Source organism: Podarcis bocagei (assembly GCF_964188305.1).
Source record: "Podarcis bocagei genome assembly, chromosome: 2".
Classification (NCBI taxonomy): domain Eukaryota; kingdom Metazoa; phylum Chordata; class Lepidosauria; order Squamata; family Lacertidae; genus Podarcis; species Podarcis bocagei.
Genome location: NC_138126.1, coordinates 47,490,449 through 47,754,863, shown reverse-complemented (window position 1 = coordinate 47,754,863; position 264,415 = coordinate 47,490,449). Strand labels below are relative to the sequence as shown.

Sequence of the window (264,415 nt, the reverse complement as noted above, 5' to 3'; positions counted from 1 at the left end):
ATATTCAGCCACCTGTTATGATCCTGCTGGCCTTCCAGCTGAATCTGTAGGTCTCTCACTGCCTCAGATAATGTATTTAACCAGGACTGAGTTTTTAAAATGAGACCTGAGGCCTCCTTAACCATCCCTGATGTGAGAGAAAGAGTTTGCATGCAAATGCTTTCATAAACGGTTTCAAGGCATTAACCCAGTCCTCTTCATCAATCATTGAATTTGTTGAACCAATTCCTCTGCACCTGACAACTCAGTTTGGTCTTCTTTGCCATTTTTTCCTTCCTTTGCTCAGTGTGATTGCACCATTATTGCCTCGTCAGTTTTATGTGCAGTGTCAAATGAGACCTCTTTCCTGCATGGATGGGAAGCCAACTTACTTTATTTCTTCTTACCATGTTTGAACCTTTTGTTGCATCCTCTCACTTCAATTCCACTTTAGGAGCAAATACAAGTTGTGATTTTAGCTCTCCTCTGATCCAGGAAGTCTTGGGAACTGGAGCAAAATAGGATTGTGTGTCCATCTTGGCTGCCGCCAAGCCACACACACACCCCAACTTACCCTAAAATCCAAGCCAGCGACTTCCGTTCGTAAATCTTGCCCATCTGTTTGACTTTGGAAATATAGGTTTCAAACGCTTATAGCAGCTTCATTTTAGATTATCTTAACAGAACTGAGTTGCCAGAAGGCAGCCAATTGCTAGTTGCCATTCTCAGAATGCTAACTGGTGTCCAGTGACAGCAACTGGTAGCATTTTTCAGATAAGGAGATGCATGCCATTTTAAAGAAGTTGACTTGAACTACAGTCATACCTTGGGTTGAAGTTGCTTGAGGTTGAGCGTTTTCGAGTTGCGGCCCGCTGTGACCTAGAAGTAATGGAACGCGTTACTTCCGGGTTTCGCCGCTCGCGCATGCACAGTCAAAATGACGTCATGCGCGGAAGCGGCAAATTGTGACACGCGCAGACGCGGGTTGTGTGCACTTCAGGATGCGAACGGGGCTCCGGAACCAATCCCATTCATATCCAGAGGTACCACTGTATTGCTATCTGTCTTCAGAACACAGTACAGAGGTAACATTTTATATTTGATTGCAGGAATGTAGCACACACAATACACCCTGTTCAGCTTTAACCAGCCAAGGTTTGCATAATTTCCAACGCATACTAGCTTGAATTTTGTGGCCTTATACTGCTCACCAGCCTAATGCAAGTAACATTGCTTGAATTCACCAGCTAGCAACTGTGCATAAATCTGAGTTAGGGATACAGAGGGGTTGCTACTGGGGACATGCTGACATAGAAATGCAGGCTTGCTTGCTTGCTTCTCTCAGTTTGCAATGGAATCTTGCCTGGAGCCCTATTGGGGGCTTGCATTTTGATCATCCCCTAGTGGGTTGCTGAGTCACTGGGTCGCCAAGTACTTGCTCTTGCTGGTTCAAGAATTCAGCGCCCGGAGGAGACGAAACTTTAAACTGGCTGGCACACTGCTTCTGCTAAATGAGCCACCCAATTCAGCTCTTCCGTTCATTCAGGGACAGCTTTTATCTGAATGAATCTCAGATTTGGAAAAGAGCACGTTCAAACCCTTGCATAACTACTCTATCTTGCATACTTTTCTTCCCCTGCTTCTTGAAAAACATGAGGCCACCTGCTTTCTCCTGCACACCTTTTCTTTTCATGCCTCTTGTTTGGAACAGGGGACAAAAGAGGGGAAGAAATGCTCTATGGGACAGGAGGGGACTTTTTCACAAAAATTATAAATGGCTGCTTGAGTGACCTATTTGATCCCTCCTGCAGACAATGCGGGATTGTTCCTGCAATGAAATCTGCGAAGCTTTGAACCTAGGTAGTTTTCTACCATCAGGTGTTTTCTCCAAACAATGTCTTTCTAACAGTATATTAACACAAGCTAAACTGGTTCTTTGATCCAAACCTAGCAAGCCTCCCACTGTATTCTGAAAATTGTGCAGGTACATCAAGTGGTACCTTTTGACCGATCCATTCATTGTATCCCTTCAGCAGCTTAGTTTGCTGCTCCTTACACACTTGTGTGTTTATACCACTGTGGGAAAGAACAGCCAATCTGTTGTCCTCCAGATGGTGCTGAACTTCCTGAGCCCGGATAATTGGCCAGTTGTCCACTTTAGATGGGGCCGTGCTCTCCTTGGAACAGCAGGTTCATAGTTTAGACGTGCTCCTGGATCCATCTTTGTTGCTGGAGGTCCAAGTGACCTCTGCCTAGGACAGTGTTTCCCAACCGGTGTTCCGCGGCACACGAGTGTGCCGTGAGACATCGGCTGGTGTGCCGCGAGATGCCTGGAGGGAGGCGGGCGAGTCGGGCGGCGAGAGGCGGGGCGGCGGCGGCGAGGAGAGGCCGCGCCTCCTGCTGCTGCCTGGCGCTCCTCCTCGCAGCCGGCAGCGCTGCCTGGGCGCCTCCGCGCGACTCTGCCTCGCTGGGTTTGGTCTCCCAGCAGAGACGGGTCACACGCGCACCTCCCTCCCTCCCTCAGCCTGCGCGGAGGGAGAGCCAGAGAGAGGCATCGCTCCTGCGCGGCGGGAGAGGGAGCAGCCGGAGCGATGCCCCAAACGAAGGCATGGGACCGGAGGGGAAATCCTCTCCGAGGAGGATTGAGCGCAGCTGAGAGAAGCCTTTCGAGGAGCTGCCGTGTCCCCTGGAAACCCCCTTCCCAGCTCTGCCTGCCTGCCTGCCCAAAGCTTGGAGGTTCCCCGGCAAGGGGGAGGGGAAAAACTTTCACTTTTGTGCGTCCCTCCCGGCGTGACGCTGCGCGCTGACGTCACGGGGCGGGGCTTTAATGGTGGTGTGCCGCGAGATTTTTTTTCAGTAAACAGGTGTGCCGTTGCCCAAAAACGTTTGGGAAACACTGGCCTAGGAGTCCCTTCTACTAGCTTCAGCTGGTAAGACAGCTACTGTCGTTTCTGGACCTTGATAACCTTACCACTGTCATCCATGCGATGGTAACCTCCAGGCTGGATTACTGCAAAGCGCTCTATGTGGAGCTGCCCTTGAAGTTGGTTCAGAAGCTGCAGCTGGTGCAAAATGTGGTGGCAAGGTATCACTAATGTGTTATCCTGCTATTGAAAGAATGGCATTGGCTGACCTATCCCAGGATAGGTTCAGTGTGCTGGTTTGGGGTATAAACTCCTATAAAGCTTAAGGCTGGGATGCCTGAAAGATCATATCCCTTATATACCCAATTGATCACTACACTTTGCAGGTGAGGGTCTCTCACAGATACCATTTCATCAGGCGGTCCATTCTGCGCAAATTAGGAATTGGGCATTTAGTGTTGTGGCGTTTACCCTTTCGAACTCCCCTTGAATATTAGACAGATGCTGAAGACCTTCCTCTCCCAGCAAGCCTTGTAAATTGAGATCTGCATCTGCACTGGGATTATTATAAGCAGTTTTTAGAGTTTATCCCTTGTTTGCCACCCTGGTCTCCTTTGGGAGGAAGGGTAGGCTATAAATTTAACAGCGAGTAAATAAAATAAATAAAAACCTCCTCTTTAGAGCAGTCAAGAACACACAATCTGGAAAACAGGAGATCAGGGCAAGCATTCCTCCAACTGCTTGCTGGGGGAACTCCCAATCCCGGGTTTAGCTCATTGTTTCGACTTGTTTTCAGGGTGAATGGTTTTACAGGGGTTGTAATTGAAGTGCTTTCAGCTCCCAGGTCTACAATGGAAGTTGTAAGGTAGGATGTGCAGGGAGTCTTTCCCCTTTAGAACAAGCTGCTCCTTTGATATGTGAGAAGTACCTGCTTGGAATTCTCATCTCTTGCCAAGTGACACTCCATAGCAGCCAATTGTCTGTAATTGCCTCACCTGAATTAAATTACCACCCCCTCCCCACTTGGGAATGGCTGTTGATGCTCATCATAGCTACAAAGCATTGCTTGTCCTCAAGGAACCCTTCCACCACAAAGAGCTGCCTGAGATTAAACGAGAAGGGCTGTCGCTCAGCACCCTTCCGGCTGCATTGGATCTTCTCCACCTACCTGTATTCTTAATTTGATTGGTACAGGGGAGAGCTGTCCCTGCCTCGGATAGCAGGGGATAGAACGCAACACAAACCTGAAACACATTAGCATGCACACAGTGGCTCCATGTATATTGGCAGTGCCTGGTGAAATAATTGCGCCCCTCCCAAGTTTGTGGGCATCGTGCGGGAGGCAACAGGCGGACTTTGCTGCCTGTGTAGTTACTTATATTTGTGACTGTGGGGGGCTGGACAAGTCAGGGTTTCCCAACCTTGGGTCTCCAGCTGGTTTTGGACTACAATCCCCATCATCCCTGACCGCTGGTCCTGCTAGCTAGGGATCATGGGAGCTGTAGTCCAAAAACAGCTGAAGACCCAAGGTTGGGAAACCCTGGTCTAGATGACCCTCGGACTCCCATCCAACTCTCTATGAACCAAGTGAAGGTCCTGTTCTTAAGCAGCACCTCAGCTATGGAATGTCCTTCCCACTGAAATGTGACTGGTGCTGATGCCAATAACATCTATCTGGCAAGTATCAGAACCAAATCCCACACTGTCTTTGCTTGCTGTTCCCTTTGGCCACACCCACATTTAAAGCCACACCACCTTAACTTTCCCTAAAGAATCTCAGGAACAGTAAAGGGTGCTGGGAACAGTGCCTTGGTGAGTGGTAAAGATCTGTTTTGTTTGTAAGTATCAGTAAATATGGGAAAGAATATAGGAAACAGTGCCTATGAACCCCATTTCAGCAAGGATTCAGGAATCCACTGCTTTAAATGTGTGGCATGGATGGGACTGTTACAAGTGGAAGATGATTTTGTAGCATCTGGTGTACACTAATATTCAGGATGAATCAAAAGCTTGAGGCCTTTTGCTATGTATCTCTAGATCAATACCAATCTCTCTAGTGCTCTCTTTCTCTTCCAACCTTTCCCCCTTTTGTTGGTACTAAAGCACTTACTACCACTAGCATTCTCCCCCTGCTCTGATCCGCAACATTAACAAATGGCAGAAGAGGGAGCATCTGGGCTTCTTAATATCAAAAAAATTCTCTGTCCTGGCAGGCAGGGTCATTGCTTCCTTTGTATATGTAGAGTCCAGATGTGCAGGGTTTGGCAGCGACATTTATTGGATGCAAACATTTCCCAGCATGACCTCGTGCGCAGTTGTGTCAGTGACCTCACAGTTAACGGCTGTGAGATCTGATCTAACCACCGTACATTTGTAGCTTACGCTCCCAGACCTTTTCCTTGCTATGACCAGCACTTGGGCATTCATGGGAAAAGATCCTAAAACAGATCTGTTGGGGGGGGGCGAGAAACAGAACGAGAAAGGTGTTAATGAATTCTTGGCAATGACAGGTGCCAGACCTTTTCAGCAGGCCTGGAAAACCCCAAGCAGTGCCCACCCCCTGGCTGTGCAACCAGATGTGCTGCCCTTGAAACAGCTGAGCTGGGTGGCACAGTTGCCTATTTGGGAGGAGATATGAGGTCATCTCAGATGGGGCTTTATATGGGAGGGGTTCCCATAGTGACAGACAGAGGTTCACCTTAGTAAGGGGTAGGGTGGGTAAAGTTCTCATTTTTCCATCTTCTCTGGAGCAGGCATTCATCCAAAACACTACAAAAATCAACAGAACCAGCCTTCAAGGGAAAAACACCCAGGGCAAGCTGCATCATGCCAGCTGCACAAAGAAATGCTCCCTGGTCCCAGCACAAGCGTATCGGTGCTGGGCTCCAGGGGCTGTGCACAGATTGTCTCTCTCTCTCTCTCTCTCTCTCTCTCTCTCTCTCTCTCTCTCTCTCTCTCTCTCTCTCCCCCCCCCCCCCCGTTTGCAAGCCTGAACCCTTGTAGAATAAACTGGGCTGGATTTGCAGGGAAGGCTCGGGTGCTGTTGGGCAGAGAGCTCTTCCATTAGAGGGGTGAAGTCAACAGGCTGCTCGCTGATGTGAAAAATGGTGATAGCAGCAGCGCTGCAAGTCTCACTGATGGGCACTGGGAAATGGCAGACTCCCATGACCTGCAAAGAAAACAATCAGTGTGAAAATGGAGCCAGTGAAGGAGCTGTAATTTTGGCTGGGTGCTGTCGCCATGCTGCAACGGAGCATGTGTCAGTGATGTGTGAAAGGGCAGGATGTAGGAAATCTCTAGCAGAGAGAGAGTTCTTCTGCACATTATAAGACTGTTTACAAAGGTTGCATGCCACTCCTAATCTCTGCCAAGCAGTAGCAAGATTCCAGGGGGTTCCAGGATTGTATTTCCATTGGCAAAATTGAGGGGCAGTGGAGCCTAGTTTCTTTAAGAAATATGGTTTCTTGTACACATATTTACACCTGGAGGTTTCAGTGGAGGGGGTATAGACCATTATGTTCCAAGAGTGTTTCTCCTTGCCACTCTCATAGCTTCAGCAAGCTTGGGTCTAGAGCAGCAGTCAGTCCTAGCTCCTCATCTCTTGGTGCAGCCTCCTCCAGCCAGCCCTATGATGGCCTTCCATACTTCTTCCTCCTTGTTCAAGAAACAGAGGTGAGAGGAGTCTGGGGTCTCTCCCACAGCAGCACACAAGCTTACCCTCTAAAGGAAGCTGATGATGCTATTCCGCATGTACCTCCGAAAACAGCCTTCTCAAATGTATGCATGTATCATTAATTTTATATTTCACCTTCCCTGCTAGGAGATAACACTCCCCCTCCCCATTGTATCCAATGACCCTGTGATGCAGGGTAGGTTGAAAAAAAGTGACTGATCCCAAGCCATGCAGTGAGTTTCATGATTGGTAAACCTCTCTAAACTAAATAGCACCAAAAGCTGCAACCTTTCCTTATAGGGGAGTTTGAGAACTCTCAAGGGGATGCCATCCAATTCCAGCAATTTGTCCATTTCTATTTTGCCTATTAGGCTGAGTGCCTCTGTTCCTCCAACTCCCATCCTACAATAGTCTGTTCAGGCAGTGGAAAGAAAGATGCAAAGAATCCATTCTGCTGGTGTTAGGGCAGGGATGACTGTTAAATGGAATGCTCTCCTTCACCAGATGTGATCTTTACTGTGTTTATAGAGCACAAACCCAGATGGAGCATCTATAAAAGAGGATCTTGAGTGCAGGGAGAGGAAGAGGAAGAGAGGACCAGGTTTAGGGCCTAGTGATTTTTGGAGCCTTCCTGAAATCTGCTTTCCCACAGCAGGGCTGAGGACACAGAGGGCATGGGTGCTGGCTCCCGAAAAGCTATAAATATGCCTCTTAGCAGCTAGCCTCCAGTGAAAACATGGGGCTGTGCCAGGGCTTGGTTGTGGCATCTGAAAAGCAGGCTGGTGTCATGGCACCAGGCATGAATAGCCAGGGGCTGTTTTGCTCAAATAAGGCAATCAACTCACCCAGGGAAAAGCTCCAGATTCCCAGGCTCCTAACCAGTAAGTCATGATGGCTGTGTTCTTCCTCCAGTGACAGAGGCAGCATATATTATTAATATGTCATATAATGCCAAGATGGCGTCTTGCAGATTCAACCCAGGCACTGTGAGAACAGGGTCTGAACCTGAAGGACCTTTGGCCTGATTCAGCTCCTCTTATGCAGTTAAGTACATTGAAAAGGTCCATCTTCATCTCTCTCCCCGCTTCCACTTTGAATGCATCCCATTGTCTTCCTCCCAGAGTGTTCTTTCCTTCTTTCTCCCACCTCGTCAAGTCCTCATTGCTTTACCCATTCTGTCTACTCTCTTTCCTCATCGCTCTCGCAGCATATTGTGCATCTTCACCCATTCTGGAAGCGAAGCATGGAGCTGCAGATAAATCGATGCTCACTTGACCAGTTCAAACGCCTGCCAGTAGGCGGCACATCAATGTGATTGAAGGTGCATTTCCCTGGTTAAAACGTCTCTGACTTTCGAGAGGACCCACATGCATCCCTACAGTGGGTGTTCTTTTGGAGGGTGGGCGGAAGAACATGGTTTCCAAAGTCTGGGAACACACAAAAATAAAAATATAACGCTAACATTGTTGCACAAACCAACAGCTGTTGCTTCAAACCTGGAAGGGCTGTGGCTGAGTGGCTGAGTGCATGGTTTGCACACCAAAGGAGAGACCTCCATCTGAAACCTTGGAGAGCTGCTGCCAGTTGGTGTCAACAGTCCCGAGCTAGATAGACCTATGGGCTGACTTGGTATAAGGCAGGTTCCTCTGTTTCCCAGGGTAAAAGGTGATCTTAGAACTTTTAATGTTATGCTATAGGGAAACCTTGGTAGACTGAGAAACTCCTAACCTGCCCCAGCCTGTACATCATGGCATGCAGCCTGCCTGCATCTCCTTGCCACCAACTTCTATCCCATAATCCTATGGCAACAGAGATAGGAAGTATCACTCCTGATCCAATCCATCCATAAAATAACCCCGTGTTACTGCACAAAACAGGAGTGTAGGCACACAGACCTGGTAAATTCTCTTGTCTTTACAGTGGATTCCAAACCAGTCATGGGATTTCGACTCTGCCCAGGAAAAATGTGTGACTGGCTGCCCCGACCCACTTGCTTCTCAGATTGCCTGTTGTGAACCTGGCAAGGGTCTGCTGGAGACTCCAGAGCAGAGAAAAGGAACTTATGACCTTCCAGATGTTGCAGGACTACAGCTGCCCTCATCCCTGACCATTCACCATGAAGCCCGGGGCTGATGGGAGTTGGAGTCCAGCAACACCTGGAGGACCACAGCAGGCTCTCCACCCCTGCTCCAGGGATGGATGGATGCTCTGCTAGAGAAGCAGGGGGAAGGCAGAGCATGAAGCAGCCCATCCACGAGTGTGTATGTGAGAGAGTGTCTCCACTCTGGGCAGTCCTATTCTGTTTGATTTTAGCTGCGGCTGGGTTTTTAGCATAACCATATGGCTAAGTGTTCCTGGAGGCAGTGGGAGGATGATTTGGCTTGCGCAGCATAAATATGAGCTGACCTGCTGTTCGTAACTTTTCAAAGGCAGATAAGTCTGAAGCTGTCGGAAGCCAGATGCAGGGTCCCTCCCCCATCCCCTCTGTTCAAAGAGATCCCTGCAGAACTTTTGCCAAGGTCTCCTTAACCCACCAACCCCCTCAGCTAGATTCGTGTGCTGCAAAGGGAGAAACCCCCCTTCTTGGCTCACGCAGCCTAGCTGCTTTCTCCATTAAATGCACTTATGATACTCATTTTTTTTGTATATACAGCTGGCCAAGTGCAACATCCAGTTTGGCCTGCTTTAGCTACCGGTCTGTCTGAGAACAGGGTCTTCTTTGGCGCCAGGGAGAGAGAGAGAGAACTCTGGCTTGTGGGCATCTTTGAGGTTGAAAAGGAGAATGGAGCAATAGCTTGATGGGGGATGTCACACTGATGGTCAGAAAGCTAACGTGCACAAGTTCAACTGGTTGGTAAGCCTGCCTCTTGTTTGTTTCCTTCCCCTGCAGCACTTGGCACAATCCTCTTTGTTGCGGCCATCTGGATTTGCTTTACAAGATGTATGACTTGCCTTTACAAGATGTATGACTTGCTCCGGCACAATGCATGAGGCTCGCTTGTCCTCTCTGCTTGCTGATGGTGATAATGCAGGCTAATCCATCCGGGGTGTTGATTGAAGAAGGTTTTTGTCAATGGGATGCCTGGGAATAGATTGACCATTGGATCCCATCTAGCAATAATGGGTGGAATTCAACACCACACTAAGCTGAAGTTCCTCAGCAGACTACAAGTGATGCTAGTGAAATGGGTTGTGGAAGATAAGGAGCTGGAAGTCAGCATGGCTCTCGTGACTGGTTGCTGTAGCTCCGATACTTCCTGCTGCACAACAAGCTTCCTCTAACGCAACTGTTCCACTGGATTTTCATATTATTCTCAGCCTTCTGATAAGGCAACAGTCCTTGTGTTTGGTGGTCAGAGAGGGTTGAATCTGGGCCACGGTAATAGCAAAACATGATGGAGTTCCATCACCCACATTCAGTCACTACAATGGGAGTTGGGGAAATAATGCCAGCTCCCAGGGCCTGCACGGGACATTTTGCTGCCAGAGGTGAAGCTGGAACAACTGGCTGCTGAACCTTACTTCAACACTGGTGATGAGACAGTGGCCACATGCACACCATATATTTAAAGTGCATGGCCTTCCCAAAGAACCCGGGGAATGGTAGTTTGTTAAGGGAGCTGGGAATTGTAACTCTGGGAGGCGTACACTACTATTTGCAGGGTTCTTTGGGGGAGGCAGTGTGCTTTAAATATAAGGTGTGGATGTGAGCAGTTCCTCTTTGGCAACCACTCGTAGCCGAGTAAGATTGTCTTCTGTGAATACGGTCTTAATAGTGAATCTGTAGGTGACTGTGGAGGCCAGTTCTGGATCTGCACATCCTTCCACAGTGGGGACATAGGTTTCTGGGTGGGAGTTGATCACGATGAGGATTTGCCAAATGTGCCTTCCTCTTAGCTTGTTTCTCCCTTTTGTCCTGAGTTTGTGCTTCTTTGAAGTCCATGACACCTTTGGTAAAGGCTGTTTTCCAACTGGAGCACTCACAAGCCAGTGTTTCCCCGTTGTCGGTGTTTATACTACATTTTTAAAGATGTGCCTTAAAAGTGTCTTTAAACCTCTTTTGTTGTCCACCGGCATTACACTTCCCATTCTTAAGTTGGGAATAGAGTTGTATCCATCACTGCACTTGAGGGCAGCAGGTTGACTGAATGGTACACACAATTTAGTTCTCTGGACATCTGGACACTGCTACCTGCCCTCCAGCTTTGGTCCTGAGGCAGCTGTCTCCCTCTTGTCTAATGGAAGAGCCAGCTCTCATCAGTCTTGCATATCTTTAATTCTTTCACTGTGGTTTGTGAACCAGCTGTTTTCCTTTCCTTTGCACATGCTTATGTCTTGACCTTTGCAAAAGGTGCTGAATCGGAAAGCCGTTGATTACACTGAAGATGCAGCACTCCTTGAGCACATGCCTTGCAAAAGTTTCAACATGCACTTAAGCTCTTTGTTCCAGACAAAGTTTCCTAGAGCAAGGAAGCTGAGTGATGGATCGCAAAGAATGAGCTACTACAAAGATGTGGACTTGGCTCTCAGGACTTTGCTATGTCAGCTCTGTGGGCCAGCTGCTGGATAAGACCAGGGTGCTGTGACTCAGAACCGAGGAGGCTGTTGAGTCATGCATTGCGGATGCTCAACCACAGCCCACCCAAACCTGAGTGAACCCTTCAGGGATTCAGTCTGGGAAAAGATCAAAGAAGCCGGATGCAGTCAATTTCAGAGAGATTCAGAGATAATATCTTTTTCTGTACCTCTGACCAGCTTTATTGCTAGCCCCACTCTCTGCTGCTTTTCCTGTGGAAAGGTGACAGTACGGAGAGGGTAGATGGACACTGGCTGATGCCCCACATGGGAATCCTTCTGAAATGAGAGAGTCAGGCCGGGGTGGGGTGGGGATTCAGAGCAAGGGAGCAAATTTTGTGCAGTATATACTCTCCCAGCCTCATCAGCCACTCCCAAGCCATTTATTTTAGATTAGAAGGCTGCGTCGCCAACATGCATCTTCCTCTTCAAAACATTTCAGGACAATGCCGCAGACCCCATTCCATCCTGTACCGGCCACTCAGGGCTGCTTCCCAAAGCACATTTTGTCCTTGGAATCTGTTTCTGAGAACACAAAACACACATATCATGTCAATTGCAAAAGGCACCCTCATGTCAGGTCTTCCTTCCAAATACGTTACATTTTCAAATAATTTTAAAAAGGAATATGCCATAGATATTTGATCCCATATTTTATTAACCCATTGACTGCCTCTCAAGCAGTTTACTTTAGGGGGCCTTCCATCACATCCTGGGCTGCCGAAATCCAAGAGGCAGCCATAACGTAGGACAGGAGATTTGGGATGTCATGCACTGCCTATGCTGCAAGGTACCATCAGGGCAGGAGTCGGGGGTCCCACTCAGCACAGGGAATAGGGCTGGTTCACCACATGTTGAATGAAGTGGAGTGACACACACTATCCTCTAAGATAATTCAGTCCAGAGCCTAGTTGCCTATCTGCACCACTTGCGCCTGGCCTTGGAGGCAGAGTCCTGGCCCCTTTGGCTGCCTATGACACAGCTCTGTGGAGCATGCCCGCCTTGAGAGACAGGGTTTGTCTGCAGTCCTTCTAATTCAAAGTGTGCCAACATGCCCTCAAGGGGCTGGCAATTAAGCTGCCTTTCTGAAGAGGCATGAAGCTTCCTTGTTACGGTCTGATAAATGCTGCATTAGTCATATTTCGATCTGGGCCAAGTGGGATCCGCTGCGGTTGAGGAGCCCAGCTGCTCCTGCCCTCCAGCCACTGAGCTGCAGAGTTGCCTGCCTGCCTGCCTGCCTGCCTGCCTCCTACTGCAGATCTGACCCCACCTGGTGAGGCTGAGCCGCCCCTGTCTGGTACATCACGTAGCGCTCCCAGGGCACAATGTTAGTCAGAGGTGGTGTGCATTGTGGTTTCTCCACTTTTCCAGACTGCCGTGAGCACGGGTAGTCAAAGCAGCTCGTTCTCCCCCCTCTTCTGTCAAAGACTCTTTGGCAGAGGATCAGTCCCCAGAGTCCATTTCCGAGCAGAGGCAGCTTTAGGGGGAGTGCAGCCAGTGTCAGAATCAAACGCAGGGAGCCCTGCAACTGCAATTTAGAATGGGGTGTGAGAGATGGGGGCACCAAATTTTGGCATCGCTCAGGGCGCTGCTGGAATTTGAGAAGCCAAGGTCCGCCATGGTTCAGAGGGTCCATTCAGAGGGCTGAGAAGGTGGTTGAGAGGACCCTTGAACATCCTGAAGCCATTGTGGGGTTACTTCAGTGTTCACCTGGCTCCAAATACAATCCACATTTCCTATGCGGATTTGCTGTACATGCAGGTTCACACGTATGCCGAGTAGGTAATGAGGCATCATGGGCTAAATCAGAAGCAGCCAATGTAGTGCCTTCCAGTTGTCATTGAACTCCAGCTCCCATCAGCCCCAGCCAGCATGATCAGGGATGAAAGGAGTTGGAGTCCATCAGCCTCTGGAGCATAGCAAGTTGGCTATCCCCGGGCTAAATTCTGAACAAATACACACTCAGCCCACCTTCTTAGGACATTAGTTTGGTTGTGTGAATTGGCCCTTGATCCTTCAAACTCAAGAGTCCAGACACCCCTTTGGCCCCCGGGATTTGCCAGTCAGGTTAACTGCATTGTTGGCATAGATTTAGTGATGGAACATCTTCTCCTGATGTACCTCTGTAATGACACACAAATGTATAATTCATTGTGTGAGCCTAGGCTGTCTCAGGGACAGAATGACATCACAAACCCTGAGTAGTCAAAGCATTTTCACTCTTAAGATGGTGAGTCCAGTGGCTGAGGGCTGGTGCCTAAAAAGGGAGCTGCTGGCCTGCTAGGTAGGTCTTCTGTGTGCTGCCACAGGAGGCATCTGGAGACCCAGCATAATCACTGTTGCACCTGCCTATGACCAGCGCAGAACCATAGGTCCACATACATACAACCTTGTTTGCCTGCCTCTTGCTCCCTTGTGCTACTCTTGGCATTTTCAGCCTGGTCAGAAACAGACAAAGGCACTGCTTGTTATGCTGCGAGTGCCCAGGCAACCTGGCCTTGGCGATGTCTAACTGGAGCCTTTTCTTTCTAACTGCACCTCTCCTTTCTCCTTCGGCTTTGCTGCTGCAAACGCCTCCCACCCTCACCCCAAAGAGCAGCTGGAAACAGAACGGTGAGCACGCCTTGGCCTGTTCCTTCTTCGAGGTAGCAGTGGAGGAGGGGAGCAGGGCAAAGGAGGAGAGGCAGGGAGGTGTGTGTGTGTGTGTGTGTGTGTGTGTGTGTTTGTAGCAGGAGAAAGCTCTCTGGCTCTCTTTGTTAATATACATTGGATTCCTTGGGGATGAGGCTGGCTCTGCTCAGCCATGTGGGTGGTCGCTCACTTTGCATCTTCCTCTCAGCAGGAAGACGGGGAAAGCCTGGTCCAGATGTAGGAGAGCTCTAAATGGCAACCTGCTCTGGCCAGTCCCCAGCAATTGCCTCCCTCCCTCACTCCCACTTTCAGTCCCTTGTGGAATCTCAACCTCCCGCTTCTTTTCAGGAGGCTCCAGCAGGCAGGATGGGAGCTGAGCCCCTGTTGAGCAAGGGTGACATCATGCAGCCTCCGCCAGGAGGGAGATCAGAAGAGGAATTTAAAAGGACTGGCATGCTTCGGCACAGAGAGATTTCACGTAGGGCGTGCCCATGCATCGTACCCAAGAAACCCCCCAAGTTGGGGTGGGTGATTGTCAGTGTCGGGTTCTATCAGTTTCTCATGTTCCCACTCTTACTTCTCCACATTTCCACTTTTTTTTTAAAGAAACTCCTCAGCATTTTTGTGCAATTCTCTTGCAATTTGCACCTTTTTATCTGCAGTTTTACCTAATATATGTATTATTATTATTTTGCAAAGCAGTCTCCCCTAATATAATGCATTTTATATTCTATTTTCACCGATCTATGCATTTTTTGTACACATGACATGGCTGGAGGACTACACTGCAAAATTCTGAGAAGTACAGTTTCAAAGAATAACATTGTTCCAGTTTGTGTATTTCTTCCAGAAAGTACTTAGGTTGGTTCACTTTTACGTGTGAACTGAATCAAAATTCTCCCTCAGGAGGGGTGTCTGCTTTTGGGGGAATTGTAAGTTGTGCAGTTGCTGTGCAGTGATGGCCTATATGAAGGAAGTAGTGGCATAGTGACAGAAGGCTTGCACCTCATCAGTTTTTTGTTTCGTTTTAGCATTGATATGTGCTCAAGACATTTTGCTGCCTGAGGCAGAGATGGTACCCCCTCATTTCTGGCTGACCTGGCCTCTGATTTCAACCACACCTTTCATTTTATTCTGTTGGCAACATCTGTCACAGAGCATCTGTCATATGGTGTTAGAGTGGAACTATCAAAGAAACTGATGCACATCATTGCTCCTATGCAAAAATATGAGTATGGACCAATAAATGCAGCAAAATGGTGTACACACCAGTCTCACAAATGCTGCTCCAATTCTTATTCTGGTTTCAGGTTACTGTTGTGTGCTTGATCATAAAGCCAAAGGAAGATTTTTAACAAAGGCATGGGTGAGTCCATGCTAGGCTTTTCTTCTGGTAGAGTTCCAGGTTCCTATTCCATATAATTCAGTGGAGGAGCAGCTACTTTGCCTGCAGGAGGGTGCAGGTTCACTCCCTGGCACCCCCAAGATAGGGCTGAGAATCTCCCCTCTCTGAAACCCTGAAGGGCCACAGTCATTCAATGTAGACAAGACTGAGCTAGGTGAACTAATGCTCAATTTAAGGAGGCTTCCGGTTTTCCTATATATGCATCTCCTCTCAACATCCCAGATGATGCAGCTCCAAAAACACTGTAACTATTCCATAATTTTGCCCAGTGGAATTGATTGGCAGTAGGTTTGAGACAGACCTAATGCCTGATTACCTTCTGGGATTTCCTGGTGTCATGAGAGCCACTGGATTAAATGGCATTAAAATGAGGTCAAACAAAGGCATGAAGTACACCTGTCCTGTATGAGAGCTAAGTGCCACCTCCATGAATTCCAGATACTGGAGAACAGGGCAAAGCTGCTGCCTTTGAAAACATAAGAAAAGCCTTAATGGATGAGGCCAAAGTTCTCACCGTGACCAATCGGATACCTATGGGAAGCCTGCAAGCAGGACTTGGGCACGAGAGAACTCTCCCCTTCTGTGAATGCATCTCAGGTGCATCTGGCTGGCCAAAGCTGGAAAAAGCATGCTGGGCAGCTAAGCAGACCCAATTCAGCAGGGCACCTCTTATATTCTTATTGCACATGATGCCAGAATCCAATGCTGCCCAGTGCAGTGTGTGAAGGAGACTGCCATCGCAGCTGACATCTCTTTGGAACGAGGCTCTGCCTCAACAATCACAGTGTCTATTTGTGATGTATCCTTGCAAACCCATGCCAAGTGCTGGCTTGTCTCCTTCATATACTGGCTGGCAGAGGTTCTGAAGGATTTGTACAATGGCAGAGAACAGCCCAAACATTCATAGCCTGGGGCCCAACCTGAAGCTTTTGCGAGGCTCTGGGGTATAAATTCGCTAGTGATTTTGGCAAACAGTGCTATAGCATCTATTTTTTCTTTTCCTATCAAAGAGGTCTGTCTTACCATTTTTATTTTCTACCTATGTCAACCAGGTGAAATGCCAAAAGAATTTATGCATACACTGTGCTTTTTCAGTTAGTCGTGATATCTATCTTGTGTCAGAAGCTGAGCAGCGGGAATCATTCCATTTGTAATTTAAGCGTTAATCATAATAAAAAAATTCCTTCCAGTAGCACCTTAAAGACCAACTAAGTTAGTTCTTGGTATGAGCTTTCGTGTGCATGCACACTTCTTCAGATACAGATCTGAAGAAGTGTGCATGCACACGAAAGCTCATACCAAGAACTAACTTAGTTGGTCTTTAAGGTGCTACTGGAAGGAATTTTTTTATTTTGACTATGGCAGACCAACACGGCTACCTATCTACTACTTAAGCGTTAATCATGTTAGTGTTAAAGTCAGCTAACAAAGAGAGGGAAGGACTGCGTAACAATGAAGCTTATTAGCATGATATTCACTGAGGCAGCACATATCCTGATTGGCTATCTAGTTCAGATGGAGTTTTTATCTCTGAATGTTTGGTTAAATGTCTTTCTGCTATGTACAAGGCCTGAACTAAGAAAGACAAAATCTCTCTTTTTATTTCTCCTCAAATTATAGACTAGGTTTTATCCACACACACCCCTTCAGATTCCTTGCTAAAGTGACATTGGACTTTATTTAAGGGGCTTTCCTAACAAATGTAACATCCAGGATCAGAGGCAGAACACCTCTGAATACCAGCAAATGGAGAGGGTCATTTCCCTCGTCTCCTTCTTGTTAGCTTCTCAGGAGCATCTAGTCACCCAATGTGAAAAGCAAGTTGTTGGATTACATCAGGGGGCCGAGGGTATGTTGTGCAGTGGTGATACGTGGATGTCATGACCCAGGACCCAGGTGAATGTCATGGCCCAGGACACACACCTAGGTTCATACCCTCTGTCACAGAATATGTGACCTCAGCCTGCTAAGTGCTGAGTCTGCATAAACATGTTATCACAGCCACAACCACAAGGTATCTGTGCCATTGCCCTGTATTGGTAATGTGTTGGAAATATAATCTCTCTCCTGCCTGTTTATTTTGCAAGGAATTCAGTGCTGCCTTGAAGCTCTAACTGTGTGCTACTTCTCCCTGCACCCCTTACCTGTGAATAAGAAGGTGCATTTCTGTATTTTGCGGGCATAGCACCCATTGTGGGCCTCTCTTATCAGCTTCCAAAGCAGAGAAGAGCAAGCTAACCTTGAGCAAAAGAAATACTGGGAGATCTTCAAAGAAGAGAAACAGTAAATTCTCCTGACCCAGACAAGTCTTCATGCAGCAGATAGTAGAAAAGCAACATTTTGTATGAACTTTGCTTAAAGATACCTGTTGTCATGGTAATTATGGGCAGGCTGTTCTGACCAATGAAATTTGTTTTAGGGGTCCACAAGCTATCCAGGCATTCTGTTATCCAATCATATTACTGAAAAGGATCATGCACAAGGTGATCATGCATATAAATGTTATGAAAGTGTCTTGAATTTTGTATTTGGGGTCCAAAATTTGGAGAATTCCTCTTGACCATTTATTCTTGCTGCAGCCTGCAATAAATATGATCTCTTTCTATGACGCTGCTGTCTTTATTTGGCTAAAGAGGACCGGCGTGTTTCCAGACTCCCTTTATAGGGTAACAGCGGCACACTCACAAACCGTAACACTTTGCTGCCATTTGCCACCACAAGCACCTGCTGTTTCAGGCAGCTGCCTCAATTTGTCTAATGGTAGGGCTGGCCCTATCCAGAGTGGATTGCTGCAGTCTACATCAGGCTAGGCTTTTATGGTCCAAACAGACTGTGATATGTTTACCTCTTTGGAGCATAAGAGACCTCAAAGCTAGTATCAGAAACCACAGCAAAACATCTCCTGAACCATTCTAGATTGATCTGAACCCTTTGGAGAGCCAAGCAGGCAGTAAAATACCTGCCTCCTTGATGTGCTGGGTGGTTTCCCATTCATGGTAAGCCTGCACAGCTCTAGCTCAAAGCTGTCCTAGATGAAGCTATGCTTGCCTTCCTTTCCATGTATTTCCAGAAAGGGCCTGAAACTCGCTGGAAAGCAGCAGAAGCTGTAACTTCAGCCAAGATCTCTACAGCACGTCAGGCCTCTGCCCAACTGGAATTGTGATGTTCAGCACCCGTTCTGCGCTATTTGACAGAAGCAATGGTGAAACCAATCTGTGGTTATCAATCCTTGTTTTTGCTTTCCATGTGAAGAGCCAGCTCTGGTTCCTGGCTCCACTAGGCCTCGGGGGGCAAAACCACCATCTCAGAAAACAGACCTGTGGCTTATTGCCATTTCTTTGTTGTTCCCCTCAAAGAGGGGCACCCCACATTCTTGGCCGAACCAGGCTCAAAGGCATGTCTGAAAAGTTAGGTGGTTTTTAATGCTTTATGATTTCTGTCCCTCAGCTAAAATCTTTCTTAACTCTACAAAGCAGTCTCAGATACAGTTACATCTGTTGTGGAGGAGTGGAGAAGGAGGATCCAGGCAATGGCAATCGGAAGATTTTTTTTTAGGTGTCAAGGGGTTGAGTGGGCCTGGAATTGTTGTAGGCCTGTTTTTTCACTGTGTCTGGGATAGTGGTTTGGCCTCAGGCACAAGAGCCTATGGGGAGGGAAAACACTGTGTCATGGAAACATCTAACCTACTGCAGAGTTTAGAAGCACAAACTTCATCTCAGCTGCTCTGAGGCCTTCGTAGGAACATAGGAAGCGGCCTCATCCTGGTCCATCTAGCCCAATATTGTCTACACTGACTGGCATCAGCTCTCCAGGCTTTCTAACAAAGAAGAAGCTGGGGGGGGTTGAATCTGGGACCTTCTACATGACAAGCAGGTGCACTGTCACTGAGTTATGATGCTTCCCTCTTCGAAACTACCAGGCCACCTCACAATTTCTGAAATGGACTCCTTTCATTCCCTACAGCAGAGCTTTCCAAACAACAATACAAAGACCTTGTAATTTGCCTCTGCACTATCATTGCAAAGCCGGTATTCACAAGTATGACACTTTGCACTGGCTGAAGAATTGACACATAATAATAGAGTTTTAAGGGGTTTAGCATTTTAAGCTGACAGCCTTTGTACCAAGCTGCATTTTACTCTATCTCTTGTAAATGCAGGCTTGTAGAGTATTTGGCTTCCTACAAGAATCATTTTCGAAAGACACCTTGATTATAGAATAATAGATTTGGAAGTGACCCAATGGTCATCTAGTCCAACCCCCAGCCATGCAGGAATCTCAGCAGAGATTTTCTTTCTATGATAGTAGCAATATGTCATTGCTCTCTTACTCAGCTTTATGAAGAAGGATCACTACCCACAAGAGGATGCAGGGGGTGGAAATGTAATGTCTGTGTTGTGCATGACCTTCTTTTGTTTTGTCTGGCAATATTCAATTTTATTGTTTGCTACTCTGGAAAATACGAATAAACAATTTTTTTAAAAGGCAGCCACAGATGGAAATGAGTCAGAACTGGAAAAGACAGTCACAACTGGAAATTGTGTACAATGACCTAATGTTAAGAACTAGTAAAAATTATCTGTCTTCACTGATCATTAAGAGAGTTCACCTAAGCTAAAACCATAGAAATATAACATGAATAAGTGCAGAATAGCCCTAATGTTTCAAACCTCATTCCCAAGAGATGATGTTAAGGATAGTATTACTCTTGCAAAGTACAATGGTACCATGGTTCTCAAACTTAATCCTTTCCGGGAGTCCGTTCGACTCCTGAAACCATTTGAAAACCAAGGCACAGCTTCTGATTGGCTGCAGGAGCTTCTTGCATTCAAGCGGAAGCCACGTCAGAAGTTCGGCTTCCGAAAAACATTTGCAAACTGGAACACTTACTTCTGGGTTTGAAGCATTTGGGAGCTGATTTGTTCGGGAGCCAAGCTGTTCGAGTACCAAGGTACCACTGTACTGACATTCTGGAGGCAACCCTGGTGAGTGTTGTGCAGTTACCCTCCCTGGCTGCCTACCTTGCTTTTATTTTCGCTCTTTCCCCTACATGTGCTGCAAGGAGTGGGTGCAGGCTACCATTTCAGCGCTTGCCATACTTATCACTTGCACAGGGGCGTGGGGCAAAAATTCCCCTTGACGCTTGGCAGGATCAAGCTTGCCCAGGGTGAAAGAACTCTTCTTCTTCCTAGGATAATCTGCTCAGAGTCTGTATGGACTCAAGACAGCAGCCTGGAGTATCAGTGACTGCTACTTCCTTCAAGCACCCACATTATTTATTGCTTTAGCTGTCACCCTTTGGCTGCTTGTCTCCTACAGGGCCCAGTTCGAGACCAACAGGAGCTAACGGGAACAATCCCAGCATTGTGGGGGAACTGAGATCCCGTCAGTTGCTGGCCTGGCACTCCAGTAACATTCCTGGAGCATGTCCCAGCAGGCCTGGGGCAGGGCAGAGATTCCACAGCTCTTTTCTGCCTATCTCCATCCAGGGCACTGAGGCACTCCTTACTTCCTCAGCTTGCTGACCTCTGCACAAGGTCATTCTCTTCCCCTATGAAAGGAGTTAGCTGGCTGGCAGACCCCCTCTCACCAAGAATGATGAAAACATAAAGAGTTTCCAAGGCAGGGCAGGTTCATTGACCCTCAGCTGTCTGCATTCATAAGCAGCCAGTGCCTTCCACTTGTGTGTAACTATGGAAACCACAGGGGGAAACCCTTAAAATGCATTAGCACGTCACTTCTCTCCTATGCAGGATTTGCCAGTGTGCTTATGGGGGACGCGAGTGGCACTGTGGTCTAAACCACTGAGCCTCTTGGGCTTGCCGATCGGAAGCTTGGTGGTTTGAATCCGCGCGACGGGGTGAGCTCCCATTGCTCTGTCTCAGCTTCTGCCAACCTAGCAGTTCGAGAGCACACCAGTGCAAGTAGATAAATAGGTACTGCTGTGGCAGGAAGGTATTTCTGTACACCAGCCAGAACCAAAGAATCAGAAACAGAGGGGTAGAACCAATAAAAGTGCACAGTTAAACTATGGAAATTGCTCCCACAATTGGTGGCAGTGATCACTACCAACTTGAGTGGCTTTTAAAAAGGACTGGAGAAACTCATGGAGGAAAGGGCTCTCTGTGACTACTAGCTAGGATGGCTATGCTCTGCTTTTACAGTAAGAGGCAGCATGTTTCTGAATACCAGTTGCTGGCAACAGCAGGAGGGGAAAGTGCTGTTTCGCTCAGGTCCTGCCTACAGGTTTCCCAAAGGCATCAGGTGGCCCATCGCGAGAACAGGATGTTGGACTAGATGGGCCACTGGACTGATGCAGCAGGCTTTCCCTATGTTCTTATTGGATAACAAAAATGATGCAATGGAGCATTGTTGGTACCTCACTGAACAACCTTCTGAACAGCACCAGCCTGAAACATATGATCTGTGTCTGCATACAGCAGAGATGTGCCTGTGCGCAGAAGATAGGCCTGCTTAGCCCACCAATGTGTGCAATTGCACAGTGAGTCTGTGCACACTAGGCTATGCCTCTCATTTCCCTCCCACCCACCCCCCAAACACCCAGCCACTAAAAGGAAAATCTGCTTGCTCAAAAAAGTTTTTTGTTTTTGTTTGCAAATTTAACAAGAGAAAAGAGAAAAAGACGATACAAAATTACAGAAGAGGGAGGGAAATGATGATGATAAGTGATATACAAGTAGTAATACTAAGAATGATAGACCACCACCAGTTCACATTGAGGACAATCTGCTTTATTATTACTGTTTGTTTCAAAGGAATACTGAAAACCACAGAGAGGTTTTGATGACTGTTTTATTTACTGGTAGAGAAAGGGGTGATGGGGAAACTGAAGCACTGCCAAGCGGGGAGCTCCAAATTGCTTGTTATGTATTGGTACCTGTCTTGGTAATGATGGCTTTTAGCTAGCTTTGAACCCTGGGCCCAGAGGCAGGCATAAGGCTGCCACAATCTTTTTCAGGCCAGGCTGATTTTGCCTCTTTTGCCTGCTTTAATACTTTCAGTTATACAGCTGCTAAAGTCGCAGAAGCCTTGTAGGGGAAAAAAGAATGACAGACCTAGAGGGGGAAGCAGAGATGAATAGCCAAGACTGGCTTTCTTCCTGCAACATTGCAGAAAACTATGCCATAAGATGTCAGTGCCCCTATCCATGGGTGTCAGATAAACAGTTCAACGCATCAGAGCTGCAGTGTCTGAAATACAGAACATCTGTCTTGTTGGGCACAGCTGTCATATTTCAAGATAAGCAACAACTTTTAAGAAGAGATGTTTATCAAGATAAAGAGATCTGGCTCCTACACACAGTACCTGCCTCTTCCCCTATCTCATCACAATATCCCAAGCGTGGAGAACCTCACCCCCCCCGAGGTCAACTGTGGCCCTCCAGGCCTCTCTGTGGCCCTCAATACTTTCTCTAGGCCACGCCCCTGCTTTGCATTGCTTCACACCCTCCTTGAATGTTTATCCATGGATGGAATGTGTCCTTGAACTCTGATGATGCCTCTTGCTTGCCTGGAAGGGGAACAGAGAGGGGTGTGAGAGGATGTTTAGAAACTACGTTGCTGTGTACAAAGGAAAAAAATTACATTCGTTGCTCTGCCTACTTTTGCCTCTGCATTCAGTTTGAGCTGGATTTTGCTGGGCAGTGATATTCTTCATTAGATCACATTTCAAGTGCACGTGTTTATTTCTTCTGTTTTGATCACACTGCAACCTGCTACGAGCCCTGAGGATTGGGCGGCAATTAATAAACCAATTCAACAATTGATGTCAGCCTCTTGTTCCTGCCTCATGTCCTGTGGCTTGCCTGAATCTTGCACACATACATATAGTGCAAGGATCTTCATCATGGGATGAGGGGCTCCACCTGCCATTATGTCTGCTGGGAAAAGACAGGGGGCAGAAGGACAGTGGGTGCGGCTGCCGTTGATGCTCAGAAGGGATGTAATTAGGGGATCCAGATTTGCAAACGGGACGCCAGTGTCTGTCTCTGGAGCTCCCTTTAATTTCCCAGCCCCGCTCTGCCTTTAACCTAATTAGCACTGCTGAGGCTTTGCGTGTGGCACCACCATGGAGCCTTGCTCGGGAGGACGCCTTCTCCCCTTGCATTTGGCAAGCACAATCTCCCACCCTCTCCCACACTGGGCCATATCGCCTGTCTTCATGAAAGATTTGCTCATTGCTGTGGAGTTCTTTGCGTTTAAAGGATTAGCACAGAGCCACCCAGTCTCAGCCTACTGAGAGCAAAAAGGCCTTAACGTTGCCTTGAGAAGAGCCACTGGAAAACATATTCCATTCTCTTGGCTTGGTACAAAGGCTGTGTACACACTGGCAGCTTAAAATGCAGCTAGGTCAGTCCTTTTCTCAATTCAGATAGAAGCTGAACTGGGGGGAAACACATCAGTGCGTGCAGGTCCTGTTTTACAAACATTAGCTATGCAAAAATTCACTAAGCTGAACGTGATGAATTAGTACCCAAGCCTTGCTAGGCACACTGCAGATTCAGATATCCTAACAGAGAGCATTTTTTACTTCTTTGTTTCATGGGTGTAGCCAGGATTTTTGTTGGGGGAGGCAGAACCTCAGTCTGCAATGTATTTTTATTGATTTTTATTGATTTGGGGTGGGAAGCTGCCCCTCAATGCCCCTCTTGGCTACATGCATGCCTTGATTACCTCTTGCCGGTTGGCTGAGGAATGGAGGGCGGTTGGGAGCGATTGGACAAATCAGAGAGCATTTTTCTACTGGTCTCTCCAGTGTTTTGTGAGTGGAGGGGGGCAAAATTCCATGTTTGGGATCATATTAGAGTTTTCCCCATAAGAATCAATGGAAATCATTGACTTGTTATGTGAACACATGCCTAACATACCATTTGTAGGGAATGCATTGTGTTTAGCATGTGGGACCTTCATGTATTTCACAAGAAATGACAAAATAGAGACAGGATAGATGGATTGTGGTTAACATCATGAGTACCCCACTTCCCAAACTAGCAGTAGGAATGCCAGATCAGCTGCTCATAATGATTTAATAATTAATAATAATTTATAATATAATTGTGCAAGTGTGATCTTTAAAAACGGATAAACAATTTTGGCTGCAAAATAAGGAAACCAGCAATTAAAGTACCCTTGCCCTAGGCAGAGGGGAGAAACTAAGTAAGCTCCAATTAAGGAATTTCATGGAAGAAAAGGGTTAGGGAACTAATTAAAGGGGCAGAAGCCAAAAAGCAGAAGTCATGTTAAAAAGAAAGCAACCATGTAGAAAGCAACTAACTAAAGGGCCAGGGGAGATGCCTCACTACAGCGGTACCTCAGGTTACATACGCTTCAGATTCCAGACTCCACTAACCCAGAAATAGTACCTCGGGTTAAGAACTTTGCTTCAGGATGAGAACAGAAATTGTGCTCCGGTAGTGCGGCGGCAGCGGGAGGCCCCATTAGCTAAAGTGGTGCTTCAGGTTAGAACAGTTTCAGGTTAAGAACGGACCTCCGGAACGAATTAAGTACTTAACCCGAGGTACCACTGTAATGTTTTGCCAGTCCACACTAGGCACAGCAGACAGGAAGTGCGGCTACATTTTAAGAATCACCACAAATCAAATCTGAAGGGGGAAGAGAGGGCAACACAGAAGACTTTGGGTGGGATTCTGTTATGTTTTACTTGGAGTAGACCCATTAAGATGAATGAGCATGACTATGTAAGGGCCATCAATTTCAATGGGTCTACTCTTGAGTAAAATTTAGTTGAATATCATCCACTGGAATGCAATAGGATGGCAAGGATGTTGCTCAGTGGCATAGCCAACTGCTAGGGCGCCCAGGGTGGTGCACATACCCTGTGCCTGGGGGCAGGGCGAGCCACCCTTGGGGGGTGGGGCAATCTGGGAAAGGGCATGCTGTGTGGAGCCTCTGTGGAGTCCACCTGCCGCTTCCCCCTCGGCTGTAGGGTGGCTGAGGGAGAGGCGGCAGGCAGTCACAAGCCCCACGCTGTCATTTTTGAGCAGCGTGAAGCCTGCAGGTGTCTGATCCACCACGTCACTCCCAGGAGAGACGCTTCGCTTGGGTGCGCTGCAGGCCTCGCAGTAAGTGCCACCCCCACGGTGTGGCACCCAATGTACCCCGCTGCCCCAGCTACGCCTCTGATGTTGCCTAGATTCTCTGGAAAAATAAACATGAGTGAATGAAATATGCCCATTCTGGGAGAAAGAGCTAGCACTGAAGCAATCTGAGAGAACTGGTAAGCCACAGAAATGCTCAGCCAAGTCTTACTAATTCCAACTTTTTTAAAACAACAACAACCCTGAAAAAGCTGTGAAATGGTTATGTGAACTGGTTTTGCTTCACATTTCCCTAAACTACTCTCTGTGGCCACTCACATGTGATGATGTGATTTTACCGAAGCAAAATATTTGTCACTTGACCATTCGGCAGGACAGTGTGATACATCTTCTGCCCATGAATGCAATAATAATGTCCGATCACCCCTTCCAAAGGGTGGGCGGGGTTTGCGACACCATGCGGGCTTCCTGGGACTGGGAGCCACCTACCTTGCTACAGGGGGCCATCGCCCCAGCCCCATCTCAGCAGGCCTATGGGCTGCCTGCTGGGGGTGGGGTGAGGGCCAGCAAAAGGGCCGATGCTCTTTGGCACAGGCTCCCCTGAAATTAAATAAAGTTGTGGCCAAATTTAAACCCATACATTGTTGTCATGTCTCATTTCTGGGGAGGGCCCTGGGGAAAGGGATTTAGCACGTGGGCTCATAATAACAATAATGATAGTAGTAGTAGTAGTAGTAGTAGTAGTAGTAGTAGTAGTAGTAATAATAATAATAATAATAATAATAATAATAATAATAATAATAATAATAATAATTTATTTCTACCTTGCCCATCTGGCTGGGTTTCTCCAGCTACTCTGGGCGGCTTTCAGCAGAACATTAAAAACAGAATAAAGCTTCAAACATTAAAAACTTCCCTAAGACCCAGTAGCACTGTAGGCTCTGGTTATGGAGTGCTAACTAGTAAGATGCACAGCACGTGAATCGCTCTGGGCAACTATCTGCAGTGGAGCTTCCAAGTTCTGATGCTCCACCCCCACCCCGTTTGGTTGTGTGGGGAATACAGCCTACTGCTTGAATCCCTAAAGCTGAAGATTAAGCAATGAAGGCTTTTCTTGGCAGAGCTTCTCCCTACCACTATCACAGAGGAAAGGTCACCAAACACCTTTCCTTCCTCTGGAAAACACCTGTTCTACAACTGTGAGCCTTAGGCAGTGGGAAGGGGCAAGTAAGTGGCCAGTCGAGATGGAGAATAGTTATTCTCCCCTATTATCTGGTGACTGTCCAGCATCCAAAACTCAAATGATCCGGTATCCTTCTCATCTGGCACTTCCACAGGGAAATTAATTTCCTTCTTGGCTCAACCACCAGATTAGTTTTGCAGAAAATGAATCCTGCTTCCAATTTCTTTCCACTCTCCCATCTCCATCTCCTCTTATTTGCTTGACCCTGCCCTTCTTTTCTCTTAAACCGCTTTCTCTCGTCTCTCTCCTTGCCTCTTCTTCTCCAGCCACAGGATTATCATGAGTGCAATTTTGATATTAGATGTTTAATTCCTCGTTTCCATCATTGGCTCTGCTCCAGTTTCAGCACTGCTTAGCTAGGACAAGGACAAAGGAGACTGAAATGCATGGCTAACTGTCAAAGGCAGGCTCAGTCAGGAGAGTCACAGCTTGCAGCTCATCCAGTATTCTTAGAAGAAGAGGAATGCAAGAATAAAGGACCGTTCATAACTCTAAACCAATACATTTCAATGCCATTTTAATGCAGCCATGGCAATTAGGCCGCCCTATCCACAAGGTTAGAAATATAGGAACATAGGAAGCTGCCAAGTCAGACCAATGAACCATCTACCTCAGCATTGTCTACACAGTGGCTCTCCAGTGTTTGAGACTTCCTCAACCCTTCCTGGAGATGCCGGGAATTTAACATGGGACCGTCTGTGTGAAAACAGATGCTCTGCCACTGAGCTATGGCCCTTCCCCAAAGAGGATTCCTGCCAAGACTCTCTTGGTGTTTCCTCTGTTGGAATGAAAATATAATAGAGACCACCCATGTGGGGTAAGTAATAAAAGAATACGCTGGACACATGTCCTTTGCCTAGCATGGCACTGATTTAAGGGTAGAATTGGCAACGGGATGGCCTTGAAATGTGTCCCTAGGCATTTGTGTCCCCATTGGGTTTCCACTGGGACAGGTGGTCACCACCTGTGATCCTCAGCATCCCCTTTCTTGAGTTATGCTGCTGTCTGTGTCTCCACATCACTGCTGTGTCCATAGAGACAACAAAGTGATGTCTGTGTGGTGCCTGCAGCCTCAGATTCCTGAAGTTCCTGTCTTAAAGAAGTTCCTGAGAGAAAATGCATTTCCTCTTGGTGGGGGGATGACTGGAGGGCTTCTTTAGAATGACACCCACTCACCACCCCCAACCCCGATCTTTTCTTCCTGGCTTATGTATTAATTAGAATGGGAGGCGAAGGGCTTGTATCTTATTCACACCTGGTGAGCTCTCTCAATAGAAGGCAGTCATTCTGCCTGGGGCTGGGATGGAGGATTCCTTTCTAAGCACAGGTATGTGAGAGATGAAGCATTTGATGGATTGAAAACAGCCAGGATTGAAGGAATTGTTTGCTGTTCCTTAAAAAAAGGAAATTTGCAACAGTGAGGTCACTTTCATTTTTCTTATCTTGAAAGCCCAGCCTTTCCCTCCACCTCCCCCCCACTTAAAGCCAAAATCGCATGTCACTTTAGGAAACCTCACTGTGCACTCAAGTGTTCATGACCAGCATTCAAGTTTTGTCTCTTTAAATGCCACCACCACCAATACTCATTGAAATACATGAGCACCATTGCCTACTCTGGATGGCACTGGCCCATACTGCTCTGTGACTGGACTCAGGGGCAACCCTATCATGATGTGGCTGGTCAACGTCTGACAGTGTGGACCTCCTCTCTCTCTTCTTTTACCTGCCCGCCCACCCACCTATACCACTGCAATTTTCCTCACCACCATCCCTTTCTCTAATCTTGAAACTGACAAGGTGGAAGGGAAGTCCTTTCAGTTTCGCAAATGCCAATGACGCATCCTTCTGTCTCTCTATTTGGTCCAGTGAAAAACTAAGCTAATAACTTTACCAATTTCACAATGCCCCTTAAAAAAAAGTATTATTATGTTAGCATGTTGAAACTGGCAGGGTTTTCTCACAATATTGCACATTTCCCCCAGAAATGTGGAGTGGGAATGTGACATTTCTGAGCTTCTGGTGCCCCAGTTGGAACTGATCAGCTGAGGGCACTATCTGTTCAAAAATGGCAGTGCTTTCATGGACTGGGGGCTACTCCTAAGTTTTGGTACATGAAAGTGTTTGTTCACATAAGAAAAATACAGAAGTCTTTAAAAAAAAACAACAACCCAAAATTAAGCTTCCGTCCATTGTTTCCCACATAATCAAAGTGTGACAACCAGAAAAGCCAGAGCAATGAGTTCACAAGTTTTTAATTGTGTGGCTTTTAGTTGATTTATAACCTATCAATTAAATTTGCATAAATTGTCATGTGCATTAAAAAAACACACCAATTATTCTGAAGTAAGAAGCATAATTTGTTTTTAGATGCTGTGCAAATGTCATCATCTTAGAAGAGACAAAATGCGAGAGAAAAGACCAGTTCCTTTAAGATGGTGCCGTCTGAATTTTTATGAGTACTTGCATTAAATGAGGTATGTTTTAAAAGATCTGTTGCTTTATTAATTGAAGGTGCCTTTTTAGTCACTAAAAGTTTTTTTTAAGTAATTTACTAATTAAACACTGCAGTCCTTTAAAAGATAACCATACTTAAGACTTAAGAGGGGAGATAAGGAAGAGGGCACATCTATGTGTTACACACGTTTCACAAAGTTCCAAGAAATCTGACCAGATACTATGAAATTTGGCCCTTGCTTCCTGCCTCTCAGAAGTTATATGGTCTATTCCTTTACTAAATCAAGATTCTCAGTCCAAGCCTCCATATGCAAGGCATAAGCAGCTCTCCAATGTTGCAACAGCAGTCTTCTGCCCACAATTATGGCCCTCAAAAACCACAAGTGTTTGAAGAAATCATGGTAGGAGATGACTGATAGTAAGGCATACAAATGTATCCAGGACAAATTTAATTCTGTGTTCTACTAATTTCCAGAACAAGGTGATGCTCAGGTAGCAGCACAACAGGTTTTAGTTTGGGTGTTTCTCCTGACCACAGTACAACTATGTTTTTTTTACAATAAAAACCACTTTTAAAAGGCTAGACCAGATTGTTGTGTGGAATGTGCATAGTGAACCATTCACAACTAGCCATGTTTTCATTATTTTATTCAGTTGTATTATTTCCTAGTAGCAAAGTCCTGGGTTCAAGTCTACAAGACAAGTGAAGGCTGTAATCATAGACACACATATCAGAGTACATTGCCTGCCCTGGACAGCCTTGGATCTGAGCCCCAACTGAGTGAAGCTCTGTTCTGACTCTTTTTTCTGAAACAGAACATGGATATGGAATACGTTCCACCCAGGATCTAATCCCTCACCAAGATTCAAGACTTTTCCTACTGCATTTCCCCAACAGCTATACTTGAAGACACAGCCACATTTAGGGGACCTCCAGACTGGTGTCTTATTGTGGGTGCATTCTGCAAGATGTTCTGGACACACAAATGGTGTATTTGTGGCGGGTTTATTCTGCTTTATTAGTTGTTCTGCAATGCTTCCCCAGTGCTACCACATTATTGTTGTCCGGAGGATCTATAGCTAAACAAAAGTGGGATAAAAATAAATCAGAACATTTGTCACATAAAAAGTAACAGGAATTAAGCAGCATTATAGGACATAACACCGATGGGAAATGAAGCAGCGTGACATCCCCAAAACTTTTGCAGCTGCAAGCAGTATCGAAAGTGGGATCTCATATAATTGCCCTGATAGCATCGTGAGCACAAATACAGTGGTACCTCGGGTTACATACGCTTCAGGTTACATACGCTTCAGGTTACAGACTCCGCTAACCCAGAAATAGTACCTCTCTTATAAATCTGTTCCATTCCATCCATCTTTGCATTAATCTCTAATTTATTTATTTTGTTAAAGCCACATGAAAATTCACATGGAAATATTTATTTACACACTTTTATGTATACAGGGGTACCTCGGGTTACATACACTTCAGGTTACATACGCTTCAGGTTACAGACTCCGCTAACCCAGAAATAGTACCTCGGGTTAAGAACTTTTCTTCAGGATGAGAACAGAAATCGCGTGGCCGCGGCGGCGCAGCAGGAGGTCCCATTAGCTAAAGTGGTGCTTCAGGTTAAGAACAGTTTCAGGTTAAGAACAGACCTCTGGAATGAATTAAGTACATAACCAGAGGTAGCACTGTAATCATGCATGCCTAATAAAAAGGACATCTGGGCGGGGGGGGGGGTGTCTTCAGTCCAGCGTTGTGTTGTTGGGATAAGTCCCTGTTGCTTGCTTCTCAATTTATTGTAGTGGTAGCCATCTGAAAAAAGTAGAGTTGGTCTGACGAGAGAGGCAGATATGAAGAAAACTTATTTGTGTCAAGATCCCAGCTGATGCCTTCAGATAAATTTGCTCTCAAAGAACCGTACACTCCAGCCACTCCGTACACTCTAGGCCTGAGGCCAGATCCCAAACTCTTGGCAGTCCCATCCATTATTTTTTTTAATGAACTTCCCTCATTTAATTGGGACAGGCTGCCCTTCCTTTGTTAATTACACTTCTGAGCAGGAGGCTGTTTCAGTTTGGATGACCGGTCAGAGGAAGGCGAGGAGGTTGTTTCCATTACAGAGCTCAGAAGTGTGTGTGTACTGTGTATGCAGGCTGGCAAACTATGTGAAGGAAGCTGAAAGTTATTGTAAGTGTGTGAGCCTGTGGAACATTATCCTCCTCCAGAGGAAAAAAAAGATGATGATAGTCCTATGCAAGCAAAAACTAATGAGGTACCAGGATATGTTCTTAAGGGTGGATGGGATGTTGCACTATTGTCCCCCTTTTATGGTACAGCCCTCTTTCCCCAGTGAAATATCTTGATCCACCTTACCCTTTAATAAATAAAAATAATAAAGTATGAGCATGCCACTTAGACACACTATGACAAAATTGCCTGCCTTAACACGATGCATTCTAACAACAGAGGTTGGGTTTCCTAGATGCAGAATTTTAGATAATTAATAGCATAGGGTTCTCGACACCCCAATGGCACTGATGTTTTAATGGTTGGTTTTTACCATAGCTTATTCACTGCAATGCATTCCAATTTGCCAGTCTTGCAAGAACTTCTCTCTGCCCTGTTATTATTGTGCAACCAAGTTTTTCTTCATTCTTGCATTAGAGGAAAATGGAGAGGAAGGCGAACTTCTTGTTTCCTTCTCTTTGTGAACATTCTCTTCTCTCAGGCCTCGCTGGAAATGGAGCAGTCTGCAAATCCCCATGTCTTCCTGTTTGTTTTCTTTCTGGTGGTTAGCTCCTGGACAACCTCTTAATTTAACTCTGGAGCCATTTCCCCCAGCATTCGTTGACTAAGGACATTTTCTTTGTCTCTGGTGTCTCAACCTTTGCCATACTTTAAGCTGGGCATGCTAAAGTTCCCCAGATACCCTTGCAAAATGCATGGGAACCAGGATGTGGCAGAACAACTGAGCTCAGTTCTCTTTTGTCCATATCATCTTGCTTCTTTAGAACAGGGATGGAGAACCTGTGCCCCCCCCCCAATATTGTTGGACTCCAACTCCTGTCTTCCCTTAGCATTGGTCATGCTGCGAATTTAACATCACCTGGAGAGCCACAGGTTCCACACCCCTGGTGCGCTTTCTATTCTCATACTTATCCAGACAAGAACAAATGATGGAAGAAAGAACTCTCATCCGTTCAGCTATATCTATGTTCACAACCAATTTCATTTATACTTTGGGTATCCATGATGGAACAGCTCTGTCTGGTGAAATGCCACTCTTGGAAAAGCGATAAGCACTGTTCCTGCACATCCATAGGATAACATTATTTATGCTGCATGGTGATGCATTTGGAAAAATTCTACCATCTCTTGCTTTCATATTCAAAGTCACTAAAGTGGATTGGAGTACACATTTCATTCATAATAAATTCTGAACAAGTTGGAAATGTAAATACTTTTGCAAGTCTGGTAGTGGATTCCAGATAATGTTAAGGAGCTTACCATTAATCCACTTTAAATGACCACAATGCAGCACAATTACTTCTTAACACATCTTAACCTTTTGTGTGCATGGCCAAGAAAGTTAAAAGGATGGTTTCTCACTGTTATTAATAAAGCACCATCAATACACATGGCACATTGCAAGTGGGCAGGTTTCTGACTTCAGGGTTGGTTTTATTAAGAAGCCAAAGTGACATGGATATTTCCTCCTCCCTTCCTAAGCCCAAGCCACCATTTTGCCTTTGTGAAACATTTCCAGAAAGCTTCTTTCTTTCTTTCTTTCTTTCTTTCTTTCTTTCTTTCTTTCTTTCTTTCTGTCTCTTTCTTTCTTTCTCTCTCTCTCTCTCTCTCTCCCACACACACCTGGATCACTAAGCAGCCCCAATTTCTCTTTTATCATTACAGATCTTTCAAAATTCTGCTGACTGGTGAAAACACCAGTGAAATGGTGGAATAATACCCTTTTCCAGGTAAAAACAAATATGCATATTCACATATTGGGAGGGGGAACACCTGGATTATGTAGCAAATGCATCAAAGCCATGCAGCTATCATACAAAAAAAGAGAGGATTGTTTAGAAAGACTCTGAATGATAGTTCTCTGTGGCAGGAAGTAGCAGTATTAAGGTTGCCTTCTTTACAATGAAGGCTAAGGTTAAGCCTAATGAAGGTTAAGGTCTGGCTACTGAGTGCAAGCCCTTACACCCTCTGCTGGTTGTACTGTGTTAGGCTTGCCTATAGGTAGAGGAAAGGAGGGAGGAGTGCTGTCCTCCACCACCATGAGCTGAAATGTTCCTCCTCCTCATGGTTTCCAGGACAAACATCTGTCCTGCTGGGATCATAGGAAGCTGTCAGAGCATTATCCCATCTATCTCAGTATTGTCTATACCAGGCATCCCCAACCTGTGGCCCTCCAGATGTTTTGGCCTACAACTCCCATGATCCCTAGCTAACAGGACCAGCGGTCAGGGGTGATGGGAATTGTAGTGTAAAACATCTGGAGGGCCAAAGGTTGGGGATGCCTGGCCTATACTGATTGGTATCAGCTCTCCAGTGTTTCATACAGTGTTCTCTCCCAGTCCCAGCCCTACCTGGAGATGCCAGGGATTGAATCTGAGACCTTTGGCATGTGAAGCAAATGCTCTGCTCTAAGTGTTGACACCTTAGAGCAGAGACCTGCATGGGTTGTCACCCTGGATATATCCCTTGACTTCTGTCCCACCAAACTGAATGGAGCCTACCAGCCACGCATGATGGCAGGCCATGTGCTTGATAAGCTGGTGCTGCCGCATGTGGCTGGGGGCTTGTGTTCGACTTGCAGGATCAGAAGTTGTGCAGGCCTGCCGGAGTTCTGCATGGCTGGTTTGCATAACTGATGCCAATGTGAGCTGTGGCGATGAGTCACACAACATGACAATTTATATGACCATTTTCAGTGCAAGCAATAGCTCTTTCAAAAACAGACACACACACACCCTCCCAAATCTGGCTATGATACAAGGTCAAAAGGACCTAATGGAACTGCCTGTTCCCTAGGAAGCTGCAGCTCGAGATACTAGCTGGTCACAATCCTGGTGTACTATTGACTCTAGAAGACTGAACCATTATCTAAGTTTGGACGGTTCTTTGCATTATCTGAAGTAGGCTTGAATGTCTGCCTTGAGGGCACAAATGAGGTTTTTTTCTGTCTGAAGTGCAAAAAATGGAAATGCTGACAAGGTCTTAGGCGAGCTAAGACAATACACCAATGTGAAGAAGATGCAAGATATGTTAATCCATGTGGCTAGCAACACTAAGTGAAGTGTGCATGCACACAAAAGCTCATACCAAGAACTAACTTAGTTGGTCTTTAAGGTGCTACTGGAAGGAATTTTTTTATTTTGACTATGGCAGACCAACACGGCTACCTATCTACTAAGTGAATTTTGTGAGTCTTCCTGGAGCCCAGGAAGACTTGGGATCATGTCGATGCCTAAAACAATTGAAAACTGTTTCAGCAGGTTTTACTCATTTACTAATACGAAACAAAATTTAGTTGTGAGCAAAGGAAGCAATCAGCAATCAGTAAAATATTTTTGATGTGTTAGGGAACCGGGAGTTTACATTTCTTCTCTGGGCTCAATCTTAGATTCAGCTCTATTTCACAAAAACAGTTTTTTTCTGATGTCAATTCACATCTTTTTTGGAACACACACAGAGAAGAAAACTTTGTTTTAACATTCCATTGCTTCTTATAATATTTTTACACTGAGATAGGCATAGTTAATTTTAATCTTGCATATGGTAATCTTTACATGTAATTGGCACTTTATTATTTCTTAGATTTTTTTTTCCTTCTGCCAAGATTTATTTATGTATAGTGTGCTGTTTATTTCTCTTTGATATTAGTATGATTATGTCTTTTATAAACCAAAATACATTCAGAGGTCTTCTGCTGATCCATTCAACATAAATATTTCTAAACCCATTGTAGCCTCTCAGGTTCTGCTTGGTCACCACTCTCTCACCCACTGGGGGAAATTATGAATCTCACTTTCACTCATGGTGAACCGGTTTGTGATAAGCAAAGAGATGCCAGAGGAAAGGATAAGGGGTAAATTAGCAAAAAAAGATTATAATGACGTGCATTAACTTGCAATTGCCAGCCAAGGAGCAATGGACACATTCTTTGCTGGAACTAAGATACTGTATTTTTCCATGTATAAGACTAAGTTTCCCCCTAAAAAACAATGTCAAAGATTAGGGGGCATCTTATACACCAATAGTGCCAAGGGTGGGTTGGCGATTCGTGAGTCCCCCAAAATATACATGTGTGAGTGGGTGTGGGTGGGTGTTTTTGTATCAGGTTAGCCATATTGATTCGTATGCTGTTGGTGGATTCTTGTCGTTGTCTTGTTGGGCTGTGTATGTGATAAAGATGCTTAGAAAATTCTGAGACATTTTCCTGGCATGCCAGAAAGTGCTTAGATTAAAAATCCAAGTGAAAATTAGAGAGTGCATTTTGTGATTTTTCCTTCTGTGCAGATGTTTTCCTTTAGCCTGACCCACCCCAGTCTGTACCTTAAACTGTTGTTGAAGGGATGATGAATGGAGATGAGATAAACAGTTTGGGGTGCCCTGCCTCTATAGAATCAACAAACCTTAAATATTTGTGTTGTGTCCCAGTAAGACTTAAAAGAGCTCTTGCTGTTCTAAGCTTGACCTGTGAAAATCAGAAGTGGGAGTGGGAGTGATGTTGGCCCAAAGTAGGGTTGCTTGATGCTTAAAGGTGGCAGGGGTGGGGGTGGGGCTAGAACTGCACATCTAGGTATGTGCATTTACATTATAGGTAAAATGAGGGTCTTCATACAAGAAAGTGATCATGTGCATGGAACCGAGAGATAGTTATTTCAGATGAATGAATAACATGAAAGTGATTTTGCATACATGGCAGGAAATAAGGTCATTCTATTCATTGAATTTGTTTAGGTAAAAACCACTAGAATGTGATAAAGATCTTTCTGTTGTTTTAGAAAAAGGAGAGAATCCCTTAAAAAGACTCTGAGGGGGTTGGGCGATTCTCTCCACTGTCCAACTCAAAAGAATTCATTACATTTTCTACACAGTTTATTAAGGGAACCCATCAAAGCAATGCAAACATCAAGTTACAGATAACACTTGTTGCTCATTTATGATTTGAAAGAGATCACGCCTCTTCAGTCGTTTTACAACACTGGATCCCAGAATCTAGAAGCCTGTGAATTAAGCACAACACTCTCAAATCCACAGTTGAGCAATACTTTCCTTTGGTTCCACAGCACTAGCATTCAAATTCTCCAGAACTCTTCACCGGGCTGATGAGAGTTCTAGTCCTAAATGCCCTGAGAGCACCAGGTTGATGTTAAAAGCAGCAGATGGAAACCAGCAAATGAAGGAGAAAAACTAGGTTGGATGCTGAAGCCACTATCTGCATCAGAACCCATTCAATGATCTCTATCCCGTGTCAAAGGTTCAGGGGTGAAAGCAGAAAGGAAATCCCCTTGTTGCCGGTCATCCAATTTGATTTGCATGTTGGCTACTAATAAGGTACTAATGCACTGTTGTGATGATTTGCTCCTTTGGCACATAGGGAAAAATAACTTTCATGACAAGAATCATGATTTCCAGAAGCACATACCTTGCTTGTTACAGAAAACCTGGTCCAAAGGTCTCGTGTTGTGGCTGGGAACAAGGGGTTTATCCTACACCTGAGTTTCCCCACTGCAAAGTTAAACCTGACTTGTACACAGAAAGGCAGAGTGGTCTGATATGCAAAGAGCTAGGTGTGCATCTCAAGGTCCCGAGTGTTAAGTCTTGCCTTTGCTGGGACCTGCATGCACGGCCTTCCAAAGCAGCTCACTACCGTTATTCCCCTCCTTTGTGAAACTGAAATAATTATAGCCTATTCCCCTGGATTGTTGATATCTGTACTTGTTGTTGTTGTTGTTTAGTCGTTTAGTCATTTCCGACTCTTTGTGTCCCCATGGACCAGACCACGCCAGGCACTCCTGTCCTCCACTGCCTCCCGCAGTTTGATCAAACTCATGCTGGTAGCTTCAAGAACACTATCCAACCATCTCGTCCTCTGTCGTCTCCTTCTCCTTGTGCCCTCAATCTTTCCCAACATCAGGGTCTTTTCCAGGGAGTCTTCTCTTCTCATGAGGTGGCCAAAGTATTGGAGCCTCAGCTTCAGGATCTGTCCTTCCAGTGAGCACTCAGGGCTGATTTCCTTCAGAATGGATAGGTTTGATCTTCTTGCAGCCCATGGGACTCTCAAGAGTCTCCTCCAGCACCATAACTCAAAAGCATCAATTCTTCGGCGATCAGCCTTCTTTATGGTCCAGCTCTCACTTCCATACCTCACTACTGGGAAAACCATAGCTTTAACTATACGGACCTTTGTTGGCAAGGCGATGTCTCTGCTTTTTAAGATGCTGTGTAGATTTGTCATTGCTTTTCTCCCAAGAAGCAGGCGTCTTTTAATTTCGTAATAGAACTTTGGGAAGCATTGTGTGTGTAGCAGTACATCTTACAAGTTGCTGTCCCTTCCCGATTCGATCTGCTCTTGGAGCAAGAGGCGATGAAAATAAATCAATAAATCAAATCCTTACCAAAGAAGAGAAGGCAACCCCACATCAAGGGGGAAGCTCTTGGGTGTGGCCTCGCCAGCTCCACTCCCAGCCGCCTGACACGCGAGAAGAGAAGCCGCCTCTTCCACCTGAGAGGGTCGGAGGAGGGGCTGACGGGAGGTGCGGCCCGCCGGCTCTTCGCCCGCTCCCCATTTTCCGACAGCCAGCCGGGGAGTGCTTGGACTTAAGGGACTCCGGGAGAGCAAAAAGGCCGGAGCGGCGGCGGCAGCAGCCAGAAGGAGGGGCGGACCCTCCGCACACACAGCCCCTTCGCGCCCCCCGCCCCCCTTGGCAACAGCGCCGCTGGGACTCCGTCCAGATTTCCTCCCCGCTGCCTGTGGAGAGCCGCTTGGTTTCCTTGTCTCTCCGATGTGCATCGCGGAAAGCGCTAAGGCGGGCTCCCGCTGAGGAGAAGGAGGAACTGCAGCGTTGCAACGGGAGTTGGCAGATTATGCTCACAAGCGGCGGCGGCGGCACCACCACCACCACCACCAGCAGGTAACTCCCGCCTTTCGAGGGGGAGCGGATTCCCCAGCAAGCGGTGCAAGAAGAGCAGCCGCTGCTGCCGCTTTTTCTTTCTTCCTTTCTGTGGCTCTGCAAGCAGCTTTGGCTCCGGAGCGAAGTGATGCCGCGGCGTCCGGGCGCTCTCCCTGCCTCGTGCCGGCGGGGTGTCCTGCTGCCCCTCTATGCCGGGGTTTGGTTCGGGGGTGCGCGCGCGCGTTGCCTGGGCTTCGTCCGCGCGCTCCTCCTCCCACGTGTTGCGCCCGCCGGGCCTCCTCCTCCTCAGTCTTCCCGCGCTGAGGATCCGGCGGCCCTCCAGATGGTGGCTGGACTGCAAACTCCCATCACTTGCCTGACCATTGGCGGTGCCGATGGGAGCTGAGGTGACGTCTGTCAACATCTGGAGGGCCGCAGGTTCCCTGCTCAGCGCCTTTACTCGGCCCTAAGTCCCGCGGAGTTCGGTAAGAGTGTTTACAATTGCAGCCTAATTGCACTTACTGGAAAGTGCGTCCTCTTGAACGGAAAGGTTCAGTTTTGCTAGTGAGTGACGTCCAGTGTCTATAATGGGAGGTGCTGGGTCTGAAGAAACTGGCATCTTTGCAACTTCTCTGCAATCCTACATGCATGGAGCTGGTTTGATGGTAGTTACTTAGTAGGAAGGAAAAGGCACTCTGCATGTGGTCAGAGGCAATTCACCCTCTGCATTCTGGCTGAAATGCTTCCCAGGATAAGTGGTGGCAGCTCAGAAGAAGCCCTCTCTTCGTCCAATTTCTTTCACAGTCTGCTTCTACTTCTCGTCTGGTTTTGTCCTCACCTGTACACCAGCTGTTAATAGTTTTCTAAAAATAATAATAATTGCTCTTCTTCTTGTGGATGTTCTCATGCAGTCAAAGGAATGTCAGCCCTCAGGCCACTCCAGGCAGGGAGTCCCTTCTGAATTCTATAATATGTTGCATTGTCAACCAGCTGTTCAGCCCCCTGGGCCTGTCCTTTTGACAGCTCACCCCCATGGAGCAGGGAGGGCAGAGTAAATGGAAAAGGATGGAATCTTTGCACTGGAATCCCAAATAATTTCGCATCAGGGTGGCATCTTCGGATTGGGGATATCATCACAGCAACCCTACAAAGTAGATTAGATTGGTAATCTGGGGAGATTTGCTGAGCTGAACATGGATTCGCACCAGGTTCCCCGATCCAACATTCTAGCTACTGTACTTTGTGCGATGATTGTCCTAGATGACCCTTGGGGGTCCCTTCCAATTCTATAATTCTACGATGGTAAGTCCCCCCCCCCCAGCCCATAATTTGTATAACACCTTTTAAGGCTTGAGGCACACTGTCACCATTTATTCTCCTTTTACAGATTGGAAACTGAGGCCAAGGCCTTACCCAGATGGCCAATCAAAACACATGCTACCCACATTTCAGCCTTTGTGGGATGCTACAAGCCTTACATGAAAGGCAATGAAGTGATAGCCAATCCATGAATAAGATGTAGAGGTGTGGGAGCCATATTTTAACATCTGTGCAGATGTACCATCTGGCTATGGAAACAGAGGGAACAGCCTTCAAAGAACTAAGGAAATCCTCATTTTTAAAGCAAAAAGTACATGAAATGAAAGAGGAACATAGGAGGCTGACTTCTGCTAGGCCAGATTATTTGTAGTCTGGTACTGTCTACTGGCACAGGGTCTCATGCAGATGGGGCGTTCCGAGGGGGGTGGTCTGCCTCGGGTACCATTCCAAAGGGCGGGGGGTTGACAAAATGCCGACCCTCAATTGGTGGCACCCTCCAGGACGCATGCCACTCCCCCTGGGACACGTGCCACTCCGGGTACTGGAGCAGGTTGCTTCGCCTCTGCATGCAGAGGTCATTCCTCATCATGTAATACTAGCTGGAGATGCCAGGGGTTGAGTCTGGGACCTTCTGCATGCCAACCACATGCTCCACCCGTGAGCTATGGCTCTACCCTCCATCCCATACACCAATGCTGCAGGGTAGGGGGAAGTTTTGTTCACTATAATTAGAATGAATGCAATAACTTTTTTAGGTGGTGGTGTGGAAATTACATTTTTCCCTGTGGTGTGACCAAAAAAAAACCCCAGAATCCAAGCTGCAGAAATGCAATAACTCTGTAACACATAAGGAACAATAATGCTAAAACAATCATGCATTTACTGTGGAAAGGACCCTGAAAGTTAGCAACTTTCCAAGACTTATCTTGTGGTTTGTGGCTGAGCTGGAACTTCAATCCGACATCATATGGTAATGCTGTCCACTGAATGCACTTGCTCTTGCCAAGTCAAAAGTGGTTTCCTGAGGCTATGAATATTAGGCCAAGGTGACCCACCTGTTCATGCATATTGCTTTCAGGACTCCAGCGGAAGACTGGAGTAACTAGCAGTTAGTTAGGCAAAGAAAGTGGAAGGACTCCAGAGTGACGCTCTGATGATTTGAAATAACTTTCTGGCATGGTTTTGCTTAATGTGGAAACGGGAATCCCCATATTCTATCTAGAGGGTGGGTCCCATTCCTGAGTCTCTGCTCACTTTGGTTACTTATCTTGCATCTTTCAAGGTCCAGAAAGCCTCGCACAAAACCCAGAGCTACTCCAGTGAAGTATGCCTTGGCACCTGTTTTAACAGTAAAGTGTCAGATGAAATATGTGCCCAGGGGGAGCTTGGAGGCAAAAGGAAAGGAAAATCCAAGGCACTAGAAAACCCGAGAACTTAGGAGTAGAAGCACAAAACAGGGAGCAAAAAGCAGCTGGAGGAGAGAGGTGCTGTGAAGGGCTGGGCAGCTGTGCCTAGGGTGGCAGGTTTTACTGTCTGTACTGTACACACCTTTTGCCCCAAGGCAGAGATCTTTTCTCAGCTCCTGCAAAGCTATTCAAAGACACTCATTTGTGAGCTTTGTTTGCCTTTCCCAAGGGCTGCAGGGGATTAGTCTGAAGATGTGTGGTGAACACGGACTCCTCTGGATGAGCAGGACATGAAAGGGGTGGGAGACATAGAAAAGCACAGTTTTTACACTTATGTCTGTGTCTGTTCTGTCACACCTACACAGATGTATGTGCTCAGTCTGTTCTGTGTGCACACGAAGCATCTTCGATAGTAATATACGCCATTTGCATGCAGTGAATCTCCTGACACTGCAGGCACTGTGATCTCCGGCACAGTTAGAATTGCATGTGGATAGTGATGTGTGTGCAACTTGCTGTGAGGCTGGCCCCAAAATTACTCAGGAGAACAACATAGTCCTGGCACTCTACTTGAGTCATGCATATGTCATTGTGTACAATGGTGCTTCCTCTTTGATGAGTATGCCTGGTATTAAAATGGAAAGAATCCCCAAATGTGTAAATGTGTGATACTTGGGAGCTTAATCCCTTGGCACGAGAGCGAGCAGTTCCATGAATAGATCACCGGGCGTTATTTCCTTTCCTTTTTTCCAAAAAGTGGCTTGGGATGCATGTAGCTTGGAGTAGGACTATGGGGCAGAGAGAGTTTTAACTCTTTGCCCCTGCACCAACCATGCAATGCAAATGTATTGCCTTCCTAAAGCTGCTGTTAGCATCAGAGGGGGAAAACATACAGACACACAAACTGTACCTGTATCTCTCTCCCTCTCCTCCTCCCGCCAGAGCTCCAATCCAAATTTGGGCATGGCTGTTTTTTAGAAGAGGAAAATTGCATTGGGACTTCTGTGACTGACAGTGTAATCCTATGCAGAAGTAAGTTCTATTGAGTTCAGGGAGATTTACTTTCTGGAATATGTGTGCAGGATTGCATCCTGAATCTCCCATGTTGGCACTAGTTTAGCCTTCTGGTGCTTCTGTAGGACGAGAGCAGTAAAGCCAGGGCTTAATTTTTTTTTAGACCATCTAAATTCTGAGCAACCAAATTCTGTGCTAAGAAAGCTGAATTCTGTGACTAGTATGAATTATGAACATTTTCATAATCTATCCAATTCTCCTTAATTTGTTCTGTTGTTTTTTCCCCTCTTGCGAAAAAAAAAAAGGTTTTGATGGAAGCCCTGACCTCTGAGCACTGCAACTTTTGTCCAGTCACCTTCTGATATTTCAGTAAGTGTTTCCCACGTTCCATTGAGCATCTTTACAGTCAAAAGGGCTGGGAACTTGCAGTTTTAAAAAGGAAAGCTAAGATTGTCGGCACATTCAGCCAAAGTTACATTTTTCTGCACTCTTGTAAAACCGCATAGTAGGCACAGCACTGAGTAAAGCTCTCAGCAGCAGGCGTGGTTCTGGCTTGGCACGTAGGAGACTTAGGGTAGTTCAAAGGGGGGAAAGTATTCGACTCTGCTGCTTACCTTTCTTTTTTGACAGGGAAGCCCTATCAAAGTATGCTCCAAACCAGCTGAACAGCTATGATGCATTGACCCTGTTGCAAAAAAGAGAGGATTGATATCTTTTGTGCAACATTCTTTGAATGATCCAATCCAGTATAGTAGGTGTGTGTTAGCATCTTGGGCCTGAAGGCTGATGATGACTGTGGCCTCATCTGCACAGTACAGTTAAAGCAGCATTATGCCACTTTAAACAGCCTCCCCCCCCCCCGAATCCTGGGAAGAGTGGTTCATTAACAGTGCTGAGAGTTCTTAGGAGATTCCCTGTTCCCTTCATAGAACTACAATTGCTGGAGTGGTTTTGCAGTTAGTCCCTTTTCCCATGGAACCCCTGGGAATTGTAACTCTGCGGCAGGAATGGGGAGTCTCCTAATGACTCTCAGCACCCTTAATGAACTACACTTCCCAGGATTCTTTGGGGGGAGCCATGACTGTTGAAAGTGGTATGATGCTACTGTACTTCAATTTATAGTGCAGACAGGGTTTACGGGGCATAATCCACAACACTGAAGAATGTCAATAGGCATCTTAATTCATTGGTCTTATGCCTGTTATAGCTCAGCTGCAGAGCTTGGGTTGCCATAGGCATCCCACTTACAATTAATAATATTAACTATGCAAAAACAAAGTACAAGGAGGTCTCTTGTCTGACTCTTCCAGGAGTACTTGATTGCTGCAAAGTAGCACATGGCTGGCCAGGAAATTGATGGTCTTGGAACTGAGACAGGCTTCCGGGAGGTAGGGTGGTAGGCTCCAGTGTGGTGTAGTGGTAAAGAGCGGTAGTCTCATAATCTGGGGAACCGGGTTCGCGTCTCCGCTCCTCCACATGCAGCTGCTGGGTGACCATGGGCTAGTCACACTTTTCTGAAGTCTCTCAGCCCCACTCACCTCACAGAGTGTTTGTTGTTGGGGAGGAAGGGAAAGGAGAATGTTAGCCGCTTTGAGACTCCTTCGGGTAGTGATAAAGCGGGATATCAAATTCAAAATCTTCTAGGGATTTCCAAGCTGCAATTGTACTGCAGGAGCTGAATGCAGCGCTATGATAATTCTCTGTGCAACTGACACCACCAGAGTGCCAGCCCTTTCCTATTTATACAGTGGTACCTCGGGTTAAGAACTTAATTCATTCTGGAGGTCCGTTCTTAACCTGAAACTGCTCTTAACCTGAGTTACCACTTTAGCTAATGGGGCCTCTTGCTGCTGTTGCGCCGCCGCCGCCCGATTTCTGTTCTCATCCTGAAGCAAAGTTCTTAACCTGAGGTACTATTTCTGGGTTAGTTGAGTCTGTAACCTGAAGCGTCTGTAACCCGAGGCACCACTTTATGTCTTACCAGGATTTTCATTCTGTTCTTTGGTCATCTCTTGTTGAGGTACTACATACTTCCAGTATGTATGTCAGCCTTTCTCAACCTGAGGGTCCCCAGATGTTGAACTACAACTCCCATCACCCCCAGCTAGCAAGGCCAGAGCTCAGGGATGATGGGAGTTGTAGTCCAACAGCATCTGGGGAACTACAGGTTGAGAACTGCTGCTCTAGATGTTGCTGTACTATAGCTCCCATCATCCCTGAGCACTGGTCATGTTTTTATCATGCTTGCAGTCGCCAGTACCAGTGTGGATGACTAGAACTAGGACTGTCAAGTGAGGTGTTGCCGTGATTTTGAAGCAACTTGCAACTGCTCATGTTACGTTCTTGCCTCCTGAGCCATCATCTTTTCTCTTGTTCTCTTTTACAGACTCCCACAATGAGAGGGGAGATGCTGTTCCTCACTGCGCTCCATGCCACGCTCTTTGCTTCAGCGCAAGTTATGGCTCAGAAAAGGGAGAGAGGTAGGTGGATTGTGACATGTGTAACACTATGGAATGGTTCCATGGCTCAGAGTATGTGCTCAGCATCTGAAAGAGCAGGGCCTGGGCCGGGGGGTGGGAATCCTCCAGTGGAGACCTTTAGGGCCACTGTCAGTCAGAAGACCAGGGCTGGTCTACCTCAATGTAAGGCAGCTTTGTGTCTTCATCTGTGCATGCTAAGAACATTAAAAAAAAAACCCCACACGGGTGCTATGCAACTATATGGTTGCACAAGGATTAGCAGTAGCACAATGGTTCCCCCCCTCTCCTCCAACCCTGTGCACCCTGCCCCATACCCAAATCTGTTGCAGAAGGTTGGAGGAACCCTCAGAATACATTTGGGAAAGGGAAAAGTAGGAGAATGTTCTGTTTTGCAAAGAGATTTTTTTGTTCTGATGGAACGTTCTCCTTAGCACTACTTTGAATACAACACATGCCAGAGTCCTATCCCAAGGATCTTAGTCTCCATTCCAGCAAGAGAGAGTGAAGGGAGAGGAGAGGGTAGCAAAAAGGGGGGGGGGGAAAGGGTGAAGGAATGGAATAGGAGAGGTGATGCTTCCAGCACCACTCGGAGGCTCATGCTAAGGGTGAACTCGGTTTGGCTGCATTGCCCTGCTGGAATGAAGATAGAGGTGGCATATGCATAGCTCTGACTCTCTCTGTTTACCAGAGACAGTCCCTGTTTTCTGATTTCTTTTTCCCTGGTGAAGCATTATCTCTGCATTGCAACCTTTGGAAGATGACAAAGATGGCTACCTGCAATGCACTAGGTCCCTTAGACACCAGAGAAGCTGCGAACAGAATAGAACTGCTTGCCATGCTAAGTTGTGCCTTCCCCATTCCTTTATCATGGGAATGCAAGGGACATGGTGTTGTGGAAGCAACTCTTTTGCGTGCGTAACCGTACTGCCTGCTGTGCCTTCATTTATTCATGCCTTGAGGAGAGCTGTGTATTGCCTGCTGTCCCTCTGCCTATGTATCATTTGCATATGTATCATACTGATTTGAGCATTAAAACTTTTGGAAAGAATCAGCACCTGAGTTCGTGGACTTTAGCTAGGATAAGCCAGGATACCTGGTGTAAGCAGCAGTGAGGCTGCTGGCAGGAAGTTGGGTGCACAGGTGCTCCTTCTCACCCATCTCTCCCGACCCCTTCCTGTCCTACTTACAGTCTCCAGGCATTTAACATCCTGGCTTTGAAATAAGCTGGGATTTGTTAGGCAACTTTAAACCATGGTTTAATGCTGGCTTCTGGCCCTCACTTCTTTAGAAGCATTCAACCATAGTTGCCAGCTCATGTGTAACAGAAAGATACGTTCATGTCATGAACCTGTCATGCAGGGTGCACTACCTAGAGCTACCCACCTGTCAAATGCGTGACTTTGCAAGTCTCCCTTCACTCCCATTTTAAACATCAAAATCTCTGGTTCAGAGGTTTCCCACCCATGCTACAAGCATGACAAGCGGTTTGATGGTTCCACCTACCCTAACCACAACTTAACACTGATAATTGCTCTGGCTTTGCTTCGAGATAGTTTGCCAAAGGTTTTGTTTCATGTTAGAGTGTTTATTTTGCCGAGAAAGGTCCATTGCACTTAGTGACCTTTCCTCTTCCACCCTTTCTCATCCTTCTCTCTTGCCTGAGAGCTTCCAGATCAAAGATAAGCATGCAAATGTTCTTGGCTACCTATCTAAAGTTTCTGTGTTCTCATTCATGTTCAATTCAGTGTCCCATTGGTACCAATACACTCACTTCCTCTTGATATCCAAGGAGAAGGAGTTCATAGTTTTAAAAACTGATTTTCCCCTTGAGGAGCATATTGTGGCTCCGTTGAGTGGAAACTGAGCATCTTATAGCTCCACTGAGGTGTCAAGGACTGGCTTCTCTGCAAGTGTTTGCAGGTAGGCTTGCACTTTCCCATAGCACCTGGCAGCAGGAGGAAAAAAAACAATTAAAAAAACCATCTTCAAAAATGTTGGGCTCCACTCCCTGACTGTGTGTCTGGGATGAAGCAAAGGAATTTACCATGGTCCCTTTGTTACAGAAAAAGACACTCCTAAATTTCACCTCCTGAATCAAAAATTGTGATTCTAGATAGCATTTCTTTCCCCACTTCAGCTGTGCCAGTTATTAAGCCAGGACTTGCTGTCTCCTTTTTCCCCTCCAATCCTTCCATAGGATGGAGACTTGGGAATTGAGAGGGCCAGTTATGGACTTGATGCACAAAGAGGGAAAGAGTCAGTCACCCTCTTGGAATAGGAATGGTTCTGTCTGCCCCTGTGGGAGCTGGAGCCCCAAGCTATCTCTTTCTGATGACTTAACTCTAAAGGAATGTGGTGTGTATGAGGCACTGAAGTAACTCCCAGTGTAAAGGACACCTGATTGGTGTGCAGATACGTTTCTGTCTGCTTTGTGAGTGGCTGTGAATGGCAGCAGTGAATGCAACGCTAACCTGAGAATACACAGCCCTTTCTGTAAAAGGCTTCTGGTACGGGCTTTTGGCCTGTATAGAAGCAGGGTGCAAGGCTGGCCATACCCAGCCTCTGACCCCTAAATGGAATGCCTATCATGTTTCTGTATTTCATGTGATAACGAACCATCTGAGCCATGGGTTGCTGTTTTACAGTGGTCTGCTCCAACGTCTACACGGCCGACATTGTGTTCCTGGTGGACGGATCCTCTAGCATTGGAAGAGCCAACTTCCAAATGGTCCGGAACTTCATGGAGGGGCTGGTAGCCCCTTTTGTCAATGTGGTGGGTGAGAGAGGGGTGCGCTTTGGAGCTGTGCAGTACAGTGACGAACCCAGGTGAGTCCCAGCCTCTCTGTCCTCCAGCAGTATTTGCAGGAGCTGCAAATTCATGGTAGATGGGTCTATCCAATGGCGGCTGCTGCTTTCATATGGGACCTCTCTGATCAGAGGCAGTGTATTGCTGAATACCAGGAGCTGAGGAGGAAAAGCAGCAAGGGAGGATCCTTGCCTTCATGCCCTGCCCATAGGCTTTCCAGAGGTGCCTGATGGATGACTGTTAAAAAGAGCGTGTGAGCTGGACTAGACTGGCCCTCAGCCTGATCCAGCAGGGCCTTTCTCATAGTGCAGGTGGCTAACTTGTGACCCTTCAGGTCTTTGTAGTTGGACTCCTATCAGCCCTAATCTATATGGCCCAATAGTCTGGGATGATGGAAGTTGGAGTCCATCAACATCTGAATCTGGCACCCCTGTCTTATAGGCTACTATAGAATAGCCTTCCTCCAACCTGTTGGATGTTGTTGAACTCCAGCTCCCCTCAGACCTAGCCAGCCAATGGCCAATTGTTGAGGATGATGGGAGTTTCAGACCAACAACATCTTGAGTCCACCATGTTGGGGGAAGTGTTCTAGAGCTTTCCATTGTCATAATGTAGATCTGTAGAGAGCTTCTTTTCAGTTAGGCATTTGGCTGATTAACATTATATGGCCTTTTAAATGTGTCTGTGGGAGGAGGGGTATTAGTTTGTTTCGCCTTTGTTTTATTATGCATTTTGTGTTTTCATTTTGCATGTTTATGTTGTGAACTGCCTTGTGGTTTTTGGATGAAGGGCGTTATACAAATTCAGTAACTAATGATGATAATAGTAATAGCTTAAGCTGGCTATAAAAATGGCTAGGGTGTCTTTTTTTTTTACTTTCAACTTGAGACTTTAGCTCTTTTTTCAAATATAAAAGAAACCTGGATTCACAGCATGGTCTCATTTTCCTTTTCTGAAGAGCCAACCACTCCACTTACACCTGGAGAAACTCCTTAAGAGCACCACTGGGAATTTCTGAAAAACTTTTTGGTGATGCACAAGGCTGCCCATAAAGAAATGGTGGCTCATTCGGTGGATTCCACTCAAGAGATGGGCTGGCAGGGCCTGTGACTTCTGCTCCTGCCTCCTGCCTCCTCCCCTGACCTTTCCTTTTGTTTTGATCCCAGGACCGAGTTCACGTTCTCCACATACCGCAATGGGACAGCGGTGATGAAGGCTGTCCGAGAGATGGCCTACAAGTCTGGGAACACGCGGACAGGGGCAGGCTTTCGCCATGTGGCAGATAACTTCTTTGGAGCCAGTCAGATCCGGCCTAATGTTCCAAAGGTACCGTGAGAGAGTGTCTTCTGCTAGATCAGAGAGAAGGGTGGCTGGATGGGTGGGAAGTCAGTACCCAAAGCAGCAGGGTAATATGCTGATGGGACTTCTTAGCCTCCTGGTGGCCTCCCTTTTGGGTTCTGGCAGTGTTGGAGCATGCATGTCATGAAGCTGAATAATTAGCTATCACTGTCTTTGGGAAGGTTCATAGAGACAGAAGGGGGGCTACCCCCAGGCTGTGATGATGCACATTCCTTTAAAATAGGTCGCATGCAGCAACCCCTCACCATTCCCCCTGCATCTGAGCTACCCGGCTTAGGTGAAGGATCCAAAAAGTTTGCACCAATGTAAATTCAGAAAGAGGCACTTTGCTACAACTCCTTGTTGAGGGTACCTCCATGGCTTATAACTTTCCCTTCTCTGCATCAGATCTGCATCCTCATCACAGATGGAAAGTCTCAGGATGAAGTTGAGGGGGCAGCTGCAAAGCTGAAGGATCAAGGCATTAAAGTCTTTGCTGTGGGTGAGTGTCTACTGCATTCAGGTCCCGTGAGAGATTGGGACCCAGGAAGGACAACATTTGTGAGAACTTCTCCCTTCCTCCATCCCCCATACAGTCGTATCTTCCCGTAATCTCTGGCTCCTACCATCTGCTCCCTCACCCTGCTGCTGGTTCTCTGTATGAAAAAGCAGAGCTCGGTGGGTGATGCTGGTTAACATCTATACCAGTTCCTACTTGCCACATGAGGAGGCCTAGGCAGGGAACAAGGACTTTGCAAGCAGGTGATGAGCCTCCTAGTTTTGTTATCCCTGGCAATCTTCCCTCTCACAGATGGCACATGTACCTGGGGTGAACATGTGGAAGTGGTTGGTTATAGTGAGAGCAGGATGCTGGATTAGATGGGCCATTGGTCTGATCCATCAGGGCTCATTTTATGCTTTTAACATTTTCAAAAAAACCCTAATAAGAAGATATAGACACCCCCCCCCCCAAATGTTATATCTCAACAGTGGTGAATCACATATGATTTTGAATGTTGAACACGTGCAATTGTCCCTTCTTCAACAAGCCATGAAAATATCTTGTGTTGCAGTGTTGGCTGCAGCATCGCATGAGGGTACAATGCTAGCCTGTTTGGGTCTGTTACAATTAGGAGAGAAATTGGCACAGTCCTTGTGTGGGTTGCAGGCACTGTCTGTACCTGTCACTTACAGCAGCCCTCTACTTAAAGTGCTCACATGGTGGCAAGGGGAGGGCTGTAGCTTGGTGGTAGAACATCTGCTTTGGATGCAGAAGGTCCAAGTTTCAACTCCTGGAATGTAAGGAATTGAGGAATGAAAATCTCCTCTGTCTGAGACTAGAGAGCAGCTGCCTGCTCATTGTAGGCAATAGTCATCTGCCCTTCACCGTAAACAATACTAAGCTAGAGTGACCGATGGTCAGATTTCCTATGTTCTTGCCTTAGCCTGTTATCAAGGGCCATTATGTATCCAGGACTATGCATAGAGAGGACCCCACACTCCAGTGCATGAAAAAGACAGAGGGTTAGGAAACCCCAAAGAAGGGGGAAATGTAGGTCTGAAGGCGGTTGAAGATGATTGCTACCAAAGTCCTCTGTTTCCTACTCAGGCATCAAGAACGCGGACAGCAGCGAGCTGACCAAAGTGGCTTCCACCCCCACGGAGGATTATTTCTTCTTTGTCACTGACTTTAAAATCCTCTCAACTCTCTTGCCGCTGGTGTCGCGGAGGGTGTGCACCAGCACCGGGGGCATCCTACAGCCAGCAGGTAAAAGGTTCGGGGTGGGGTGCAGGTGCCGCTCAGCTTTGAAGTGCTGCTTCGGTCCTGATTCTCTCTCTCTCTCTCTGGCAAGGGTTGCAAGGGGTTAATTCCCAGCCTGCCCTGTTTCCATGGAAATGCATCAGCAAATCCTGGAGGAAGCTCCTGATCTAATCAATGTGATACTCCACCAGGAACCCTGACCTAAGCTCAGTGTTGGTTTAACCTCACCCTGCGGGTGGGTAGCATTCAATCTTCTTACCCTCCAGTGCTTGCTGGTGTCAACATAAGTTGCTCATCATTCTACAAATCCTTCCAGCTTTTTTGTTTGTGTGGGTTGGGGGGGGGGAAGGAACTGCTTTTCTGAAATTCTTGGCCTTTGCTCACCTTACCTTCTGGGCCTGTGGTGAGCTGCATGTGCCAGCAAGGATCTTGATTTATTCTCTCTGTTTCCTCCCCTCCACTTTAAGGTACAGAGACATATGGTGGCCCCTCGAATTTGGTCTTCCTGGAGCAGGGAACAGATATGCTGAGGATCCGCTGGACAGCAGCTGGTGGTCCTGTAATAGGCTACAAAGTCCAGTATGTGCCTCTCACAGGCTTGGGGCAGCAAATAACAGCTGAGAGGCAGGAGGTGAGGCTTCCCATTTCAGCGCAGTCCTAGGTGTCTTTACCTAGCTGTAAGTCACAAAAGGCAGGCGACTCCTAACTCCCCACTGATGGGGACCCTGCGGAGTGGTGGAAACCAGCACCACATCCACAGCCTGGCCACTCATGGCGGGGAAGGGGCGGGGAAAGCCTGAAGTGGATGCAGGGAATGGGACCAACTCCAACCCTTTGAGAGCAGCTTGGGAGCCAGCAGATCCCAGACCAGCTCAGCCCTTCTCTTGGAACACCCTGTTTTAGCGCTTTGTGGATACTGCCAGCAAGTTTTTCCGCCTGGCTGCATGTTTGGCAGGCAGAAGCGGGGAAATCTGTGCTGACAGAGTGACACTTGTGTCTGTCAGTCCACCGGCAGCAACTAGAAAGAGGCCAGCTCAGCTGGCAGAAGCGAGCCGAACAACATCTCTGCTCACTCCAAGCCCTCCTCCCCAAGCCCAGTGTAAGGAAGGCTTGGATTGTAGCTTAAAACATAAATGATGCATTTTATGTTGTTACCCCTGCCCTCCAGAGGTTTAAACTTAGGGTTGATAAGGAAGTAAATGTTGCAGATATTTTAGTCCAACCATCCCTACATATTGCCATCTTCCCTGGGGGGCGGAAATGAAATGGCTTCACAATTTGTGGAAATTTTACTTTTTTAAGCACCCAGGAATAAACTTGACCAGAGCTGTGTGTGCATTTACATTTTACTTTTGCACTGTTTACCCAGTTTATATGCCCTCCCTTACAAGCTGCAGTTAACTCCACAGAGAGAGAAAATAGAGAGGTCCATGGATCTTGCCTGTGTTTCCCCCCACTACTTTGGGGAGTTTGTGTGATTGGATAGAGATAAGGAAACCAGCGAAGAGAAATGGGTTAACCTGGGCTTGGTGCCTTCCAGATGTTTGGGGCCAACTCCTGTTAGGGGCTAGCCGGTGGGAGTTTGGGTCTGAAAGACCTGGAGGGCACCAGGTTGGCAAAGGCTGGGTTAGACACTCCTCCCTCAGTACCGTTGCTCCAGTTGAAACTCAAGGTTCTCCCTCTACCTGTCTTCTGTTGTGGCCCTTTGGCTGCTTCACCCAGGCTTTACTGTCCAGGTGCTCATTTAGTGTAAGAAGTCCCCCACACAGTTCACTATGTTATAGGAGGCCACTGGTAGTCATGGCTTCCTCCTTCATGTGCACGCAGTTAAAATGGATACAAGTGTTTTTGTCACACATGACTAGGGACTGATGCATTCGTCATACTGTCTGAAGCTATTTTTTCCATTCATTCCTGCTGTTGGACAGGTTAGTTTGGGACCTGGTGAGACGAGTACCGTGCTACGTGGTTTGAGGGGAGGCACAGATTACCTGGTGACTGTTATTGCTCAGTATGCCAACAGCATTGGAGAATCCGTGTCTGGCAAAGGACGTACTCGTGAGTAACGACTTCTGCCTCTGATAATCCCATATTTCCACAACTTCTTGGAGACGTTCTGTGTATGCCTCTTTGTGGTGACTCTTCACAAGAGCGTGATTTGTTTGGGTTTCCTTGTATGCATGTGGGCTTTGTGCATTTTCCTGTGTGAGGATTGCTTTCTGTGTGGGAACATGGTAGTTGGTATGTGAGTTAGTGTGTGAGGTGGCCGCATTTGGGACAATTGCAGCAGTAGGAGGTTCAATGAATGGTGCTTAGTCTGTGCAGTTGTAGCCTATTTTTGAGGAGGCTCAGGGAGGAAAAATGTAAGGAGTTGTATCCAACTAAATTTCACTGAGAGGAAACCCATTAAGTGTCCATTTATTTTAATGAGCCTACTCTGAGTTGGACTATATGTGTATGCAACCCACAGTTATTGAGGCTGACATTACTTTTGATCTTGGCATCACCATTAATACAGAAACCTTGGGTCTTTGGTGTCAGGCTCCAGATCCACCTGCTGCTTCCCTCCTTTTTAGAGCTCACATGCACCTTGCATGTATGCTGAGTTCATCATTGGAGACCTTTCTATGGGTGCCCGCACCTTCTGAAGTTAGGTACTTGACAACTGATGGCTGTGTCTTTTTGGCTGTGGCACCCCTTGCTTGGAATATTCTCCCCAGATAGGCTTACCTAACTTCTACTTACATGTCCCTTTGGCAAAGACCTTTTTATTTCCCTGGGCCTCCTTAAATACTAGTTGAATCTGGTTTTGCACTGCTTTTGTGATGCTCATGAGTTGTTCTTTTAACTGCTGCTATTAAAATCAAGTTGCCACTGTTGTGTTATATTTACACTGCAGGTACCAACTGTGTCATTACCAGTGGTGTCTTAAATGGTTTTTATGCACAGTAGTTTTATTGCTGTTAGGACTCGCTTTGGGAAGGAAGGACTGATTATAAAGTACAGATTCCTGTACTGCAGGGGGTTGGGCTAGATGACCCTTGTGGTCCCTTCCAACTCTACAGTTTTGTGATTCTATCATTTGTTTTTATTGACTTAACTGTGTTCAGAGCCTATTACTGAATATTGTTTTATATATACATGTGTATATATGTGTATATACATGTATGTGTGTGTATATGTATATATGTGTGTGTGTGTATACACACACACACAGTGGTACCTTGTTTTATGAACTTAATCCGTCCTGGAATTGCATTCTTAAACCAAGGCGTACTTTCCCATAGCAGTGGGGGACTCAATTTACAAGTGGAACACACTCAACAGGAAGCCAACCATGTTCTGCTTCCAAGGCAAAGTTCACAAACCAAAACACCTACTTCCGGGTTTGCAGCGTTCTTAATCCAAGTTATTCATAAACTAAGCTGTTCTTAAACCAAGGTCCCACTGTATATTATATATTAGTGCTGCCATCTTGGATTTTGTAACTGATGGTAGCAATAGGGAGGCTATTGATAGAATATGTCATATTCTCATTTGTGCATCCCACACAGCTCTTAACTCTAGGTAGTGGTGGATATAGCAGTACAGATTGAGACAATCTGAAATGCAGGGAGCAGGACTCACCTAAATTAGCTTATGACAACAGTTGCATGTTGGCCTTTGGTGTTACTCAGTTGCTCACTCTTACTCTTGGCTTAGCAAACTCCTTTTGTTTTTCTCCTCTTGGCACCCGCTGGTAACTGGGGCAGCTGCCTTCTTTTCATCTCGCACCCACTGTGTGTCTCATTCCCACATGAAGGGCACACAGACATATCTTCCTTCTCTTACAGAGGCTGTGTCTGGAGTGACAAATTTCCAAGTGTTGGATGCAGGACCCACCTTCCTTAGGCTGTCATGGGCCCCTGGTCTGGGTACCCTACAGGGCTATAGGCTCACGTATCTGGGCAGAGGTGAGTGAAGATCATGGCAGGGTTGGCACTTACGGATCGGAAATACCAATCAGTCCTGTTGTTAGGTGGAAGCGCTGCAGAACAACTGTGAGACTGACTGAACTCTTTCAAGAGCTTTAAAGGCTGCTGCTTTCACCTGCACTGTAAACCATCATTGGACACAGCATTTCCCACCCACCCCTTAAGCAGCTGCCAGCTAAGCAGAGTAAATGCTGAGGGTGATGATGTTGTGCCTGAATTGTTGCCAAGAAGTACCAGGAGGCAACACGGGCTCTGGGCAGCGGTCATAGGTTATAAGCTAATTTGGTCCTAAGAGGATACTGAGAAGCAACTCTGGGAAATCTTTAGAATGCCTCCTGGTTTTATATCTGGGATAAGAATGTAAGAAGAGCCTGCTGGATCAGGCCCATGGCCCACCTAGTGCAGTATCCTGTTCTCACAATGGCCAACCAGATGGCTGCAGAAAGCTTGCAAGCAGGACCCAAGTCCAATAGCGCTCTGCCCACCTGTGATTCCCAGAAACAAGAATTCAAAGACATCTTGCCTCTGACAGTGGAGCTAGAACATAGCCATTGTGGCTGTTGGGTGGGTGCTGTTGTCATGTTTTCCTTGCCTTTCAAGGCTCCAGCTGCAGCAGGAGGGCAAGCAGTGCTCTTTGGTGGAAGCCAGGCTGTTGATCAGAAGAGAGAAGCTCAGCCACGCTGGAGTTTTCAGAAGCACAGCTCAGCCCCGCTCTTGTGGCAGGAGCTCTTGTTGACGAGGCTTACGCCCTGTGTAATAGCACAGTTTGAAAACAAAGCCTTGAGACAGTGTGGGGTGGAGGAACAGCTTGTGCCAGTGCGTGGAGTCCCTCTGTGCAGCTGTGAACGTGCTGCCTGAGCATCTCCTCGTGTGCCTGAGTGTCGCAATACATGCGCGTTGTTGCCACAGTTTAGGTTGTGCTGCGAGAGAGAGTCCAGGCTTGGGGGAGTGGAGGCTGTTTGGAAGATTCCCTCTACCATTTCCTGTGTTTTGTGCTTGTTGGAAGCTGCACCTGGAGCTGCCCCTCCCCAGCCTGCAGCCATCCCAGTGCTCAGAGCCCTGGCAGATCTCCCAGAGCCTCACCCACTGGGTGGCCACACCTGTTGCCATGGCAATGCAGAGAATGCTGGCCCTGTGGGCACCAACATGCTGCTGAGCTCAGCAGAAGCAACCACCGCTTGGATGCTGTTTGGCTCTGCATGCAGGAGCCAAATGGCTGCAGTGTCAGCCACAGTGGAACCAAACCATGTCTACCCATGCCCCCCCCCCACAAGTCCTTTGTCTATCATTGTTGGAGAGGTCACCCCTGGCACCCATTTTCAGCCCCCGTGCTCAGGTCCCTGCCCAGTGGTTTAGACTCCTGCAGTTGGCTGCAGTGACCCAGAAACTCAGAAATGTGTGTATCTGCTGCTAATTTGAGAGATGCCTACATAAACAAGTGGGGACATACAAGAATTCATGGTGGGGCAGGGATGGACCCTAACTAGATGGACCACCTATACCTGCTGCCATCAGCCATGCACACAGACATTTTCTCTCTCGTGTGCATATCATCTATTGCTCAGGAAGTGCTGCCTAGGTGAGACTTGGAGGGGGCAGTTTGCCCCTCCACCATGAACCTGTAAGACTAGGGCGTATTTACCATAGGCAAAGACCCTCTCTGAACCTGCACAGCCCTCCAGTGTGTCTCCTTGGTTGTCCACATGTGGATTGATTGGATTCTCAAATAGACTATAGATTCCTCCAGGAAATGGAAGGAAGATCACAAGAACATAGGAGGAGCCTTCCTGGATCAGACCAGGAACCCATCTAGTCCAGCCCTCAGGACCCGAGTGCTGCAGCATTCTCCCTACTTGTGATTCACATGGGTATGCGGAGGTGAAACATAACCATGTATAGCCTTAACCTCCATAATATCACATAGAAGCTGACATGGCCACCAAATTAAAAGCTGGGGTTGCATCATGAAACTGTGATGCATATTCTATTATGTATTGAAGATGGAGGAATATTCTGAAAGAAGAAGTGCTTGCACCCTGCGGTGGCTTCAATATGTATGTGCCCCTCAGGTCAGCGTGGGTGCTTTGACTTAGAGCTGTGAATCTCCTCACCTTTCAGTCATTAGACTTAGTCATGTTCTTGACTACATGCGGGCCATTAGCTTAAAATTTCAAAAATAAAAGAACCAGTGAGGACTTGCTTGCCAGAAGTGTTTTGAAATAAGAAGCAGCTCACATAACCAATGATGTCATTTATGTGTGGGATCTCTGGTAATGCTGTGTGCCTTCATACTTCTGTTATTTGTGTCCCTGAAGTACTCCTTGTTCGTTTCCAATCAAAGGTGAAACTCAGCCCGAGGAGATCAGTCTTGGGCCCAGTGCTACTTCAGCCTTGCTCAGCAACCTTCGCCCCAACACTGACTATATGATCACACTCTACCCGATCTACCCCCGTCAGACAGTGGCACCTGCCGTGATCAATGGCCGAACGTGTAAGTCCCATCTCAGTTAAGACCATCAGACTTGGAGAACCAGGAAGAGAGAGATGGCAAACGAAGATTGTATTCATGCTTTGATTTTTACATTTCCCCCCTGCAGGTAGAAATAATTTCCTCAGCCAGTGATTCTGACAATCGCTGTGTTTTTAATACGTTAATATTCTTATTGTATTTATGAAACACTTTAATTTTTATTGCATCTGTTGCCCATTTCACGACTTTGGATGCATGACCCACAGCCATGATTCATCCTTGTTTCCTAAGATGATAAATCTGCATGTTGGGATCTGTAAACCTGTACTTATTTGTGCTATATGAATTGTTTGCGTTATTTATTTAAACAGTTTAGTGGCCAGTGCATGGACAGGGAACCCCGAGTTGCCCCAGACAATCGCCAAAGTTGCTTGTCCCTAAACCTAGCCCCAACGAGTTCCTAAGGAATTGCAGTCTCTCCCATGTTTTACATGCGTTTGTAGATTTTGAGAGATGTAGGCTGGCAGTGCTGTAGCACTTTTCAATCGACTGCCTATTTATCTTTAGTTGAGGGTTTTAAACCGATGTTTTAGTTCAGAGGAGGCATCCCATTTTAGATATTATTTGGTGCATGCTTAAAACATCAGTATTCATGCACCATGTTTAAAATACAGTTGTAAATACTGGGAACCATTCCCTTCATTCAGTTTGTGCTGCAGTTAATTAAGAATTAATTCTGTGAGGTTGTGGTGCACCAGCATCTAGACTGTAGGATACTGGTAAATGGCACATCTAATGGACATGGTAACAGGATGCGGGTGGCACTGTGGTCTAAACCACTGAGCCTCTTGGGCTTGCCGATCAGGCGGTTGGCGGTTCAACTCCCCGTGATGGGGTGAGCTCCTGTTGCTCAGTCCCAGCTCCTGCCAACCTAGCAGTTCGAAAGCATGCAAAAAAGTGCAAGTAGATAAACAGGTACTGCTCCAGCAGGAAGGTAAACGGCGTTTACATGCACTGCTCTTGTTTCGGTGTTCCGTTGCGCCAGAAGCGGCTTAGTCATGCTGGCCACACGACCCAGAAAAACTATCTACGGACAAACGCCGGCTCCCTCGGCCTGTAAAGCGAGATGAGCGCCACAACCCCAGAGTCATCTGCGATTGGACTTAACTGTCAGGGGTCCTTTACCTTTAATGGACATGGCATGTCTTCACATTTTTCAGTGTTGGTTTTTTTTTTACCCCTTCTCTATCCTCAGTGGGTTTGTCAGGAGTGCAACAACTGTCTGCCCTGAACATCTCCTCCCAGGGCATGCTGGTGACCTGGCGGGGCGTGAGTGGAGCAACGGGATACCGTGTTACCTGGGGCCTCCTCTCAGGTATGTCTGTTCAGCTGATCCATTTTCTTCCTGTGCTTCAATATCAGGATGCTAGAGCACAGCATGATCAGTCAGATCTGTCACTGTGACTCCACAGATGAATTGACTGTCCCAGAATGCTACGAAAATACACTTTTTTACATGCCCAGTGGGACCTAATCAACTGTAATGATGCCTTATGAAAATACAGGGGTGTTTTCACTTTGCAAATAGCACTATTTGTGAGATGATGGTGTTTCAGCTGCCAGAAAAGAGGGATGCAATTATTTAATTCAATAGGTATATTTGAAGGTTTTTGCGGATGAATATGGAAAGTGCGGGAGGTGGTGTTTTGGGTAGCAAATGTGTTGATCTTAGCTGTTCAGAACAAGACTTCAAAGCAGCTTGGCCTAGGGCCTAATCAGATGGCTGGCTAAAAAAGAAGCAAGTGACTGGTCCAGACAACTCCTTACACACATACACAAAAAGAAGCACCACTGTCTGTGTAAAAAGTATGTCTATCATTTATCAAAAACCAATATGATACTAAACATAAACATTAAGCCCACAACTTAAGCTCATTCAACTTGTGCACGTTCAGCTTTATGTGCATGGCAAAATAATAATAATAATAATTTAAAGTGGGTAGACATCCAGGGGAAAGAAAGACTTTAACATTCTCACCAACCATTGCACCTAGTGTGTTTTGACTATATGCAATTTTGGCTTAAGGCACATTCCCCGGAACATGACCACCGTTTAAGTTGCGAGCTTAAACTGTATATGAAGACCCACTCAATGTAGGATACATGACTATAAAATTTATTCTAGATATGTGATAGAGTGAACTTTCATAATAAGACTATGTGGGACTTTGCTTGCGCAGTGTGGCAGCACCTATACTTTGGAATTCCCAGTCTATTGACATCAGGCATGCACCTTCACTGCACTGTTTTTGGTGCCTATTAAAAACATTTTTGTTTAGTCAAGCCTATTCAGACATATAAAATGCTGACGTGGTGTGTGTGTTTTTGTAACATAGTTTTATTCATGTTCATCTTTAAACTGTTTAACATGGTTGCATTGATATATATCTTTGTTTACGAAAGAGCATATAGGATGCAACAATTACATAAAATTTAAATTAAAGCAAACAGTCGGATAAACGTTAACAAAGTTGTGTTTCACATGTGTTTTAGTCTGTTGTTGTTTTTTAGCTTATTAGCAGCTGATCTTGCCTTTATTTTTATTTTTTTATAAAAAATTTTATTAGTTTTACAAAATTTTTTAAGCACAATACAAACATATAAAAAGACATACAAACACGTATAGTTTCATAAGCTTTTTTTCATAAACCGTGTTTCTCAGACTCCCCCATACCTCCCCTTTCTGCATCCCAATGTCCAAAAGTTTTTAGCAACTCTAAATATTTCTGTCAGTCCTCTGTCCTCTTAATCTTTCCTTCGGTCTAATCTTATATCGCTGTAACCCTTTCTTACTCAAAACCTCGACATTCTAGCATTCAACAAGTTTATAATAGTCCTTAAGGTAGATTTTAAATTTCTTCCATTCTTCTTCCGCCGTCTCCTTTCCCTGGTCGCGGATTCTGCCAGTCATCTCGGCTAATGTCATATAGTCCATCACTTTCATCTGCCATTCTTCCAGGGTGGGTAGATCTTGTGTCTTCCAATACTTTGCGATGAGAATTCTTGCTGCTGTTGTAGCATACATAAAGAAAGTTCTGTCTTTCTTTGACACCAGTTGGCCGACAATGCCCAAGAGGAAGGCCTCTGGTTTTTTAGGAAAAGTACATTTAAGTACCTTTTTCATTTCATTGTATATCATTTCCCAGAACGCCTTAATCTTCGGGCACGTCCACCAAAGGTGATAGAAAGTACCTTCAGTTTCTTTACATTTCCAACACCTATTATCAGGCAAGTGGTAAATTTTTGCTAGCTTGACTGGGGTCATGTACCACCTGTAAATCATTTTCATAATGTTTTCCTTTAAGGCATTACATGCCGTAAATTTAATACCGGTGTTCCACAACCATTCCCAGTCAGCAAACATAATATTATGACCAATGTCCTGTGCCCACTTAATCATAGCTGATTTAACTGTTTCATCTTGTGTATTCCATTTCAGCAGCAAATTATACATTCTTGACAAATTCTTAGTATTGGGTTCTAACAGTTCAGTCTCTAATTTCAATTTTTCCACCTGGAAGCCAATTTTCCTATCCTGTTTAAAAACCTCCATTATTTGGAAATATTGAAGCCAATCTTGTACTTTAGGTTTCAATTTCTCATGACTTTGTAATTTCAATTTATCTCCATCCTGTTCCAAAATTTCCCAATACTTTGGCCATCCGACCTCCATATTGAGTTTCTTCAGTGCCTTAGCCTCCAAGGGTGACAACCATCTAGGGGTTTTGTTTTCCAACAAATCTTTGTATCTTGTCCAAACATTAAACAATGCTTTTCTAACAATATGATTTTTAAAGGCCCTGTGCACCTTAATTTTATCGTACCATAAATATGCATGCCAACCAAATGCATTATTAAAACCTTCCAGGTCCAAAATGTCTGTGTTCTCGAGGAGCATCCACTCTTTCAGCCAGCAAAACGCTGCTGCTTCATAGTACAACTTTAAATCCGGCAGGGCAAATCCCCCTCTTTCTTTAGCATCTGTCAGTATTTTAAATTTAATTCTGGGCTTTTTGCCCTGCCAGACAAATTTTGAAATGTCTTTCTGCCACCTCTTGAAACAGTCCATCTTGTCAAGAATCTGCAAAGTTTGGAACAAAAATAACATTCTAGGCAATACATTCATCTTGATAACTGCAATTCGGCCTAACATTGACAATTTCAAATTTGACCATATTTCTAGATCTTTTTTAATTTCTGACCAACATTTTTCATAGTTGTCCTTATACAGATTCAAATTTTTAGATGTCAAATAAACCCCTAGGTATTTCACCTTCTTAACTACTGTCAAACCTGTCTCTTCTTGAAATTTCTCCTTCTCCATGACTGTTAAGTTTTTTTCTAAGACTTTAGTTTTCTGTTTGTTCAGTTTGAATCCGGCTACCTGGCCAAATTGTTGAATTATCTCCAACACCCTTTTCGTACTAGTGTTTGGCTCTTGTAAGGTCAATACTAGGTCATCTGCAAATGCCCTTAACTTATAATGTTTAGCTCCGACCTGTACACCTTTAACAAGCAGCTGATCTTGCCTTTATTGGAAGCCGGTCTCCTCAACTCTTTTAACGGGTAAACTTTCATAGGTGTTAAGAAAATCCCATGAGGAACCAGAAATTACTCTGGATCGTGGAATCATAGAATTGTAGAACTGGAAAAGGCCACAAGGGTCATTTAGTTCAACCCCCTGCAATGTGGGGATCTTTCACCCACAACCCTGAAATGAAGAGTCTCATTCTCCACAGATGTAGAACTTGAAAATGATAACTAGCCGTATTAACTGTTCCAGCAAGCTGTCAAAATCTCTGTTTTTAAAAAAGAATGTCAGTTATCAAAAGTATTACATCACATTCCTTCTAATAAATTATATAATTAATACCTTAATTACATCATGGCTATATTATATAATGAATTACATAATTCATAGCTTCATCATTATATAATTATCTTCCATTTAAAGCAGCATTCAAATGCTGTTTTTATCTGAAACTTTATCATGAAATATGGTACCACATCTGCATATGTGGTCACACTTAGTAAAGTGGATAACCCAGAACCAACTCGCAGGATCTGTTGCGTCACTGTTGGGTTCCAGTTCTCTTGTTAACTCATTCCACCTATTGACTGTAGCCATTCCATGCATTGCTGGGAGCTCTTGTGATATAGTTGATGCACTTGGACCAGAGAGGACGGAGTCCAGAGCTCTGCTCCACTGCTCACCTAGGCTACCACACTTAAAAAAAATAATAAAAAATATTAAGTTTTCCATTTTAACAATCCAATAAAAAACACATTAAAGCATTCCAAATTAATATAATAAAAAAGCCAAATTTTATGCCAAATTATACATCTTCCCATGCTCTGAAGTTCGGGGAGTGATGATCTAATATTGTACTGCATTTCTTAATTAGTCCAGTAGTCCCAATAAAACATTTCCGATGTTGATCCTCTGAGTTCGTTTAGCAAGTGGGTTAGTCCTTTGTAGTTCTGTGTAAAATATTTTAAGTTTCTTCTTTTTTATCTGCCACCACACTTAACCCTTTGTGAAATGGACAGGATCCAGACATGATATGTATTGTAAAATAATCCATTTGTTCCAGGGGAACTTTTTTGCTTGTTATTGTCGATACTCAGTATTGATGTGTGTCCATGAAGACAGCTGTATTTGTTTAGGTGGGACATTGGTCACTTTCAGGGAGACTGCTGATGGCATGCTCTCTGCTAGGGACCATCCTCTCATTTCTGTTTTCTTAGAGTTTTCTACGTCCCTGTGAAGATTAACTTAGTAGATAGTCTTCTCCCTCCTCCCAATTAAGCCAAGTGCAGGCCATTTGAGTGCAGGCCACTCTAAGGTTCATCTCCGCACGCAGTGAACATCTTCACATGCATTAAATACTCTGCTGTCAACTTTTGTTTGTTTGTTCTGTGCTTTCTCAGGTCAGGATGTGCAGAGAGCTGATGTGGATCCCAGCAAAAACTCCTTCTTGTTGACTGGACTGCAGCCTGATAGTGATTACCTGGTGACTGTTGCTCCAGTCTTTGGGCAGGTGGAAGGGCCAAAAGCCTCCATCAGGAGGAGAACTGGTGTGTGTTGTGTGCCCGAGGGAGCATTTGTGTTTGTTTGTTTTATTGTTGTTATTAGCAGTAAATCGTGCTAGTATTGGCCAGGCAAAGAGAGGCCTGTGGTTTAATAATTATTGGTCTGTTCAGCATTCCATTTATAATACGATGACTCAAGTTTAAACTAGCTTTACACAGAGGTACCAGAATTGTTCAGGTCACAGTTCTGTGGTACAAGTTTGATTACCAGCTCACCCCCTCCCCTCACACCAATACAGTCATACCTTGGTTGTTGAACGCCTTGGTACTCATCCATTTTGGCTCCCAAACGCCGCAAACCCGGAATTCAGTGTTCCGGTTTGCGAACGTTTTTCGGAAGCCGAACGTCCGATGTGGCTTCCGCGGTTTACGATCGAGTGCAGGAAGCTCCTGCAGCCAATCGGAAGCTGTGCCTTGGTTGTCAAGCATTTTTGGAAGTCAAACGGACTTCTGGAACAGATTCTGTTTGACAACCAAGGTACGACTGTATTCAAAAGGGGGAGGGGAATGCAAAATACAGTGCAGTGTTGCGTCTCTGCTGAAGATAGAGTGAGACACTGCAGTGAAGATTGGTTTGTGTGTGTGTGGCAAGATCCCATTGTTTATCTCAAAGGCAAAGCCCAGCTGGGCCCCTCCTTTTTAAAGAGTGGCAGAGCTTGTCATAGTGGGTGTTTTGATTCAGATTGGCTCCCTACCCACCTCCACAAATGAACTTCTCCCATAGTCACAGGCATATGTGGGAAGTGAAGTACTGAGTACTGAGTGGTTCTCAAGCTTTTTCTACGAGCCAATCCTCCTGAGTCCAGTTTCTCTTTGCTGTGTTTAGAAGCCATTATACTCCAGACCCTGAGAATTGTCACTATTGATCCAACGTCTATCCAGTTGGCCTGGAACATCATCCCTAACGCCCGAGGTTATCGGCTGGAATGGAGAAAAGCAACAGGTAATCCAGCCTGATTTCAACAATGAGTGGAAGGGAGGTTGTGGGGAAGGCTAAGAAAGTGTGGGTAGATTGGGGAGGCTGGAGTGTGAAAGCTGATTCTTTTCCAGCCACTTCCAGATTTTCCTGAGACATGATCTCTGAGGGCCCTCCATAGGCATGAGGCTCCTCTCTATAGAACAAGGCTTAAGAGAAACAGTATAGGGTTGTTGCTGCAAAGCCTGGACAAAACGAGAAGATCTGATGAAGTTGGTGGGCTGGATGTGCAAACGATTGCTGCGACTAAGAATTGACAAATTTATTTCTGCTCCATGCCATTTCCACAAGTGTTCGCTTATAAATCTGTTCCATTCCATCTTTGCATTAATCTCTAATTTATTTATTTTGTTAAAGCCACATATTTATTTACACACTTTTATGTATACAGTGGTACCTCGGGTTACATACGCTTCAGGTTACATGTGCTTCAGGTTACAGACTCCGCTAACCCAGAAATATTACCTCGGGTTAAGAACTTTGCTTCAGGATGAGAACAGAAATTGTGCTCCGGCAGCAGGAGGCCCCATTAGCTAGAGTGGTGCTTCAGGTTAAGAACAGTTTCAGGTTAAGTACGGACCTCCGGAATGAATTAAGTACTTAACCCGAGGTACCACTGTATATTTTTTATCAAAATACACATTTCTAAACTCCGCCCCCCCCCAATATGTGTGTTTTAAAAATGCATTTGACTACATTAAGGAAGGAAAACCTGTGTCAGGGAAATGCAAGTGCTTGTAGAGAACAAAGTTTCAATCCAGGCATTAGTCCAGGAGGTGCAGATCAGGTCAGCCAGACCAGAGCTCATAAATTCCCTATTATCCTTAAATGTGATTTTGTGCTGCTCTCCAGGTTTGGAGCCCCCCAGGACTGTGACACTGCCCACCAATGAAAACAGCTACACTCTGACAGGGTTGCAGCCAGGCACTGAATACCACATCACTCTCTACACCTTGTATGACGGCAAGGAAGTGGCCACCCCAGTTACCATCTTGCAGACTGGTGAGTAAGTGATTAATGACTTGCAGCATGTTTAGCCCTTGCCACCTTGCTTTCACATCTGGAGAGAAGGAAGGGCTCTTGCAGTAGAGCTGCCAAGTTTATCTCTCTCAGCAGTAGGCTGATATTAGGATAAAGCTGCCTCTTCTGAACCTTGCTCTACATATTGATGAGATGTTTGTCTTTGGGTCAGTTTTGTTTAAAGTGCCGGGAAATGTTTATACCTTTATACAGAAGAAGCCTTTTTTATGATCAAAATAAGGAAAATGTCCTTGCAGAAGCTGGGTGGTTAAATGGTGGAATTCTGAATATCCAAGTTAATTTAAATTAAGTAGAACTAAGCCAAAATGCGCCTCCCACTTTAGATAATAATATGAGGCGGGGCGGGGCTTCAAAAGCAGGGGAAATGAATTCATTTGCTCTGTGTGTGGTGTTGTCATGTAAACAAAACAGAATGACCCTGTGCTGCCAAAATGTTATTTTGGTGACTGCATGACCCCTGACTGGCTAGACCACAAAGCATTGAAAATATGTTCCCACCTCTTTTTTAAAAAGAGGGTGAGATCCCCCTTTAAAAATATACCGATGCAGAGGGGTATTGAATGGGAAAAAAACAATGCAAAGTACGATAAAATCCTGGGGAATCTTTGGGAAACCAAACCCTCATTTTTGTCACCAAAAACGATTGCTCACAGGAGGTTACTTTGCAATTAAGATTAGAAATCAAACACTGCAGAAAACCAATCTTAAACCAATAGTTCTCCCCTGTAATGTAATTTTTTCAAAAATTTATGTAGACATTTCTGCCCCAGATGTGTTGCAATGCTTTTGCTTTCAACATACCTTTAGCGAATGGGATGTGAATGAATATAAACATTAAAGATGCCTTCCTCAACCTGATGCCCTCCATATGTTTTGGACTACATATCCCATCAGCCCCATCCAGCATGGCCAGTGGTCAGGGATGAATGGGAGTTGTAGTCTAACAACACCCAGAGGAGGGCACCACATTAAGGAATGATGGAGTAAAGCTTCTGAACGTGTTTTATGGATGTTTCTTTCATTCGCCATATGGTTAAACCACAGAGCCTAGGACTTGCCGATCAGAAGGTTGGCAGTTCGAATCCCTGCGACGGGGTGAGCTCCCGTTGCTCGGTCCCTGTTCCTGCCTACCTAGCAGTTCAAAAGCACGTCAAAGTTCAAGTAGATAAATAGGTACTACTCTGGCGGGAAGGTAAACGACGTTTCCGTGCGCTGCTCTGGTTCGCCAGAAGCGGCTTAGTCATGCTGGCCACATGACCTGGAAGCTGTACGCTGGCTCCCTCAGCCAATAAAGCGAGATGAGCACCGCAACCCGAATCGGCCACGACTGGACTTAATGGTCAGGGGTCCCTTTACCTTCATTCGCCATGGGTGTCAGGTGTAAGAGAGAGCAGGGAGCCTAAGGTCCTTGGAAGAGCCCAAGCCTTCCTCTACTAGGCTTCCAAATGCTGAATGGCTGTAGCTTGGAAAGCCAGGGATGATGCAAGTGGCAGGAGTCCTCTTTGTGCTGGGCCGCCAACCTGTTTCTTTGACTGCAATACATGTTTATTTCAAGCAGGGGTAGGAGACCCACAGGTGGGCAGGGAAGATCTCTGCAGGTTTGGGATGTTCACATGTGCTGCCTTTGTTTCCCCTTCTCTTGGGAACTGATCCCCATGGTTTCCTCCAGCCAATCAAGTACTAGAATTGTGGACTTGAACCTTCCACACCAGCAGTCACGGCTCATAAGCCAAGTTGGTTGCATAACGTTCTGAAAAATCCCTATTTTTCTGCGGCAGAGCTCTAGGCCCCTGGTTGGCCTTCTACATACATCTCTTCCATGTTGATCAGATCTGTACGTTATAGCCACTTCCGCCCTAAGGAGAAGGTGGGGTTGCGGGCTTCACGGCCTCTCCACATGCCCAGGGGGTGGGAGACCAGCCCCCGCACGATTGGGGGATTCCCGGCTGCGTCACCCCCTGGCCAGCCAGATGGGTTGCGCAGGGGTTGTGGCCTGCCCCTTAAAAGCAGGACGCAGCAGGGGATCTCCCTCTTTGTCCGCCCCCCAGCTGCTCCTGTTTTTCCCACCCACCCACCCTCTAAGGTTTGCTTTCTCTGACCTTGCTATGGACCTTGGTTGGTCACTGTTGAGGGGCCTGGTAGGAATTTTTTCACTTGGCAAATTGGCACCAGCCACTTGGTTTTCGCCTACCTCTTACCAAATCGTCACAACTTTCTGGTTAGGCATTGGAATAGTTCTGTAGATGGAAAATGGGGAGGTAACGCCATCACCTGCCCCACATTTTGAAGGGTAGTCCGGTAAAGGATTTGGGGGGGCGTGGCCCTGTCCGAAGCCTAGGGCCTAAGGCATGCCCCCTATCGGTGACCCTGGGGGAGCTCCTAGTTGATGTGCATCAGCAGGACTCCCCCTACTGGTGATTAACCCTTCCTGGACTTCAAGCAAACGGGCTGGAGTCAGATATAGTCGGTTAGGTCCAATGCCTAAGCCAATACCGCTCATCACCTGTAACCAATAAAGTTGTGGCCTTTTCTAGCCCATTAACCTTATAACTGTGTCATGTGTCATTATTTCTTCCGGGGGGGGGGGGGGTCGGGAACTCGCCATGCAATAAGCTGTATGCTGCTTTTTTGTTTTTGCTGATGTTCAAAGTTCAATATGGGGGTTCTCTACCCCAACCCTTCTGCTGCAAATAAATTATGGCTTTCCCTGTAATGAGGACCTGGTGCAGCCACTCTGTCTGCTGTGGCTGGTCCTGCTGCTTGTCATGCTGGCACCTTGGCTCCCTTCACTGGCTTCCTTGCATTTGAGCTGTGATTTGTCTTGCAGGGGTGGCACAACCTGTGGGCAGCATCTCTGACTTGAGGGTCACTGAGACTTTGGGGAACAGAGTCAGACTGGCCTGGACGGGTGTCCCTGGGGCCACAGCTTATAAAGTTGTGCTACGCAATACCCAGGGTGAGTATCTAGGGGAAGCTGAATTGTGGGGTGGGATTGCTTCACGGTGGTCCTGGTGCTATTGAAGATCCAGTTTGCATCCTCAGCTAATTGGAGCAGGGATGCAGGGGAAAGCAGAAGAATTTGGTCCATTAGGGAAAATGGGGCAGTATCACATCAGCCTCAGCCAGAGCTCAGCCAGCACCCACCTGCCTGCCTTCTGTCATCTTCCTCCTTCTTAGTGTGAGTGTTGCCACTGTCAGAGTCAGAAGAGCGGAGAAGGGCAGTGAAACCCAAATTAGATAGCTCTGCCTGTCATGGCCCTGGCCCCACTTATTGTCAGCCTCTCTGCTTTCCACCCTACCAGTCCCTACCAGTCATTGCTGAGGAGGAGCAAATGGCAGCCATAGGAGAGGAGGCAGAGTTGTGCAGTGCAGTGCAACAGCATTTGTTGACAGATGCCCAGAAATTGTTCCTCAGCCAACTCCCGATACTGTCTTAAATGTCTCTCAGTTTTACTTCACAAGCAAGAGGGCTAGGAACTTTTCTGCCTTAGAAAACCAATGTGAGTTCCTCATTTGCAAGTGAAAATCGTGAATGTGTAGCACATGGTTGCTTTGGTCTCTGCTGCAGATGGCACGGAGAAGACACGGCGTATCCCAGGCTCCCAGACCACCGAGGACCTGACTGATCTGAAAGAGGACGTTGTTTATGTGGTGCGCATATCAGCAGTTATTGGCAACCGTGAGGGTAGCGCTGTTCCTCTCAACATCCGAATCCGTAAGTGTCAACCGACTCATCCCAGATAGTCCTAGGCCCTTTTCAGAAATTAGCCTCCATGCGCATGGAAGTGGGAGCGGGGCCACATATCCTAGCACCATTGCCACCAGCTCCACCCTGAGACCTTGGTGCAATGGGAGGGAGAGCCTGTGCCAATTAGGTAGAACTCAGGTGGATCTTGAGAGTCTTTCACTGCTTCCACAGCCAGAGGCAGTAATGCTTCTAAATATCAGTTGCTGGAAACCGCAGGAGGAGAGAGTGCCTTTGTTCTTGGGTCCTTCTTGAGAGTTTCCTGGTTGGCCACTGTAAGAAAAGGATGCTGGAGTAGATGAGTCATTGGCCTGATCCAGCAGGTCTTCTTGTGAGAAGATTTAACAGGTCACTCCCCATCTGCAGTATGGTGATAATAATTCCTCCCTGAGACAGGAAGCACTTCAAAAACTCGCAAGGCAAGAGGGGAGAACATTTTCCAGCCAGAGGACCACATACCTTTATGGGTAGCTTTCTGAGGGCCACATATCAGTGGTGGATGGGGCCAGAGGGAAATGTGGGTGGAGCAATAGATGTGACTCTTTGGTGCCATGGGCTGCATCACAGCCATGCAAATGTCAGGGGTTTCTTCATACATGCACTCACTCCCATATCCCATTCAGACAAACCAAGGGCATCATCACATGTCAAGGACACATTCCAACCAGGCAATAGCACTTCAGGAAGGTGTGGAGTAGGGCTGGTGAGGGACATGGCCTGAGGAGGGGAGGGATGACCTGAGGAGGGGCATAGTCTGGGGGCAATAGAGACACCCTCTGGGCTTGAAGTTCTCCACCCCTGCTCCAAAGTGGCATGTAAGTGTTTGTGTGTGACCAGTTTTTCCTAGCCAACCCTCTCAATTCTGTCTTTGGACTTGCAGAACGCCCATCTGTGGGCAGCATCACCAACCTACAAGTGGCTGCCCTTGGACCCAGCCAATTGCGGGTGACGTGGAATCCAGTTGCCGGGGTTACCGGATATAAGGTGACGTGGCGGCAGAGAGATGGTGAGTTGTTCTGTGTGTGACAAAAATAATATATTCTGGCTTCAGAATTAGGCATAATTGGAACTTGGGGGTCTGCTGTATTTAAGCACTAAAGTGTAGTGTCAAAACTAGAGAGATGAAATATATCGGGGGTGGGATAGGGCAGGAAGGAGAACTAGTTTAGGACTGCTGCCCAGTTACAAAAGTGACAGCCCACTGGAACTCTGTAGACTCAATTAGCCTGATTAACTCGGGGAAAGTCTCCACATAGGTTAATTCTAAAATGCAATGCCATTTCGGACAGGGTAGTTTAATGAAGCTGTTTTGAACCATTTTTAATAATCGTGTTTTTATGTTGTAACCTGCCCTGGGACCTTAGGGTGAAAAGTGGAAAATAAATAAATAAATAAACAATCAACCAACAGGAGTCTAGTTTAATCAGCAGTCTAGAAATCTCCGAGTTTGTCTTTTATAACCAAGCAGGGAAACAGTTTTGTATTTCAAAGGTGAAATACAATAGCCAGGAATTCTTAGCTTGGGTTTAGCTTATACAGTATATAAAAAAACCCCACTCCAGTTGGAATTTGTATTCCTTTGGGCATCAAAATCTCTCTCAATTGGTCTCTCCTTTTTTAAAACACACACACTCAGTGTTGCTGTTATGAAATATTTGTCTCAGAAGGATGTAGACTGGTTTTGTGGTATGCCTGGAAGCTGTTCTGTTGAAGGATACCTTGTTTGTACTAAGATATGCTGTTTCTGTTGGAAATTTCTGTCCGGACTCTTACTTGGCAATTGTGGCAGAAAAAGATTCCCAGAGCTGCTGTCTGGTAGCTCTCAGCTGAGGGATTTCTTGCCGTAATAGTCCACCCTGTTTTCAGCCCTGCTTTATAGAATACGCTTCCTCCAGCTTGATGTTGTCTTCTCCCCCAGGTCAAGAGTTCTCTCAAGTCCTTCCAGCTAATAGAAACTCCTACACTATTGAGGGCCTGAGGCCTGGGTCTTTCTATCTCATTGGGGTCTCGGCCTTGATTGGCAACAGAGAAGGGAGTCCGGTTACCGCCACAGCTACAACAGGTGAGGTCAACTCTGGCTGTAGAACAGGGATGCCCACAGCAAGTACATCTCAGTGGCACTGCTCTCAATCATCCTTTCCCGTTCTTTTGTTTTGCAGCCCCTGATCAAGTGGGAATGGTCACCAGCTTACAGGTCCTGGAGTCTCGGAGCACGGATGTGCGAGTCACATGGGTTGGTGTGCCTGGAGTTACAGCCTACAGAATTGTGTGGGGCCGCAGTGATGGTACAGTAGCTGCTCAGTTTATCAGTTGTCTGCCTGCATTGATGCTATTTCTCATGCTGATGTTTCTCCCAGAAAGTGAGATAGCAGAACCTTGGCAAGTCCCAGAATCCAAAGCCCCATTTGTTTTTCCCAAGTATGAAACTGGTTAAGACAGGGTTTAGAAACCTCTAGCCTTCCAGATGTTGCCAGACTGCAACTCCCATCTTTCTGACCATTGGCCATACTGACTGGGAGCTGATGGGAGTTGGAGTCTAACAACCTTTGGAGGGCTACAGGTTGCCCATCCCGGTTGTAGGGCAAGGATAACCTTTTGTCTGTGAATAGTATCAAGAGTTGCACTTGCATTAAAGTGTTAAGATCAGAAGGTGGAAAATATGAAAATAACGAGAAGAGACAGGAATGAAGATTTGGAGATATGCTTCAGAGGTCCAGACTATGGGGAGCCTCGAAAAATTAATAATTACAATTTGGACTACAATTTGGTCTTTTTTTATTTTAGTTTATTGTTTTTAATTGGATTATGATGCAGATATGTTGATTGGCTGTTTTTATTGAAAAAGCAATAAAAATATTTAATAAAAAAAAAAGATTTGCACTTTCGAACTGGGATAGCCTGAGATGATTTTGCTCTGCTCTGCTTCAAAGGTGGACCTGAAAACAGCAAGCTAGTCTCGGGAAGCACCAATTCCTTTGACATCCAGAACCTGGAAGGCGGAGTCAGCTACACTGTGAAGGTCACTGCACTGATTGGCAACCGCGAAGGAGACCCCGTGTCTCTCATTGTCACCACACGTAAGACTTCAATGGATTTGTGCGCCACATCTCTGTCTAGTCCTCATTTCAAGGAGCTCTGGGCACTACTCTGGCCACTCTGTGAGTTAGGCTGGGGGTCTGGAGACGGTGATTTGCCCAAGGTTACTGGTGAGCTTCATGGGCAAGTGAGTGAGGGGTGTGAGCATCAACTGACTCCTTTTAGGTGGGGTTTGGCACCCTGGATTAGGCAGTGGCTGCATTTGTAGCTGTCATCCCAGAAGCTCCCTGGAAGCAGAGGCTGTGAAACAGGGTGTGGAAAGGGGTTTTCCGGATCTTTGGAATGCCCATCTGTGGTGGGTGCCAGCTGCCGTTCCTAAACGAAAGGTGAAAGGCCTTGTATTCATCCCACATTAAATACCCAAATGGACTCCTGGAGCACCCTGCAGGATGAGTCCAGGTGCATTCTTCGGTTCCCCTCAGCAAGGTTCACTCCCTTCATCCAGGACAAATAGTTCCTATTACAGTGCCTTCTCCTAACCATGGCAGCAATCGACCTCCCTGGATCCTCTTCCTTTGCTAATCCTCCCAACCTTTCCTCTCAGCGACAGTCTCAGTTCAGCCAGTTGGGAATCTGCGTGTGACCGACACCTCTGAAAAGCACATCCGGGTCGAATGGAGCCCAGCACCAGGAAGCACAGGCTATCGGCTTGTCTGGCAGCCGGCAGATGGTGAGTATTGCCTACACCAGAGATGAGGAACCTCAGGTCTGAGGGTCTCTCTCTCTGGCCTCCTTGCCCTTGAGACTCTCCTCAGCCACCCCTGCTTTGCACCCTCTTAAATGTTTCCTTCCTCCCCAGCTAGAACTCTCTCTGGGTAGAAGGGGGGGTGTGAATTTGCATTTGTTGCTCCACCTACTTTCGTTTCTGGACCCACCCACCTTTGGCATGTGGCCCTTGTAAGGTTGCCTATTAGGGAATGTGGCCCTTGGCCCAGAAAAGGTTCCCCAGCCTTGTTGTGCTACCTACACCTCTCTTACTTCCGCCCAGCACTCAGGAAATTAACTCCCTCTCTCACCCGGGGCAGGCGGACCAGAGAGGAGCCAGCTGCTTCCGGCCAATGTCAACACCTATGACATCAGAGACCTGCAGCCAGGAGGGCGTTATGAAATCCGCATCACCAGCCTTGTGGGCAACCAGGAAAGCAGAGCTGTGGCTGTTGTTGCCAACACTGGTAAATCCACCTTCCACCCTCCACTAAGTTGGCCAGCCTCTGCAGGCACAGAGATCAGCTAGAAGACACATTCTGTCTGTTTATGAATTTGGGAGATAGTCAAAACGTACCTCACTCTCGCAGGTGCCCTCAGGTTGCCTCTTGTACCCTGTGGGGCTCTGCCTCAGGCCTGGCTCTGCTTGGAGTAAGGTAGCCATCTCATGGCGGCATCTTCAAATTGCATTTCATCGGAGCTAAAAGACTTCGTTCGCTGTGCTCTCCCTTTTTTCCTAGGTTTCACATATGTGACCTGATAAACAGTGGTGGTTTTGAGTTGTTATTTATTTACTTATTTGATTCCATTTATGGACCCTTTCCTGTGAACTATGTCAAAGTGATTTCACAGTAAATTTCTTGGGTGTGTATACCCTGCCAGAGGATTAGATTGGAGGGCTAATAACTTCAGACCGTATTAAGGTGTTTGTATGTTGTCCCCAGAGATAATGTGTTGTATAGGTTCTTCTGTTTCTGCCCTGTTAAATGTTTTAAACCCATCTTGCTGTTTTTTCCTCAACTTCTAAAGGAGGAGTTTTTTGTTTTGTTTTTACATCTGCAGTGGTGTTTATATATTATATTTTTGTATTGCCTTTCCATGGAAAATGAATCACTGTAACAAACCAGTGGTGGCTAGTTGTGTATATGGCACTGTTCTCACATCTGCTGTGCTGTGAAAACATCTTTGTGATGAAAACACTCTCGCTTGTACATGGTAGTTATAACTACTGCAAAGGACTTCTGCAAAGCTCGGGGATGTAAGTGAGTCAATGGCACTGGGGAGAATGTTTCACTACTGTAATTGATCATGATTATGGAGACTCAGTTGCTTCTCTTGGTGGAGGCAAAGATTGTCTGAAGGCCCCAAACAACTGCCTCACCTTTTTACCTCTGCTTGTCCAGCAGCAATGGGTCGTGTGACCAACTTCCGGGTGGCAGAGATTCAAAGGGATGCTGCGATTTTGACCTGGACTCCTGTTCCTGGGGCCACTGGCTATCTCCTCACTTGGAAATCTCCACGAGGTAATGGCAGAGGTTGAGGACCAAACTGCTGGGCCACTGAGGGGTGGGTGGGTACGAAAGAGGAAATACTGGCAGTGTGTCCTAGTGCCATCACCTCCTCCAGCTCTTGCACAGCTGAAGACTGGGTGAGGAAAGGGAGCTTGCAGCTAGCTAGCAAGAACAGATCTTGCTAGCAAGAACAGATCTTGGCCTTCCTCCAGCGACCTCAGGGCAGCGTGCATAATCCCCCCCGTTTTATCCCCCCAACAACCTTGTGAGGTAGACTGAGGCTGAAAAACAGTGATTGGATCAAGGCCACCCAGGGAACTTCGTGGCTGAGTTGAGATTTGAACTGGAATCCATAATCCAATACTTTTTAAGTACTGCCCCACACTGGAAGATTATTCCTTCCTTGGCAGATGTAGCTGGTTCCCCCACCCTCCCCACCCCTCACTTTTCTCCTTTGTCCAGAGGTCATGCACAGGCCAAATCTCCCCTTGGCATACCTTCTGCCACTGGTTCCAAGACCTACTGCAGGCTTGAGATCTGTTACATGGGGGGGGGGGCACGGCATCCATACTGGGTCATCCCCTTGTGGAATTGCCCTTGTTAACCTCCTTCATGCTCTTGCTTTCTTCCAGACGAAGTGGAAGCACAGAGAACGTTGCCTGGGTCTGCCACATCGCACCAAGTGTCTGGCCTCCGCCTGGGCAGGAGCTACACCTTCACCATCCGCCCGCTGTTTGGGAGCGTCACAGGTCCTGAGACTTCTGTGACTGACCGCACAGGTGAGGTATCCTTGCACCTGGGAGGGAAATGCAGGACCTCTCCTATGTTGGAGGGCTTTCAAAGAGGATTGGACAAATTCAGGGAGGTTGCTGTCATCAACAGCTATTAGCCATGATGGCTCTGCCTCTGCTTCAATGGTCAGAAGCAGTTTCTGGAAACCAAAGGGGGGAGAGCGCTCTTCTGTTTGAATTCTGCTTGTGGGTTTCCCACAGGCATCTCCTGGTATGTCCCACGGAGGACCTTACGGTCTTCAAACAAAAACATTTTGGAGGTCCCAGGCCACAGGGAGGTTAGGCTGGCCTCAACCAGAGCCAGGGCTTTTTCAGCTGTCGCCCCAATCTGGTGGAACGCGCTGTCACAAGAGACTAGGGCCCTGCAGGACCTGACATCTTTCCGCAGGGCCTGCAAGACGGAGCTGTTCCACAAGGCCTTTGGCCAAGGCACAGTCTGACCCCCTCCTTTGGCAATCCTCACAGAACTCTTGCCCAATGGTTGCCATTAATTTGATTTTGAATTGATTTTAAAACGAATTGATTTTAGAATGTTGTGTTACTTTTATTGTTGTTAGCCGCTCTGAGCCTGGCTTCGGCTGGGGAGGGCAGGATATAAATAAAATTTAATTTATTTATTTATCATCATCATCATCATCATCATCATCATCATCATCACCTGGTTGGCCACTGTGAGAACAGGGATGCTGGACTCGATGGGCCAGTGGCCTGATCCAGCAGAGATCTTCTCATGTTCTCATGTTGTGCTCAAGGTCCTCACTCCCTGTTATGTGTTATGTTCCCAAGGAAAACAGGTGGAGCTAGGTTGAATCATTTTTACTTGGGTTGTGCACAAGGGCAGCTTCTCGCATGGGTGGGTGGAGAAAAGTCTCTTTGTTTTTATGACCCTACTCATTTTGAAACGTTCCCCTCTACAGTCTGCCGAGACGCCCGCAGAGACGTAGTTTTTCTCGTGCATGCCACTCGAGACAACGCCTACAACGCAGAGGCCGTGCAGAGCATTCTCTCCAACACTGTATCTGCACTGGGCCCCTTGGGTCCTGGTGCCACCCAGGTAATGACTGGCATAAAGGGGCTGCAGCTCTTCCTTTTGGCTCAGTTTTCATGTGCTGTGGGTGTTGGGCCACTTGGTAAAACGCCCATCCCAAGCCTCTGCCACATGGCAAGCCATTCTGGTGCCTAGGCTCCCACTGCGGTCCTGGTGATTTTCACCTCTCTCAGTGCGAAACCTCATTTGCTATGGTTTGTGTCTGTAAGGCGAAAGTGGATTGAGCAGCACGGGAAGCCAGTGGCCAACCACACAGTATTTCAGGTGGCTGCCTTGCTGGCCTTCGTGCACCCTAAAGTTGGTCATCAAGTAGATTTCCCTTAGACATTTCCTGTCTTGGCTGCGGAGTGTCTTGGCTGCAGTGCCCTCTTCCATACAACTCTCTTGCTCTACCTCAAGGGTGGGGAACCCCATTCAGCCAGAGCACTGCAACCCCTTATTGGTGGTAGTGGGCGGGACCAGAAACAAAAAAGGGTGGAGCCAGAAATGTAAATTTTTAGCTTTGTGCAGTATGCCTGTTTCTACACAAACTCTCTCACACACATATACAGTACATGCCTTTGGCCATATCCAAGTCCAAGCACACATTCAATCCTGGCAAAATACTCAAGGAGGATGTGAAGTAGGCTGAGGAGGAGGTGTGGCCTGGGGAGAGTCCCAAGGGCCAGGTGGAGAGGCCTGGAGGGCCACATCCAACCCTGGGCTTGAGATTCCCTACCTCTGCTCTGACTTTGTTTTTTCCTTTTCTCCCCCAGGTGGGCATTGTGCTCTATAGCTACCGAGGCCTCCCTTTACTCCGGCTCAACCGCTCTAGTGACTTGCCAACAGTCCTGCAGTTTATCCGCTCGCTGCGCTATGATGAACCCAGTGGCAATGCCATTGGTAAGTGCAGGGCTGGGGGACTGAGCTGTGTGGTGCAAGTTTCATTGGTTCAGAGACCAGGGAAGGCATCGCTGTAAAGACAAAACACACACACACACAGAGGGCTTTATTCCTGTTGAAATTCAGAGCTGCGTGTCAGGAGCTGCTCTGTCCTCTGGGCCTGAACATCATCACCTGCTCTTCTCTGGGATTTGATCTGGAGCAATGTGGGGCTGCTTCCAGTGTGGGACTGGTCTTTTATCAAGGAAAAGATAGCGAGAACTGCCACTGGTGTTGACTGTAACTTTAAGAACTGTAACTTGTCCGGAGTTTTGGGCTGGGCTGCCATCAGTATGCTGATGACACCTAACTCTATCTGTTGATGGATGGCCATCCTGACTCGGCCCCAGACACACTGATCAGATGCTTGGAAGCTGTGGCTGGATGGTTACGTGGGAGCCGGTTGAAGTTAAATCCTTCGAAGACAGAGGTCCTCTGGCTGGGACGGGACGATATGGGATTGAGGGGGCAACTCCCATCTCTTGCGGGGGTGCAATTAGTGCCAGCACCGTCCGTTAAGAGTTTGGGTGTAATCTTCGATACCTCCCTCTCCATGGAGGCGCAGATTGCAGCTATAACAAAGGCGGCATTTTTTCATCTCTGCCAAGCTAAGCAGTTGGCTCCTTACCTCTCTCGCCCTGACCTAGCCACTGTGATCCACGCGACGGTCACCTCCAGACTGGATTATTGTAACTCGCTCTACGTGGGGCTGCCCCTGAGACTGACCCAGAAACTCCAGCGGGTGCAGAATGCTGCAGCGAGACTCCTTACGGGGTCTTCACTGCGGGATCACATTCATCCGGTGCTATACCAGCTGCACTGGCTCCCGGTGGAGTACAGGATCAGGTTTAAGGTGCTGGCTTTAACCTTCAAAGCCCTATACGGCCTAGGACCCTCGTATCTACGGGACCGCCTCTCCTGGTATGCCCCACAGAGGAACTTACGGTCTTCAAATAAAAACATCTTGAAGGTCCCAGGCCTCAGAGAGGTTAGGCTGGCCTCAACTAGAGCCAGGGCTTTTTCGGCTGCGGCTCCAACCTGGTGGAATGCTCTGTCACAAGAGACTAGGGCCCTGCTGGACTTGACATCTTTCCGCAGGGCCTGCAAGACAGAGCTGTTCCACCAGGCCTTTGGTCAGGGCGCAGCCTGACTCCCTCCTTTGGCAATCTTTACAATACTTTAGTTTATGGTTGCCATCAATTTTGATTTTAATTAATTCTTTGATGTTTTTATAATGTTGCATTATTTTAGTGTTGTTAGCCGCCCTGAGCCCGGCTTCGGCTGGGGAGGGCGGGATATAAATAAAATTTATTATTATTATTATTATTATTAACTTAAAGCACATGTGTTTGAGCTTGTTTCTTCCTCCTCCCTCACATACCTTTTTTCCTTGTCCTAAGGACAAGGGCAATCTTAAAACTGTTTTTTGCAAGCTACTTTGTGAGTCTTTTCAGCTAAAGGGCAGGGTATAAATGTTCTAAATAATAATGATGATAATAAATCTGTCCATGGGGTTGGCCAGTTACTGCTGTAAAGCCTGAACAAAGTAGTGGGCCAGATCCCAAATAAGAGGTGGCCACTTCCACTCCTGTAAATCTTTCTTGACAATGAACTCTCCCGCACATGCTTGCTTTCTGTGGGTAAGTGTATCTTGGGTCCTTTGCTTTCTTCACTGCAGGAGCTGCCATCAATTTTGCCAAGAGCGACATGCTGAGCCTCGCTGCCGGGCGCAGACCTGGTGTGCCTGGGACCCTGGTGATCCTGGCGGATGGTCCATCCAGCGATGATGCCATTGGGCCAGCCAGGGATCTCAAGGCTGCAGGTAAGGCACACAGGTGGAGGGGGGCGGGAATATAAGAGCACAGGAGCACAGGAAACTTTCCTTGCATCTTTTGCCTGTCCTGAATCTTCCAGCATTCAGCTTCATTAGGTGACCTGGGTTCTATGAGAGAGGGAGAATAAACTTATCTCTGTTCACTTCCCCCACATCTTGCCTAATTTTATATACCTCTGTTGTATGTGTTCCCACCACTGTCACCAATTTTCTGAACAAGATGGCTCCAGATATTGTAACCTTTCCTCATAAGGAAGTTGCTCCAGACCCTTGATTGTTTCGCTTGCCCTTTTCTTTGCAGTTAGAAAAAAAAAACTTTTCCAGAAAAAAGCCTATCCCTGCAGGCCTGACTGAAGGTTCTCTTGGAAAGAATTAGTCAAGCTGCCAGTCTCTTCTTCTGAACTGTTAATGTGCCTTGCCCAGGGAATGGCCAACCCACAGACCCCCCTCGATGGGCTTACTTTCTCTTTCTGTACCTTGCAGGAATCCAAGTGCTGGCTGTTGGCATGAACGGGGCTGACCGCGAGCAGCTGCGCCGCCTGGTGACCAATGAGGACCGGCGCAATGTTTTCTTTGTGAGGAGGGATTTGAGCACTCTGCCAGAGGCGGAAGAGGGGCTTGTCAATGCCCTCTGCAGGGCAGCCGACACTGAAGGGGTAAGACGTTCCTCACAAAATGCAGGGGAGGGATTACCTGCAGTTTGCTAAGCTACTGAATGGAGGGAGGTGAATGGAAGAGTGCTTGCTCTGCCTGTTCAGGTAGCACCATTGCAACACAAGACATCTTGAAGCGTAGAAGGACAGCCGTGCCTCCTGTTTGTACGTGGTCTGGATTCCTCATACACGAGGGCCTTGTCTTAAGTCATGGGTAGACAAACTAAGGCCCGTATCTGGCCCAATCGCCTTCTAAATCTGGATGGTCCAGGAATCAACGTGTTTTTACATGAGTAGAGTGTGTCCTTTTATTTAAAATGCATCTCTGGGTTATTTGTGGGGCCTGCCTGGTGTTTTTACATGAGTAGAATGTGTGCTTTTATTTAAAATGCATCTCTGGGTTATTTGTGGGGCATAGGAATTCGTTCATTTCCCTCCCCCCAAAAAAATATAGTCCGGCCCCCCACAAGGTCTGAGGGACAGTGGACCAGCAGCTGACCCCTGTCTTAAGTGGAAATGCCTTGTGGCGTGCATATAACCACATATTAATGTTTAATTGTTTTTTTATTACCCCCAATTTTTTAGCTGTTCTTACTTTATCTGTAAGCCACCTTTAATCCCTGTCAGGGGGAAAATGGGAGTATAAATAACATCTTCATCGCCACCATCATTATCAATTATAAAAATAACCACTTGGTAAAGACCATCCCCTGGAGCACTCTGCCAAGTGGTGGAGGAAATTCACCTCTGATTTTACATGGTAAAATGTTTGCATCTTGGCAGGACATCACAGGCCACTGGTTGTACCAATTGGTTACAAGTGCACTGTGGTAAATTTCATCCAACGTCCAGCACAAAATGTTTTCATTCACTGGCAGCAGCATTATAACTATTCTAACACTGGTCTTTTTATCCTTTGTGTTTCCCCACTTCCTCCCTCCCTCAGCCTAGACCAGAGCCCTGTACGGTGCAGTGTCCTAAGGTAAGTCACAGGAAGCTCCTGTTCAGCAGGACTAAACCAGGACAAGGAGCCGATGCTCTTTCCTGTAGCAGGCCAGATAAGAGCAGGAAATGGATACCAGGGGTGTGGCTTTTTTGAGGCAAGGGCTGTACCTCCACAGTAGAACACAGGCTCTGCATGCAGAAGGTCTCCGGGTCTTCAGGTAGAGCTGGGAAAGGGACCCTGATCTCAAACCCTGGAGAGCTGCAACCAATTAGTGTAGTCAGCATGGAGCTAGGTTGACCCACTGGCCTGACTCCCTATGTTCCTAACTTGGCATTGGCAGATAGAGGCCTGGTCAGAAATTGAATTGGTGGTGAAGCTGTAGACAAGTATTTCCAACCTGTATTTCAGATACCAGAAAAGGGCTTCTGAGCCTGGGAGGAGATTCACACCCACACACCCACATTGATAGAATATCTGAGGGGGGACTGCGGGACTAGTTCTGCACATGCGAGAAATGAGTGCTGTGTCTACAACAACCCATGTGCTTGGGCAGGGTGGGGAAGGGCTCTAGGGCATGCTCTGCTGTGTGAGAAGAGCTTCTCTGGGCCAGGCCAGGCTAGGCCTAATCAGAGCTTTTCCTTGCATGGAATGAACTCTAGGTGTGCATATCAGTATTTCTCCCACCAGTCACATATGTGGGTGGAATGGCGGGGGACACAGGGCAGAGCGTCCTTCCATGGCTTGAGGGGGTGGGAGTATCAGCTGAAGTAAATGAGAGATGTGGTGAGAACCACCAGAAGACTTTCACATCTTGGAAGGGACTCTACCAGGTGTGCCGACTCTAGGGGGCTGAAGGCACCTCAGCCCCCTTAATATTTGTTTCAAGGGGACCAGGCCTCCTCAATTTTTAGGTGGTCCTGCACACCACAGGCCCAGGGGTCAGCTCCTCCAGAGCTCTCAGTCTCCTGTGACGTGTGCACAGTGTCACATGTGTGTGGTGTGGCCTGCGACCCCCTGGCCCCAAAAAATATTGGGGGTCATTCCTGTGCCTCTGGGTTCTACAATTTATAGGCCAAGGCTGAGAGGAACCTGTGGCCTTCCAGATATTATTGTACTCCAGCTCCATCAGCCATATCCATCAGTGGCCCATGGTCAGCTTTTGACACTTGAGGGGCATGTTTTTAGGGCCCACCTTATTTATATGTTTGCAAGTTGTTTTAAAGTGTTTTTCTATTGTGTTCCAATGCTGTAACCTGGCCTTGGACCTTAGTGTGAAGGGCAGGTAAGAAATACAGAAAGAAAGAGTAGTCCAGCAGTATTTGCAGTGCCATGCATTAGCCAGCTCTGCGCTAGGCTGGCACAGAATGTGGAAGTGTTTTCAGTTCCCCTTAGAGACAGGATGGAGGGAGTCGGCAATGGTGGAGTCAGACTAATGATGCCATGCGGTTTCCTAGGTGACGTAAGGCGGGTGGAGAATAGGAGGGACTTTGGCAGGCATGGAAATGGCTCTGCACTGTTTCCCTGTAGCTGTAGCCCAATCCCAAAGCTATTATTATTTATTGAATTTATATACCACCCTATACCTGAAGGTTTCTGCACCATTTGACCACTTCACAAGAGTTTTTTCCTTATAAGTTGCCCAGAGAGAAGCAGGGAAATGTTTTGAGTTATTTCTTCTTGCGTGCAAACTGTGGCTTCTCTTTTATTTTCCTGCAGGGTGAGAAGGGCGAGCCTGGTGAGATTGTGAGTATCTGAGATTTCCCAAGGAAGGTGATCTCACACTGAAGTCCTTTTAGGGCCTAAAGAGTGTTGGTCCCTGGGGGTGGAAACAACAGTTAATCTCTCTGATCGTTTTTGCAGGGACGGAAAGGACGCATGGGACTTCCTGGGCCTTCTGGAGATCCGGTAATGTCTGCTCTTTTGTGTGGGTCCCTGGGCTGTATGGCATGGAGTAGAGCTCATCTTGTTTGTTAGGGTGCTGTTGGTTTGACTAGAGCCCTTTCCTTTTCAGACTATTGGGGGCGAGGCAGGTGGGGGGGGGACCCCCTGGCAGCATCCCAGCCTGTATTTCAGGCAGGTTATAGCTTCCACCACCAAAAGCATCTGAAAAAAAAACCACAACAGCAACCAGGCAGTTCATAAATAAAACAAATCCTATTATTTGTCTTTGGTTTTTTTCAGGGGCGCAATGGGATCCCAGGTGCTCCAGGCCCAGTAGGACCTCGGGGTCCTCCAGGTGATGTCACTGAGCGGCGGGGTGAGAAAGGAGACAGGGTGGGTACTCACAGCATCTCATGTGGTCTTGAATATTTTACTCAAGAGGGAGCAGAACACTAAGAATGATGGAGCTTTTATGGGCAGGAAGCCTTCCTTGTTCCTCCTCATCAATCTGTTCAAGATCAGAGAATCCCTCTGGGTTCATCTTAAATTGGAGAATTTAGCTTTATGGTGCCTCTACTGGTGAACTCCCTTTCCTGCAAGATGAATAGGCTATGGGAGCTTGTTGCAATAACTTGCCTGCTTGTGTTACCTAGAGCTATCTGCTCTGCAGTCCTTTTGCTTTTGTTATTTGGATCTCACTGAGGGCCTGGCGAGTAACAGGCCCTTCCTTTCAAGTAAAGAACAAATTAGATGATCTGTGATCCCTTTCATTTCTTTTTTTTTTTGCAAGCATAATTTTTATTGGTTTACAAAAATCAAAACACAAACCATACTGTATCAATACACATGATAGTTCACTAAAAGTAAAGTATGAGACTTCCTTCAGACATTCCACGAATCGTCCAAAATAACAATAAACAATAAATCCGCATTTCCTTGTTTGTAATGCCATAAGTCATTCTCATTCGACTATTTTCTATTGGCATTACCCTTTACCTCTTACAGAGCACCCTTAAAACCCACTAGTGTTGTCTGTTCATCGATTAAACTTTCCAGATATTTCGTAAAACTTTCCCAATTTTTAACAAACCTCTGATCTTTTGTATATCTAATTTTACCTGTCATCCTATCCATCTCCACATAGTCTAATAGTTTGGATCTCCATTCCTCCATTGTCGGTAAACTCTCTTGTTTCCAATTTTTAGCTATCAGGACCCTTGCAGCCGTTGTTGCATATTGGAACAGTTTGTAATCTTTCTTCTTTATCTCCGTTCCTACCAAACCTAGCAGGAACGCCTCAGGTCTTTTGACAAAGGTATATCTTAACATTTTCTTCATTTCATTATATACACTCTCCCAGAACCCTGTAACCTTTCGGCATTCCCACCACATATGGTAGAAGGTCCCCTCCCTTTCCTTGCACTTCCAACATTTGTTGCAAGATCCGTACATTCTAGCTAATTTAACCGGGGTCAAGTACCAGCGATAAAACATTTTCATTAGGTTCTCTTTGAGTGACACACAGGCCGTAAATTTAAGATGTTGTTTCCAGAGTTTTTCCCACTCTTCAAGGTAAATATTACGACCGAAATCTTTAGCCCAGTGTGTCATTACCGCCTTGACCTCCTCATCAGCTAAGTTCCAGTCCAGTAAGTACTTATACATTTTTGATAATATTTTTATATTATTCCCCAAGATCTCAGTTTGGAATCTGGAGTTTTTGTCGGCGTAGCCTTTATCTTTGACATCTTTCCTAAACATGTCATTTATCTGGTGGTAATGCAGCCAATCAAATACTTGGGATTTAATCTGTTCATACGGCCTCATTTTCCACTTTCCTTCCTCCTTCATTAGCAGTTGTTCGTAGGTTGCCCAGTTGGCTCCCATATTGATCTTTTTGATAGCCATAACCTCTAGTGGAGATAACCATTGGGGTGTTCTGGGTTCCAGCATATCCTTATACCTTTCCCATACCTCTATCAGAGGGCCCCTGAATATATGATTCCCAAATCCTTTGTGGCCCCTCTTCCGCCCATGCCACAGATAGGCGTGCCACCCGTATCGGTTGTCGTGACCCTCTAGGTCTAGCACTTCGGTATCTTCTAATTTAATCCAAGTCTTAACCCAGCATAAGCAAGATGCCTCATAGTATATTTTCAAATCAGGTAGGGCGAAGCCTCCCCTATCTTTCGTATCCGTCAATAATTTGAACTTTACTCTCGGCTTCTTCCCCTGCCAGATAAATCTGGAAATCTCTCTGTGCCAGGCTTTAAAAGTCTTTGTACCTTTGATAATCGGAATATTTTGGAAAAGAAATAAGATTCTTGGAAGTACCGACATTTTAATTGTGGCTATTCTGCCCCAGAATGACAGTCTGAGCCGGCCCCACGTTTCTATATCCTTCTTAACTCCCTTCCATACCGATTCATAGTTGTTTTTAAATAGATCTATGTTTTTTGGCGTTACCCATATCCCTAAGTATTTCACCTTCTTTATTACATCTATTCCTATTTCTCTTTGTAATTCCTCAATTTCATCTACCTGCATGTTTTTTACTATTATTTTTGTTTTCTTTTTGTTTAATTTAAAGCCTGCTACTTCCCCGAACTGGTCGAATTCTCTAAGTACCTCTTTTATTGAATCCAGTGGATCTTCCATTGTTACTGCCAGATCGTCTGCAAAGGCTTTAGTTTTATATTCGTGCTTGCCGACCCTAATACCTTTGATTTCTTTGTTGTCTCTGATGGAATTTAATAGAACCTCTAGTATCATTATAAATAACAGTGGGGACAATGGGCATCCCTGTCTTGTTCCTTTAGTTACTGTTATTTCTTCCGTCTCCACATTATTTATTATCAATCTTGCTCTTTGTTCCGTATATATTGCTTTTATCCCATTATAAAATTCGGTACCTACTTCCATATAATCCAGTTGCTTCAGCAGGAATTCCCAGTTTACGTTATCGAACGCTTTCTCAGCGTCCACAAATAGCAGTAAACCTTGTTTGTCGCACCTTTCTGTTAGATATTCTATAATGTTTATGATATTTCTTAAGTTGTCTTTCATTTGCCTTCCCGGCAAAAAGCCGGCTTGGTCTCTATGGATACTTTTTACCAAAATGACTTTAAGTCTTCTTGCCAGGACTCCCGCAAAAATCTTATAATCTATATTTAGTAAGGAAATCGGCCTGTAATTTTTAATTTGCTCTAAGTCTGAATCTTGCTTTGGGATTAATGTGATCAGTGCCTCCTTCCACGTCTCCGGTATTTCTCTTTCCTTTAAGATGTTGTTCATTACTTCTTGTAGTGGATTCAGCAGAACCGATTCCATCTCTTTGTAGTATCTACTGGTAAACCCATCTGGGCCTGGCGCTTTCCCATTTTTTAAGTCTGTTATTATTGCTTTTATTTCCTCCGCCTCAATCGGGGCGCTTAGTTTCACTTTATCTACTGCGGGGATCTTATTAATGTTCTTAGATGTTAAGTATCTCTCTATTTTCCTCGTCTTGTTCTTTTCTGTATTTCTGAAAAGTCCTCCATAAAAATCCAAAAAGGCTCTCCTTATTTCTTTAGGTTTGTTTAGCTCTTCTCCTTCCACCACTATCTTGTTTATCGTATTCTGTTCCTTTCTTTTTTTCAATTGCCAAGCTAATAACTTCCCCGTTTTGTTGGCATATTCGAAATTCCTCTGTCTCAATCTTTTGATTTTCCATTCTATCTCTCTGTTTATCAGCATTGTATATTGGGATTGTAGGACTTTTATGTTCTCTTTTATTTTCTTATTTTTTGGGTTTTTAATTAGTTTCTGCTCGTTCTCTGCTAATTGTTGTATAATTTCTTTTTTCCCTTTTTCCCTTTTTTTATTCTTGATTGCACTCTGTTGAATAAAGAAACCCCGCATCACCGCCTTGCCTGCATCCCATACCACCCTTAACTTTGTATTATTGCCTAGGTTATCTTCGAAGTATTCTTTTAGTCTGTTTTGAGCCTTTTCTACTACCTCTTGGTCATCCAACAGATAATCCTTCAGTTTCCATCTGTTTAGTCTGCTTTCCTGCCCTTTCAGTTCCATTTTTATTGGGTTATGATCCGAAATTGTTCTAGCCTGGATCTCTACCCGTACAGATCTTGGGACTAGCTCTTTCGAAATCCATATCTGGTCTAATCTTGATGATGAATCATTAGGTTCTGAATGGAAGGTATATTGCTTTTCTAGGGGGTGTTTAAACCTCCAAATGTCTGCTAAATTGCAGTTTTGGGCCAAAGAGAAAAAAGTCCTGGGGAGCTTCCCTTCTTTACCTTTTGAATCCCTCAATCTGTCCAATTCTAGCGACACCACGCCGTTCATATCTCCTAATAGTATAATTTTCTGGTCGGCGTAGTCAAATAGTCTTTCTTCCAGCCTCCCGTAAAATTCTGACTTGTTCTCATTGGGCGCATATATTCCAACTATTATTATCTTTTCTCCCTGCCAGTTTATTTGTACTGCTGATATCCTTCCTTCTTCATCTTTAAATAGATGTTTCGCTTCAATTTGTTTGTTTATGTAGATGACCACCCCCCTCTTTTTACTCTGGTCTGAGGATATAAATTCATTCCCCAGTCTTTGATTAATTAGAGTTCTTTTATGTTTCCTCGCTATGTGTGTCTCTTGGAGACAGATTACGTCCAACCTTTCCTTCCTCAGAATATGCTCAATTCGGTTCCTTTTTCCTTTATCATTCATCCCATTAACATTCCAACTAAACACCTTTAACGCCATTGTGATTTAATTAAAGGAAAGGAAAAAAAAACAGCTGTTGATTCGTTTTAGACTTCCTCTTCAGTCCCTCCTCCCTCTCCCCCCTCCCCCCCGAGCTCCCCGCCCCTCCCTCCGAGTCCTCCCCCAATCCTACCCCCCTCCCTCTGCCCTCCTCTTTTTGCGGTTTTAATTCTTTGTATTTCCTTAGGAATTTATCTGTTTCTCCTGGATTTGTCAATTTTTGTCTCTTGCTCCTATACGTAAAGGAGACGCCTTCCGGAAACTCCCATTTAAACTCGATATTATTTCTTTTAAGTATCTGAACCAATTCTTTGTAGGAGTCCCTACGCTTTAGAAGCCTTACTGGAATATCTTTGAAGATTATTATGTTGTTTCCTCCAATATTGAGCCTTTTCTCCCTATTCTTATGGAGAATCCTATTTTTTATTTCCCTATCTTTGAATATAATTAGGCAGTCTCCTACAAATTTTTTATTCTTTAGAAGCTTGGCTTTCAACCTGAAAGCCGATTGTACTGCCTTTTCTACTTCTTCTATTGGTATCTCCAACCAGAGGGCTAGTTCTGTTGCTAGTTTCTCCTTTATATTTTCTCCCTGGGCTTCAGGTATGCCTCTCATCCTAAGATTTGCCTCCCTCTGTCTTAGTTCATTCATGGCAATCCAGTCTTTCAAATCTTCCTGACTTTTGCTCAAATCCAATATTTCAGCTTTAATTCTATCTTCCTCGCGTCTTACTTCCTTCAGTTCTACTTTTGTCTTTTTCAAACCTTCCTCCACTGTCTGTGTCCTTCTAAATACCTCTTTCATTTGACTTTTCAATTCATTGACTGTTTCGTCTAACTTCTTATCCACTTCCCCAATTCTATGTTCTACTTGTTCTAATTTGCGCTCAACGCTTTTCTCACTCTCTTTTATCTCCGCAAACATTCTTAGTATCTCTGCTCTAAAGTCCCCTTCTTGCTTTGATCCCTTCCTGTCCGCTGGCGTTCCCCCTTCGGGTCTTTTCCCAGTGTTTGACATCCTTAGTTTTCGAGGGTAGCCTATACTTAATACACAATGTGGTTACAACACTCCTGAGCAGTTGCCTGTTTGCCTACTTGGCCCCAGCCCTCAATTTTTAGCAGTCTTTAAGTTACACAAAAGTCAGCTTGTTTGACAGTCATTTAACAGTTTTTAAGTTGCATAAAGGTCGGCTTATTCCTTTTCGCCGTGCTGCATCCTTGGGGATATCAGTAAAAGTTCTAAAGTCTTAGAGTTCAAAAGATTAGAGGTTCTTATGTTCGCAATAAGGGGTATGCTTTCTATCGACGCAGTGAGTTCTTAGGAATTTTTATCGGAAGAATTAGTTTTGCCAATAACGAATAGAAGATTTCACCATCCAGAAATTCCTGGTCCTTTCTACCTAAAAGGATCCATAGGGAGGATAGATAAGAAAAGAGGGAGGGGGGGGGGAGACCGGGGGGATGGGCGCAAGACTGCAGGGGAGGAGGAAAAAAGAGAGGGGAAAATAGGGTCGGGAATGGAAAATTCCAAGCGCAGTAAGCACTCTGTCCGCTAGGTGGCTCTCTCTATCACTGCTAGGTTCTGATCCCTTTCATTTCTAGTCTTCTACGACTGAAATCCTAGGCACGCTTCCTGCTGGAATAAGTGGGATTTATTTCTGAGTAATACAATTAAGATTGAAACCCTAACAAGCAAATGCCCATGGTAAAGAACGACTTATGCCCGTGTGTGTGTTCTCATGCACGTGCTTCTTATTCTTAAGCGTAAAAGGCATTTTCACAATGGCATGTTCTTAATCGCTCTGTTTTCTTCCAGGGATTCCCGGGAGCTGATGGATTGCCAGGGAATCCTGGCCGCCCTGGTGACCCTGGTTCTTCTGGCCAACCAGTAAACAGCTTTTTTCTTTTTAACATCTTGCCACCTGTCATTGCACCCTGGGGCATTCCCATTTCCCATGATGCCTTGCTGTACTGAGACATTTATTTGTCTTCATCCACCAGTTTGAACTTAGGAATGATGGGTCCCCCTTGAGCAAAGAGAGCTATCTTCTCCTTGCACTAAGTTTGTAGTATTGCCATGACTTAGGTTAGCCTGACCTGACTAGTTGCAAATGTCCTCACCTGGTTATCTAAACTATGAGAAGCTTCAGGGATTCCAGTAATTAGCCTGAGTTTGGCTTCCTTTGGAATGAGGTCACTTTGGGACTTACTGGCATTTTGTAATATTTGCTTTTATTCAGTGCTTTTTTCTGGGGGGGACGCAGGGGTATGTATACCCCTAAACATTTTGTGCATCTAAGTTTGACCTCATTTGAGGGGCAGTATTTCAATATGAGTAGGAAAATGAGAGTATCCCTAAACATTCTTTTTAGGAAAAAAGTACTGCTTTTATTTACAGAAATGCAGGTTGAACATAGGTGGGAGTTCACAGCTTAGTGCTCCCAACAGATACCCACTAATCACCCAGAGCTCCAACTTAGCTACCTGGAAATTCAATCTGCCCCAGCCTGTGCTGTCCATTTATACCATAAGCGAGGAACCTATGACTTTCCAGATGTTGCTGGACTGCAGTTCCTATTATTCCTAACTGGATGGTGGAGTCCAACAACATCTGGGAGGGCTAAAATCTTCCCCATCCCTGATCTTAGAATAATAAAATTGTAGAGCTAGAAGGGACCCCAGGGGTCATCGAGTCCAGCCCTCTCCAATGCTTGGAACCTCATCTAAATCATACGTGGCAGATCCAACAACAACCTCTAAGGAAGGAGAGTTCACCACCTCCCGAGGGAGTCTGTTCCCCCGTTGAACAGCTCTTAAATCCATTCACACCCACACATAGCTTGATGACATCACCCCCAGCCAAGGAAGGGGGCAGAAGATGGGGGAAGCAAGAAATGTCCTTCTTCCAAAACAGATATTGGCCACCCTTAAGGTCCTTTAATTTCCTCATAAAAAAAGATGAAACTGAGCCATTTTGCTGAATACCAGTTGCCGCAAACTACAGGAGGGGAGAGTGCTCTTGCAGTCAAATCCTGTTTCTGGGTTTCCCACAGAATGGCTACTGGTTGGCCACTCTGAAAAACAGGACCAAAACCAGGATCCCAGTCCTAGGGATCTTATGCTAGGACTACTTACCAGTGCAAATCTCCAGCCAGCTTGTGCCTTAGGCAACTTTCACTAACAGAAAACCGAACTCTAAAAGAATGCTGAGTCGGCAGGTACCCAAAGGGCCCATTCAGCCCAAATCCAAATCCCATTGCAGCACTATGTGGCTGTACATGTGTCATCTTCCCATCCCACCTGCTCAATTTATGATTCCTACCCTGGGGCGAGGGAACCCTTTTTATTACTGTCCATTACTGCATTTATTTTCTCCTCCACAGGGCGGCCCTGGCCTTCCTGGACTCAGAGGACTCCAAGTAAGTAAAGGGGTTGATTCCCATGGATCTCCTCTCACTGACTGGAAAGACTCTTACTTATCCTTACCGTTTTCTTCCAGGGAGAGCGTGGAGTGATTGGCCCAATAGGGCCAAAGGGAAGCAAAGGTGAGCCGGTAAGTGCATAGACTACCCCCTAGAAGGCTCAGGTCTTAATTCCTAAATTCCTACAGGGTAGTGTTTCAAGACGCACTGCCAAGCCAAAGGTGCTGTGATGGTGAGAACCAGAGTTAGACAGGAGAAACTGCTCTAGCCTACTCCTTCCCAACCCTGTGTTTCTGTAATCAACCATGGTCCTGCAGCTAGTGAGGTGTAGTGTTTAGAGTGTTAGACTAGGGCCTGGGAGACCAGGGTTCAAATCCCCCACTCGGCTATGAAGCTCACGGGGTGACCGCGGGCCAGTCCTTGCCTCTCAGCCTAAGCTGCCTCGCAGGGTTGATGTGAGGGTTAAATAAGGAAGGGGAGAACCATGTGTGCCATCTTGCACTCATTGCAGAAAACAAAAAGGTGGGATATAAAATTAAATTAATAAATAATTAGAATAGAATGGAGAAGGATACCTGGTTGGGAGAAATGGGGGGGGGGGTTAGGAATAACACTAAGCCCTCACTTTCTTATCTCTTCTGAAATTTGGCATTTGGGTGGTATAACTATCACATACACACACGCACACACACACCCTCCCCACCTCTCTGGAGCAGGGGCATATTGGACCGGCATCTGTTGTAACCCACATTCAGGTGGACACAGGTAGTCAAGGTTCAACAGCACCGGAACCGGGACCTCATGTCCTGCGACTGATTCTTTGACTGCAACATGTTCTGATATAATTTATCAGGGCTTTCCTTCCCAGATTCTGCTTCCTTATAGGGACACCAGAAAGCACCAGGCAGCTGAGGCCCAGATTGCTTGTAGGCTTTAAAGTGCCTCCTCTTCTCAGTCGATGACTCTAGAAATCTGTGCACCCTTCATGTTTCACCCTGTGCAATCTAAATTCAGCCTCCAGCTTTGCTAGTAATAAATATACTTTACTTCTGCTCTTTGCCTTACAAAGGACCCATATGTTTGGTAAGTCCTAGGGACAGATCCGATTTTTTTATATTATCAAAGGGGATGGGGGCTTTGTTCCTTCACCACAGCATACCTTGCAGCAGGCATGGCCAGCTCCATGTTTGAGGGGCTCCCCAGCAGTGTTGTGCAGCATGTCCCCCCCCCCCCGGTCATCAGTGGAATCCCACCATTGGGCTTGCTAGTGACAAGCAGCAGCGAGGAGGGAAGCAGTCACCTGCACGACTATAATCTGCGACAGATGGATCCAAGCTGCCTGCTCTTTAAAATCTCCTAGCCTAGCATCTCAAGGGACATTTTGAATGTCGGGTGGCTCACACTACGTAACCTGAACCAGAAGGTGCAGGCAAGAGCGTGGCTCAAATTCCACACCATGCATTAGCAGATATGGACTCTGCCTCCGATCCAGCAGCCACCCTTTGATTCTGGGCCCGAGGCACAGTCTAGCCCATTGGCTGCAGCCAGCGCAGCTTATATATAGTCCAATGCATTTGGAGGACATCTGGTTGCAAAACATTTCCAATCCTTGTTAAAACTATTTAAAACTTGCAGGCATGCCTTTCCCCTGAACTTTCTGCTTTTGTTTTGTTTTTGCTTAACAGTCCAGCATGTGGAAAAGTTTAGGTGACCCTGAAAACTGGCTCATGACGTTTTTTAGTTGGTGCTGGTGGGCGTTACGCTGCTTTTGCTGTCACACATCGCATTTTAGCATAACTGGCTGTATTTCCTCCCAAGAGAAACTGAGGCAGCCTCCCGCTTCATCCCTGAGCTGTACTCTGTTGATGTGACCTTTGGCCTTTTGTCTTGGGCAGGGGGAGCCTGGAGAGGTTGTAAACGGAGCAGGAGGAGGTGGGCTTCCTGGCCGGAAGGGGGAGCCTGGCGAACCGGTACGTAGCATCTTACAGGCAAGAAATGAGAAAGTGGTTGAATGGGGGGACCACGAAGGGGAGGGAGGGATAGTTGTGCTGCATGAGAAGCTGAGCCCCTCTGTACATCAAGCCCCCATCTCTTGAAGCATCCTGCAGCTGTTCAGCACTGCTGCTCTTTCTGTGAAATGTGCGGTGCAATCCTCCATGTTCGGTGAGCTTTCCCTCCATGCAGGTGTGCAGAAGATTGCAGCCAATTGCCTCCACAGTGGGCTAAGTAGGTACCAACTGGTGGGAATGGTCCTGTGTTTGTTAACTTCGTTCTTTCTTCCTAAAGGGAAGCCCTGGACTTCCTGGAATTCCTGGGTCCAGGGGACAATTTGGTGATCCTGGACCTCCGGGGCCTGTGGGACCTCCTGGGCCCGTGGGACCTGCCGGCGAGTTTGTCAAGGTATGCTCTCCCTTCTCTCTGATGGCTGTGTTGTTTCAGCAACTGCACCTTATGCAGTCCATGCACGTACACGTTGCCCCTTTTGCTAGGTATGTAGTCAGGTGTTGCAGCCCCATGTGAATCTGTGTGCACAGGAAGGGGGGAGAGAGGGAGACATGCGCACACATGTGCTCAAACCCACAAATTCGCAGCAAACAAGCTTCACTCTATGCAACATCTCTTGCTATTTGTCTCTCATCTTCCTCTTTCTAGTGATATACGTATCCCCTGGCACATATATCAGCCTCACACAAATCCCCTCCCTGTTCTGTCACTATTCACTATTCACAATCCTCATATCGCTCTTCAAGTATGCAGGGCTGGCCAACAACAGCACAAGCAACCCAAGTGGCAAAAAAAAATTTTGGGAAGCACCAGTAGAACAGCAAACATCAGGAGAGATGCATTCGATCATCCTCCTGTGACATAGCTAAAGTCCTTGGCCACATCTCCCCAATGGTGTGATGTTTTTGGATCATCCTTGACCCTGAAAGTGTGCTCTCACTGAATGCCCCAGGGTTTCTCATGCATATACCTATCCCTGCGGTTTCTTCTTACCAGACATGGGCCCCCCGAGTTTCCCAGCTCTCCTCTTGGTTGAGTCTATCCTGTAATGTGCATATTGTTGCGTCTATACCCTGTAAATGGCTGTTGCGTGATGCGCTCTGCATTTGGATAAAAACATGGGGCGCTTGGAGATACTGAGCATAAAACTTTGGCTTACATGTGGGCAATTTTTCTTACAGGGAGAGAAGGGCGACCGAGGTGAGCGAGTAAGTGATCCTTCTTTTCCCCTGGCTGCTTTGCCCTTGCTGTTGTGGCACATTTGATCCTGGGAGTTTTGTTTGTGATTGCAGAACAATTGAGTAGGAGAGCTGGAAGAGAGCTTAAGGTCTTCTTTTCCCTGCCCTTGTGCAGAGACATCCTATATTGGCATACTGGTACCCATAGCATTTTTTTCTTTTTTCTTTTATTTTGCACAATTATTTAGCCTTAATTAAAGGAGCTGTATCATCAAGTATATTTGTAGACCATGGATGGCCCTGTCTCCTCCAGCCCTCCATTTATTCTATACGTGCTCAGCTCTTCTTGTTTATCACATTTTGTCTGATTATCTCATGGTTTGTATATTCCCCTCCCTCTGCTTCAAGGTAAGCTCAGTTTCACTCTCACCCCCCTCACATTGACTCAGATATTTTTTGGGTCTTCTGACTAGCCCACCCCAACATTCTCATATGCATACCTATAAACATATTTTAGTGTCTTTGTTGCCTTCTGACTAATGGCTCTGTGTATTAGTGGTCTGCCAAAGTCTTATTTCAGTTATGTATGCTGATAGTTTTGTTCTCTTCTTGACCTGGGAATTAGTGCAATTTCTACACTTGGCCAATCTCATAGTGTTTTGTTCTCCATCATTGTTTCTTACCTGTTTACGTTCACTTCCTTTCAGTTGTGCTAGGAGCTATAGAAGAAACACAGATTTGCGCATGCATCTACTTCGAAACAGTCTGTTTGTTCTGTTAGGAAAGGTTTAGTAAAGCTCAGACACAGATTTCAGACTGCAAAGCTTTAACTGCACAAAATGAATTCAGAAATGAAATTAAATGGGGAAATTCTCTTACATCTAAGCTTAAGAGAAAATTGCACATCTTACTAAACTGGGGTTACTGCCATTCTCAGATGGGCTTCCTGCTTAAATTATATACTGTACATCTGGACACTACCTCAGTAACTGTTGCTTGCATCTATTTACAATTTGAACTGCTCTTCTTTTAACATCACAACCGTATGTGTAATGGGTATGAGTTACTCGTGCGTAAACTGGTGCTTTTCTCGGTTAATTTGCCTTGTTAAACCTTTCTGAATGCGCAGCCCCTTCTCATCGTGGCTGCCTCAGTCACTGGCAGAATCCGTCAGTGGGCATTTCTTGAACCTCTTCCAACATAAAAGTTGTTTGACACCCAGTCTCCTCCTCCTCTCACTGCGTGGGAGTCTTCTGCGCAGGGAAGGCGTGGGTATCGGAGGACCTGGGCTCTCCTCACTGATGTCCAGTGAAGAGTCCTGGAGCCCTCTCTCCAATTCCCCCGTCTGCCCCCCTTTATCCCGGGTGTTGCGCTGATTGGCTTCCCCCTCTACTGAGCTGTTTCTCCCCCTGCTGCTGGGTCCTTCGCCAGCATCATCTGGGAGCCTCCCCTTCGCCTCTCGCTCCGATGTCAGTTCCCTGACAGTATGAAATAAGCTTTACCTATGTTTTATACAGAACAATCTTCCTGTTCCAGGATTATGGATGGGTCAATCTTCAAGTTAGCTGTATTGTGCTGAGAAGACCATGCTTGTAACTGGTTGTACAATGTGTCCTCTGTTCCCTATGTAATATTATGCTGTGCCAAAATTGCAATTGCAGTGTTGTAACTGTCCAGGGCCTCACTTTGGTTGTCTTTCTAGGGCCCTCCTGGATCAGGAGATGGGGGTGTGGTCAGAGGAGAACCAGGCCTCCCAGTGAGTATCTCCTTTGCCATTCTTTTGGATAGGGGACCACAGAGAGGATTAGAGCATATGGGCAAATGCAGTGTTTAAAGATGTGGATGTGAGCATTGCTTGAGGAATACTAGAATGGGGCTGTGAGAAGTTTGTAGAGGTGAGGCTAACATTGTCCAGGAGCGTTGGACAGTTATTGCTGGGGGAAGTTTAAAATTGTCAATGATTACTGGATTCAAATGCATAGCGACATATTGGGGGGGAAATGTTGAGTTTTGATTGCTGGGAAAATGTGATATATCTGCAGCTCTTCTTCAAGGGAAGGCATCTGAATCCCCTGCACAACAACTGTATATGACTAGTATATGAATTGCAAAGGACATAAGATCTTTTGTGTTGCCTTTTGTGCTCTAGGGTATGCCAGGAGATCCTGGGCCAAGAGGACCTCCTGGGCTCGCAGGACAGAAAGGAGACAAGGTAAGACGACCATCTATCTGCCCATGGACTTTGAGGGCAAGCAGCTAGTAGGTGAACATAATTTAGTGTTCCTCTACCATTTTACAGTCCCCTGCCAAAGCAGAAACCTGCTTTTTCTCTGCTTCTGCACAGACGCATTCGAGACAGTTAACGCAAGAGTTGTACAGATGCGAATTAGTTTGCGATGCAGATACACTTCTTGTTTTTAATCCCTCAGTTCCCTGTAGCCTACTTGAATTTCATGGGTGTTTATTTAAAATATTTCTAGCCCTACCCTTCATCACATGCGGCCCAAAGGCAGGGATAGGACTTTTGTTTCTTACGGGTAATAACTTATTTGCTCTGTGTCCAAAGGGGGATGGAGAAGAAGGTTTTCCTGGACCACCTGGACGGCCTGGAGACCCAGGAGATCGAGTGAGTTTTTGAGAGAAAAGAAATTCCTGCTATCTCCTGATGGGATTTAGAGCCTATGAAAGCTAGTGTTGCAAGTATAAGGATCAGACAGACGCCTCAATGGAGAATAAGAAGGTGAAGTTTATTGCCAGGCAATAAGGACCCAGTTGGAATCTCTTCCAAAGAACTGGGACCCCGATTGACAGAAATACAGGGGTCTTTATACCTGAGCAAATCACAGCAAATCATAGATCATAAGACAATCATGAAGGACTCATAACTTGGTCAGCAAAATATCAGCCAATCAGCAAGCAGTTGTCACGCTCCTAGCTACTGGTATAGCACTGGTCAAGCACAGGGTTCCAGTTCCGCTTTCCAATGCTCCCAGTGACGCTCAGTCTAACCTTTCCCCTAGTTATGACAGGACAGGGAGTTTGGACATTTTGTGGTTTTGCTCTTCCTGTTCTGTGGATTAATTTAGCCTGTTTCGGATGGGGAATTTGTACCAGAATCTCTGATTCATGTCTTTTGTCCGGGGTACACAGATGTTTTTAGGGGAAAGGTCGGTTCCTAACTTTGCTGTTTCAAGCAGTTTGCATTTAGCTAAGCACAGCTTCCCTTTTTGATTCAATTGGATTATAAGTACTGTAATCCTTGATTCGTGTAGCATATATATTGAATATATTGATTATTGATAACTGGTTATATGGATAGTATAGGGGTAGCCCTTCCTTCCTTGCCTCACTAGATTATTAGTTTCGTTCTCAAGAGGAAGAGCCTCAGTAAAAGATCAAACAGTTCCAACAGTGTCCACATTGTCTGGGGAAGTTTCCTTGAGAGATAACATAAGTCACGCGGCAGATTCCTCACTTACCAAGTAAAATGCTCTTGCTTTGTCTTTAGGGCCCTAGAGGACCTCCAGGTGAACAGGGAAGCAAGGTAGGTACTTTCAAAGCATTGAAGTGTCCTAGAATTAGGGCCACAACATGTCTCTCATTGACTCTTTCCATTTGCTGTCACCCCTTCACAGAATACTCTGCAGTAGGCCCAGCCTAGTCCTTTGGTATGCAGGGTTGCTTTTCCTTCACAGGAAACTCTTAATTCAACCCCCCTCAACAATGATAGAGGTTAAAAACCCCTTGGTTGCTTTGCAATGGGCCCCTTCACCAACACTTGCACCCTCATCCATTGTTGAATCACTTGCATCCTTAAATGCTGCTAATACACCCACTATTTTTATGACAGGGAGACCGAGGGCAGCCTGGTGAGATCGGACCACCAGCAGAGAAGGTGAGCTCTGATTGGGAAAGGTGACTATATTGTACAGGTGGAGGCAGAATCTTGTTGAGCCAATATTTCTTTGCAGAGATGGAAGATAACCAGCAACTCGGTTTGGGCAGCTGCTGCGTATTACATAATGAGACATCAAGTGACGTGCATTCATGTCTAATGAATTGGCCGCATATCAGTCAAAAGCTGATTCTCAAATGTGTGTCCATCGCTTGGTGTTGCATCGCATTATACATAGCCCTTGACGCTTTAACATGTCAACTGCCTCCTTTGAAACAGCGATATGAAAGCCCTGTCTGTGGTGTATGATTTGGGATGCTGTTTTCACACATGCATCTCCCGCTTTGGTGCTGTAGTCATCGAGAGGTGAACACAGCTGTGTGAATCAGCTGAGTCAACATTACCACTTTGTTCCAAACAGGCTTTGCGTATGCTGGTGGCATGCAGGTAACATTGTCAGGTGTTGTGTGAGATGCCTGTGTATAGGAGGAGCTGCCAGTGTTTGCCTTAGGATTCTGTCCTCAGATCCCCTCATTACCTGGAAAAGCTTGGATCTGGGTTGAGGATTCCCCAGGAGGAGTAATGCAGGCATAGTGATGGTTGTGCACCTCTGTCTGGAAGCAACCTGCATTCTGTATCCTTGTTCTAATGGAAGCAGATCAACACAAAAAAGAGTAGACATTGGCTCCTCTCAAGAAGACAGTTTTTTCAGAATACTCTATGGCTCCTTAATCTGCCAGACATATACTAATTTTCTCATTTCCTTCTCCCTTGTAGGGAGACCGTGGATTACCTGGCCCTGAAGGAGAGAAGGTACATGCATTCAAGAGTAGCCCTGCTGTACCTGGGGGCTCACTAGATTCTAAGCTCAATGGACTTCCCTTTCTGGGAGAGTTGGTGTGGTATAGATAATTCATAATAAGTAGTGCATCAGAATTAATTAGTGGATAAACTGTCTGGCCTAGACCAGGGAAGCCTGGCTCAAATCCCTGTTCCTTAAGTTCTTAGTCAGTGTTCCTCAACTTAACGTGCTTCTCAAGCACATTCTGGTGATAAACTGGGGAGAAGCCTATGTACACCACCCTGACCATGAGGGAAAAGGGACTTGTGGAAAGGAGCTGCTGTTGAAGAGCTGTTCTGTTCTTAGACCTCAGTGGTGAATCTGAGTGTTGTCCAGACTCCATTGCAGGGACATTGCTAGGTACTTCAAATCACTTGGGGCATGTGGCCATTCCACAAATCTGCATAAAATTTGTGTATGCTAATTTACATGCGCACGCACAGATGTAGGCCTCTGATCAAAGCCTAAAGGTAAAGGTAAAGGGACCCCTGACCATTAGGTCCAGTCGTGGTCAACTGGGGTTGCGGCACTCATCTCGCTTTATTGGCCGAGGGTGTACAGTTTCCGGGTCATGTGGCCAGCATGACTAAGCCGTTTCTGGTGAACCAGAGCAGTGCACGGAAACGCCGTTTACCTTCCCGCTGGAGCGGTACCTATTTATCTACTAGCACTTTTGACATGCTTTCGAACTGCTAAGTTGGCAGGATCAAAGCCTAGCTGTCCTCTAAACAAAGGGAATTTTTTTAAAAAATTAAGAGCTTTAAAAAAGTAGGGAAGAGGCAAGAAATCTGGAGCCCAGCACAAAAGATCCAGGACTTTGAGCCACCTGCTAACAACTTCCCTGCACAGGTGCAAATACTCTCCTTGGCCCTACTAACTTCCCTGTTTTCCCTTGTTCCAGGGAGAGCAAGGACCCGCAGGTCGTCCAGGTCCATCTGGCAGAGATGTAAGTATGGGTCCCTCCTTAGGCTCAGTAGCTGACCCTGCTGGAGAATGTAGATGGGAACCAGGATTTAGACAGGAACCAACTGGTGATTCTACCCCTCTGTATATGCCCATCTGGCTACTCCAGAATGTAGTTAGTACTACTGCAAGTGTAACTGGTATTGCTAGGGTGAGATCCATGGGTATTTGTGATGAATATGTTTCCCTTTGATTTTTTGGAACAGGGCTTGCAAGGGCCGCCTGGCCTTCGAGGAGAAAGGGTAAGGACTCTTTAAAATAATGAACTACTAAAACAATACAACGAGTGAAATAATTAACATATGTTGAACAGTAATCAAACGTTTCCAAAAATCTGGGTAAAAAGCCTTTGCATGTCTTCTGAATATCCCTAAAGTTTGGGCTAGGCACCCACCCCCTGAGGTTGGGAATTCCAGAGCCTGGTCACTGTCCCACAGACCTCTGGGGGCAGCCAGATTACCCACAAGGCCTGCCCTGCAGATTTTAATTCCTGGGCTGGTCTCCTTTCGGAGGCTGGATAGAAATGTAACCACATGGCTTGCCAGATTCATTGTGACCCCCTTGCTTTTGTAGTTCTAGGCAAGCGGGGAAACTGAGGCTCATCAAGCCCCTGGAAGACAGCTGGACATGAGCAACAAATTGTGCAGGCCTGGCCCACAGCATTCAGAATTCAGAATGCCTGGTTGGTTCTCCTAGTCAAAAAAAGCTTGACAAGTTCACTGAGGAGAACTGAGCTGTTTCCAGTGCTACTAATTGCATATATTGGTTAAATTCTGCTCTTTGAGCCACCTCATAATATCTTTCATGGTTCATAAATAATTGGCTCCTGGGGTGCTGGCCCCCACTAGTGTGAGACAAGCGGGGTATTGAAGTTGCATCGCTTGGTCTGGTGCCAATGAAGTCCCCAGTCTGAGTGAAATCCTTCTAAGAGGGTTTTGCTATTTTTGCTATACTTTCTGAACCTTCTTCCTGTGTCACTTCCTTCCACAGGGAGACCCAGGGGAACCTGGACTACCTGGGAAACCAGTAAGTGCCCCTTTGGTGAACCCACATAGTTGCACATGAATGACTACCGCATATTTTTGTGTGGGAGGAGGATAACACATCTTAGCTCTCTTCCCTAAGCCCCCCCCCAACCCCCATCCTGCTGGTGGTTTTATTCCTGGTCTGGAAAGGGTGGCCAATGTATAATCTCTCATCCCCTCTCCTCGAGGTATTTCCACCTTCACATTAGCTACTCAGACATACTGCAAGCAAATTGGGTAACTAGAAATTATGTTGTGTGCCATGTGTGAGAACGTGCATATAGCACCCCACAGAGGCACCTTGGTTGTTGCATGGATGGAAAACAAATGGGAGGCTTTTTATGCCACCTGCACCCCTTCACCATCTTGCACAGCTAATGTGCAGATGGAAAGTTTCATCACCTCCTCACCCTGAAGTGGGCAGATCCTGGCCTCTCTTCCTTCTTTGCGCACAGCTTGCAACCAGTGGGTAGGAAGTCCCTTTCCATGGGTTGATAATGTTAAAATTATACTCAGCAGGTTCTTCCCTTGTGTGTCTCTTCTAGGCTTCCAGTCAGTCAGGAATCAAAGGAGACAAGGTAACAGCATGGAAACCTATCTGCTTCTCAGTAGGGACTTGCAGAGTAGGCAGTGTAGCTTAGAAACAACCCTGTTTACTATATATTATCTTGGAGAAAACCACTGTGAATTAATTATTTCAAGCCCACTGTTGTGGTACTCTCTTCTTCTTTTTTTGGTGGTTTCATCCCTCAGTTTTGGTAGCGTCTTACGAAACAGCAAGAGATCGCCACTATTAACTATACCAGAGCAGGAACACGTGATGTCAACCTGCGTACATAGGCTGACGTGGTTGTGTTCCTAGGGAAGGAGGGAGAGGGTGCCTGGAGGATATATATACTGCATGAAATTTCTTATTTCTTTGGACTTGCTGTGGACACACCACGCAAGTGCCTTCTGCTATCCAGAGAGCAGAATAAACTCTTTCTTTGAACCAACCTCGGTGTCATTTGACTTCCTTCTTCCTGTCCCGGAGCAACGCAGACCCAATTGGTGAACTCCAATAAGGCTACATTAACTACTGAAGCTGTGTTGCTATCTTCTTTCTTTAGGGGGAGAGGGGCCTTGTAGGACCAGAGGGGCCACCTGGACCCAGAGGAGATGCCGGGAGCAAAGGAGAGCGTGTGAGTGGTCAAGATGTCTCAGCGCATGCCGGGTGTGACGATGCAGCGTGCAGAACTTGATTCTTTTGACTCCAGAGTCCGGATTTCAAGCCAAACTGAGATGCTCATTACTACAAACTTTGGCAGGGATTATATACATTTCTGGACAGAAGCCTAACAACTTTACTCTGAGAAGTAAAGGCGGGCTAGAAATCTGTTAAATAACAATCGTAGTAGTAGATTTGTGTGGCCACCTATGAGGGAAGCAGATGCTATAAGGCCAAGCCAGAGAATGTTGCAAAATTTACTCATTGTTTTGGTGGCAGGAAGCTGGGCAGAGCAGGATGGTGGTTCATCCTTGGTGGAGGTTACAGGGCTCCTTCCTCCTGCTGCCTGTCCAGCCAAAGCCGAGAACAAAATATGGATTTCTCCCTCCATTCCACAAAACATTTTGCCAGGCTCTACTTCAAACCCCTACCATTTGAGATGATTGATGATGACTGTGCCCATCCAGTTGAGCAAGATCTGACTAATGGTTGAAACTCTCTTTTTATGACCACTTGATAAAAAGATAGTTCACTGCTACAGGTCATGAAACCCCAACTTTCCATATAGCAGGACCAACTTGCCGAAATCTTATTAATATGTGTTGTGAAACTTTAGAGTAAATATGATGTGAAATCGGTGTGCATGTGTTACATGGGGGATACATACATCACATCCCCTCAGCTGGTTTTTATCCTGACATGGCTTTGTTTTTCCTTTTAGGGGCCGCCTGGGCTTGGTGTCACAGGCTCACCTGGGCCAAAAGGAGAGCAAGGGGACAGGGTGAGTCCTATCCTAATTTCCTGGATCTGTGTTCAGGCAACCAGCTGTGCACCAGGGCTCTGTTAGTCCCCCTCTTTACTTTGAAGAAGAGGGATCCCTTCAGCCTCTGCTCTTTGATTTGACCCAATGGGCTGATGTCTGTGCAGTGCCTTGATTCCCACCTCCAGTAGGTTCAAAGCTTGCCAGCATTTGCACAAGCAGCAGATGTGAGTCATGTCTGCTCAGCCTGCTATATATTCATGGGGAAGGGTTAGGACTGTGCATCCGAAGAAGAGTTATTTTCCCCCTTTCCTCCATGGTGTTAACCCTTACTTATCTGAAAGAGAACGTGGCCTCGCCCTCTGTAGGAGCCTCTGCTTTCCTGAGTGACATAGAACCGTATTAATTATCTGCTTCTTCCCTTCCAAAACAGGGGATTGTTGGTTTGACTGGCAAGACAGGTGCAAAGGTAATTATTGTGCTTTGGCTGAAGGGAGCAAAAGGGTGCAAAATGTAATGTGGGGATAAGGAACCAGTGAACCTCCAGATGTTGCTGGATGACAACTCAGATAATTCTTCATCACTGCTCATGCTGGCTGGGGCTGGGAGCTAGAGTCCCAGCCAGTGAGCTTCATAGCAGAGCAGGAATCTCAACCTCCTCAGCTCAAGTCCAACACTCTATCCTGGCTCTCAGAGAGTGGTTCTATGCAGGCTGAGTAGGCGTTGGGGGTAGAAGCACCTTTTAGCCTTTTCAGAGAGTGTTCCAGTGCCTAGTGGTCAGTTTGGGGCTCCTTTAGAATCCTGCATTATTTGTATTGATTTCATGTTCATTTCCTTGCCCAATGGTTCTCTTGCTTAGGGTGACCCAGGAGACCCAGGTGAGAGAGGAGAACCAGGAAGACCTGGACTTACCGGACAGATGGGACAGAGAGGAAAAGAGGTAAGTAAGAGAAAAGAGACTTCACCTTTTTCAGACCTGGGCTCTACCTTTAGCCTAAACTTGCATTTTGAGTACCAACCTTTTTTTTGCCATGCATTTGTATGGTGACCATGCTGCTGGCCTGTTGCTTTACATTGCAACAGGCCAAGGCATGAACATACTTAACAAGTAGATTCATTTGAGGGTACTTAGGCTTAAATACAGAGCCTGTTGAAGGTGTGGTTGTATTTTGGTGGTGATGAGAAGAATCGAAACAACTTCTCTGCTGTGGATTCTTTGCTTCTAGGGTGAAAGAGGTGACAAAGGAGATGAAGGAACCCCAGTAAGTAAGAGCTTCTCAATTTGCCACCTGCCCACTCTGATGTTCCTGCTTTTTCTTTTACTTATCAAAGGCAAAATGCAAAAATAAGAGATTTATACTCCACCAACTGTCCATTTCTTTAAATATAGCCTACACGTAATGTATGCAATACCAAAATCATGTTCAAGTACTTAGCCCTCTCTCATTTCTTTCTTTTTCTTTCTCTCCCAAGGGTGAGCCAGGTCTACCAGGCAAAGCTGGAGAGAGGGGTCTGCGGGTGAGTACAGTGGAAGCACTGCCCAAGCGGGTGACGTGTGGCATGAAGTTGGGAATTACTTCTAAGAAAAGGCATGGAGACATAGATGCAGGATGCTGTAAACACTGAAGCAGGGGAGTGAGAGTGAGATGACTTGCCAGCACTGACTTGCCATCCCTTTGGTGTCACAGCATAAAACTCTGTCTTTGAGCCTGGGTTTTGGCATTGCAGAAGAGCTGCTGTGCGATCTTTTGCTTCTTGTATGGGCCTAGCCTGGAAGGTTGACATATTAGCACAATCCAGAGGTTTTCAACCTTTTTGAGTCCACAGCTCCCTTGACCAACAATATTCTTTCTGCGGCATCCCTATGGGGCTCAGAAGCCCAGTTGTGTCACCCCTTGCCTGCAGAGCTGGCAGCCTCTCACCCTTTTTCAAGCACCCTCCCTTGTGGAGTCTTCCCTCAGCCTCCTCTCTTCTCCCCTCTCCTTGGGAGTCCTCTGGGCAGCTGCAGCTGATGCCCCTGGTCTCTGAGCTGCTTCCCTGCCCCAAAGAGATGTGCCTCCTCACACTGCCCCACAGGGGCCTGAGAAGCATCCCCTGGCCAGCCCCAGAGCCATCATTCACCTGGGGAGCTTGTAGCCAGGGCTGCTACAACAAACAGCTGTGCAAGCCTTTGGGAGGTAGAGATGCAAGAGGGCATCAGAGGAGGGAGGGAAGGAAAGATGGACAGAGTCCAGTGTTGCCTGCATTACCTGCCTGACCATCATTCAAGGTACCCCAAGGTTCCACACCACACTGGTTGAAAAGCACTAGCATAAGCAGTGCTGATTGGTGGTGTGTTTTTTGGGGGGGGGGGTGGCCCGCAGCCTGAAGGTTTGGACTCTATTGATCCTCCTTGTTCCTTAGATGAAGTTGGAGAATTTCCTTTTCATCACAGCATTGAATTCCTTGGCCCTCTGATTGCCCCCTTCCACTGACTAGTGTCCCCCGTCCAGCCTCACTCCAACTAGCCAGTTCCACAAGACCTTTCCCAGAGTGGTATTGGCTACCTGATAATGTTCTGATTATTTTTATTTCTTTTTCACATTGCAGGGTCTGCCAGGAAGCCGAGGGCTCCCTGGCGAGAAGGGGGACCAAGGCGACCCAGGTGAAGACGGGAGAAATGTAAGAGCCCATTGTGCACCCCTTGACTCGGTTGCAGCACCCACCTACCCCAGGCTTGCTTTTACTATGTCGCTTCTTCCCTTTGCAGGGCAGTCCTGGAGCACCAGGGTCAAAGGGTGACCGAGGAGATCCTGTGAGTAGCTGTGCTTTTCCCACTAAGGGATACTCTAGCCAATCTATGTCGTCTGCTTGAGATCTTGCCCTGAGGCCTAGACCTTGCTGTGGGGCTCCATATGAGAACGGACAGGTGCATGGTTACTGGCACCAAACAGGGCTGCAAAACAAACATATTATCTTAATACAGAGCCACCCAGAATGGCTGGGGCAACCCAGTCAGATGGATGGGGTACAAATAAAATTAGTATTAGTATTAGTATTAGTATTAGTATTAGTATCAGTATTAGTATTAGTATTAGTATTAGTATTAGTATTATTACAACAGCAAGCTGCCTCCATGTTTCTTCCTGACCATGGGAACTTCCAGACACACAGATCCTTGTATAAAATAGATGCAGTGAGTATTCAAATCCTCCCAGCAGTGCCCTTACAGGGGCTGGCTTTTGCTCTCCGCACTCCTCGTTCAAATCTATTTCCCTTCCTTGTGTCCACACTGACAAGCCAAGTCTCCTGTGCCCCCAAGCTCTTGGCCTACACAAGTTCTGGCTCCTTTCTGTTTCCCTGAGCGCTCAGTGTGGCATCCTCCAATGCCATCTGTTTGCGGTCACATCCCAAAGGTTTTTGGCACTGAAGATGAAACCTGTTGTCGCACTTCTTCACATTACACTAATAAGGGCAAATCCTGGCAAGGGGTGCTTCGTATTCTTCATATGCTGATGCTGGAGTTGGCAGCCGGCCTCCCAGGGAAATGACGCTGAAGGCTAATGATGCTGGGGCTCAATATTTGATCAGTGCCTGGATGGCAAATCACCTGGGAAAGCTTCCTAAAATCCTACCATGGAAGAAAGGCAGGATATAAATATCATTAATCACCCAAGCAGAGGAGGCTGAACTAGCTGGCCATCTCTGAACACCAAGCCCTTCTTGACTACATGCCCAGCATTACCTCTCTGAAAGAAACCTGGAGCCCTCAATGCCCGCTGGAGATACAGGAATGTGTGCTTTTTATAGTGTGCATCAGGGACTCCCCATCCTCCTTACTAACAAATGTGATGTTTATCTTTGCTCTTGCCTGGGACATAGTGCTAAATCTTTGTTTTCCTTTCTTCTTCCCACTTACCCCCTTCCCCTTGCAGGGTCAGCCTGGACCCCCAGGCCAGACAGTAAGTTCCACGTTTCCCTCCCCAGTGGCAGTATTATGCTTTGGCTCTGACTTTGCAAGTGTCTAACAAATCCCTCCTCTTTTCTGCTCTGCAGGTTGGTACGGGACCTGGAGGAGGAGGGCAAAAAGGCGAGAAGGTGAGTAATCTGGCTCCAAGATCCCATCCGCCCTACCTGCTGGCGGGAAGATGGCGGGCTCTGGACTGCGGGCATTCTTGGTGGGAGCGGAAATCCCAACAGTTATGTCCCGCAAAGAGATGCTGATTAGGGGCTAGACTAGACAGAACATTGAATGTCTTTGCATTTAACATGGTGTCAGAGACATGGCCGGCAGAGAGGAATCCGCAGAGGGGGAGGAAGAGGCAGAGGAAAACAGAAGCTTAATTCTTTCTCACAACGAAAGGGAGATAAGCCCTCCTCGCTCTGGAATGCTGCCTGTATGTTTTCGCAGCAGCACAGAGATGAAGGAGCAGGAGGCAGGTGGTAGGAGGGGGTTGGATTCAACTCCAGAGGAGGAGTAATTGGCTGCACCTGAGTCTCCAAGAAGTAGGAGGCGGAGCAAACGATTAGAACAAAGGAAGACCAGCAGGAAGGCGTATATCTGGCCTTGGGAGGTCAAGTCAACTGACTCCGACAGTGAGGAATGAGTTGTGAAAAGCTCGGATTGCTGAAAACCTGTTATTGCTAAATAAACCTCAACTAGTGAAACTGCCAGTGTTCCATGTCTTGTGTGAGAGAAGTGCTAAACCTGACACATGGACGGTGTTTTTCATAAAATAAATGCAAATAGAATCAATGGGGGGAGCTGATAAATAATCAAGATCAAGGAGGTATGTTGGGGGGGATTAACTTTCCCCCTGTACTACAATCTTCTGCTCTTTACACAGGGAGGAAATCCCATATGGGCATTTGAGCATCATGTCCAGTCTGACCCTCAGAGAAATCAGTCACCCTTAGGCATTCTTCAGAAATAGTCCTGTGGATATTGGTTAACGAGAAGCGAGGTCATGCCATTGTTGTTTCCTCACACACTGCACCACTGTTTCCTTTACAGGGGGAGCCAGGGGACCCTGGAGAAGATGGAATGAAAGGTGTCAAAGGAGATGCTGGTTTACCTGGCCTGCCAGGAGAACGAGTAGGTGCCAGTTCATTAGAGTTATATCTGAGGATGCCCAAAACCTCATCAAGCTGAGACTGAGGCAATGTAGAGCAGCCATTGGAGAAGAAACAAGCTTTGGACATAAAGGGGATGAAGGGCAGGTCTTTAGGGTTGGAATGGCTTCATCTCCTGTTGTTTATGGCAGGGATTGCTGAACTTTTTGGGGTCTGTGTCTCATCTATATTGGGAGAAACCACACACCACAATCTGTTCTGTTGGCTACAGCAGAATGCTTCTTTCAATTTCAACAGGAGAAGACCACTGTGGGGGCCAGGGAAGGCCTGTGGGGGCACATGGGGGCCTGTGGGTGCCATGTTGGCCACTTGTGTTTATGGTTTTCTCTGTACATTGCTTTAAGTAGGAAGGGTTGGTGCATCAAAGCAAAAGGTCATCATGCCTTAGCGAGGGTAATGTGTAGCAGTGAGGGATAATCTCAGGGGTAAGTGACTTTGTAGTGGATAGCAAGTGGCTCCAAGGGTGTATTTCTCCTTGCCAATTGGGCCCTGGCTAGCCTTACTTCTAATGACCTTCCAGCGGCAGTCAGTGGCATTTTTATTTAGACAAGTCTCTGGCCCACAAGCTGACTTGTAAATACGTTTGAACTGGTTTTAAACTGGAGTGCTGTTGTTGATGTTTTAACCTGCCTTGTTTCTGAGTATATTATATTGCTGTTTTATTTTTCACATTTTATTATATTTGTATGACTGAGAACCCTTGGGTGGAAAGACAAGGTCTGATGGCCTAAATGACCTAAAAATTTCTAAACGTCAGCCAGACACTCCCGTCTCACACCCTCCTTTTTTTGCCCCTCTCTTGCAGGGAATTGAAGGCTCCAGAGGTCTCCCTGGAGTTCGTGTAAGTCTTTATCTCTCTGCCTTGGTGTGTCCTGCTCCCCGTATGATTTCTGGAGAGCTTAATTCCCAGCTCTGCGTGGTTCTTGGCAAACTGAGCATGTGCTCACCTCTTTCATTTTGCAGGGTGACCCTGGAGACCGAGGTCCTGTGGGAGAGAAGGTAAGAGAGCTCTGACGTTTAGGATGCTAGAGGTGAGGGTGAGAACCATGGAAACCCACTGTATTTATCATTCCCCCAAGTAAATGCTGCACCCACTTCTATCCACAATAGCAACAGCTTGTTTACTTTTTAAAAAAGAAAGCTGAGGTTTTCTCTGATGCCAATTTTTGTTTCGGATAGCAACTTTTGGATATAAATGGGGAAATTATAAAATAGCTGCAACTTTATACACTAATGCAGTGCACTTCTTCCGTGGTTCTTGCTACCACTGTCTCTGATATTGCTCAGTACCTCAGGAGCTTTATGGAGCCACTGAAATTATGTCTGATGATAAACAATAGTGGCAGAGATCCCACAGCCCTAATTCTGCAGATAAGCCTCTGCCTACTGCCTCTTAAAGATCAGAGGCTTTTTCACGCTTTCTTCCTTTTAAAGACTGTACAGAAGCTTATCTGCAGTCTTAGTGATGGGAGATACAACTGTCAAAGAGTGGGCAGAGGCTTATCTCGAATCTTAGCGCTAGGCAGCACACTGCTAAGATTGAAGATAAGCTAATGTCTTGTCTTAGTGCTGTGGTGCTTAGTGCTAAGGATCCCTTGTCTCCAATCTTAGCACTTAGTGCTTAGACCAGAGATAACAGAGCTTCTTGTGTTAGGTCAGGTGACTGACAGATGGGCATGGCTTGCACAATTAAGCCCATGGCTAGAGGTTTTCCAAAGATCCCAGAGCATACAAAACTTTTCCCACAGCCCCCATTCTTCCTGCTTGCCACCTTCCAGAGCACTGTGGTCCAGAACACTGGGCACTCACTCTCATTTAATTCTCCTCCAGGGTGACCGAGGCCCTCCAGGGCAAGATGGCCGGAATGGGTTAGATGGGAAGCCTGGTCAAACAGGACCTGCAGGCCCAAGGGTAAGTGTAATGCTTGGTAAAAGATACAATTTGCAGGTATAGCTAAGCCACAGCGGTACTGTGTCATTGTCAGCACAGTCAGCTGTCCTGTGAGCTGCTCTAAAGACCATACACAGAGTGATTAGGACAGCCAGCCATTTTGTAGCATTTCCCATCTGCCTTAGCAATATGTCTATAATATGGAAGCTGGGTTGATGGAGGTTGATCTTTTGGCCCCAAACTAGAAGAAATCCTCAGAGTGTTTATTGGACCAGATTAATTGGTGCAGGAGAAAACTTTTGACTTTCACAGCAGTCTTCATTAGGCGGAATGTGATTCTGACTAGTGATGAGAGCTTTGTAATGTGAAAGCTTGTACACTCCTTAACAAGCCTAATTTAGTTTTAATTGGATCTCATTGTGTCACCTTAAAAAGGGAAGTAAACACATTTGTCCAAGTAGTAAATGTGTTCTTATAGACTCCTAAATGAACCTCTTGTTTTGCTCTAGAACCAGACCTGACTTTAAACGTAAGAAGAGAGATGTTTCTGCAAAAAAACAGACTTTTTGCCTCTCCAGCACTGTGTGTAGAGAAATTGGGGGGGGGTACCAATAAATATTAGCTGTTGCAAATAAAATAACAATGATGTGATTATACCTGCCTCTGGGGCTTGTTTAAAGTATCTTACCATCTTAGACTTGAAATAAATAAATAAAATGGTGTTGCATCTCCTGCACACTAGATTCTAAGTTTGCTGTATGCCTGGCTCTCGATCACATCCATGTCTTATTTCCCCCCCTAGGGTGATCCTGGGAAGCAGGGCGATCCTGGCAGAGATGTAAGTATGGGTACCTCACATCAGGCTATGTCAGTTTTGAGCTCAAATGCTGATACTTTCTCTTTCAATCCTGTTTCAAAAGTGGGGTGCTACTTAGAAGCTGAAATCTTACAGCAAGTCCATCATTTAATAATAATAATAATAATAATAATAATAATAATAATAATAATAATAATAATAATAATTTATTTATATCCCGCCCTCCCCAGCCGAAGCTGGGCTCAGGGCGGCTAACAACAGTCAAAATAGTCCAACATTCTAAAACATTCATTCTAAAATTAATTAAATCAAATTAAAATCAAATTAATGGCAACCATCAAGCAAAATTTTGTGCAGATTGCCAGAGGAGGGGGTCAGGCTGCGCCCTGACCAAAGGCCTGGTGGAACAGCTCTGTCTTGCATGCCCTGCGGAAGGATGTCAGGTCCTGCAGGGCCCTCGTCTCTTGTGACAGAGCGTTCCACCAGGTTGGAGCCGCGGCCGAGAAAGCCCTGGCTCTAGTTGAGGCCAACCTAACCTCTCTGTTTCTGTTTACTGTTTCTCCATCTCCTTAGTCTGCTTGAGCACAGCTCCTGGCCTTTCTTCTTGTCAGTGATTAGCACTTAAACACCTTACTGCGGTCTTCAGGGACTACAGAAAACCCTGGATGTGATGGAGTTGGTCTATTTTAATTTTCCTCTTGCTGATCATAGTGCAGTCTGTATAGAGTCCCGTTGTCTTAACCATTCTAAAGGGTCATTGGCATTCTCTTTCCACACTGAGAGACTTCTTAATCTCAGCTACCAAGTATCTTATGAAGAGCTGGGTCTCTCTTCTGCTTTGCAGACCAACAGGGGTCTACTTCTCACCTCTTTGCCTCCCCCCACTCTTTTTGCAGGGTCTCGCAGGTCTGCGTGGTGAGCAGGGTCCTCCTGGAGCAAGTGGCCCCCCAGGACCTCCAGGATTGCCTGTGAGTAATGTGCTTAAGCATGAAGGATGGTATTCTGCACCCACTGATAGTATTGTGCAGCTGATCCCTGATAATACACACCCAACATCATACTTCCCTGTAGTGACTCTTGTTATGAAGTTGCTCTTCTTCTGTGTCCCAACCTGTATGTCAATTTTACATGATTCGATAAGAGGAATAGTGAGTTTGCAGGACGATCAAAGAGAAACAGCTTTGCTGTTTGTAAGGACAGTCAATGGGTGGTACATTTAAGACTGGACCTGCACCTGGGCACTCCCAAGAGGCAGGTGGTGGAAGGGTGTAGTTCTTCTGAAAGGAGGAAAGGTGTGCTTTCGGACGACCCTGGCATTGCTTTGGGTTGAATGCAACCTTCTGCTGCATAATTGTACTAGATTGCCTCTGTTATGTATCTGCACAGGCTGTAGTGCAGATTGCATTGGTCGCTAGCACATCAACCCTACCAGCCAACATTTGGCCAACCCACAGTTTTACATCATGTAATCACAGCCTTGAAACACATTCTCTGAGCAGTATGGCCCGTACAGAAACTGGTGCGTTTTAACATCTCCTGGAAAGGTCTCCCTTTCCTCTTCCTCCTTTTGAAATTGTTATGTTTAAATATTTTTTCACTGAAGGATGAACACCAAGGTAGAATGAATGAAGGGTGATCTTGTGTTCGGTTGATGCAGATTCAAATCCTAGTTTATTTACAGTGATGCTGGGCAGTTCAGTATCTCGGTTCCCTCTCTTGGCTCACAACTTGCATTTCTTTTCCAGGGCAAGCCTGGCGATGATGGCAAACCTGGGCTGAATGGGAAGAATGTGAGTGATGGGCCTGACCCCCATCCCCTGCTGGAGAAGTGGGGCTTCAGGCCTGACAGGCAAGGGATTGTATTGGTGGGGTGGAAGTGTGGGCGACTGAAAAAGCACTTTTTATCAGATATTGCAGCAAATGGGAAGATCAGCGCGGTTGGTCTCTAAGCAGACCTTGGAGCAGTAACATAGATGTGACATTTTATTTTCCAGGGTGAAGATGGGACTCCAGGAGAAGATGGGAGGAAGGTAAATGCCCTATATGTTTTCCTAGTATGTTAGCCAAACCGCCTCCTGATAGCCAGCCTACTTGCAGCCTATCAGAAAGCAGGGAGGGCATTATGATGAAACAAACCCCTCATCAAAGGTACCATTATTTCCAGCATGACCACCTTCCTGCTGTAGCTCATAGCAGCCACTTTGCATTAAAAGTGTCAATGCGCGGGGCAGTGATGAGTGTAAGGCAGCAGCCGCCGCCGGTGCGGTGGGGCAGAGCTGCCCTTCCAACACTGGTGTTGCTGCAGCTTACCTGGACTGGGCTGAAGCAAGGCAGGTTGGCAGCGAGGTTGGGACAGTACAGGTACATGGGCAGAGGCAATCTGGCACTCCCACCACAACCCTGACCTTGCCACCACCCCAGCCCTGCCCAGGGTGTGCTGGAGGGATACTGGTCTGGAGAGTGCAACACCTCTCCACCACTTGGACTGCTACTAGGTGTAGGGATCCAAGGAAGCTTGGATCTCTCTATTTAAGGAATAGAAGGGTAGGAAGGCATGGCTCAATCCTGTCTGTACTGCACAATGGTAATTTTAATGATAAAATCTTGTTTTCCTTTTTCCTGTTTAGGGGGACAAAGGTGAAGCTGGAGCATCCGGCCGAGATGTAAGTATCATTGCCTTTGAAAGGTATTATTATTATTATTATTATTATTATTATTATTATTATTATTATTCCCAAACAACTTTATATTTTAAAGTAAAGAATCTCACATCAGGTTACAGCACATTAAAACGCCACATAAAACATTACTGAAGAATGTCAAATATGAAGTATATATTCTAAGCAACGTAATTAAAACATTAAACATTTCTAAAGAAAACATTACTTAAAGGATGTCAGATATAAAGTGCATGTTTAAAACAACACAATTAACAAGAGAATAAAATAGTATCTTAAGCATAAAACAGGTTTGCCTGTATCCCAACCTCGGCTAGTGTGATGGCTTGAGAATACTCTCCGCAAGAAAAGCTTCTGCTCACTCAGAGATACATAGATACAATCTTTATTTTACATATGTACAAGCAGCACACATACTATGCGTCCGAATCTTGAGAGTCAGGTTCCTGAAGTGACTTACGTCCACCCCTTTTCCAACAGAAGAGGCGAGGCATTCTCAATTGATGTCTCTGCCCCCTGCGCTTTAATCCTCTCCTTTCCTGAGCAGATGGAACCGGCACTGCATCGCTGTCAGTGCCAGAGCTTCCTGTGCGGAGTTGAGGCTCTGCTCCAGCATCTGAGAGCCTTCCCTGCTCCTGACTTCCCCTCCTTTCTTGTACTGGCACTTCCTGCCCCCTTCCTCTGCTTGTCTCTCCTCCTCCTCCCCTGCGTTCTCCGGCAGTACCATGACAGCTAGCACTATACATTAGGTGCCTGTGACTCTTGGGCAACTAAATCACAGGCAGTGCTGCCAACTACAAAATGCAATTGTATTAGCCCAGCAATAAATGCACAATATGCTTTGCATGCTGGGTAGATCTCCTATAAAGAGCTCAGGGATGCAGTGCTCTCAAGGACCACCTCTCTCCATATGTACCCACCCGGACCCTGTGATCATCATCTGAGGCCCTTCTTTGTGTGCCTCCCCCATGCGAGTTCTGGAGGGTGACAACATGAGAACAGGTCTTTCCTGTGGTGGCTCCCCACATGTGGAATGCTCTCCACAGGGAGGCTCACCTGGCACCTTCATTATTCACTTTGAGGGCATCGGGTGAAAACGTGTCTCTTCAACCAGGCCTTTGACTGATTAACATTCTGTGGCTTTTTATATGTATTTGTGGAAGAGGAAATATTGGTTTGTTTCTGTTTTATTATGTATTTTGTGTTCTTGCATTGTATTTTTCAGTTGTGAACTGCCCTGGGATCTTTGGATGAAGGGTGGTACACAAATTTAAATAATAATAACAATGATAACAATATTATTGGGGGAAGATGTCTGAATCCCATGGGCCAGATTCAGTTAAATAGTTGCGCTACTGGGAGGCAGCACCCTGAGTCCCAATAGCGCAATGGCTCTTTCCTTCCTGTGTGCATCTTCTCCCACCAAATCACTTTTAGGAGACTGAGAGAAGTCAACTTGGGGGCATCACAGGGAGATTGTTCCATCTAGCAAGCAGAAATGCTTGTGGTGGCTGAACAATCATAGCAGCGCAATGTTGAATTCCTCCCCATGCAATACTTAAGCCTCTGTTTGTTCATGTGTTTATTCTTTACACACTGACAGTATAGAAAAAGCCCTGTGACTGCAGCTGGGCATTGGGTGGGATTGTCAGCCTCAGCTTCTCTATTGCTCAAAACTCACTGCTTTTCGTGTCACTGTGACCTGACCGATAAGTTGATATTTTTTATTTAAGATGCTATCTGAGTTTGAGGCACAACCTGACCCTGAGGATATAGCTACACCCTCCAGATTTTTTTTGGGGGGGGGACCTAAAAAGGAATCATTAAAATTTACAGGGTTTCTGGGACCTTTAGACAGGTATTTGGAGGCACTGGCATTCAGAGGTTTTACCTCCACTGCCAGAAGCAGTTTGCCTCAGAACCCCAGTTGCTGGGAATGACATATGGGGAGAGTTCGGTTGCACTCGGCCTCTGCTTGCAGGCTTCCCCTAGGCATCTGGTTGCCACTCTGAACTAAATGGGTCTTGGGCATAGCTGTCAACTTTTCCCTTTTCTTGCTAGGAATCCTGTTCGGAATAAGGGAATTTCCCTTAAAAAAAAGGAAACGTTGACAGCTATGGTCTTGGGCTTGCTCCAGGAGGGTTCTTATGTTCTGAAGGAATACAGGCTGCCAAGCAGTGCAGATTAAAGAGAGTACTAGAAAATTACTGAGGGGAACTGAAGTTAATTAGTAGAGCTTCATTTAAAAAAATTAAATTAAATTGTGTGTATATAAAATACACACACACTGGACTTTTCTCCTTTTTTTTAATAATGCACTCAACAATATGAAGTACCAATACCTCTCTTTTTGCTGCCCCTGGCAGCCATTTTGTGCTGACACCCATGTCACTTCTATCAGTATATGAGTACTGATGCAACTCATTCACACACACACACACCCCAAGAAAAGCACAATATGTGTATGTGTGTGTGTAGTAAATTACTATTGGATGCCTCATGAGAAGAAATTAATCAATGAGATTGTTGATGATGATAATAGTAAATAAATAAAGGATTCCCGGTGAATCCCCAGCACCAATGAGCTTAAAAGGGCCTCAGGCAGCAGGACTGAGAAACCTGCGAAGCCACTGCCAGTCAGGAAAAGCCAGATGGACTCTGTATAAGGCACCCCCTTCTGTATTACGTGTCACTGCATATGTTCTTTGCTGGCAGGGTCGTGAAGGTGTGAAAGGAGAGCGAGGGACCATTGGGCCTCCAGGCCCCCCAGGGCCACCGGGTATTCCTGGCATGCCAGGGCAAGTTGGTCCTCCAGGCCAGGTGAGTAGCCTCCTCACGCATAATAACCACCACATTATTTTTGCCAGCTTCACCGGCAGAAAAGGGTGGACTCTCTGGGGATGCTGAACCGAGAGCAGAATTGGTGCTGTTTAGTGTGAAAGGCAAGCCACAGTTGGTCTCTCTGCCTTCTGCCCTACCAGTCCCAATGGGCACCACTGCTTCAAAGTCCTGGGGAACCTTGCCCACTTCTCCTCACTCCCTAGCTGGTCAGACATTGGGAGGTCTGGGGGAGACGCTTCAACTTCCCCCACCCTGGCACGCTTGATTCAGTCAAGGCCACTGTCCACTGGATAGTGATTTTTGTCCCTCGGGAGCACAGGGGTTGAAGTTCTTCATACAGTCAAGAATTCTGTCCCTGCACTCCTAATAGCTCACTAGAAGTGCTGGGGAAGAAGCTCCCTCCCCAGGATAACAGCCAAGGTCACTGCACACAGCAGTCTTGGCTCTGTTGGCTGGAGAGTAAAATGTGTGTGAGAGAGAGAATGGGGAAAGTTGTCTGTATTTGCATTCGTGAGCATGCACACTCATGAGTGTGCAGCCCCCAACCCTGGTATCCATTATACTGGGAGTCCCGGCAGAGCCCATGTGGTTAAGGTTTCATTTGTGTTGAGTGTCCTTGCTTAGTTGCTGTTTTGCTCACCACTGTCTTGCCATTTACAGAGCATGCCAGGCCTCCCAGGGATTTCAGGACAAAAGGTAAGCAAAGCCTTCTGCTTCCGCTTGCACGCAGTTTGACGGAGTAAGAAAATATAGCTAGCACATTGCAAACCTGCCTCCGTGTCAGCTGAACTCTCTCTGGGATTTGAAAACTCAGCCTTGGAAGTATGGGGCATCCTCCTATGGCCACTCTCATCAGATGAGCTTATGGCCAGAAAATAAACAAGGTAGCTGCAAAGGAGGCATGCTGTGGACTGGAGTTCTCTGCATATCTGAATCCCTACTGGCAGTAGCAGGATATATTGCCCTGTGTGCCACAATCCATGTTGCATGACTCCAGGCCCCTAGACCCAGAGTACCCTATATGTAGAGCCAGCGATATACCGTATTCTGCACCCTTAGTCAGAAATGAATTTCTCTCTTCAGTACTAACTCCTTGTATGCATTGTGTTCCAGGGAGACAGAGGGGAGCCCGGATCCAAAGGAGATCAGGTGAGTATCTCTTAAAGCCACAAAGCACCTGAAAAAAATTAGAATGACATTGTGGCCCCAAGTGTTGGAGCCCCTTACAGAGGGGTCGTTGACTCAGTCTTGTGGAATCCCTGTTTTATTATTAGCTGCAGTTTGCAGTGAGTTCCACCTGCCGCAGCAATCACTTTTCCTTTTGTCATGTAAAACTGTGATAAAATATATGCATCCCACTTTGAGAAAGTGTAGATTTTCAAAGGACTCGAAGCACATTGGAACCAGGACTTAATGGAATCTTACTGGCAGATCACTTGGGTTCTAGACCATCCCCAGTCTGCACTGGGCTACATGAGGCCCTTTGGCATATCATGCAGCGATGCATATTAATGGGGGTATTGTCATGCGCAACACACCAGAGGCTTCTGCCCACATGAAATGCAGTCTAATGACCATTGATGGGGGCTGTTACATGGTGTACAATGCACACTTATTGAGTACTATAGCTACAATGAGCCTTATTTTGTTTTCCTTCTCTCTCTCCCCCATCACTTACAGGGAAGACCAGGGGAAGCTGGGCTTAGAGGTGAACCTGGAACAACACCGGTGAGTTAACAGACATGCTCTTTCACCTTGAGGGTCTGGTGGGGGGACATGACACATGTACAGATTTGCTCTCTGTTTAAATTAACTATAGACCCTGGGAGAGGGTGTGGCGGTGTTTGCCTTCTCCCAAATATGCCTTGTGGCTTGAATCATGGAAGGAAGTATTTGCTCTGTAGGTACCTTTCTGCAGTACCTCTGCTTTCCACTTGTAGCACACTGTGGTCTGGGTTCCCACTGGTGGATCGGAGGGGGGACTGATGTTCCTGACAATGTATAAGAGATGGTTTTTGTTTTCTCAATTATATGGCATTACTGTGCCTCCTCATTCCCATAACCTCATTCCCATAACTGGAGTATTCTGGTGTGTTTCTCTGGAGCACTACTTGGAAAAGAAACTCACATATGTAAAAATTTATTAGCAATGGAAGCTAGGGAACTTGTCCAGCAACAAACTGGTGAAATATAGAACTGTCTCAGTGGGAATCCTGCCCTAAGACAACCATCTGCTGGTATAGCTTCCTTTGTGTGTCTCCAGTTGGGAGTTCCCTTCTGCAGAGAGCAGCTTATATATAGGCACGGCATCAGAGGGATCTATCAGGTATGGACTCACCTAGCTCTGTGATGTTGCTCTGACTTCTTGATGGTTCAGTTGTGCTGTATTGTGATGTCACAATAGAGCTGATCACCATAGGGAGCAGCAAGACAAGGAATACAGGAGGGCGGCCAGAACCCTCAAAGCAAAGAGTAGAGAGTTTGATATTTGTTTGTAATTTATCTCCCCCTGCCTACATTTTTTGCTAATGGGTTTCCTCCTCCTTTTGTCTAGAATGTTGAACGTGTCTTAGAAGCGAGTGGAATTAAGGTATGAGTTGGCAGCCTCATCTGCCATTTTGCCTCCCAGGTTATGCTTTCCAGTGTACATCCATTGTGGGACCTGGTTCTTTCTGGTGAATAACTAGGCAGATGAAGGGAAACGTTTCTAGGCTCTGTCCAAAGCGCTAGAATTAAGCTTTAAAACCCTTAAAGAATTAGCACCATGGTACCTTAAGGACCATCTTACTTAGGGTTCACTTAGGATGCAGTGATGGTCACCAACTTGGATGGTTTTAAAAGAGGATTAGACTAATTCATGGAGGAGAGGGCTACTCCCATAATGGATATGGTCTGTGTCTACAGTTGGAGGCAGCAATGCTTCTGAATACCAGGTGCTGGAAACCACAGGAGGAGAAAGTGCTGCTGTGCTTGAATCCTGCTTGCTGCTGGTTTCCCAAAGGCATCTGGTCAGCCACTGTGAAAACAGGTTGCTGGACCAGATGGGCCATTGGTCTGATCTAACAGGCTTTTTTAAGGTCCCTATACATCATGAACATCATAAACAAATGAAGGTTCTCGGATGCATCTTACAGTATACCTTAAGGTACTTGGTACAGCATCAGCACAGGCTGCAGGGATGGTGGAGGGAGCTGCTGTGGCCCACTGTCCTTTGATCTCCATCACCAAGGAATTCCTCTAGGAGGGCCTGCACCTGGTGTTGGCCTAAGGAGGAAGTAAACTAGAAGTAATGCTGGTGTACTTTGCTGCCCAGAATGTTATTTTTTGGGTGCTTTTAGCATCCATGCTGATGTTGCCTCTGGTGGTTCAGCTTCATGCCCTCCATGATGACCATAGGGCTCTCTCAAGTTATCATTGGTCCGGCACACAGGGCAGGGCATATATTAAGTTTGCCTTTTGCTCCAGATGGAGGAAGGGATGGTCTGGAAATAGGGTGTGTGTGGAGATCATGCTGTTGAGGTTTGTGCTTAAAGGTTTGTGCACAGGGTGGTGGACCAATTCTGCCTCTTTTCATTTCCTTAGCAGACAAACTCAACTCTCCCTCCTTCCTTTACAGATTTCGTTACTGCGGGAGATCACTGGTGCCTTTGAAGGGAGTTCTGATCAATTCTTGCCTGCCCCTGTCCGCTTGAAAGGCACGAAGGGTGACAGAGGGGATCCAGGAGAGAGAGGGCCAGCAGGCAGAGAGGTGAGGTTTACAATTCCCTAGCTATCGTGCTCTGATGTTCATGCAAAGGTCTGATGGAGCAAAAAAAATTTCACTTGGTGCCAAAAGTTGTTCACTATTGGTGCTAGTCTAACTTCAGGGGAGGGAAGTATTCCACAGTATCAGGAATGCCCTTTCAGAACTGAAGGATATAGTGGAGCTAGAAGTACCCAAAATTCAACTTTAATGTCCAGAATCTGATTATTTGACTTGGGAGGTTAACAGCAGCTGTAGCTGCTGTGACCTGGTTCAAAGCTCCTTGTGGAGGGATCCATCCTGTTGGAGTTACCAGTCTCCATGATGAAAAGCATTTGCAGAGGCGCTTTGCTCATAGAAATCTCTGAGCTTCCTTTTGTAGGGAAAGCTGATCTGAGGCCCGCTAGATGATGCTCTGTGTTTTTTTGCAGGGGCTCATAGGCTTCCCTGGAGAAAGAGGCCAAAAGGGAGACAAAGGAGACCAAGGCCCCCAAGGCCCAACAGGGCGTGCCATTGGAGAGCGGGGGCCAGAAGGACCATCTGGCCAGCCAGGGGAGCCTGGGAAACCTGGAATACCAGGGGTGCCAGGCCGGGCAGGAGAACTTGGAGAGGCTGGGAGGCCTGGAGAAAAGGTGAGCATATCAAAAGGTGGGAACAGAAAGGGACACCATTAACTGGGAAGGCACCAAATGTGACCAGGAGCTCAAAAGCCCCCAAGTAACCTTGGCCTACCCCTCCAGTGACCACATTTTCCGAATTCATCACTTCCTCATAGTCATTGCATGAGTTGGATAGAGGCAGAGCAAGAGAGGTTCTCCTAAATGGGATTATCTGAGGGAAACATGTCTGAACATCAGATTATTTGTTTATTTAAAACAATGAAAAGTTACACAGTTATACCAAAATAAAGCCATGTGTCAACAATATACATAATAGACTCATGGCACAGCAGCAATAAAACTATCTATGCTTTCACATTTCCTGGATAGCTCATTAGTACTTCTTTTCCTGAAACAGTTTTGTGGCTCTTTCTAAAACTCATCATTTTCTTTCTCCAGGGTGATCGGGGTGAGAAGGGTGGACAGGGAGAGCCGGTGAGTGGGTTTTTTTTAATTATACTTTGAATCCAAAGCTATCCATCTTAGGACAGGTGCTAGATAAATCATCTTTAAAATTATCCATGCTGGGGTATTCATAGAAAGAGGAATTTGGCAATTATTTTTTCACACTAAAAATATATGACTTGTAGTGTAAACTGAAGTCTGGAAAATTAACTTCTTTTGATATTGGCAGCTGCATTCTCTTAAGTGAGATGTGAGGTTGTGTTATATGATCATTAGCTGTGTGTGTACCTGGATGTTTTGTGACTAATTGGTTTTGCCTCCCCCTCCCCATGTTACAATTATGTCAAGATAAACAATGGGTTGGTTCTAGACTTAAGTTGGTCACACTTTACTCCCGTTGAGATTAGTTGTATTTATGTACAGCATGACTAATGCTCCACTGATTACAGTGGGACTAAAGTACTGTACAACTAATTGGGATCCAAGCTATTAATCTGGTTCACACATAATGCTAAGGCAAACCATGACTTAGCATAAATGCATGTATATATGGGTTCCCAGAAATCAGATCACAGCCACTTTGCTTCTCCTCTGGTTCTCGTACTGCTGCACTTCTGTTGCACTGAGTTTAGCTTCACATATCATCTGAACCCAGACTCACTCCAGACAAACCACAAACTGTAACTGACTTTTATTCTTAAGAGACAACATGAATCTACCTTGGAGGAGAAAGGGTAAGGTCATGTCCAACTATCATGGATGCAAGCTCCACTGATCTTGGATGCTCCTGGTTCCCTAAATTTGCAGGGGGGTGGGGATAGGAAGGGTATGTTTAGATTGCTTTAATTGCACAAGAAAATACAGGTCTTAATTGGTTCATTTGGGAGAAACAGCAAAGGTGGGAGTGCCTTGTTGGCCAGAAAATGAAAAGGAGGCAGTGGAACAAATCTCTAGAAGACAGGAGTGCATGTTCGATATGCACATCCTGTTTAACTGAAGCTGAAACTATATACCAGAATTCAGAGGCGTACAGAAAGTTTAAGGGAAATATGCTTGGGGTTTGAAGAGGCTTCAGAAGCAAATAGACAGCAACAATCAAACAAAGCTGTGGACCCAGTCTGAAAGCTTAAGGAGAGATTTGTGAAAGGGGTCTGTCGTGTGGTCTTGAGAAGGGAATAAACATTGCTGCTTTGGCTAAAGTGGAGAAACTCCTTTCTTTGAGTTTAAGGAGAAAAAGTATTCAGGAAAACTGTCAACCAGACAGGGCACTTGTAGACTGGTTTCAGTATGAATACAACTATATACTTCTCTTCCTGTTGGGGTCTGGTTGTTATAATTCTGTGTATAGGAAAGAGCATAGGATGAGCTATACTGGATCATACCAAAGGCCCATCTAGTCCAGTATTCTGTTCCTGCAGTTGCCAACCGGATGCCCATGGGAAGGCCACAAGCAGGGCATGAGCACAATAGCTCTCTCCTGCTGTTTGCCTCCTAGCAGATGATATTCTGAAGCACTCGACCTCTGAATAATATATAGCCTTCATGACTAGTAGCCACTGAAAATTTTAATTTATTAGACTTCAGAGTGATTGCCAATCTGTCTCTCTGCATCTATGAGAGCTTCAGGACAAAGATTATATACTTGTTTTGAGGATATAAATCCTTCTGAGACAAGATATTTGCCTCAGGGTAATTGGTGTCAGTCCAGTCTGGAGCAGGCACTGAGGGCTGCCTTACTTGAAAACAAAGTAGAGAAAGTAGACAGTTCTTGAATAATGAAATACATGTGGGATAAGGAAAACCCACAGTTCTGCAGATAAGCATTGGAGGGAGGGAAGCGGATGTGTACCACTTTTTGTGCTTGCTGTTTTTCTGCTCCAAATCACCCTCATGTGACTTTTCTCCACCGGAGAATTCTAAACTCATGTTTATTTTTTTGCTTGTTTAAAATATTCATGAGTTACTTTTCTAATAAGAAGTCTTAAAAGTGATGTACAATCATAAACCAAGCCCAAAGCACATGTAAATAACACGAAAATATTTAAACTGGAAGATTAAAAGCCAACACCTCAACACAAGTTTGGAACTCTGCTCAGGTCAGGGAGAAATCACTTGGGGGAGGGAAGTAAAACAGAGAGACAAGCAGACAAGGACACGGTTAAGAACCCTCCCCCATACTGCTTTTTGGTTCTGAATTCCATTCTCAGGAAGTTTATTTTCTGTATTTTTCTTTTTCTTTTTTAAAAGTGGCATCTGGGCCCTGTTACAGATGTTTTGCCTGTAATGTATAGTTCTGAATGATATACCTGTGGTGGGCCTATCTCTCTGTATGCCTCAATCACCCCATGCATTTAGGAGTTACTGGACAATGTCTGCTGTTGTGACACATTGTGGGTGGGGGTGAGTAAGACTTGGATCACTTCTTTGGAAAATCATCCATGTATTTGATCATTACCGTGTTTCTCTTGTCCTCAGGGCAGAGATGGCTTACAAGGGCCACCAGGACCACCAGGACCCAGGGTGAGTGATTCCTTCAACCATATATATCATCTAGGGGACACACACGCGTGTGTGTCTGTGTCCTAGATGCTGAACTCAATTTAAGCTTGTTCACACATTGTACTAAACACAGCTAAAAGCTGTTTCTACACAGGTGAATATATTTGTGTAAAAGAATATATACTTTTTTATTTCTGTAAAAGAATGCACACAGTTTGATTTGTACAGCTCAGCTCTTGTGAGCACAAATGGTACACTTATTGAATGTAACATGAGGAAGACCTATAATAAGTCAATGTAAAATGATGTTGATCACCGGTGATGAGTTATATCCTGAATTCTTTTAACTCTGTAAGAAAATCGCTGGGTTTTGAAAACCCAAGAAAAGGGGCAACATAGACATGTTCTTCTGCCTCTAGTCCTTGTGGATTGTATCCTGTGGCCATGAATGCCTTTCCCTAGACAGCCTTGTGTGCTTCCTTGGACTGGCAATTCAGTGTTTTGGAGCTCAAACAGATCCCATCCCTTTTCTCCTTCCTCTGTTGCTATTTTGCCCTGCCTACTTACTGGCTAGATTTCTAATGGGAATAAAAATTAAAGCTTTCCCCAAACATGTGCTGCCCTAAATTGATACCAGGCCTCAGAAGATAGTGTTAAGCATTTCCCATCTTCCAGCTGAGTCCAGGGTATTCAAATTTCGCTGTCCACTTTAGTTAACCAGAAAAAGCTCAATGAGTAAGTTATGAATGCCCATCAATGTGAGGTCAATCTCACACACACCCCTTACACACACACACACACACACACACACACACACAGTTCTGCTCCAGGGCTTAAGTTTGATTCTGTGTGAACTTTTTTGAATTTGGGTCATAGCCTAGAAAAATCAACAGATTTAATCAAGCATGAGGGATAGCTTGGATAGCTCAGTTGGTTACAGCATGGTGATGATAATGCCAAGGTTGCAGGTTCGATCCCTGTTAGGGACAGCTGCATATTCCTGCATTGCAGAGGCTTGGACTAGATGATTCTCAGTGTCCCTTCCAACTCTACAGTTTTATACCCAGGGAAAGATAGATCCTAAACTGCACGTGGAACAGACACAGGTACCCTGATTAAGTCAAGCAATTCCTACAGCTCTATTAGCGGTTAGTTCTTGAGAGGTTACCCAAGTATTGGAATACCCACATAAATGTTCTTCGCATGTAGTGGAAAACAGTATGTGACATTCTGTCGGAATACAGACAAAACATGAGTGTGCAAGGTCTTGTCTCTGTGCAGGAGGAGAAACCCCATGTGCAATTCTTCTTCTTTTTCCAGGTGGATGGAGTGGAAGGGGGCCTCCCGGGGCTTCCAGGAGAGCGTGGGGCTGCAGGACCCAAGGGAAGCAAGGTTAGTGCCCTTTCCATGCCAGTCTTTTCTCAGCCAATGGAGACTTCCCTACCTATGCACATAGCAGCTTTAGGGAAGTTCCCCCCTCCTCCCCGGAATAGGGCTATGCTCCACTCTTCTAGTGGTTTTAATAATTTCAGTTCTGAGTCCTGTATTTTTCTGACCATGAATGATAACAGAACTGGCATTTAGCTCCCCAAATCAGGGAGCCTTTCAACCCACAACAGAATCTGAGACTGCAGTATTGTAAACTTTCCCCACTTTGAAGACCCTTTAGTGGGGCATCGGGGGTTTTTAACCAGTTGATTAAATATAAACAGAATTGCTGAGTCCCAAACCCACAATTTATCTGCCATTTTGAGATAATGAAGAATGTGATGAGCTAACATAAAAAAGCTATATTAGAAATCTTCAGTATGTTCTTTCTGCTTCCCTTTTAATACTCGTCTGTTAAAATTTGCTAAAAGATTCACTTAAATATTAGTTAGCTTGCATCACAATCCAGCATAGGTCTGCTCAAAAGCAAGTCCTTTTGAGTTCACTGAGACTTGCTTCCAAATAAGTATGCATAGGATTGCTGCCTTAAATATTTGCCTAGTAAATTACAGCCCTAGTAATTTGAAAAATAAAAACAACAACAAAGGTGTGAACCATGTGATAGACACAAGCTTGGGAGGAGCAAGGTAGCAATGCAGGCATCATTGTTGAGCTTCACATGATGGCATTTGTTACTACTTGGGCATTATGGGTGATGAAAAATAACTAGACCAGGAATGAAGCATCCATGACCCTCCATATGATGGATTCCCAAATCCCTTCTGCCATAGCCAGTGATTGGGTTGATGAGGGCTGTACCCCAGCAGTACCCCACAGGGCCACAGAGTCCCCATCCATGGACTAGAACTCACTTCTTTGAGGCTTGCAGCAAACAATTCCCTTTTTCCTTCCGCTTGTACAGGGAGAGCCAGGAGAAGATGGCGAGAAAGGCTCTAGAGGCGATAAGGTCTGAGTATAGTAAGTCTCCCGCCCCTGCATCTCTCCGGCTTCCCCTGTGCCTGCTCTGTGCCTTCGCTTGCCAAGAGGGGGACCTTTTCTTTCCTGCCGAGTGCTTGGCTTTTATCTTGCTTTGAAAATTCTTCTTTTTCTCTATCCCTTTCATGGGTTTCATGAAGAACTCAGCGGTGCTGAGCGAAAAGGGGGGTTACTTGCCCTCCACCCAAGCAGAGGTGCAACAACAGCTATGACTAAGAGTGGGATATCCCTGCTCACCAAAGCAGGAATTTCCTGGCCTCGCCATGCTTTCCTTCAGAACTCAGCTTTGGGAGCTTGGCTTGCTTATTCCCATGGTTATTCCCCACCCCGCCACCCCCTTCCAATACCAAAGGATCCTACTCCACTCCCAGAATTGGGGTAGAAACCATGGATAATGACTGCTGGCACTCCATTCCTCAAGGGTTAGGGTCTTGACTCTCTCTGGGTTCATGGTCTTAAACTTCCTTTATGCCAGGATAGCATAAAGTTCTAGTTCAAGGGCCTGGAAGAAAGGTGGGACATGAATGTACTAAATAATATCAAAATAAATGATTCCAGTAGGACTTCACATGCTTACTTTTTTCAGGTTTGCTCTTGATGTGTGCATTCCCCACACGTCTCACTGTTTCTCGGGGGTGGTGGTGAGCCAGGGCTGTCCCAAAACATTGGCAGCCTCCATCCATGCCCTCGGTTGAACTGAGCCCAAGTCCCATCCTGGTCTCCTGGGGAAGCAATGCAGACAAATGCATCATAGTGGGCAGTCAAGGAGAGCTGGATATGGATTGGCCCTTGGGATGGAACGCTGAAACAAAGGGCCCGCCTACTTGCCTTTGTGACATCAAACAACATTTTGAATTGCAGGGTGAAACTGGGCAGAAAGGGGAGAGAGGTGAAGCCGGCGAGAGAGGCAGGGATGGCGCTCCAGTAAGTATTGGTGATGGACCACTGTTGGAAATGGTGGCAGGGGGAACATAGTTCTGAAATCGCAGTTGCCACTGCTGCTTCTTCTAATAATAAACAACACCCTGCTTTGGGAAGCAGTGGGGTCTGGGGACATATTCCACGCCCACCTGCATTTGATGCTGTATTGCGCTGTGGCTGCAGAGATGGTATTTGATGCCTTGTTGGCCTTCTGTTTTCTCTCAATGACCTTGAATTTTATTTTGCTCTAGGGCCTTCCAGGAGAAAGAGGCCTTCCTGGCCCAGAAGGGAAAGCAGTAAGTAAAACTGGGAAGAGGAAGCTTCAGTATTGGGGTGGGAAATGTGTGCGATTTGGGGAGTAGGACAGAAGGCAGGAAAGAGAGAGCAAAGAGAAAGATTCAGAGCTCAAATTTTTGGAGGAAAGGTGGAGGGTGGGCTTATTGAAATCCACAAGTCATATTCCCCAGCTCCAGCCTAGGCTTTCTCTCCATAGCCTTCTAAAAACAGTTGCTAAACCAGCATTCGAGGAACAAAAGTCTTGCTTCAAGGCCTTCCATCTGCCACACATAAATCTGTATAGTAAACTCAAAAGTTTACAGTTGAGTCAGTGAAATTCATCACAACAGATTATATGGGTACACATAACTAACTAACAAAGTGGCAGTTAAATTTCAGGCTGGCAGTTGGAAAGTATAGTGGAGTCGGATAAAAGGATTATTTTTCTTTACTGATACTGTGAATGATGACAGCGAACTTGAGTCAAGAACAAAGAAAGTGGATTCTAAAGCAGTATACCTACTTTTGGGACACCCTGGCAGAGAGACAACATTTTTTTATATATTATATTATATTATATTATATTATATTATATTATATTATATTATATTATATTATATTATATTATATTATATTAATATTCAACTTGTTATTTCTTTTCATAAGCAATACAATTACATACAGAAGCACACACTGTTAGTTTCTGAATGCTTTGTGTTTGAGGTTTGTTTCATATTCCACATATTTTGCAGAACTTGTCCATCTGAATATGTTATTCCAGAGGTTGTCGGTGTAGCTGGTGGTTTTATCTGACCAGATTGTTGGTTACTACAAGCTATGAAGCTGCAGTAGCAGCCTTGTTCCACAAAGTCATCCATTATAGAAGTACTTCATGCTACCTCTTCTCCACTTTCTTAGCATCTGTGCTAGCATCATAGTCCAGACATAATTGTACCAGATCTCCAAAGAGATTTTTCCAACATTTATAAGTTGCTCTTACATATTGATAATAGTAGTGTCTGCTAGGCTGGGCACTTGTGATGCTCCTCACTCTGACCCATGGAGTCTGGGTAGAATCCCTGAGGCACTGGGAGCCCTGAGCGGTGATGGGCAGGGGGTGACCCTTCTGCTTATGGGGCAGACAGTGCTTTACCAGCAGCAGAAAGCCAGGGTGATTCAAGGAGAAGAGATATCGTGGGGATAGAGGATTCTCTTCATAATACATTTTCCTTTCACACCTGGTTGGAATCCATCTCTGCGTTGCTGTGTGCCTCCTTCCTTCCCCACAGTAATAACGTGCTTTGCCTTCTGGGTTGAGTGTTCTACGCTGATGTAACGAACCATTTCTAGGACACTCCCCACCCCACCCTGTTGTCTTCAGAACACAGTGGGTTTTTGCAGGAATCCACCTTCCATCGATGTTGTCCCTTGCAGGCCACCATCCTACTGAAGAGGACTCAACTGAAGGAGCTTCCTATTCTCCAAAACCTGCAGTGAGGGTTGTTCAACAGTTCAGCCTGGTTCTTCTACTGAGTGGAGCAGCCCTGCTCCATAAGAATGTTCAGAAACATTCAAGCATCCAGACAAATGACTGGAAGCCTCCGCACACTGTCTGTGATGTCATGTCCTCACTTTCTTAAGGCCTAAGGAGCCCCAGTGGAATGGTCTGTGTGGTGTTCACATAGGCCATAGCCTTAAATCTGCCTCAGTAGAGCTCCTTTGTGCAGGGGAGCTCCCTTTTGGGACAGAACTCAGCACTTCAGACAGCCAAGAGGAAGCAGGATAGCAGCCTCAAATCTCCCGCCCCCCCCCCAAAAAAAATTACAGTCGTACCTTGGAACCCAAACACCTTGCAATTTGAACGTTTTGGCTCCTGAACGCCACAAACCTGGAAGTGAGTGTTCCAGTTTGCGAACGTTCTTTGGAACCCAAAAGTCTGACACAGCTTTTGATTGGCTGCAGGAGCCTTGGTCCCCAAATGCTTTTGAAGTCGAACGGACTTCCGGAACGGATTCCGTTTGACTTCCAAGGTACCGCTGTATGTTTCCGGGCCATTCAGAGGACAGCCTGTCCCCTTTGTTGAAGTGCTTTATGTTGCTGGTTCATGTGTGTCTATTTTCTGTGTCATTCCCTCCCATCCAGGGCCTGCAGGGTGTTAGAGGGCCCTCCGGCCCAGCTGTAAGTAACCTTTCTTGGTAGGCCTCAGCTGACCTGAGTCATTGGCTGTGGTTGGCTTCCTCCGCTTGTTCGCTCTCTCTCTCTTCTCTCTCTCTCTGTCTGTCTGTCTCTAGTGCGGTAGGAGCAGCTCTGCCTTGGCATTGTGTTGTGAGATAAGGCAAGGGCCAAGCAAGGCTTGCTTGAGGGATTGCTCTGGGTCTTGCTAACTCTCTGGATATTTGAATTGGATCTTTGCAGGGCTTGCCAGGCTTCCCCGGAGTTCTGGGCAGACCGGTAGGTGCTCCCTTTGCTTCTCCCACCTGCTTGCTGTATTTCACTTGCCCCTCTCCTTCCATTTAGCTATATGCCTCTTGCTAACAGTTGTCTGGGGAGTGTTTTCGTCTTCACATTGCACTATAAGCTTTGTAGGGGAGAAGGTCGGGGCAGGGGGAAGTCGTTGGCAGAGCGGTCAAAGCAGAGGCCTGGGTCCAGAAGAAATGAAGCCACTTTAACCTCTCTCTGTACCTGTTTAATGGGGGTTCAAGATAATGAAGCTTGCAGTCAATATTTGTAAACCATTGTTGATTGTATTAGAGTAAATGCACGAGGGAGAGTCCACAGCTCTAATAGCAATTAAACCATGAGGTCACTGGGTGATTGTAGCCCAGGAGTGGCTAACCATGTTTTTTTGGCCTGAGGACCATATTCACCCTTAGCCAACCCTCTAGCATCTGCATATCAGTGGTGGGTGTGGCCACTCAAAGGACTCACAGCTCTTCTCAGGTGACCCATGCATATCAGCTGAGGAAGGAGGGTTATCACTCACTCCCTGCTCATCAAATGATTCATCTGGTGACAAGTGAAGGAGTCATTTGCTTCTGCATCCAGGTGCTGAGCTGTGTTGACTTTATTTGTCATCCCTTCCCCCCCTTTTTTTGCTGCCACTACTAAAATAAGTGGGACCTTACAGGTGGCATCAAAAGTGCTTGGAGGGTCAGGTCAGACCCCTAGGCAGGGGCTAAAGATCTCTGCAGTAGACCAAACGACCATCCCTCTGCCTCAGGCTTTCCTCCCTCACCCCAATAATTTAGAGGTTGTTTTTCCTGTCCCTGTGAACCATTTGAGACATGTGATGTGTACAAATAAATTTATTTTGTGAACTGGAGGTGTGCAAGTATACAAGTATGCTTCACAGGAATTTACGCAGTCATTGCAGCACCCAAAAAAGTACAGGTGTGGTTTGTGGAGAATCACTGGGAAAGGTGCTGTGTCCTGCCAGTTCACACAATCCTTTCCCTAAGTGTCTGTGAGCATGCAGAGGCCTGATAATGATTGCATTCTGGAAATTTAGTGGTGAAAATGTCTGTGAACTGTCCCAAAGTGGAGCGCTCTCCAGGAAGAGAGGCAGAGACGTTTCAGTACTCTGGTTTCAGTGCTCCATTTCCAGTACTGAATATGTTTCTTCATTCATTTCAGGGTAACCAGGGAGATACTGGACCACCAGGCCCTCCTGTAAGTAAAACTGGCTTTTTTCCATGAGATGTTATTGCATCCTAAAATCCTCTTAGCCAACCATGGTCCCCAGTGTTTGGGGTAAGGATATGTAGTGTGTGCAGTCTAGATTGTTCCATTATCTAGTAGGCTAAGTTCTGACAGGAGACAGCACCTCCGGCTTGATCAGAGACAGAATATGATGTATTGCACAAGAGATTTCTGGCAATAGTTGCTTCCTTCATTCTGTATCAACCTTGTTGTGCTTTGGTTACTGAAAATAATTGCCTTTTTTCTTTTCAGGGTCCTATTGGCCCTCCGGGCGCTCAAGGTCCACCTGGAATAAAGGTATGTATCTGATTTGATCACCAAGAAGCCAAAGAATGATAGGGCTCTTAGAACTACTTTCTACCCAAACCAGTGACAGCTGGAGGCTTACACTCCCAGCCTTCACCATTATCTGTGGGGAACACCACAAACACATCTCTGAATTCCCATGGAGAACTCTGTTTTCTAAAAAGAAAATGGCATTGGAACTCTATTATGCCAGGTGGTTAGTCCACACTCTTCTTTGCAGAAAATGAAGCAATTAAAACTTACATATCTGACAGACACAGGTTCATAATAGTGAGTTGTTGCGTTTTATTCTTCCTGTTTATAGGGCGATGCAGGAGAGCCTGGCTCCAGCATCCGAGTAAGTACCTCTAGCCTTCCCTTCCCTCCCTAGCCCAGCTTTCCTGCTGGTTCCTAGTCTCCTAGCCTAATAGCTGTCATTTCAGGGCCTTCGCCCATTGCCAAAGTGGTTCTCTTGAGTTTTTACCTTTCCTTTCTGACTGTTGATATCTCATTGTTTCTTGAAAAGCCCGGTTAGTTGGGAATTCAGTACCATCGGTCTGGCTGAGTGTAAGTTTGATCAGAGGTTTCTCATCTCTTCATTGCAGGGTTTACCGGGTCTCCAGGGGAATGTTGGACTCCCAGGATCAGTAGGACCACCGGGACCTGCTGTACGTGACCAATATATTTCCCTAGCTTCAGAGCTATTGGAGGATTAGGTTGGGAAGTTCTTGTATCCTCCTTCATGTTTATTGATGCTTTCTTGTTTGTGTTTATTTTCAGGGTCAACAGGGCCCTCCAGGGTTGCCAGGACAAGTGGTAAGCTTGCTTTGCACCTTATGCCAACAGACTCCTCCACACGCCATGCCACTTTACGCAACCGATGGTCGTTCTTCAATGATTCAGGCTTTGGTGCCTTCTTGAGTTGAACCCCCATTGGTACATTTCGGGCCTAACGCCCTTGTGTTTGTCTTTTTGACAAAGAGCAGCTTCACTAACCAGTTCTCCTCTTCCTGTGTGGTGGGATTCATTCTCGTTGCCCACTTATCCGAACACACCCAATATGCAACTGGTTCCCTGGCCACCGTGCCCTCCGAGCAAATCTGTTTGTCCAAAACAATATGGAATGATTTTGTTGCAAAATATATTGCCTCTGTTGTCCCCCGTGTACAGACAAGTGCAGGCACTAATTCCAGCTGTTTTCTCTCCATGTCTTAGGGTGAACCTGGGAAGCTAGGTGTGCCAGGAAGGGATGGAGTGCCAGGGAAAGACGGGGAACCTGGACTGCCTGGGAAAATGGTATGGCCTGCAGTGTGAGGTTGCAAGCTTCCTATCTAAACTGTGATTCTTTTCAAGACTGGGCAAGACACCAAGACTCAACTTACATGATCTCTTCTTGCCTGTGCAACCAAGGTTTGGTTACAGAAAATGAACTTGATGCATCAACTTTGCATTCTTAATACCTCTGGGGCATCATATGCAGACCAGAAAAAATCTTCTAAGCCGCCTAACTCTATCGTTTTGTATGAAGCATGAGGATTAAGCTTGCAGGTTAGAGAGCAGTAAAGTATTTCCTGTAATGGTTCAGATCACATTTTTTGATAGGGTCAAGTTAGCCATTTTTGAAGCTGAATTCAAGACATAGGGCAGTGGTTTGAAAATGAATTACAGTAGTCATACTTTATGATCAAAGAGGCCAGCTTTTATGTGAAGTCCTCCTCTTCAAAGAAGCAACTGCTCCCAAGCATTTGAGAGTCGCTAGCTGCAATCCTGATTGCACAGCCCAGGGGAGTAAGAAACATTTAACACAATGGGACTTGCTTCCAAGTAAATATGCACAGAATTGCATTGTCATTGTGGGGCAAGGGAGCCTACCTAAAGTCTTACATGTTATTAACTGCTTTTCAGGGTGTTCCAGGACCAGCAGGACCTGCTGGACCCAAAGGAGAACCCGGGGATGCTGGGCTCCCAGGACAAGTGAGTAACAATCTCCTTTTTTTCCTGGAGCATATGCTTTATCTTTCTCTCATTTGTTCTACTAAATATTTTTGTTCTAGTAAATGCTGGCTGAATTTTCCAAATATACATTGTTTCTAATGGTTATTTGTTTAAAATATTTTTTCCACTGCACTTGGAAGCACTCAAGGTAACTTGCAAACAAACAAAAAAAAAGACAATTATAATTTTTTTACAATGAACATTGTCTCTGTTTTGTTTTATTTTATTTAATGAAATTCAATATACCGTTCAATTCTTGTAAAACCTCAAAGCGGCTTACAAAACAGCAAGAACGTTAAATTAAATTTACCAATAAAGGTAATTGTCTCACTTTGCTTTTAAGCATCCATCTCTCTTTCTCCCTGACTGTCTATAGAGTGTTGTGGGGCCTCCTGGAGCAAAAGGCGAGAAGGTAAGCTAAAAACAAGAAAACAATACAGAGAACAAGGTGAGGGGCACCAATTTGGGGGTCACCTCTGATGTCAAAATGTATTGGGCCCGCCTGGTACAGTGTACTGAACAACAGTATGATGCATTCTGGTGGCACAAGTTGACAGAAATACAGCAGACCTGAGTCCTTTGGCAGCTCAGTGAGGATTGTAGAAGCAGTTTCAGGATTATGACTCGAAATCTGCTTGCCATACAAATATTACCCCTTGAAAAGTGGTGGTGTCTACAGTGGGTGCAGATCAGTGCTAATTTATTTATTTTACATTTTCTTACACTTATAGCTAACTGTACTTCTGTCATGCAATCCAAGGTCATGTTTGTCTGGTTCGCAAGTAGTGGCCCATCTATCCACTGACCCAGACCTACTGAGCTTCCACATAGTGGTGACCTCATAGAGCTTTCAAACTGTGTCATGGATGCCATAACTTGTCAGGACTATGCTGCCTGTTCACTAGCGCTGTGAGCTATGGCTCTTCCTTTTCAAAGAGAGTGGCTTTGCTCCTGACATGTTTTCCAGCAAGACTGAAAAAGGAGCATACACTCTTTGTGTTCCATAGACTTCATGTAATCTAAAGAGAGAAATAAATGCAGTCAGATAAAACAAATGTGCCTGGCACTTATTTTCTGGAAGTGTAGGGAGAAGAGAATACCAACTTTTGAGGGTGGGGTGGGAAGGTTGACTGGATTTGAAAGGAAGCTTCAGCAGTACTGATAATCCACATTATCTGTTTTAGGGTTCACCAGGTGACTTTGATGGGGAAATTTTTGGAAAACCGGTGCGTTGGCCTTTCTTATTACCCTTTTCCCCATTTCTGGTTCTCAGACTCTTGTTTCCCAAGCCAGGTATCAATGCTGATCTTTCTACTTTACAGGGTCCCAAAGGTGATCGAGGCATTCCAGGCCCTCGAGGAGAAAAGGTGAGAAACAGATTTCCAGGAAGGAGCCTTGGTGCGCTGTGTCTGTGTCTGTCTGAGTCTGTGTCTGTCTGTCTCTCTCTCTCTCTCTCTCTCTCTCTCTCTCTGTGGAAGCTGAGGACTTCATGGAAGCCCTTGAGGCCTTGGCTCATTTTCAGTGTAGATACCTCTAGATAACCTTCCTTTCTCCATGCTAGGGTGAACCTGGGAATCAAGGAGATCCTGGAGATCCTGGAGAAGATGTACGTACTATGTAAAATGAAATGCTTGATCAAGCTACCACTGGCAAGGAGGTACCCCTGTCCAATGAATGTGACTTGGGTGGTGGAAGAGTAACCATGCATCATCTGATTTCCAAAATGGGGTGCCTGTTTCCCTAGGGAGGCAACCTCCTAGGGTGAACGATTGAACGAGTGTGTGTGTGTGTGTGTGTGTGTGTGTGTGTGTGTGTGACTGGAGGGACAATAGGCTATGTAGAAACATAGCTGCCTGATACTCATGAAGCAACACAATCCTAGATGAAAATATCTTAACAAAAAACATCCTAACAAAATCTGTAATTTAAATCCATTACTTGCTAACATCTTCCTGCCTATCCTCAGAGGATATGATGGCCATCTCTTTTATAGTGCCTTTTTTGTATTTGAAATGTGTTGCCACATTCTTTTCTCTCCTGCCACCTTAGCATCACTCTTAGCAATGCATCTAACACCTTTTGCTATTTTTCTGTTTTTGGATTTTAATAGGGAGCCAAAGGATCATCTGGGATCAAGGGAGAAAAGGTATATAGTGGTTCTCATGTGTTTTATTGAAGCTTCTGTTGGTTAAAGGCCAAATGTTTATTAAATCTTTTAGGTGTGCTTTTATTGTCCATGTGCAATATTCGTAGATGTTCCTAACTCTACATTGTCCCAAGTATCTGTTAGTGGCCAGGAACTCAGTAGCAGTCAAAATGGTGCTCATAAATGGGGACTGAGGGCATCCATGTTATATTTCATCTGAACTATCCTGTTCTTGTCCAGTTTGCAGCCCACAGTGGAAGCTTACCCAGTCCAGTCCAGTCCAGTCCCCACTGAGCCTGCTGAGTTAGGGAAGTTGTTGTCTCAACCAGAGCCCAGAGTCATCTTGGGGCTTAAGAACAGTGGGACAACCTTCTCTTCTAGTGGTTCCATACCCTTGGAAGAGCTGTGAGCAGCCTTTAAAAGGCCTGTAGCTATTCTGCAGTCGCATGGCTCTGTGTGGTTGGGAAACAGGTGAAGCTGCAGGTGACTCAACCTCAGACACTGGAGATGATAGGAGAACCACATCCTCATCCCAGGACAGTGTAGAAGTAAGTGCTGAGGGATCCCATTTAAGGGGGACAGCCAATACACCATCTAAATCCTCCTGAGATTGACACTGGGACCCCAAGGTAGGGACCATGACATCACCTTGCTTCCCAGTCAGTGAGCCACCTGCAAATGAACTAAATTATGCCATCTTTTCTATGTGAGCTAACCACCCACCATTAGTGCTCTCAGTGCAGTCTATTGGGACATAAGCAACCAGAACTTAATATTTATTCATTATCTAGGCACACAATTGCTTTTTCTTTCATTTGCATCATTCAGGGTTCACTTGGGATTGGCCAACAGGGACCTCCTGGGCAAACTGGACCTCCAGGATTAAAGGTAATCCCTTTCCTGTTAATTCTGTGACCCCCATGGTATGCAGCTTTTCGGAAATGTTCATGCCCCCCCCCCATTTTGCTCCTTTACACAGCTTTAGCCTCAGGATGCATAAGCCTCTTCAAACTATTTCAGCACTGCCTTTGGTGGACAGCTCCTTCTGAAGAAACTGCTATTCTTCTTAGGGTTTGCAAATCAGAACCAGGAAAAAGTAACATCAGAGTACTATATCTTAGAATACAGAACCAAATACAGAGGAATGTTAATGTTCCATAGCTGAGATTGTAAATTTGGAAATTGCTTCATTCAGTACTATACTCTAAGCCTGGGTTTCTGTTCCTTTTGAGTTTTAGCCAGATAAAAAATATATTTCAGAGGCACATAATCTATTCAGTTCTATTGTCTAGGTGTATTAGTAAGGTTAGAATAATAATTATAAAACTATGAGTGCAAGCCTCATACTTCTTTTATGAATTTGTAGTGAAAATGGTTGTCAGATGTTTGGGGTGGGGGAAGAAGGGGGTGTGGCCATGAGGATTACCTATTTCTGGATCTGACATAATGTCATGCGGTTTCTTTTCAGGGAGACCCCGGCTTGCCTGGACCCCCAGGACCTCCAGGTTCACCAGGCGCAGCTGGGATTCCCGGCCAGCCAGGTCTGAGAGGAGAAAACGGACCAGCTGGCCTTCCAGGACCTCCAGGAGAGAGGGTAAGGGAGGTCACCGCCACCACCCTTCAAACTCCAGGGCTCTTCCTTCCTTTGTGGTCAAGATAAATTAATGGTAGTCTCTAGGAGCCACAAGGAGCTTCAGGTGTGTAGCTGTTCCATGAACGAACATTATTCTTTCATCGGACGCTTTGATAGGTGCCCCAGGATTGGCATGTGATTCTGAAGTTGTCCATAGCAATGAACATTGTCCTAGTTTATTTGGGCTTCCTTGTAGCCTTTGAGCAACCCAGCCTGGTTCTAAACGAAGAGGGACATCGTGTGGTTCTAGATTTGGGTTCACTGAAAAGGATGGATCGTTTCTAGCTCAGCTTAATAAAAGCTTTTGCAGTGACATCTGTTTTCCTTACCAGGGTCAGACTGGCTTTCCTGGAAGGGAGGGCACCACAGGACCTCCAGGTCCACCTGGACCACAAGGACCAGCGGTATGTGCAGCATTTTGAATGTGGGTGTATGGTGAGGATTGCATAGATAGATAGACAGACAGACAGACAGACAGACAGACAGACAGACAGATAGATAGATAGATAGATGCATTCTAGCTGGATCCTATCCCATGTGCCACAGTGTTACTTGTGTGTATTCCTGTGTGGATGCTGCAATATTAACCTGGTCCCCCCCCCTTTCCCCATCACTTTTTTATTATAGGGTACACAAGGCATTCCAGGAGTGAAAGGTGACAAGGTAAGCCCTGGTTTTGCCCACTAGCCTCCAGAAGCTCTGAAAAAAAGATGGCGATCCACACATGGCCCCACCTGCTTAATTTGTACAGTGTGCTGTTGCTCAGGGCTGCTGGTCCTTATGAATCTTATAGAATTTGGTAGAATCTGGCAACTGGTTAAAAAATCTAAAAAATATATATCAGTTTTTAGTGTAAGAAAGGCAGGTTTTAGCCCCTATAGTCTCAGATCAGATAGTCTCAGTTTAAGATCTTGCAGGAAGTTTGTTTCTGCCCAATATCACACTATATAAACCAAAAAAAAAGAAGAACCAATGAACTGCTGCACTTATGAGACTTCGTTTTTTGCATTATTCAGAGAATTGGTTGTTTTTTTTTAAAAAAAATACCTTTAATACCTTATTACTTAAGTTATATCAAGCCTATTTTTTCCTTGGAAATATTCTGACAAAGTTTGAGGATCTTTAAATAGATGCAAAGCTTTGCTGAGTTTCTGGCTCCTTAAATTTTTTGAGAAAAGGTTGCACATCAACAGGATGGATTTTCATTTTCCTCATTTTTTAATTTTAATTTTTTTTAGGGGGCCATAGGTATTGGGCAGCCAGGCACTAGAGGCGAGCGCGGAGATCCAGGACCCCGGGTATGTATCTTGATTCTGCTTCTCAGACTTAGACTAAGACTTGTGGGGTGGAATCAGCTCACCTCAATATATAGGTGTGGCAGTCTTAGCTGTATCAGACAAGCAGCAAACAGAGACAGAGCAGTTGGCTATGTGGGATTTTGCACTGTTTGAAGGAAAAGTCTGTAGCATCTTTTTAGTTTCTGGTTTCCATGAGGAGGAGGAACAGGTATTCATGGCCATCAGATAACAAAAATGACTGGCACCATTTTGTCTTTCTGTAGAATAAACCTTTAGAAACCCAAGCACAACCCATACTTCGATATTTTCTGAAGATCTCCTTAACTCAGGGGTTGCCAGTTTGGCAACCTCCATGTGTTGCTTGACTATAAGTCCCATCATCCCTGAACACTGGCCATGTTGACTGGGTCTGATGGGAGTTGGTTTCCAACAACCTCTGGAGGATGTCATGCTGGCTGCCCCTGCCTTCGCTTAACTTTGATGCAGCATCTTCAGGATTCATCTGCTTGCTGAATGTTGTGATAGGTTCTCGCGTTAGGTTCAGTCTACAGCTACACCGCAACCTCTTCCCCACCCTGTGTTCTTTCCTTTCATCTGCTTCAATGCCCTTCTCTTCTTTTTTTTCCAGGGTGAAGATGGTCGCCCAGGGATGGAAGGAGATCGCGGGCCTGCAGTAAATATCTTGACTCCCCTTCATTCTTTCTCTGCTTCCTCAAACCTGAGCATAAGCATTGGTTGTCATTCTGAAATGACCTCCCTTCTGTTTTGTCTTTAGGGGCCTCCAGGAAACAGAGGCGAGAGAGGTGACAAAGTAAGTAAAGCCTTTTTTTGTGGGCTGGCGTGGGGAATTGTAAGAGGGAAATGAATGAGGTAAAGGCCGCCTTTGTGTCATCCCTTCCTTCCTGCTGATCACTGAAATAGCAATATTTTTAGGAATAAAACTCTGGATCAAGACCACTGAAGGAAGGCTAAATCAGATTATTTGTCTCCTAGTGTTACCCACTGGTGTAATCACTCTTGGGCTTACGAGCAAAGGGAAACTTATATTGCAGAGATTGAGAGTCAACCTCTAAGTGACTTGAGACAATGAAAACAGCTGGCTTTTTCAGCTCATTCTGTAATTTTTTATTTTACAAAATGACTAAAACAATAAGCTAAACAACACACCCACAACAAAAGTCATACTATAAAATTCACAAAGCGCTACAGCACTCATAATCCACAAAACAATATTAACAACATGAACAAACTAGCAACCAAAAACAAACGAAGCACTCTTCACCCCCAGGACTCATAATCTTCCAGTCAGTTCATCAAAAGACACCTGCACATAATGTCTGTGGTGGCAACATGGTTCAGAAGGTTCCTAGGGCTGGAAGGTGGGGCCAGGCAGGTGGAAAAGCCATTGCCTGATGGCCAGCACAAAGTCTTGCTGCCTTCAATATTATAAATATTTGAAATTATATTGACAATTCCCCAAATATGTTTGCAGTTGGCCTAGTCTGAGTAGAAAATAACCTGAGTGAGACTGGAATCTTGAGAATGATGAATTAAACAGACTTATTTTCACCTTTACTTTCTTCTCTCCTAGGGAGATGTTGGGCTCATGGGGCTGAAGGGAGACAAGGTGAGAGCTCCATCCATGGCAGGATTGTGATGATTGAACACAACCTTGTGGGATTCCAAGCCCAAACCCTTCAAAGCAAGCAAGGAAGAAAACACATCCCTGCTGGCAGAGCTGCTTCTACAAACACCATGTTTCCGCCTGATGCACATTAGTCTGGCCTTAGGAAAGACGATATCAGGGCATTCACTGACGAGCTTCCATCCACATACCTGCAGTAGCTCTGCTTATAGAGAGTCAGGTGGTGTCTGTATGGGGAAGGCTGTAGCTGAGAGGTAGAGCACATTCTTTGCGTGCAAAAGGTAACAGGTGCAAGCCCCAGCATCACCAGGTAGGGCTGAGAAAGAAACTCCTGCCTAAAAGAGACCCACTGCCTGTCATTATAGAACCATACTGAACTGGATACAGCAATGTTCTGACACACAATAAGGCAGCTTCCGATATTGGTATAGTTAGCGGTATGTGGTGTTACCCCTAAACATTTTTTCCTGACCTTGCAATTGCTCTAATCATTCTGTAGGTGTGAGGTAAGCTGGTGCTGTCTCCTTGGATTTTGCCATGCTGTTACGAAAAGCTTCCGTTGATGCTGTCTGGACTGAAAATTTGAATTTGCCCAGGAGAAAGTGATTCTTGCTCACATGGCCCACAGGAATGGGGGGTGCAGGCATATGATCTGATTGGCAATTGCTTTCTCTCAATTGCAGGGTGACACTGCTGTTGTGGAGGGCCCACCAGGTGCTCGGGGGAACAAAGGGGAGCCAGTAAGTGTATTGGCTTTATATTAAAAAAAACCCTCTACCATGTGGGGGCGGGGGGGGGGGACATGTGGCACTGAAGTCTGCATCCCTAGTCCTTTCAACTAGTTTTCTTTCCTTGTACCTGTTGATGTTTCACCCAATATCATATCATATACCATTTGTTCTCATCCGACTGCACTGCTGGTTATTTACTGATAATCCCTCTTTCCCATCCTTTTCTAGGGAGACCGTGGCCTAAAAGGGATGGAAGGTGACAAAGGTGACAAAGGAGACCAAGGCATCTCTGGAGAGAAGGTACCAGAGCAAATCCCTGGGTACCTGCATACGTGACTTACATTGGGTTGGGGTTGTATATACCTGTGTCTGAAGGCAATGAGCAGATATGGGGCCATATTTTATACAGATCATAAAGTTGCCAATTCAGAACAAGTGGTAGGGGGTTTTTTGGGGGGGGGTGCTGCAAAACACTACTAGGACATTGGCAAGGCAGGCTAAAAGAAGTAGGTTCAAATTCTGAATTCTCACTGGTGTACAATAAGGTTACCAAAATATATAATAATGGTACAATCACTTAAAATTAACCATAACTTCAGAAAGCTTAAAGTGCTCGCTGAAATAAATATGTCTTCACCAAGTTCCAACAGGGAGGAAGCTTGTCTGATCTTGGTTGGGAAGAAGTTGAACGCATGACTCCTAAACACTGGCTTTGGCCTATAGTAATTTTGGAAAGTGATTTTTGTCCCTTCAGCACCAGGATGGGACAACCAACTTCTTTTCTCTGTTGCCCATATTTTTCATTAACATTCACTTTTATAACCTATAGGGAGCGAGAGGTGAGCAGGGAGAGAAGGGGTCAGCAGGATTCCCAGGAGCACGTGGTCCTGGTGGGCAGAAGGTAAGAGGTTATCTCATAGTTCACTGATTACTGTTGTCCTATACGACTTCAGGAATAACACCGTTTGACTGGTGGGGATGTCGGGCATGAAGAACGCTTTTTCACTTAGGGTGGGTTTAGGAGACACCTGCTTTCTTAAAGACTACTGCAGAAATGACACTGCAGGTTTCATGTCTAAAAATATCGGATGGCCGCACTCAAAGGTTGCAATCTAAAGTATTAGTAATATGGCTGGTTGACAGCAGCTAGGATATCGATGTGATCTCGTCTTCTTTTCAAGTATCATTGCAGGTGCTTTGAAACTTCTGCTAGCAAGAAGGCTCTCATTCTGGAGTGGCTTGTGCATGTTAGAAAGTTCAAAGATGTCAGCAGAATGATGCCCTTTTGTAGTCTTCCTTGTTTTTAGAGACTCTCATTGAGGCCAGCAAAAGTTTTAATTTAGATTTTGAAGCTGAAATGGCCACCTCCCAGCCTTTGATCTTTGTTGTATGCATATCTGTGTGCAGGTGTCTTCTTTAGCATACCTGCCCACTTGACTTCTCACCTTTGTATGAAGCATTTCCATATTGTGTATTTGCACAGGGAGAAGTTGGTGCATCGGGAGAACCAGGAGAGCCGGTGAGGACTTGTCCTTTGCTGCTCTTTCTGCTCTGTCTTACGCAGATCACAGCCTGAGATTCACAGTGACTTGCCTTCCTCTTTATCCCTCCAGGGCCAACCCGGGAAGGATGGCATCCCAGGCACCAGGGGGGAGAAAGGAGACATGGGTCCTTTTGGGATGCGAGGTCCAAAGGTGTGGCATGGTGTGATTTGCTTTCTTTTGTGTTTCTCCCTGTGATCCCAAGAGATAGTTTCCAGGCAAGGAAGTACTATGTGAGCCCTGTCACAAAACAGAGTGGAGCTGAACCTCTCCGGCAAAGCTATTTTAATATACTTGGGAACTATCAAAGGGGAGGTTCAGATTTTGTGGTGGTTGTGGGGTGTGTTGTTGCTTCTTATAGCCCGAGACTGCTTGCATTATCAAGAAAGGTTTCTTCATCTTGTAATCCATGATTGCATGTAAAAGGTGCCTCTGTAGCTCATCAGCAAAGGGTGTGAAGATCCTTGGATTATACTGGCAGAATACATCCCCTGCTGGGCTGGCACAGTGGGTAAAAACCTTGGATTGGATGTGGGAGATCCATGTTCAAATCATTCCTCAATCATGCAGCTTATTGGGAAATTCTGTATTATTCAGCCTGGTCCATTTCACCAGATGGTTATCATGCTATTGTCACCAATGGGCTTGCTGTTGCTTTGTCTGGGCAGGGGTCAGGAGATGTACTCTAAAATCCTAATAATTTTTTGTAAAGAATGGCAATGAACTGTGTAAACTGAACAGTACTATAAAAATAGCTTAAGACTCATTTGTGGTGTTCTATTTCTCTTCTACCTGTTGTAGGGGGACCGAGGGATGAAAGGAGCCTGTGGCCAGGATGGAGATAAGGGGGAGAAAGTAAGTGCCAAAGTTTCTCTTGGTTCCTCCCCCCCCCTTTTGCATTATGACACACTGGGTGGCACTTAAATAAATAAAAATGCCAGTGTAAGGATTAGCGCTAGTGCAAGGGGATTCCACCCCCCTCTCTAAAGTACTAGAAGTTTTCAAAACATTGCTTTGGGCAGATACAGAATCTGTATGTGTAACTGCACAGAAACTCCAATCAGCTGAGCAATGGGGGGGGGGAGGTTGCAGCACAGGGATAGCAACCACTGCTGCATCAGGATCACTAGGTATTCAAGTCTTTATTTATTTTTTTAAAAAAGATATTTATTAAAATTTTCAAGATATTACAAAATGAAAAAAGAAAAAAGAAAAATACAAAATAAAAAAACAGTTAAAAACAACTCAATCTTTCCATTACTTATTTTTCATTAGCTTGTTTCCCGGACCTCCTCGCACCTCCCTTTTTTGTATTCCAGTTCAGTTTGTTAGTTCAGCAAATCCTTCCCCTCTTTATTTATCCTAATCTTTAATTTTAAAATATTGTGGCATTAAATTTTTACCTATTAGTAATCCATTTTTCATATTCCCTTATAGTATTACAGCTAAAAACCACTTAATTTCTATCCAACATCATTCTAACATTCATTATTTTTACAATATTTCTGTAAATAGTCTTTAAACTTTTTCCAATCTTCTTCCACCGACTCTTCTCCCTGGTCTCGGATTCTGCCAGTCATTTCCGCCAATTCCATATAGTCCATCACCTTCATCTGCCATTCTTCCAGAGTGGGTAAATCTTGTGTCTTCCAATACTTTGCAATAAGTATTCTTGCTGCTGTTGTGGCGTACATAAAAAAAGTTCTATCCTTCTTTAACACCAATTGGCCGACTATGCCCAGGAGAAAGGCCTCTGGTTTCTTCAGGAAGGTATATTTAAATACCTTTTTCATTTCATTATAAATCATCTCCCAGAAAGAATTAATCCTTGGGCACATCCACCAAAGGTGAAAAATGTACCTTCAGTTTCTTTACATTTCCAACATTTATTGTCGGGCAAGTGATAAATTTTTGCAAGCTTGACTGAGGTCATGTACCACCTGTATATCATTTTCATAATATTCTCTCTTAAGGCATACCTGTGGTCCATAACTGTTCCCAGTCAGCCATCATAATGTTATGTCCAACATCTTGTGCCCATTTAATCATAGCAGATTTCACAGTTTCATCCTGAGTATTCCATTTCAACAGCAAGTTATACATCCTTGACAAAATCTTAGTTTTGGGATCCAACAGTTCTGTTTCCAATTTTGATTTTTCCACCTGGAATCCATTTTTTTTGTCCAAATTGTATGCCTCCATTATTTGATAATAATGAAGCCAGTCTCGCACTTTGTTTTTTAATTTTTCAAAACTCTGCAATTTCAATTTGTCTCCCTCTTGTTCCAAAATTTCCCAATATTTCGGCCATTTGGCCTCCATATTGAGCTTTTTCTGAGCCTTCGCTTCCATCGGTGACAACCACCTTGGGGTTTTATTTTCAAATAAATCCTTATATCTTATCCAGACATTAAACAATGCTTTCCTGACAATGTGATTTTTGAATGCTTTATGTGCTTTGACCTTGTCATACCATAAATATGCATGCCATCCAAATACATTGTTAAAACCTTCTAAGTCCAAGATGTCTGTGTTTTCAAGAAGCAGCCATTCTTTCAACCAGCAAAAGGCAGCTGATTCATAATAAAGTTTAAGGTCTGGCAGGGCAAATCTGCCTCTTTCCTTTGCATCCGTTAATATTTTAAATTTTATTCTAGGCTTCTTGCCCCGCCAGACAAATCTAGAGATATCTCTCTGCCACTTCTTGAAACAGTCCATTTTGTCCAAAATTTGCAATGTTTGAAACAAAAATAACATTCTAGGCAATACATTCATTTTTAGGTATTCAAGTCTTTAGCCTCCCCTTTCTCCAGCAATCCTGATGCAGCTGAGATCATTCTGCGTACATGTGTAACTTGTGGCTGTGTGTGAGAAATGTGTGACAGCGCAGCAGCAGGAGAGGGGGTGTGGGTGTGGGTGTGATTGTGCTTATGCCCCTGCCCACCACTGTGCCTGCCCACCACTTCTTGTTGCCCTTGAGGGCCAAAAGGTTGCTCACCTCTGTCCAAGAGAGCAACTGCTCTTCCTATGAAGAGTGTGTGAGCTCACTGCCATGCTAGCATCCAGCATTTCCCTCTCTTGTGTCCTTTCTCACTATTGGACCCTCCATCTCTTCTAGGGAGAGCCAGGCCTGCCAGGCCGAATGGGACTTGCCGGAAGGAAGGGTGACCCTGTAAGTGTTCCCAGCGCATGCCAATGAAGCAGTGTGTGGCAAGATATGTGTTTAGAGAGGTCAGCCTACCTTCTGCTTTCTTTTCCTAGGGTGAGGTGGGCCTGCCTGGAACCCCAGGAATCCCCGGGAAAGAAGGCCTCATTGGACCCAAGGTATGGACTAGAGAACATTTATGTGGACTCAGTTAATTGGGCTGGAGGATGGCCAGTAATATGAAGCTGCATCCCAGCAAGATGGAAGTACCAAGTATGGGAACCAGGCAGAGGGCCTTCTCAGTAGTGGCACCCTCCCTGTGGAACGCCCTCCCACCAGATGTCAAAGAGAACAACAACTACCAGACTTTTAGAAGATATCTGAAGGCAGCTCTGTTTAGGGAAGCTTTTAATGTTTGATGCATTACTGTATTTTAATATTTTGTTGATTATTATATTATTATTATTATTATTATTATTATTATTATTATTAAGGTGATTCTTGGGTCTGGTTTTTCTTTTGTGTGTGTGGGGGGTGGTCTTTATGAAATGCTTACTCTTACAGACACATCTAAAAAGTCCACTTAAGTTATATACTTGATCAATATGTTGTTTTTTGTTATTAGGGCGACAGAGGATTTGATGGCCAACAGGGGTCCAAAGGAGACCAAGGAGAAAAGGGGGACAGGGTATGTTGTTATTTCCCTGGAAAGTGGTGAGGTTTCTGGTTTCATCAGAATCAAAGGCAGTCTCAGACTGCTGAAAAATTTGAGAGCATCTGTGCTCTGGCACACAATGCGATGCCCTCAGACATGCACTTCATCTTCTGTGCATCTGCTGGACAACTTTGAGGATGACGCTTGTGAAACCTCATTAATTGCTAAGCAAAGCTGTTTCCGTCAAAAATTGCAAGGCCCTTTGAGTAAAAAGTGTGGCGTGTGAAACGGGAATCACATTGTCTACATATAACTATGGTAGACGTATTTCATTCAAGCGCATGACGAAGGCAAAAAGAATTGCTCCATAATTAAGAAGGAATGGTATTGGCATCAATGAAAATGAACAGTGGGCCAGTATACTACAACATGTAGTAGGCATCTGATAAATGCTTCCCATCTGATAGCAAGAACACTGTTGTTAAGGGCTGTAAGCAGCTGTGATAACACTGGAATCCTCCTATCGGTGAAGTGTGTTTTGTTTTTGAAGGCAGGGAGAAAATCTTCTTACCATTTGAACTATTTTAGTCCATGTCGGCATTGCATAATATTGGCCTTATGCAGAAGCAAGGGGCAATCAGTTTTGTTTGCAGGTTAGGGATACCATGTTCCTATTCTTATCCTCTGTTCCTTATTTCATAGGGTGCTCCAGGCATTATTGGCTCTCCAGGACCCAGGGGCAGTGATGGACCCCCAGGGCCCCCTGGTCCCCCTGGCAGCATTGGCCCAAAAGGCCCAGAAGGGATTCAAGGGCAGAAGGTAAGGGCCCATAATTTCCACACCACTTTCCTGAAAGCCAAATGTCTGTGCTTTAAAAAAAAAAGAAGGTCGATTTGTTGTGCTAGGGCTTTGATCTGCTTCATTTGTGCAAATCTAAATCTCTGGTTTTGCGCTTGAATCCCTCCCACAAAATAGTGATGATCTGGAGGCCCCGTGTCCCCCCAAACCTGCTGTCTCTTCTTCTTTTTAAAGGGCCACATAACTTCTGACGGCTGGAGAGGCAATGCAAGAAGTGCTAAAAAATAAAGCGAAATAAAGCAATTGTCTTGGTGTGTTTGATTTCCCCATTTTAGGGTGAGAGAGGGCCACCAGGAGAGTCCGTTGTAGGAGCCCGTGGAGTCCCGGGTCTGTCAGGAGAAAGAGGGGAGCAGGTTTGTAAATATGTCTGTATGTCCCTTTGGAGAAGGCTAGCTGGCAGGTTGCTTCATTTACTTTGAAATAAAGTAAGGGTGAAGGAATTCCATCAGTTCTGGTTTGGTATTATTTAGATTTACCCAAGGTGCACAGGCCACTCTGCAGAGAATTTGAGCTATTGAGCTAGGTTGTCCAGGGGCCTGTAGGATTGTGGAACTGGTAAGTCCTTTCTACACAAAATACATATACACTCACTCCAAATTTCACTGGAGATTTCATCTGGCTGGGCTTTAAAATCTGCCACCAAAATCTCTCTCTGTGTGTGTGCTTTTAATCCAAAACCCTAGAACAGAAACCTCATCACACCTCAAGTCTTCTGGAAATGTGAGAAAACTCAATTTGACAGGAAGCTCATTTCAGCCTCTCACAGTGCTGCACCTTTATATATATATGCTACACGTCTTCACGAAACCTAGGTTTTAATTTGGAGTGGCAGCTTGTAAGTGCTTTAATAGATAAAAGAACACATAAAGAACTATTTCAGGATCAGTAGTTACTTTGGTCACACTAGTATCTCCAAGCCAATAAAATGGAACCGATAGGCTCCAGACAACAGTAGCAACAATGCCCAACTGATGGAGCCCCAGTGTAAAAGTTTCCCAGGGATCACGAGGAAGGCTGGGGAAGGAGTCACACACTGAGCAGGCCAAGACTGGACAGGGTCAGGCAAAGGAGCAAGTTCTGTAGAGGAGTTGAGAACCATAGGTGGAAGGAGTTTGTGGTGGGTACATTAGCTGTAGCTGCAAAGAGGATACAGGAAAGAAAAAAATATTAGGCACAGCGGGGAGGAAAGGGAAGGGAGCGAGGGAATCTCTGGCTATCAGCCAGATGCATTTTCTTCCTCTCCAGGCTGTATTCTCAGCAGTACAGATTTTGAACTAGCTGGCAGACTGGATCCTCACTTCCCACACCTTTATATGGCATATTGGCGGGGAGGGGCACCCCTGTTGGTCACCTGACATCATGATGGTGTCCGGTGACATGTTTTCCTTTGCCTGCACCATTTGAAATCAGACTTTGCAGGTAAAAGGCACAGCACTTGCGGGGTTGGCAATCATCTGATTGGCAGCGCTTGCAGAGCCACTTGCTTTTGAAAGCAGTCCTGCTGTTAGCAGGTGTACAGCAGGTGGCAGGAAATGGCTAATTAGGACCATAGGTTCTGAATGATGTGCAGCTCACCTGGGCTAGGTAAGGGCCAAAGGCTTACATTATTTTCTCACAATGGCCAACCCAGCAGGACATGAGCACTGTAGCAGTCTCCTCCTGCTCTTCATTCCCAGCAATTCATATTCAGAAGCTTCCCGCTTCTGACACTGAGCGCCTTCTCTAGCTTATATTGCAGATCTTCCAGAAACTGAGTAAGTTTCTTAGCATTATAATGTATTGTCTTCTCTCATTAACTTGCTGAATTCCTTTGTTTTTTGTTGACAGGGAAGTCCAGGGCTTGATGGCCTCCGAGGAGAGAAGGGAGATCCTGGAATGACGGTGAGGAGAGAGGCCTAAGTTCTCTGGCATGACATTCTGAATAAAAACTAGGATAGGACGGCCATTTCAATATTACTAGCCCTATAGTAGCCAAGGGTGGTCAATGCAGTCAAGTTTCTTCCTTTAGCAGGAAGTCAAGTTCAGTCAAACTCTTGGTCCTGATTTCCTTTAAACTAAGGTTACCAGACGTCCCCGTTTCCCAGGGACAGTCCCCGGATTTACAAATCAGTCCCCTGACAAAATCCTATCATTCCTACTGAAGTTGAAAAGTGTCCCCAGATTCATTGAAAAAAATCTGGTAACCTTACTTTAAACTTGCTCCCTCCTGCTTCATCGATTTTGACTCTGCTCTTGCACTGGAATGTCTTTAGGCGACAAAAGTTTGCGCTCTTACCATTTCCTGTGTGTATATATCACATTTCTACATCAGCCATTGGAGACTCATGCAGGGGAAATAGAACTCATCATGCTATGCACTGTCTCCTCTGCAGGAAGAAGAGATCCGTCTGTTTGTCAGGCAGGAGATGAGTCAGCACTGTGGTAAGGATCCACCCGCCACTAGCCTTTGACCACCTGCACCTCTATCCTGCTGTTTTCTCCCTTGACTCTTCCGCCTTATTCTGTCTTTCTGAGTGCCCTTCTCCTCCTAGTTTCACAGGTACCCTAACTGGGCCTGAAACATACTTGTTCCATGGTGATAGGTACCCATGTATTTCTCAGGCTGTACCTTCAGGAGTGTTCTGTCTGAGCCAAACTACCCTTGTCGTGCAAAAGATCTGGGACTGGATTATCGGCTGGTGCCTTCTTTTTTTAATTGAGCTGCAGTTGGGGGTAGGTGGGAGGTGCAGCAGGCATGAGGGTTGTGAGGTGTTCAACTCTTCCCTCAAGTGCTGTTGTCTCAATCAAAATCCACCTCCAGGGGTTTTTTTGCGGGGGAATAAGTTGCACAGGGGAAAAGGCAGGTTAAATTCTGCTTCCTGACACTTGCTGCTGCGCCAAAGAAATTGACAGCCCCTCACCCCATGGCTATGTTTCGGTTGGTTTCCAATCTTCTACATAGCATGTAGTTTGGCCTTCAGTGCCTGAGACCCAAAACTGGGTGCCTGGATGAATTAATCGCCTATTTCTCATTTCAGCTTGTGGAGGCCAGTTCTCCCCTCCTGATCGACGTGAGTATATTTGTTTCTGACGGATCAGCTTCCTCTTTGCCGTTATCAAAATCCCAGCCAGCAGGAGCGGCTGCCATGGTGGGACGGTGCCACGGACCTGCCCTCTCCACAACTGCGTTGCTGCCTTGTACCAGAATGGGGTGGGGCAGAACAGCAGCAGATTTGGGTGTGTTGGTGCACCAGCGGCAGCATCTGATTGGCTCTGCGCTGACCTCGCTGCTGCCTAGCCCCGCCCCAGCACCTTCCAGGGAAGCAGCAGCAGTGCTGCTGTCAGGAGGGCAGCTCCTCAGCACCACCCCAGCATATCAAAGTATTAGTGACCTGTAATGTGAGTGTTTCATAGCACTATCATATTCATTTTGGGGGGGAACAATACAGGGCAGAACTTTCCAATGGCCTCCATTTTAGCAAGCTGTTCAATGGCAGCATCCGGAAATGGGTGATAGTGTTATAGTGCTGAGTTTGATGCTTGAATGGAATGGGAACTTAGTGAAATGAGCAGCAAAGCTTTGAGAAAACCTAGCACGAATTATCTTCCTCTTTGTTCTCAAGGGAGAATGGTGTGTGCTGGGAGAGGAAGCAGAGGAATACAAGCGGAGGAGGAATTTTGGAGGGGCGGTGGGAGACCATGAGGATCTCAACAGCACAGGGAGTCTCAGTAGCATTCATATAAAAAGCATCCCCAGAAGTGCCAGCATCAGGGGTGGGAGGCTCTGAAGCAGGGCAACACCCCTCAGTCACCTGTGCTCAGGAGCTTGTGGTCAGAATTGGATTCCCAGAGGTGCTGGGAGGACTCGAGGGATTTCTCAGGGCTCCCACTTGCCTTTAAGTTTGTGCATGGAATTCACCTCCTCCTAATATGTCACAGATAAATGCTGCATACCTGGGAGCAGCCAGTGCTGTTCTTATTCGTCTCCCTGGCGTATACTTTCCACTGTTTTGCTAGTAGAAGCTTTCCATGTGTTGTTGTGTAGTGCTGAAACGTTGGTCCACCCAAATGTGCCAGGGCTCAAGGGCACAGTCCTGCTTCCAGCATGCAAAACCGGGACACAATTCAGCCGTGCAGACTCTGGTCTGCTTTGCAGAAGGGTCCTCTGCCACTACAGGAGGAAATGCCTGGCTGAATTGGAAAGGCCATTGGATTGGGCTGCTGGTTACATTTTGCCCATCATGCAAACCTTATGTCAGGATTTTCCCTGTCTGATGTGTTTAATGGCCGACTTTTGTGGAAGAGGGCAACACCGGGTTGAACTCTTGAACTCTGGCTGTGGGGTGGGCGGGGGCCTGTGTTTCATGTCTGGAGTGGGAGGTAGTACAGCTTGTCAGTCACTCTTACGTGCTTGTTTATGTTTGTGTTGTGACCTTGCCCCTCCCAGGTCTCCTCCCCAACTATCCATCCACCCAACCGTTCCCATCTGTCAATGCTCAAATAGTCCCTGTGCTTAAGTTGTCCCACGCTGAGGAAGAGGAAGGTGAGTCTTGTCTCTTGCTGTTTCATGTGCACAGCATCACCTCTGCCAGCATGCGCAGGGGTTCTGCCACCAGCCTCCCCTTTCCTTGTCTTTTCGCTTCCCTTATAATGCCAGCCGCAGGAAAATGCAAGCTGTTTCAAAGGCAGGATTCAGTGATAGGCTTGGATCTTTTGAGGGCAGGCCCATTTCTGCATAACGAACGTAATAAAGTGAAAATAGCAAAGCATCCTATGGGGATGTTGAAGACTTAACACATTCATTGCAGTATATAGCTTTGCAGACCAGAGCCCTCATTGTCAAATGTATGGTCTCCTTAGTTTATCCATTTGTCAACTGAGGATTAAGCTTTCTTTATCTGGCAAAGTGCAGTCTAGCCAGTAAAAAGCTTGTGCCGTAATAAACTTGTTAAAGACTAGCAGTCCTTTTTGTTGGTTTTGCTACAACAGATAAACATAGATGGAATTGATAATATTGCATTTAGGGTGGTAATAAGGACAGAAGTACTGGCAGATCCTTCTCAAGGTGACAGACCGTGAAAGGACCGATGGCTACAGAATATGCCAGATACGGAAGTAGCCCAAAGGTACCCTTTGTTGGAAAGCTGCCATTTGATCACCCAAAATACATAAAGTTGCTATGCCCTTATACTGTGGGGCTTTTCTTTGGGCAATTAACTGATATGGCATAGATCAACAAGCAGCTATGTAACAATTCTTCCATTTCATGCATAAAGCTAAGCCAAACTATGGCTTGCTGTGAACAAGCAAATGCGCAGGTTACCATGCTACCAGGGCTAAGTCATGGGTTGGCTTAGCATTACATCCAAACCCGAGCTTTTGGTTTGTCTCCCCCAGACCAACCAAGGGTGGTAAGCCAAAACAGACTTTGGATACAATTCCTGGTTTGTCTGGAGCAAGAGCTCTGCTTCCCCAGTTGGAGGCAGCAATGCTTCTGAATACCAGTTTCTGGAAACCACAGGAGGAGAGAGGGCTCTTGTGTTCAGATCCTGCTTGCTGGTTTCCCACAATCATCTGGTTGGCCACTGTAAAAACAGGATGCCAGACTCAATGGACCATTGGCCTGATCCAGCAGGCTCTTCTTACTTTAAGTGTGCTCAGGATGAGACCTACCCATTTGTTCTTCCTTCCTTGCCATCCGTTCCTCATCATTCTTGGATTCCTTCTGAAGCAGCCGTTCCTGTTTTGTAGGGAGCCAGACACGACACGTAGTGAACGTAGATGACCCTGAGTATGAGTACATCTACACAGAGGAGGACTATGAAGAGGGAGCAGATGGGACAGAGAGCCCTATGCTGAGGGATGGTGAGCTCCATTGGTCTGCAGAACACGTTTGATGGAATTGGGACATGCTCTCCTGCAGTTGCCCCTTGCGTGGGGGTAGCAGCAGGCTGGCGCACTTGCCTCCTACTGAAGCCCAATGAAAGTGATTGGGAATCTGTGTGAAACGAATTACTGGCTTTGGGTATCCCCTGCCCCATAGCATATATTATATTGGATAGAAAACCACAGCAGTTACTGGTGCTGCATATTCCTCCATGACCACTAGTTGGCAGCCTTGGCAAGTAATATTGTAATTAAAAAGCAGCTGGGTGGAGAAGTCACTTTCCTTGGCCACAGGACGAATGGGCTTTGAAAGATGGAGAGCTTTGGTAGATGTGCCTCCCACCTGTGGTAAGCAACAAAGTAGAGATCACAAGTAAGCAAGGAAGATTCCATGCCCTGATTGAGAATAGAAAGAAGCTTCAGTATCCAGCAAACACATTATTAATTTTGATAAGTAACATCCCCCACAGCTGAACTAGCCCCTGTAAAGTTGGTGGACCTTAAAGTTGCCTCTTGGGCTGGCATATCACTGACCAGAGCTTTCTAACAGGAGTGTAGTGGACTAATAAAAAAGACTCCTTAGGAAGCCAGTAGTTAGGCCTATTCTGTTACTCCCATACTTCTTTTCCTTGCGAGTCTCAAGGATTTTTAAATTTTTGCACTGTGTGAACTATATCCATAGTACACAAGGTCCAGTTTTTCTGCTTTTGATCTTTAATCTGCAGGGGCATGGGAATAGCAAGACTCGGATGATATAACAGCTACAGTTCACTTTCCTTTTTTGTTTTATTGTGTGTGTAGATAAGATGGTGCTAAACTGTGATCTCCTTTTGTTCTGGGTTTTGTTTTTGGCCAGAAATAAATTCTGGGTCTCCTGAAACACCTTTCATGCCCTCGCCACCCCATTCCTTCTTCCCATCCTGGGGTGGTAGGGAGGATGGGGAGAAGCCCAATACAAACACTAGAAGCTTCTCCTGTGGCCATGACTTCTTAAACCAGTACTCTGCTCCCTGTTTGTAGAAGTACTGAGCCCCAGGGCAGCTTCCAAGCATGAACGGCAAAAGAGAGCTCCCTCTGAGGAAGGTAAGCAGCAGACCTGCCTTGTGACCTTTCTCTCAAAGGAGCTGTCGTCTCCTTTCCTTCCATCCTCTTGGAATGAATAACGAGCCATTTGCTCCACCCGCTTCTAGTGTTATAAATTGTAAAAAGCAGCTTATCTAGGCCAAGATAAGGAACATGGAGACTGTGGGGTGCATGCGGCCTGCCAGTCCCAAACACCACCACCTGCACCATAACCATCAGGGCCAACCAAGATGGTGGGAATATCGGCAGGCTGAATATGGCTCTGCTCCGCTTGGATCCTGAGGTGGCCTAGTATTCTTTGTAGAGGTGGCATTTTCTGGCAGGGCCAGTCCTCAGACTCCTTTTAGAAGAACTCAAATCTAGTTGTGATGGCACTTGGAAGGCAAGTTGCTCGAACTTCTGTAGATAAAAATAATGACATGTGTCCGCAGCTGCATGTGTCCAATACAAGCCTTATGTCTATACTGTGGATGAGTAAACTTAGCTCCTTGTGAGGTGACAGAAGTTAGAAGGAAATCTGTAGGCTGAAGTACGTGAATGATAACATCCTAGCGTAACCTGCTGATGTGTTAACTACCAACCCTGTGTGGCTCTTTTCCACCCTACTCTGGCACTGTCTTAGGCACAATAGAAGGTCTGCAGTGTTTTCTGTTGAGGTTCTTCTCAGTGTAACACCTGAGAGTGGATGCTTAAGCCCTAGGAAATCTAATGTATAGGTTTGTTTCTTCTCCCTGCCTTCCAGCTGAGCCATGCTCCTTGCCCCTGGACGAGGGAGACTGCAGCAAATACACGCTAAGGTGGTACTATAACCAAAGAGTGTCTGAGTGCCGGCCCTTCATCTACAGCGGTTGCAGGGGGAATAGCAACCGCTTCCATTCCAAAGAGGACTGTGAGCTTCAGTGCAAGTCATAGGCTGCTGCAGGTAACATTGGTTCAAAGAGGGGCCTGGGAGCTCCTTCTCCATCTTTTAGCAATTCCTAGATCATCTTTCCTCAACACTGTGCCTCTAGACGCTATTGTACTACAGCTCCCATCAGCCTCATCCAGCATGGCTAGCAGTCAAGGGTGATGGGAGTTGTAGCCTGACAGCATCTGGGGGACACCAGCGACTCAGCTATACAGCTGCAAATAAAACATTTTAAGTGTGTTTTAAGTGCAATATACAATGTGACACTAGATGGCGATGGCGAGCCTTATGGAAAATTCAAGGTCTTTTTTAAAACGCTTTTTCAGAACGGTTTTTATATGTGTGTAGATTCCACCCAGGTTTGGGAAGTCTGTCCTAAACCAACATGCTGAAAGCAGGATCAGTTTTAAATACTTTTTTCAAAAATTGATTGGGTTCTCTCCCTCTCCCCCCCCCCCCCATTTTGGTAGGTGGCAACACATTGGATCAGAACAGACGTGTATAAACTCTGAAGTGGGTTTTGGATTCTGGGAGAACTGACCAAAAGAAGAGTTCCGGCTCCTGAGGCTCCCAAACTATTCTTATCCTGCAAAAGGTCTTAGAGTTACACACACAGAGTACATTTGGTCTGAGACTCATCTTGCAGCCATTTCTACTGCCTGCAGTACAGTTGCGTGTGTTTGTGTGTGTGTATTTTCTATGTGTATGTGTGCGTGTGTGGGCTGCTTCAGCTGGAGCAGAGAAATGGTGCTATTCTTTTTTTAAAAGTATTTTGGTTGCTCTTGGTTTATTTTTTAAATTAAGGTGAAATTTTTATCAAATGAAAAACATATGCATAACTTCTTTTATATATAATATAAAAAGAAAAAGAAAAGACATATTTTAATTAGAGCTCTCTTAACTTATTTGATGCTGGCCGACTGATGACACATGGAATGTATTATATATAGCCACACCAAACTGATTCTCTCAATTCAGGTTTGCATCCTTTATGAGCTTTTCCTCTTGGTCCCCTGTATGCTCTTTCTGTTGCAATAAGAAGTGCTATGAGTATCTGAATTCAGAAGTCCCATGATGCATTGCCAAAGCTACAGTTCTAGCGATGCTCCAAATGGTTTGTTTCTGCAATTCTTCTGTGAAACTTGACCCCCACCCATCCCACCTGCCCCAGCTTGTCAAATGAGGCTTGATGAGTACACCTATGATTTGCCACATCTGCAAATCTGGTCGGAGAGTTTGTCACTTGGGATGGACTAATAGGGTAAAATGATTCTTATGGAGTGTTTCTTAAGGACATGACCAGGAGGAAGAATCTTCTAATTAGCTTTTCCTCTTTCTCAGAATCTTCCAATGCCTGCAGTGTACATACACCTCTTCGTTTTTCAGCTTTAGGCTTAAAATCTGCTTTGGGCAAAGTAACTGCACAAGAAATCGTATGCAAAGCAGATGAAGTCCAATCTTACCATGACCCCTATAGATGTCAACTCCATGAAAAACAGGGAGTTGAAAAACTGGAACCTGAGTTTCCAGGCAAATTAGTGGTTCCATTTAGCTATTGTGATTAATCACCATTAATAAACAATAGTGGTTCCATTTAGCTTGTGATTAATCGCCATTAATAGATCCATTCACTGTCAATTTGTCCAGCCCTTCTCACATCCAGTGGCAGTGAATTCCATATGTTAACTACATTGTGGCAAAAGAGGCTTCCTTTTTCCGTTCTGAACCTACAGATTGTTCTGAACCTCATAGTATTTCATCATATTTTAAATAACACTACTTATTTTATAAACCTTCATCATCCTTTAAATGGCTTGATTTCTAAACAAGAGTCAAATGCTAAACCTTTTCTTATAGGTGAAGCTGTTCAGTGCCTTGATCACTTTGATTGTTCTTTCCCATCCCTTTTCTAATGCTAGTCTATTCTTTTTGAGATTGGGCAACCAGAATAGTAAGCAGTCTTCCAAATGTGGCTGTGCCACATATTTAAATAAAAGCATGATGAAACTGACAGGAATTATTAGGAAAGAAATTGCAACTATACTTAGCAATGTTTTTTCAGTGCTGCTGCACATTAAGCTAACGTTTTCAGTTATCTCTTTCCGAGGTACTTACTCAACCAATTCAGATCCCACCAAAAAGTATAATTGATTTTTATTTTTATTTTTGGCCAGAAACTTTCTAAAATACTGTTGTGGTTGTAAACATTTTTTTTTGTCAGAACCTATGGGGAAAACCCTCCTGTGTAAATATCACTCTTAAAAAAATGAATTCATTTGAAGAAGTTTCACCTTAATCCTGAACAGCAAGCAATAGTCTCCAATAAACAATAGCATTTTGGAAGACTCCAAACAAAAATCAGAGCACATGTATTTTGTATGAGGGGATTCTGTATGAAACACTTGTTTTTATGTTTTACCTGCTGAACAATATTATGGAAATAATCAGTGAAATGCTGAGAATGGTGCTATGCTGTTATTATGTTGCTACCACTACAGGGCATTTTAAAAAGCTTGGCAATCATGTGCATTTCAACCTTGTTTTTTTGTTTCCTTTTCCCAACAACTAAGCTTGCTATCTCCTCTGCTCAGTCCTGCTTTTCCTCTTTTCCCTCGCTCTTTGGCATCCTGTGTGATCTTACGATCAGTGCAGATTCAGACAAAGCGGCTGTTTTTTAAAACACCTTTAAAGAAATAGGGAAACAGCTAAATACAAACATATGGCATGTGAAGAATGTAAGAAGAGACCCGCTGAGTCAGGCCCATTGCCCATCTAGTCCAGCATTCCTGTTCTCACAGTGGCCAACCAGATGCTTATATGAAGCCTGCAAGCAGGACCTGAGCCACAACACTGCCTTCGCCCCTTGCGATTCCCAGCAACCGATATTCAGAGGTGCACTGCCTCTGATAGGGTTTCCCACTGATGTCCTTGTGGATGCTATCTGGTGCTATTACAGTAATTATTTAGTCATTGTGTATATAGGAAAGCAGCAATTTATAAACCACTGGATCTGGTGTGGAGTAAACAAGTTGTGGGTAGTTGCCTTTGAAGGGTGGCTATTAAAACACCTCCATCTTAAATGTGTTTGTAGAAGTACCTTTACTTTTTAGTGGGATTTAGTTCCACCTTTTGGGCACCACCCAGAGGCCATTGCGCATGCCTAAGTCCCCTGGCTCAAGAACACAGTACCTGACCACATATGCACACCATTCGAAATCAATTGGCTTAAGCACACTTAACTGGTGGGTTGTTGTCTCAATTCCTGTTGGATTTCACCAGAACCTGTGAAAGTTTTAAGGTGGTAGCCAAACCCACTGGTTTCTTAGAGCGGTACTTCATAGTTAAGGCTACCTTTTTCCTGTTAAGCTCTCTTGAGTTTGCAGAACATCAGGTGTTATGCCACCAAATTGTAATGCTCCAGAGAGACTCTTTAATCCAGAGGGACTCTGACAATAATCCCAGCCCTCTCCCAGTCCATGAAGAGATGTTGCTTGCCTTTTGTATTTCTGGTGTGCAAATGCAATCAAATGTAAAGATGGCCTCCGAAAATCAGAGAAGCACAGCAAGTTAAGTGCAACAGGTGACTCAGGTAATAATTTAATACTGGCATCTGCGGGACAGTTTCTGATGGCATCACCTAGAAGTGTTCATTTTGAACCCTCCTGTCCATAGGACACAGTTGACTATATTACAGTAGTTTATCTGCCTGGGGTTGGTAGTTTGATGTTGCTGACTTTGGACAGGATGGCTTTGAATGGGCTACCATAAGTTTACCGTAGCCAACCTGATGTCCCACCTCAGATGCTGTGAACTACAACTCCATCAACCTTGAATGTTGGCCATGCTAACCGGGACTGATGGGAATTGTAATCTGCAACTTATGGAGGGCACTGTGTTGTCTACCTGTGCCTTAACCAGCTCTGTGTTCCTTTGAACAAAGGGAAAGTCACTGTCAATGTAAAATTACATGAGAAAGAACCAGCTATCTGCTATCTAGTGTTCATTGTCTCCATCATGGAAAAAGCATGAACATAGGAACCTGACCATTTTAACAAAGGATGGCAGGGCTTCAACCCTGCAAAGAAATCATGTGCTTTACTACTGCACTATAGCTCTTCATCTATACTATCAGTACCTTGCAAATTCCAGAAGAGTAGCCAAGTTTAGTCTTTTATAGAAACAACAAAGAGTCCCATGGCACCTTAAAAGACTAACAAGGGTATTCCAACATGACCTTTCATAGACCCGGTATATGAATCTCAGTGCTTAGTCATTCAAGCTGTCAAAAAACAGCCATTCCATCTTGACTGTACCTAGCTAGACCACTGGATGAACTGTATGGAGGAACTCAACATATTCCTTGCATTTTGTCCTCTGCCCAGTGTGTCTGCAAAGAAAGAAAGAAAGAAAGAAAGAAAGAAAGAAAGAAAGAAAGAGAGGTATTTTGGTCAAAGAGCACACCCCCTTGGTGTACATATTATCTTTGCTGCCATCAATCACTATTTTATTCCCAAGATGCTGGCTGCAGAATAGAGATGCAAAAATAACTGTTGTTTATTCTTTTTGTAAGATGCCTCTAAATATGTATGGTGCAAAATCCAAATGCAGTAAATGAATAAAAGTTTGTTTTACCTCATTCAGTCAAGTGTGTTTGTCAGCTGTTTTGTTAGAACCCACAACAGGACAAATCACCTACCTCTAATCCCACAAGAAATCAGCCTCTACCTGAAGCTGGTTCTGAAGGTCTAATCTCCTCAGAAACACTGTGAAAGGGAACCACTTCTCTGTGTTCCCATCCCAAGGGTCCTCATTCACTTTTCCCTCTGCTTCTTGATGGAAGATTTGGGTGGTGTACCGACTGAAATAAAAATAACAGTCTTGGCAATACATTCATTTTTATTACAGAAATCCTTCCCCATAGCAGTAAGTTCATCCTTCCCCAAATCTCTAAATTTTTCTTTATGTCTTTCCAAGTAGTTATATAATTGTCTTTAAAAATATTTATGTTCTTATCTGTCAGCCATACACCTAAGTATTTAGCTTTTTTTCTATAGATAATTCCATGGTTCGTTGTAAGTCTTTTTTATATTGCTCTGTCACGTTTTTCACCAAGACCTTCATTTTATTTTTATTTAATTTGAAACCTGCCACCTGACCAAACTCCTGGATCCTTATCCAAGACCTTTGGTATGCTGCTCCTCGGGTCTTCCACAGTAATCACAAGATCAGCCACACCACCTTTCCTATGCCCCTTAAAATAGCCTGCTACCTTCTGTTGTGTTGTAGGACCCTGTCCCATCCTCAGTGCTGAAGGTTCAACTTACAGTCTGGTTGGTTTCTGCATGTGGAGTGCAGTTGGGAGGGCGGGTACACCACCATGTCCTTTGCCTCAGGTAGCAAAACGTTTTGGGCGGTCCTGATGCAGTTATTATGTGTTGTCTTAAGCTGTAACATAAGAAGAGCCTGTTGGATCCGGCCAATGGCCCATCTAGTCCAGCATCCTGTTCTCACAGTGGTCAGCCAAATACCTGCAGGAAACCTGCAAGCAGGACCTATGCACAAAAGCCCTCTCCCCTCCTGTGGCTTTCCGGCAACTGGTATTCAGAAGCATTGCTGTCTCCAGGTGTGCAGTTTGAGCCCCTGACTCAGGCCTCAACACTCCATTACATCACTATGGCTCACTCACTGCACTGGCCATTGTGGCTTCAGAGGCACTGTAACAGCCAATCCCTTTTGTCTAAACTTTATTCTTGGCTGTCCACGTGTCAGCAAGACTTTTTCAATTATGAAAGGCCAACCTGATTCCCTGCTTTCCTCCCCTAATGGCTGTGGAAAGCAGAAAACAACAAACCATAACTGTCGTTTGCGCTGCTACTCTTGAAGGTCAATGCAGCCATGAATTTGGGAGCAGAGCAATGGATTTGGCTCAAATGGGCACCAGCACATGCTCTCGTCTACCAGTTGCAGTGAACAGAAGGAGAGAACTGCTAGATCAATCAATCCAAAAGCCCATCTAGACCACCATATCATTCTCGCACTGGCCAACCAAACGCCTATGGGATACCCATGAGGAAGACCAGAGCATGAAGTGGTGAGGGCATCAGCTGAACCTTGCTCTGTGAGGCTTGGCATGGAAAATAATGTTTTGAGGCAGCCCTTACGTAGGGCTTCTTAACCTGAGGACAGAACTCCTTTAGTCTCATCATTTCTTTCATCTCATCAGCGCTACAGCAATGCAGTGAGGCACTGTCCCCTGCAAAGTAGTTTTTCCTGCCTTCCTCCCCTGCCGCAATATTATAAATAAACCACATTAAATGAGAAGCATATGTGTGTAGAGGTAGACATCTTACTCACACCATAGTTAGCTTTCTATAACAATAGCTAAAAAGAGCATCAGAAAAAGCTGTAAGGTCATGCCTCCCACCCACCCTTGATGTAACTGAACACTATGGACCTTGGGCTTTCAAAAAAACATGCACCTGCATCCAAAGGTGAAGTGTCCTAGTTTTCACTGTATCATCTGGGCAGCTAGAGTTCAGTTAAATAAGGTATAAGTGGTGTTGTTGCTTATTTTTTTAAAAAAAACAAACATTTTGATTGAAATGTGTATTACCTTGGGCTTTGAGACTGCATGTACACCCACATGCATGCACACCCACACAGAGGTTGCCTGTTGTGCTTGGTTTTGTACTTTACAACAGAATTTATGCTTGCAGTAGAGTAGCTAAAGAAAGTAGGGATCGGGGGATCTACTGTATAGCCCTCCAGATATTCTTGGATTATGACTCCTCTGCCATTCTAGATCTCTGACCTTGTTGGTTGGGGACTGATGGGGAATTGGGAGTCCAACAGATCTCCTTACCCCTGATGTAAAAGAAGCTGAAATTACTCACTGCATATTAAACAGGCTTCCAGAGTTTCTTGGATATAAAGACTGACTTTGGAATCAGCCCCAATTCCCAGGTTTCTGGTTAAGATGCCATCCTGGTTTGGATTGTATATACAACTCATATAAGACTGAAAAATATTGTGACAATTCAAGATGCATTTTCCTTCTAGCCTAACTATTGTTTGAAAACAATAGAAGTAGAAAATGATAAGGGGTGATACATTGTGTAGCTTAGATGGAATAAGTCTCTATGTTTGACATGTCTGGATCACTACTTGGGGTATTATTCTCCGGAAAGAATGCTTTTTAAAATGTATCCATTAGAAATTTTATGAACTGCTATCTAAAAAAAAAATTTTTTTTTTAATCCTAGCAGTGTACAAGTCCTATCTAAATATAAAAGTTGACTAAAATACATAAACCAATGTGAAACAGAAATAAAACCATAATAAAAACAGATAAAATCAGTAAGACATTGAAAGCAAATATAACCTAACAGCGAAGTTTTCAGCAGTGCAGTGATGGCACCTGCTGCAAAGCTAGCAGGGAGCAAATCTGAAGCGTCACCTTTTGTTGCTGGACCCTGACTCCAGCTTCTTTAGTGAACATTTTGAGATAACAGCGGCTGGCAGCTTGGTGCAAAGTACACAGGCCACTTGTGTAGCGTAGGTACAGCACAAGCCGCCACAAGACGTCCCTGCGTACTCTAGCTGAAGCTCACCACGTCAACATGTTCTTTGAGGACCACTGGATCGACAGTAGGTACATCTCTCTTTTTGAATATTTGCAGAATGTAAGAGATTGGTATGCGGTATTTTGAATGAGCTTCTTGCTTGCTTTCTCCTTGAAAAGGACAAAGTAGCATTCCACAGCAGACAACAGGAAGTGTTGATAAGCGTATAATAACTATCATTATTAAACTAATGGAATCTACAACTAGGTCTCAACAGCACAATTGAAGAGACCGGTGGTGAAATTTATTTGGGGAGTGGTCTTTACACAATAGTTAAGATTCTGGTCCTCATGCTGGTTAGGTTAGCATTTTCACAGCAAACCTCTAAGCATATGTTGTTAGGAGTAAGCTGCACTGAGTAAGTATATTTAGTAAGAACATTTAGGATTGCAATTTTCATTTGGTCCCATTGCCAGCCTATTCTTTTGTCTGGTGAGCAGGGAGAAGCTTAAATTCCTCTGACCAGAGGGTTTCTTTTTTAAATTCAGTTCAAGGAACAGAATATTCCACTATGGTTATGCAAAAGCATGGGACTACTCAGTAGCTCATTTAAGACTAGTATCTTGCTTGGCAAGCTTGTCTCTACTGCCGATTCAGTTCCAGGTTGAAACAAGCTCTGCTGGTTTACAGTGCAGTGGTACCTCGGGTTACATACGCTTCAGGTTACAGACTCCACTAACCCAGAAATATTACCTCGGGTTAAGAACTTTGCTTCAGGACGAGAACAGAAATTGTGCTCCAGTGGTGCGGCGGCAGCAGGAGGCTCCATTAGCTAAAGTGGTGCTTCAGGTTAAGAACAGACCTCCAGAACGAATTAAGTACTTAACCCGAGGTACCACTGTATATGTCCTTGATATGCTTCACATTTCCACCACCTAATACACCTTCAACTCCTAACATTTTGTTACACGGTTAAGTGATCCCTGCTTTCTCCAAGTGATGGAAGGCCAACATTACAAAATTACATGATTGTTATCTTGGATGAGAGAACCCTGGGTACTTAGGCACTGAGAGAATGCTTATGGGGTCTTCATTAAGGTTTGTTTTATTTACGAAGTATGTTGGAAGAAATAGGCCCATACAGGCATGACTAAGCGAAGCATGATATATCCCTTTCTTTGCCCCTATTAACAGTTTAATAAGACAAATTCTTATGGGGGGTATTTTTGTTTGTTACTATGTTATGTATTTTTGTGTTTCTATACTGTAAACTGCCCTATGATCGTAAGATGAAGGGCAGCATAGAAATTTGAAAAACAATGTAACAAATACAGTTTGTTACTGTACCCTCACTGCGAGAACTTTGTTACAGTTCCCTCACTGCGAGAAGCCAAGTTACAGGGAACCAGGCAGAGGGCCTTCTCGGTAGTGGCGCCTTCCCTGTGGAACACCCTCCCACCAGATGTCAAAGAGAACAACAACTACCAGGCTTTTAGAAGACATCTGAAGGCAGCCCTGTTTCGGGAAGCTTTTAATGTTTGATGTATTATAGTATTTTAATATTCTTTTGGAAGCCGCCCAGAGTGGCTGGGGAAGCCCAGCCAGATGGGTGGGGTATAAATAATAAATTATTATTATTATTATTATTATTATTATTATTATTATTATTATTATTAATAAATTTGAGAGGTGCAGCTTTCTCCCAGAATGGGAAAATGGGGAAACACTTCCTTGACTGACTTCTGTTGTTAGGCAGCTAATCAAGGCACTAAAACCTTGTCAGTAAAAAAAAACCAAGAGAAAACACAAATAAGAATAAGCAGCAGAGGAGTTTTACTCTTATTCATGAAAACCAACTCAAACGATACCATAGGATAACAACCGTATTGGAACAATTAGAATTAAGCACTGGTGGCTCTCCAAACAGCATCAATGCAAATGCTCTGAAAGGAACAGCCCTTCTTTTCAAGTTTTATTTTTGTGGAGTTGACAGTTCCTGGCAAGATGCAGTTCTTCCAAAGAGGAGGGGCTTTCCCACAGTCAGAGTATGGCCATCCTGAAAGTCAATTAGCTTGTCCAGATGAATATATACCCAACTGCGGTTGCCCACTAATTAGGAGAGTCCAGGAAGCGGAAGCAGTCGCTTACGATCTTCCACACTGTGCTGTTGTTTGTGGTCTGTGCTGTTAGCAAGAAGCTCTGGTTGAAGTACTGCTGCTCGTTCCCATCAAACTTGACGAACCCGTATGTCACGATCAGGATCGTGTTGTGGTTCTCTGTCGCTTGCTCGTGAACAGGCTGGCAATCAAACGTGGTAATTTGAAAGTCGCTTGAAGGCAGCTTTTCGAAGAACTCCGCAAGGGCTGCTTGCCCAGAGACTGCATTCCCATTCCAAACGAGGGTCGCTTTGTCCTGGTAGAGTTTGGTCAGCGCCCGTCTCCTTTTATCCATGGTTTCATAGTAAATATTTGCGAATTCTTCCGCAGCTCGGCAAGCTTGATCCACATAGGTTTTAAAGTTCATCGAGGTGGCCATGTGGGCGGCGTCTCTCGGCGGCTGAGGCGGGAAAATAAGAGGCGGAACCTCCCTTCTCTTGCCCGCAAGGGTCCGGAATAAACCCGATTCCCTCAGTCCTGCTCGAGATTTGCTCCCGCGCTGCCCACGCGTAGCTCTCCCCTCCGCCGCGGCGCTTCCGCTTCCCTCCTTCTCAAATATCCGCGTTCCTTGAAAGCGATTGGTCAGGATCACGTTCTCTCTGTTCCCAATCCGGCGCAGCCATTGGCTTGAGAATCAAGGACGCTTCGCGGTCATCTCCCCGCCCCGCGCCCCTCCATCTCCGCCCTACTGCTGGCAGCCACGTCGAGCCCTCGGCTGCCCACCAGGCGACGAGAGCGCATGCGCGCTGCTGTGGTGCTGAGCTGTCCCGGTGACATGCTGGCAGGAAGTGGCGCCTTTGCAGGAAGTCGGAGCTTCAGGGATGCCCAGGGAGGCGCAGTCCACCTTAGTAGCCTGATAGCCCTTCTCGGGGTCCGCGCTCCTTGCCTCTCCCCTTGGCCGTGCTGGGTCGCCTGCCGGCCTCGGCTCTCAAGCTTCTCCGCGACCCCTGCAGCAACACAGGGACAGGATGCTGAAGAAATTCGATAAGAAGGACGAGGAGTCCGGTGAGTTGATGGGAAAGTGTGTTACTACCCTCTTAGATCTGTCGGTGTCCATACTGAGTTCAAAAGGATGGGATGCGAAAGTTGCAATATTTATCTCATTAAAGAACAGCCAACAGCACCCTAATGAATTGATGAGAAGTCTTCGCTGTATCTCGTTGCCTATAGCAATTCATTTGTCGTCCCAGTTGGGCAGCAATGAAACTACTAGCACGTTTGTAAAGCTAAGCAGGGTCCAGTATGGTTTCGAATTGGATGGGGAGCCTTCTCTTGAGATTTCTGCATTGCAGACAGCTGGGCTAGATGATCCTAGAGGTCCCTTACAATTCTACGATTTACATGTGAAATTCTTATTATATAGGAATTATTTTAGGCATATATGTTTTGATTGTTGCATTGCTTCAAGGTGCTTCATGGGAAGCGATTCATCAGACAAATAAAGGTGATCCTAAGGGAAGTGCATCTATATCTCTTGCACATCTTATTTTAATAAGGCTTGAAACTGTTATTATGGTCTTTCTGCGCAAGGTTTCTTTTGTTCTACCATAATATACTTTTATTGTACCGTGGTTCAGCAGTTGTATACTTTCCCACCCCATAGCTGTTCCATTTCTGTTGGAACATTTATCTACTGTTTTTGCTTCATCTCTCCTAATCTCTTGGGCCTCGCTTGGCAACTTATAAAGCCCTAGGCAAGCACTCTTGGACTGTTTTAGTTGTACAGTTCCAAATGTGACATTAGGCAGTCTATAAATAAATAGTACTTACATTTGACTGGTGAGTTTTTTGCAGTTTTGGAGAAAAAGCAAAATGACACCTTCTCCTTTCCTCTCTCTCTGTGTGTATAAGGCAAGTGCCTATCAGTGGTTTCTCCCTCCATCTTTATTTCAGATATGGTACAGCTTTGTTGATAGATGTCTGCAAGCCACCCTTCTTTGGAAACAATAGGGATGCTCATTTTAGGGCAGTACCTTGTGTGGATGAGGGAACAGATAATGAATTTGGTTGACAAGATATGTTGGATAACTAAGTCACCTACAACTGAGTTTCTTTTGTGTATAAGCTGTGAGTACGAAAGAAACTGCCTTATACCAAGCCTGACCATTGGTCAGTCTAGCTCAGTATTGCTGACTCTGGTGGGCAGCAACTCTTCAGAGTTTCCAGACAGAAGACGTTTTCAGCTCTGATGGGAGATGCTGGGAATTTGAACCTGTTTTATTCTACATGCAATGCATATGCTTTACCGCTCAGCTATGAACTGTAGATGAGACAGGGCTGCATAAATTTTATTTGTTTTGTTTTGTTTTTGGTTGTACACTATTGTTTTTTCTTTCTTTTTTAGCAAAGGGCTGGGAAGTGACATATGAATTCATAGAATATCAGAAATAGGGTTAATGGGTGTACCTATCTTGAGGTTAATAGCAACTGGGGGGAGGAGAGAATTGAACCTGAGACCTTGTTCACGCAAAGCATGTGCTCTGTCGCTGAGTTATGAGATCTTCTCCCATCACAAGTTTTTCTGTATGTAAGACTCTTTTACAGAGCTGGTAAATTTCCAAGCTGTGGTTGCTCAAGTAGCTAAATATATCTAAACTTTTTGAAATATTTCCTTCGCTTTCACAGGGTTGGTTACAATGGTGTTAATTTTCAGCCTCAATATACGGGATGACTTGTAGAGGTCTTAGCCTATCACATATGAGGAATTCCCAGATCTATATTAAAAGTTCTTTTTTGAGGATTCCAAGGTGATAAATATTCACCCCAGCAAAGTTGATGGTGGCTGAAATTCAGGGTTTCCAGCTTACATAGTGACAAATCCTTGGTCGTGATCACATGTGATGTTCCTTTGTTGCAGGTGGGGGTTCCAATCCATTCCAACACTTAGAGAAAAGTGCTGTGCTGCAAGAAGTAAGTTCTTTAACAGTGCCGGTCTTTTTCTCAAGGAAACACATTTTGGCATATCTCCGAGATCTCATTCATTTACATCTTTTTCCCCAGGCTCGAGTATTCAATGAGACACCTATAAACCCTCGGAAATGTGCTCACATCCTCACCAAGATTTTGTATCTCATAAACCAGGTAATGGGGAGACTTTTATTTTTTTCATTTACAGTGGTTTCTTGTTAAACCAGAACTTGTCTGCCTGTTAATGCTCATGAGCAGACTTTGTGTTGTGCTGCTTGGAAGAACGGCTGTTTCAATAGCAGTGGGTTGTGAATTGTCTTGGTAGTGTTTCCTTTCCCACCTCCAGGCTGATGAAGCAGGTACTGTCATCAAGCCGCAACCAAGTAGCCTGTGCCAGTTCTCAAAGTGACTCTCACTTTGGTTCTTTCCACCTGGGAAGGTAGCCTCCTTCCAGCAATTCCTGTAGCCAAGCTGGTGCCAAAGTTATTGCTATGCTTTCCTTTGGACCACATCAGTTTGACTTCACGCCCAGAGGCACACTCCATTGTCTCTTGAGACAATGGAGACAGACAGATGCCAGCAAGAAGCTCTTGTGGCAGGGGTCATTTTCCACAAATATGATGTTAACAAAGTTGCTTCTTTCTGACCTCCCAGCTGAGGCAAACTGTTGACATGAACTTCCATCTCTTGCTTAAAGCGATTGCTAATGTAAATGTAATTTCTGCAGCAATGCTCACTGCAGTTTATTCCATCACTGATTCTAGTTGCTAATAAATGTTGATGGGTTTCTTCCCTGCGTTCCAGGGGGAGCACCTTGGTGTGATGGAAGCCACAGAATCCTTCTTTGCAATGACCAAGCTGTTCCAGTCCAATGATGTAAGCATGCCAAGTCTGCCTCTATATGTTCACATAGGGGAGGGGAAGAGTATGGGAGGCCTATCCTTTAGTGCAGGGCTATCCAAACTCCAAGAGACTGCAATCTACTCCCACTATAAAACAACTGGCAGTGATCTACCCATTGGATTGTCCAAAGTTGTTGAGCTTTTTTTTTTAGGAAGCCAGAGTTGTTGAGTTGAGGGTCCTAGGATTGACCACGGATATCCCACGATCGACCAGTAGATTGAAATCAACCTGTTGGACAGGCCTGCTTTAGTGTGCAGTCCTGGGCAAGAATTCCTTTTGCCAAAGAGCCACTTTGGCAAAATGGTGGGGTGGCAGGTCCACTCTCAAAATGGCCTGAAGCCATTGTTACATTTGTTTCTCATAGAATCATAGATTTGCAGAGTTGGACCCAAGGGTCATCTACTGCAGCCTCCTGCAATGCAGGAATCTCAACTGAAGCATCCATGACAGGTGGCCATCCAACCTCTGCTCATATGCAGCCTCCTTTCCTCTCATGACAAAACAGTTTATTTTTTGACATATGCTATTGGTCAAGTGCAGTCATGGGAACATAGGAAGTTGTCTTATACCAAATTCGACCATTAGTCCATCTAGCTCAGTATAGCCTACACTGATTGGCAGTGGTTGTCCAGGATTTCAGACAACAAATCTATTCCAGCCCGACCTGGGGATGCTGAGGATTGAACCTGGACTTTCTGCATGCAAAGCAGATGCTCTGTCACTGAGCTATGACTCGTACCAAAATATGTTCTGGGTGAGCCAATAGCAAAATGTTTGGCGACTCCTGTTCCCCCCCAGAAATGATAGCAATATCAATTGATTGATTGATTGATTGATTCATTCATTCATTCATTCATTGGTATCCCACTCTTCCTCCCAAAGGATCCCAGGGCAGTGACATTATACTCTGTCCATTTTTTATGCATCATAACGCTTATCTCCCTTGTTTTTCTGCCAGCCAACTCTCCGCAGAATGTGCTACCTGACCATCAAAGAGATGTCCAGCCTCTCAGAGGATGTCATCATTGTGACTAGCAGGTGATTCCTTCTTGAGCTGTTCTCCATGCAACTGTTTCCCCTATTTTTATTTAAGTTGTGTGTGTGTGTGTATCTCCTTGAGACCCTTTTAGCCCAGTAGGGTTGGCAGCAGTGCCTATAGGAAGCAATGAAGTTGGTGGGTGTTTGAGAGGGAGAAATGATCTTCTTGAAAAAGGGTGTTGAAAGACAGATGCTGAAGTCCTCTCAGTGCAGTTGGACAACTCCAACCTGGAGCAATCCAAGCATGTTCACTGCAGCTGGGAAATCAAGACAAAACAACAAGATAATAGTGCCTTCTTTCTTTCCCCCTCTAAAAAAAACCCTATTGCTTTTTTATCCTGTGAGTACTTTCGTGAGAATCTTTCTAGCATAGGTGGAGATAAGGAATGTTTTGACTCAGTGGAAACTGTTAACAGCAATGTTTGTCAATGTTTGCAGGCAAATTTGAGCAGTAGTTTGCACCTTCCTTTTGAGTGTGTGAGAGCACGCACATTTTGAAAGACAACAAACCACATTGTTAAGGTGTAGCAACTCGTATTTTAGCTTTTGTGCTGTATCTTGTGATTTACGTATTAGCTGTTTTCCTGCCCCCAATGAGGGCGGCACATGTTGTGAAATCTTCAGTTTCATAAAGTAACAGGCTACCATAACTTCTCTATTAGGAGCACACTCAGGGATTTACAGGGGTACACATTATCATAATTATTGTGGCCCTTTGGGCCACTCCCACAAAGGCATTTCCATCTTGTTGGGAACGTGCTTCTGTTTCTTCCAGTCTGCAGCTCTTGTTGTGGAGGAGGTGAGGTTAACAAAATTAATCCTCCTGGCAAACTGGGAATATCCCCTCACTCACCCAAGTTTAGGATATTCCAGCATTCTTCAGCAGAGTTTCTTTTTCTTTGAGAAAAATAAGTGGCTCACGTAAATGTAAACAAGCTTTAATAATAAACTGAGAGAAAACTGTAGCAAAATAACATGATGAGCAAGACTAAAACAACATTGTGAGTCGAGTCTGAGGTAAGAAAACAAGAAGAGGCAGTTGGTCCCTCTTAACGGACATTATTAACTGAGCATAACGGATCACACTGAAGAGAGGGGCTGATTCCGGATCAGAACACACAATCCCTGCCCACCAGATACCAAACATTCAACTGATCAAATTAGGTCCCAGTGGTTTTCTTACAGCTCTCGCCACTGTTGTCTACTGTTTATGAAAGCAGTCCTAAAAACTTTTCCTTATTTTAATCCAGTTTAACCAAAGATATGACAGGGAAAGATGACAACTACAGAGGCCCTGCTGTACGAGCCCTCTGCCAGATTACCGATGTAAGTGCCGCAGTGTAATTCTTTGATGGCGGATCTTTTTCTCCCGGCTACCCCTGCTGTCTTTCCCCATCCTTCCAATAGCTGTCTCTCTTGAGTCCCCCTCTTCTCCCTTGCTTCCTGATTCGCTTCTTTGTTGTTCATTTTGCCCCTTCTCTGAAGTCCTCCTGCCAAATGGCTTCCTGTTTCTGCTCTCACAAGCACCTCTCGCTTTGCCATCCCCGCAGACGACCATGCTGCAGGCCATCGAGCGCTACATGAAGCAGGCAATTGTGGACAAGGTGCCCAGTGTCTCCAGCTCTGCCCTTGTGTCGTCTTTGGTACGTAGGTTTTTGACACACAGCCTGTGCCCAGAGCGAGAAGGCCTGTGTTCGGATAGGAGCGTTACATTGTTTGACCATCTGTAATAATAAGGGTATACGCTTCTTTTTGTGAAAAGCTAGGATTGGAGAATGTACTTCTTTCCAGGAACTCAGAGTGTCTCTGTTCTTGGTACCTTGGTGGGCCATTGCTGCATTTTGGGGAAGAAGCAGTGACGTTCTGAAATTTATACCTTTTGCCAAATTGCTTTTCAGAAGCATTGCCTTCCTGAGTTCTGAGACTGTTTCAAGCCATAGATGGAAAGTGGGTGGTGGTGATAGGCTAACATTAACATGTGCAGCTTATAGAGCCCAAAACCTGTGCCAGATCTTTCTGGGGTCTTCCCTTGTCTCTGCTGGAAGGACCCTTATTTGGATTGCAAAGGCCACTTCATTATGTGCCTCCTTGTTGTTATTTTTCTTGACAGCATCTTCTGAAAACAAGCTTTGATGTGGTAAAACGCTGGGTGAATGAGGCTCAGGAGGCAGCTTCGAGTGATAATATCATGGTCCAGGTAAGAATATTAAAGCCACTTTCAGTCATTTTTTAAAAATGACATTGAGTTTTAGGTGTGTGCTTTGGGTTGATTTGTGCCAGGGAAAGGGAACCCTTGGTCCGCTGGCTAAACTTGACCCACCAGGGGTTCATATGTGCCCTACAAGTCCTTGCCCCCCAAAGCACACCAACCTGCCTTATACATGATGTCCTATGTGATGTTAGGTGGGAGGGGCAGGTAGAGATATGGCTGCCAGTTCATAAGCAAGAACCTCAAAGTGCAGACTCTTCTGCCCATTGGCTGGTGGGTGGCACAAAGGTGAAGCTTTGGGCACTTTAAGGCACCATGTAGGGTTCTTTTTAAAATAGGCGACCCTTCCAGCTCTACAATTCTATGATTCTAAGCACAGTGTGGTGCTTTGAAGTCTCAGCTTTGGGACTTCAAAGTGCCCAATCCCTTGACATCACAGTGATGTCTGGTGATTGACAGGTGGGCTACCACACCCACCTGTCACATTTGGCCCTGATAGCTAGGTTCTGATGAGGTTCTAGCCTGTGAAGCCAAAAAACGTGGAAATAACCTTGACCCTGATACGACCCATTTTTTCCTCTTCTTAATGTCTTCCAGTATCATGCCCTTGGCTTGCTATATCACGTGCGCAAAAATGACCGCTTGGCTGTCAACAAAATGCTGAACAAGTTCATGCGCCATGGCTTAAAATCGCCTTTTGCCTATTGCATGATGATCCGAGTGGCCAGCAAACTGCTGGAAGAAGAAGCTGGAGGGTAAGTCCTACTGCTTGCTATTGTTTTTACATCCCGGAAAAAAACATTCTGCGTAGTGCTACATCAAACGTTCTTCAAATTTGATTTTGGGCTTTTTTAAGTGTTGGAAAGTTTCCCGAAAGCACCTGCAAGTTTTATCTTTCTTATGTTAGCATCATTAAAATGGGGAGGGGGGGTCTCCTGCTTCTAAGAAAGTAGGAAGTCCATTATAGGAACATAGGAAGTTGCTTTGTACTGAGTCAGACTATTGGTCCATCTGGCCCAGTAATGCCTGCACTGATTAGCACCAGCTCTCCAGGATTTCAGGCGGGAGTCTTTCCCAACCCTACCTGGAGATGCCTGGGATTGAACCTGTGACCTTCTGCTTGCAGGTTGGATGCTCTACCGTTGAGCTGTGTCCTTTCCCCAATCAGTTTTGGCTGCATTAGAACAGCACTGAGAGCAAGCAAAACTATTTGAGCTGGGAGGCATGGCCTTTGATGATACTGCCTTGCAACCAGATCTGATTCCTCCCACCCTCTAAAACTCATATGCCGCTCAATGGTGGCAAATCGCCCCCCTTCAAGTGGATAATACACCTCCAAGCAGTTGGGTCACTTCCGAAAGTTCAGTTTGCTTTCCCAGTGGACAGCCATGCAAGTTTTTAAGTCAAGCAGTTGGCCTATGTGTGGGAACCTGACTCCTCCTCTTCTTCTTCCTCCTCTTTTGGTGTCCTAGCCGTGACAGCCCCCTGTTTGATTTCATTGAGAGCTGCTTACGGAACAAACACGAGATGGTGGTCTATGAAGCTGCATCTGCCATTGTTAACCTGCCCAGCTGCTCGGCTAAAGAACTGGCACCGGCTGTGTCCGGTAAGTCTTTTCATTGTTGAAGGAAAGGGAGGCTTGCTGGACGCATGCCAGTTTGGCTTACTGGTCGTAAAACTAAAGTCTCGCTGTCAATAAAAAGCACTCCCTTGCTGGGTTCAGTGCAGGATTCTCCAGCATCTTGAGGGTTGCTGTGTGTTGCAAAGCAGGCCTGCGAGTGCTGTAGGATAACATCAGCAAAGTGACATGCAGGCAGGCTCATTGATTGAGATGGTGCATTTGGGAAGATTGGATATGTGATGTAAGAAAGCCTTACCTAATGTTAGGCACCAGGCCAAAATGTTCCTCTTTAACCAGGCCTTTGCTTGATTTGACTGACATTCTGTGCCCTTTTAAAATGTATTAGGGGGTGTTATTGGGTGGTTGTTGTTTGTATTTTGATTATGTACTTTGTGGTTTTATAGTCTGGTTTTTTCCCCTGTGAACTGGCCTGAGACCTTCGGGTATAGGGTGGTGGAATAATAGTAGTAGTAGTAGTAATAATAATGGTGATAATAATAATAAATTAATAATATAATATTTGCTAAGAAAAGTGTACTCTAAAAGGAATCAAAATCCACTGTGAATATTAAGAGAGGCGTAAGTGAGTTGATGAACAACGACTTGATGCAGGAACAAAAACCTGGCCATGTCTTGTCATCTCCCACAGACAGCATCAACCACGGGTAGCTAACATTGTGCCCCCCAGATTTTGTCGGACCTCAACTCCCATCATCCCAGGCAGGTTGGTCAGTGGTCAGGAATGATGGGAATTGTAGTCTAGGAACATCTTGAGGGCACCACATTGGCTATCCCAGCTTAGATTTGGTGACTGGTGGACAAAGCAGTGTGCATTTGCCTCCTCTGGGAATGAGAGAAATATGTGTCTTCTGCAAACTTCTTGTGTTCCAGTTTCACCCCTTACGCAGGCTGTGAACTGAATCATTGCAGTATGGCTGGTGTGACTATCTTGCCAATAATACTCTATCATTATTATTATTCATTTTACAGTGTTACAATTGTTCTGCAGTTCACCCAAGGCAGCACTTCGCTATGCAGCAGTTCGAACCCTCAACAAGGTAAGAAGGTTCAAAGAACTCTGTGGCCAGTTGGATTTGCCTGCTTGGGTAGGGCTAAATTAGTCCTTGGATAGGTGAAGTAATAAAAAAGAAGTGCCATTGATCCTATGAGACCAGCTGATAGGAACAGATTTCACTGGTTCTTTGAACCACCTCTCTGGTTATGTGTCCATTTCTTGGTTTTCTGAACTGTGGTTTAAGAAAATGGGAACACGTTTTGAGGCCCACATACTTCTTCCCCTGCACACTGTCTTAATTTTAAGTCACAGCTCCTTTTCGTATCCCAGACAAGAAAATCTGTGTCAGTGTTCCACTAGCCAGGATCAACAGTGAAGATTTGTGTTGCTAAACTGGCATTAAACCAAAGCATTAAACTCTGCATTTTGTATGCAAGGTGGAACTGTAGCTCAAAGATAACAAGACAAGAGCTGAAGTTGGAGCACAACAAAAACAGTTTAATAAATGACAGTTTATTTGTGTCAGAAACTTTATGATTCTTGCCCATTGTGCCGGAGTTGTGAACTCTCCCAGGGGCTCTTGTATTGAAGATACTCTATATTCATGCTTACAAGTTCAGCCAGCCTGCAGGGAGCAAATTCTTCTTTCTGTTCCTCGCCACTAGGTTGCTATGAAGCACCCGTCTGCTGTGACTGCCTGCAATCTTGATCTGGAGAATCTGGTCACAGACTCCAACCGCAGCATTGCTACCCTGGCCATCACCACCCTGCTGAAAACCGGCAGCGAAAGTAGCATTGACCGGCTCATGAAGCAGATCTCCTCCTTTATGTCTGAAATCTCCGACGAGTTCAAGGTATGGAAAGACTCGTGCTTGGGGCTTTTATTGAGCTTTTCTGTTTGTGGGATGTGGGCTGGTGTGAGACGCAACTCCGGTCATTCAGTGTGCTTGTTGCATTCCATGTTCTTTCCAGGTTGTTGTGGTACAGGCCATCAGCGCCCTCTGTCAGAAGTATCCACGCAAGCATGCCGTCCTCATGAACTTCCTCTTCACAATGCTGCGTGAAGAGGTAAGTGTCGCCATTTGCATCGCTCTCCTCATTATTGGCTCGGGGCAATCTTTCTCCTGCAACCTGTGCTACCCAAAATGGAAGCCTGCGTAACAGAAATATGACCTTCACCTTACAGCTTGGACTGCAGGAATCTGATACGATGTAGAAGTCTTTTAACCCAGTATGTTTCTGAGCACAATTCATAGTGTTTGTGCTGACTTTTAAAGCCCTAAACGGCCTCAGCCCAGTATACCTGAAGGAGCGTCTCCACCCTCATCATTCTGCCCAGACACTGAGGTCCAGCGCCAAGGGCCTTCTGGTGGTTCCCTCACTGCAAGAAGTGAGGTTAGAGGGAACCAGGCAGAGGGCCTTTTCAGTAGTGGCGCCCGCCTTGTGGAACGCCCTCCCATCAGATGTCAAGGAAATAAGCAACTATCTGACTTTTAGAAGACATCTGAAGGCAGCCCTGTTTAGGGAAGTTTTTAATGTTTGATCTTTTATCACTTTATGATTATGATGAGTATTAATATTCTGTTGGGAGCTGCCCAGAGTGGCTGGGAAAACCCTGCCAGATGGACAGGGTATAAATATATTATTATTAATTTATTAATTTATTATTTCCCCACTTGAGTAATGTCAGTCAGATGCTACCACTGCCCATAGGGCAGATGCCTACTGCAGGCATGTTACATACTTGTCAATACAGTATTAGCTAAAACCCACTCACCATTTCCTGCAGAAAAGCATTGCTTACTGATTATGCTGTACTTATTTGGTGAACATCCTTAGAATCCTCCACATGACTGGGAACCTTGATAAGGCAAAGCAGTCACAAGGAGACTTTTACATGCATTTAGTCAAGCCTGCTTAGAAGACCACATCGGACCTTCTCACTCAACATGGTTCAGGTGCACACAAGTGCGCATGAGGACAGTGGGGGATTTTCTAAGGTGCTGCTTGGTGTTAGATTTTTTTTTAACTGTCAGCCTGTCTCCATATTTTAGATTAGGGAAAGGGAGATGTTTTGGGTCCATGGGCCAGGTCCTTATCAGAATTGGCCTTGTGGACCAAATTTGACAGGTGGGTGCTAGTTTTGCCAGCCCTGGGTGCTAGTTGCTACCTGTCTTGCCACCCCCTTTAGAATGGGCACCAGCTCCCAGCCAGTTGTTGCCCATTTCAGCACACTCCCCCCCCCACCTAAAAATCTGCTCTTGGGAATCTTATTAGCAGCCTGAGTTGTATCACCTCTTTCCTTTGCCAATGCCACAGTGCTTGCAAAGAAATGAGTTACCCCTTTAACCATTTTTGCAGGCAGATTACCAACAGAAGTCAATTATTTTTCCAAATACTTTTTTTCTTCAAAAAAGCAATCTGATGCAATGTCTGTTTTTCTAAATATATTAACCAGCTGCCAATATTTTCAGTTGCATTGCTTTCTAGTAAGATCTGGATAAAACTACGACTGTTTAGGCTGATTTTTCTTTCCCTCTGAAAATGGAATGTTCTGTTCTAATAGCGTTTTGTGTGGGTGGAGAGTATTGTCCTGAGTATTCTGGTTTCAGATGTTCCTTCCATTCAGTTTATTCCTAATGGCTCCAGGGCAAACAATCTGAGATGGCTGCAGCTTCAAATATGAACCGAACTTTAGATGAGGCAGCACACTTTTAAATCCTATAGGGCAAACAATGGTCTCTTTCCCTGCAAACATAGCTTATTCTACTTATAATAAGCAGCTGTTGGTTGTATCAGGGAAGATGAAATGCCCTTGTTTTCCTAGTATGCCATTTTATGAAAGAACCCAATATTCTGTTTATTTGGGGGCTTCATGGACATGAAAATATTATTGCTTGATGGGCTGTCCCACCTCTGTCCATCCATTCTGTTTGATATGTGCCTTAATTTTGTTCTTGAAAACCTTCCTGCCAACACTGTGATTTATAGCCAGTCCCTGGGGACTCTTCAGCAGAAGATTTAGGCTTGGAACAGAAGAAATGCAGAGCTTCAAAACCCAGCGCTCTGCATGCTGGAGGCTGTACTCAGGGTGCCTCCAGGCTGTCGGTGTTTTGTGGAAGGGATTCAGGCGCTTGCCGGATCATTAGCTTTATGCAATTAAAGTGGATTAAAGTGTTCTGTCTCCCTAGCTCAACAAATCCACTATTTAAAAAGGACACTCTTCGATTTGGAAAGTGGCAGGGAAGTGTGCTGAAGTGCGAGTTGAACAAATGATTAATGGGAAGATGTCTAACTACCCAGCAAGCAAATTGGGATGAGTGCAGGATGAATGCCCATTGTCTCTACAACAACCCAACTGGCACGAATGCTCAGCACAGATTGGACTTGATCTAATCTCTGTATAAGCTTTGTGCAGACAAATTGGGAAGAATGCTGAACAAACAGGTTGTCTTGAACGGCCCTAAGGCTTTTGCACCTGTGCCTTCCAGTAAAGTCTGTCTCTGCACTTTTTTCAGGCTTTTATTCTCGGCCATATGCATGAGAAACCCTTTTAGGTATCCTGTCTTCTTTTTCCAACAGAAGGCAGCAAGCAAAAGAATTATAAAAATGCAATTTGGTTGGAGCAGGACAATGGAACAGACAGGGGAGGTGGCAGGATGTCCCTTTATAAAACGAAAGGATAAAATCCTAAAGATTCCAGACTCTTTGCTAAACCGTGCAGATGAGTAAGCGCCCTGACACCCTCTTGCCTTGAAATGCAGGTGAAAATTCATTATTACCCAGTAGCTTTTCTTTTCTTTTTAAGAAAGGTACTGTAAAAATAGAGCCACTATCCTCCACTGAGCTTTCACCCTGACTCATTCATGTTCCTGTCCAGGGTGGCTTTGAGTACAAGCGAGCCATTGTTGAATGTATCATCGGCATCATTGAGGAGAACTCGGAGAGCAAGGAAACCGGACTCTCCCACCTGTGCGAGTTCATTGAGGACTGCGAGTTCACCGTCCTGGCCACCCGCATTCTCCACCTGCTGGGCCAGGAAGGGCCTAAGACCAACAGCCCTTCAAAGTACATTCGTTTCATTTACAACAGAGTCGTCTTGGAACACGAGGAAGTCAGGGCAGGTACATGCACACATACAAGGGGCTTATTGAGTCAGGTTGTCGGTCGGTCTAGCTCAGGATTGTCTGGGCTGCCTGGCTGTGGCTCTCCAGGATTCAGGCAGGCAGGAGTCTTTCCTGTCCAGAGGTGTCAGGATTGGAACCTGGGACCTACTGCCTGCAAAGCATGACAGCCTCTCCTCCTCTTTATGCTGTTGGGGGTAGATGAACTTTCCTGACTTGAAATCAAATCAAGGTAAATGGTCACTTGAGACCAGGGTTTAAATTTTAAAATGGGAACATTGCTTGATTTCTTCTGAACATTTTTATCCTTATGAAGCAGGGATGGGGAACCTGTAAGTCTCCAGGTGCTGTTCGACTCCAACTCCCATCAGCCCCAGCTGGAAGGGACAATGGACAGGGATAGTGGAAATTGTAGTTCAGCAGCATCTGGAGGGCCACAGATTCTCCATTCCTGATGTAAAGAATGTATTGATAAAGAACGATGATACCTTACATGTTATAAGAGGATATCAGCTGCAAGGGATAGTTCAGATACTTCTGTTATATGAGGTTCTAATGATAACGTAAAAGCTATTTGTTCCTGGTTCAGTCCTGTGAATATATTCCTATTCCATGCTTGGCTAAACCTTTAAGGCAGTGGTTTTCAACCAGTGGGCCATGGCACCCTGGGGTTCGCACCATGCATGATGGTCAGGGGTGCTGCAGGCAACACCAACCTCTGTCCCTCTTTCCTTCCCTCCCTCCTCTGATGCCCTCTTGCATCTCTGCCTCCCAAAGACTTGCACAGCTGTTTGTTGCAGCAGCCCTGACTACAAGCTCCCCAGCTGAATGATGGCTCTGGGGCTGGCCAGGGGGTGCTTCTCAGGCCCCTGTGGGGCAGTAAGAGGACACACCTCTCTTTGGGGCAGGGGAAGCAGCTCAGAGACCAGGGGCAGCTCCAGCAGCTTCCTGGAGGACTCCCAAGGAGAGGAGAGGAGAGAGGAGGCTGAGGGAATACTTCGCAAGGGAGGGTGTTTGAAAAGGGGTGAGGGACTGCCAGCTCCGCAGGCAAGGGGTGACATAACGGCTCCTGAGCCCCACAAGGATGCTGCAGAAAGAAGGTAGTTGGTCAAGGGAGCCGTGGACCCAAAAAGGTTGAAAACTTCCGCTTTAAGCGGCTTCCCACACTGTCTTCTCCAGCTGATCATCCCTGTTTCCTTTCTTGCTTACAGGTGCTGTGAGTGCTCTGGCTAAATTTGGGGCTCAGAATGAAGAAATGCTCCCCAGTGTCCTCGTGTTGCTGAAGAGGTGAGTTGTGATTAGAGCAGCATGACCACATAGATCTAACACAAAATACAAAAAACTCTCCCTGGGAAAAATGGGCAGTTTTTTTGCTGTTGAGACAGCTCTGGAAAAAGCCAGACATGCTGTGTAGCCTAAGCTGATTTCATAATTACTCCTGCTGCTCTGTGGTCAAAGAGGGCTGGCATGGACTACAGTACCCTGCAGGAATCTGATTGGACGTGGAAGTCCCGCTGATTTTCCCCAAGCAAACAATGCACAGACCTGCTTTAAATTTCTGGTTTCCTTCTGACTTAGAAAAACTGGCTGGCTGGTCAGTGCTACTGGAAAGCCAGTCCGATAGGCGGGGTATAAATAGTAAATTATATTATTAATATTATTGTTGTTGTTATTGTTATACCATTGCAGCAAGGACTGTTGCTGTTGGAACTGTGTCCCTGGCCAAAGAGGCAGAGCAGACAGAATCGAGACATCAGGGTTTCATGTGGCTGGATTTGAGGATAGAATCAGTGCAGAAGGCTTAAGAAAACGAACAAAACATTTTTAACGGAAGCAGTAACATCTCACTTTGCAAATCCCCAAAATAATAAAAACCGGAGGAAGGGAAACGCAAAATTGGAAAATGCCAGATAAAAATATAAGACTTCCTCAGATGGAATGGAGGAGAACTGTTAGAGGCCTAAACATAATAACCCAAAAGTGCTGACACAGCCTTGGGTTTGCTTCCAGAAGGAGGACTGAAGGAGGGCAGGGGTTGCGTGCATTGATGCAGTTCTCTGATCTTAGTCTCTGCAACAGATTAGGAGCTTAGCAGGGTCAGCACAGATGCCTTGGTCAAAAGAAGGGATTGTTCCCAGGCTCAAATGCACTGAGGTGGCCACCCATTGCGGATTCACTCTTGTATTCAGTACCACAAAACAGTCTTAATGGGCTCTGAGTAAGCAGCTGTTTCCTGACAGTTGTCAGCACTGGGGCAGGCTATATATGCTGCTGATCCCTTCACCACAGAGCATGCCGTCCTCTTTCTTGACCATCTGGATTGGATTAACTTGGATAGATTCATGTGAATTTAAGTGATTCCCACTGAGCAGAGCTCTCTGATCTTGATTTCAGGTGTGTGATGGATGATGACAATGAAGTGAGAGACAGGGCCACGTTCTACCTGAGTGTCTTGGAGCAGAAACAAAAAGCCCTCAATGCTGGCTACATCCTGAACGGTAACCAAGCTGCCAATTTGGGGGCATGTGAAATGTAAAAGTCACATTTACGGCTAGAATTTGCCATAATGTGGAACAGGGGTTTGGGGGAGGTTTTTTTTAAAAATAATAATAATCTTGAAGACAGTGATAAAGATTTGACAGTTAGAATTATAGGTGCTGTAGTTTGGTTTGAAACTTCTGTTGTATTTTTCTTTTCTTTTTTAAAAAGCTGACTTTCAAATTGCTCAGGTTAGATTGGGAAGCTGTTTTGTAGCCCAAACTCTCAGGGCAAATTTTATAGTGATATCAAAATTGTTCACAATCACATAAGACAAACCAAAAGGAAGGTCATGCATACATCTGCTGAATAAATCCGTAGCTCTAACTCAGGGAACTTAAAATTCTCAGCTTGTTCACCCTACCACCCCAGAACAATGCCACCCCTAGCTTACTTTTTAAAAACAAATAAATAAATTATATTTTATTGATAAGTTTCAGTGAGAAAATAAAGTAGAAGGAAGGGGGGGGGAATGAAAAAGGAAGAGAGACCCGTAGCTTACTTAACTCTTATTTTTGCTAAAATTCACCACATTGGCTCTTGCCAAAGCTATATACAGACTGACAAGGGCAGCTCAAAATGTTTACCTGCCTGAAGTGAAGCAGAAGTCTGCCTCTTCTCCTCCCAATTCCCCATTCCACATGGAGAAGCCAACTGGCCTGGCCTCTGAACCTTCCTTTGACACTGGTGATGGGATAGCATCCTGTGCTGCGTGTGAGACAGCTGGCTAGTTTTGGGGAGCCAAAAGAGGCTGTGCAGCATACGTGCAGGTCTATCCTCCAATGGAAGGGAATGACCAGGAGGCTTAGGAGGGACCGGACCCTGCTGCCCATCTACCCCAGTATCTGCTGCCCAAGGCACTTTGCCTAACAGTAGAGCCGGCCGTGCAGATTGATTTCCCTTCTATCCCAACCTAGTAACTGTCACCTTCCAACCAGCTCATCATTTCCACCTTTAACATAGTGCAGTTCCTCTCAGCCAAGGGGGTTGGTTAGAAAGAAGGAACAGGAAGGAAGGCAATAGATGACTCCTTATTTCCACACCCGCCAAGCTAGAACACCAAAGTGCATTGTGCAGCATTGATGAATTGATGGTGGCGTAGGGGAAGGCTTGATGGATAGCTCTGAAGGCTCCTTTTTGGTTGCCAGCATTTACTGATACTTTTCAGGTCTGTCTAATCTATTTGTGGGTCAGCGGAGATGGCTTCGTGTAGTATGAAGGGCAAATGGGGATTTTAGCCTGATTTCCAGATCTGCTTCTCTTCCTGTGTGGATTGTATAATAAGGGATAGCAGAGCCTCTGTGCCCCCTGAGCCCTGAATGGGAACAGATGCAAGCCAGTTGTTTTGTACACAGCTCTCAGGAGGAGAGTCGTCTCCATAGGTACCTTTTTGAGGTTATGAGTGTCCCCAGCTCCCTGAAATGCAGATATTCATCAGGAATGGATTTGCAGTGAAGCATTTGGTTCCTCTGCATCTGGATAGGAATATCTCCTCAGTGGATAGTTTCTCGTAGCTCAATCAGCAACCCATTTAAGCTGTAGGGGATTAAATTGGCCCCAAGCCAAGCCCTTTAAGCAGGTTTTGGGATGAGGCCATATGGAAGAGCAGATGTGGAGACTTAATTGAGCTCTGATTTATAAGGCGACAAAGAGGTCCCTGGTTTCCTGTTAAGTTCAATTTTGGTCACCCTTTCTCTTCTCCAGGATTGACTGTATCCATCCCTGGCCTGGAGAGGGCGCTGCACCAATATACACTGGATCCTTCTGAAAAACCCTTTGACCTGAAGTCTGTTCCCTTGGCAACTGCCCCCATCACTGAACAAAGAACAGGTAATTGTAGAAATAACAAGGGGCAAACTTTCTCATCAGTGTCTAGCACAGCACGTTTCTTGGGGACTTTCCAGTTCTCTCTGCCCTTTCAAGGTGGCCCAGCTTGAATTTCAGGGGCCCTTTTCACAGCAGCACCTGCGATATTATGAATTGCTTCAGTTTCATCTTGCTAAGACATCAGGGACCGTTTTCTTTTCCCTTTATGCTGCTACCTGATCAGAATATTGGTGCCATCCTCTTCCATTACAGTAATCAACCTGCTGTTTGTTCCAATTCTGGCTCTCCTCCCACCTCCTGTCCTGGTTTTCTAAATGAGCACCAAAAATAAGGTGCTGTTTCTCTGTAAGAGGTTCAATTCCCCTTTTGAATTACCACAACAGAGCTTCAGGTTAGCAAACGTGAATTACTGTACATGTGCTGTGTTTTTCTTGCTCCATTTGCAGAAAATGCTCCGGTGTCTGCCACCAAGCAGCCAGAGAAAGTGGCAGCAACCAGACAAGAAATATTCCAAGGTATGATATCACCTTGTATTTGAGTATAGAATGTGACAGTTGAGCAATTTGTAGGATTATTTCCCCAGTCTTACGATATTTGAGATTTTTCTGATAGATGTAGTGTGTTAACTAGAAATGTTTTTGGGGAGAGTAGAGTCAAGATCAACTACTTTTTAATGTATATAGCAGGTGGGGGAACTAGATCTGGCCATTGGGCTAGTTCCTTATCTCCCCCACTTGTGGGCCAACTTTGACTAAATAAAAACGGACAAATTGCCAGTTCCAGATGGCATCCACCTCAAGAACTCAAGTGTGAAATTGTTGATCTTCTAAACAGAAATGTGAAACTTGTCCCTTAGATAAACCTGCATACATTAGCTACTTTCCAGTTCTCAGGTAACACCATTTTTAAAAGAGGGATCCAGCGAGGATCCTGAAAGTTATAGGTCAGTTAGCTTAATGTTTGTTTGGGGGAAACTGGTGGAAAGTATTGTTAAGGATAAAATAGCCAAGCATATAAGAACAAGTCTTGCTGAAGTAGAACGAGCTTGGCTTCTGTGAGGGAAAATCCTTTCTCACAAACCTATGAAGAGTTCTTTGACAGTGTCAACAAGCATAGAAGGAGGTGATCTGTGGTGTTCTTTGACTTTCAAAAAGCTTTCCACAAGGTACCTCACCAAAGACTGCTGAGTAAGCAATTCCTGGATCAGGAATTGGTTAGGTGCTGGAAGCAGAGAACAGGAATAAATGGAAGTCGCCCAAGGATCAGTACTGGGACCTGGGATCTTTAACTTGTTCATAATTGAATAGGACGCTGGACTAGATGGGCCATTCTCCTGATTCAACAGGCTCTTCTTCTGTTGTTCTGTACTTAAATGTTTTTATCCATGTTTTACAGATGAGGGAACTGAGGCTGGGAGTTGTTTATTCCCCTAAAGCTATAGTCTAAGTAGAGCAGAAATCTTGAATAGGTTCCACTTGCCAATTCTCTCTCTCTCTGTGTGTGTATTTTAGAACAATTAGCTGCTATCCCAGAGTTCCGAGAACTTGGCCCGCTGTTCAAATCCTCTTCCGAGCCAGTGGCTCTTACAGAATTGGAGACGGAGTATGTGATCCACTGTACCAAGCACACGTTCACAAACCACATGGTGTTCCAGGTGGGTACTGCGTTGAAAATACACGAGTAGTGACAGTAGTCTCTTCCATTTATAGATGGGTTAATGTCTGGACATCTCAGAGTTGTTTACAGTATAATAGATGCGCAGTGGGTGCAATAAAAATAATGTCACATGGTTTACCTTCAAATAAGCGCCAAATATGGTTTCCATATCCATGAAAACAGTATCAGTATAAAGTCAAATAGCATTTGAGGCAGCATAAGGTAGAATCCTAATAAACATACAACACCCTTTTCATACCGCCACTTGCCCAGTCTCACGCTCACAACATCCGTTCCCCAATCACTACAATCTTTCACTACCTCTGTCAACCAACCAATTGCACTCAGCACCCACATACAAAGGATTGCTGCCAATCATATACACATAAGTGACTCTCCTTCTCTGGAGGCTAGGACCCTAGCCAATGGATTCAAATTACAAGAATGGAGTTTCTGACTAAACGTCTGGAGGAACTTTCAGACAGTAAGAGCTGTTCCAGCAGTGGAACGGGGTCCCTCAGGAGGTGGTGGACCCTCCTTCCTTGGAGGTTTTTAAGCAGAGGTTGGGTGGCCATCTGTCATGGATGCTTTAGCTGAGATTCCGGCATTGCAAGGGGTTGGCCTAGAGTAGACGATCCTCAGGGTCCCTTCCAACTCTATGGTTCTGTGGTTCTGCATATGCTTGCACACCTCTCTGTCCTCCATTCAGGCAGTCAAGAGGCATACTTAGAAGTCAAGGACATATTCTCGCGAGATAAAACACTCAGAGGTTCGAAGCAGGGCTGTGGCTGGTGAAGAGATTGTGGCCTGGGTAAAGTCTCAAGAGGCTTATTAGTTAGAGAGCTGCCTTTGGTCCCTGGTTCTGAGGTTCCCCATCCCTGCCTTAAGACTTAACCACATTGGGTCTGGGTTTAAACAAAATGAGTAACTGTGGTTCATTAGAAACAGAAGCAGAACCTCCCAATCTTCTTGTGGCTGAACTGGAGGAGGAGAATGGGGAGCATGCAAATAACATGGAGGCCTGGTGCCTAGAATGATTCATTTGGGGTTGTCCCTGCCAGAGGCCTCAGACCAGAGCATTTCCCTCAGCTAAGCATGGTCAGATGATTGATGCATGCAGCACAGCTCCACGAGGGTAGGTTGGATTAGCTTATGGCAAGGCACAGGTTCCTTTTCATATCTGAAAGATGGGGAGATGTCCTAGTGGGTGTCTACCTGACCCCGTTACAATGCTAAGAACCACTTTTGATGCTGATCCTAAAATATATGCAGATTTGTTTTACTACTGAAACTGTATATGCCTTGGGAGATGTGCACTTCAGTGGTGATGCTGGAGGGTGGAAAGCCATTCTTAAGGATGTTTCAGCCCAAGAAATATTGTAGCAGAGGAAGCCAATGCAGGCGACTCTCAACTTACACTGGGGTTATGTTCCGGGGATAGGGTGTAAAGCCAAAATTGTGTCTTGTCAAAACTCATGGGGCTCCATGACATGGCAGGTGGGATTGCCAAAGTCTTTCCCCCCCGGAAATATGCCTCTTTTCCACCCATTTTTTTTTATTTGATTGATTGATTGATTGATTGATTGATTGATTGCCAAGCACTTAAAGCTGAATACAGTAGTTAAATGTGTGTAAGTTGTGAGTTACTGTATATGGAAATTGGATCTTCATGGAAGCAGGCTCTGTGCCTATGGCTGGCTCAAGAACTGCACTGGCCTACAGCTTAGTTGGGTGTGGAGGGACAACCCAGGACCAGTGCAAGCACTATGTCTGCAGATGCACTGAAGCAGGTGCCTTCTGCAGTTATCGCCTTAAATATGGGTCTTACTATGTGTGTCTTTGAAAACTATTGTTGGAAACCAGTTAACCTGAAAGACCGCCTACTCCTCTGTAAACCAGCAAGATCGTTTATATCCTCTGCATATCTCACCCTACAGAATGTTATAGGATGGTGCCCCCAAAATGGGCATTTTCCGCTATTGCCCCTATATTATGGAACACACTTCCCTCTGAAGCAGCAACCACCAGTCACTTCAGATATCTTATAAAGGCACATATTTTGGCCCAGGTTTTCCCTAATCTCTAAGATCATACTCTGTCTTAATGTAAATCCCCTGAATTTTTGTTTTTATATTACCCTTTTACTGAGCCCAGGATCTCCATACATAGTGCCCAGGTTTGCGCCGTGGAGAGGTCACCGGTGCTGCTAACACAGCAAAAATAACATGGGGAGGAGGCAGCAGTTATAAGTTTCTGGTCTCTGCAGCCACAGCAGGTTGCTGTGATTCTCTGACAGCCTGGCTTTGCTCCCTGCGGGACACTCCGTTGTCTCTTGAGACAGACAAATAACAACAATTGGTTTTATGTTGTATTTTTTGTTTCGTTTTTGTGTTGTATATTGGTCAGAATTATTTTTAAAGAAAGATTAAGTGACGTAGAAATGCTTTTAAATAAACAGACCCCAAACTTTACATTACAGCACAGTAAAGTACATTCAGTATTTTGTGCCATGACGTTCCTTGATTTTCCCTGATAGTTTGACTGCACAAACACCCTGAATGATCAGATCCTGGAAAATGTCACAGTGCAGATGGAGCCAACTGAGGCATATGAGGTCATTGGTTACATACCGGCCAAAAGTTTGCTGTACAACCAACCTGGCACTTGCTATACATTGATTGCATTGCCCGAAGAGGACCCAACAGCAGGTAACAAGGTTTTCTCTGTTTTCTTCCCTTCTCAGTCAGACCAAGCTGCCTTGTAGTTCTGAGCTTGCAGCCCCTGTCCATTTTAACAGACATTAAATGACTTTTGAGAATTCACGTACTTTTTATTTGAAGACTTGTCTTAAATGCAGTGCTCGGTCCTGTCAGTGCAAGGATCTGTTTTGCACAGTGGGACTGACTTTGCCCGCACATGCCCTGCACCCGACTAAAAAGCTCCAAATGGGAGCTGGGGGGATCCTGGAACAGATTTAGAGGCATGCTTGGAGAGAAAGGGGAATGTACCATTGTGCCAGTGTAAATCCTTTTGCAGATGGGACAGTTTATTAGCACTGCCTTGGACACAAGCCTATAATAACAGTGTGTGAATTGTAGGCCTAAAGACTTCTAGACACCCTTTCTGTGGAAAAACCTTGTTTACCTTGAGTGAGGTTGGTAGGTTAATTTGACTTTTCTGTCTAGGGGAGAACTGTCTTGTTGGGAAATTAGAACATTACAAGCACTCTTCTCAGTCCTCAGTGACTTTTTAATAAATAGGCAGACTGGAACCTAGGAGCTGAGACAGGAATATAAACTAACTTGTACATTTCACATTTCTTTGTGCTTGATTTTTTTCTTTTTCTTTTTCCCCTTTCTGCAGTGGCCTGCACGTTCAGCTGCATGATGAAATTCACTGTCAAGGACTGTGACCCGAACACCGGCGAAGCAGAGGAAGAGGGCTATGAGGACGAATATGTGGTAAGAGGAGATTTAGCTACTTTCCTGTCCCTTTTTCAATGTCTCCTGGTCAGGTGGTGAAATGTGAGCCAAGGCAAGGCCATCCAGGGTGACACAGCTTTGCCTCCTGACCTCCTTTGGGGAGCTGTGGCTTGATCTAACAAATGCATTAGAAACCCTGTCTCATCAGGGCCAGAGGATGGATTGACCAGCTTCTGAGCTAACAGGCTGTTCAGTCTCAGCATGTCCAGATGGCTAAGTGTCAAACCTGGGGTGCCCTGTCACCAGCTGCTCACACACAGACCTGGCTTATAACCAGCTGAATGTTGGCAGCCATTTACTTGAAGGCTGTGACGTCTCCCTGGGGCATGACTACTCTGAGCTCCCTGTTCTATCCCCACATTTCATGGATAAAATGCTCCAGCAAAGCTGTTTTGCTTGTAATCGTTTGGGTAAGGAAGTTTTTTTAAAGCAAAATACACCCTTCCCGGCACACTTAAATACCAAAGGCTCTATCCCCCCCCCCAAGTATGAATACGTAATAATATGCTCTAGAGAGTGTAGCTGATGCGCTGTGTGGAGGATACTGATGAGCCAGCTTTTATGCTCAGTGGGTTTCATTTTATGTATCAGGGCCATTGATTTCCTGTCAGCTTAGGGCACCATGGAAGTGTTCTCAGTGTCAAACCTACAGGAACATTTTGCAGGGAGGGCTCCTTTTCCCCCCCTTGCCTGGGAGTTGTTGTTTTTTACTCCAACCATGCAACTGATATTTCAAGCCTGGGCTGTTTTACCTGCTCCTGTGCAGAGATTTTGCTTGCCCTAAGACTTGTCTTCTCCCTGCAGCTTCAGTCCCATTACACAGGGTGGCATTTCTTTTTTCTGCTCTGAAGAGCAGACTGCACAATGCAACTTGAACCTGACTCTGATCTATTGATTTTGCTTCTCCGTTTCTTCCTCCCCACCCCCGCCCAAGTGTCTGGCAATTCTGCTGAGAGTCACATCCGCTGTGTGCGCTGCTCCAAAAGCTACCCACTAAAAAGATGATCATTTAAGAATGGAAAAAAGTTCAGTCTGCATTTGTGCCATATTAGAAACATAAATGACATGCTGCATCATGCTGCTAAAGGCTCAAAACATATTCTTTCTCTCTCTCTTTTGGCTGGTGTGCAAAGTTATTTTTTGGAAGGGCAGCACAAGCCCCTCCTTCATATGCAGACCATAATGTGAGTCAGGCTCCCTACAGGGAGGCCTTGTGTTATGAGGAGACCAAGCTTCCTTCCTCACCCTCAGGAAATATCATGCAGATCAGTCTGTTTTGCATATTCTTCTTCTTCTTTGGCGATCACTTGTAGCTGAGTAAGATTGTCTTCCATAAGTTTTAACAATGAGTCTGTAAGTGACTGTGGAGGCCAATTCATGTCCTTCCACAGTGGGGACATTGGTTCCCGGGCGGGAGTTGATCGCGGTGTGGATTTGCCAAGCGCACCTTCCTCTTAGCACGTTTCTCCCTTGCGTTCCGAGTTCGAGTGTCTTCAAAGTCCATTCCTTCCAGTAGCACCTTAAAGACCAACTAAGTTAGGTCTTTAAGGTGCTACTGGAAGGAATTTTTTTATTTTGACTATGGCAGACCAACACGGCTACCTATCTACTATTCAAAGTCCATGACACCTTTGGTAAAGGCTGTAGAGCACCCAACTCACAAATAGCGGGCATGATTCATGGGATGAACTCTATCAGCAGAAGTGCTCCCGCTTGCACAGCAGGGCTTTTCCAACCACCTCTTCCACTGTGTGCCCCCCCCCATTGGCTTTTGGAGGGGATGGTCGGGAAAACCATCAGAAGAGCATGCAGGGAGAGGGGCAATCCTTCCACCTGGCAAGCTGATGTTTGTAATGGTGTGACTTGGAAGGGCGCACCACTCTTCCGTTCAGCGTGTGATTTGGGTGCTGGCCCAGTGATTCTGTGGAATGTTGAAGACTAGATGGCTGGTAAAGGAGAGGGAGTACAGAAGAGGAGGCAGAGTCACAGGCATATAGAGCACTATGCAAAATGCAGAACACCTTGGCCAGCATCCCTCTAAATCCAGGGGTGAGGAACCTTTTTGACTCCAGGGCCCAAATTCTCATTAGGATCAGCCTCGTGGGCCAAATTCTGTGGGTGGGTATGGTTGCTGATCTGTCAGTCACATGACACATGATTGGCAGGTGGCCAACCTGGGGAAAAATGCAAGCCCTTTAAAACATTCTCCTGTCTTAAAGCTGCTAAGTGCCCTTTGAAGCAGCCTCCAAACCCTTCTTTAAATTGGAAGGCGAGAGGTGCCTTAATGTGACGGGGGTTACAGCTGCTCAATGAGCTAATGGCAAAGCTTGATACAGAGTGGTATCGATTCACATATCCTTTTTTTTATATTAGCTGGAAGACATTGAGGTGACCATAGCAGATCACATCCAAAGGGTTCTGAAGCCAAATTTTGGAGCAGCCTGGGAAGAAGTTGGCGATGAGTTTGAAAAAGAAGAGACTTTCACGTTATCCACAGTGAAAACACTGGAAGGTAATATTTGTGGGGCTCTTGATATGCTTTCTCCCCCCCCCCCCGAATTTTTAAGTATTTTTTCTTGGATTCTGATATGGTCCCAATATATTTCTTTCCACAGAGGCAGTAGGCAATATTGTCAAATTTCTAGGGATGCAGCCCTGCGAGCGGTCAGATAAAGTGCCTGAAAACAAGAACTCTCATGCCTTGTACCTGGCAGGTGAGGAGTTGTGCTAATATATTGGTTTCAATTTTTGTGGTGATCCTAATGGGTATGGCTGAGTAAAGGTAAAGGTACCCCTGCCCGTACGGGCCAGTCGTGTCCGACTCTAGGGTTGTGTGCCCATCTCACTTAAGAGGCCGGGGGCCAGCGCTGTCTGGAGACACTTCCGGGTCACGTGGCCAGCGTGACGAAGCTGCTCTGGCGAGCCAGCACCAGCGCCGCACACGGAAATGCCGTTTACCTTCCCGCTATAAAGCGGTACCTATTTATCTACTTGCACTTAGGGGTGCTTTTGAACTGCTAGGTGGGCAGGAGCTGGGACCGAACGACGGGAGCTCACCCCATCACGGGGATTCGAACCGCCGACCATACGATCGGCAAGTCCTAGGCACTGAGGTTTTACCCACAGCGCCAAAGTATAACACTGGATAACTGTTAGCCGAAACATTATTAATGTAAGAGCCATTCTAATTTTCAGGTCTTTTTCTTTTTTTCTTTTTAAGTGCCGTATGTTTCTTTGGAATTTTAGTTTAATGCTCTCGAGGTAGCAGAGATGCAGAATTCTTCTAAGCATTTGACATGCTGATGGATAGCCTAATGCTATTGTCGTATTCATATCTACTACAGGTGTATTTCGGGGTGGCCACGATCTCTTGGTCCGTTCTCGTCTTGTCCTGACAGACACTGTGACAATGCAAGTCACAGCACGGAGTGGAGAAGAACTTCCTGTGGATGTTGTCATGGCCTCTGTTGGTTAAACACAATATAGGACTTGATATTTCAAACTCTGAAGCCAAAGGGGGTGTTGGAAATGTATCCCCACTACTCTGGACGCTGAGAGAATCATTAGAACATTAGCTCTTTTTCTAATTAGGTGTGTGGGGGGGAAACATTGTGTGAGTTTAAAGCTAGTCTTCAAAGTATGATCAGAGGTTTTCTGAGATACCGAACCAGTAATTTTTTTCCGGATCTCTAAACCATTTCAAAAGAGCATCCTTTTCATATCAAACTCTGCAGGATCCCAGTGCCTAAAGATGCTCACACCAGCTCCTGTTGTAGTAACAGTGTGTCAGATCCTTTCTGTGATCAGTGAGAGCCCCTCCCATTATGGCCATTTCTATTTGTGTTTGACATGTTTGAAGCCCTTCAAAACAGATCATAAAGCTAAAAGCATGAATTTACTCTCATTGCTGCTACCAGTTTAGTTTCTTTATGGTGGCATTAAAACAGACCTTACCTGTATCCAATAAAATACAGTAACGCAAAAAGGCTGCCTTGGTATTCTCAAGAATTTGATAGGAAAAAAATGCCTCAGAGTAGTATCTCTTGCCCACATTAGAATGCAGTTGCAACCACAGAGTACAAATTCAGTGGACCTATTACTTGTTCATATGAAAACTGACTGACTTCCCTTTCCATTAAGGATAGTTGACCCCAGTTTCTCTTTCATTAAAACAATTAAGTTATGCACAAATGTAAAAAGATGTTTCTGGTGGCAGTAATTGGCAGCAGAGAAGCAGCAGGGGTGATCCAGAGTGGAGAAACAGTGACTAGAGAAATGTTTAGCTTCTGACCCCACTATATTGCTCCTATTCACCCTCTACCAAAGCAGTTTTTCCATGCTAACAACAGCAAAATAAAGCAATTGGCCTACCATGTTACACAGTTTGCTCCTAAAATAGGATGTCTTTTTTTTGTATTTTGCAGTATCTGGAAAAAAGAAATGGTCTAATAAATTGCTGATCATCAGATTGCTTCATTGATTGTAATGCAATTGTTTAAATAATTAGCCAGCATTTTATTTTATTGAAGGTACTTGGAGTTTTATTTATACGTGCTAATATTGTGCTTTGTTCTACTCTGCATAATTTTGTACATAAAAGTTGTGCCATGTAAGCCAAGATTTAAACAGTATAGCGTTCTTTTTGAAAAGTATGTGGTTGGTCATTATGGTTGTGAAGGGGGTTGTGTACAACCACATTTCATAATTATATGGCTTTGGCCAGGAGAAGAATAGTTTTACTTGTAAGGGCAAGTTCACCCATAAGTTATATGCTCAGGCTTTACATTCAGCAAAGCTCCTGCCAGATCTGGTTCCTTCAGAGTCTACCTGCAGAGTCCATACATTTTCAAACACATCACTCATATTCACATTATCATTTATAGGGGTTGTGCCCCAAATACCTTGCATGTAGCTCAAAAAATGTGTGCAATGGCCCTAAGAATTGTCAAAGATGGCACCAGATATGTTCAGCATTAAAACACTTCTCTTCCATCTGCTTCAAACTCCCATTAGCAAGATGCCCTTATATTAAGTCAGATCATTGGTTCATCTACTCCAGGATTGTCTACTCTTGAACAGCAGTGGCCCTCCTGGGTTAGAGATGGGTCTTTCCCATCCCTACCTGGAAATGCTAAGAATTGCACCTGGGAGTGTCCATTTGCAAAAGAGTTTGCTGTTCCACTGAGCTACAGTTCTCCCAGCAAATCTCTTGCTGTGTTGTGATCATTCTCCCACCCCAGCAAATGCACATCTTCTGGTTTTGCCTTACACATTGTCTTTTCACAGCTCAGAGGTTTGGGGTACTGATATTCAGGGCTTGTGACGCCTGTTTTTATAGCTGTTGCTAAAGTCTGTCTTTACATGGCAGTAGGCTACCCTGCGCCAGGAACATATCGCCTGGGTTCGTCAGCATGATTATATTTCTATACTCTGTTGATGAAGTCAGCCTGCTGTCCTTGTGCATTCAAAGCGTGTGGGGAAAGCACACAAACGGGGGGAAAGATAACCAAACAGAAAACAGCCAGGTGCAATGACTCTGCCAACATCACTTAATGGCCTGTAGAAAAAGAGAACAGGTTACCCTGGCAGAGGATGGATAATGTCAGGGTGGAATTCAGGGACGGGGAGGGCAGCCAGCTTACCTCCATGTTTTAAAGAGTGGCCTCACCCTTGGAGTCTCAGTATTAAACCTTTTAATTGTCTTTGTTTAATAGAAATATATAGAACATATATAGAGATAACATAAGGGAAGATGACAGGGTCCCTAAGGATGTGCTCTATGGGGAGCTGGCTTCAGGCACCAGGCCTGTTGGCAGGCCAATTCCATGTTACCAAAATGTCTGCAAATGTGAGTTTAAAGGCAGGGAACATTAAGCCCGCTGTGTGGGAATCCTTTGTAGGTGACTGCAGGACCTGGAGACAAGCAGTCATGTCAGATATCCATAGTAGTGACCAGAGGAGGAATGACTGCTAGGAAGAATGTAGAAGGAAGAAAGGCCATGATGCATCTGCAGTAGCACAACCGGATGCCTTCATCCGCCCCAGCTGCAACAAAACAGGTCTCACCTGTATCAGTTTCTAAAGCCACAGCAGGCGCTATAGTTCTCCAACACATTGACTTCACCCCTGAAGGTGCACTCCTCCATTGTCTCCCGAGACAGACAGATGCCAACAAGCTTGCAAGGAATCATGGCCAATGTAGTAATTGCTGAGAGTGAATTCCTGTTTAATTATTATTTGTTGCTATTTTGAGAGTTAATTTTATTGTGTACTATCCTATTCTAATGCATTATTGAATATTACTTAATTTGATATAAGTTGTTTAAGTCTATTTTTATTATGATTTATTTGTATTGGATCAGATTGCTAAAAGATGTGTGATCTTTACTTTTTTCAGCTGTAAACCACCTTGTGTTAGTAATATAGAAAGGCGGTACGTATACAAATTAAAAGTGAAATGACATGAAAACAGGATTTCCCAAGTGTGTGGCTCCATACTGCAATCCCAACTGCGATTTAAGTTAAGCCGCATTGAATATTGCGGGAGGGATATTGCGGGAACATGGCCTAAGATTGTGCTGGATAGTTTTACTGCAGAAATCCTGGGGCATACACGAGAAGCACGCTTGGTAACATGCATTTTTGGGACACGAATATTGCCTGTGGTTTCAGCTGCTTTGGCAATGTCATGATGAGGTTGTATAACCACCCTGGGTTCCTGCAGGAGAAAGGGTAATATAGGGTAAGGTAGAAATGCAATAATAATAGTAGCAATTATTATTATTATTATTAGTAGTAGTAGTAGTAGTAGTAGTAGTAGTAGTAGTAGTAGTATTATCAGCATCTCTATCCTACCCTTTCCCCTGCAGGAGCCCAGGGAGGTTAATAATTGCCGCTATTATTATTATTATTAATGTTTTTTATGTGGTGGAAGCCGCCCAGAGTGGCTGGGGAAACCCAGCCAGATAGGTGGGGTATAATTAATAATAATAATATAACAACAATTTTATTTAAAAGTGGGAGTGGGCCTTTCTTGGCATTCCCTTGGAAAAGGCCGAGTTGTAGAAACCCTAAGTGTGCCTGGTGTTGCACCTATGCAAGGAGGCAAGATCCCGAGGGGCCCCGAATCCTTCCCCCGCCCTCGCGCGCCCCTTCCTCGCTCTGCGTAGCGCAACGGCCCATTTCCGAGGCGGCGTTTTGAAAGCCCCGCTGGGGCGCGGCGACGGGGTGGAACCACCGGGCCGGGCTGCTGACGTCACCACCAGGCCCGGAGCCGGAGCTGCGACGCCGCCGAGGAAGGCGCGAAAACCCCGCGAGCCGCCCCGGGAGGGAGAGCTCTCCCTCCGCCTCTTTCCCTTTCCCACCCCGTCACGCGAGAGCGGAGCGCGCGCACAAACACCCTCGCTGAGGCGAAGAGCCCTGCGGGGGGGGGGCGGGTTCCGACGTGCGAGTCCACACACCGGGCGCCGTTCCGGGGCGAAGGTTGCCCTCCTTGCCAGCAGCTCTACAGTCCGCGCTTCTTTCCCTCGGCAAAGGTGGTCGCCGCCTTTTTCAGCCCTTAAAGACATCCCACAGGTAAGGAAGTTGCCGTCTCTCTCCCTTCCCCACCCTCCGTTGTTTCAGAGCTTCTCCTTTTTTCTTTCTTAAACCAAGAGCGGAGATTCGTGAGGAGGGATAGTTTCCCCCTCTGTAATAATGCGTCTTTGTCAAGCTGCCCGTTCTGATGATGACTTTTTACTGGCTCAAATTTCAGTCTTTAAAAAAAAAATGCAGGAAAGCTGTTATTTGCCACAAGGAAGTTAAACGTGGGCTAGAGGTGTCGCAGAAGAGCTGAATTAAGGGGTTTTTTTTGGGGGGGGGGTCTTTGCTGCAGCAGAGATAGGGCAGGTACCCACATCTGAACTTTTTCAGGAAGGGAGCCTATAATGATAGTGAGCTGTGAAGCTCTAGGTCTTACTGACAAATTAAAATTTAACATCATGTGCTCCAATAAGCTCTTAACTCGAATGTGAAATTGTTGGTCTTCTAACAAAAGTATGTGGCTTGTTTCTACTTTGGGCGTTAGTACAGTGGTGCCTCGCAAGACGAAATTGATTCGTTCCGCGAGTTTTTTTGTCTAGCGAATTTTTCGTCTTGCGAAGCACGGTGTCGGAAAAGTTTTTGAAAAGCTTCAAAAATCACCAAAAACCTCAAAAAAGGCTACCACACCGCGTTCTATGAGTTGCTCCTCGAAGTCAAGTCACAAGTGTATTAACAGTGTTAAGAAAAAGGAAACAAACTTGCAAAAAACGCATAGGGAAATTCGTCTTGCGAAGCAGCTCAAAAACCGCAAAACCCTTTCGTCTAGCAAGTTTTTCGTCTTGCGAGGCATTCGCCTTGCGGGGCACCACTGTACCTGAGAACTAGAAAGTGGCTAATGTAGCAACATTTTTTAAAAAAACAAAGAGGGATGTAAGGGGGAATCTAGGAAACCGTAGGCAGGTTAGCTTCTGTGTGAATGAGTGTAAAGGAAATTTTTAAATAGAATTATCAAACATATAGAAGAAGAAATCTTGCTGAAGAAAAATCTGCATAGTTTTTGCAAATGTTAAGTCCTGTGTCTCACTAACATGTTAGAATTGTTTTAGAGTGTCAGCAAACATGTGGATAGGGGTGAACCAGTAGATATTGTGTACTTTCAAAAAGCTTTTGCCAGAGTCCCTCACAAAGGCTTCTGAGTAAGCTTAGCAACCATGGTACCAGAAGACAAGTATCCTTATTGATTACTAACTTCTTAAAGAACAACCAGCAGAGAGGTGGAACAAATTGGCAGCTCTTAGAACAGAGGGATGTATGAAGTTGGGTTGTTGGCATCTGTCTATCTTGAGAAACAATGGTCTGTGCCTCTGGTGGTGAGATCAAACCATTGGAGAATCACAGCACCTGCTGCAGCTGCAGAGACAGGTAGCTTGTAACTAGCTGCCTCCCAAGGGTTGTTTTTGCTACATTAGCAGCACCAAAGTGGCCTCTCTGGGGCACAAGCCTGGACACTGTAAATGGAGGTCCTGGGCTGACCACACTACAAGATCTCCCTCTCAACCCATCCTGGAATGATCTCTCCAGGAAGGCTTGGGATTCTGTGAAAGGTGCACATCAAGGGCACATGGAATACTAGGATTTACTTCTCTGTGTTTGCATTTGTAGAACTGAGACATTGGAGACTGCAGGGGTGTCAGCCAGATTCATAGGCCTTTGGTCTGAGTACATCTGCTTTTTGCAGGCCACTGAAGAATGTGTGGGCGAACAGCTGTTGTACTGGGAGCAGATCGTATCCGCCGTGCCTGTGAATACCGTGATAATCAAGGAAAGAGAAGGTGTCCAGAATGGAAAAATGCTGACAAATATAGTCCATCCTACAATAAGAGCCCACAGTCTAATAGCCCTGTGCTTCTCTCCCGACAACACTTTGAAAAGGTGAACCCCCCAAATATTAGATTTGTGCTTAGCATAACTTTCTGTTCAGCTACTTTTACATGTATAAGTGCTTTATGTTAGCTTTGCAAGATCAAAATTTCACAAATAAGGGGAACTGTGACTGCCTGCTCAGTGGAGCATTTGTGTTCCAAAATTAGTGACATCTGTTATATTCTGTTAGTCTAATCATCTAGAATAGAGAGCTTCTGAAGAAGCAGTCTTTCAGAGTAAGACATTTATCACTCTTTGCTTTATACGTGAGGCCAAATTTTGACCAATCCATCTTTATTTAAGACAGAGATGTGGAACTTGTGTTGCTGGACTCCAACTCCCATCAGACCCAAGTAGCATGGCCAGTGGTCAGGAATCCTGGGAATTTTCATTCAACAATGTATAGAGAGCCACAGATTTTCCCATCCCTGATTTAGGGCATTGTGGTCAGTGTTGCCTTCATCAATGACTCCAGCAATGAGGCATGGTTGCAATAATCTTTAATGTTCACTGTGTTTCCAGTATTGCTGAGGGAATGCTTCCTTGTTTCCAAGACTACCAAACCATCTTTCAGCAAAATACAGTTTTGGTATATCAGTGGGGAAATGGTGTGAAGGTGTTGGATTCATATGAGATGTTAACTGCAGCAGCCCTCTATAGAAACTTCCCACTACAGTGGTGCCTCGCAAGACAAAGTTAATTCGTTCCACGAGTTTTTTCGTCTAGCGAATTTTTCGTCTTGCGAAGCACGGTGTCGGGAAAGTTTTGGAAAAGCTTCAAAAATCACCAAAGTCTTCAAAAACCTCAAAAAAGGCTACCACACCGCGTTCTATGAGTTGCTCCTCGAAGTCAAGTCGCAACTGTATTAACGGTGTTAAGAAAAAGGAAACAAACTTGCAAGACGTTTTCGTCTTGCGAAGCAAGCCCATAGGGAAATTCGTCTTGCGAAGCAGCTCAAAAAACGCAAAACCCTTTCGTCTAGCGAGTTTTTCGTCTTGCGAGGCATTCGTCTTGCGGGGCACCACTGTATCCAACAGTGTTTTGAGCTGGATGTTCTCAGTAGCACTAGATCCAGCTGACCCCCGTCATGCCATTTCATCATCATAAGCTCTTGACTTGTGTTGATAGCAGCCCTAGTAAAGGAGCCAAGACTGAAGTCTTTGTATCCAGGCATTGTGATGGCATCACACAGGTCTATTGCAATACATAAATCATTTTCTTTTCCTTCTGCATCGCCCTATTTTTTTCAAATAAAAGTTAGATTTAAATGTTTAATAAATATGCTTACATTCATCTTTCTATGTAATACAATCACCAAATAACAATTTTGTATACTGAGAAATTACTAATAATTACAAAGCTTACATTTCATTTAACTCAATCTGCATAGGCCTGTATATGGAGGATTGAGTTGCTAGTCTATCTGAGAGTGAGAGGAGAAATGTACGGTATGTTGGGAAGTGAGAGATAGAAACCCTTCCATCAGCCAGAGATGATTATTTATCTGTAATGGAGCATTACAGTCTAAGCAGGCTTCTCCGCACTACCATGTTTCCACAGGGTGCTGTAATTGTGTGTGTGTTTTGTTTGTTTGTTTTTGTCTTAAAAAAACAAATTCCTGCTCCAGCACACAGACAAATACAATATTGGATTGGTGGTTAATTGTGTTTTCTTTTTTGCAATAAAGCTGAGTTCTCAAATCTTGGAAGATAAGCACTTGTTCTGACATGATTTCACTCATAGTACAAGAGTAAAGAAGGAAAAAAGTGATTTTTAAAATAATCTGTGTCTCAAAATAGTATACATGCACAAACCTGAAGCCCCCGCCCTTTTAACCAAAAATTTGCAATACTCTTTCATTTTCCTGCCTAGACAGGAAGCTGCCTAAGTGCTTGTGGTTGATTAGTTCTTTCTCAAATGCACATACCAAAGGTATCTTGCCCTTGTTGGCCAGAGGAGCACAACATAATTGCCTTGTCTAGGCGGAAGAAGAGGGTGTATATGCAGCAGTGTCAGGTGTATTTCAAAACAGCAGGGAGGTCAGCAAGTTGGAGGAGTGAATGGGTGTCTGGAGTCCTCAGTACACTGCTCTTCTACCACGGATGTCAATAAACATTTGCTACACTGTATTCCTTAATAACAAACTAGTTTCAGTGGTATTTACCATTAAGGAAAAGGTATCATACATATTGATTCAATATTGAATTAGAGCTTGTGCTGTATTTTCTGATGTTTACATGTATATGCATGCTGTAAAATCTCAGACCAGTAAGACTATTTTGGTATTTGTTTTCATTGAAACCATTTTAAAATTTGCCCTCGGGATAACACCGAAAGTGAATTTGAATAGAAACTGGCAAACAGAGAAATGAAACCCGTTGGTCTGTTTCAATTGTTTCAGCTGAGAAAAATGAAAGAAATGACTCATAAAAACCGGAAGGTACATTGTGAAGAGGGTAAAATGGCAGATTTCAAATTCTGACAGCACAATCCTACACACGTTTACTAAAAATTAAATCCCATGATGTGTTCTACTTGCCTGTTTTCAAATGGTATTATTTAACGTGGCTTGCGTGGCTATAACTCATGTCTAATTTACTTCAGCAGGACCCTTGCATTTCGTTGGTTCCTTCTGTAACTATTGTAGTCATAGAGTAGGGTCTCATCACAACACAGAATTAGAGCAATGAATCCCAGAGCTGTTATAAAGTGATAATTAACTTGCTGCCTTCTTTTTAAATATAAAACTTGGTATTTTTGTCAGTAACTGACTTGATTAGAATCACTTTGCTTATATAATGAGAGACAATGTAGAAATCTAGTACACCCTTTCACCTCAATCTACCTAGGAGGTATAAGTGCATAGAAGTTTGCATCTCTTACTGGATAAAGAGCTGCTTGTGCAAACAGGTGCTCCACACATGTTTTCCAAATCTGAACATCTGGGGCTGTGCCCTCAGCCCCTTTTAGAAAGGTAAAAACCCCTCCAGTTTGGAAAGTTGAATTTAGCAACCATTTTCTGCATTCCAACATGATTTTTCAGCAGGAATTTTGCTGTTTTCTGTGTTCACACTGTACACACTGATTACTCTGAAATCTTCTGTGTTTTTGGATGCTTCTCAATATTTCTTCCTGTTTCCACTTTATTAAAGGATGCCAACTCTTCTGAACGTGTCCTTGTAGCTATGCGTTGGGGGCTGGTTCCAGCCTGGTTTAAGGAAGCTGACCCATCTAAAATGCAGTATAACACTGCAAATTGTCGGAGTGATACCATGATGGAGAAACTGTCCTACAAGGTTAGTTTTTGTGTAGCCTTCCATTTGAAAATAAACTTTTTTTTTTCCTTTTCCGAAAGTCTGTCTCCTCCTGGCCATGCTATTTATGGTATGTCTTTTGAGCTATACACAAAAAGTGAAGCTTTTTCTTAGAGGTATTCATAACAGTTGCCTTGCCGCACCAAATGTAAACAATTCTGAACTGCATGCTGTGAACACAGCATCATGATTTTCCTGAAAGGGAAGAGCCCAGCAGGTGATAGCATTTCACATGCTGTGCTTGACAGAGCAGCTTCAAGATAACTGGCTGTTTGGTATCTGTGCAGGTTCGATTAGAGAAGAACATAAGTAATGTTGCTGGTATGGGAGGCTTTGGGAAATACAATAGCAGAAGTGGAAGTCTATGAAAACTCACTGGAAAAACGGTTTGTTCTGAATACTGTCACCTCTTTCCATTTGCATCCCACCAACTTCATGCACACAAATGGAGGGTCTCTATTGGGGGGGAAGCAAAGGGTCATGAAGAAGTAACATGCATTTGACTGAGGAAATGAGACATCACATTGGAAAGTTAACCCTCCTTGTTTCTCTGTAACTCATTTATTCATTCATTCTGTCAGATTTCTTACCCACCTTTCACCAAAATGTCCCAAGGCAGGTAACAATATAATCATACCATTATAAAAACAGGTAAACAGTTCCAAACAAAAACAGCTCAGTATAGATTAAACAAAATGGTGGGTCCTCAAAAACCAAATACCCTCACTATCAAAGTCTAGAGTAAAGAGGTATGTATTCAGCATATAGCAGAAGCTACATGATAAAAATGCTAGACATGCCTCTGCAGGGAGAGAGTTCCACAACAGAGAGGGGCCCACTTCTGACCACCTTTTCCTGCACTTTTGAAGGATGGTGGAACTATCAAGAGAGCCCCTTCTGCCAGCCTTTACACCTGGGAGTCTTTTCCTCCAGCAGCACAAGTCATCATCTAACTGGAAGAGCCCCCTCAGGGGCATGTTGCCATCACACAGCAGTTTAGTCAATGTTTAGGAGGGGAAACCCCATTGTTCCTCTCATTTTCCAGCCTATAGACACATTCCATACTTTTTTTCCATACTATATTTTCCAGCCTAAATCTCTCATTTTCCAGCCTATAGACACATTCCATACTCCAACACTTCCTTTTTATTTCCAAGCACAGTAAATGCCCTAAAATAGCTAAACCCCTTGACTCAGCATTATGTAGAAGTTGGAATAGGTCATGGATAAGCTTCTCTCAGAGCATGCTAGACAGTGCCTTTTAGCACGTAGATGGGTGTCTTTCTCTGGTCATTAAGTAGCATTCTCAAACACTTGTTCATTGTTTCGTTGTCCCCGAGAGGGGGCAATGACAATAAAGATATTATTATTATTATTATTATTATTATTATTATTATTATTATTAATGTTGGATTCGGGATGCAGGCTTGAACCTTTTTTCAGTTCTCTGAAATTGATCATGGTATTGACCCATCCCAGGAAGAAATCATTTGCTAGAAAGGCGTTACAAGGCTGTCTTATGTGAAATGATTTCACCAGTGAAAGTGCCTTAGCACTCAGGAAGTGTGAGTCGCATTGGTGCTAGGAATAGAAAAACTTTCATATGAACGGTTGGTGCATCAGACTCCTGAGAAATTGGAGAATTTGCACCATGCAAATACAAATTTAATTAACAACAACAGAATGCGAGGTGGTATGGTGCTTGTTGGCAGCAAGACTGTTTCTCCCCAGTTTCTCCACCTGCTTCACAGCTCCTTTTGAGAGCCTTTGAATGCAGATCAGCTAGCTTTGTTGCCAAATTCTTCCATTCCAAAACACAAGGAGTGTGGTGGAGTCTCCTTCTTTGGAGGTCTTTAAGCAGAGGCTTGACAACCATATGTCAGGAGTGCTCTGATGGTGTTTCCTGCTTGGCAGGGGGTTGGACTCGATGGCCCTTGTGGTCTCTTCCAACTCTATGATTCTATGATTCTACAACACTGAACTGCTTCTTACTATGTTGCTGTCACAGTCTGGGCTCTTAAGAGCAGAACTGAGCAAAGTGCACTGGACCCTTTCTTTTCCTCCAGTGGAATATCCTTGCTGCAATTGCACATGCTCCCAACTTTTTGTGAGAATTTTGTGTGATGCTCCGATAGTGTGATTCCTGTCAGCTCTTCCATCCTAATTTCTCTGACTACTTCTCGGAACAGGAGCATGGCAAACCTTGGGGATTCCTCCCTGTTGCTCTCCTACCTTTTTCTATGTTACAGGTGTGTGTTCCTCTTTTAATAGGTGGCTTTGTTTTCATAAAAATTCAACTTTAGAAATGTATTACATTCTATCCTAAAAATAAGATTTGTCCTCAAATCTTCATGTAGAGGCACAAATAAGACTCATAAGACCTTGTGGGAAAGTGGCCTAAACTCTCATCTACACTTCTGGCAGGGATGAGCAGAGGCTTGTGTAAGGAAGGCCACTTTAGGATACATCTCTGAGATCAGTAAAAGCATCAGTTAGGCTGATAACGTGAGTTAATTAGAAAGGTGTAACAGCTAGAACCAGAGTAGAGAAAAATACAAATAAGCACTCTAAAGGGATAGTAAGGATTCTTAAGCATGACTTGTAAGTGGAAAGCTTGTCAGCATCGCCCTAGAGACAGTGCACCAACTGGACTCTTGCACCTCAACCCCGACTGGGCTGGGCGAGCTGTGTAGCACCGCCAGAGACCTCCTTTCTCACAGGAACAGGTCACAGTGCTGTGGACTCACAGCTTAGAGCTGAGAGCACCGGATTCACTGTCTCAATAATACAGTCGTTGCGCAGCAGAGTTTTGCAGAGTCTTGCAGAGTATAAACCACTCGGAGAGCAGCTCTGTAAAATATCTTCCTTTTATTCTATAACTACAACTATGATACAAAACTATATACAGAGCTGAATATTCTAAGCATAAATCAATGCTACACTGAGAGTCTGCAGCTGCTCTTAGCAGCAATCTTATCTCTAGGATCTCTAACACTCTCACTCTCTCCGATACACTGACTGACTGACTCTCTTTCACACACACAGATATGTTGCTGGGCAGAATAAGTAGATAGGCAGGACACGCCTCCTCCTCTCTGTGGAGAGTCAGCAGAGACCATCAGGAGATGATCAGGAGATTCTTGGGTATGGGAGGGGTGAAATCTCCTCAAAGCTCACAAACACTCATTAAGGAGCAGAATGATAGGGGATAGGGGAATTGTTCCTCACACCCCATATATTGCAATAGTATCCCCAAAAAGCACCTGAGCTGCACCAGGAACTAGCACAATTGTAGGACTGTTGCCAGTCACCACCATTTTAGAATCCCTGTTGTGTTAGGAATGTCATTGGGTCAATAAGTGTAGATGTAGTAATTAAATTTCTGTTTCCTTCCAAGGATTGTAGTGAAAACAAATGAGTCTGTCAAATGAGTCTGTCAATTTTGTCAACAGCTCCATGTGAATTCACATTTGCTCTGAAGATCATTTCTTAGAATCCTATGTGATACTGTTAAAGTCATCCCATCCCAAATGTTTGTTTTTAACTATTTGACTTTGCTATTTGCGTGAATTAATATTTCACTTGCTCCTCCTTCTCTCTCTCTCTCTCTGAAAAGGGGCCTCTGGTAAAAGGCAAACGCTGTGTTGTGCTGGCTGATGGCTACTACGAATGGCAACAACGAAATGGGCAGAAGCAACCCTATTTCATTTACTTCCCCCAGACTGAGGATAAAAAGGTACAACAATATGTTCATATTTAATGCTGAAGTGCTCATTGGCTCTTTCATTTTCATTTACTTTCCCTCAAACTCTTAACTTGTTTCAGAAGGTTTTGGCTTTATTATTTTGGTCAGACTGCCTTTCCCCATGAAGGAAGGCTACCCGAGGGTAGCTGTTGCTGAAGGTCATATGATTCTGTTCTCCGTTGGCCATGCTGAAAGTTCAGCATAACAGTGTGTCAGAAATGTTCACCTTTTATACATGTAATTTTTATTATTTCATTTCTGAATCTCTTCCCATGAGGCATCCTGAAGCTATTTACAATATTTAAAGTGTTTTTGCATTGCCATTCAATTCAAAATTCCCAGGACAGTTTAAAATAACTGAATTCTTTTAGTTACTAAAAGAGTACAATAGAAAAAGCAATTGCAGCAAAGTGCAGAATACATCACAGGTTAAACCCATAGGGAGAAATGGGTATTTGCCTTGCACCTCAAAAGAAACAAAAAAGGCAAACCTCCCTAACGTGAGAATACCCCTCTCCCATAGCCACCCAGAGGCAGATTTAGGCGTGTGACCAATTCATTTGCACTGGGCATGGAGTCTCAGGGTTGCCGCAACTTTGATGTAGAATGGAAGGGGGGAGGCACTGAATTTTGGCATTGCACAGGGTGCTGCTGAAATCTGAAACCCCAAGATCTGCCCCTATAGCCACACAACTCACTACAGATCATGAAGGGAACCAGAAGAAGACCTCTGAGAAGATACTGGCAGGTTGAGGTGGGAAATGTGTACTTAAGTAGCCAGGTCCCAAGCTATGCAAGGGTTTAAAGGTAAGCACCATCAGTTTGAATTGTGTGCAGAAATAGACCAGAATCCAGTGGATCTCTTGAAGAACTAATGAGTAGTGATTACAATTCCTGGTTCCCAGTTAGTAGCCAGGCTGCTTTGTTGTGAACGAAAAGCAGTCCTGAGAGTCTTCAAACACAGCTGCATGTACAACATGATACTGTAGTAAAAGGTTACCAGGGCATGGATAAGTGCAGAAAGTTTGTTTTATTCCAAAGGGGTGCAGCTAGTGTACCAGCTTCAGTGGATGAACAGGCTCCATGCTGTTGCGACCACTTTATCCTCTAGTACAGGGGTAGCAAATGAGGTGTCCTGCAGATGTTTTTGGACTCCAACTCCTATCAACGCCAGCATTGCCAGTGGTCAGGGCTGATGGGAATTATAATTTAGTAAAATATGGAGGGCACCACACTGGCTACTCTGCTCTGGTGACATAGCTAGAGCAATGGACATGTCTAACTAGATCAAAGCACGTTGGGAGCTGACTAGAACACAAGTGGCAGAAGTCTCTAGGGAAATGTCACTGAATGTACTCCCGTTATTGAGCTTACTCTGGTTGAGCGTAGGAAATACTTCTCTGCACCTTTGAATCCTTGGGGTCCTATCTAGAAGAGCTTTTCTGAGTGGCTTAGTGTCTATTCCAGCTTGGCCCACTGGGCGATGTTAGTGACATGTTTGTTAAGCACTTGTTAAGGATGATGTTTCTCATATCTGCCTCAGCCTAGATTCTACTGATTCAGCAGTTCGGTCTATTGATGTGTCCAGAGCACCATCTAGTCTTGGGTTAAGGAATCAATTTCACATATTGAAGTCTGAGGACTTGGAGAAAAGCAGCCTATCAGTGTTTTCTCAGCTTGTGGCCTTAGCTTATTACATCTAGTAGGAGAGGGATAATCTGGGTCTAGAAAGTAATAAAATTGCTTGTTATAAAGAGTCCTGGCTGCCTTGAAGGAGGTAGTTGTGATGCCATTCTTAAAGGAACCCTTCTTGGACTCCAATAATTGCAGTAACTATTAGCCATTTGCAAAGATGCTTATGAAGTGTTGCAATGCAACTCCCGACAATATGGGATGAAAAAGACCCTGTGGATCAATTTTGATTTGGTTTCATGAATGGTTTTGGCGCAGAAACAATTTTGGATAACATTCACTGGGAGAAGGACATGCCCACTGAGATTCTTCTGTATTTCTCAGCAGCTTTCAGTACTATAGACCATAGTATTATTCTTGATTGGTCTTCTGAGTCGGGGGCACAGTGTTTCTGTCAGGGTCAGCCCACTCATTAAGTGATGTGAAGCAGCCACCTCGGGCAGCAGAAACCCCCGAGCTGATGCATGACCTGCCTCTATCGCTGGTGGAAAAGCAGCCCCAGCATCAGCACTGATTTCCCACAAGATCTTGTGAGATTTCATCTTGCCATAAATTGGCACAGATGCTGGCACAGCTACTGGCACAGCTTCTTCAGTGGTAGAGGCACTGAAGATGTGTGGCGCAGGGACAGGTGGCATGGCACTTCCTGCTTTGCCTCAAGTAGCGAAACAGGGCTTGCTGCCCCCGGTTTCCGTGGTTCTGCTTGTAGCTGAAATGCCAGTTCTAGGACTTCTGAGCAGCAAAATGGCACCTATGCTGTGGGGTCCTGCTGGGCTATTGTAAACACACAACTTATGCTCAACACTAGTGTCTTTTTTACATCAAATGAGAGTGAAATCATGGACGTGTTGAATTGCTGCCTGGAGGCAGTGATAGTCCTTATGAGGCTGATGGTCCCAATGAGGGCTAACAAATTGAAACTTAATCCTGAGAAGATGGTAGTATTGTTGATGGGTGGTTCATCTATCCAGGGAGGTGTATTCAACCTTCTCCGGAAGGGGTTGTGCATTTGAAATATTTATGTTTTTTTAAAACACGATTCCTTAATTTTGCAGCTCAGCAAACCAGATATGGAAGGTGAGGATGAAGATTCAAAGGACAGGAAGTTACTCACCATGGCTGGTATTTTTGATTGTTGGGAGCCCCTTGATGGAGGAGAAACATTGTACAGCTATACCATCATCACAGTAAATGCTTCAAAAGATCTAAGTTCCATCCATCACAGGCAAGGGAGAATAGCTCAATAAGTGTTTGGTGAAAATCATATTGTACAGTGGAACTAGTTGAGAATAAAGCTGCTTAAGTCTCAATTCCCATCACTTCTGTGTACCAACTAGTGTGGCATATGATTTTTATATTATATATAAAAAATAATTACACCTCTCTCTATATATAATGTATAACTTTTAAAGGAAGGTCAGAGAAATACCCCCCCCCAAAAAAAAAACCTCCTTTGTCCTCTTAGAGAAGAGGATCTGAATAGAAGCTACTTGTTCTGAGTTTTGGCTCATAAAGAATTATGTTTATACTATATTTTGTGGTTGTCATTTGAATTATTCCAAAACGGTTACCTGGCTTCGTCATTCAGACCCCTTGAAAGATAGGGCCTCTTTTGAATGATGGTGCTGCAAATTCATGCAGATCTTAGTTGCTGAATTTTCCTTCCTTTATCTCCATCTAATATTAGGAATCTGATTCTTATTGATGCTTCAACTGTGGTGTGCCCCCCCCAAACCATAACATGCTGTATACTAATTTGGGTTATTCTGTACACTGAGATCTGTATTGTTTAACTTGTTTAGAATGCCAGCTGTCTTGGATGGGGATGAGGCAATCAGAAAATGGCTGGATTTTGCAGAAGTACCCACACAAGAAGCTGTTAAGCTTATCCAACCGACAGAAAACCTTGCTTTCCACCCAGTCTCAACCATAGTGAACAATTCCAGAAATAATACACCAGAATGCATTGTACCCATTGAACTGGATCTCAAGAAGGTAAGATTTGGGATTTTCAGGTTTGGAGAAAATAGGTAGGGTTATTATTCTCACGTCATATTTAACTTCAACTAGGGCTACATTCACACCATACACTTAAAGCACCATGATACCAATCCAATCCAAATCACTTTATTGTACTAGCCATTGGCCATGACAGAGCTGAATGAAAAATAAATACAAGCTAACAGGGTGTTGCACCACACTATGATACCACTTTCAACAGTCATGGCTACCCTTAAAGAATTATGGAAACAATAGTTTGATAAGGATGCTGAGAGTTCTTCCCCTCACAGAGCTGCAATTCCCAGAGTTGCCTAGGAAGAGGAATTGATTGTTAAACCACTCTGGGCATGGCTCAGGGAGGAGAAATAGGGATCAAATAACAGCTCTCAGCACTCTTAACAGACTACAGCTACCAAAATCCTTTAGGGGAAGCTGATTGTTTAAAGTAGTATCACAGTGCTTTAAAGGGGTGCTCCAAAAACCATGATGGTAATAGGTAGATTCTCTAAACTACTCTCATCATTCCTAATCAACCTTTAGTTCATAATAGTGGTATACTTTTCTAATGGTCCTTGTTCTCTGTCTCCTAGGATACCAAAGTTAGTGCAAGTAGCAAAATAATGATGAACTGGTTAAAAAACAAATCTCCCAAGAAAGAAGATGATTGCGACGGCTTACCAAGATGGTCCAGCCAGTTTATCCAAACCACACCACCTAAAAAGACCAGTTCAAGCTTAATACACCAGTGGCTCAAGAAGGAAGATGGAGAACCTTCTGCAAAGCACCCCAAAATTCAGTGACTTATTGTTACTTGCACTTTATTATTAAAACACATTTGGCAGTTTCTACTGATTTGAATTTGCGGAGTGAGATTGCAAATATTCTGACTATGTGGGCCTTGACATTTAACACTTTTTCTTGTCTGTAGTACAAACTGGGGTGTGCATTTTATGTACCGTGTTGCTATTCCGTGTTGCCAACCTTGGGAGAGCAATTGTACTTCATATACGTGAGACACTTCATATATTTCTCCTCCTAGGAGAGAAACAAAGATTCTGTAAGGCATGTTTCTTGTCCTGGTGTCCATCCAGTACACTTATTGGATTCTTTGGCGAGAACAGACCACCGTTACAACTAAGATCTCCTGTTGCAAAAATAGAAATAACTGTGTTCTTAAAGCATTATAAATATCTTATGTTCATCTTATGTGGAGTGGGGTGTCTCCTTCACATACTTTGAAGTATGAGCTGTATTAGTGGGAAACTGCTGTGGTGGTATGTCTGTAGCTACTGTTTTAATTATAACTGCCCAAATTTGTGATGAGAAAATGAATAGCAAAAATTCAGTACACTGGCATTGTAGAAGGAATGAGAGTTTGGGCCTATTTTTCTGACATCAGACTTACTCATAGTCGGAATTGTACATGTTTTCATGTTTTAAGCAAGGTTGCCTGTTTCAACAATAAGAGATACTTCTTTTGGTTTAGTTTCTGGCTAGCAGTGTTCTTGGCATATCAAAGGATTATTTTGTAACCTCTCTTTTTAGTACCATTGAGCTGCTCTGGTACTCTGCTGTGTTGAACAACACCTGCTAAAAATTGATCTTCTAAAAGGGACAAAGCACATGCTGTGATGTTTGTGGTCTTAAGTTTTGAATAAGCAGGTGCAAATCTTACTAAAGCTCACTATTTGAGCACAGTTTAGCAGAAGCCAGGCTCTCTGGAAAAACATTCATTGCTTTTATTTAAATAATGGTTGTAAAAAATAAAATGTGTTTCTATCTCGTTATTTTTTTGTGCATTGCCCAATTCCAGCTAATCATCAAAACACTCGTTTAGGCTACAATGTTTACTCAGAAGTAAATCCCACTTACTCCAAGGTAAGTGAGGTTAGGACTGCAGCCTCAGAGGCACCGAACAATATGCCTGTCTTGTCTTGAAGACTACAACAATGAACATTAGCACATGAATTTGTAAGAACTCTGGCTATTAATGCTGTAAGTGTATCATGCTAGCCCATGAGTGTTTGCAACATTTTATAAGTTCAGTACAGTGGCACCTCAGGTTACAAACTCCGCTAACGCGGACGTAGTACTTTGGGTTACGAACTTTGCCCCAGGATGAGAACAGAAATTGTGCGGCAGCGGGAGGCCCTATTAGCGAAAGCGCACCTCAGGTTTAGAACGGTTTTGGGTTAGGAATGGACCTCCGGAACAAATTAAGTTCGTAACCAGTCTTCGACAAAGTCAGACAATTGGTCCATGTAGCTCAGTATGGCCTCCACTGACTAGCTGCCTCTTCCAGGTTTCAGTCAGGGGTCTCTCCTAGCCCCACATGGAAATGCCAGTCATTGGACCTGGGACCCTCTAGATGCAGGGCAGATGTTCTACCTGGGCCTTTTGACACAATGTCTCTGAATGCAGTTTATATTGCCTTGTAAGTAATGAATATGAATGACTTGTGTGTTTAATAATGATACTGCCACAAGCCTTCTTATGAGGTATGGAATATGTGTCCATCACAAGCCTCTGCAATTCTTTCAGCTCTGGAAAGCCTCCAGAAGCATGAAGGGAAATTGTCTCTGTTCTAGAGCCTTTGTACAATGTATATCACAGTGCTTTTGAATGTAAGTGTTTTGGAGGATGCCTCAAATTTCTGTACAATTATGTCCAAAGTTGGTCTTCCTACCCATGGGTTGTCCGTTTCAGTAATTTAAGGAAATAATTAACCTAGCTTGCTTAGATTCTTGCTTAACGTCTAGCTGGGCCTAATTTCTGCTGAACCTAGAAACGATTTCACTCTCCCCTGGCCCTAGAAGCGTATCCCTGACTCAGCGGTTTCATCTGCCCCCTAAAGTCCAGTCTGGCAATTACAAGTGTTGGGGCATGCTGGAGACTAACAAGATTTATTGCAGCAAGCATTTGTGGACTAGAATCTACTTCAGCAGATGCATATTCAACCGTTTCATCTGGTAAAATGAGACACTGGTCCACAGAAGCTTATGCCATAACAAATCCTGTTAGTCTCTAAGTGCCACAACATTCTACTGTATTTTGCTGCAACAGACTAGCACAGCTATCCCTGTGTGAAGTCGCTGGTCTGGCTGACAATGTTTGATTTAGCATTATTTGCAGCAGGTATTTTTTTAAAAAAAACTAATTTAACTAGAATAGGAATGCTTGTGATTGGAGCATGGCCTGCTTGGCCCAACATACAGTACATCACAGAACAAGCTTGTTGGCCAGGCTTTTCTAAATACAGATGGCTTTCTCACCAGCCACAAAAAACAGTAACAAAACCAGGCCCAGCATAACAGGCACAATTTGCTGATCCATGAAGGTGGCACAACTCTTACTACAATGCTAACCCCCATATAATCTCAACCTAAATCCTTCCAGATGGGTATCCCCCCTGCCCCCACCCATCGATTTAAACTGGTGTAAACCCTCACATCTTCCCTGGCAGATTTCCTGAGTTAAGACTGCTCTGCCTTTCATTTCAAGGTGGCACAATATACTGGTTTTAAGAATGCAACGTGACCCTTAAGACATTGACTTCAAATTTCACTTCTATCCATGAACTCCCTACAACTAGGTGGCTTTAGGCATGCCACTGTCTCTTAACCTCCCCTGTAAGAACTTAGCAATACTGACTTTTACTAGATTGTTAAATCATACCAGGAAAACACATGCAAAGTGCTCTGTGCAATAAAGGCACTATATAAAATGCTAATTAGTTATTGCTGGATTAGGTTTCCCCACCTCAGATGTGCCAATCGAGAAACACTTGATTTGGCCTTTTGACTAAGGTTTGGTTGGGGTTTGGGATAGGCCAGCATCCTTTTTAGGTGTCTTTGCCATGAGGGTACTGCTAATTAGGCTTATAGAGAGAAAGCAATATCCAACTGAGAGGATCTATAAATAAATAAGAAATGTCCTCCAGAAGGGCACCCAGATACCGCACAAATAAATGGCAGGAGGCGTGTAATCCTATCATGCTCTTCCTCCTCAGGCCCTGCCTGAGTTAAGTTCCCCTTGTGAAAAACCAAACGGCCTTAAATGTTTGCCTTTATTGCGGGTGCTGAATTTGCCCTAGGGCGCGGCGGTCGTGATCCTAAGCTTGAGTTTCACCTGCGGGCTAGCCGTCAGCTGGGTTTGGGGGGCAGACCAAGTATTTCAAGTAATTCAACTCGGGGGAGAGGGGATTGGGGATATTCTGCTAACCTTGGCTGCCTTCTCACCCAGAGGGGCGACTGTTCCAGGTGGCATTATCGGGAGCAAGTGCAGCAGCCGCCCGCCCGCCCGCCTCCTCTTTCCCCCGGTGCATCCCTTTGTCACGCCGCGCCAGAGACCCCCCGCGTCTCCCAAAGCTGCTGCTGCTGCACATTAATATGCTTCACCAGCAGCTCTCTTTGCAGGCGGCCAAGCCTGTGCGTCTGTTGCCGCTCCAGCTCCCTCCGAGTCCGAACATGGACGACGCGAGCTCCTATGCAAATCAGGGATCGGAATACCCGCCAATAGCGGCGCGGCTTCGCGCTCGCCCCCGCCAATGGGAAGCCGCCGACAGGCTGGGCTTGGATTTATATCCTCCAGCATCTCGCGCTTGTTATTGTCACTGCAGCTGCGGCTCTCGGGCGGAGCGCTCCGCTTGGCGAGGCGGCGAACGGTGAGGGGAGGGAGGTGACCCCTGCGCGCGGCGGAGCCGGGAGCGCGGCCTGCAACCTGCTCCCTGCCACTCCGCTCCGGGGTTGGGTTGCAAGGCGGGGTGGCGCGCAGCGGGGAGGGGGCGGAGTTGCTCTGGAACACGCGTCAGGCTCGCAACCTGCGTTCCCACGTTACTTTGCTAACACTCTGTGGTGGCGGTGTTTTTCTCCAGGTCTTTCTCCTCCTCTGCCGGCTTCGCGCCGGGCCTCGGCTTGCAGCCCTTTCGGAGCGCCCCCCTGCTCGCCCCCTCCAGCCCAGCCGTCTGCCAGCGATGTCCGGCCGAGGGAAGTCCGGCGGCAAAGCGCGCGCCAAAGCCAAGTCCCGCTCGTCCCGCGCCGGCCTGCAGTTCCCGGTGGGCCGTGTGCACCGGCTGCTGCGGAAAGGGAACTACGCCGAGCGGGTGGGCGCCGGGGCGCCTGTCTACTTAGCGGCCGTGCTGGAGTACCTGTCGGCCGAGATTTTGGAGCTGGCCGGCAACGCGGCGCGGGACAACAAGAAGACCCGCATCATCCCGCGGCACCTGCAGCTGGCCATCCGCAACGACGAGGAGCTCAACAAGCTGCTGGGCGGGGTGACCATCGCCCAGGGCGGGGTCCTGCCCAACATCCAGGCCGTGCTGCTGCCCAAGAAGACCCAGAGCTCCAAGAAATGAGCCCGGCCCTGTTTCCGAAGGGGAACAACAAAGAATGGGCCGGTGATGTGTCCCCGCCACCCCACCCGCAGGATCCGACCCAGCGGGCACCGGACATTTTCTCCCTTTTCTCTCTGCTTCACTTGGAGCAGCCAGCGCCGGGCAGATCTCTTCCTCTCCGCCTCCTCTGCCTTGGCGCAGCCATCGCTGGGCCGCCTCTGCGCCTCCTCTCCTCGCTCTGGTCCTCCCTGTCCGCCTGGCGCTGCAGCCGCCGGGCTTCCCTCTCGCCCTCGCCACCCTCTTTCCTGCCAATGATCTGCACCTCGCCTGCCCTCTTCCAGTCCCAGGGATTGGAGTGGGAAGAGCAGGCTTAAATCATTTTTCTGTGTCGCGAGAAGGGCACGTGCTGCGGGCCTGGTGGCTGCCACCTAGTGCCCTGCAAATTGATTTCTGTATTATTATTTTTCCTCCCTCTATCTCTCTCTTCTCATTCTCCCTCCCATCCCCATGATTTATCCCCTAATCTACTACCCTGAAGCTGCTTATACCTGCAGCATCTGTGCAATTAGCTTTTCTTTTCCCTCCCTCCTCCCTCCCTTAAAGCCACTATTAATTTTTCGGGAAAGGGGATTTGGAAAGAAAGGACAGTTTTGGAACTAGAAGAATGATTTGTGCATCTTGTTTTTCTTGCATTGGGACTAACTGGAAGAACCGAAGTCATGAAGCAAGGTGGAAGCTGCAAGCCTGCCCTAGGAAGGCAAGGGACTTTTGCTTGGCTGTGTGCCACCATTTGTGACCATGGAGGCTTTCTGCATCCTGTCTGTGCACCTGTCAGGGAGGGAGGATGAAGGCAGAGCCTCTCCATTACTGTTCTGCACAAATATTCCGTCTACTCTCTTAAAACTGCTCTGTCACAGAGCTCAATACAGTGATGGATCTATCTACCTGTTGTTGCTGCACATCCCCATTCAATGTGATCACAAACTTAATAAAATGTTGGAGGGGGGAGGGGAGAAAAGGAAGCTGCCAGAAAAATCGTAATATGAAAAGAGCCACTACTCTTGTTGAGAGAAATATTCATCTCTTCTCAAGTGCTAAGCTTTTTTTCTCCCCCTTCCTTGTTTGCTTTATGATGAGGTATTGTGTCACTGTATTTGTACTCCCTTCCTAATTGTGTGCTCGTGTTAAATTTTGAGTTTATTGTTGTTGCAAACCTTTTTTTAAAGAAAGGGGGAATCTAGTTTATGAAGTTAACAGCCTTGGGCTGGAGGCAAACAGTAGTGTGAGTGTGTATGTGTGTGTGTGAGAGAGAGAGAGAGAGAGAGAGTGAGTGAGTGAGAGAGAGGAAGGTTATTGGACAGTGTCTTCAGTTTCCTAAGGTATACACATCTTGTGCTACTGTCACTTCTGGCCAAACATGCTTGGGGTAGGGTTTAGAATGACGTGAATCATTTGGGCCAGACACAAAAGTGAGATGAGTGCACAGGCCAAGAACAGTAATTGTCTTTCAGACCAACTCTTCGGAGAGGGAGGGCTCCTATTATCTGTCTCTAGCCTTGATTGGTGCTGCATTCAGATCTTCTGAATGCGCTTAGCAGCTTAGCTGGAACCTCATTTTAAGCAAGAGTTCTTGGATTTAGGTCGTATTTTTGTCCTGTTGACGTCAGCAGAGCTAAAATCAAAAGTATTTTAGTATAATGGCTTTTGTGGTTTTTCAGCCTAAGTGATGGTAGGTCTGGAGGTGCCTGAAGCTTCCTTGAGACAGAAGCAATTGTGTTGTGTTGTCTGTTCTGTCCTCCTCCCACCCCCATTCCCTTTTGGATTATTAATTCTGTTATAGACCTTTCCCCAACGATGGAGATTTGGCATTCTGTATCTTTGTTTTGCACTTTAAGACTATACACAGTTTTTTCCCTGTTCAGAATCTCACGCCTGGTGCATAAAATAGAGTGCAATTGTGGCATCTGTTTAATTGTAATCCTCAATGGATTAATTTTTGGGATTTGGGTTTTTCTAGGGGAAAAAACTGAATTTATACTAGAGTAAAATATCTAGTTAATGTGTTGGTTTACTAAATTGGTGTTTGGGTAACGTATGAGCATGGAAGGTGGCCTAGCCAGTCCTGTGGTGCATAGTAGCTATGGTACTCTAGAGATGGTATCGGAGCCAAATCTTGCTTGCTTGCCTAGGTGAAAAGTTTATAGAACCACGTGCATGCAGCAGTGTCTAGGCTATTGAGCAAGTAGAACTTGTAATATTTATGGGCAACTGTGTATGTGCTGTCAAGTAGCATGTGTTCAACCTATCAAGTGAGATGTAAATCTGTGGATGAAGTATTGTCTTGCTCTGGTTCGACTAATAATGCATAGGTTAGTGGAACTTGGATGCTTTAATACCTGGGTAATGAAGGTGGTTTTTCACTCCTTAGTGATACCTAAGAGGCAGAACCTTGATCTGTCTGATTTGTCTTGCCTATCTCCCACTGCAGACCCAGGGAAAAAAAGACCCATTGTTTCTAAGTTGCTATCTCATTCCTCTGGCACTGGACCAGTGTAAGGCTCTTGCTTTCTTCTAGAATGTACATGGATTGCATAATTGTGGGGAAGAGATTGTTTAAATGCAAATAACTACTGAAAAATAGGAAATGAGAGTTTGTGTTTTTCTGTCTTTTATTATTTCAAGATCAGTATTTTGTGTTCTGTCAAAAGACTGCTTTGTATTTATTAGAAAATGCAGAACTTGTGATACTGGAAAAGTGCAAAACCAATATTCTTATTAAACCGATTCAGTCTTGAATGCACGTCAAAGATGTCTCTTGTCGACACATCACTTAATTAGCTGTTTGGGGGTTACTGAATCCATGAAAGGTTTTTTGGTGGTTTGAGGTCTGTAATGTGCATTTATGCCCTACTGTCCTGAAAATGCCGGTACTGCTGGAAGAAAGGGAAGGTGGGCAGTGGAAGGTCAAAGGTTTGGTCTAGTAACTCTGACTTGACTGCAGTGTGAGCCATCTGTCTTTCAGCTCCCATGTTCCCTCTTTCTATCTAATAGCAAATTAAATGGTGTTGATTAATAAATGGGGAATTAATGTTTGTATCAAATCTTAAAGCCCATTTTGCCCAAAGTATCCTTCTGTGGTCCTGGCAGTGGAGCCCATTTTAAAAATATTTATCTGACTTGCACAACCAAATGCCTCATATCTTCCTCACTTCTCTCCGCTTGGCAAATGACACCCTGATCCCAAGATTCCCCTGCATGCAGAGAGCTCTGCACAACCCAAGGTTTCCCATTAACTTACATTAGAAATGCACTGGGTTAGAATCATAGAGTTGGAAGAGACCACAAGGGCCATCGAGTCCAACCCCCTGGGTTATTCCTGACATCAGCGCAACCCATGCACTATTAATCTGTGTTAGAACCCGTCAAGCATTTATTTGGTGGTGCCCATTCAAAGTTGACATGACTTGCTTCCGAAAAGTGCTAGCATCAGAACATGAAGTCCTGAGGAAGCCAGTTCAGTTGGATGCAGTATTCAAAGTAAAAGGGGACAGGATTAAGCTGTGCAGTGCATTTCTTGCTGGCAGAACTTGCATTGTGCTCTCATGTATTCTCTGTTCAGAATTAATGAAATCTGTTTAGCAATTAACAAATATAACCTTCCTAAGCCCTCATCACATGGCCCCTTGGTATATTTTACTTTTAACTGTGTTTTAAATGTAAAGCTGAAGGGAAGAGAACATGATTAAATAAACAGATGGTAAAAAGTAATATTAGAAAGGGATGTCAATTCTACAAAGGGGATTCACTGTGAAGAGCTTAGGGTCCCATATGTGAGCACCTAAAAGGCTGGTGCTTCCCTGTAGCCTCTCTCCCCCTCCCTTTAGTACCTTTCTGCCATCTGTTTATGTCAATGGGTAGAGCTGGCGTGTGGGGTTGTGAAAACATAAATGACACTAATGACACTTTACTTTTAGGTATTGCTCTTGTCCAGAAATGGCATTCCTTACAATAGCAGCTAGCTTGCTCTTCTATCTGTGGGTGTCTATAGTTCAGTTTGCAAGGAACACTAAACCAAACCATGAATGTATTGATGTCCAGTCTACCAGAGAGGAGAGATTGTGGCTGCTTTGTTCTTCCTCTGAGCTACTGAGCTAAGCTATGATTTAGTTTAGCATATTATCCAAACCCAGACTTGTAGTTTGCCTTGCTCCAGACAAACGAGGAACTGTAAACCAAAAGCAAATCTTGGAGTTTACTGGAGCAAGACAAGCCATGAGCCTGGCCTGCATTTGGATGACATGCTAAGCTAAACCATGACTTAGCTCACAGGGGCAGGAGCTAAGTGGCTATGATCTCCAGGAATCCCGATGGTATGGCTTAGCATGGTGTATGAACTGTGTCTGTATATTGCTTGAATTAATGGCACAAATGTGAGCTTTTCTGCCCTGTCATAAGTGTCACCGTTAACTCTTCCCTTTAATGCAGATGGAAATGAATGAATGGTGGAAACTAGATTCAGGAAGAGAATGCAGGTGGCAAAGTGTGTGGAAAAGCTTAGAAGTGACTTGAAAGCAGCAGCCTTTATATCCATTTTGGAAGATAACTTTGGATTGAGGGTGAAGAAAGGAAGTCTTGGTTATCGGTCAATTCAAATGTACAGTATTGCTTAGAAGCATAAGTCATTGCAATACATGAGGATCTTGGTGAACAGCATTAATGACTACTGTACAGAGTACCAAAAAAAAAATTTATTCTAAATTTATTAGATTCCCAATAGTGAACTGAACAGCCATCTTTAACAAACTGAGGATATGCATTTAAAAGGCCTTCCATCCATACTATAGAATACTGTTGAAATCTGATGTGAGCCGCAGCAGGTAGGTCAGGACTAGCACTGTGTTGCCACATGATGCCTCTCAACACATTATTTAATATAGCACTTGGATTGAAAAATGTGCTTCTATAATCCTTAAAACAGTTTAAGGTAGTGGACACAGAGCTTGTGTAAAAGGAACGAGAAATCTTCAACATAAAAATGTCTCCAAACTCCCAGCGGATTCTGCTACCTGCTACTCTTCTGTTTGAGCCTGTAGCCTGAGAGCCTTGCAAATTATAGAAGGGGGTGCTGTGGTTTTCTCCCTCTGCCTATTTTTCACGTGCCTGTTTCTGCCTTTTGGAAATATCCTTGCAGGGAATTAGGGTAATCATGGCTCCTTTTGGAAAAGGTGAAGTCATTTAATGTTTTCCTTCACTTGGAGAAACATACCATGCTGCTATAGTGGTGGTTGTAGCTATCTGCGCTTAGATATAACAGGGCTAGCCAGAGGAGGGCCCTCCAGGTGTTGAACTACAACTTCCATCAGCCCCAGCCAGTAGTTCCAAGGTAATGGATGGTGGGAGTTGTAGTTCAACAGCTGTACCACATGGTGTTCTTTTTCCCTTTGTGTACAGAGGGGCGTGGGTGGCGCTGTGGGTAAAACCTCAGCGCCTAGGACTTGCCGATCGTATGGTCGGCGGTTCAAATCCCCGCGGCTGGGTGAGCTCCCGTCGCTCGGTCCCAGCTCCTGCCCACCTAGCAGTTCGAAAGCACCCTTAAGTGCAAGTAGATAAATAGGTACCGCTTTATAGCAGGAAGGTAAACGGCGTTTCTGTGTGCTGCGCTGGTGCAGGCTCGCCAGAGCAGCTTCGTTACGCTGGCCACGTGACCCGGAACTGTCTCCGGACAGCGATGGCCCCCAGCCACTTAAGCGAGATGGGCGCGCAACCCCAGAGACTGGCCCGTACGGGCAGGGGTACCTTTACCTTTACCTTTTACAGAGCCCATAGCTCAACTACGTGTGGCTTAGTTGGATGCTGCTGGTTAAAGCTTGAAACTGTTGGATCAATCTGGAATGGACAAAGTTGAACTGTAAATGTGAAAATACCAGTTCATAAAAGTGAAAGTATCTCCATGCATGATTTGAATAAAGTCTATCAATATAGTTTGCAGGGGGATGCCTTGCTCCTGTATGTACATTGGGTTGTGAAGCTGGGAGAATATCTTACCATCCTGTCTTCTTAAGTAGTTTATCAAGATAGAGGTTTTTCCTGAAGTGCCAAAATCTGGCCCACTGCAGTTCTAGGCCACAACTCAGGCTATATTTATTATAAGGATCTTTCTATGCCACTACTTTTATCTGGACATTTAGAATAGTATTATCACCCTTTTTGTACGATTTGGATACGCCTTACAGCGGCACACTTGCTATGTATTATAACATTCTTCAGAACTATATGGTGGTGGTTATATTTGCATGATGGTGAGTTATGGAACCTATTGGTGCTGACCTAAATGGCCTCGGTCCAGTATACCTGAAGGAGCGTCTCCACCTCCATCGTTCTACCCGGACACTGAGGTCCAGCGCTGAGGGCCTTCTGGCGGTTCCCTCACTGTGAGAAGCCAAGTTACAGGGAACCAGGCAGAGGGCCTTCTCAGTAGTGGCGCCTTCCCTGTGGAACGCCCTCCCACCAGATGTCAAAGAGAACAACTACCAGACTTTTAGAAGACATCTGAAGGCAGCCCTGTTTAGGGAAGCTTTTAATGTTTGATGTATCATAGTATTTTAATATTCTTTTGGAAGCCGCCCAGAGTGGCTGGGGAAACCCAGCCAGATGGGCGGGGTATAAATAATAAATTATTATTATTATTAATTATTATTATTATTATTAGGGACCATTTCATAATGGCTGATACATTCTCTTACCCTCCCCCTTAATTGTAAACCTGAACTGTGTGCTGTGTGTTTTCTTTTATGTAGTGGATTCCTTATGGACATGTGCTAAGATTAAAAGTGTAGGAAAAACCGTCAGGCTGCTCCTACAGGCTTGGTCTTAGTTCCTGATTCTAATGTGCTCAGCTCTTGGAGCTCTTTTAAGTGTTCTCCAAGGGGCTGAATGTTAGGCCATAATTTAATATGTGGGGTGGTGATATCTGTAGTTACAAGGTTTGTATTAGCAGGGCCCTGCTTTACTGCAGAGTGTCTGCCACCTTAAGCAGGTGCCCTCCAATTCCCTTCTTAAGGTTATATACTTCCCTGACCTGAGTAGCCCCATGGCAAGATCCTGCAGAAGCAGGCCTGAGGCTAGCCCAGCTTCCCTCTCTCCCAGGCCATATTCTCCCTAGACGGCCTTTCCCCTATCCCAGACGGCACCGGGATACCAGCCTCCGCCGTTCGTTTCCCACTTTCACCTCTTCGTTTGCTGCGACTGCCCCTTCATATCGCCGTCACGGACAGGTAGCGAGCCGCGGAAGGTGCAACAGTGAAGTCCTTTTCTAAGCTCTGGGGTGGAGCTCTTGTTTTTCTGGCAGCGCAAAGCGGGCCACTGGCAGGAAGGGTGGGTGAATATGCAACTACCTCCCACCATCATATGGGATGGTTAAGAAGAGGTGTTTTCTAGCTTAGGAAGTGAGCTACATTGCAGGGCTGTTGTAAGCCACTCCCGCTCCTTACGCTGAGATAAATGAGAGGCCGGAGCAGACCTTTTGGTAGAAAGCAGCGGTAGCAGCTCCGGAGAGGCGATCAATTCACGACTCAGTTGAGCAATTTAGTGCCGCCTCCCCCCTTTCAACCTGCTATCTGCGAAAGGAGTGACGCTACCGGTGCAGCCGAATGGCTTGACGTAACCGCCCCTGCGAGCCAACCAGCGGGCGTTTCCCCACTCGTGCGCACTGGCGCCCGATGACGTAATCCCCATGTACGCAAAGGCCAGGCTCGCCCCCTAGAGGCTTCTTTTTAGCAAGGTGCATGTGCGGGGTTTTGGAGAGGAGGGGAACCGCCAAACCAAAGGATTGCCGCCGCCTCCCTGGAACTTCAGGTCCGGCTCGAATTTTTATGGGGACGGCGACCTCCAACTTGCAATACCTACTACGATATGGGTAAAAAAAAGTGACCAAGGGCAGAGTTTTTGCTAACAGGGCAATGTAATGCCTGCCGGCCTTTGCAGAAAATGGAGCTCTAATCAGAGAGGAAAGAGCTCGTTTGAAATGATTGACACGCCCACCTCCAGAAAACTCCACACCGGCAGAAAATTAAGCGGGTGGAATGCGCATCCTTCCCCACCCCCCACGCACAAGCTACAGCTCCCCCTGCATGGTACCCAGCCTCCTCCACCCTATAGCCGCACCCCATTATCTCGGGTTAATCCCACTAGGGCCACCTTTTTCCTCCAATTCTAACGCCCCCATTTCCCACCCTCCCTCCCAAGCCATTTTCATTTGCCCCTTGCACACTTAAAACACACGGAGGAAGCAGCGAGTGAAAAAAAAGCATTTTAAACGATTTATTAAACAAAAAAACACAAGTGCGGAGGGGAAAGGCTACCGAAGGCAAGACACCTCTGAAGGCAGTGTGATGATCTTCCAGGAGAGGAGGGAGATCCCCTCCGATCCCCACCTTCCCTAGAACTGAGCATCTACGCATCCCGCCCGGTAATGGCTGTGCAGGCCTCTCAAAGGCAAAAACGAAATAAAAAAGCACCCCGCCACAACCCCGCTTGGTCCCAACCGCTCCCCATTTCTCCCCTCCCTCCCTGCATCCCGAGAAGCGCCTTTTTAAAGGGAAAAGTCCAGACGCCCTTGCAAAGCCGTTGCCATGGCGCCGCAGCGGCATCCGAGGGGCGGCCACGACGGCCGGGGAAACTTTCGGAAGGCAGCCAAAACGCCCCCGTGAGCATGGAGAACCAGGGGCAAGCAGGGAAGCGGAGCCGCCTATCCTCCATATTTTTCGGGGGAGGGGGGGGCAGGAAAAAATAAACTATTCCAAATTAAAAAACAAAAGAACCCCGCACAATCCCTCAAGTCATCCCCCCTTTATTAAAAAAATAAAATAAAGGGCTGGGGCGAATAACGTATTCCTCTCCCCTCCAAGGAACAGGCGGCTATGAAGAAAAGGTGCGCCTCCAACCCACGCCCACCCCTCACCCCCCCAAAAAGAAAAAGCTACAGAAACGAAACCGGGTAACATGGCTGTGCTGAGAGCAATAAGTCACAATGTCTCGAGGCTCCACAAGTCCAGGGCCCCCCTGCCCTCTCCATCTGCGCCTCGTTCATTTCCTGCTCTTGAGCGCCTTGGGCTTGGCCGACTTCTTCACCTTCTTGGCGCTGGGCGAGGCGGCCGTCTTCTTGGCCGCCTTCTTGGCTTTCACCTTGTCCTTCTTGGCGGCGGCCCCGCCGGCGCCTTTCTTGTGCGACTTCTTCTCCAGCTTTTTGCTCTTGGCCACGGGCTTCTTCTCGACCTTGCGCGACGCGGGCACGGCCACCGCCTTCTTGTGTGACTTGGCGTGCGAGGCGCCCCCGCCTCCTGCTCCGGCGCCCCCTTCTCCGCCCTCCAGCTTCTTCCTGTTGAGCTTGAAGGAGCCGTTGGCGCCCGTGCCCTTCACCTGCAGCAAAGTGTCGTTCTGCACCAGCGCCTTGATGGAGTACTTGAGGTAGGTGCGCCCGTTCTGCTGGTCGAACCAGGCCACTTTCTTGGCTTCGTTGTAGATCTTGGCCAGCGAAGAGCCGTTGCGCTCGCCCAGCTTGCGGATCGCCTCCACCACCAGCTGGCTGTACTTGCCCGGCTGGTTCTTCTTCTTGCTATTTTTCTTCTTCTTGGAGGGCGACAACACCGAGCCGCCGCCGGCGCCTTTGGCTTTCTTGGCGGCGCCTTTCTTCTCCGGAGCCAGAGGCGCCTCTTCCGCCTCGGCCAGGGGCAGGTCGGCTTCTTCCAGCTCAACAGACATGCCGGATAAAGCGGTACGGCGTTAAACGCAAGAGAAAAAAGACCAGGCTCGTGTGCGTGCTCGGGAAGCAGCAGCAAACGCGGTAGCCGAGCACAGCTCGCCTCTGCTCCGCCCGAGAGAAAGCCGTCTGCCTGGGCGGGCTCCGCCACAGCTCTTTATATGCGCCAGGGGCGGACCACGTTGAGAACAACAACAGGCAGCGAGGAGGCCGGCTCCAAGTTGTGCTTTTTGTGGCCCCTTCGGCGAGCTCTCCCGCCCGCGTCCGGCGGCCTAGGGTCGGGCTGCCGGCGCCAGCGGCTGCTCCCGACGGTGCCTGACGGAGCTGCCCGGGCGCCGCAGCCTCCCGGGGCTGGGAAAGGTTCCCTGGAGGCGATTTTAAGGGCGCACCCTATGCTGGAGGAAGGCAGAGGATGGGGGCGCCCTGTATGGAGGGTTCTGGGGGCCCCCGAGGGATCCGCACGGCACGGCCAACGCGCGGACCCGGTAGAGAAGAGGGCGCCGCGTGCCGCTGGCCGGTCGTGGGGCGCCGGCGACCCTCGGGGGGGTGACTAGCCCAGGGTTAATTTGTTGCAACTAACACACTGGACGCCCTCACGTGGTCGGCTGCAGCAGCAACGGAGCTGTGGAGCTCATTCCAGGGGGGTCCCCGCCCGATCTGGAGGGGCCGTGACTCAAGGGGTTGCGGGGCTCAGATAGGGCAGGATTTGGCCACCCAGGGATCCTCGGTTGTAGGGCGGCAGCACCTTCCAGTTTGAGCTAGAGGGGGTTGCAAGCCCTCCCCCTACCACGCAGGCACTCCCGACGGAGGCGCGTTTGGTCTCTAGTATGAAGTGGTATGGAAGGGCAAAGGGGCGCTATTTGTGCTGCTTTTGGGGGGCGAGGAGGCGCGATGTATATTTACCATAGGAAATGTCCAAATTGGTGAAACAACCGATGAAGCGAAGGTCGGGGGGCGATTCTTGAACAACCAGGTGAAGGAGCCTGCAGAGAAGGCGTTGGGTGCCCATTCACTTTATTGCTTTTGAGTTTGTATATATTTATATTTGCGAGTTCATTATATCAGCCTCGGTAACTCCTGTTAGATGGGGTTGGAGTGGCCATGTCTCAACTTGGGCTTCGTGCGGGGAAATGAATATGGAGGATGTTTTCAGGATCTTGCCACTTGTCTTTAAAGACGCGGGTAACATTGCAAGGCACCCGGAGATAAGAGGGTATGTAAAGTCTAGCCGCGAGAAGTCTCCCCGAGCTACTCCGCACCCCACTTCGAGCTACCTAGGGAGGGGGCGGCGCCCTTTAGTTTCTGGTTAAAAGAAAGCGATAATCGGAGGCGTGCAAAACGGGGAGAAGATCAGCGCCGCGGGGTGGGGGCGGTTTGGTGCAGCGGCTCCTTTTCAGCCAAGGCGCACCTTGGTTTCCCCCCCTCTCCTTTTCCGGATTTGATTGGAAACAGATTGGGTGGCAACGGACACTTCCTTCGGGGAGCAGCTACTGGCGGCAGGAGGCATCTTGCTCCGCACGCGGGATGCCATGGATTTATCCCGCCTGCTAAGTCTCCTTCCCGCCCCCCAATTTGGGCAGAATTTAAATTCCCTTTTACCCACGTTAGTTTATAAGCTATCTGAGAGGGCGCCCAATCCGGACGCATTTAAATAAGGGGGGCGCATATGCCCCCCCATAGGAAGGGGGCTGACAGGGAAAGGGGGGCGGCACCACCTCTGCTTTAGAAGTGCAGACAGCCCTAGCCAGTGTTGCCAAGAGCACTGTGTAAAATGTGTGTGTGTGTGTAGGAGGGGGACGTTTCTTTTTAGATTGGGGGGGGGGGAGAGAGAGAGATCTTCATGCAGGGAAGAAAACGAAAGCAACCCAGCGCGGTTACTGAAGGCGAGGGAGCTTTTTAGCCATGGAATCCGCCTACTCCATCAAAGCCTCTTCTCTGCTGCCACCTTTTAAAGCTGGTTCACGATCGCTCTGGGAGGGAGGGAAGCAGGCGCGTTACACCCACTTTCAACTGCATCCTCCTGCGCAGGAAAAGTTACCCCCACCTTCCTTTGCCTTGAATTTGATTTGCTTCTTATGCCAAAAGGGAAAGGGGGGAGGGAGGCAATTCAAACCCTCGAGCTCCGCAGCTTGCTTTCTCGCTCCCCCTCCCACTTTCGATAAATCTGACACCCGTCCTCCTTCTCCTCCCATGTCTTATTATTTTATCCGCCATTTCGCTCGCCCTGCCTCCCTCTTGCACGGCTTTAAAAAACAGCAGTTCTGTGCAGGAGGTAAAAACCGCGCTCTGGGGAAGACGTAGACGTCTTGCAAAGCATGTTGGGACGAGGTGGACCTCGGTTTACCACAGCCTCTTCTGCTCTTAAGCAAAGGATCGCTTTTAAACCCATTGGTTATGCCTTAGAACAGCCAGAGGTTTCTATGTAGATGTAAAAAAAGCACGTTGGTGAACCGTGGGGATTTTATTTTTAAAACCTTCAAAGCTGAGACCATATCACCACACTGCTTCTCATCTAACTTTTGTTTGAGAAGCAGAGTTCAAATCCCCATGCATCCAGGTAACTACCAACTGGTCAGTTTGACATTGATACCAGGACATTGATACTAGAACAGATAATTAAACTGTCCATCTGTAAGCACTTAGAAAAGGAAAAACCCAACATGGGTTTCTCAAAAACATGTCATGCCAGACGAATCTTATTTCTTTTTTTTATGGAGTTACAAGCTTGATGGATCAGGGGAATACTGTGGACATGGTGTATCTTGATTTCAGAAAGGCTTTTGACAAAGTCCCCCATGATGTGGAGAAGCTGGTAAAGTGTGAGCTAGACATGGTAACTGTTAGATGGATTTGTAGCTCCTTGACTCACCGAACCCAGAGTGCTCACTAATGGTTCCTTGTCTCTTGGAAAAGTTACAAGTGGGATGCCACAGGGTTCTGTCCTGTGCCTGTTGCTGTTCAACACCTTTATAAATGACTTGGACAAATCAAGGATAAGATAATCCAATTTGCAGATGACATGAAACTGGGAGTGGTAGCTAATGCTGCAGAAGACAGAATCAGGATTCAGTATGATCTTAACAGATTGGAGAACTAGACCTAAACTAATAAAATGAAATTCAATAGAGACAAATGTAAGGAATAAACTTAGGCACGAATAACCAGTTGCAAACATAAGATGGGGAACACCTGGCTTGCCAGTAGTACATGTGAAAAGGATCTTAGTAGACCACAAGCTTAACATGAGTCAACAGTGTGATGTATCAGCAAAAAAAATAATGCTACTCTAGGCTGCATCAACAGTAATGTCCCAGTCAAGGGAAGCAGTAGTCCTGCTCTGTTCTGCCTTGGTTGGATTACACCTAGAGTACTGCATCCAGTTCTGGGCACCACAATTTAAGAAGGATGTTGACAAGTTGGAACGTATTCAGAGGAGGGCAACCAAGATAATCAAAGGTCTGGAAACCAAGCTTCGACAGCCTTACAAGACTGAATTCTGCACTTTCCCCCAGGCTCTGATGGAATCACAGTATACACACATCCCCAATAATAGGGAGTACAGCGTAAAATATGGAAATGCCAAAGAGCATCAGCTTATAGGTTGGCCAAATTTCCACATGGAACCCACTAGAGAAAAGGGAGTGTTAATAAACAAGCTAAAGAATTACCAGTCCAGTGTGGTGTGGTGGTTAGGAGCGGTAGTCTCGTAATCTGGGGAACCGGGTTCACGTCTCCGCTCCTCCACATGCAGCTGCTGGGTGACCTTGGGCTAGTCACACTTCTCTGAAGTCTCTCAGCCCCACGCACCTCACAGGGTGTTTGTTGTGGGGGAGGAAGGGAAAGGAGAATGTTAGCCGCTTTGAGACTCCTTCGGGTAGTGGTAACGTGGGATATCAAATCCAAACTCCTCTTCTTCTTCTGACCAAGGCAATAGAGTAGGCCTGTTACTTCCCTTGAATTGCTTCCATAACTTCCTAGCCCTTCTTATTACATGTGTTAAAGATGCACAGCACTCAGAAGTTTTAATAAATTTTATTCCAAACTGCTTTGGGGCTAGTGGCATTGGTGATTTGGAATACATGGTCAATCCAAGAGTTTACTGCTCTGTCAATGCATTATTAGCTCCTGCTTTTGCCTTTTTGAACCATAGCAGCTTTGCATGTGTGCGGAATTGACAGAGGACATGCCCAGTTGCCATGCATGTCAAGCCTTGTTAGAACCCAGAAAAAATAAAATTTCAGTTGACATGCAGGATATCATTATCTACCACACTCCTATGTCCTATACAGCAGTGTTCCCCAACCTTGGGCCTCCAGCTGTTTTTGGACTACAACTCCCATCATCCCTCGCTAGCAAGACCAGTGGTCAAGGATGATGGGACTTGTAGTCCAAAAACAGCTAGAGGCCCTAGGTTGGGGAACACTGCTATACAGGACATTGCATTCCCCCAAACAGGCAGACCCCCAAGAAAAAAGCTAACCTATTTTGTCTAGTCTTCCAACTCCAATTTCCAAAAGATTCTAGCTGATATCTAAGGATACTCAAGTGACAATGATGGGGAAGGCTATAGAAAATCCAAATTGTTCTATGCCTAGGAGAAAGGAATTCATTATAGACCAGTTACTAGAAATGAAATCATTAATATGAACTTTTCATTGAATCAGCTGGTCCAAAACAGCTTTTGATCTAATAAAAGGAATCAGTTGGGGGGAGCCCTTTTTGCTGATTACCTCTGTACCGCCACCAACTTCCACCCTGGTTGTTTTTTTGGGGGGCGGGGCTTTGAATCAACAAAACTCTCTTCTGTTAAAAGATGCCTCTGCTAGACCAGAAACCCTTCCCTGGGGTCCCACCCACTGATGCCAATTCAAGTCATCACAGAGCAAATATGAGGTTTTCTAATGAGGGTCCATCAATATGCTTTTGAAAGAATGTAGATCGAAGACAGTGATCAGACCATTCCAATTGCTACAGAACTATGGTGTAAGTGAGAGCGCGGGTCCAAAGCAAAATAGCCACTCCAAGTTCAGCAGCATTTTCTAACTATACCACAATGGCAACAGCCATCCCCTGTATCATAGCAGAAGTTTCCTGAAGGTATATTGGAGGGCAGCTGTCAATGGTTTTACATCCATGAGTGAAGACTTGTTGCCATGACAATTTTATAATTCACAAGCATTCTTGGTGTTCACAACACAGAAATTAATAGTGGGTTCTGCTATGACATTTTCAGTTCCTCCTGGGTTGTTTTGATTTGTCAGCTTCTACTTCACTGGAGCCCTGGGAGGGCTGGTGTTACAAGATGCGGTTTTGAACAGTCATGCTTTTCAAGTGGCAATTTAGTTTGATCAGTGAAGTACGCTTGAAGATACTGAAGCAGGTGGCTACACTGAAACCTCCAACGGCAGAAAAGGCTGTGCCATCGCAGCACAGCTATGAAGTAAATCAGCTGCAAACCTCTTTTGGAAGACAAAGAGAACATTTCTGAGAAGAAACCCTAGACTATGAAAGAGGCAAGGAAATTTAGAGGAGCCCAAACCATATTGCAACAACCATAGCACATATCAATTTTGTGGCATTCATGTACCATATAGCCATGCGTGGATGTTTTGACAAGGCAAAGAAACTAGCTGCACAGGCAGAACAAGTGTACAGCAATCTGCACTGGAAAAAAACAGTTCTCGATCCACCTTGTCAAAGGCATAAAGGTGGGACATTGAAACAATCCTACTGACAATAACCCAGAAGGCCTGTGCGTAGATGGTAACAGAAGAAGAGACATTATATGCTGGCCTAGATCATCCAATTATTCCTGGCATTGGAGGTGAGCACCATCACTGAATGCCCGGAGGATAAAGAACAGCAGCAGCTCCTTGAGAAATGTTCTAAGTCTCTCCCGCTATAGAAGAATTTTACTCTGAAATACTACCAATTAACTGTGCTTGCTTTCTAGAGCTCAAGGCTTTTTGAAAATCACATTGACCTCATACACAACCCACTACCATGAATGCACGGTTTCAGCACTGCCGATGTTCAGAGTAGAAGAAGTGCTCAGTATTTTTATCCGTGATAATTTTGGAGGGATACTCCACACATGAGATGCCTTGAATCTAACGCTTTCATGAGTCATCTATATGGCTAGTGGCCTATATAGTGGTAAGGTTTTGGAGCCAGCTATTGCATTAAAACAATCCGTCCTACATTGTACAGCAAGGACTTGACCCCATTTCTGTTAAACAACATATACAAACTACAGAATGGAGGAACTAAATATCTGTTCCTTCCGGTATGGAACAAGAAACTGAGGTACAACAATGAGAGCTCTATTGTTCTCCAGGCAATTAGTTAGCTGCACAAGACAATGGCCCAGTTTGCACTCAGTGCTAAGACAAACCATGGCTTAGCACAAATATGCAGGTGTGTGGGTTCCTGGGATGCAGAATGCAAACACTGTGCTGCTTCTCTGGTCCTGCTGTGCTGCATAGGAATAAGTCAGGGTTTAGCATTGTATGAACCTGTGGTTGTGGTTGGTTTCTGCTCAAGCCATGAACAGCAAGCCAAGAACAACAAACCTCGAAAATGGACTCAGATGCAATGCCAAACCTTGGCATAGTTCTGGGTAGCTGGCAGTAACAGGACGGGGCGTTTGGGAGATGGCTTTAAGCAGAAACTCCAGGAACGCATTTGTTCATTCATGCTAAGCCATGGTTTGGCTTAGCTTACATGCAAACAAGGTCAATGTCAAGCCACAGAAACTATCCAATATAGCTCATGATGAGAATTAGCATGGCAAGTCTGAGCATGTTAATGTTTGCTGTCACAACTTTTCCCTTACAAGAATTAAAAATATTAAAGCAGCACAGCTTTACTTCCACACTGTTGAAAGCAGTAACTGAGATGTCTGCTTCATTCTACCCTTTCCCTGGCTGGCTAAGGTTATGCTAAGGGGAAGTAATAGAACAGTTAAAAGTGGGCAGTGGACAAGAAGGGATTAAAATTAGCTCAGGAGCTTCAGTTTCAGTAAGGTGATAAAAATAGAAACAGGAGCAAGAAGTTTTGTTCTTGTTAAGTTTATTGGCATGTTTCTTTACAGAAGAGCTCTGCCTACATACTAGAATGTAGACCTCTGGGAAAAACAGTAGAAGGGCTCCATTTAAGAAAGCTACAAATGCAAGAACAAGGAGAGGGCAGAACAAAGTTGCCAAGTTTCCATCCAGAAAATCCAGACTAGTGACAGTAAGAGAGAAAGGGGAAGGTGCTCTTAGTCACCAAGAATGACCATCACAACCCATATGGAGATTGTTCTACAAGACAGACATGTTAGATTCCTCTTTACATTTGCAGAATTAATCATGAAGGGTGGTGGTGGTGGTGGTAAAAGGCAAACAAAGTGATCATTCTGAAAGCTGTATTTAATTTTTCTTTTTAAGTCCAATAATCCAGTGTGCAAGGTTATGCAAATCATCCTTTGAAGATTTAGCTACAAAGAAGCCAGACAATATTTTTCCAGAAGATGAAGCTTTTTGGCTCTTAAAATCAATAAAAATGTTTACATAATTCTTGCTTCTACTGTACAGAATACTGCCTCTATCTGGACTTGTGTTGCTAGCACACGGCATTCCACAAGTGTCCTGTTCACTTCCTAAACAACCTGTGTTTCAGTACTTAAACATGTAATTCAAGAATTTTACACTAATTTATACATTTTAATTGGTTGCATATATTAACATGTACTATAAGATTTCTCCTAAAGAAGCCATTACATAATACGTGGATACTGTAAAAAGATCTGATTAGTTAAAAGTAACAAGCATTAACAGATACATACAAAACTCAACCTAGTTGGATCGAATGCTGAGCTTGCAATGAACTATGAGTAATCAGCCTTTCCAGTTGCAGCCTTCACAGGGGAAACACAAGACATTAAAAGGTAAATTGTTACAGATTCTGTACATAGTTTCTTTCCGCTGGGACACCTGGAAGTAGCTTAAGTTCCAAACATAGTTTCCTCTTTTTAAAACTAGGAGAAAGGTCTGCTACCATGAAATAATGAGATGGGATGTAGGGACATGGGAGGCGTGTAAAGGAATGGGCTTACAAGTTGTTCATGGTAAAATGGGTGATTTTGGCCACTGAAAATAGGATCTTGTTTCTCTTTTTACACAGAAGAGGGGCTGTGTGTGTATGTGTTTGAAGGCCTAAGTGTGATATCTGTTTGTGAAGGACTGTTCTCAACCCCTCCAGCCCCACCTCAGCAGCTGCAGCTCTCCGCAGAGGCTTTCGCCCGGTCATTCTTGTCTAGTTTGATAGGTTCAGGAAATTCGTTGTAAAGCTCCACTTCAGTTTCCTATAATGAAAGAAAGAAAATGTCACCAACTACAATTTGGTCCTTTTATTCAACTAAGTGGGTGCTAATAGCACCACTTCACCATCATGTCCAATACCTGCTTCCCCAACTCCTGTTCTCTGGAGGAAGCAAGCAAAGCAAAGTCTTCCTAACTTGGATGGAACCAAGTTAATACTACAGTTTATGACAGGAGAAGGTGCAATGTAAAAACCAGGTGCAGTCATTCTGGACTCACAGCTGTCCATGGAGGCGCAGGTCAATTCTGTGTCCAGGGCAGCTGTTTATCAGCTCCATCTGGTACGCAGGATGAGACCCTACCTGCCCACAGACTGTCTCGCCAGAGTGGTGCATGCTCTAGTTATATCTCGCTTGGACTACTGCAATGCGCTCTATGTGGGGCTACCTTTGAAAGTGACCCGGAAACTACAACTAATCCAGAATGCGGCAGCTAGTGACTGAGAGCGGCCACTGAGATCATATAACACTGGTCTTGAAAGACCTACACTGACTCCCAGTATGTTTCCAGCACAATTCAAAGTGTTGATGCTGACCTTTAAAGCCCTAAATGGCCTCGGTCCAGTATACCTGAAGGAGGGTCTCCACCTCCATCGTTCTGCCCGGACACTGAGGTCCAGTGCCGAGGGCCTTCTGGTGGTTCCCTCGCTGCGAGAAGCCAAGTTACAGGAAACCAGGCAGAGGGCCTTCTTGGTGGTGGCACCCGCCCTGTGGAACGCCCGCCCACCAGATGTCAAAGAGAAAAATAACTACCAAACTTTTAGAAGAGATCTGAAGGCAGCCCTGTTTAGGGAAGCTTTTAATGTTGAACAGGTTATTGTATTTTAGTGTTTTGTTGGAAGCTGCCCAGAGTGGCTGGGGAAACACAGCCAGATGGGCAGGGTATAAATAAATTATTATTATTATATTATTATTATTGTTGTTGTTGAAGTGCCATGAACTGAAACATACAATTCCAACTGTTGATGACGTAAGAGGCATCACTTGCCTATGGGGATGTATGTTCATCCCACTTTTGCCTTTGAAAACAAGTTTTTGCAATGTTTCAGAATCCTGTTCAACTAGAAAACATATTGGACAAATGCCAGTGCACAATGGCATCAGTGCCTCCATCACCTATCTCCAGCCATCGCCCAGTTTGATATTGCATATAGAATAAGGACCGGACTGCCAGAAGAGGGCACTAGAACTCATACCTGCTTAAGTGCATTTCGTGCAATTGTTTGGAAAGCCTGTTCCACGTTAATGGCCTCCTTGGCACTGGTTTCAAAATAAGGGATATTGTTTTTGCTGTAGCACCAGGCCTGTGCTCGTTTTGTAGTAACCTGTAATAGAAGCAAACTCCTTTAAGCTCTTTATAATTACCAAGAGTCAACCCGCATTCATCTTCCATGTCCGTACCAGCCATCTTTTTCACTGCCAAAAAGCACAGCAATTTGCTATGCTAAATGTAAAACTCCATGTTTCCCAGAATCCCCAGGAAACATTGTTCACCAACTATTCTCCCCATTTCCCCCCTCCCCACTCCCATTGTTTTCTCTTCACTATTTAAAAATAGCAGGCTTCTGCAGACAGGATTCAGTTTAGCATCCTTAGGAGATCCTGGTTAATGGCAGTAGATTCAGAATATTTGCTTTGATAATTATTCTAATTAAACACCACAGTATGCATCAACCAGCTTACTTGTCTGTTTTCAAGGTCAATCTTGTTTCCCAGCACAACAAAAGGAAAGTTCTCAGGATCCCGCGGACTGGCTTGAATGAGAAACTCATCTCGCCAGCTGTCGAGAGTTTTAAATGTGTTGGGAGCCGTTACATCAAACACCAGCACGCAGCAGTCTGCTCCTCTGTAGAAGGCTACTCCCAGAGACTGAAACCGTTCCTGCCCTGCTGTATCCCATATCTGCAAGACATTGGAGAAGAACTCTTAGGGACAAGCTCAGATCAGGCCTCAAAATCATACTGACTGAAGTTCCTCAATGCCATAACGCTGCTTGTCAGAATGTCATACAAATTTGGAAGGAACACATTCATGCCTTTGGAAAAAGTATCAGCATGCCCCTAATGGAGAGTAGGTTCTTAAAGACCAATAGTGCCAATAGTTTGGCAAGTGAATTTGAAGCAGCCTGCCAAATGTGGGAAGGAAGTGCCCTCACCCCTTAAACAAAGCAGGACCATCTAGAATTACAAGCCATTCCCCACCCCACCCAGTTCAGAAAATTGCAGGCCATGCAGGGGAAGCTCCATGCCATGCTGAGCTATATAAGATTAGGCTAGTTTTTAGTCTGCATGACAGAAAATAAGCCTCTCCTTCTCAGCTCTCCTGCATCCTATACTTGTGCCTCTGATTTTTTTCTACCTAGATGCAGGACTTCACATCTATCTGTTAAATTTCATCTAATTGGTTTTGCTCAGGGTTGTTTTTGCTTGTGGTCTTGCTGGGAGATGCCCAACGTTAGAGCAGGTTGCTAGAGGGAAAGGTTTTGTGATGCTACTCAATTTGCCCTCTGGCACCGCAGGGTAAGGGGCAAGCCACTCTCACTTCTGTCGCTACTAACAAGACACCGTAATATAATTTAAGCTTTCTGTAGATATTTGACAATGGCTAGTTTAGAATAGTTGTCCAACTATCAAATATGCCATCCCTAGTAAGATCTGGATTCTTTTCTGCTCGTGTCAATGCATCAAGGGTCTCTGTCTCTCAGGCACACTCACGTTTGCCACTGCCTCCTCCAGAGGCTCAAGAAGAGCAAGACATGTTCTCAATAGTGTGCTGAGCCTTGGGACCACCAGTCAATCATCCTATTGCTTTCCAAGCATTAATGCAGGGCCTGGTGTGACTGGCTCTTTCGAACTGGGTGTTCCTCCCTACCATGCTGTTAGCCCTATCAATGCTGTCTAGCAGAAAAGCAGATTATAAACACAAAATACAATCTGTGGATCTCTGCAAGTTGCAGAAATGCAACGGATACAATTCTTACCTGCATTGTGACTAGCCTGTCATCCACCATCACTTCCTTTGTGAGGAAGTCTGCTCCTATTGTAGCTTTGTACTGGTTACTGAATTTCTTGTTCACATACTGGTTCATGAGAGATGTCTTTCCCACCCTATGGGAGGAGGAAGAGAGAAAAGCCATAAGGATACAAAAAATACATGTTGTTGTGCACACACAATATACAGCCATATTCCATTTACAGAAGAATACAAGTTACCCTGCATCACTTTTGGATTTATTCAGGAGTGTTTTAATCCTTAGGACTACAACTAAAACGCTGGTGCATTGGTGGCAAACTTTCGACTCTCCAAATGTTGTGGGACTCCCAATTCCAATTAGCCCCAGCTGGCATTGCCAATGGTCAGGGATGATGAAAAGCTGCAGTCCCATCAACCGGGGAGGGGGGGGGGGAGACACAGGATGACAGGATGTCGACCCCACCTTAGATCTGAAGGTACGTGAGACCACCACTTTGCTGAAGCTAACAGGCCAGAGTCTGGTCTGGGTCTGCATGTAAGACTGTTTGGAAAGCACCTACATTGCATTGGGTTTCATGATGTAAGAATAGCAGGATATAAATGAAAAAGGTAAAGAAATCCAAACAACTAACTCCTCTCAGGGGTCATTTCAGTGGTGGCTCTGTATTTAGGTGCATCTGGGATCACTTCCACATAACCCATTTAACTGAGAATACATCTTAATTTGTTCACAGAGAGATCAGAAGATGTTGCACCAAGCAAATGTCACCCTCCTCACCAGTGCATTTGCCTGTCACTTTCCTTCTTGCAAAAAGTATGATCTTTTGTTGAAACAGTTAGTTGAGCAAGACCTCAAAATCAACTTTAACTGCATTATCTTGAATTTGCCACAATAGAATTTCACCTGAAAATAGCAACAGTCTGGAAGCACCCAAAGCCTGTCAGTTTGCTTTTAAGTGGGCTTTGAGTGTTTTTATTGCCATCTGTTTTTTACTGAAATGATCTTGATCTTGAAATGCCATTGCTCAGTTTTCAATTACAGTATAGCTCTTTTCTGGTCTGCCTTGAAATTTTTGTATCCTGCTGTTTAACATGCATTTTTAAATACATGTTTTTAAGTTAGTTTCAAGTGTTTTTGAAAAGCAACATAAAACCCTAAAAAATAAGACAATTCAGCCCCGTGTTTAGCATTCTACTTATGAAAGCAATAGTTCACCCTCCAATACATCCCTTTAATAATTTGAGGTTGAATTAGGGCCAGGAACAAGTTATCCCACAGAATAACAGAAACAAAAGAGGCTCAAAGAGGTTGCATGAGCTATCTGAAGCAGCACCTTCAAATATAATGATTAGATGAATACATCAAATGTATTCAAATCAGTAAGGTGGGTGCTATATTCTTTGTCTGGAAAATAAAGGATTTGTTTCAACATGCCAACCTTCACAAATGTGGAACTAAAACAGCAAATTGTGCTGAAAGCCTTGTGTCTCTACTGGACTAGGCTTTAATTCCATTAGTATTTTTAGGTGCTGAAGTAAGCTCTTTCACAAGACCAGTATCGAGATGTGGCCCAAATTTATTTTCTATTGAAGCAACTCTGCCTATTAGGCGATACACGGTATGAAAATATGTGAACAGTTTGTAACTGAGGAAAGGAAATTAGTATAGATGGCATAGTTTTGGTCTTTTACTTACACCCTTCCCCTAGTATGATAGAAGATCATGTGTGTGTACAACAGATTGTTTAAGGAAGCTTCACTCTATCGACTGAGAGGCTGGTGTGGCACATTAGCAGAATTTGCTATTTCACAACTATGACTGCAGCGGCCAATCTCTTTTGCAGAGATGTACTCAAGATGGCCACAACATCTTTCAGAAGCCTGGGCCAAGTGACATCAGATCTGTTTATTAAGAGTAGAATTTGGGTCACGTTACATTCCAGGCAGCAAATATGAAACTGCTTTTCCACTGACAGTTGTGAAATAGCTTTACTCACAAAAAAACCTATCCTTTTGCATTAAGCATCTCTTTGGTATTCTATGACAGCATGGTTTGTACCGCGCTGCTTTAATGCCTAGAGCACTGCTCTTAAGAGAACTGGTAGAGCTTTATGATCATTGATTTTTCTGTCGCACATCTGCTCTCTCTCTTGTGGGAAGCTCCAAAAAGCCTGGATTTCCTCAGTCATGCAATATGTAGGCGAAGCTGTTAATTGCCTAGGCAGCATAATGCAGGTAGGATGTTTTGACAATTTATTCAGCACTGAAGGTTAGATCAGGCAGCAACAATATAGTTGTTTTTAAGTTTACACACCATCTGACTGAAGAATTACTCTACAATAAAAAATAGTCTTAATTCTACCAGGGTTGTGAGTTTTTGTTAAAAAAAGAAAAGAAAAAAGTATCCGTGTAATTTGAGCCTTTAAACAAGTTTCCCCAGCAACTACGGACTGAAAGTGGAGTACTGGTTTATTTATTTTTATTATTTTCTCCATTATTCTTGAACTTGTTTCAAAACCTAAATCCACTTCTCCCTTTTGTGGTAATTCACACAACACATGCAACGCTGCAGGCCAAGTTGCTTCCTTTACTTTTGATCACAATTCCATGGCAGCAACAATTTGCATTTCTACAAGTGTTTTCCTGGATTCTGCATGGCTCATTGATGCTGCACAGCAATTTATACAGTTCCAGTAAAGCAAACAAAACTTAGGCAGCTTCACAGGTAAGATAGATAGGTCCCCGTTTGTAAAGAGCTTCCAACTACCCCAGTCATATGCATTTCAAGTGAGCGTTTTAAGATGCAGCAAACACTGTGCTACATCCAATAGTAACAGACACCACTTTGTTGAGGCTCCACTTACCCCGAGTCGCCAAGGATGATGACTTTGAGTAATACTTTCTTCCTAGAAGTCATTGTTCAAGGGTTCAGAAGATCAGTTCCAAGTGCACTTACTGGACCAAAAAAAGAGAGAGAATACTATTTTTAAAAAAACATGCAGCTCATTTGCTGCTTGCAGCATCTCAAAGTACAGGACAACCGATGAGCAGGTTGTGTGGCTTCAAGCTAGGTTAACAGGTACGTACTGCCTCTTCAGATACATACTTGTTAAACCCGTAGGGTTTGGCCTACTCTTATGACTAGAAAACATGAGGACCCATCAGGCTCTTCAAGTTCTGGGAAAGTCTGGCCATGAAACACAAGTAGTAAGGAAATAAAACGTATTCAACCAAGAGCAGCAAAAAGTTGCTTGACGGGGAAACTAGGCTGCCACACTATCTAATAATGAAGAATCCCAATGATTAACAATGGCTTGCATGCAACATACATTTTTTTTTATCCAGCTGCCTGAATGCTAACAGTCTTAGTCAATGCTACTATGCACACTGCAACTTCAGTCCTCTCTAGGCTTCAGATTTCACAAGGATTATCCCTTGTGAAAGAACAAAGAGTCTCATCTTACCCCTATTCTATGCATGAATCATGCATTACTAACCAGATTAGACTCTGCAGCAAGGACTCCAGTTCAAAAGTCTTAATTTTCACCAAAAGATCTATAACAAGTTTAGAAAGCAGTTTGGCTATTGCATAGGGAGAAAAGAAATGCTCAACAAGATTCAGGTTTACACACACCCTTCAGGGATAAAAACCCCTTCGATCTACAGTGGCCCACTGGCAGTTAGTTGCAACGCTTTGCAATGTCTGTATACCAAGTGCTGGAGAATGAAAACAGGCAGCAAGGAAGCTTTCGCAAGCAGCTTCTTCCAAAGGAAGCAGGATGAAGGAGAGCAGGGGCTTTTAAGAAGAACCGATGAAGGCACAGGAGCAAGGAAAAGGTTTCACAGTTCTTTAAATGCTGGACAGTCACTATTGTCAAGATAGCAGCATCTGTAAGTAGTTCATAAAACAGCTATAAAGTTCAGCTGGTCAGCAAATGTAGAAGAGGAAAATATCACAAGGGGCAAGCAGCAATTAACCAAAAGTTCTATATGCAATTCATACACCAGAGATTGCTACGCTGCACTGATAGCTTATGACAGCAGCCTTTTGCAGCTTCTTAAAAAAAAAAAAAAAAGTACGCCATTGGTTAATCACTGGGCTTGCTCATGGAATGCACAAACTAGTATTTGTACTCAGTTCCTTAGAATTTGTTGTTTTAGCTGGCACTTAAGGGACCCAGACATTGTGCAACAGACTCATTGCTGTAAACCTCTACTGCAGGCAAGGGAAATTTCCATCCTGTGTACCATATTAGGCCCACACTATTTATTATTTTGATAAGCATGAACTAATATGCAATTGACATAAGTGACACATTGTTAATATCACATTTTTAGCAGAAATTGTTAATACACGTTTTATTTGGTGTTTAAAAAAAAAATTGGTACCGTACTTCAGTTTTCAAAACACTCTATTCTTTATTGTTAAACTCCTTAGAATATTGTCTATCCTTAGCAGAGAGCAGGAATACCGTATTTTTCACTCTATAAGACGCACCAGACCACAAGACGCACCTAGTTTATGGAGGAGGATAACAAGAAAAAAAATATTCTGAATCTCAGAAGCCAGAACAGCAAGAGGGATTGCTGCGCAGTGAAAGCAGCAATCCCTCTTGCTGTTCTGGCTTTTGTGATAGCTGCGCAGCCTGCATTCACTCCATAAGACGCACACACATTTCCCCTTACTTTTTAGGAGGGAAAAAGTGAGTCTTATAGAGCAAAAAATACGGTACTTTGAGGCTTCAAAGCACATACATTTCAATAATCCTTGAGTGTCAGTAAGGCCCAAAAATGGCACCCAGATTTTTTGAAGTGCTCACAAATGGAGAATATTTAGGTGCAAAATGTACTTGGTGCCCTGCTAATTTCAAGCCCTGCATCATAGTGTCAGGAGAATAACAGGAGGGCAGTCCCACCCTCTTCAAAGTGGTCCACAGTAGGTGGGTGAGGTCAGGATCCAGCACACCAGAGGTTCCCAACCCCTGTTCTAGAACTCTGATTTTCCACACTGACAAATCCAAGGCAACTCTTACTTCAAGATCTAAGTGCACAGCCAGACTCTTAAGTGAAATCATTTTTAAGAAATCACCTAAAGTATCCAGGAATTTTTACTTGCTTCATGCTTTTGAAATTATATGCAGAAATGCAGCTTGAAATAGTTCCTACAGAAATTCTCTTTTGAGCTGCACAAAAGCACTACCACATAAGCTTCCCATTCCTGCAGTGTTAGAAACTCAGATACAGTTGTACCTCGGCTCCCGAATGCCTTGGGAGTCGAAAGTTCTGGCTCTCAAATGATCAGAAACTGGAAGTGAGTGTTTTGGTTTTCGAACGTTCTTTTGGAAGCTGAACATCCAGTGCAGCTTCCGCTATTGTTTCCGGTGCACCTGTGCAATCGGAAAACAATCAGAAGCCACGCCTTGGTTTCCAAACGTTTCAGAAGTCGAACGGACTTCTGGAACGGATTCTGTTCGACTTCCGAGGTACGACTGTATACAAGTTAGGCGCCAAATGGCTCCTTAAACCAAGGCTGCAGTTGCCAAGCTGGGTAAGACAACTCTAAAGTCTTATTTTTCAAATGATGGGCTGATTGATAATGATTCTCAGTTCAGATGACAACTTTGAGCTGATTTAAGAGCTTTTAGAACTTAAAGGAGCAAAGCTACTTGATCCAGGGCCTATTCCAATCTCTTTTTCTTAATGGTGACTACTCCTGCTTAGGCTGCACAATAAAAGCAATTTGGTTCCAGAAATTTATTCCGATTGTGCAGATAAAATATAACTGATAAAATTCTACAGGATAGGGTATTAGTGTGTGAAAACAATCTAGCTCCAATGATCCCCAGATGATGGAGATGTCAGGCACCAGCCTGGCCCCCAGGCATCCTCACTTGGTTACAAGTGGCCAAAAGCCTGGTGCCAAATGCGCCTGCCGCTTGGCTAATTTCAAACACTGCATTCCTGTTTGAGGCATTCAGTCTTAAAAACCCCACACAACCAAGGAACGCTAGCAGTGCAGCAGCACAAGCAGTACTGCTTGTGAGAGTGTTATTGACCACAAAAAGGAAACTAGAAAAGAGTTACAGGGCATGTTGGCCACCCAACATTTTTTAAGGTGGAAAAAGTCATGCTTGGTACACACTTTGTTTTCCATCTAGACACACTGAAAGAGCTAATGAATTTGGTTACAAGGTGTCTCGTGTCTCCTGTTCGCTATTCACAGCAACAGCATTGCATTTGAGCCAACTAGCTTAAGAGGAGCTACACAAGAACAACTGGTATGTGGAAGCTTCCACGTAACTGAATTGCTGTACAGTGTACCTCAGGTTACAGACGCTTCGGGTTACAGACTCTGCTAACTCGGAAGTAGTACCTCGGGTTAAGAACTTTACTTCAGGATGAGAACAGAAATCACGCAGCGGTGGCGCGGCAGCAGCGGGAGGCCCCATTAGCTAAAGTGGTGCTTCAGGTTAAGTACAGTTTCAGGTTAAGAACGGACTTCCAGAACAAATTAAGTTCTTAACCAGAGGTACCACTGTACTAAAAAATGGGTGAGTTGAATACAGTGGTACCTCTGGTTACGAATTTAATTCCTTCTGGAGGTCCGTTCTTAAGCTGAAACTGTTCTTATCCTGAGGCGCGTTTTTGCTAATGGGGCCTCCCCCTGCGCACGTGCCTCCCCCCTCCCCCCTGATTTCCGTTTGCATCCTGGGGCAAAGTTCGCAACAAGGAGCAGCTACTTCTGGGTTAGCAGAGTTCGTAACCCGAAGCATTCGCAACCAGAAGCTAATTCCTCTAACTGCACAATTTCCAAGGAAACACTAGTGACTGCAGATCAGTTTTGCTATTACTGCTTGTCAAAGAAGCCTTGTCCCTTCCCTCTGAACGATTTTGTTAGGCACAAGGCAACTTGAGGCATTATAATTCTGTTGCAAAAGCACGAACTGTAATAGCCTCAAACATTTTGGTACTGAAATTGTCTACTTAAGAAATGGGCATGTGATATAGGGATCTTTGATGAAGCAGCTCAAAATTATTAAGACCAATACTAAGATAATCAGAATATCCTGCCTTAAGTCAACTTGTTACTAACCTGAAAATTTGCCTAATAACTGTTCCTTTAGACACCTCAGATATTGCCCCAGCATTCTCTCTTGCAGCAAAATAAACCCGAGACAGTTAACAGGACTTTTGCTTCTTACTGAATTCTAACAGCTAGCATTGCTCACACAAAGCAAGGATGAATACTGTAATTGAAAAGTAGTTTTTTTGAGTCACTTGTGAGAAATACTTAATAAGTCCACGTGACAGCCACAATTAGGAGAGTCAATTGTTCAAGAGTGGCTGCCTCATGCTATTCGATATACAGCCTTGGCCAGTTCAAGCACTTCTACCACCAAGGCATGACTAAGGACTCCTGAAGACTCAGAAGGATCACATGCTTTGTAAACATCCACAGAGCCAGAGCTTCCTAGTGACGAGCCAACGACGCATCTCAGTTTCGGGCTTTATATAAATCCTCCGTGCCCAGCTGCAAATTCAACCTTTGGTGATCAGCTGGACTAGTTTAAGTACATCATGAGTAAAGTCAAATTCAGCATTTAGTTTTGGGCCAATATATTCCAATTACTCCAGAGGCCTGAACAGTTTGGAGTTTGCCACAATGAAGGCCAAGATGGTAGCAACTACCTAAACCAGTGTTTTCCAACCTTTTGCCAACCATGGCCCTTTCAGACCGTGTTTCCTTCCTGTGCCCACCCCCCACGGTCCTACCGGTAGAAAGGTAGCTATTTAAATGTTTTGTTTGTAAATAGAGTATGTTTTATTTTATAATTCATACCAAATACAATTACATTAAATGGTAAAGGTAAAGGTACCCCTGCCCATACGGGCCAGTCGTGTCCGACTCTAGGGTTGTGTGCCCATCTCACTTAAGAGGCCGGGGGCCAGCGCTGTCCGAAGACACTTCCGGGTCACGTGGCCAGCGTGACGAAGCTGCTCTGGCGAGCCAGCACCAGCGCAGCACACGGAAACGCCATTTATACCTTCCTGCTATAAAGCGGTACCTATTTATCTACTTGCACTTAGGGGTGCTTTCGAACTGCTAGGTGGGCAGGAGCTGGGACCGAACGACGGGAGCTCACCCCGCTGCAGGGATTCTAACCGCCGACCATGCGATCGGCAAGTCCTAGGCACTGAGGTTTTACCCACAGCGCCACCCTTACATTAAATGGTAGGAACACAATAAAAGATTGTTAAAGCAGAAAAAACAAAGAATCATAAGAGCTGGAAGGGATCCAAAGTGTAATCTTTCTAGTGCAACCCCCTGCAAAGTAGGAAACTCAGCTAAAGCATACATGACAGGTGGCCATCCAACCTCTGCTTAGAAATCTCCAAGGAAGGAGAGTCCAGAACCTCCCAAAGGAGATCCATCTTTCACATATTACAAAAAGTAAACAACACTTATTTGACTCCAGTTATTAGACAAAGAGGGGGGAACCTACAGATTACAGTCCAAAACCATACCCGCCAACATTTCTCCGATGAAAGTAGAGATGCTGTATTCCATAATAATACTTTTACTATTTATACCCCACCTATCAGACTGGGTTGCCCCAGTCACTCTGGGCAGCTTTCAACATATATAAAAAACATAATAAAACATTAAACATTAAATAAACTTCCCTACACAGGGCTGCCTTCAGATGGCTCAGGGGTCAGATACCCTTCAACATTTTTCCGGTGAAAATAGGAATGTCCTAAGGAAAAGCAGGGCATTCTGGAATCAAATCAGAAACTGAGATGATTTCTGTAAATCCAGGACTGTCCCAAGTGGTCCTCACTGACCTGGTGCAAAACAATCTTCTCATCCAGAGGAGCCTTGGCTGCCTAGATAAAACACTATAGCCCCCCACACCTTCACCTGGGAGTAAGGCCCACCGAGGTCAGTGTGGCTTTCTTCTGAGTAGACACTTAGTAATTTACTAGATACAAGTCAGCAGCACCAGACCTTATTGGCTAGGCTCTGGGGTGGATCCCTGATCTGCTAGGTGCTGAGGTGGATTGCACCCCAGCAACTTGCAGAGTCTGTCCCAGGATGCACTGGCACTGGCAACTGCTACTAGCAGTGGTCAAAACGGGAACCTCAGTGATCACCCTCTCCGGCTGGAAACAAACCAGGACTGCTCCAAGAAAATGCACATGGCAAAAAGAAGCGCTAGGCCACCCCCTTACCTGCTTGTTATTGGCCAAGCATATAGCCAGCCAATCAGGATTTTTTTTTTTAAGAAAAAGATTTTTTTCTCTTCTTCTCACTTCACTCTGTTGACCCCGAGCCTCATGCTGTCCCCCCCCCTTTATGTAATTTTCACCGGGGGGGGGGCTGGAATATCCTGGGGGCCCCAGCTGGGAAGAAACACTGACCTAAACCATACAGTCAGCAGCTGTCATAATGGAGACTGTAAGGAAAACTAAGAGCTATGCATTTTTAGGACTTAAGATGCCTTCTGCACCAATTAGTACCCCTGGTATTCCATCAGCTCTAATTTATGAAGAAGTTGGACTTCCTTCAATTGTGGCCCAGTTTTTAATTAACAGTTTTTAAAAACTTCAGTTACAATAAGATTCTTATTATCTTATGATACCTCAAGTTATAGAATTGGCTCTCCAGGAAACTCTTGAGATAAAATAAACTCTCTCAACATCAGGGGCAGGAAACCTTTCCGGGCCAAGGGCTGTATGCAAAAGTAGGCATGCAAATGCATGTAACTCTTACCTTTGTACAATAGATTTATATTCCAGCTGCACAAATGTCAGAGGTTTTTACAGACAAAGCTCCCTCCCTCCAGAATGAGAGGCATTTGCACTATTCAAGGAAACATTCCAGGCAGGCAAAAACAGTGTGGCCTGGACAGAGTCCTGAGGGACAACTAGAAAGGTCTGGAGGGCCCTGGCCCCCAAGGTTCCCTATCCCTGCTCTATATACTCTTTGATTACCCAAATCTCAGATGCTAAAATTATTGCTCTTAAAATTGTCTTTGTTCAAAAAGACTGAGTTTTAAGTTCAAAAGCTTCCAGCTGAACTTGACTATGTAAAGATAACCACTGTAGAGCTCCTATTTGGTTTAATCTTGCTTCTTCCAAGCTCAAGCAAGCCTTTATGGCTATTCTCAGAGTATGTCATTGATGGCCATGATTGATGGCCAGTACTGCTGGACTCATCTGACTCAGGATGCAATGTGGAAGATCTATTTCATGCTTCGTACTTTTATCTAGGAACTTGAATTGGGATCCTACTTTATCAGGATTATATTCAGCATCTTTTTTCTGCGATGGTACCTTTTTGCACTGGTTGCTGCATGGATATCTATTTATATATTTATATTTAGTTAGTTAGTTAGTTAGTTAGTTATTAAGTAAGTAAGTAAGTACTGAACTTATATGCCGCCCTATACCCGGAGGTCTCAGGGTGATTCACAAAATAAAATCAAAACATAAAATGACAAAATGCACAATCAAAATAAAAACAACAACCCAATAATCCCCCCTCCAAAAGCCACATTTTAAAAGGGCATAAGATGTCAATCAGATCAACCAAAGGCCTGGTTAAAAAGGAACGTTTTTACCTGGTGCCTAAAGGTGTATAATGAAGGCACCAGGTGAACTTCCCTGGGAAGAGCATTCCACAGACGGGGAGCCACTGCAGAGAAGGCCCATTCTTGTGTTGCTACCCTCTGGACCTCTCGAGGCAGCGGCACATGAAGAACGGCCTCAGAAGATGATCTCAGGTTTTGGGTAGGTTCATATGGGAAGGAGTGGTCCTTGAAGTATTGTGTTCCCGAGCCATTTAAGGCTTTATAGGTCAAAACCAGTACTTTTAATTGGGCCCAGAAACTAATTGGTAGCCAGTGCAGTCGGACCAGGACTGGTGTAAAATGCTCAAATCATCTTGCTCCAGTGAGCAACCTGGCCGCTGAATTCTGCAGTAGCTGAAGTTTCTGAACAGTCTTCAGAGGCAGACCTATGTATAACACATTTCAGTAATCTAACCTTGAGGTTACCATAGCATAGACCACAGTAGTTAAGTTATCCCTGTCCACAAAGTGGCGTAGCTGAGCCACCAGTTGAAGCTGATGGCAGACACTCCAGGCCGCTGAGGCCTCACCTGCAGATATAAAGGAGAAATAGAGCTGAGTGTCATCAGCACGCTGCTGACAACATACTCCAAACCTCCAGATAACCTCACCCAGGGGTTTCATGTAGATGTTAAACAATGTAGGGGATCAATGTCCCCCACATTCAAATCACCCTCTTTCTGCCCAGTCAAGAAAACAAGGTCCAGAGCGTGGCCTGCCATGTGCTTTGTGCCGGGGACATGTTGGGACAGCCCCATGGTTGTCATGGCAGCCATGAAGTCGTGAGCTGCCCCAGAGCCAGCTGCCTTGGCATGAACGTTGAAGTCTCCCAGAACCAGCAGTCTAGGAGTACCCAATACCTTCTCCGAGACCAGTTCTGTCCGCTCAGGCGGGGAGATTGCTGGGCAGCGAGGCAGACGGCAAACCAGCAGAATCCCTAATCTGTCCTAATTGTCCAATGCCAGGAACACACACACTATATTCCCACCCCCACCCCCCGGACTGGACAAAGAGCCTGGAGATAGAGACTCTCTATAAACCACAGCAACTCCCCCTCCCTGACCCTCAAGTCTAGCCTGATGCTGCACTGAGTGCCCAGGCGGGCACAGCTGGGTGAGACCAACTCCACCCTGCTCACCCACCCAGGTTTCAGCCTCCTCGTCCACAATCAGATAATGGATGAGGGAGATTTTATTCTGGACCGACCTGGCATTCAACAGCATCAGTCACAGACCCGAGGGCTGGCTGATATGACAACGACAATTCCCCAGGTTGGAGGAGGGGGCTGGCACACAGCACAGTCACTAACTACCTGTGCCATGTGTACCTTAACTGGTCTGCCCCACCTCCCATGCCATACCTTCCCCTACCCAGAACCACTGTAATTGGGCCTCCCCCTGCTTTCAGAGAAAGCTAGAATTATCAGGGTGATACCCAATTTAATTTTATTGCTTTATTCATCCTTTGTTTTACTGCTTTCTTATCCTCGAGTCTGGCTTTTGTTTATTGTGCTTTATATACTTTTTAAAAACTATTTGTATTTTCAAATATAATTTGTTGCATACCTTTGAGCCGGTTTGAATCTCAATTTTTGCAAAGGCTCTAAGCAATAGAAATTTGACCTGCTCAATGAGTGCAGAATTAGCAGTTAAGGTCTGCATTACATTTTTAAAGGAATATCTGGCACCTTTAACACTCTGGTAGTTACCACCGCTTAAGGAATGCCATGAATTCACACAATGTTTGCTACTTCAGCAGTCAACGGCATTTAGGGGCATGGTGTGTATGACCCTCCCTAAATATTTTCCTTTTGAAATCACATTTTAAAAAACTATAACCTGTAATATCTATCCACTGTGTCTGTAACAGCAGTACTTCACTACATAGAGTATGTTTTCAGATTTACATATACTTTGCCAAGAACCTTCCTGTTTTAGAGTTATGCTGGAAAGTGGCTTTTAGGAGTTTGGAAAAGGTTTGCAAGCTACTTCTGATATGCCAGATACTACCTAATTCACACCATGTTCCATATTCTGTAGTTCCAAAGCATTTTCTACTCATTAGAATTGTGAATATTTTTTTTTTTGCTGTTTTACTGTTTTCTATCACAACAGCAATTTATTTATCAAACAGCTTGCATAAAACAAAAGCTGAATTAAGTGATTACAGGAGAGGTGGGGAACCTTCAGCCCTTGGGCCTAGTTAGGCCCAGCACATGCCTCAATTTGACCCGCTGAAGTTTCCCACAGACCACAGCCAGCTGCCACATACCTGAAGTCACAGGCAACATCAAATGTGAGGAAAGGGTGGGTCCATTTGTTCCTTTGCAAGTGTGGCTCCCTGTCAGCACCAATCAGCTGACTGATGCAGAATGGAAACCCTGCTGGGAATTCTCTAGAGCAGCTGTGGGGGCTGAAGGAGTGATCTGAATCAGCAACTTCCTTTGAACTTGGACAGGTGTCAATCACCTGACAGATGAGTGACCATACCCAAGGTGGCCTATTTTGGGGGGGTGGGCGAATTTTGGAAACTGGCCCACCAGCAGGATCCAATTCCAAACCCCTGCATTATTAGGGTGGTCTCCAACCAGGTAATATTCAGAATACAGCAAGAGAAACTGACTTTTAGTCATTCCTAATTTTAAGCACATTAATTTTAATGGATCTACTCAGAGCATGACTTAGATAGTACCCATAGTTAATTTGCATCTGCTAATGTTACCTCACATGAGACAGATTATTCTGTATTTGGCCGCTAGGTATTTGGCCACAAGCAACTAAACCGCCATTTCACAATCACTACCAGGTAGAATGTAGATTAGGACACTCTGCAAATTTAAAGACCACAGGGCCAACTATCAGTCACATAGGTAACAAGTCAGCCACTACTAGCCTTGCTACTTTACTGATTTCCTGTACACTTGGCCTGAATATGCCTTTACGCTCCTGACCAGTTGCTGCCTCCTTTAAAGAGGTATTTGGACACCAGGCCTGTCAAGTGCCAATCTGGAGGAATGTAAAGAGTCAGAAGCTTCTGGAAAAGTACAGGTGGCATCCACACTGGTTCAGCAGCTCTACATATATTGCATCTGATGAAATTGTCAGTTCTCCCATATAAACATGGGACCTACACTGTGCCACAGATAGAACAGGCTCTTTCCGCATTACCCTTAGGAGTCAGAAGCTGTTCTATTGAGTTAATATAGCGGTATGTCTCAAAGCCTAGCACACTGTGGCAGGTTTGTGCTTCTATATTGTAGAGCAGAACTATGAGGGGAGGGGCCAAAAGAGAGGATACCTTGAACATGCTATGCTACTTTGAAGGAAATAAATTCAGTTAAAACTGAACAGTATTTCAGTTTCTGCACATATTAAGCAAGTTCCTCTTGCCAACTTTCTTTCTGGTGGCATGTCTTCCCTCCTCCTGTTCACTCCCTCTGGTGTCCATAGGAACAGTACTTGGCTCAAGGCTGCACAGTCAGATTACAGCATCATGTGTGGGCTCAGGGTGCTTAATCACTTGTCCCCCCCTCCTTGAGAAAACACTCCATGTCTGCTTCCCCACCCTGTCAGAATGAGTCTTTGACTTTCTATAATGGTTTTAGATGTATTGTGAACTCAGAACAGTTGAATGATTCTTTTGGAAGTGAGCAGAAGTATAAGCAATCAGCATTTCCCCCCTGAGTTTCTAAATGCAGCTAGGAAAGAGCCACACATTTGAGTGGCAAGTTGTACTTTTCCTATAAATGCCCCCCCCCCTCAAATTGAGAAGCAGCAAAGACACTAGCAAAAGCTTCTGAACAGCTGAAAGTGGCAGTTCAGCCTCTGAGGAGGTAGGGTGGAACTAGGCTTTGCAGTCTGATGTGCTCACTTGGTTGTTGCCAGACCCTAGATATACGGTATTACAATGGTTATTTCACATGGTTTTTCAAAGTAAGCTCAAGGGCATGCAACACAAAATCTCACTGCTAACACATGGATGATTCAGTGGATTCATCTGCCTTCAAATCCCTAACTCTTCACCACCTAGATCAACAGTCAACTTTGGCACATCAGCCCTGCCTCCCACAGATTCTGGAACCACTAACAGTTGATACCTAAACATGACTGCCAGTGCTTGCTAGCTTCTAGTCCTTTAGTTCCAAGCTTGAGGCACATGAAAGCAACAGAAAAAGATTCAAAAAGGGCTCAAGGTAGGAGGGTCTCCATTAGCATTACAGTGGTATACTTACGTTACAAGGGTTTGAAAAAAATTAAGCTAGATACAGAAAACCAGATAAATCTACTGAGTTAACAACAAGAAGAACTAAAATGAGTAATTTGTTAAGCAGGAAGTACAGGTAAAGAAGTTACCCTGCCACACAACCTGTCCACAAGATACAGCAGAGTACTGAACAAGTTTTAGATCAAGTCTTATTTCATCATCATAAAATCTTCCAGCAAGGGAACAACTCACCTGGTTAATGCAACTGTTTCCTTACCTAGCCACAAGGAATTACTATCCTCATGATAGTTTATCAAATATAAACCAGGCTTCCATCTTACCGAGCCTTCACTTTTAATCTGGGCGCAATGGGCAGTTTCAAACTGCCAGATCACACAGGCAAATGTATTAGACACTTAAAGACAACCTGTGTACAAGCTGAATTAGTGAAGCACTACGATTAAGTAACAGATAAGCCCCTCCCCTCTTTGAGAAGACACCCTATGCAATTTTTATTTGAGAAGTCAGCAATGCTAGATCTTGTATGATACAGGAATACCTTTAGTACTCAGGAGAACAATGCAAATCTTTCTATCAAGCGTTTATGGTCTCAACTCTGAATTAGCCTTTATGGCAATTAAAGTGCCACCTCCTTTAAATTTCACAACACTCAGTAATTTACAGGTTCGTATTTCACAACAGCATCTAAAAAATTTAGTTAAGAATAACCTGCTTGCTTAAACAGGCAATACTTTTTGCCAACCCCAAGGTTTATTGAGTGCTCTATGTTCTGGACAAAGTTGTGCTTCCACTAGAAGATCAGGTGGGCAGCTTGGAGACCTCCTGGCTCTATCACCACCATTGGAGGCACAAGTGCCACCCCCCAAGTGCAGGGTGCCTTCCAGTATTAGAAATCAGCCAGGCACCAGCTGCATTTTTTGACTGACGTGGGTCCAACTGCAACCATGTGGAGATTTCTGATGCCAGGTTGGTGACTCAGAAAAGCAAAATGTCACTTAAATTGAAATATTTTCCTTGAAGCTCGAACTTGGGGGGGGGGGGAATGACAGTGCCAAGACATTCCAATGTGGCGGCCACACTGGGTTTAAAGTGCTATTGGGCAATTATATTATATATCCAAGTTTCTAACACTGGTCCCTTCTGCTGCCTTCAGTGGTCTAGACTTCATTACTGCAATACATTATATGTATTATTGTCTTTGAAGCTGCCATTATAGTGCAGAACTCAGCAGCCAGATTATTAATGGGAAACTAGGGGTCTGAACATATCTCACCAGTTCTGGTGAAGTTGAATTGGCTAACAATATGCCACTGAGCTCAATTCAAAGTAATGGCTTTTACCTATAAAACCTTACACAACTTGGAACCACAAAACCTAATGGATGGATCTGCCATAGGCATATATCTGGAGCCCAAGATAGTCATCCAAGGCCCTTCTCAACATTTGAAAGTCCTCCCTAGTGAAGTCCAGAGGCTAGCTATGAGATAGCAGGCCTTTCAGCTGGCAGCCCCTGCCCACCCTCTCTGTTATGCTCTCACAGGTCAAGGCGCCTAGAATCAACTCTTTCTGGCACCAGGAAAGATGTTTTTGTTTCAGCACTGCTGCTGTTTTAGAGGGCATTCTGTTGGTTTTGTGACAATTGTTCTTCGGTGAATGGAAAGGATATTTCCCCAAGTATTATTGTTGGATAGACACTTCTTAACGTGCTTTTGTATGGATTTTTATTCTGAAAGCTGCTTTGTGACTGCTTTGGTGCAAAGCAACTCATCAATATAATAAACATTATTAGCTAATCAGGCTGGTTGGCTTGACCAGACTTTCCACTTTTGACAGTTTACATTAACAGCACTGCTGAGAAAACCTGCCATGTAGTTAGGCTCTCTTCTATGTAAGAAATGGCTTTATAGAACAGCAACAATGACATCACCAAGGGCAGACCAGTGCTGGGCAGAGAGCTTCAAGCACAGCTGCTGCATGTAAGCTGCAGCTTTGGTTTAAAAAAACAAAAAGGAAAGCTCATCAGCAGATATGCTTGTAGCAATATGTGCCAGAAAGATAGCAACTGATAACAGAATGCTCCATGAAATGCCTGCATGCTATACAGCAACTCCTAGTCTATTCATTTACCTACCTACCAATCATTTAGCTGTGATACATAACCAAGCCATGTTTATACAACCTACCTTGTTCTTACGAGCCTGTCCTGACCTAAGTCAGAGCAACAGTCCTTGAAGCAGCCCTCTGCCGGCTGAATTCCAAGTCCCTGAATGGACTGAAAAGCATTAGGGTGCAAGTGCAAATTATCCCACTACACACAAAATGCTGTACTCCAATACATCCAATGGTGTTAAAAGGGTGCTTCAAACTTTGCATTTGGGGCATTTGTATGGTGCAGAGTGGTTTCTTGAAAACCTATTTCTCAAGCTTAACAGTAGATGTTTAATTCTACACTAGTCAGGGTCAACCCAGAATTGAGCTATGTTGAAGCTATGCAGGCTCTCTTTAACTGCATCACTGACCCTCATCATATATTGTTATAGGGTGCCATGGGAATCATATTTGATGCAAAGCAGTGTTAGAAACTCAGATATATAAGCTAATCACCAAATGGCACCTTAAACTTAGGTTATGGCCACCACAACGGAATGTCTAGTTGCTTTTCTTTACAATGGGATTTATTATTATTAATTTCATTTATATATTTCTTTATATTTTAAAGAATTTTTTTTCAAAGAGTTAAACAACACATTAAAACAAAACAATCCACAATAAAACAAATTCAAGCTTCAAGGAAAATATTTCAGATCCTTCTCTAAGTGACATTCTGCTCTTCCCATATTTATTTACCTACTTAATTTATATAGCTGCCCCATAGCAGAAGTACTCTAGGAAGCCTCTGTGGTGTAGTGGTTAGAGTGTCAGAATACGACCTGGAAGATCAGGGTTTAAATCCCCTCAGTCATGAAGCTCATTGGGTGACCTTGGGCCAATCACAGCCTCTTAACCTACCCCACAGAGTTGTTGTAGGGATTAACTGAGGAGGGGGCAAACCATGAACTCCTTGGAGAAAAAGGTGAGATATAAATGCAATAAATAAGCCCTTCTGCTTACCTGATTAAGAAAGCTAGAGAGGCTAGCCAGATGGAGGTGTCAGTCACCAAATCAGAGATCTCCTTGTGGTCGCAACTGGACCTACACCAGTAGCAAAACATGCCTGGCTAATTTCTAACACTGAAAGCAATGTATATGGACCGATTCACAGTGCCTCCTGCCTGCACACAGTTCTATAGTACAGTGGTACCTCTGGATGTGAACGGGATCCGTTCCAGAGCCCCGTTCACATCCAGAAGTGAACGCAACCCGCGTCTGCGGATTGCGATTCAACGCTTCTGCGCATGATGGCATTTGACCGCATGCGTGAACGGTGAAACCCAGAAGTAATGCACTCTGCTATTTCTGGGTCGCTGCAGCGCACAACCCGAAAATACTTATCCCAAAGCTACTTCAACCCGAAGTATGACTGTATTAGGTTGAGCTCTCTGGGCAGGATTCATCTGAGTTGTTGTATACGTGGCCTACTCGTGCAACTTATCCCCCCTCCCCCTCCTGAATCTGCTCAGCGGTAGGGGACCCGTAAAACAAGATTAGGGGCATGCAGGGGAAGAAAGGGAAATGTTTCCTTGCACAAGCGAATTCCACTTAGCACTAAATTAAATTCCAGCCTGCAGTTTAATTTTGTTATTTTTCACACCCTTGTATGAAATGGCAGATTGGAAGAAACATATTTACCAGCACTGGGGAGGGCAGAGAAAAACGTTGTTAAGGAAAGCACAGAATGAAGAGTTTTGGACAGCTGAATAGTGGCACAGAAGATAGAGGGAGATATTATCTAATGGGGATGAATATAATTGTCAGCTAGTGTTAGGGTGAATGCTTCCAGCAGTTCACCTGGAAGGCAGCTACTGTAATGAGATCACCCATCAGACATGGATGAGACCCCTGCAGAGTTTGCTCTTACTTTTTTCCTGCACCTTATAACTAGTCAAGGCTAAAAGTATAATACTTGCAAGTCAGCATCAGTGAGTGGATAGATAACCCCGAGAGATGGTGTTGCTGCAACAGAAATTATCTTGCCAATGATATTACAGAGAGTACCTCCAGCTCTTTCACAGAGGACTCCAAGAAGGCTTCGTGCATTCATCTCAGTATCACAAACCAACTCTGAGTTGGCTAATCCCAGGTGGGGGGTGGGGAGGGAGAAATCTACCTTAATGTTTTATCTTCTGAAGCTATCAAGAGTGTGCTACATGGCTGGGATCTGGATTTAAGAACATTACCTTCATGCATCTCACAGAAAATCAAGTACACATTTAACTTATCTGCAAAACTGGTTGAGGGTGTGCTTACCAAAGAAGGTAAGGAAGGACAACAACTGGTGCATTATCTGTCTTCAGGCTACTGCAAGAAAACTGTCATCCAAAAATTAAGGAGGCTATGGTTACTCAACGAGGTGCCCTACTAATGCTCCTGGACTACAGTCCAACTCTAACCAATCCCACAGAGTTTTCAAAATCAGCCAGGCACATTTTGCACCTGGCTTTCGACCACTTGCAACCAAGTGAAGATGACAGGGTGCCAGGATGGCGCCTGACATCTCCACCATTTGGGGATCATTGGATCTCGACTGTTTTCACATGCTAATACTCCATCCTGTAGAATTCTATCAGTTATATTTTATCTGCATGATCATAATGAATTTCTGGAACTAAATTGCTTTTCTGTGCAGACTGAGCAAAAGCCGGCCAATATATATGTGGAGTGTCCCTGAATCAAGCAACTTTGCACTTCCCAAAGCTCTTAACCTAACTCAAGGTAGTCATCTGAACTAACTGAGAATCAATCACAGGCAGTCCATCATTTGAAAAATAAGACTTTAGAGCTGTCTTGCCTCAAAATAGCAACTAGACGTTCCATTTTGGCGACTGCAACCTTGGTTTAAGGAGCATTTGGCACTTAACTTATATCTGAGTTTCGAACACTGCCAGCCAGCATGGCCAACATTCAAGGATTATGGGACTCTTAGCCCAGGAATATCTGGAGCGCACATTGGATAGATACCCCCTTCAAATTTTATCTACTTGGGCTATATACCAATTGCAAAAATACCTGGATGGATGCATCTTGGAGAACAATTATGCATGTGGTTGTAGCTGCCTATTTAGATTACTGCAATGCAGTGTACAAGGGGCATCCTTTTAAAAAATGACCAGGAAACTGGAGCTACCTCAAGACAGAAACACAAGATAATCAATTGGGGCTGGACAATCTGGTGATATTATGCCAGCACTTTACCAGCTATGTTGGCTTCCAATCTCTTTCCATACCCAATTTCAATGGCTGTTTTTAAGCTTTTATTCCCTTAATAGCTTGTGGCCAGATTAACTGAAAGGTTGGCTTCTCCCATATACCGTAGAACCTCAGGTTACAGACTTCGCTAACCCAGAAATAGTGCTTCAGGTTAAGAACTTTGCTTCAGGATGAGAACAGAAATCGTGCTCCGGCGGCACAGCAGCAGCAGGAGGGCCCATTAGCTAAAGTGGTGCTTCAGGTTAAGAACAGTTTTAGGTTAAGTACGGACCTCCAGAACAAATTAAGTACTTAACCTGAGGTACCACCTGAACCTTACATTCCTCTTTGCACTCCCACCAAGTAAGGCCAATTGGATGGCTACTAATACGGCCTTCATGGTGTGGGCACCAAAACTATGAACAAGGTTCACTAAAGAAGCTTGCCTGGCACTGCTTCTAATTGTTTCTTCAGTGCCAAGTGAATACATTTTTATCCAGGCATTTTAAACTAACTTATTTTAATAAAATAAAAAGGCAGACTCTAACCATTTACTGTTTCGTCTGTTTGCTAGAAGCAAAGCTACATTGTATTTTTATTTTAAGTGTTGCATGCTTTTAATATTGCATCTTGTTTAGTTGGGGGTTGGCAGATTGCTCTATAAACTGACTACAGAATATTTGTTGATGGGTGTCCATAAAGCTAATAATGATGATGCCAGCTTTCAACACCAAGGTAGAAACTAGTCCACTGTATAAAAGTAAAATTAACATTTTTTGCCCTGGCCACTTTTGCTCTAGTTGCACTCACCGCTGGCATGCTGCCCAGAAGGATGTCCAGAAAAGAACACAACCCTCAGGTTCAAACAGATTTGCCAACTAGAACTACCATTTTTGGCCCTATTCAGTGTACTGCTCCCTCCAGACGAAGGCAGTCTGCCACCTACATAGACATTTGTTTTAACAGGGAGCTTCCAACTATGGAAGGAAATCCAGTACCGTTTTAATTGATTTAACATCAAGTGGCTTGCATTAAAAATGTTTGCTATAACACCACACTTCCAGGATATCCCTTGCCATGTATAATTTTGAATACAGGTTGAATTCAGAGCACACATATATAATTTAACTGTTGTCAGCTTTCTTTTTCCTAGGAGGCTGCCTTACACTAGGTCAGACCACTGGTGCACAGAGTTCAGTATCATTTACTCTTACTGGCAGTAGTTCTCTGGTAGATGGCATAAGTCAACACCTGCTACTCTAGAGCCGGACTAAAGCCAGAACCTTCTGCACACAAAGCATATGGTCTCACACAGTATGAAATCAAATTTGTTGAACTGAAAATGCCTTGAGTCTTGCTTTAATAGCTGCCAGGTAAAGTAAAAAAAACTTCAATACCAACTTAAAAGTATTTTTTTTTTAAAGCTTTGTACTGCAGCTTGCAGCTCTAAGGTGATCTATTTCCTGTATTCTGAGTTTATCCTTTATTGCGTCTGTTTTTAAGAATCCTTGGCTGGAACTTTTATAAGTACACTATTGCGTGCAGGAAAACATATGCAAGAGCATCTTTCTATTACTGAGACACTGAATGAAGCAGACATTTCTACAGATTTTGTACTATTTGTATTTTATAAGACTGAAAGTTATTTTTAAAATTCATCTAGAATATAGAGGCTATGTTGATGAAATCCAGGATGTGACCATTTTCCCCCTAAAAAGTGATTCTGCATAAACATGCCAGGATTTCGAAAGACGAGAGTGACATGTATTTCTTTGCTTCCATTAAAGACATGGCATTTATTTGATACCTAGTCAAATCATAGTTAACTATTCATAAACTAAATCATGTGCTTAATCAGCTGCTGCTGAAGTCACAAGCAAGACAGTATGTTTGTTCTTCCCAACTAAGAGGGCATGGCTTAGAACAGGAAGAGTTTTCTGGACGTTTCACTTTTTAGCCTCTGAACAAAGTAAATATATTCTGAAAATGTATGCTGCCTATAAGAGATACTAGATTACATATGTTACATCTGACGAATAGTCTGCATCCAGGAGTGTTGCATTATTGTTGACCTAAATATTACGCTGGTCCGATTTTCAGCTGGCTTAAAAAAAAAGGTTTTCTTTTACTATGGTAGTTAGTATTTGGTAGTCATTAGAGTAAAATCAGTTTGAGGGCCCAATACATTTTTGTTCTTACTATTTGGCTGATGCTTTAGAAACAACATGCTTCTATTGTGCTCATGCTGAAATATTTTTAGTTTAGCAAACTGGTTTAAAAGAATCAGCCTGACAAGATCTACTACAATAGGACTAAGATAAGATAAGATCTTTATTTAAGGACATCAGCACTTCAAACCTTGGAGATCAGAACACCTGCAGTCTTGCTTTGACCAGTGACTTCTAAAGCATTACTCACGGGCAACACTCCAGGATGAGAAGATCACATTTTGTTTACCATCCCAACTTATCAATGACCTCATGTTTAGCTAGTAAGATAACATGTAGCTGGCCCCATTAATTTAACATTCAAGGTATTCAGAGCAGATTCTGTAATAGATTCTTCAAATAACTACTCTCTTAGTTCTCTGTGTAAATATCGCCACATCATTCCACACATGCAATTCACCAAAACTAGTATTGTCAAGTCACAATCATTACTAATAGCATATGTGCAACACTCCACTCAGGATTAAGTCCAGTTGCATTCAATGGGACCGAGTGTCTGGCAGCATGCTGCCCACTAGGAAAAAGCACCGCCCTCCACCACAATCCCCCCCACCCCAAACTCTGCATGCACTTCGAGAGCTCCTTTTTAAGCACGGCAAAGGAACAAACCAACCTCCTCGGGTAATCACAAATATAAAGTTACACGGGAAAGGTGGAAAAGAGAGCAAAAGCTACAAAAGTTCGGCAATAACACGAACAGGGCTAGCACCCCCACCGGGAAGTCATCCAACATGCCTTGCTCCAGCCGGCAGCTACGGGAAGCTTTATTGTTTGGCCGGGAGGGGCGGGGAGAAGGAACTTGGGCTGGGCTTGCAAGCTGCTCCTCCGCTCTCACCTTCCAGAGCTTCCCGAGGACTCGGGAGCCGAACGGTCCCGGGCGGTCCGCACCGTGACAGCACCCTGGGGGAGGGCGGCCCCTTTCCCACGTTTCTTTGTTCCGGGGAGGGCGCTGGTGGAAGGGAAGGAGGGAGCCAGACAAGGAAAGAGGAACCAACCCTCCCCCGCGCCCCGGGCTTCTCCTGCCGGGTCTGCCACACAGGCACGGCCGGTGCTCGCGGGGGATACCCGCTCCTGTGACACACAGGCAGAGGGTAGCGAAGCGGGTAAAATGTCCCACCGCCACCCCCGCGCCGCGAAAAGACCAACCCGAATTTGCTCCCCGCCTTCCTAGAAGACCAGGGCGGGGCCCAGCCAGCCGCTCCTCGACGCCCCAAACCCCTCAGCAAACGCGGACCCAGCGAAGAGGCAGGAGGAGCAGCCTCAGCCGCTCCGGCGCCGTTAACGGAGCCGCACCCAGCCTCCTCTCCTTCAGCTCCGGCGAGCGAGCCGAGACCGCCGCACCCGGGGCCTCGCACCCAGCACCGGGCCCAGCGGCCCTAGATCCCGAACAGCCTCCGCCTCCGCCCTCTCTGTGTCTCTCGCTCTCCCGCCCCCCGCCCCACAGCATCGCCCCCTCCGCCCTCACCGTATACGAAAAGCTCGGCCGCCGCGCTGACTCGCCCCTCCGCTACCTTCGGCTCCCTCTATTAATGGGGCCAAACACCCTCCCCGCTTTCACTTCCGCCTCTTGCTCGCCCTCTTCCGGTCACGGGATCCGCCCGCCGTGTTGACGCTCTGACGTGATGGGGAGGCGCGTGGGTGGGGCTGGCAGAGGGCGGGGCTTGGTGTCCCAAGGCGGCTCGGGGAGCGTCTGGTGAGACGACGGTCGGGCCGGACTGACCTCGGCGCTGTTTGGACGGCGCCCCACGTGACTTAGATGCGGTTGAGGGGCTTCTGGGAAATCTGGGGCGGGCTGCTCTTTGAGTCTTGGTAGCCTCTCGGTGCCGGGTCGAGTTTACTTTGAAGAAAGCAGGCCGCAACTCAGTTTTCCCATCTTGGCTTAGAGGCTTCTGGCATTATATACCGTGTCTTTCTCTTTCTCTCTCCAAGAGTTTCTGGCGCTGTGGTACTTTGTGCCATTGCACTTGCACTAGCTTGTTCTACGCCTCCCCCATTTAAAATGTTGTTATAAGAATTTTCAATGTCATCAGCTTTTTATCATCTTCATCCTCGGCAAGAGGTTCTTTCAAACTGGGCCTGCCTCAGTGTCTATCCTCTACCCCCACCCCATCAGTTTAAAAGCTGTTCTCCCAGTAGTCTGGTTTCATCCTGGTTCAATTGGAGCCCCCACCCCGTTTGTACTAGTCCCAACTTGCCCCCAAATGTTCCCTGGTCCCTAAGAATTTAAAAAGCCTCCTTCCGACACTGTCACCCTCGACTCAGCCACACGTTGGTCCACGTGGAACCAGTTGTATCTGTATTTCAGAGAAGGCTACCTTGAAGGTCCTGGCTTTTGACATCCTACCCTGCAACTTAAATTCTGATTCCAGGAGCTCACAACATTTCCCCATGCCATTTATGTATTAATTAAATTTGTATACCGCCCAATACCCATAGATCTCAGAGCAGTTCACAACCTAAGATTGCTAATGGGTCATGGTCCATATTGTAATTTTTTGTAAGTCAATGATGATAAGTCCCATTGAAAGCTAGAGACCCCAGGATTTACTTCTGACTCAGAGTAAATTCTGAGTAAACAAGCATAGGTTTGTGCTGTTAATTCCCCCAAGGTAAAGGTTTTTCCCCCCATGTTGGAAGTTTTTCATTAATGTTTTTCACTGCTTTTCTTTTGTCTTTTTTGTAGCAAATTGGGCTATCTCACAAATAAAAACTTGGAAGAAAATCATAGAGAATATCAGTAATTAAAACCTCTACTATACTAGGGACAGAAACACATTTGTGCAACTGAAAGAGGTTATTCAAGAGGCCATTTGCTTACTAATCCCCCTCCTGGCACTCATCAGAAAGCAATAAAATGGACTGAAGCCACAAAAGGAAATATTTAATTCACTGCAAAGTACCTGTGAGGAGGGAGCAAGAAAGTGTGCCAAGGGGCTCCCAGTCTGACCTGGAAGTGGTATTGCAGGGAGAGAGTCCTGAGGATGCAACACCGCTCTGTCCAACAGAGGATTAAGGCAGGGGGAAAGACACATCAGGTGTAGGCCCTCACTATCAAGAAGGGGAAACGAGCTAAAGAACCGAAGTATAGCAAAGGAAGCCAAAGTGAAAGGAGCAGCAGCAGAGAGCACATAGATGAAGGAATGAAATTTTATTATGTTATCTCCAAAATTGATTGAGCTATAATAATATGCTGATATTTTGGCTTTATAATAGCCTCCAAGATCTTCAGGATGAGACCTGTTTTCATCACCCCTGTCCCTGAAACTGGGATACACCATATTTCCAAAGATTCTCAGCCCTAGGGCAGATGTCGAGATCCTTTGGTCCTTCATCGGCCCCATCAAGCATTGCCAATGGCCAGGGATTATGGGAGAACATCTGCACCAGGGGAAGGGTAGGGAACTTTTATTTCTATTCCAAAGGCCACATTTCATTGTGAGTAACCTCATTCCAGTCAGGCAAGAGCATTTCTGAAGGGGGGCTGATGAAGAGTTTAGCCTAGAGCAGTGTTTTTCAACCTTTTTTGGGCAAAGGCACACTTGTTTCATGAAAAAAAATCACGAGGCACACCACCATTAGAAAATGTTAAAAAAATTAACTCTGTGCCTGTATTGACTATATATAAAGTAATTCTCTTGAATAGGAATCAAATAAACACAAAGAAAGTATTTTATAATTACTTTATTATGAAATAGTAAGTAAACAGAAATGTGAAAAATTATAAAATACTTTATTTTTAAATCTTTTGAATTTTTCAATTTTCCCCACGGCACACCAGGCAACATCTCGCGGCACACTAGTGTGCCGCGGAACAGTGGTTGAAAAACACTGGCCTAGAGAATGCAGAACAAAAAAAATGTCTGAAGGGGCCCTAGGCAGCAAAAACAATGCAGGAGGCAGCACTCCAGAGGCATACTCATTGTCTCCAAAGACCTAACAGCTAACAGTAGTTGTGTAATCCTAACCATTTCCTTAGAAGTCTCACTGAGTTCAATGTAGAATCATAGAATCATAGAGTTGGAAGAGACCACAAGGGCCATCGAGTCCAACCCCCTGCCAAGCAGGAAACACCATCAGAGCACTCCTGACATATGGTTGTCAAGCCTCTGCTTAAAGACCTCCAAAGTAGGAGACTCCACCACGCTCCTTGGCAGCAAATTCCACTGTCGAACAGCTCTTACTGTCAGGAAGTTCTTCCTAATGTTTAGGTGGAATCTTCTTTCTTGTAGTTTGGATCCATTGCTCCGTGTCCGCTTCTCTGGAGCAGCAGAAAACAACCTTTCTCCCTCCTCTATGTGACATCCTTTTATATATTTGAACATGGCTATCATATCACCCCTTAACCTCCTCTTCTCCAGGCTAAACATGCCCAGCTCCCTTAGCCGTTCCTCATAAGGCATCGTTTCCAGGCCTTTGACCATTTTGGTTGCCCTCCTCTGGACACGTTCCAGTTTGTCAGTGTCCTTCTTGAATTGTGGTGCCCAGAACTGGACACAGTACTCCAGGTGAGGTCTGACCAGAGCAGAATACAGTGGCACTATTACTTCCCTTGATCCAGATGCTATACTCCTATTGATGCAGCCCAGAATTGCATTGGCTTTTTTAGCTGCCGCGTCACACTGTTGGCTCATGTCAAGTTTGTGGTCAAACAAGACTCCTAGATCCTTTTCACATGTACTGCTCTCAAGCTCTCTTTGTGTCGTTAAAAGCCTCTTCATTTTCTAACATTTTTCTCTCTATGTAGATTGAAAATTTCACTCATCCTGCAAACACTGATTTGCACACCTGTGACAAATGAAACAACTGTGTTTTGATTGGCTGAGGTAGAAAGCATCTCATTCTGACAAATCTCATTCTTGCCCTAAAGAGACGTGCATGACAATTTTGCTCTACACCAATGATTTATTTTTGTTACCTTGGAATGAAATTGGACTTAGAAGGATGCTGATTAAATTTGGACAGCTGTGTAAAAAAGAGCATCTAAAAACTACAATAAAACCAAGGTGTTTGGCAAGAGGACTACCAAGTCCAGGTAGACTCTAGAGCAGCCTTTCTCAACTTGCGGATCCCCAGCAAGGCCAGAGCTCAGCTCAGGGATGATGGGAGTTAGTCCAACAACATCTGGGTTGAGATGGTTGAGAACCGCTGCTCTAGAGGGTCACACCCTTGAGCAAGTACCCAGATTTAAATATCTAGGATTACCGTACTTATCGATGGGAAGTCACCATGGAAACCCCATCTGGAAGCAATTAAACTAATATCTGGCCGTTCTACTGGGCACCTATATAGGTTCTTCCATTCAAAGGGCAGGCAGTTCATCAACCCAGCTATTAAGATCTTTGTCTCTAAAATCATTGCCAAAACGCTCTACGGAGCTGACATATGAGGAATTGGTGTTAAATCTGAAATAGACACCCCCAAGAATAAATTTATGAGGCAGATTTTAGGGCTTCCTTGCTGTACACTGGCAGCCCACCTTAGAGCTGAGTTGGGCCTCCCCTTGCTAGCAGCCAGAATTGATCTAGCCTATCTGAGATACTGACACAGCCTAAATGCCTTCAAGGATCGTACTCTTATTAAGCTCTGCTGGTTAGAGCAACTAAGGACACGGGGCTGGGCACAAAAGTGCCAAGATTAGTTTAGGGCTTATAATCCTCAAATGGAGAACTACTTAGCCCTTAGCCCACATGACCTTAGAAATTGGATTTTTGGTCAGGGTGCCAACCAAGATGGCATGCATCCATTGCCACCAGTTACTCTACTTGGTGCCCCCAAATTAAGACCAATCACTCAAGGCCCTGTTACCTTGAGACTCTGACCTTCCCACAACTACGCAGGGCCTTTGTAGAACTAACATTTCAACAGATGTCCTCAGCATATTTAGAGGGGAGATATTGGGGAATTTCTCACGTGGATCACAAATGTATATACGGATGCAATCAGGTAGAGGACACCCCACACTATTTACTGATTTGCCCCCTGTATACAACACCCAGAGGAAAATTTATATCACCAATTCTTAATTGGCTTTCAGGTCAATCCGCACAGGAAGTGACAGTTCAACTCCTAGCAGATAAACATCTATATATTATACACCAGGTAGCCAAATTTGTGCTGGCAACCAAGAAGCTCCATTCCAGCTATGTGAATGCACTCCAATCTTCAGTTTTAATGTTGTAAATTTCTTTTTATCTTGTAAACTGCTACAGGTTACATTGTATGATTTTAAGTGAAAGTGTCCTTTTATTATCTGTCGTCCATTGTAAAAACCTTTGGCTATACAGTAAGACTGATTGATTGACTAGGGCGTGAAAGTTTTTGATGCAGCTTTTGTTCTTCAGCTTTGAAGCAAGTTATCAAACAAATGTTGCCAAAACTCTTCTATGTACTCATTGGTGGAGATTTCAAAGGTTTGAAAAGCAGGCCTATAAATGGCGAATATGAAGAGTTTAGTTGACAACAGCAATCCCTCTAAAGACTCCTTATCGATTTAAATAGCAACATGTTATAAAAGTGAAAGGTTGCCTCATTTATTACTCCTGGAATCAAGCCACCAACACCCTGGTTCCACGGATAGCTATTTTGAAGTAACTTATTGGATTCAGTGCTGCTTTCTCCAAACAGATGTGCATGCACAGAGTGGCTGGTATGCAGCACAAACCTAAACAGTGGTGGCTGGTACCCATTGACAGTGGCACACCAGAAGGCGGGGACACCAACAGTAGGTGGAATCAGAGTCAATTGATTCCTCCCTGCTGAGTTCCGCAAGGACTAAGGAGGGGGAAGATGACCCAGTGCAATCTTCTGGACTGGATGTGAAGAAGGCAAGGCAGGTGGGAGCTGACGGCGGGCCAACTGAGGATGGTGGGGAAGTGCCCCATTTGCCCTAATGGACCAGCCTCGATGAATCCTAAGCATGTTTACTGAGGAACAAGTCCCAATGAATTCAGTGGGATGTCCTGTGAAGTAATCAAGGGTCATACATGTGCTTCGGTTTTAGTTGTTCCAAACACAGAACATTCAAATGGAGCTGTACCTTTTCTCTGCAAAGTGAGCAACCTGAAAACAGGTTAATCATACTTGCTACGGTTCAAAGGAAGGTTGTGTACTATGGAAAGGAACATTAATCTACAGTAGGAAGATTATACTAGGACTAACCCAAATCCTGCTATTAATGGGACTGCTCAAAAGAGTTTTTAGAACAAACTAGTGATCTGGTGATCTGTTTTAGAGTATTCACTTTGCTGCTACACATTTTTGCATCCTACTAATAATATAAGGGACATGGGTGGCGCTGTGGGTTAAACCACAGAGCCTAGGACTTGCCGATCAGAAGGTCGGCGGTTCAAATCCCCACGACGGGGTGAGCTCCCGTTGCTCGGTCCCAGCTCCTGCCCACCTAGCAGTTCAAAAGCACAAAGTGCAAGTAGATAAATAGGTACCGCTCTGGCGGGAAGGTAAACGGCATTTCCGTGCACTGTTCTGGTTCGCCAAAAGCGGCTTAGTCATGCTGGTCACATGACCCAGAAGCTGTACACTGGTTCCCTCGGCCAATAAAGCGAGATGAGTGCCGCAACCCCAGAGGCAGCCACGACTGGACCTAATGGTCAGGGGTCCCTTTACCTTTACTAATAATATATACATAAGTGTGAACTATGCATATTTACTTAGAAGATCTCTGTGAGTTCAAAGGGTTTTACTCCCAAGTGAGTGTGCACTTCTAGGTTGTTTTGTTTGTATGTAGGCTGCCTGTTATGCAGATGCTGTGCAACTTCAAAGTTATATAGGTTGGTCATCTAGTCCAACCCCCTGGAAAGCAGTAATCTCAAATGCTTAAAAACTAAAGCATCCATGACAGACCCAATCTCTATTTAAAAACCTCCAAGGAGAGTCTACCATTTTCTGAGAGAATTTGTTCCACCATTGAACAGCTCTTACTCTCAGAGATTTCTTCCTGGAGACATCCTTAGGCTCAAAGCAGACCTGTGGGGGGCAGATGGGTACGCTTGCCCGTGGGCCTTGGAGGGCTAAGCTGGTCAGGGTCCTCCGTGAAGGACCAGCTGCCTTTTTTGTTTGAATTGATAAGTTTATTCTAACAAGACTCTCACCCTGGGCCTCAGGTAAGCTCTGCCCTGACCTGGCTCAAAGTCTTCCATACTCCCTTATGCATGGGATGTGGAATAAACAGAGCTTTTTCTCTCAGCCCTAGAATCACTGTTAGTATGAACTTCTGCTATTATCATTGTGCACTGTATTTTCTTAATAAACCAACTATATAGAAATATAACATATTACACAGAAATATACCCGTAATACAGTAGTTATTAGAATTAAATTCCCATACAAATGGTAGAGCAAACATTGAAGTACTCGGAAAAAGCAGCTCTTAATCTTATATCTAGAGGTAGCCCTGTTATTCTGTTAGCAGTCTCCTGGCACCTGAAAAATCAACAAAGTGGATTGTAGCCCATGAAAGCTTATGCATTATAACTTTATTATAATTGATTAGCCACTCAACCTAATTTCCGTTTTCTATAAAACTGTTCTCTGTGTTTTCCCATAAAGACCTGGACACTCTCTCACACACAAGTGTAACTTATTA

The 264,415-nt window shown here is 45.3% G+C and overlaps 6 protein-coding genes, 4 long non-coding RNA genes and 1 pseudogene across 16 annotated transcripts; 5 read left to right on the top strand and 6 right to left on the bottom strand.

Annotated features, from left to right (window-relative positions):
* Positions 1–4,417: 4,417 nt before the first annotated feature.
* LOC308581718 lies at positions 4,418–14,037 on the bottom strand. Its single transcript, XR_014005210.1, has 3 exons — positions 13,063–14,037; positions 7,663–7,943; positions 4,418–5,292 (listed from the first exon to the last, which is right to left on the bottom strand). It is a non-coding gene; the product is annotated as an uncharacterized lncRNA (long non-coding RNA).
* On the top strand, positions 13,623–15,428 carry LOC308581734. Its single transcript, XR_014005226.1, has 2 exons — positions 13,623–13,704; positions 14,035–15,428. It is a non-coding gene; the product is annotated as an uncharacterized lncRNA (long non-coding RNA).
* A 21,829-nt stretch (positions 15,429–37,257) lies between these two features.
* COL7A1 (collagen type VII alpha 1 chain) lies at positions 37,258–158,363 on the top strand. Of its 5 annotated transcripts, none has more exons than XM_081183909.1 (120): positions 37,258–38,067; positions 44,173–44,266; positions 46,912–47,092; positions 48,239–48,398; positions 48,819–48,912; positions 50,020–50,178; positions 50,640–50,803; positions 52,101–52,230; positions 54,006–54,125; positions 56,488–56,637; positions 57,872–57,991; positions 62,608–62,754; positions 63,596–63,712; positions 64,598–64,747; positions 67,614–67,742; positions 68,355–68,501; positions 69,412–69,537; positions 70,450–70,593; positions 70,691–70,816; positions 71,462–71,608; positions 72,172–72,297; positions 72,653–72,799; positions 73,739–73,855; positions 74,476–74,622; positions 75,552–75,688; positions 76,438–76,564; positions 78,282–78,425; positions 78,921–79,093; positions 80,037–80,072; positions 81,753–81,779; positions 81,897–81,941; positions 82,218–82,310; positions 88,495–88,566; positions 90,062–90,097; positions 90,178–90,231; positions 91,996–92,070; positions 92,387–92,500; positions 93,286–93,312; positions 94,985–95,038; positions 95,432–95,494; positions 95,849–95,908; positions 96,791–96,826; positions 97,133–97,177; positions 97,955–97,990; positions 98,920–98,964; positions 99,188–99,223; positions 99,972–100,007; positions 100,552–100,584; positions 101,116–101,187; positions 101,935–101,994; positions 102,407–102,442; positions 102,833–102,913; positions 103,200–103,235; positions 103,447–103,491; positions 104,563–104,634; positions 104,723–104,767; positions 105,888–105,914; positions 106,009–106,050; positions 106,967–107,047; positions 107,891–107,926; positions 108,049–108,084; positions 108,916–108,996; positions 109,778–109,813; positions 110,689–110,760; positions 111,538–111,582; positions 111,787–111,822; positions 112,420–112,455; positions 115,186–115,290; positions 115,972–116,007; positions 116,425–116,460; positions 116,992–117,039; positions 117,866–117,901; positions 118,928–119,059; positions 119,485–119,685; positions 120,112–120,147; positions 122,593–122,637; positions 123,937–124,008; positions 124,967–125,011; positions 125,902–125,964; positions 126,213–126,257; positions 128,380–128,415; positions 129,871–129,906; positions 130,189–130,233; positions 130,547–130,579; positions 130,827–130,889; positions 131,002–131,037; positions 131,437–131,517; positions 132,127–132,195; positions 132,593–132,628; positions 133,401–133,442; positions 133,539–133,583; positions 133,778–133,822; positions 134,327–134,362; positions 135,191–135,250; positions 135,831–135,956; positions 136,328–136,399; positions 136,623–136,658; positions 137,234–137,293; positions 137,922–137,966; positions 138,069–138,104; positions 138,885–138,920; positions 139,622–139,678; positions 139,898–139,969; positions 140,499–140,570; positions 141,153–141,188; positions 141,283–141,363; positions 142,012–142,065; positions 144,329–144,382; positions 144,472–144,534; positions 144,981–145,043; positions 145,713–145,829; positions 146,144–146,221; positions 147,696–147,749; positions 148,241–148,289; positions 148,886–148,918; positions 150,295–150,390; positions 151,599–151,712; positions 152,754–152,816; positions 153,559–153,738; positions 154,194–158,363. In XM_081183909.1, the coding sequence occupies exons 2-119, from the start codon at positions 44,182–44,184 to the stop codon at positions 153,726–153,728; spliced, it is 9,012 nt and encodes a 3,003-aa protein (XP_081040035.1). In that variant the 5' UTR covers positions 37,258–38,067; positions 44,173–44,181; the 3' UTR covers positions 153,729–153,738; positions 154,194–158,363. The 5 variants fall into 5 exon arrangements, with proteins under 5 accessions (XP_081040035.1, XP_081040034.1, XP_081040033.1 ...); XM_081183908.1 differs by lacking the exon at positions 128,380–128,415 and adding an exon at positions 128,653–128,688 and having other exon boundaries at positions 73,736–73,855; XM_081183907.1 differs by having other exon boundaries at positions 73,736–73,855.
* On the bottom strand, positions 116,080–117,859 carry LOC308581758. The gene is made up of 3 exons (XR_014005256.1): positions 117,646–117,859; positions 117,220–117,302; positions 116,080–116,488 (listed from the first exon to the last, which is right to left on the bottom strand). It is a non-coding gene; the product is annotated as an uncharacterized lncRNA (long non-coding RNA).
* LOC308581746 lies at positions 146,743–147,687 on the bottom strand. Its single transcript, XR_014005240.1, has 2 exons — positions 147,444–147,687; positions 146,743–147,004 (listed from the first exon to the last, which is right to left on the bottom strand). It is a non-coding gene; the product is annotated as an uncharacterized lncRNA (long non-coding RNA).
* Positions 158,364–163,095: 4,732 nt separating the features above from the next.
* On the bottom strand, positions 163,096–164,110 carry LOC308581669 (NTF2-related export protein 2 pseudogene; annotated as a pseudogene). The gene has a single exon. The product of its transcript is annotated as an NTF2-related export protein 2 pseudogene (transcript).
* A 154-nt stretch (positions 164,111–164,264) lies between these two features.
* COPG1 (COPI coat complex subunit gamma 1) lies at positions 164,265–191,379 on the top strand. The gene is made up of 24 exons (XM_081184054.1): positions 164,265–164,446; positions 166,299–166,351; positions 166,442–166,522; positions 167,153–167,224; positions 168,210–168,289; positions 169,540–169,615; positions 169,840–169,932; positions 170,400–170,486; positions 171,096–171,253; positions 171,971–172,104; positions 173,110–173,177; positions 173,800–173,988; positions 174,107–174,202; positions 177,015–177,258; positions 178,470–178,545; positions 179,653–179,756; positions 181,501–181,626; positions 182,070–182,138; positions 183,135–183,277; positions 185,816–185,987; positions 186,643–186,740; positions 189,135–189,273; positions 189,377–189,475; positions 190,106–191,379. Exons 1-24 carry the CDS (start codon positions 164,410–164,412, stop codon positions 190,234–190,236), a joined length of 2,625 nt encoding a protein of 874 aa, XP_081040180.1. The 5' UTR covers positions 164,265–164,409; the 3' UTR covers positions 190,237–191,379.
* A 2,815-nt stretch (positions 191,380–194,194) lies between these two features.
* Positions 194,195–208,744, top strand: HMCES (5-hydroxymethylcytosine binding, ES cell specific). Of its 2 annotated transcripts, none has more exons than XM_081184311.1 (7): positions 194,195–194,336; positions 196,021–196,214; positions 199,358–199,501; positions 203,136–203,255; positions 206,012–206,181; positions 206,759–206,951; positions 207,548–208,744. In XM_081184311.1, exons 2-7 carry the CDS (start codon positions 196,032–196,034, stop codon positions 207,755–207,757), a joined length of 1,020 nt encoding a protein of 339 aa, XP_081040437.1. In that variant the 5' UTR covers positions 194,195–194,336; positions 196,021–196,031; the 3' UTR covers positions 207,758–208,744. The 2 variants fall into 2 exon arrangements, with proteins under 2 accessions (XP_081040437.1, XP_081040438.1); XM_081184312.1 differs by having other exon boundaries at positions 194,199–194,336; positions 195,945–196,214.
* A 2,763-nt stretch (positions 208,745–211,507) lies between these two features.
* LOC308581656 (histone H2A type 2-B) lies at positions 211,508–215,096 on the top strand. Its single transcript, XM_081184377.1, has 2 exons — positions 211,508–211,620; positions 211,831–215,096. Exon 2 carries the CDS (start codon positions 211,930–211,932, stop codon positions 212,308–212,310), a length of 381 nt encoding a protein of 126 aa, XP_081040503.1. The 5' UTR covers positions 211,508–211,620; positions 211,831–211,929; the 3' UTR covers positions 212,311–215,096.
* A 5,488-nt stretch (positions 215,097–220,584) lies between these two features.
* H1-10 (H1.10 linker histone) lies at positions 220,585–222,193 on the bottom strand. The gene has a single exon (XM_081184786.1). The coding sequence runs from the start codon at positions 222,046–222,048 to the stop codon at positions 221,374–221,376; it is 675 nt and encodes a 224-aa protein (XP_081040912.1). The 5' UTR covers positions 222,049–222,193; the 3' UTR covers positions 220,585–221,373.
* Positions 222,194–229,100: 6,907 nt separating this feature from the next.
* Positions 229,101–257,417, bottom strand: RAB7A (RAB7A, member RAS oncogene family). The gene is made up of 6 exons (XM_081184376.1): positions 257,279–257,417; positions 236,246–236,336; positions 233,389–233,515; positions 232,092–232,310; positions 231,605–231,733; positions 229,101–230,393 (listed from the first exon to the last, which is right to left on the bottom strand). The coding sequence occupies exons 2-6, from the start codon at positions 236,296–236,298 to the stop codon at positions 230,298–230,300; spliced, it is 624 nt and encodes a 207-aa protein (XP_081040502.1). The 5' UTR covers positions 236,299–236,336; positions 257,279–257,417; the 3' UTR covers positions 229,101–230,297.
* Between the last annotated feature and the right edge of the window lie 6,998 nt (positions 257,418–264,415).

Coding starts and splice junctions, on each gene's coding strand:
- H1-10 (XM_081184786.1), bottom strand. CDS start 222,048: ATGTCTGTTGAGCTGGAAGAAGCCGACCTGCCCCTGGCCGAGGCGGAA.
- RAB7A (XM_081184376.1), bottom strand. CDS start 236,298: ATGACTTCTAGGAAGAAAGTATTACTCAAAGTCATCATCCTTGGCGAC. Junction 232,311..233,388: donor ACAGGCTAGTCACAATGCAG/GTAAGAATTGTA, acceptor AATGTCTTGCAG/ATATGGGATACAGCAGGGCA. Junction 231,734..232,091: donor TTGACCTTGAAAACAGACAA/GTAAGCTGGTTG, acceptor CTTCTATTACAG/GTTACTACAAAACGAGCACA.
- COL7A1 (XM_081183908.1), top strand. CDS start 44,182: ATGAGAGGGGAGATGCTGTTCCTCACTGCGCTCCATGCCACGCTCTTT. Junction 64,748..67,613: donor AGTTACCATCTTGCAGACTG/GTGAGTAAGTGA, acceptor TTTGTCTTGCAG/GGGTGGCACAACCTGTGGGC. Junction 68,502..69,411: donor TCCTCTCAACATCCGAATCC/GTAAGTGTCAAC, acceptor TTGGACTTGCAG/AACGCCCATCTGTGGGCAGC.
- HMCES (XM_081184311.1), top strand. CDS start 196,032: ATGTGTGGGCGAACAGCTGTTGTACTGGGAGCAGATCGTATCCGCCGT. Junction 196,215..199,357: donor CCCGACAACACTTTGAAAAG/GTGAACCCCCCA, acceptor ACTTTATTAAAG/GATGCCAACTCTTCTGAACG. Junction 199,502..203,135: donor TGGAGAAACTGTCCTACAAG/GTTAGTTTTTGT, acceptor CTCTCTGAAAAG/GGGCCTCTGGTAAAAGGCAA.
- COPG1 (XM_081184054.1), top strand. CDS start 164,410: ATGCTGAAGAAATTCGATAAGAAGGACGAGGAGTCCG. Junction 169,933..170,399: donor CTGCCCTTGTGTCGTCTTTG/GTACGTAGGTTT, acceptor TTTTCTTGACAG/CATCTTCTGAAAACAAGCTT. Junction 177,259..178,469: donor ACACGAGGAAGTCAGGGCAG/GTACATGCACAC, acceptor TCTTGCTTACAG/GTGCTGTGAGTGCTCTGGCT.
- LOC308581656 (XM_081184377.1), top strand. CDS start 211,930: ATGTCCGGCCGAGGGAAGTCCGGCGGCAAAGCGCGCGCCAAAGCCAAG.